This window comes from Tamandua tetradactyla, chromosome 14 (assembly GCF_023851605.1).
Source record: "Tamandua tetradactyla isolate mTamTet1 chromosome 14, mTamTet1.pri, whole genome shotgun sequence".
In the NCBI taxonomy this organism is placed as follows: Eukaryota; Metazoa; Chordata; class Mammalia; order Pilosa; family Myrmecophagidae; genus Tamandua; species Tamandua tetradactyla.
The window spans coordinates 58,785,620-59,063,317 of record NC_135340.1 but is presented as its reverse complement, the minus strand read 5'-3'; the positions used below and the strand labels follow the sequence as shown (position 1 = coordinate 59,063,317).

General features: G+C 37.6%; 4 protein-coding genes, 1 long non-coding RNA gene and 1 other non-coding gene across 17 annotated transcripts; 3 read left to right on the top strand and 3 right to left on the bottom strand.

Moving 5' to 3' along the window:
* The first annotated feature begins 31,448 nt into the window (after positions 1-31,448).
* PATL2 (PAT1 homolog 2) lies at positions 31,449-40,449 on the top strand. Its single transcript, XM_077127746.1, has 15 exons — positions 31,449-31,538; positions 32,164-32,348; positions 32,972-33,052; positions 33,802-33,944; positions 34,452-34,535; positions 34,767-34,908; positions 36,206-36,326; positions 36,423-36,520; positions 36,711-36,764; positions 36,865-36,998; positions 37,130-37,289; positions 37,788-37,928; positions 38,992-39,089; positions 39,663-39,812; positions 40,239-40,449. The coding sequence occupies exons 1-15, from the start codon at positions 31,496-31,498 to the stop codon at positions 40,246-40,248; spliced, it is 1,644 nt and encodes a 547-aa protein (XP_076983861.1). The 5' UTR covers positions 31,449-31,495; the 3' UTR covers positions 40,249-40,449.
* A 1,365-nt stretch (positions 40,450-41,814) lies between these two features.
* On the top strand, positions 41,815-146,837 carry SPG11 (SPG11 vesicle trafficking associated, spatacsin). Of its 3 annotated transcripts, none has more exons than XM_077127718.1 (40): positions 41,815-41,863; positions 45,324-45,508; positions 46,350-46,574; positions 47,977-48,178; positions 52,560-52,697; positions 52,891-53,336; positions 54,807-54,952; positions 64,430-64,562; positions 65,559-65,714; positions 66,106-66,281; positions 67,940-68,116; positions 68,972-69,043; positions 69,348-69,475; positions 69,811-69,983; positions 70,753-70,966; positions 74,549-74,752; positions 77,477-77,583; positions 78,871-79,016; positions 80,219-80,380; positions 82,495-82,561; positions 86,969-87,134; positions 88,402-88,607; positions 89,542-89,650; positions 108,121-108,280; positions 108,647-108,919; positions 112,803-113,003; positions 113,854-113,961; positions 116,991-117,153; positions 120,504-120,718; positions 121,537-122,290; positions 134,706-134,845; positions 135,717-135,915; positions 136,315-136,455; positions 139,175-139,308; positions 139,968-140,075; positions 141,498-141,666; positions 142,115-142,203; positions 142,401-142,556; positions 143,308-143,459; positions 143,947-146,837. In XM_077127718.1, the coding sequence occupies exons 1-40, from the start codon at positions 41,838-41,840 to the stop codon at positions 144,125-144,127; spliced, it is 7,107 nt and encodes a 2,368-aa protein (XP_076983833.1). In that variant the 5' UTR covers positions 41,815-41,837; the 3' UTR covers positions 144,128-146,837. The 3 variants fall into 3 exon arrangements, 2 of the variants coding, with proteins under 2 accessions (XP_076983833.1, XP_076983832.1); XM_077127717.1 differs by lacking the exon at positions 41,815-41,863 and adding an exon at positions 42,648-42,971; XR_013162370.1 differs by lacking the exons at positions 41,815-41,863; positions 134,706-134,845; positions 139,175-139,308; ... (4 more) ...; positions 143,308-143,459; positions 143,947-146,837 and adding an exon at positions 42,647-42,971 and having other exon boundaries at positions 136,315-136,427.
* Positions 79,185-79,255, bottom strand: TRNAG-GCC (transfer RNA glycine (anticodon GCC)). The gene has a single exon. It is a non-coding gene; the product is annotated as a tRNA-Gly (tRNA).
* On the bottom strand, positions 144,440-163,894 carry EIF3J (eukaryotic translation initiation factor 3 subunit J). 2 transcript variants are annotated; one of them, XM_077127744.1, is made up of 8 exons: positions 163,693-163,894; positions 163,500-163,606; positions 155,300-155,354; positions 154,717-154,808; positions 150,397-150,511; positions 148,212-148,373; positions 146,693-146,766; positions 144,440-146,284 (listed from the first exon to the last, which is right to left on the bottom strand). In XM_077127744.1, the coding sequence occupies exons 1-8, from the start codon at positions 163,733-163,735 to the stop codon at positions 146,153-146,155; spliced, it is 780 nt and encodes a 259-aa protein (XP_076983859.1). In that variant the 5' UTR covers positions 163,736-163,894; the 3' UTR covers positions 144,440-146,152. The 2 variants fall into 2 exon arrangements, with proteins under 2 accessions (XP_076983859.1, XP_076983858.1); XM_077127743.1 differs by lacking the exons at positions 163,500-163,606; positions 163,693-163,894 and adding an exon at positions 163,146-163,447.
* Positions 163,868-220,176, top strand: LOC143656045 (uncharacterized). Of its 5 annotated transcripts, none has more exons than XR_013162373.1 (6): positions 163,868-164,074; positions 174,365-180,505; positions 188,081-188,139; positions 194,350-194,393; positions 213,066-213,257; positions 218,339-220,176. It is a non-coding gene; the product is annotated as an uncharacterized LOC143656045 (long non-coding RNA). The 5 variants fall into 5 exon arrangements; XR_013162376.1 differs by lacking the exons at positions 213,066-213,257; positions 218,339-220,176 and adding exons at positions 201,129-201,158; positions 205,638-206,695; XR_013162375.1 differs by lacking the exons at positions 213,066-213,257; positions 218,339-220,176 and adding exons at positions 201,129-201,158; positions 204,361-204,899.
* CTDSPL2 (CTD small phosphatase like 2) lies at positions 175,678-269,264 on the bottom strand. Of its 5 annotated transcripts, none has more exons than XM_077127740.1 (14): positions 268,907-269,206; positions 268,426-268,525; positions 242,210-242,419; positions 206,842-206,980; positions 205,200-205,349; positions 200,227-200,442; positions 196,025-196,103; positions 195,584-195,695; positions 193,159-193,245; positions 183,268-183,330; positions 183,085-183,164; positions 179,900-180,026; positions 178,434-178,529; positions 175,678-177,738 (listed from the first exon to the last, which is right to left on the bottom strand). In XM_077127740.1, exons 3-14 carry the CDS (start codon positions 242,393-242,395, stop codon positions 177,673-177,675), a joined length of 1,401 nt encoding a protein of 466 aa, XP_076983855.1. In that variant the 5' UTR covers positions 242,396-242,419; positions 268,426-268,525; positions 268,907-269,206; the 3' UTR covers positions 175,678-177,672. The 5 variants fall into 5 exon arrangements, with proteins under 5 accessions (XP_076983855.1, XP_076983856.1, XP_076983857.1 ...); XM_077127741.1 differs by having other exon boundaries at positions 269,024-269,206; XM_077127742.1 differs by lacking the exon at positions 268,426-268,525 and having other exon boundaries at positions 269,161-269,264.
* Positions 269,265-277,698: the final 8,434 nt, after the last annotated feature.

Sequence of the window (277,698 nt, the reverse complement as noted above, 5' to 3'; positions counted from 1 at the left end):
CATTCCTCATCTCAGCACTTGCAGCACAGCCCAGGCCTTTGGAGATGCAGAAAGAAGTCACCCCGGGGGAAGTTGTTGGAACCCAGGGGCCTGGAAAGAAGACCAGCAGAGACCGTCCTGTGCCTTCCACGTAAGAAAGAACCTCAGTGGAAAGTTATCTGCCTTTCCTCTGAAGAACCAACAAAATAAATCCCCTTTTATTAAAAACCAATCTGTCTCTGGTGTGTTGCATTCCGGCAGCTAGCAAACTAGAACAGAAGTGTAACAAATAAGGTATCAGTGGCTGAGAGAGTTCAAATAGATTTGAGGTCACTCTGGAGGTCACTGTTATGCAAGCTTCAGTTAGACATTGCTACCTACCATAACTTGCCAAAACCCAATCAGAACCATTCCAGCCAATCCTAAAAAACACCTAGGGCAATATATAACATTCCACAAATCTACAAAGGTTCCATGCACTATGGCAAGTTTCCAGAAACCTACAACTTCCAGATGGGTCCCTGGACCAGATAAGTCCTGAAACCCAGAGGGCCCAGTCTCTCCAGAACATCAGCTAGTTCCATCTCCCTACCCCATGTTATTAATAGCCCCTTCCAAGATGAAAAAGTTAGAATGGACATAGCCAAAATACCTCTAAAGAGTGGGAGAAAGATCAAAGGTGATGGTGGAGTGTTACAGAGAAGGTTGGGTTTAAATAACGAGTATGATTATTGAATCATTATATTGATATTTCTTTTTAGTCTCCAGTGTCTTGGAACAGCTAGAAGTAAAAACTTAAAACTGTGGAACTGTAACCCACACAAACTCTGAAATCTGTTCTACAACTAACTGTTGTGCTGTGCTTTGAAATTTATTGCTTTTTTGTATATATTCATTTTTCACACACAAAAAAGAAAAAAAGTCAATTGTGATAATTAAAAAATATTTATCCCTCCTAGTCTCCAATGTTCTGGAGTAGTTAGAAGGAAAAATCTGAGAGCCCATGACAAACTCTGGGTAACTATTTGTTGAAGAGAGCTTTGGAAACTATTGCTTTTTTCCTTCTTTGCTTTGTATGTATGTTATATTATACAATTTTTTAAAAAGTTAAAAAAAAAAAAAGAACATGGACTTTTCTGGGGTACAAAACAGATCCAAACCAGCATATAAGGTAGAACTTGTTGAAGTTCTGTGTGGATTTCAATTCACATTGAAGCACCTTGATGGCCGTCAGATTGTGGTGAAGTATCCCCGTGGCAAAGTAATTGAACCAGAATGTGTTCATGTAGTTTGAAGTGAAGGAATGCCTTCGAGCAAGTTTGATGTGCAGTTTCCTGAAAATAGCAGGATCAACCCAGACAAGCTTTCTGAACTAGACGATCTTCTGCCAATTAGACTGGAAGTTCCTAATGTCACTGGAGACACAGGGGAGGTAGAGCTTCAGGAATTTGATAACACTTGGAGATTGGGAGGTAGGTCAGAGGCGCCAAGCCTACAGTGATAGCTCTGATGAAAGCACCAGCCACCATGGGCCTGAAGGGCAGTGTGCTCGTCAATCATAGCTGCAGTAAGTGTACAGGTGGATTTTCTTTCCACGTTTCTCTGGTTTGTTTTCAGTGACCCAGCTGGAGTATTTGATCAATCCAGAGGAACTGATGGACATCTGTTGGAATATGTGTAATTTATAAAATTAGTATGGTATCTACAGACTGTATAATTTAAACAACCACAAAGTTTAGATATTAATTTTGACTGTTCTGTAGCAGAATAAAGCAGATGAAAGGAAACAAACCCCCCTCTCACACATGGGTTATAAGCTTCAGTCCTGATATCTGTGCTTGATTTTTATCAGTTTATGTAGATTTTATGTTTCATGTTTTAAATTCAAATCCCTCATTGTAAAATTTGTGTATAATTTGTCCTGCAGCTTTGTGGCTGGTTGCACCTGCCTAATTTGGTACAAATAGAATAAATAATTTCATGTACCTATCATTTAGATGCATGGAAAATGGTCTTTGCACACAATGGATTTGAAGCTGATTAGGAACAATGGAAAAATAACATTAGCTGTGGATGTAAAGCTTTTGGGTTTTCTTCTTTTCTTCTTTTTTTTTTTTTACCATCTTGTGAAAGGTTTCTGAAACTTGATAATAAAAAGCAGTTGGTATGAATTCTTTGTGTCACATTTTTAAAAGAAAGAACAGATCTTGAACTGTTCTTTAAATTGGAGAACATTTCCTCAATTCTGGTTCTTGAACAGCCAGCCCTTAAAAACCCATTGGCCTGAAACTTATGCCTCAGGCATGTGCCCTTCTTATAGTTTTAAAAGAGAAAGGAAAGTTTGATATATTGGTAGAAACAGGCATTTTATTGACTTCAGTTGATGCTTTGTAGAGCACCCATCAGCCAAGGACATCTAAGTTACTTAAAGCCTAAATTATAATCTGGATAGGGCCAGGCTGACCCTATATACTTTTATCCCCCTTTAAAAAATAAGGTAACAGGTGGTGCGAAGGTGGCTCAGTGGCAGAATTCTCACTTGCCTTGCAGGAAACCCGGGTTCAATTCCTGGTGCCTGCCCATGCAAAAAAAAAAAAAAAAAAAGAAAAGAAAAGAAAAAAATAACAGCAAATCAAGAATAGCACCATGTTTGCATAGAATCTATTAAAATGGTTTCTGACCCTTAAGTTGAATATTTGTAATTGGGGGAAGCAGTGATGGGTCCTAATATTTTAAAAAAGTAAGACTCCTTAAGCTGGTATGAAAAAAATCAGGTAAAACTACTATGAAAGGAATGTTATTTTCCTCTTCCATCTTCTGATTCTTACCTTCTTTTCACTCCCAAGTAGATATTTTCTTACATACTTATTTGAGAGAAAAGAAGTCAGCTGCACATTTTACAGTTGTCAAAGGGAAAATGGAAAACTAAAATTTTAAATTGCATTGTCATCCCTGAGCCCTGTCATTTATTTCTAGGTCTGCTAGACACTGAATGAAAAAAAGTGTTCTCACACTAATCAAGGTCTGTGAGGTTTAAATTATTGCCCTATCCACTACCTCCATTGTACAAAAATTATTTCACAACCAGCCTGGTCAAGATTCAACAGCACAGGAATTTTGCATCCAGGGTCACTTTCCCATAACCACTGCGCGAGTGAGGAAGGGGTAGAGGGCTACTTCCGGTAAGATGGCGGAGCAGAAGGCCAGGTTGCCCATCTCCCTGCACCAACTACACACAAGACAGAAACCTGACTGGGACCGCAGACCCGGGGTGCGAGTGACCATGATGGTCTTCTGCCCTGTGTAGGGAGGCCCGGGGCGAAGTACCAAGAAATTGGAATGGAGAGAACAGGGTGAACACGCTCGGTTATGATTCCATCTGTCCCTGCCGCTGGCTTGGGATCGTTTTCCCTTCGGCTTCATAGTCAGGAGTGCCCCTGGCGAACTTGGAAGATAGCAGGTGAGTTTTTCCTGTGCTTGGACTCATCTTGGTCAAGGGAAAGTGCCTGCTCCCAGCCCTTGTGGTGGATGCTGTGGGCGCCTGTTTTTTTTGGGTTCTTTTTTTGTTTTGTTTTGGAGAGGACTGGGGGTTGGAGGGGCCTGCCCCGGGGAGGAGGGGCAGACGTGGAGTGTGCCGATCTGACGTCCAACTGGGGAAAGAGATTTGTTTGGGCCTTGGCGCCGCCCTCCTTCCTCCGCAGAGGCCTGAAGATCACAGGTGTGTGAAGCTGAAATGTCTGGTTCCGCAGCCCAGCTCAAGAGGGAGTCTGTGGGCTACAAGATCCCTCCGCCACACAGGAGGAGTCTCCACAGGGGTGTGTGTGTGGTTCATCCCCCAGACCCAGAGTTGGCAGATTTTGGCATGTGCTGGGGTCAGCAGCCCTGGCTGGAGTCCCAATTCCAAATCTTAGATGTGGGAGGGAAATAAATCTACACAATAACCTTATTAAGATGTTAAAATGCCCTGTCTACCCCAGGAGAACCTCTTTTGTTGCTCAGATGTGGCCTCTCTCTCCAGCCAACACAGCAAGCAGACTCACCACCCTCCCCCTGTCTATGTGGGACATGACTCCCAGGGGTGTGGATCTTCCTGGCAGCGTGGGACAGAAATCCTGGAATGAGCTGAGACTCAGCATCAAGGGATTGAGAAAAACTCTAGAATGAGCTGAGACCCAGCCTCAAGGGAGTGAGAAAACCTTCTCCACCAAAAGGGGGAAGAGTGAGACAAAGTGTCAAAGGCTGAGAGATTCCAAACAGAGTCGAGAGGCTATCCTGGAGGTTATTATTACGCATTAAGAAGATATCACCTTGTTATCCAAGATGTAATGGAGAGGCTGGAGGGAACTGCCTGAAAATGTAGAGCTGTGTTCCACTAGCCATGTTTCTTGATGATGATTGTATAATGATATAGCTTTCACAATGTGACTGTGTGATTGTGAAAACCTTGTGTCTGATGCTCCTTTTATCTACTTTGTCGACAGATGGGTAGAATATATGGAATAAAAATAAATAATAGGGGGAACAAATGTTAAAATAAATTTAGTTTGAAATGCTAGTGATCAATGAAAGGGAGGGGTAAGGGACATGGTATGTAAAATTTTTTTTTCTGTTGTCTTTTTATTTCTTTTTCTGAATTGATGCAGATGTTCTGGGAAATGATCATGATGATGAATATGCAACTATGTGATGATATTGTGAATTGCTGAGTTTTTTTGTTTGGGAATGTTTGTGTTTCTTTCTTGTAATTTTTTCTTTAATTAATAAAAAAATTTTTTAAAAAAGAAAAAAAGTGCCCTGTCTACAACAGAGGGTTATAAAACGTGTGAAGAAAAAGAAAAAAAAAAAAAACATGTGAAGGACTGAAAGACATGGATCAACCAAATGACCAAGTTAAGTCACCTGAAGAGACAGAATTTGGAACAGCTGCTTAAGCTTGTTTGGAAAGAAACAGGGGACATCCTAGGGATACTGGGGAAACATAAAGAAGAGGCAGATGTTGCTCAACCAAATGACCAAGTTAAATTTTCTGAGAGGTCTCAGAATTCAGAACAACTAATTAAGGTTGTTCATAACAATATGAAAGATATCAAGAGGTTACTGGAGTAACATAAAGAACAATTTGAAAGTATAGAAAAATTTATTGCAGAAATGAAAGATACTCTAGACCAAATTAAAAACATATTAGAGACTCACAATAGTAGTTTTCAAGAGACAGAAGAAAGAATAAGCAAATCTGAAGACTGGACAAATGAATTTGAATGCTCAAGAGAATAAATGGCAAGAAAGATGGAAAACTGCAACTTGATTTCAGGGAAATGATAGACAACGTGAAGCAAACAAATATAAGAATTGGTGTCCCAGAAGAAGAGAAGAGTAAAGGGATAGGAAGGCTAGTTGAAGATATAATGGGGAAAAACTTCCCAACCCTTTTAAAGACAAACATCCAAACCAAACAAGCCCAGCAAATCCCAAATAGAGGAAATCCAAATAGGCTTACTCCAAGACATATACTTATCAGAATGTCAAATCTTGAAGAGAAGCAAAATGTCATGAAAGTAGTGAGAGAAAAATTTATTAGATAGAAGGGAAGCTATATAAGACTGAGCTCAGACTACTCAATAGGCACCATGGATGTGAGAAGTCAGTAGTATGATATATTTAAGATTCTGAACGAGAAAGACAGCCAAGAATTCTTCATCTTGCCAAGTTGTCCTGCAGAGTTGAAGGAGAGATTAAAATCTTCCCAGGTAAAAAATGGCTGCAAGAATTTGCCAACTAGAAACCTGCCCTACAAGAAATATTAAAGGGAGCTCTGTTGACTAAGAAAGGACTAGAGAGGGAGGACTGGAGGAGGATACAAAGTTTGAGAGTATTAGGAGGGGGCAACTTGAAGGATAAGGGGTAAGAGACGGAAGGGAATGTAGAGATCTAATAAATAAAAACTATAGGATAGGATGCTAGACCCAAAAATTGCTTTACAGTGGTAAATTTGAATGTTGATGGATTAAGCTCACTAATTAAAAGACACAAATTGCAGAATGGATTGAATAATATGATCTATCTATATACTGCTCATAAGAGATTTATCATATATTCTCACAAGCAGTGGGGACAACCAAAGCAATAGGCTGAGCCCTCAATCTTGGGGTTTGTTCATATGAAATATCCCCACAAAGGATAGGCTAAGCCTACCTAAAATTAGGCCTAAAAGTCGCCCCCCCCCCCCCGAGAACCTCTTTTGCCCCTCAGATGCAGCCTCTCTCTCTCTTAGTCAACAGAACAAGCACACTCACTGCCCTCCCCCTCTCTACGTGGGACATGACTTCCAGGGGTGTAAATCTTCCTGGCAACGTGGGACAGAAATCCTAGAATGAGCTGGGACTCAGCATCAAGAGATTGAAAAAACCTTCTCGACCAAAAGGGGAAAGAGAGAAATGAGACAAAATAAAGTGTCAATGGCTGAGAGATTCCAAACAGAGTTGAGAGGTTATCCTGGAGGTTATTTTTACACGTTATATAGATATCACCTTTTTAGTTAAGGTATAACAGAGAGGCTGGAGGAAAGTGCGTGAAAATGTAGAGTTGTGTTCCAGTAGCCATGTTTCTTGAAGATGATTGTATATAGCTTTTGCAGTGTGACTGTGTAATTGTGAAAACCTTGTGTCTGATGCTCCTTTTATCTACCTTATGGACAGATGAGCAAAACATATGGCTTAAAAATAAATAAATAATAGGGAGAACAAATGTTAAAATAAATTTAGTAGATTGAAATGCTAGTGATCAGTGAAAGGGAGAGGTAAGGGGTATGGTATGTATGAATTTTTTTCTGTTTTCTTTTTATTTCTTTTTCTGAATTGATGAAAATGTACTAAGAAGTGATCATGATGATGAATATACAACTATGTGATGATATTGTGAGTTATTGATTATATATCAAGAATGGAATGATCATATGGTAAGAATGTTCCTGTTTGTATGTTGTATTTAAAATATAAATTAATCAATTAATTAAAAAAAGAGATTTATTATAGACCCAAGGATACTAGCAGACTGAAAGTTTAAGGATGGAAATAGATATTCTATGTAAGCTATAACCAAAAGGAAGCACAAGTAGCTATGGTAATAACAGATAAAATAGATTTTAAATATTATGATATCGTAAGAGATAAGACTTTCATATGTTAATTGTAAAATATTTATATCTTTATATTTTCCTGAAATAAAAAACTTAAAAACATTTGGTAACATAGGTTATTACTATAGCAAAGTTGATGTTACTAATAACTTCCTACTTGATATTCTGAGAATATACAGTTTTGGTAGCTAATCAAATGGTATATAAGTTAGGATATAATATATAGAATTCAAGAAACTCTGATATTTATATCTCTAGATATTTTCCTGGTTTGCCTTAATTTTAAATTGGTTTATGAAACATACTGCACAAACATAGGCTTTATAATGATTATATTTTATTTTATATACCATTTTTGGTGGTTAAGATTTTCGGATATTAATTGTAAAAACATTTGTATCTTTATATTTTCCTGAAATCCAAAACTTGAAATTTTTCTCTAACATAGATCATTGCTATAGCAAGGTTGATATTTATAATAGTTTTCTATTTGATATTTTGAAAACCTTCACACTTTTGAAAGCTGATCAAATGGTATTTAAGTTAATATTTAGAATTTGAGCAGCTCTGTACCTGTATTTATAGATATAGGATAAGATGCTAGAGCCAAGATTTGCTTTTACAGTAATAATTTTGAATGTTAATGGACTGAACTCATTAAAAGATGCAGATTGACAGAACAGATTAAATGCTATGATCTTTCTATTTGCTGCTCACAGGTATTAATCTTAGATTCAAGGATACAGATTGAAAGTGAAAGAATGGAAAAGATGTTCTATGTAAGAGGTAACTAGAGGAGCACGCAAGTAGCTCTAGTAATAATAGTAGATGAAATAGATTTTTAATGTCATGATATTATAAGAGATAAGATTTTCATGTTACTTTTAAAAACATTTGTATATTTATATTTTTTTGAAATAAAAACCTCAAAAACATTCGGTAACATAGGTTAACACTATAACAAAGTTGATGTTTTTAATAACTTTCTACTTGATATTTTATAGAATGTATATAGTTTTTTTAGTGTCTTCTTGTTTGTTAAAGAGAAGTTTTATTGCTCCTTCATTTCCCTCCCTGCCCAACTTTTTTTTTTCTTGTAAAAACTTAACAAACATAGAAACATTCTTGGCATACAAACATTCCATCCATGGTGTACGATCAGTGACTCACAATATTATCACATAGATGTATATTCATCACCATGATCTTTTTTTTAACATTTACATCACTTCAGCAAAATAAAGAAAAAAGAAAAAACACCTCATACATACCATAACCCTTACCTCTCCTTCTCTCATTAAAATTAAAGCCTTAATTTTAAATTGGCTTATGTGACTTATTTGTACAGACACAGGCTTTACAATGATTATATTTTATTTAAAATGCCAAAAAATAAAGTACAATAATGAAAATGAAAAGAGTAAGCTATGCAGTGGCAATATAAAGTTTATAGTTTTTCTCCGCCGGCCCGTCGCTCGGCGCCCGGGCCCCGCGGCGGCCGGGCCGCCCGGCCTCCTTCCCCCCTCTCTTTCTCCGCCCGCCCGCCGCGCGGCTGCTCTCCAACCACCACGGTGCCCTCTTCCCCCGCCTTCACCGTGCTCCTCCGCCACCAGCCTCGACAGCCTTGCCGCCCTCACCTTTCCTCCTCCAGAACAGCTACTGGGGGAGTGGAGATAATACAGAGCAGCTCCCGGAGCCACGACGGAGATCGGGGGGATGGCGGACCCCTACCTGGAGCGGCTGACTATCTGGGGGGGGCCAGCTCCGGTGGGATCGCCAGGGGGCGCGGGCTTTCCTGGGTGGGACGACGGGCGACCCGAGTCCCTCCCTTCCACCTTCCTGGGCCAGCTGGTGGGGTTGGACAGGCGGTCCCCTTGGGCCGCAGCGGCTGGTGCCCCCGCCACGCGAGGCCCCCCGGAACAACTGGGATAGTTGGGTCGGAAACCCCCAGACTGCGGAGGGCAGTGACCGGGGGATCCCTTCCAAACACGTGGCTCCCCCGTCGGCTGGGAGCGGTGTACTCTCCCGGGCTGCGGCGGCTGGCGCCCTCCCGCCACGCTTGGTGCCCCGCGCCGACTGGCTGGTTTGGCCGGACGCTCTCCTGTGCTGCGGCGGCTGGCGACCCTCCCCGCGTTTGGGGCCCCGGGCCGGCTGGCATTCTTCCGGGGCGCTTGGGTTGCCGGGCCTCCCCTGCGGCGAGAGTTTTCCAGGGTTGGGGGACCCGCGGCGACTTTCGCTGGTGGAGCCCACGGACGGGCGTGTGCCGCGGGCGCCACCTGCTGGGCGGGGTGGGGGGAGCGGAGCCCAGAGATTGCGCAGGGGGGTCTTTCGGGCTGTGGGGTCGAGCGCCCGGGGAGGTCTGGCTGGGTGCCCGGGCGCCGGCGGAGGGTGGCGGGTCACGCTCGGAGGGTTGGGCGTGTGGCCCAGTCAAGCGAGGAGACCAGTGGTTCGGGTGGGGTGCAGGGGCTGGAACAACTGGTGCTGAGTGTGCGAGCGGAGGTGGAGGGCCTCTTCGGGGACGGGGTCGATGGATTGGGGGAGGACGTGGGGAGGACATGGGCTGGGCATGAAGGGGAGGTAGAGGGACTGGGGGGACGGATCACAGAACTTGTGGAGGTGGGGGATGGGGTGGAGAGGATGGAGAGGGCGGTGGATGCCTGCAGTGACAGGTTTGGAGGGGCAGAGGATGGAGTTGGTGGTTTGGAGGATGGGGCATCTGGGTTCCAGGGGGAGGCAGAGACTGTCCGGGGGGGAGTGGAGGGGTTTGGACGGGGTGTCGGGGAGCTCGGGGACGGTGTGAGCCGTGCGGATGTGCGTGTGGTGGGTGTCCCAGGGGGAGGGGGGGGGAGGGGGGGGGAGGGGAACTGATGGAGGAAATTGTCACTGGGGGTTTCCCGGCTCTTGTGGGAGACCTGGGGTTGCGGGTCCGGGGGGTGCGGCGCGCCCCGGGGAGATTGGACGCGGGTGGGCGTTCCCCAGGACGCTTGCTGGTTGGAGTGTCGGGGGTCGGGGAGGGAGGGGGGATCTTGGGGGCAGCGGGGGAGGGGCAGTCCGTCGCGTGCGGGGGAGACCCGGTGGGACTGTGTGTGGATTTCTCGGCGGAGGCCGTGGAGGCTGGAGGACGGTGGGATGATGTATTTGGGTTGCTGGAAGAGGGGGGCTGCCGGCCGGGACTCCTGTGTCCAGCAGGATTGTCCTTCGGGGGTGGGGGAGGGATTGGAACGTTCTCAGACGGGGGGTCGCTGGGGGAGTTTGTGACCAGGAGACCAGCTCTGCGGGAGGTGCTGGGGGGAGCACTGGAGTCGGATACGGGGGGACGGGGGAGAGAGACATGGAGAGGGGTGTGGAGGGGGGGAGGGTCAGGTGTGATATGTATAGTGCAGGGGGCGGGATGGTGGAGGAGGATATTGTCCGGACGGTGGTGACTCTGGATGTCGGTGGACTGGGTTCCCCAGTTGGGGGACATGGACTGGCAGAGTGGATTGGGGGACAGGATCCTTCTGTGTGCTGTCTGCGGGGGGCACATCTTGGACCCAGGGATGAATGTGGGTTGGGGGTGGGAGGTTGGGAGAAGATGTTTCGTGCGGACGGCGGCCGGAGGAGAGCGGGAGTGGCTGTGCTGGTGTCCGGCGGGTTGGGCTTCGGGTGTGGGGCGGTTGAGGGAGACAAGGGAGGACACTGTATACTATTGGGGGGAGCGGTTGGGCGGGAGGACATGGCAATCATGGATGTTTGCGCGCCGAGCCAGAGTGCCCCGGGGTGCGTGGGGAGTGCACTGCGGGCGCTGGGGAGGGGGATGGACACATGTGCGGTGGTGGTTGGAGACTTCGGTTCACCACTCTCGTCGGTGGACGGAGCGTCTGCACAGAGGATCAGTGGAGGGGTGGAGAACCTGAGTGTTACTGTGGGTGGGCTTGACTTGACGGACGTTTGTGGGAGGTTGCATCCCACGGCAGCAGGATGCACCTTTTTCTCGGGTGCTCATGGATCATTCTCGGGGATGGACCGTGTGCTGGGTCGCGGGGCGGGTCTTAACACATTTGAAGGTGTTGGGATCGTGCGCAGCACTTTCTCGGATCGTGGAGGAGTGAGGTTGGGGATCGGTGGTGGGCGGAGGGCCAGAGGGTTCGTGGATGCATGGAGGCTCAGCGGCGCACTCTTGGACGGCGGGTGGGTCAAGGGGGAGGTTGCGGGAGAGATTGGTGAATGCCTGGAGGCGGGTGGGGGTGGGGATACAGCATGTCGGAACTTGTGGGACGCAGCGGGGGCGGTGCTGGGGGGGAGGTTTGTTGCCCTGGATGCCTTTGTGGGGGGGGGGGGGGCAGGGATGCAGGAGTTGACTGTCCACTTGGGGGAACTGGAGAGGGAGCGGCGGGCTGGTCCCGGGGCGGGCAGGGGGAGGGAGGTGGCAGGGGTTGGAGCAGAGGTGGATGGGGTTGGAAGCATGAAGGCAGTGGAGGGGGTCGATGGGACCAGAGGTTGGTTCTGTGGGGGGATCGGCGGGATTGGTGGGCCCTTGGCAGGATTGACGGGGGGGGGGGGGGGGGGGGGGGGGGGGGGGGGGGGGGGGGGGGGAGGATGCAAATAAATAAGATTAGAGATGAAAGAGGAGACATAACTACTGACCTCACAGAAATAAAGGAGGTAATAACAGGATACTATGAACAACTTTACGCTAATAAATACAACAATTTAGAAGAAATGGACAGGTTCCTGGAAAGACATGAACAACCCAACTTTGACTCAAGAAGAAATAGACGACCTCAACAAACCAATCACAAGTAAAGAGATTGAATTAGTTATTCAAAAGCTCCCTAAAAAGAAAAGTCCAGGACCAGACGGCTTCACATGTGAATTCTATCAAACATTCCAGAAAGAATTAGTACCTACTCTCCTCAAACTCTTCAACATAATCGAAGTGGAGGGAAAACTACCTAATTCATTCTATGAAGCCAACATCACCCTCATACCAAAACCAGGCATAAAAAAAAGAAAACTACAGACCAATCTCTCTAATGAATATAGATGCAAAAATCCTCAATAAAATTCTAGCAAATCGTATCCAACAACACATTAAAAGAATTATACATCATGACCAAGTAGGATTCATCCCAGGTATGCAAGGATGGCTCAACATAAGAAAATCAATTAATGTAATACACCATATCAACAAATCAAAGCAGAAAAATCACATGATCATCTCAATTGATGCAGAGAAGGCATTTGACAAGATTCAACATCCTTTCCTGCTGAAAACACTTCAAAAGATAGGAATACAAGGGAACTTCCTTAAAATGATAGAGGGAATATATGAAAAACCCACAGCTAATATCATCCTCAATGGGGAAAAATTGAAAACTTTCCCCCTAAGATCAGGAACAAGACAAGGATGTCCACTATCACCACTATTATTCAACATTGTGTTGGAAGTTCTAGCCAGAGCAATTAGGCAAGAAAAAGAAATACAAGGCATCAAAATAGGAAAGGAAGAAGTAAAACTATCACTGTTTGCAGACGATATGATACTATATGTAGAAAACCCAGAAAAATCCACAACAAAATTAATAGAGCTAATAAATGAGTACAGCAAAGTAGCAGGCTACAAGATCAACATTCAAAAATCTGTAGCTTTTCTATACACTAGTAATGAACAAGCTGAGGCGGAAATCAAGAAACGAATCCCATTTACAATCGCAACTAAAAGAATAAAATACCTAGGAATAAATTTAACCAAAGAGACAAAAAACCTATATAAAGAAAACTACAAAAAACTGTTAAAAGAAATCACAGAAGACCTAAATAGATGGAAGGGCATACCGTGTTCATGGATTGGAAGACTAAATATAGTTAAGATGTCAATCCTACCTAAATTGATTTACAGATTCAATGCAATACCAATCAAAATCCCAACAACTTATTTTTCAGAAATAGAAAAACCAATAAGCAAATTTATCTGGAAGGGCAGGGTGCCCCGAATTGCTAAAAACATCTTGAGGAAAAAAAACGAAGCTGGAGGTCTCGCGCTGCCTGACTTTAAGGCATACTATGAAGCCACAGTGGTCAAAACAGCATGGTATTGGCATAAAGATAGATATATCGACCAATGGAATCGAATAGAGTGCTCAGATATAGACCCTCTCATCTATGGACATTTGATCTTTGATAAGGCAGTCAAGCCAACTCACCTGGGACAGAGCAGTCTCTTCAATAAATGGTGCCTAGAGAACTGGATATCCATATGCAAAAGAATGAAAAAAGACCCATCTCTCACACCCTATACAAAAGTTAACTCAAAATGGATCAAAGATCTAAACATTAGGTCTAAGACCATAAAACAGATAGAGGAAAATGTTGGGAGATATCTTATGGATCTTACAACTGGAGGTGGTTTTATGGACCTTAAACCTAAAGCAAGAACACTGAAGAAGGAAATAAATAAATGGGAGCTCCTCAAAATTAAACACTTTTGTGCATCAGAGAACTTCATCAAGAAAGTAGAAAGACAGCCTACACAATGGGAGACAATATTTGGAAACGACATATCAGATAAAGGTCTAGTATCCAGAATTTATAAAGAGATTATTCAACTCAACAACAAAAAGACAGCCAACCCAATTACAAAATGGGAAAAAGACTTAAACAGACACCTACCAGAAGAAGAAATACGGATGGCCAAGAGGCACATGAAGAGATGCTCAATGTCCCTGGCCATTAGAGAAATGCAAATCAAAACCACAATGAGATATCATCTCACACCCACCAGAATGGCCATTATCAACAAAACAGAAAATGACAAGTGCTGGAGAGGATGCGGAGAAAGAGGCACACTTATCCACTGTTGGTGGGAATGTCAAAGGGTGCAACCACTGTGGAAGGCAGTTTGGCGGTTCCTCAAAAAGCTGAATATAGAATTGCCATACGACCCAGCAATACCATTGCTAGGTATCTACTGAAAGGACTTAAGGGCAAAGACACAAACGGACATTTGCACACCAATGTTTATAGCAGCGTTATTTACAATTGCAAAGAGATGGAAACAGCCAAAATCTCCATCAACAGAAGAGTGGCTAAACAAACTGTGGTATATACATTCGATGGAATATTATACAGCTTTAAGACAAGATAAACTTATGAACCATGTAATAACATGGATGGACCTAGAGAATATTATGCTGAGTGAATCCAGCCAAAAACTGAAGGACAAATACTGTATGGTCCCACTGATGTGAACGGACATTCGAGAATAAACTTGAAATATGTCATTGGTAACAGAGTTCAGCAGGAGTTAGAAACAGGGTAAGACAATGGGTAATTGAAGCTGAAGGGATACAGACTGTGCAACAGGACTAGATACAAAAAGTCAAAAATGGACAGCACAATAATACCTAATTGTAAAGTAATCATGTTAAAATACTGAATGAAGCTGCATCTGAGCTATAGGGTTTTTTTTGTTTTTGTTTGCTTGTTGGTTTGTTTGTTGTTGTTGTTTTTTACTATTACTACTACTTTTATTTCTTTTCTTTATATTAACATTTTATATCTTTTTCTGTTGTGTTGCTAGTTCCTCTAAACCGATGCAAATGTACTAAGAAACAATGATCATGCATCTATGTGATGATGTTAAGAATTACTGAGTGCATATGTAGAATGGTATGATTTCTAAATGTTGTGTTAATTTCTTTTTTTTTTTTTCCGTTAATAAAAAATAAAAAATAAAAAAATATATATATAAAGTTTATAGCTCTTCCAGTAAAGATTTCTATAAAGAAAGAAGCATATGAGAAGGTGAAGGGAAATAGATGAGCAGGAACCAGCACCGAGGTGTGTGTTATTATTTTTCAATAACCATTTAATGCCCATGAAAGTATTATATGCATATGTTAGAAAATTGGCCATACTGAAAACTATAAAGAAAAAAGAGGAAACCACTAGTAATTTCACAACCCAGAAATGATTCCTAAGTAGTATAATTTAAGGAAGTTGGGGTTCAAAAGTACTTTTTGGTTACGTCCACTTGGAGGCCAGAAACCCCCAGTCTTTTTGGTTAATTCTATTAAATTCAGTTACTGTTGATTGAATGTGGGTTTTGTGCTAAATGTAAGTAGTGTAAGGACTCCAAAGCGGGAAGAAGAACCTAGAGCCTGCCCACCAGGAGATTCCAATCTGGAGCTAAGATCAACCCAATAATTAATTTATTAGTATTCAGTTAAGGTATTCATGCTGATTGACTTGTCTTCCGAGAACTGTTATGTAATGGGCAACAAGTCCAAAAGGAATGGAACACAAGGTAGGGAAGATTTTATTTAAAAAAAAACTTACTAAGCCAGACACAGTATTTTAGGAAGAAAAAAAAAATACCACTCACAAGAACTATAGAAAATATAGATCCCTATGCCTCATTTTACAAATGAGAAAGCTACAGTTGAGAGAGTTGAAATTTCTGGCTAGTGGGATATCTGTCTGCCTTACATGGTTTGTGTGTAACCACCCCACTCTATTGAATTTCCAATTTGTTTTCTTGGACAGATCATACAAACTTGGTGTAAAAAGTATCAAGCAGCCCAGAAGTATAAAGTCTGAATTTCTTCCAAATCCTTTTCCCAAAAGTAACTTTGGTTTTAAAAGTATTATTCTTTTTTGTTGTTGTTGTTTTTTTCTTTTTGCATGAGCAGGTACTGGGAAACAATATTGTTATTATTATTATTACTATTTTTTTTTGCATGGACAGGCACCAGGAATCGAACCTGGGTCTCTGGCATGGCAGGCAAAAACTCTGCCTGCTGAGCCACCGTGGCCCACCTGATATTCCTTTTTAAATGACAAATCCTATACCTGAATATATGCCCATTGCTAACTAGAGGTAAACTGAGTAAAGTGCAAGTTGCCCTTATCTGTCTCATCCCGTCTCACTCTCCTCCCCTTGGAAACCATTGTTAAGGCTGGGCCCATATCCAACTATGGGTATACAGTGTGTATAGTTTAGAAGGGGAGGAATTTTAAATGTATAACTTCAAAGACTATTGTTTATAGTTTGTTTAGAACACAACATCCACTAAAAGCATGAAAGGGATCCGCGGTAGCATCAGTTGTCAGCATGGATTGAGAAAGGAGTTAGTTAAGTGCTGAAGCTGGGACCCCCTGACCAGTGTGAGGGGAGGCAGCAGAACGGCCCCAGGTGCCAAGGATTGGGCACATCCCTGGGGAAAACTCAATCCAGTTACTAAAGTACAGGCACTTATTTACTTATTTAATTACTTATTTAATGAGTATTTTCCCCTGATAGGTTCTTGGGTCTGTACCCCAGTTCCTAGTTAAAATGGAAGGCTTCCAACTTGGATTTTCTATCCTGCCTTGGATTCCACGTAGCACTATTGAAAATCAAAGCTCTCCTTCAAATGCTTACCACCACCACCACCGCCCTGACCATCCCCCCGCCCCCCTTGAAATTTCCCTAAGCCACAACTTCTCACTTTCCAGCTTTCTTGCTCTGGTCGGTTAGCGTATGTGGCCCTTTTGGGCCTGCCCCTGAAACTCGTGAGCATGCATCAAATCATACGCTTTCTGTCCTCTTGATATCCTGGATACTTCTAAACTGTTCTCCTAAAAGGACTGTGAAGAACGCGGGAAGAATACTTTAGGAAAGAATTATAAATTTAAGGCATAAAATAAACAGCATAAAAATCGAAGGGAGAAGTACACAAGAGCAGCCCCCACACACTGTAGTAGGTGCAGGCAGCATACAAAGAAAGGAGGTAACCGGTGAAAAGGAAGTTTGTGGGTTTGTAACCATTTTTCTTTATTTCATCATTTATTATCATTGCTATCATTTTTAAAAAGTTTTATTGTGATAACATAAAATTTGCCATTTTCATTTTTAAGTGAACATTTCAGTAGCATTAATTTTACAATGTTGTGCTATCACCACCTTTCATTTTTAAAACGCTTTCATCACACAAAAAAGAAACTCTTTACCCCTTAAGCAGTAATTCCCCACATCACTCCTCGTGCCTTGTAACCTTTAACCTACTTTCAGTCTCAATTGCATATTCTAAAGATTTCATTTAAGTTGTATCATTCAATATTTGTCCTTTTGTATCTGGCTGCTTTTACTTAACATAATGTTTTCAGAGTTTATCCATTTTGTAGCATGTATCGGAGTTTCATTTCTTTTTTCTTTTTTGCTGGAGAATATTCCATTGTACGCATATAACACATTTTGTTTATCCATTTGTTGCTTCCACTTTTGGTTACTGAATAATGCTATGAACATCAGCATACAAGAACTTGAGTCCCTACTTTAAATTGTTTGGAAATTTATCTCAGAGTGGAATTGCTGGGTCATATGGTCATTCTTTTTTTCTCTCTCAGACTTTTTATTTTGAAATAATTTCACCCTTAAAGGACAGTTGTAGAGCTATTTTTTTCTTCAATGATTTTTTTTTTATTGAGACATAATCATCCAAAGTATATAATCAGTGGTTCACAGTATCATCTTAAAGTTGTGCATTCATCATTACAGCCTATTTTTGAACGTTTTCATTTCTCCAAGCACAATAAAAACAAAAGTAAAAAAGAACACCCAAAACATCCCATCCTCCCCATTCCCCACTGTTATTATTATTATTATTATTATTATTATTATTATTATTTTCTTACCCATCTGTCCATACACTGGTTAAAGAGGGCATCAGACGCCTGATTTTCATGATCACATGTTCACACCTTAAACGCTCTGTAGTTAGTCATCTTCAAGAATCAAGGCTATTGGATTACAGTTTGACAGTTTCAGGTATTTCCCTCTGGCTATTCCAATACACCAGAAACTGAAAAGGGATATCGATATAATGCATAAGAATACACTCCAGAAACACCTCCTGACTCTATTTGAAATCTCTCAGCCACTGAAACTTTTTGTTTCATTTATCTTTCCCCTTTTGGTCAAGAAGGCTTTCTCATTCCCATGGTGCCAGGGCTAGCCTCATCCCTGAGAGTCATGTCCTGTGTAGGGGGGAGGGCAGAGACTTCACCTGCGGAGTTGGCCTAGAGGCCGCATCTGCACCACAGAAGAGGTTCTCTGGGGGTGACGCTTAGGCATAATCATAAGTAGGCTTAGATTCTCTTTTGCAAGAGTAAGTTTCATAAGGCTAAGCCCCAAGATCCAGGGTCTGTCCCATCAAATTGGCAGTCCCCACTGCTTGCAAGAATTATCAGGTCTTCTCCAGGTTGGGAAATTTAATGTTTCCAGCTTTTACCTCGTTCCTCAAGGGGACTTTGCAAATACTCCTTTTTTTTTTTTTTTTTTTTTTTTTTTGCTTGGGCAGGCACTGGGAATCCAACCGGGTCTCGGGCATGGCAGGGGAGAAGCTGCCTGCTGAGCCACCGTGGCCCACCCTGCCAATACTTTTTAATCTTCTGGGATATATTGGGGCATCACACCAACCTGTACAAACCAACAAGATCTCACTCTCTATTCACGGTTCCATATCATTATGGTGTTCAAGTAAACTGACCATAGGAGTTCAATCAGGTAATGCGCTACCGAAAATATGAATTTTGCACCTCAGAGCCTTCAAGATACTGATGTGCATTGTGGCTGTCCAATGGTGGAACAGACGTACAGGATTTCTCAAGTGTAATTGGGACTAAACTCTTCTCTCAGAGAAAATGCTCATGGAACTGCGAGTGTATCCTAGGCATCAATGAGAGTCAGTGAATAGTTCCCTAGGACATTATCGATGTTCAGATTTCAACTGCAACAGCTGTCCTGAAATCTACCTGGTGCTGTGTAGGCACAGAGCTAACATAAAAAAACGGCCCCTGAGTTCAAGGGATTGGTAATGGGTCTCCGCGGTCCAGCCGTGGCAGTGGATGAAGCTGAGCTCATCGTGGGGCAAAGCGCTCACCATCTCGTTGTCGGAACCCAAGGCGAACGAGCTCCGCTCTGGGTCTCGCGCCCCGCTGTAGCCCTTCTCGCCCTCGGCGGCCGCGGTCCCAGATGTCTGGCACGTCGCCCCAGGCCACGCGCGCCCCAGGCACCAGAGGCGGCAGCCGCGACGACACCCCCCAGGCTCCGCAGCCGGCAGCGCGGGATTGTCGGGGCCCTTCAGGCACTGGAAGCCGAAGCTGAACGGGAAGCGCTGGTAGAAGCCCATGGTGGGCCCGGGCCCAAAGACAAGCCACAGCACCCTATGGAGGCCGAGCCGGAGGAGCACCAGCCCCAGGACTAGCGCTCGGCATTGCGTGGTCGCGCGGGCACCCCGGCATTTTTTAAAGCCCGGGGGCCTCCCGGCCTACCACCGCATGCTGCTCTCTCGGTAAAGCTAATATTAACGGTAGGTCAGCTAGTTGCAAATGAATGTGCTATAAGACAATTTATCATGGCATTTTGCCAGAAATCTATTCTTCTAATTATTAGTGATAGCAAAACCTGAGGTGAGGCACCCCCCTCTATGCACCCAATGCGCCGGGTATGAGTGGATGAGGTGGGCTTCACCATGTATCCCCACAGCCAGGCCAGAGCAGGTAGGAGGTGGCTCAGTGAATATACACTCAAAGTTTAGTGAGTGGAAGGGGAGATTCCACAAACTTGGGATCATTCTATACATGTTTACTGAACCTGCTTATTTTCATTTAATAATAGATCATAGCTATCCTCCATGTCATTATACAGGGAACTGGCTCATTATTAGCATTTTAAAACTTTTTTCCAGCTCATACACTGTGGTAGGCAGCATAGTGTCTCCCCAGATAGGTTCATGTTCTAATCTTCAGAACCTGTAAACCTGTTACCTAACATGGCAAAGTGGACTTGGCAAATGTGATTTAAATTAAGGACCCTGTAATGGGAGGATTATCATGGATTGTCCAGGTGGGCCCACTCTAATCACATGGGTTCTTTTTTTTTTTTTTTTTCAAAAATTTGTATGTTGTTTTATTTGGTTTCTTAATTATCACATGGGTTCTTAAAAGTGGAGAACCTTTCCTACTGTAGTCAGGGGGCATGTTACTATGAAACAATGGTCAGAGAGTTGCAACACTGCTGACTTTGAGGAAAGACTCCATGAGCCAAGAATGTGGGTGGCCATGAGAAGCTGGAAAAGGCAAGGATATGGATTCTCTCTATAGTCTCCAGAAAGGAATACAGCTGATATCTTGCTGACAAGGTGCTGACATCTTGACTTTAACCCCAAGTGACTTGTCTTGGACTTCTGAACCGTAGAACTATAAAGATGATAGATTGTTGTTTTCAGCCACCAGGTTTGTGGTAATTTGCTACAGCAGTAATAGAAAACCAATTCAGCCTCCTTTTCCCAAATCATGTGCATCTGGGCCTTGGTTGCCAGAAGCCCGTTTGGCCTAGTTCAGTATTTGCCTTTTCAAAGTACAGTTTACCTTTTGGTAATCCAGATTCTGGCCACACAGAGCATTTTAGGTGCACTCATGTTTGAGGGAGTGCTATCATAAACTCAACAGCTGAAGAGGGCAGGAGTTTTGCTGAAGCCTGGCTTGGTCAGCAGCCCCCATCCTCACCCCTCCATGCTCCCCCTCCTCTCACTACCCCCGCTGAGGCCAGTCAGCCCCAGTAGTATGGATCCCACTCACCATGCGAGAATGGCAGCTTCTGCCCCACCGGCACTGCATTGGGATATTTCACAGATTCCACATTCCAGATAGGCCATCAGCCTCCTTGCTTTGAACTTTTGGTGAACTCACTCCTGCTCCACCTGCTATTGCCAGTGTTAAACAAGATTAACAAGAGGGGCCTTCTAGCCCCCAGGACAAAGGGTGCCCCAAAGCTTGGACTTTCATTTTCTTATCTTGACCTTAAAGGCCTTCCACCATCTGGCCTCAATTTATCCATCCAGTTTCTGTGCACACCACAGTCATTCAGTCATTCAGCAAACATCTATTGAATACCTGCTAGATGCGGGCTGGTACTGGAGAAAGTTTCGCCCTTGAAGAGCTCAGAGAAGGTGGTTTATGGACTGTGCCAGTTTGAAGCTGTCATATAACCCAGAAGTCATGCTCTTTAATCATCATTCAGCATTGCTCAGTGGGATTGTTTCCATGGAGATGTGACCCACCCAGTTGTGGGTGGTAACATTTGATTAGATGGTTTCCATGGAGATGTGTCTCCACCCATTAGAGGTGGAGTTGCTTTCTGGAGCCCTTTTAGAGGGAACCATTTTGGAAAAAGCTTTAGTGCCCACACAGCCAGATACCTTTGGAGATGCAGAAGGAAAACGTCCCCTGGGAAGCATTATGAAATGAGAAGAGAAAGCTAGCAGATGTTGCCATGTGCTTCCCAGCTGACAGAGATATTCTGGACCCAGTGGCCTTTCTTGAATCAAGATATCATTCCCTGGATGCTTAATTTGGACATTTTCATAGCCTTAGAACTGTAAACATGCAACTTAATAAATGCTCCTTTTTAAGAGCCAATCCATTTCTGGTATATTGCTTTCCGGCAGCTTACAACTAAAACATAGAAATGCAAATAGATGATGATACTATGAAGGCAACTAACTCTTCCTGGAAGGGTTAGGGAAGGTTTCAACAGGATACTATAAATAGGCTGGTTTTTAGCCACTGAGGAGGAGTTGACCTATTTGGTGGAAAGGGGACATAAGGCAGAGGAATCCATCCTAAAAAGGCTTGATGGGTTTAGTGAAAGATGAAAAGTTCAGTGTGGATGGTGCATGGGGTATTTGGATTGGAGGAGCCTGAAGAGGACCCGAGTGCCAAGGAAAGAACCGTGGACTTTATCCTTTAGATCACAATGCTGCTGCCAATGGAGGTGGGTGTTTTCCTTGCAGTTTTGCCTGAGTTTGGGACAATTCTTGTTTGGTTGAAAAATAAACTTTTCCAGATAGCTTCATTTTTTTTTCTAATTCTAAAATTCATGACTATTATGAGATGTTTAGGCAAGCTAAGTAAGAATAAAATATAAAAATTAAAATTATCTGCCATGCAAAGTTAACTGGTAGCTAGAAAATATGCTTGCCCTAGCTGAACCTAGCAATCTACTCTTTGTAGTTTAGTTCCCAGGTCATTAAGCAGACCTCAGTTCTGCTTACAGAAATAAGATAACAGACTAGCATCAAGAACACACTGTAGCCCAGTGAATTAGTGATTTCCTGCACAAAAGACGAAAGTTGAGGATCAGCTAAGAAAAAAGTCATAAAGATCCTGCGTTGTACAAGATTGCATATCAACATCTAAATCTAATCACTAAAACTGGAACAAGACATGTTTGAGACAATACAGGATTGAGAAATTGCTCATGCCCTTTTCACAAAGATCCAGTGTCATTGTTGGCCAGACAAGAATGAATCATGTGGACATTATTATTAGTTTTTTAACCCCTTCCTCTTTCCTTTACATATGAAAAGCGTAACTCACATCCATACTTTGAACTGGGTTTGGGAAGATTCTTCCAGTTCCTTGCAAAGTGCATTTGCAATAAATCACCTTCACATTGAGAGATATATTTCTCATTTGTAGGGCTGGGCCATGTGGGCCTTTCTATTGGAAAGATCCATGCTTGCAGTATCAATTTGGTGACTCCACCAGGACCCCTACGCTGCTCTGAGATGCAGCTCTGATCTGTGTCCCGTCAGTCACAGAGCTTTTCCAGATCCCTCAGCTCCATGCCTAGCAGCTTTCCAGAGATTTCTCTGGAGGACTGAGGCTGGAAGTCCTGGGTAAGACTTCTGCTGTGGGTGGACATTTGGTGCATTTGTGTCATGATGATTTCAAAATTAAGACTTTCCCTGTGCTAGGTAAGTGAATGGTATTTTCTCTTCTGATCTGTGTTTGCCTTCGCTTTATCAGTCTGTTCATGCTGTGTTTACTTTCACTTTGCCAATTTGCTCCGGGAGATGAGACTATTGAATTGGTCTGGTTTCATAAATGTGGACTCAGTGAGTTTGAGTCCCACCATTCATGAACCTAGAGTTGTAGCTCTCTGTTGGTTTTGTATTTTGTATTTTTGATTTGGGGAAGCCGTTTGTTATTGAGGAGCTTTTTGTTTGTGTGTTTTGGCTGCATGTTTTTCTCTTTGCTTTTAAGTTGGAGAACCTATTAAATTTTAAAAACTCCTGTCTTAATGTTTTGTCTTTGTGTTTTTTGTTAGTGTTGTGTAGCCATGAGAAGCTCTCAGGATGTGATGGCTATGTTTCCTTTGGATTTTATCTGGACGGTTAGTCTAAATTTGGAGGGGACCCTTTAAGAAAAAAAGAAATTGATTTTCTATCGTAATGCTGCCTGGCCACAGTATAAATTGGACATCAACAAACAGTAGCCCAGCAATGAGACTTAAAATTTCAGTATCATCTTGCAATTAAGTTTGTTTTGTAAAAGAAATCACAAATGAAATGAGGTGATTTATGTTCGAGCTTTTTTAGAATTCCAGTAATTATTGTTAAAAGATTGTATATTATTGTTTTAAAAAGGCATTTATTAAAGTGTTTTAAGTATTTAGCATTTTTTTAACAAGTTTAATTTTGATGGTAATTGTACGTGTAAGATGTTTTCTTGAAGACAGTTTCCAAAATTATTTTAGTAACTTAAGTATGTAGGATATAAAGGATATGTTTTTATTAAAAGCAAAAAGAAAGTAATTTTAAGTGACTGGTTGTTACAGAATGAGTAAAAAGAAAATGTAGGACTAAACATGAATAGATATAGTAACTTATAGAAGGTTCACAGAAAGGAAAGTTATGGTCAAAGTTAAGAAAGATTTGATAATTGCCAAGAGATGGAAATAGCCCAAATGTCCATCAACAGATGAGTGGCTAAACAAGCTGTGGTATATACATACAATGGAATACTACGCAGCTATAATACAGAATAAAGTCATGAGGCATGTAACAATGTGGATGGATCTTGAGAACATTATGCTGAGTGAGATTAGCCAGAAACAAGAGGACAAATACTGTATGGTCTCACTGATACGAACTAACATTAATGAATGAACTTGGAGAATTTCAGTTGAGAACAGAGGTCATCATGAGATAGAAATAGGGTAGATATTGGGTAATTGAAGCTGAAGGGATACAGACTGTGCAACAGGACTGATGGTAAAAATTCAGAAATGGATAGCACAATACTACCTGATTGTAGCACAATAATGTAAGTACACTGAATGAAGCTGAATATGAGAATGACAGAGGGAGGAGGGCTGGGGGCATATATGAAACCAGAAGGAAAGATAGATGATAAAAGACTGAGATGGTATCATCTAGGAATGCCTAGAGTGTACAATGATAGTGACTAAATGTATAAATTAAAACATATTTTTGCATGAGGAAGAACAAAGGAATGTCAATATTGCAGGGTATTAAAAATAGATGATCATTCATATTTTAAATCTTTAATTTATGTGTAAGACTAAAGCAAAAAAATGTTTATCTGGTAGAAAATTTATATTTTGACTAATGCATTTCCAAATATAACTTATACAGATAGGTTAATTGAACACCATAAGTACATGGTACCTTGAATAGGGCATGAGATTGTTTAGGTTTGTCCAGTATGATCCCCAGTAAATCCCAGAGTAGTGTGAACAGTGAATAAAGAAGTATTTGCGAGGTCCCCATGGGAGAATGGCGATAAAGGGGGAAAATTCAACTTCCGCATTTGGAGAATTCCTGATATTCTCACAAGCAGTGGGGACAATCAAATCAATAGGCCGAGCCCTCAGTCTTGGGGTTTGTTCATATGAAACTTATCCCCACAAAGGATATACTCAGCTTACTTAAAATTAGGCCTGAGAGTCACCCCCAGAGAACCTCTTTTGTTGCTCAGATGTGGCCTCTCTCTCTCAGCCAACCTGACACGCGAACTCACTGCCCTCCCCCTCTCTACATGGGACATGACTCCCAGGGGTGTAAACCTCCCTGGCAACATGGGACAGAAACCCTAGAATGAGCTGGGATTCAGCATCAAGGGATTGAGAAAACCTTCTCAACCAAAAGGAGGAAGAGAGAAATGAGACAAAATTAAGTGTCAGTGGCTAAGAGATTTCAAATTCAAGAGGTTATCTGGAGGTTATTCTTACATATGATACAGTGTTCTAGTTTGCTAGCTGCCAAAATGCAGCACACCAGAGACGGATTGGCTTTAAATAAAAGGGGATTTATTTCATTATTCTTCAGAGGAAAGGCAGCTAACTTTCAACTGAGGTTACTTCTTACGTGGGAAGGCACAGGGTGATCTCCGCTGGCCTTCTCTCCAGGCCTCTGGGTTCCAACAACTTCCTACCAAGTGATTTCTTTCTGTATTGCCGAAGGCCTTGGCTGAGCTACTTGGGCTGTGCTAAGTGGAGTGCTCTCATTTAAGCACCAACCAATTAAATCAAACATCATTCAATGCAGCAGGCACACCTCCTAGCCGAGTACAGATGTAATGAGCAACAGATGAGGTTCACGTACCATTGGCTCATGTCCACAGCAACATAACTAGGCACCTTCACCTGGCCAAGTTGACGCCTGGACCTGACTACCACATATAGATATCCCTTTTTTAGTTTATGGTGTATGAGAGAGGCTACAGGGAAGTACCTGAAACTGTAGAGTTGTGTTCCAGCAGTCATGTTTCTTGAAGATCAATGTATCATGATATAGCTTATGCAATGTGACTGTATAATTGTGAAAACCTGTGTCTGTGCTCCTTTTGTCTACGGTATGGACAGATGAGTAAAAATTATGGATGAAAGAGAAAGAAATAATAGGGGGAACAAATGTTAAAATAAATTGAGTAGATTGAAATACAAGTGATCAATGAAAGGGAGTGGTGAGGGGTATAGAAAAAAATAAGGGGAACAAAGGTTGAACTATATTGGATAGATGGAAATACTAGTGGTTAATGAGAAGGAGGGGTAAGAGGTATGGTATATATGGGTTTTTTCTTTTTATTTATTTTTCTGGAGTGATGCAAATATTCTAAAAAATGATCATGGTAATAAATATACTACTGGGTGATGATGTTGTGAGCCATCGATTGTATACCATGTATGGAATGTTTGTATGTTAAGAATGTTTATGTTTGTACGTTGTTTTTGTGTCAATTAAAAAAAATGAAAAAAAGAAGAGAGATTTGATGGCCCTAACCATAAAGTTTTTAAAAGCTTTAGTATTAAATAACATACTGATGCAAAACTAAAATGTGGTTTTCTCTGTTAAAGTGACAAAGTTTTCTTGGATTATTGGTCTGTTTTAGTAAGAGGTTATACAAAGTTTTTTTTCTCTGAAATAGAAAGTCTGTGTTTTATCAGAATAACTTCTGGGACTTTATATTGACTGCATCATATCCTTGTTTATTTAAGAAAATCAAGTCTTCTCACTTTTAAAAGAGCCAAGTCTTTTCCTTAGCTTTAGTTAAATAAGGAACCAAATATTGTTTTGACTCTGACAACTTTTAACATTTTGCTTTTTTAAGTTGAATCCCTGAAAGATCTCTGTGTATTCCAAACAACTGAAAAATATTTGCTCACCTTGTAAAATCTGAAGTGCTAAAAATAGTTGTATGTTTTCTATAAGTTGCATAAGAAATGCTTAAAGAATGTTATAAATATTAAAAAAAGATTTTCTAACCTTATGCTAGTGACTAATCTGCAAAATATTAAACAATACAGTGCTGCAATCATAGTTTTGTTTCCTAGAAAAAAAATGTGAAGAAAAAATTGAACCTCTGTTTTGACTGAGGTGCTTGCATGTTTAAACAAATCTCCTCGTACCTTGCCTGCTGTCTCCCCATTTGAATTATTGGCTAGCCTTGTTTCTGCAGTTCCCAAACTATAAAAGTACCAGCCGCATTACATGGACATGCTGCAGAAGTAATGGGAACATGCTATTATCAAAAACACCTTGCTACTATGGACACCTGTAGCTCTGCCTGCTGAAAAAGCTGTGGCTTAAACTCTTCAGTAGACTCTGCCTTCAGGGCTCTGTTGCCTAGTGCTGGAAGGTGCTATGGGACAGGCTGATGGAACCCTGAAGCCCACTGTCCTGTTTTCCAGAGGACCAACGATGCTGTGCTACAACAACTGTACAAAGAATGTACCTCCCAGGGCTGTGTTTGCCAGAGTGATGTGATTGGAACCAAAAGTCACAATTGGCACTAGGGTTGCTCCTATGAGGGGACAACAAATATCATAAGTCTAACTCCCACTGCAGCTCAAGGAAGAACCTGTGCATTAATTAGCATTAAACACTGTACCTACATACCAGATAAATATGATAATATCTCCTCTATACTAAAATTTTATGCATAGTAGTATTAAACATGTTAAAAATCTTAGCAAAAGACTCATTTCCTAGGTCGTTATTGAACTTGCTTATAAGATGAAAAATAACTCTCTTGAGCATTGCCTTTATTTTGCTTGCCATGTGCTTGTCTTGTTGTTGCCTATATGGTTTTTGTATTGATAGAATACCAGAGCTTACTCATTTTCCCCCATACTCCCCAAGCTGGTTATTATCATTGAAAAAGCACAGCTCCTTGTTCGACTTTGTATTTTAAAAAGATAGTTAGGTTAAACAGTTTTTCACATGTTTACTTATTATTATATTTCCTTTTCTGGGACCTATTTATGGTATCAGCCTGAGTCCTTAGCCAGTGGGAACAGACACTGTCTGATCAAACAGAAAACTAGTGAATGTAAAGAATATGGGTTAGGCACAATGCTATCAGTTGCTAGAACAATGCTATCAGTTGCTAGATGAGGGCAGACAGGGATTAATTTCATCATTCTTTCAACTTTTCTGTAGGATTGAAGTTCTGCAAAATAAAAAGTTAGGAAGAAGAGGTTTCTGAAAGGGCAGAGGCCAAAGTCGGTGCAGGAAGTGACTGCCAAGGCACCGTCGTGACCTTTTTGAAGACCACGCTCCTCTCTCCAGGGGAGCGTTGCAGCCGCCACCTGGGAATTCTCTGTCAACGTGGAGGAGCGGGATGCAAGAAGAGCAAAAGCCACTCCTATGCCACTTCCAGGCAGATGTTGCTGGGCAGAATGGGCGACAAGAGTCTGTCACCTCTCTGAGGGCTCCTCCCAGTCCCTGGGCCAGCAGCATGGCTGTTCGGCTCATCCTCTCACCCTGCTGGGCTGCAACTGCCCACCAGCCTGTGCCCCGGATGGCCCTGGTGGAGATCGACTACCAAGTTTAGATTGAGCAGGATAGGATATTGATTTCCATCTTGCCTTTCCAGAAGGTAAAAGCTCAGTTTTGGGGCAGAGAAAATCAAATGGAGTGTACACGGTGGAGATTGAAATTGGTGACTTACATGCTGTGCCTTGACCATACATTTAGCCCCGTTTCTGAGAAGGAGACTTTCTTTGGATTAACCCTGATGACATGTCATTGATGATTTAAATAAATGAACACTGAATCTAATTGCAACACCCATCTGTTTTTATATGTTTCTCTTTCCTAGAAATTTCTTTGTAATTTTGACAATTACAATAAATCACAAAAGTTTTAATATTTTAAGTTGTAGATCGTCTGAGGATTACCTGATTATGGATTGAGTATAGATTTGGAAGACAAATGCCCAACTTTTCTCTGTCTACATATGCACTTCTCCTGTAATGTCAATAGAGGCATAGTTTTGAGAAACAACATTTTTGAAATTTTTATAGCCAAATATATTTCAGTGTAAAATAGCAGTAAAAGTAAGTTTTCATACTTAGCCTACATTCCCAAAAGCTCACATTCTGAAAATTAATTAAAAATACAAACTCATATTTTTCTTGTTAAAACGAGGACAAATTTTTTATTTGAAGTGAACAATATGGTCAAATATTTCTTGGTTTCCAAATGGACACAGACTTCTGTCTAGCCTTTACCTAAGATACAGGATTTTTAAAAAGTAACTGTCAGAGAAAACAGCAATTTTATTTCTATTTACCTGTCAACAGTGTTATATTAATTTTGACCTAGTTACTGATTGGATGATATGTGAAGTCTTAATTTTAAGTAGATGAATTCATCAATCTTCCTTCATGGCGTATAGATTTGGGGTCATGGTAAGAAAGGCCTTCTATACTCCCAATTAAATTTGTATGTTCACACATGATTTCTTCTTGTGTTTTCATCTTTTTAATATTTAAATATTTGATCCATTAATACTCACTTTGGCATAAACATGTTTTCAATATAGATTTTATTTGTGTTTTTAGTGATATGTCTTCAATATCATGATTTTTGTTTTCTTAGGAAGATATTTCTTGGGAGCAACATAAAGAATGGGTTAGAGTAGGTGGCAGGCAAGAGTTCGTGAGAACCTGATCTGAAGAAGTCTCTGAGAGAAGGGACCATCATTTTTCATTTCTGTTTAGCTCAGTCAACATTTACTGAGAAACTTACTATGTTCCAGATACTGGGTTAAATGCTAGGGCACAAAGGTACAGATGGCACATCCCTGTTTTTGAGTGAAGATGATAAACACTTAAATTAAAAAAAAATAGGTTTTACTTTTTAAAGCAGATTTAGGTTTACAAAAAATTGCACAGAAAGCATAGAGTTCCCATATACCCTACCTCCCCCATCCCCACAGTTTCCTCCATTATTAACATGTTGCATTAGTGTGGTGCATTTGTTATAACTGATATAATGATATAGCTAACATATTTTCTTGATCTGATTCAATAATCCTGTTTACCTGTCTTACTTCTTACTTTATACTCAATGATAAATTCTAAGAGGCCATAGGTGGCACTTGTCTTTACCTCAAAACCTAACACAGGACCTGGCTAAGTTATGGCATAAAAATGAGAAAATCCAGGGAATCAGGAGGCATGTGAGACTCCAGACAAGGGCAGATGACTTTTAAGCCACAAGTTCCCAAATGAAACTCCCATTAGTCAGAGCAGGGCTGTGGTCTTGAATAAGCCCTGGTCTACCGGCTTTGGTACTAATTGGTACAGGAAGTCCCTTCAGAATGAAAATCTGCATGTAGTAAATGGCTCTCTCTCAGACCTGGTCTCTACAATAGCCTGATACATCATTCTAGAATACTGAAATTCACCGTTTGGCCCTTTTGTTAATAAGACCAAAGTAAGTTATCAGGGAGCCCTTGGGAGAAACAGCTGAATAACGTTACCTAAAAGGCCTGTACCCAATTCAGAGCTTTGAAAAGTTTTTAGTAACTTTCACACTACTTAAATTTTTTCTCCCACTCATACAATTCTGGGCTCTGGCAAAACTTTTGAAACAAGTATTTTCCTCTAGAGGCATCATAAACAATGGCCCTAAGTTGCATTTTGACGTGGAGAAATTAGCTTACTTTTGTTTTTATTCAGAAATTCTATGAAGTCATGTGGGTTTCAACTGAAACCTGGGCATAGAAGCCAGGACCACTTAGTCCATGAGCCTCAGGTGAGTCTGAGAGTTTGATTACCAGGAGTACTGATTTACTTTCTGATGTTTTGTTTTAACTCCTGAGCTTCTGGACCAGATTTCCATTAGAGCAGCCAAATCTGTCCATGTAATTGATGCAAAGGTGTTTTTACCTTGACGATCTGCTTTCTTAATTTACACGGTATAGTTCATCAGTTGGAGCTGAGTAGCGGACAGGTTCACAGAAGCCAGTCAGGGGCCAGCATCGTCAGGTGAACTACAGGGGTCCACAAGTACATTGCACAGAAGCTCCCAGAACTTGGTTGCTAGGCAACTTTCTCAAAATCCACATTTCCTTTCCAACAAGTTGGACTAAAGTCTAATGACTCAGTGGAACTTAAATTTCACCAAGTTCCTATGAATGGTGTGGAAAACAGGGATCTTCTTTGTAAACATCTTTCTCCAGATTGAGCATTGCCACTATAATTTGCAGGCCTTTTAAAAACCCATAATCTGTACTCACAACCTTGGATGGTTAAAGATGTAGCTTCTTTGTCTTTCAAGGATTTTCTTTATCATTTGATTATGTTCTCATACTTCTACCAAGACACAGTGGTTGAGGGGTGCTAGCCCTTTAATGGGAGAGTTGAGGAGGGGCTAGGACTATTAAAGTCAGGGGCAGCAAGTAGGCCTGGCTTAGGCTGCCATGGCTAAACTAAGCAGAAAATTCAGCAGCAGTCAGGCGGTGAGTATCAGCAACTAGGCGACCTGTGAAATTCCCTCACTGTGCACAGACAGTGGCTGATGGTACCTGTGTGGGATGTTTTCTCCTTCAGGTCCTAATCCTGACCCCCACCTTTGCCCCTGCCAGATCCTCCCCCTAGAGCTGGGCTGGTGTGCTTCGAGGGTAGGGGTTTCTGATAGTCTGGATTCCCAAGGTCTCACTTCAATGCTTCTCTGAGGGGGGCCTTGTCTCTAGGTATTTTCCCTGTCCCAGGTTTACCTTCTCAAGGGTGACAGTACTCTCTCATTGGAGCAAACAGCCATGGAGGAAGTCCACCGCCCTGCCGAGATGAAATTCCTTGAAGGTATCACAATGGGGGCCCTGGTGTCTTGGTTAAAAAGCATGAGGGTAAAGAGGCTTGCTGATAGGGCTCATTGGATGGACACGGGTTTGGGCATCCAGAAGAGCTGGGAGTGATTCCTAAATCCTCTATCACTTACTAGCTACTTCACTACATCACTCTGAGCAACTGGGATCACTTTTCTGGGCCTTGATTTCCTCATCTATATAGTGAAGTTATTGATGACAGCCTAGTAGGTTTGTTATGAGAGTTAAATGAATCTATACATGTAAAGTATCTGGCTCACAGGTTCAATTGCAAGGAGTCAGGGCAGCTGAAACTTGGTCAATTGAAGAGGACTGTTGAATGAGGGAGAGGAGGTGGAAAGCCTGTGATGGTATTTAATGAGGATATTGAAGAGGGGAAATGGAAAGTAAAGGTGTTTAGCACCTGCCAGGTTCTGTTTGCTTCAGAGGGGGAGGGTTTGGGGTATCCTGGGGAAGGGAGGCTAACTTGAGTCCAGAGAGTAGGGAGTGGTGTTTGAAGAGTTGCTGGAGAACACTTAGGAATAGAAGTGATGCTGAGAAGCAGCCTCTCTAGATGTGACTCCTCACACCTGAGCCCCATCTTGCTTCTCTAACCAACCAAGAGCCAGGCAAGTCCTGTGGCCCCCTGGCTCCTGAGAAGGAGTTGGTGTCTGCGTCCCATTTGGAGGGAGAGGAAGAGAATGAAGAGGAGGAGGAGGATGCAGAGGCAGATTCGGAGGAGGAGGAGGAAGAGAAAGAGAAAGATCTCAGGGATTCAGCTGTGCCAAATGCTGTCCCTAACACCCAGGTATCATGGTGGGAGGTTAGGGAGTTGTTCTGAACTGCCTGCAGCTCACTGAGTGCCACTAAACATCCCTCTCCTCTTCTCCACCTCTTTATAAAACAGGTTCTGGATTAACACTTTCTATTTCAGGCTTGAACCCAAGTATGATCTCTCTCCTTCCTTCCTTCTTTTCTCCTGTCTCCTATTTGATTTCTCATGCTGTCATCACCTTAAAACCAGGTTCTAGCAGGGCTGTGCATTGCCCATGTGAGGTGGCCCTGCTACTTGAGGCTGAAGGTGAGTCATCTTTGCCTGATGTCTGGGCCCCCTGTGTATCAGGAGTCTACTCCTGATATTTCATCCCTTGGATTACCACGACCAATGGTGAGACAAAATCTCCCATGCAGAAAGATAACTCACACCTTCCTTCAGCCTGCTTCTAAGATATCAGTTTAGCTTCCTCCTGGGAAGTAGAGGGGACTTGGCCCAGGGGACTTTACATATGAGGGAGACCCAGGCTATTACTTCCTTGGGTGTTGGAAATGGCTGTTCTTATTGCTTTCCTATTCCCCCAAGGACACAGGTATAGATAGAAGACACCATAGGGGAGCCCATTCCAGCCTGGGTTTTCCTCTCTCTTGTTCCAGAGAGAACTTCCAGGCTCCTCTGGAATCAAAACCTCTGGTGTGCTGGGGATGTCACCGGCCTCTCTGCATTTTCTGTGGCAGGTGAGTATGTTCTCTTGTCCATTCTATAAGAAGGTGACTGGGTGCTGAAAAAGATTGCATCCTTGAGTGAACTGAGTGGCCCTTATTTCTGTTGTGTTCAGTTTGCTCTAATGTTTGCTCTGGAAGGTGGGAGTAGCCCCAGCATGTAAGGGAGCTCGGTAAATGACAGAGGTGGTGGGCTCAACTGAGGGCATGGGGGGACTTCGTAAGTGGTACTGGGACAATTTGCTGTTCATATGAAAAAATACAAAGCTAGATCCCTCCTCCTGCCTTGCGAAATATTCCAGCAGATGAGTAGCACTGAGCTCAGGGTTAGGAGAGGACCTATCCTTCAATGAACTGCATAATGGGAGGAGGAGTTCAAAGACCAAGAAATCCTGCAGGGAGACCTAGAAGGGAAATACAGCTTTGAGGAGGGCTTTAGATAAGTACCCCTGTGTACTGAAGACACAAGAGCCTTAGAGAAGACTATTAGAGGAGAGGGAGGGGCATCAATAGTAGGAAAAGCACATACACCCACAGTTGGCAGGTACTGCAGTGCTGTTCCTTAGGAGGTAACAAACCATGTGGGAAACCAGGATAGGAACCAAGTCTGGTGCCCTCACAGCTGGCCTAAGGGACCCCCAGCATGGGAAAATGTTGGGTGAGGTTCTTGATGGGAAACACACGTGAGAACATAGAGGTGGGAAAGGAACAGAGTTCCGTTGGTGGAGATGACCCTTTCCCAGACCTTTTAATTCCTCTCTCAGACTCTTGACTACTTGTCACCAATCCCTTTCCGGTCTACATTTCCCAACGCCAGCTCTCCAGTGCGGCACTTTGGACCTCGACTGCCCTCACTAGACCCATCTCTTTTCTACAGCCCACCGACCTCATGGCTCCCTAAGTTCAGGTACTGGTTCAGGGTGTCAGAGACTCCAGAGTCTAGGACAGGCTGAGTTTGCTGGAGGCCTGAGGAAGTGGTAGCTGAGGTGGAGTGGGGGCCATTCTACCAGCTGCCACAGAAAAATACTTTTAAGATTTTAGTAAAAGAGGTCTGAGATGGTCCAATTCCTTCTTTCCTCATGGGTAAGGGAATGGAGGCCAGGGAGAGTAAAAAGAACTTTTCGAGGTCAGCCAGCATAGGAGAATCAAGACTAGGACTCAGAACTCCTGAAAACTAGGCAGAAGGCTTTCCACTGTGGCAAGAAGATTGCTTGCAGCCAAATAACAGGAAATTATATCTTGGTGGGGAATGTGAACCCTACTGAGCTAGGATTATCAAGTTTCATGAGGGCTGATTTTGGGGAGACAAATAAGCAGATAGGGTTCCCTTAAATATCCAGCTGAAGCTCCCAGAGGCTGAATTTTTTGAAGCAGCTGACAGTTTCCTTTCACCCAGCCCAAGTTTCTTTTTAAGTCTTCCCAGTCATCTGACCAAGCTCCACCCTCAGCACCAACGGATCTTGCAGCAGCGACAACAGCAGTGTGGTCGCACACCAAGGTAAAACCTAAATGAGCGGGGTTGAGGAGTGCCTGTCTGAGCTGAGCCATTCCCTTGTGAGCAGGCATCTACTCCCAAAGCCCCTGTACAGTTGAGAGTCTCATACTCTTGTCCACCTCTGCATTCTGCCCCATCCTTCCCAGAAGGCTCCACTCCCTGTTTTTCCCTCCTTGGGGAGTTAACTGTGGCCAGGGTGGGTAGGTCTAAAGGGATACTCCTCCTGGCTTGAAGTTCTCCAGCCAAGAAGCCTTGGTCTCAGCAGCCAGACCTCTATGCTAACCTCATGACTCGAAAAGAGAAGGACTGGGTGATAAAAGTACAGATGGTTCAGCTGCAGAGTGAGAACCCCCATCTGGATGATTATTACTACCAGGTGAGCCCCAGGGAGCTCTTCCCTGTCTCTGTGCTAAGGTCAAATGGGGCTGTATTCCATGGGCCCTCTCTGATCTCCACTTCTGAGAAAGACTCGAGGAGGCCATAACCATTCAGGTTAGGGAGACAGTCATATAGGTGGGGGCTGTATTTCTAACATTGATCCCACCCCAATCTCATTCCCTTTATTCTACACTTAAGCCGAATGAGTATTCTCTAAACATATCCTGAGGTTCCATCTCCTTCTTTCAGGAGAATTTAGTCTGGATATAGGGACTTGCCCTCCTTTATTCTCTTATGGGTCTTAGAAATGTTTCATAATGATTCATCTACTTATCTCTTTTTCTGATCTAAAACACAAGATCCTAAAAAGTGGGGCTCAGTTTGTTGAACAAATGCTGGCAAACACTCCAATTTTTCCCTGCTTCCTGCTTCTGCTTTATTTATGGGACAAAGGTCACTTTGTCCATGGATTTTTAGGTCGTCTAGGCTGTGTTTCACTTCTCTTCGACCACACAAGCCCTCTACCAAGGTCCCCAACCTTTATTTTCTTTCCATTTTTATTTGTTTTTTCCCTTTCTTTTCACCAAGCTTCAAATACCTTCTATCTGCCAGGATCACTGAAGGTTAAAAAGCTCATTTTGTCCTCTTAACACTCTGGGATTGCCCTTAAGTGAAGGAACCTTATTCAGGTTCTTGTTTGACTTGTAGTTAGTGGCTGCATTTTAACTGGGAGGAAGGGGTTCTGCTTTCTTGACGAAGATATTAGAGCTTCTGAGCAAAATGACTGGTGTAAATCTGACTTAGAGGACAATTGATAAATACATCGTTAATAATAGTTCTGAACTACAAGCTGCTTATGGCCTTCATACCATCAGCTAAGTCTGGTTTAGGAAAGCACAGGTAGAATTACAAATAAAGGGGATGGGGTGGGGCGGGGTTAAGTGGTGTGCTGTGTATGTGTGTACATGGAGATGAGGAATGATAGGAAAGTTGCAAACGTTAGAAAAGGTTTCCTTCTTGGTCCTCCACTTAGCTCCCTGTTGTGTCATCATAGCTGGTGATGCTGTTTAGCTCTTTAAAGTAGTTAGGGGTGGGAAATCCAATGACAGGTGGCCTGGGCTCCATGGTACTGAAACTGCTTTAGAATGACTGCTGGAAGGGCCTAAGGTGCTAGGATCATTTCTGCATTTGTACAAGAACAAATGCTGCAGGAAAGCGTTTGTTAAGAGGCTGCACTTGAGAACCTTAATCTGAAATTCAGAAGATATGTTTGCTTTCCTATTCTATGGACTTAGGAATATTATCAGAAACTAGAAAGGAAGCAGACAGATGAAGAGCTTCTTGGGCGAAGGAGCCGGGTTGAGTCTCTGAAGCTGGTAACCCCTTACATTCAGAAGACAGAGGCTTATGAGTCAGGTAGGACCAGGGCTGATCCACTGGGTTGAGCTGGTCATCTGGGTGGACAAAGTGTGGAAAGGGGAAGGAAATATACTAGCCTGACTTCTCATGCAGTGGTTCGAATTGAGGGTTCTCTGGGCCAGGTAGCAGTTTCAACATGTTTTAGTCCTCGCCGAGCTATCGATGCTGTACCCCATGGAATCCAAGAGCAGGTAGGAGCATTATCTTCCCAGAACCTTCTCCCTGTCACCTATTTGGGGGAACAGTCTGGAGCCTCACATGTTTGAGTTTGAAAGACAATTCTGGCTTTGTGTCTAGCCCTTCCAGCTCAATTGGTCCTCTCCCAAGACCTGGACAACCACTCTGAAAGAGAGAATGATTGCTGGGACTTTTTTCTTCTAGGACACAGGAACTGCACGTAGTCAGAGGCTTTGGGTGTTATACCTGATTGAGAAGGTCAGATATCAGTTCATTGGGGATGAACTTCTGGGTTAGCTTTGAGAATGATATTGTTCAAATTTATCTTTTTCCTCTTTTGTCATCCTCAAAATCCCAGATGTTTCTTCAGTTACTAGAGCTAGAGGAGGGACAGAAGGATGGGTTTCCACAGCCTTGCTCTTCTGAGCAACAGAGCAACCAGGTGGAAAAGCTCTTCCAGGCCTTGAAAACCCAAGAACAGGATAACCCAGAGTGAGTGTGGAAGGGCCACGCCTGGGCACAGGAAGGAAGGATAAGCAAAGATGTTGACTTGGCTTCTGCTCCTCTTCCGTGGCTCTCTCCTCTATGCAAGACTCTCAAAATGCTCTCCTGTCTCCCTTTAGGGAGGCAGCAGATGGTTTCCTGCAGGTCCTCTCTGTGAGGAAGGGAAAAGTGCTAGTGGCTCGGCTGCTCCCCTTCCTGCCCCAGGTTCAGGCTGTTAGCCTGCTTCTGGATATCACCCACCATCTGCCCTTCCTGGTCCGGAGGGACGTGGCTGATCAGGTATCCAGGCACTGAGGGGAGAAGAGGACGGTTTCATGGACAGATAAAAGATCTCTCCTCCCTTCCCTTCTGGCATTGAGAAGTGCCAGAGAAGGTTCTGGGTAGTGATGGGATGTCCCTGGCCCCACCATCATCAGGTAGAGGAGTTACACAGAACTGATTACTATAGAACACATGATTTTCTTGAGTCATGATGAACAAAAGAAAACGGTGTGCAGTTGCACAGGTGTGAGTGCTGCTGAGGTTTAAGAAGATAACGACTCCCTGATGAATACTGAGACTCACATCTACTTCTCTTAGGGAAGGCATTCTATAACAAGTAGGTGTTGGAGGACCCAGTGTTAGGGATGGACAGACACGAGTGGTGAGGAACCTAGTAACTTACCTGACCAGGAAGAAGGTAAAGGCAGGGCAACAAGGGAAGGGACTGGAGTCAAGGTAAGATGATATGAAGTTGTAGAGGAGCTCTTGAGAGGTATATATTGGATTTTCTTGCAGGCCTTACAAATGTTATTCAAACCTCTGGAAAAATGTATCTGTCACTTGACCTTCAGTGAACTCCTCCAAGGACTTCGGGGATTAATTCTGCCACCTCCTGGATCCTCAGAGCGGCCGGTCACGGTAGTTCTTCAGAGTCAGGTAATATACACGGGGAGGCTTTTCTTTCCATAGATGGCTTGCAGGTGGTATCACTGGTAAGCAGTGAGGAAGACTGTTTTGTCACCTCTCCACAAATTTCATCCTTTACAGTGTGTTCTAGTTTGCTAGCTGCTGGAATGCAATATACCAGAATCAGAATGGCTTTTAAAAAGGCGAATTTAATAAGTTGCTAGTTTACAGTTCTAAGGCCGAGAAGATATCCAATTAAAACAAGTCTGTAGAAATGTCCAATCAAAGGCATCCAGGGAAAGATTCCTTGGTTCAAGAAGGCCGATGATATTCAGGGTTTCTCTTTCATCTGGAAAGGCACATGGTGAACACAGTCACAGTTTCTCTCTCGGCTAGCAGGGCACATAGCAAGCAAGGCATCATCTGCCACTTTCTCTCCTGGCTTCCTGTTTCATGAAGACGTCTTCCTTCTTCGTCTCTAAAGGTCACTGGCTTGTGGGCTTTCTGCTCCTCATGGCTGTGTGGTTCTTCTCTGCTCTCTCTGAATCTCCTGTTCTCCAGAATGTTTCCTCTTTTACAGGACTCCAATAAACCAATCAAGACCCACCCAAATGGGTGGAGACCTGTCACCTAATCCAGTTTAACAACAACTCTTGACTAAGTCACAGCATCCAGGGAGATGATCTGATTACAGTTTCAAACATACAGGATTGATAGGGATTATTCTGCCTTTATGAAATGGGATTTTGATTAAAACATGGCTTTTCTAGGGGGCATACATTCTTTCAAACCAGCACACAGTGCTTCTCAGATTCTAGTGAGCACCAGGATCACTAGCTTATTAAACGCAGGTTCCTTGTTCCGACACCAGAGACTTTTTCATTCAGTAGGGCTGGGGTGCGGCCCACATGTCTGATTTTTCTAACAAACTCTCTGAGATAATGATGGTACTGGCATGTAGACCACACTTTAACTAGCATCACTCTAGGGAAGATGTTCTCCAAACTTTTAAAATTGTATATCCCTTTTAAGTGAGCAGAGGAAGGGAAGCACTAATGCCTAGGGTGAACCCTGGACTATATATCACTTTCAGTTTGGAGTATCTTTGCTCTATGCCCTGCTGAGTCATGGGGAACAGCTGATATCTCTGGATTATTCTCTAAAGGAACTCAACAGTGAGCACACAGCTTGGTAAGATGATAAAATCCTCATAAATGCTATTCCAGTATCTCTGGTATGTGTAGGCTGAGTGAGATGAGATTTTTTTCCCTGAGTAGTATATTCAAGTATGGAGGAGGGAGGTTGGGTAGAGAAAGAAGAAATAGCAGATTATAGCTGTCCCTTTATGTTTTGTTTTTTTAAAAATTTTTTTCTATAATGCCTTAGAGTGTTGGTTTTCTGTAGGAGGCAGTGTAATATAGTAATTAAGTGGACAAACTTTACAGTCAAACAGACCTAGATTTGAATTCTGACTGCCATTTATTAGCAGGATAACTTTTGAGCTGCTTTTTAACTTTCTTCTCATCTGTAAACTAGGGATGATAGTACCAACCCCTTAGAATAAAGTTTAAATAAGAAGGAAGACTTGTAAAGCATTTAAGCATTCCCTTGTGCACACTTGTTAATTGCTGCGGGGGCTGGGGATGGTGCAAGGATAATAAAGACACTTTGCTTTAAGTTTCAGCTTCCTGCATAAATACTAAAAACTACTTAGGGAAGGACAATCTGAATTACTCAGCTCTGTATTTCTTCTCTACCCTCCAGGACAGACATGGTGGTTCTCATTGCCTGGGAGATAGCCCAAATGCCTACACGTGCTCTGGCAGAACCCTTAGCCTTCCCCAGCAACCTTCTTCCTTTGTTCTGTCATCATGTGGACAAACAGTTGATACAGCAGCTAGAAGCCAGGATGGAGTATGTACTGCCCCATTGTTCATGTTCAGTCTAGTTTCTGTTACTTGCCCTCTTTCTTTTAAACTATGAGCTGGGGGGTAAACTGCTTTTAGAAGTAGTCCTTAACAACTAGAATTTACTGAGTAAGCAGTCTGGCCCAAGTTAGGGCCCTGTGGCTCGTTTCTTCAGACAAATCTTTAAATTTATTCTAAGACCCTTTGGTCATGTGTCATGCTAAGCTATTTGAGGGTAAGAATTAACTGGAGAAGGTGAATTGTTCGTTTACTCATTCAAGAAATACTTGAGGGCCAACTGTTCTATGATACAAACATGAACAACATGGAGATCATCTCTGTCCTTAATATTTGCTGAAAGAGCCAGATGTTAATCAAATAGCACAAATACTTTAAAAATGGAATTTTTAGTTAACACCTGTTCTTTTTGTAGGCTTGCCTGAACCTACTGATCTGGCTGTTCTGGAATACGCATATGAGAAACTTAATTATCAGATACTAGTTGTATAGGCTCTGTTTCAGGGATCCAGAAAAAAGTCTCAAGAAACTTCTTGATAACAGACTTGCTATATTGGAGGACCCTGCCCCAAACATTCATATCCTTCTTAAAAGTCTGGAATGTGCCTAAAAAGGCATGCCTAATAAGGTATAATTAAAAAGATTATAGAATTGTGTGTTAAAACTTGTTTGAAAGCTAAGAGGTATAATAAAGGCCAGCTGCTGACTGAATGCTCAAAGAAAGATTAACTATAAAGGGACACGGCCTTATGTCTACCATAGGATGACCCTGGAATATCACTTCAATGTTGCCAAGCCCTACTGAACAAAAAGAGTTGGGATTGTCTATCCCAAGGGAGATATTTATATCCGAGGAAACCAGATTTTGACAAACAAGTCATACATTCATCAACAAACACTGGAGTGTTTCTATGAACTAGACACTGTTTTAGGCACCAGGTAACGGTGGTAAGCAATACAAAGTCCCTGCTCTTTTGAGGTTGGATAGAGGTTGGTTGGATAGTGGCTGACATACAATATCAAATAGTGGTAAGTGTTACAGTGAACACAAAACTGGGTGATGAGAAAGTGACTGAGAGGAGGGGACTTTAGATTTTCAGAGTTCAGAATGGTCTTAATGGAGTTTACGATATTTCTCCTAGAGGCACTAGTAAGCTCATATTCCCCAAAGTGAGAATGAACTTGGTCTGTCCCAGGAAATAAACGCAGAGAAAGGGGAAAGGTGATGAAATTGAAGATAAACAGGCAAGGACTAGATTTGTAAGCCATGGTAAAGAAATCTGAATTTTTGTGAGTAGTCGAGCTTTAAACAGGAAAGTGACATGATGTGATTTAGTTTTTACACGATCACTCTGGTGGCTGTTAAGGGAACAAAAAGGGGAGCAGGGGAAAATGTTTGGAGGCTGTTCGATATCCCAGGCAAGAATTGAAGAGGAGGGGAGATGGAAAGTGGAGAAGACATTTGGAATGTGTCTTGAAAGTAAGTTGATAGTCATTGCTGATGAACTGAAATGAGGGTGGGAGAGTAGAGAGGAAATGCCTAAGAATCAAGGATGATTGGTTTGAGTAGAATGGTGGGTACCCCTTACTGAAGTGCGAAGGATTAGGAGAAAAATGGAGTTTGTAGGAGGTTAAAATCAATATTTGTTCTAGATACTTGAAAGTTGAGCTCTACTACATATCTAAGAAGACACATCAAAATATGTAGTTAAACATGAGTCTGGAGTTGAAGGAAAAGGGGAGGGACACAAGTGGGAGGCATTGTGTAGATGGTATTTAAATAGATGGTATTTAATTCTAGGAAAACAGATTATTTAGGAAGGAAAGCCAACACAGACTGAGGAAAAGTTATCAGTGAAATAGGTAGGAAACTAGGGAAGTGGTACTGAATTAAAAAGAAAGTACTTCGAGAAAAGAGTGGATGATTATACAGAATGAGGATACAGAGGTGACTGTTGGCTCTTTCAATAGATCACTGGAGCCCTCTCGTGGTGGTTTTGGTGGGTTGGTGGAAATGACAGCCTGCCTGGAGGGTTTAAGGTGAGACTAGAGTTGAGGAAGGAGGGAATACCAAGTCAAGTTGGAATTTAGTCAGAAAGACAGCAGAGAAACTTGGCAGTAGGTACCAACTGAAGTGGGTTAAGGGAAGACATCTTTAAAGTGGGCAGTTTAACAGCATGTTTGCATGCTCCTGTAAGAACCCCATAAACAGGGAGAAAATGGTGCAGGGGAAAAAATGACCTTACAGAGCCAAAGTCCTAATACATGAGAGTTAGAACTAAAGCGCAAAGAATGGGTATGAAAAAGCGCTGGTAAAAAAACTATTTGGAGACGTGTCCAAAATGACTCCACCCTTTTCTCCTCAGTCTCCTTTGACCTCTTCCCTCTCTGCCAACAACCCTAGATCACGCTTCCTTGAGAAAACCGAGGAAAGTAACAGGAACTCTATCTTTCCTAATCCTTACCTCCACAGTCCTTTTGCCTGCTACTCGGATATCATAAAGCCTGAAGGCCTGCCTTACGCAAGCCTTCGTGTATTTCAGGATAACTGAACAAAGAGTGGTTCCGAATCGAGGACAGCTGTGAGTTTGCTTAAGTCAAAACAAGAAATTACGGCGGCTGGATGGGTGTGGTAGCTGGGCCAATTTGCGATAACTAAGATAAGAACAGTTGAAGATCCAAGTTAGAGTAGTGACAGCAAAAGAAAAGACTACATCGTTTCTGAATTTCACTTCCCGACGGGGTGAACATCGCTTGGGTGGGGCCACCCACCCCGCCCCAACAGTCACGTGACAGGAGGCGGTGCCTGAGTGCAACTACACTGCGCATGCTCAGAAGCGAATCCCGAGCCTGTGGCCAGGTTCCGAGTGGCTGAGCCGCTGGTGAGCCGAAAGAAGCGCTCGGCCAAGATGGCTGCAGAGAAAGGGGCTGGCGGTAGCCGCGATGCTGAGGCTATGGAGCGGGTTCTGCCCGTATTGTTGGTGCCGGTCCCCGCCGAGGCTATGAAGCGACTGGGATCCCGGGCTCAGTTGCACAGAGACCAGGAGGTTTTGGGAAGCCTGACGGCTGCGGGCAGCCTTCAAATCCTTTCCTTGGCGCCGGGCGGCCGGGGCGGGGGCGGCTGCTGCCTCGAAGGCCCTTTTCAGCAGTAAGTGCTACGGGAGAGCCGGGCAGTGTGGGGGGAGCTCCCCGAATGATCAAACCGATGCCTTCCTCCTGGCACGGGTGGTGGGAGAGTAGTGAGTGACAGCTGCGGGAACGCCTCAGAGGCGAGCCGGGTTCCCTCTTCCGAACCTACTCTGAGTGTCCCAGGCCGAGCGCTCCCCTTGCATCCCTGCACGCCCAGCGTTCGCGTTCCGTTTGGGCGGAGGTGTCCGGCAGAATCACTAGCCTGAACCAACCCAGAACAGGCTTTGCTTCGGCGCTGATTCATTCATTCAACACAAGTTGAATATAGTACGTGCCGTGCACCATACCAATTTTCTTGATTCAGTTAAATCAAGTGAAGATGCCAGCTGTGGGTCATCTCTAATTTGAATCATCCTGTTATTTCTTGTCCTTGAAATAAATAGCTCTCTCATTCGCATGTAGACTTTTTTTTCTACAAGGACCTATTCCAAGTTGTCCATTCATTTACCTATTTACTCATTAATTCAACGTATACTGTTCCCGTTATTAGCTAGGAGAAGTACCTAAAAAGTTGAATAAGACGCAAATTCATATCCATAAATGACTCACATAAGTTGGGGAGATAGAACAAACATAACTACAACTTAATACCCCGCTTCTGTAACTCTAGGTCCAGGACTTAGGGTTTACATCACGAAGTTTAAGAGCGCCCTCTGAGTATTTGACTGGGCTCTTTTTAATTACAGAAAACAGTGTAGAAACTATCTCACCTTTAAAACTTTGAATAGCCAGAAGATACCTTATTTAACTTGAAATCTCCAGGTCCTTTAACAGTGCCTGACGTTTAGTAGAGGCTCGTTTGTTAAATCAGTGAATGCTTTGAACCTATTCTGGTTGTCTTCCTTATTCTTGATCTCTAATTGCTAAGAAGAGGAATCTCCCTATAGATGTAAAGAAAGGTAACAGTATGTAGAGAGAAAAGAAGCAGAAGAGTTCTTCAGGTGTTTGAGAACCTAATAGAGAAGATAAGACATACACATGATATGTGGGGGTGCATAACTTACTGCATGAAATTAGTAGAGATGAGAAAGTCCGGGGAGGGCTGCTTTTTATTTTCTTAATTGAATTGAATTTTAATCCAATTACCATACTTCATAGGTTAATAATAAGGGATAGTTTATAGTATTAGAGTATACTTCTGCTATTTGGAAACCTATCCAAAATGACTACTTATTTCAAAGTACGTACAGTTCTTTTTATGTTGTTGAAATCACTGTACGTTCTATATTATGTTCCTTTCATTGAAAGTTTTCAGTATGTCCATTTGGTAATAAAACATAGTCCAAGTACTTATGATTTTAATGGTGTCATGACATTCTCCCTTCTAAATGTCTTAGTTTTTCCATATTTGACATTTAGGTTGTTTTCCAGACTTATAAATGTAAACAGGAATAGAGTATATATGAAAAATCATCAGTCCAGGTATAAAGATAGGCATGTAAATAAATGCATCACTTTTTTCTCAAAAAAGGATGTAATAGCACCAAGTCCAGGTTTTTTGTTTGTTTTTGTTTTGTTTTTGATATAAAACTTACCACTTGGGCTGTTCCTTTCTGTAAAAAATGAAAAAGGAAGGTTTTAAGAAGATGAAATATTATCAGCATGGTGGCCTCATTATTTCGTTGTACTGTTTTCAGATCTGGAGCCCTTTTATTTTATTTTTAAAATATACTTTAATTTTTTAATTTAATTTGAAGCTGCAGTGTCACTAATGTATTGCATTCTTTATTAGCCAGTGTTAGTATCTTGACATTACAGTGTTTTAAACATTCCATACCCGCACCATCCAGTCCAGAGCTGTTGGTTGCATATGGGTTTTAAAATTAAATGAAGTTAAAGATTCAGTTCCTCAACTGTATTACCTGCATTTCAAGTGCTTAGTAGGTGTATGTGACTGTTGGTTACTTTATTGGACAGCTCAGTTAAAGAACTGTTCCATTATTGCAGAAAGTTCTTTTGGACAGAGCTGTTCTATAGAATACCATTTTGAGTGTTGAAGTACTCTTCACAGTATGTAAATGCGAATAATTTTTTTTTTAAATCTTCAAAAACATTTAAGTTACTAAATATCTGTTTTGTTAGTTGTGAGTACCACCTCATATAATCAGTATACATTATTCAGGAGGGAAGTCTTAAAGCAACTCTCTTAAATTGGAATGTAGATTGTGAAAAAAAAAATGGAATGTAGATTTAATGTTACCAGATGAACTAAAGAGTTCTTCTCTATTCATTCTGCCCTTGTACCCTGACCATTGTGTTTGAATATTATGGATATATAATATCAAATAATCTAAATTTATTTCTTCCTTAGCTTTCTATGGGAGAATTCTCATAACATCAGCACACCAACAGACAAGCCCAAACTGCTCACTCTTACTGAGAATTATGAGCTGTTCATCTATGAATTTAATTTGAAAGATGGAAGTTGTGATGCAGCCATTTTATATAACTGTCCTAGGGAGAGATTACAAAAGATCATTGAAGATCACAATATCAGTGAGTATCTACAGGTGATCTCTCAACATGTTTAAATTTGTGGCATTATTATGTAATTCCATATATTTCAGAAAAATGCTCATGAAGGTGAAATCGGGGAGGGAGGTTCCCCTGGATCTGCATTGTCTAATACAGTAGCCACTCACCAGATGGGACTATTAAGTGTTTAAAATGTTCATGTGAATTAAGACAGGTGTACTTTAAATATAAACTACGTAATTTTGGAGATTTAATATTGAAAAAGGAAATGCCTCATTTTTTTGGTAGTAATGACATTGAAATGATGATGTTTTGGATATAAGGAGGTAAATATATTATTGAAATTAATTTCACCTGTTTTTACTTTTTTCGATGTGGCTACTAGAAAATTTAAAATTACATTTCTGGCTCACATTCTATTTCTGTTAGACAGTGCTGATCCAGACTGCTTATAGAGCTGTTGACCATGCCCCAGCCCAGTGGCTGCAGAGAGCAGAATCACAGCATTCAGACCTCTATTTTTAAGGCCTAATCACAACCCTTGATTGCGAGTTTTCTTCTCTTGCTTAAATTAAGGGAAAAAAAATTCTCTGATTGCTTTTGTGGGGTTCCATAGATAAGTAAGCTTGTTTGAATCTTCTGGTGTGCTGTTGGATTCTGGCCATAAACAGAAGGAATGGGCATTGTAGATCATGTCACCTGCCTCCCAATCACCATTAAGTATGAGCAATAATTGCCTGGAGTGGAACTTAGTTATGTGATATTTCTTTTTTGTTGTGTCTGTGTTACATTTATAAAATAAAATTGACCAATTGTAAACTTGGGACCAGTGAGTTTGAAAAAATATCCTTTTGTTTCTTAGGTATCTCCTTATTGTCTTTAAGAATTCTGTCATTTCACGATAATACATCATTATTGTTCATCAACAAATGCATTATCTTACACATTGTATTTCCTGAAAGAGATGCTGAAATTAGAGTACTGAACTGTTTCAAACTACCCTTGCCTGCGCAGGGAGTGAACAAGATTCTTGACACACAGCTGTGCAGAGGAATTCTTTTTGTTTTGAGTAGTTTAGGCTGGATCTGTATCCTTAGCAGTAAAAATGTTGATTGATATGTTGGGGAGGAAAATACCTAGAAAGATGAGCCTTTTTATACTTCTAGTTTTGGGGGTGGTAGAGTGGGTTAGTTTGTTTTCAATAAAATAATTTCAGGGAAGAAAATCCTCATGAACTTAAAGTTACCAATATATCACTTTATATTCTGTTTGAATATTGTTCAGTGCATCCATATATGCTTTTCCTAGTTGTAATCATCATACCCATATTTGTGTTCTTTTAAAATTGTATATGTTCCACATTATCCATTTGTTCAAAATATACTTATTGAATGCCTACTATGTTCCATGAAGGATTTAGATGACTGCTTTTCTCACAGTGTGATAGTTATTTTCATGTATGAATATAATCCACTACTTATCTCTAATTATGATCTCATTGTATTAATGAATCATATGGTTTGCTCAGATATCTGTTGTTTTTGGAAAATGTGAGTTCTCTGTAGGTCACCAACAAAATTATTTTGAAGATTTGAAAAATGACCCTTTATGATTTGGGGACTTTCATTTCTGAATTGGAGGAATGGTTTTTCTATTTCAGCTTCATCATAGTTTGTATTAAAATTTCTTCTGAAAAAATGTCATAAAGTATTGGACTAAATTTTTGTGTCCAGTTTATAGAACTGCACTGTCCAGCAGGATAGCTGCTAGCCACATATGGCCATTGAGCAGTTGAAACATAGCTGATGTGATTGAGGTACTGAGTTCTTTATTTTATTTAATTATTTGAGATTTAAAAACTGATAGTTCAGTTAACTGGAAAACTTTTAAGTATGTTGCAAACAATTTTGATTGTTCTATCCTTTTTGACTGTAAATTTTATGAAGTCTAAATTCAGATCAAGTATTTTTGATGAAAATTAACCTCCAAATTGAGACTTGCTGTAGGTATAAAATACACACCAGATTTTGAAGAGTTACATGGAAAATAGTAAAATACCTCATTAATAATTTTTATATTGAATAATATTATATATGAATTGGGTTAAATAGAAGATTATTTATATCTTTTTTTTTTGTCACCCGTTTCTTTTTACTTTTTAAATAAGGCTACCAGAAAATTTACAATTACAAACTGTGGCTCACATTATATTTTTCTTGGTCAGTGCTGTTGGAGAACATTAGTGGAAAATATTAGCATCTCAGGACCTGGCACAGAGTGGAGTGTTCAACAAGTGGTGGTGATGGTTATTGTACTGCCATTTACGTAGTCACCTGCTTACTGTGACGGGTGCTGCCTCAGAGTCCAGCCTTCTTTCTGTAACATTACCTACAAGGTTGGAGTGATGGAGTCCATACCTCTGTCCTGTCTTTTGCGTTCAGTGTTTAGGCATATTTAAAACCGACATTTTCCTTAACTCTAACTCAAAGATATTTTTGACATTGTGAATGGCACACATGTTGCTCACGTGGATTTAGCTCTTCACCAAGAGGATGTGTGTAACGAGCAGCAACAGGAGCCAATCAAGATGTCTTCTCTCACTTCACTGAAAGTGTCTCAAGACCTGGACATTGTAGTGATTGTCAGCTCCTCCAACTCTGCAATGGCTCTTAACTTAAATTTGTATTTCAGGTATGTATTGTTGTGATTTCTAAATTTTTTTCTTTTTCTTTATTAACTTTTAAAAAATATAACAACAAACAAACACATTCTTACCATATAATCATTCCGTTCTACATATATAATCAGTAATTCACAACATCATCACATAATTGTATATTCATCATCATGATCATTTCTTAGAATATTTGCATCAATTCAGAAAAAGAAATAAAAAGAAAACAGAAAAAAATTCATACATATCATACCCCTTACTCCTCCCTTTCATTGATCACTAGCATTTCAATCTAAATTTATTTAACATTTGTTCCCCCTATTATTTATTTTTATTCTGTACGTTTTACTCATCTGTCAATAAGGTAGATAAAAGGAGCATCAGACACAAGGTTTTCACAGTCACACAGTCACATTGTGAAAGCTTTATCATTATACAACCATCTTCAAGAAACATGGTTCCTGGAACACAGCTCTACATTTTCAGGCAGTTCCCTCCAGCCTCTCCATTACACCTTAACTAAACAGGTGATAGCTATATAATGTGTAAGAATAACCTCCAGGATAACCTCTCGACTCTGTTTGGAATCTCTCAGCCACTGACACTTTATTTTGTCTCATTTCACTCTTCCCCCTTTTGGTCAAGAAGTTTTTCTCAATCCCTTGATGCTGAGTTCCAGCTCATTGTAAGATTTCTATCCCTTCTTGCTAGGAAGGTCCACACCCCTGGGAGTCATGTCCCACATAGACAGGGGGAGGGAGGTGAGATTGTTTGTTGTGTTGGCTGAGAGAGAGAGGCTATATCTGAGCAACAGAAGAGGTTCTCTTGGGGGTGACCCTTCGGCCTAATTTTAAGTTGGCTTAGCCTATCTTGATTTTTTTTAGCTAGCTGTTGATATGACTGAAACTTTCATGAAGGTCTGTCTAAGGCAGATGCAAAGTGCAGGCTCCTCCCTGCCTTTTCTAGGTCAGTGTCTTGTCCTGGGGTAGTGCTTGCTGTTTGCCTTGGTGTTCACTTGGAATTTTCCAGGAAATAGACCTTCTGCCTCTCTGGGTTGTTTAAAGCAGGCAGGCCTTTGCCCTGGGTCTTCTATTGCTATCCTTTCCTAAACTGCTTTTGTTGTTGTCTCAAGCTGCTTTTTCCTGGTGGACAGATTCTGGGATGGGGTGGGGGGATCACATTGGAGAGGAGTTTACCATGTCTGTCTCCCAGCCAGAACAAGGCCAGGAACTGATAAAGGGGGGTGCAGATCCATTTCAAATTGCTCTGGGGAGTGGAAAATGAACGGTTCTAGAATCTTCTTCCACAGCTCCCCAAAGCTGTGCTTTCTTGACCTGCCCAATAAATTACGTCCTTCAACTGTCACCTGCAGCTCTGAGGAAGCATAGTGTCTTTAAGTTTCTTCAGTCAACTTTGTCCAGGGCAGGTTGGAACAGTGGCCACCCACAAAGCTGGGCTTCCAGTGATCTGAGGTCGCTATGCAAAAGCTTTGATCAGTGATCAACTCTGTCCCACCTTTATCTTGGGAAGTGGGTTTTTGTTTCCCTTTCTGTCATCAGTGAGCAAGCTGGGGATCAGACCCCACATCAGCCTGCCACAAAAGTGGGAGATGGGCTCCAGTAACCACCCTGTGGAGAAGGCAATTATTGGTCTTTGCTGTAATTTACCAGCCTCTTTCTTCTGCCCTTCTCTGGGTGCTGTGCAATGTTCTCCTGGATTCCAGAGTTTCAAAATAGTTGTTTCAGACAGTTCCTGCCTGTTTAATAGTTCTGGTGGAAGGACTGAATCCTGGAGTTTCCTACTCTGCCACCTTCCCATACTCATTGTACTGTTTTAATTCTGGTATCTTTGTATTAAGGTGTAAATTCGGAGAGTATGACTTTTCCAAATTCATACTTATTTTTCAAGATGGTTTTGGCTATTTGGGACAGCTTACTCTTCCATATAAATTTGATTGGCTTTTTCATTTCTGCAAAGAAAGCTGTAGGCATTTTGAATTGAGATTGTGTTGAATCTGTAGATCCCTTTGGGTAAAACTGCATCTTAATATTTAGTCTTCCAATCCATGAAATGTCCTTCCATTTATTTAGGTCTTCTTTAATTTCTTTTAGTAATGTTTGTTGTTTTCCACATACAAGTTCTTTATACCTCGGTTAAATTAATACCAATGTTCTGATTCTTTTAGTTGCTATGGTAAGTAATTTATTTTCTTGATATTCTCTTCAGATTGGGCATTATTAGTATATAGATTGACTACTCATTTTTGCATGTTGATTTTACCCTGCCTCATTGCTGAATTTAGCTCTGGGAGCTTTGTTGTGGTCCTTTCAGGATTTTCTTCATTTCAATCGTGTCATATCTGAATAGGGATAGTTTTTCTTCTTCCTTTCCAGTTTGGATGCCTTTTATTTATTTTTCCTGCCCAATTGCTTTAGCTAGAACTCCTAGTATGATATTGAATAACAGTGGTGACAGTGGACATCCTGTCTTCTTGATCACAGAAGGAAAGCTTTCAGTCTTTGCCATTGAATATGATGTTAGTGGTGGGCTTTTCTATGTAAATATATATATATATATATATATATATGTCTTTTATCATGTTGAGGAAGTTTCCTTCTGTTCCTAGTTTTCTGATAGTTTTATCAAGAAGGGGTGCAGGATTTTGTCATATGCCTTTTCTACATCAATTGAGATGGTCATGTATGTTTTTTCCTTTCATTCTATTAATGTGATATATGTTTTTTTTGTGTTGAACACTTATACTTGGGATAAATCCCACTTGATCATGGTATATAATTCTTTTAATGTGCAGTTGGATTTGGTTTGCTAGTATTTTGTTGAGGATTTTTGCATCTGTAATCAGAAAGGAAATTGGCTTATAATTTTCTTTACTTTTGGTATCTTTATTTGGCTTTGGTGGTAGTTTTTATGCTCAAAATTTGCTAAAGTGGTTGAAATGCAGATGCCATAAAATGATTTGGCTTGTACGATGGGGATTCATTAATTTACTAGCTTAACATTCTGAGGCTATAAAAATGTCCAAAGCAAGGCAACAACAGGTGATCCAGCGATCCTGGACTCCTTTGTCACATGGCAAGGCTTGTTGTGACATCTGCTGGCCCTTCTCTCCTGGGTTTTTTGGCTTTCAGCTTCTGGCTGCTCTGTCCGTGGATTTCTTTCTGAGCTTCTGTGTATCCTTCCCTTTTAGCTTCTGTTCTTTTTTTCAATTTCATCCTTTTATAAAGGACTCCAGTAAGAGGAATAAGAACTACCTGGGGCATACCTCAACTGAAATAACTTATTCAAAAGCCCTATTGTGGGTCACACTAGGTCTACACCCACAGGAATGGACTAGCTTTATAAGATCATGATTTTCTAGGATACACAAGCTTCAGACCATATCAACTAGCATGATGCTGGCCTCCTATAAAGAGCTAGAAAGTTGATCTTTATTTATATATATTTATCCTGTTTGGGTTTTTTTTGGGATTCTTGAATGTGTATATTCATGCCTTTTGTTAAATTTGGGAAGTTTTCAGCCTTTGTTTCTTTGGGTAGTCTTTCTATTCCTTTCTCTCTTTTTTCTCCTTTTGGGATTCCCATCCTGCTTATATTGGTACACTTCATGATGTCCCACAGGTCTTATGCTCTCTTCACTTTATTTCATTCTGACTGAATGATTTCACTTGTCTTACCTACAAATTCTCTTATTCTTTCTTTTGCCAGTTCAATCTGCTATTGAATGCCTCTAGCGAATTTTTAATTTCTATTTTGTGGTCTTCAACTCTTTGGTCGCTTTTTATGATTACCACCTTCTAATTGATATTCTCTTTTGTTCATCTATCATCTTCTTGATTTCCTGTAGTCCTTTGTGTTTTCCTTTAGGCCTTTGAACGCAGTATAATTTTTCAAAAGTCTTTGATATATTCCAAATCTCGTCCTCCTCATTGATGGTTTCTAGTGCTTTATGTTATCCCTTTGTCTGGACCATAATTTCCCATTTTGTTGTATGTTTTGTAATCTTTTGTTATATGTTGGATATTTTGGTAATTTAATGTATTTCTGGAATGTAGTCCCTGAGGTTTGTTTCTTAAGCATGTGTCCACTAGTATTATGGCAGAGGTTTCCTTGAACGCCAGGAAGTAGCAAAAAAAAAACAGCAAAGAAGGAGAAAAAAAAAGAAAATGCCTTTCTCAGTCTTTGCAGATTTGCCTCAGTGCCTAACAATTTGTTTAAAGAATAGCCCGAAGAGAAAGCATAGGGCCCTTCCTAGTCTTTTCTGAGCATGTGTCTTTTCCTGAGGATATGTGTATGGTCCTAGGAATTCTCCTGTTAGTAACCAGGAGCAATAGTTTGATTATCATTTATGACCATGACTGTCATTATTTTTAAATGTAGGCAACATCCAGGACATCTACTCTGTGAAAGAATGCTAGAAGATCTTCCCATTCAAGGACCTAAGGGGATAGATGAAGATGACCCAGTTAACTCTGACTACAACATGAAACTGACCAAGTTTCCTTTCCAGGTTGATAGGTACAAAAATCTCCTTTTTGGATTTAGTTTATTATTTCTATTTTTTATGATGCTGACATAGTACTTTTTCATTAAAGGTCTTTACTGAGGTAAATGCTTAAAACAAAAAAAGAGAAGTGTCTTTACTTTGGTTTAGTATTTTACTTAAGTTTCGTTCTCTGTAATAGGCATGAAATTTACCCTGTCTTCCCAGGTCTTGGAAAGCCCAGTTAATATCATTGAATGAAACAATAAGGAGCTCTCAACTGCAGGTTTCCCGTTGTGCTCCCTGGTTCCAGGATATTTTGCATTTGGAGTCCTCTGAAACTGGTAACCTCAGTACCAGTGTGCCAAGCTGGGCCTTCACCCCACAGGGCATGTGTGACCAGTATAATTTTCTACTGAAAGATCGTGCCAAGACCAGTGATCCAGAAAGGCCATGGAAGATAATGCATATCAGTGAACAGGAGAAACTTGTAGAGTTTGAATGTGTGTCTGTGACAGAATTCACTGTACTGTTTACTTGGGCAGCAAAAAGAAAAGGCCACTGTATTGCCGTCTGCAATTTGGAGACTCAAGGCATACAGTATTTTTCCCTTGGTAAAAAGTGTATTCCTGTAGAGAGTGGTGGAGACCAGCAGCCATTCCTTGTTCTGACAGGTGAGAATACCTTGTATGAGATTGAAATCCATTGTTGAAAGTGTCCTTTGTTGATGTATTTTATTTCTGCTGCCCTCCTGGTGTTAGTGCCTCCTCTTATGTCTAGGTGGTAGTCTTTCATTTAGGAAATTTGGTGTTACTCTTGGTAACTTCATCTCTTATGTTTTGATTTTTAAATAAGGTGATTTCTGTCCAGTTAAATGCTAAGATAGTAAGTCAGAGAAAATGTAATGATAAAGTTTGCTTCCAACACTGAGTGTTTTCACTTTACTTCAGAGTGTGCAAGAGGTTGCAAACTGGCTGTTCATGGGCCATATATGAACTGTGGATTTTATTTTGTTTGACTTATGCTATTTAGACCCACTCAAAGCTTTTTAAAAAAATATTTGATTTATTATAAATATGTAAAATTAGAGGACTTCACAGAAAAAATCTGGACTTCTAGCTGTGATTGAAAAACTAAAAGATCTGACAACACTGAACATGCATTCGTTAGTCAATTATGGGTTGGAGCTGAGTTTCAGTTGAGCTCTTCAGATGGGCCATTTTCTTTCCAGTTATGTTTTTCTTACACTTCTCTCCTCACTCGCTTCGTCCCTGTAGGTATTTGGACTTTATATATCAGATATACGTTCATTCAGCATTTATGCTATATCTTCCTACAAAGGTTTTGAACACTGTAATTGAACTAACCGCATGTTTCTTCTTCAGTATGCATGTTTTGTAATCATGTATTTCTGTGTTTCAGGAGCATGCTTTTAATTGCTGCATTTTAGTAAACCAGTAATCTAACATCTTTGTAAATATTTAAAGATTCTAGGTATTGCTTGTGCAAGATAATACTAAGTAGAAATGTGGACTTTAGTGCTGTTTTGTAGGATGCATTACTCTTTTGAGAATTTACCTTGCGGTCTGTGTTTTAAAAATAAAACTTTAAAAATGTTGAAGTGGGGGGTGGTTCAGGGGTAGTTCAGTGGTAGACTTCTTGCCCGCGATGCAGGAGGCCCAGGTTCAATTCCCAGAGCCTATACATATCAAAAAAAAAAAAAAAAAGTTGAAGGGGGAGAAAGGAATAAAGGTGTATCATTCTGTTGTCAACAATATTTTTAAAACCCCCATTCCACCAAATTAAGAAAAAGCTACTCTATTTAGATCCTGGGAAGCCTTGTGTAACCAACCTAAATGTCTGTAAGCAGAGATATAGAAAAGACTCCCTTCTCCCTGGCTCCCCAGCCTCCAAATCAGTTATTTGACCATTAAGTTAAAAATGTTGTATCATTTCCACAAATAAACTGCCCTATTATTCAAATAGAAAAATAAGATATTGAAAAATCAGGATGAATTAAGTTCATAATAGTGTATCAAGCCCAGTAAATATATTTTTAATTATCTTACACAAGTATTGCATACTTAGAAACCTCATCTATGTGCTAATAATTCATTAAAGCTAACCTTTTATTTTTCCTGTAGAAACTGGACTTTCTCTGATTTTATTTGGTTTAACTCAAGAGGAGTTTTTGAATAGACTAATGATCCATGGAAGTGCCAGCACTGTGGACTTTCTTTGTCATCTCAATGCTTGGGGGAGGTGCTCAATCCCCATGCATGCTCTAGAGGTAACAGAATTCAATGATTGTAGGACTTTGCTTGATTATTTTCTGTCACATATTCTTACTTGACTGAGGATTTGAGAAAATTGATTTAACCTAGTAGCAAAAGAACTATAATCTTGACCCATTTATTTGCTCTGCCTGTTTCATTACCTAGGTAATTTTGCTTAGCTGTTTAACCCTTTTGCTTTAAAAAAATATGAGCTAATAATGAAACTTAGTAAAGAAAGAGAAAAGTTACAGAAATGGAGTGGGCTGATGGGACTAAAGGAAGTGGAAGCAAGCTATTGAAATCTTGAACTGGGAAGATCTCTTATTCCTACTTTATCCTCCTTACTCTTCTAATCCAACTTTGGAAGGGTCATAAAATAACCTGAATTCAGGTAGCATTTTACAGTTCACAAATGCTCTTTCATGTATTTTACCTAATTTTGTCCTGAAACAACCCCATGATATGAGATGGGCCGTTTTTATTCGCCTCATTTTTAGAGATGAAAAACTTAGGTTTAGAGTTATTGAATGATTGTCCTACAGCCAAACCAACTAAAAACAGGAGCTAGAATCAAAGTCAGAGCACTTTGTACTAAACCACACAGCCCCTGAAAGGGCAAAATCTCGATGTTATGTTATATGCCAGGTTTTTTTCCTAAATAACTTTATTGAGTTAAATAAATATATGTTCATGTTATATGCCAGGTTTTTTTCCTAAATAACTTTATTGAGCTAAAATTCACATACTGTAAAATTTACCATTTTAAGGTTGACAATTCAGTGGTTTTTAGTATGTTCAGGATTGTGTAACAACTACCACTATTTTAATTACAGAACATTTTTGTCACCTCTGAAAGAAATCCTATATCCATTAGCAGTCACTCCCCAATCTTCACTAAGCTCCCTGCTCCCCACTCTTCACTAAGTCCCTGGCAACCACTCTTCTTTCTGTCTCTATGGATCTCCCTATTTTGGACATTTCATATCATATAATATATAGCTTTTTCTGCCCGGCTTTTTTCTCTTAACATAATATATTCATCCATATTACAGCATGTACCAGTATTATTTCCTTTTTATGGCTGAATGATAATTCATTGCATGGATATAACACATTTTACTTATCTGTTCATCAGTTAATGGACATTTGGGTTGATTCCACTTTGGGGCTATTGTGATTAATGTTGCTATGAACATTTATGTACAAAGCTTTTGTTTTGATGTAAGTTTTCATTTTTCTTGGGTATATACGAATGGAATTAATTTTGTATGTTTACCTTTTTTTAATTTTTATTTTTTATTGATATATATTCTCATATCATGTAATCATCCAAAGTGTACAATCAGTGGTTCATAGTATCATCATATAGCTGTGCATTTATCACAATTGACTTTGTGTGTGTGTGTGTGTGAAAAATAACATATATACAAAAAAGCAATAAATTTCAAAGCACATTGCAACAATTAGTTGTAGAACAGATTTCAGAGTTTGTTATGGGTTACAATGCCACAATTTTTGGTTTTTACTTCTAGCTGCTCCAAGATCCTGGAGACGAAAAGAAATATCAGTATAAAGAATTCAGCAGTCATATTCATTTGTTAAACCCTACCTTCTCTGTGTAACTTCACCATCATCTTTGATCTTTCTATCCCACTCTTTAGGAGTATTTGGTCTATGCCATGTTGGAAGAGGCTTACATTAATATGGGATGGGGGATGGAATTAGTTGATGCTCTGGAGAGACTGGCCCCTCTGCATTTCAGGACTTATCTGGTCCAGGGACCCATCTGGATGTTGTAGGTTTCTGAAATGTCATCCCAGTGCATGAAACCTTTGTAGAATTTTATATAATGCCCTAGGTGTTCTTTAGGATTGGTAGGAATGGTTTTGGTTGGCAAGTTATGGTAGGTAGCAGTGTCTAACTGAAGCTTACGTAAGAGTGACTCCAGAGTAGCCATTCGACTCTATTATTACACTTCTTTTTTCCCTTTTTTCAGGATGCAATTGTTGATCCCAAGGTGCCAGCGATCAACTCTTTGTATGAGATTCATACTTTTGCTCATCCCTGGGAGTCATCTCCCATGCCACCAGGGAGACTTTTACCCCTGGTTGTCATATCCCACCTAGAGGGAAGGGCAGTGATTTTACTTTCAGAGTTGGGCTTAGAGAGAGAGAGGCCACATCTGAGCAACAAAAGAGGTCCTCCAGAAGTAATGTTTAGGCATACCTATAGGTAGGCTAAGCTTCCGTGCTACATACATAAGCTTCACAAGAGCAAGCCTCGAGATCAAGGGCTTGGCCTATTGATTTGGTTGTCCCTAATGTTTGACACAGTATCAGAGGTTTCCCTGGTGTTAAGGTTTAATAGTTCCATATTTTTTCTCCCATCCCTTAAGGGACTTTACCAGTGCACTTTTTTTTTTTTTCGGGTACATGGTCTGGGAATTGAACCTGGGTTTCCCACATGAAGGGTGAGCATTCTACCACTGAACCGCTTTACCAATACTTTTTGATTAATATATGAATTAATCTGCTTAATATATTCTGGGATGTATCTAGGCATTACATTAAGCTGTACAGGATTAAAGGCTCTCATTCTTATTCTTGGCTCCCTGTGTTTGGATTGTTAAATTGATCTATCCGGACAGGATGAGTTAGATTATGTGTTACTGAAAATTTAGGTTCTGGACAAAATAAACCTTTCTTCCTTTGGTCTCAAAGAGTAGATGAGGTTCTAGAATATTGACAATGTCTTCCTTACCCCTGTATTCTGAATTATCTTAAACCTGACCTGATCAGCTTCTCCTCTTTTTTAATATAGGCATTTAGGGCAGTAAATTTCCCCCTCAGTACAGCCTTTGCTGCATTCCATAAGTTCTGATGTATTATGTTCTCATTTTCATTCATTTCCAGATAGCTACTGACTTATCTAGCAATTTCTTCTTTGATCTACTGGTTGTTTAAGAGTGTGTTATTAAATCTCCATTTATTTGTGACAGTTCTTTTCTTTGGTAGTTATTGATTTCCAGCTTCATTCTGTGGTGATCAGAGAAAGTGCTTTGAATAATTTCATTGTTTTAAAATTTATAAAGACCTGTTTTGTGCCCCAGCATATGATCTATCCGTGAATATGTTTAACTTTTTAAGGAACTGCCACATTGTTTTCCAAAATGTCTGCACCATTTTGCATTCCCACCAGCAGTGTATGAGGTTTCCAGTTTCTCCACATCCTCACCAATTCCTGTTATTGTCTGTCTTTTTTATTATAGCTATCCTAGTGGATGTGAAGTAGCACCTCAGTGTGGTTTTGACATGCATTTCCCTAATGACTTACATTTCCATAATTAGACTGAACATATTTTCATGTGCATAACTATTATCCATTTTTGTCTCTTTTTCTGGAAAAATGTCTATTCAGGTCCTTTGGCCATTTTAAAAATTGGTTATTTGTCCTTTCGTTGTTGAGTTGTAGTTCTTTACATATTCTGAATATTAGACTCTCATCAAATATATGATTTGCAAATTTCTCCTTCTTGTTCATTTGCTAATGTCCTGTGCACAGAAGTTTTAAATTTTAATGAAGTCTAATTTATATATTTTTCTTTTGTCGCTTGTTCTTTGGGATCATATCTGAGAAACCATTACCTATTCTGAGGTTATGAAGATTTACTCCTGTATTTTCTTCTAAGAGTTGTACAGTTTTAGCTCTTACATTTAGGTCTTTGGTGCATTTTGAGTTAGTTTTTTGTGTGAAGTCTGAGGTAGAGGCCAAGCATCCGTCATACTTTTGCATGTGGATATCCAGTTGTCTCAGCACCATTTGTTGTAATGGGGCTGTCTTGCCAGCCTTGTCAGAAATCAGTTGTCCATAAATACAGGATTTTATTTCTGGATTCTCAATTCTGTTCAATTGCTCTATATGCCAATACCATACTGTCTTGATTGCTATAGCTTAGTAGTGTGTGTCAACTTTTTGTAAATTGTTGTACATATATCCCTCAGTGTCTTAGGGGAGTCATATAACTTTTTCTCTTTATAATATGATTGTTTTTAACAGTTTGATTTTAGCTTGGTTAACATGACTTAAGGCTATTCTTTAGATGCTTTTAACATTTTCCATTTCAGTTGTTACACTTTGAAAAATTTAGGGAAAACTTAACTTTTTTATATGATAAAATCCATTGTAGGGGTGCACAGGTGTTTCAGTGGTAGAATGCTCACCTTCCATACAAGAGACCCAGGTTCAATTCCCGGACCACGTAGCCCCAAAAAAACAAAATGAAAAAATCTATTGTAGAAAATTTGGGTACTAAAGGAAAAAAAAGAAATTTAAATCACCGATAAAGCTACCACCCCAAAATAACCATCCTTACTATTTGGAGATATTTCCTTATGGTTTGTTTTCCTATGTATTAATATTAATAATAAATAAGCAAAGTGTTACCTCATGAATTTTATCAATTCTGTAGATAAATACCATCATTATCCACACCTTATAGATGGGGGAACTGAGGCAGAGTGAGATTATGAAACCTAATCCAGATATATGTAAGCAGTAGGGGTTAGAGCCAGGATTTGAAATCAAACAATGTGTTTCCCAAGTCTATGCCCTTATACAATGTATACAATGCATACATATGCGTGAGCTAAATTATCGGTATTGCGTGATATATACAGCATCATTTTGCCTTAGTCTCCTTATCCCCACTTACAAATGAGTAATATGTATGATTTACACACTATGATAAATAAATACTTCTCTACCCACTCGCCAGGCAAGAAATAGAATATCACCAATATCTTTGAAGCCTTTTATGTGCCTTTTCCTGACTCTACTATCTTTTCTTGCCCAGCGCCAGAGTTAACCACCATTCTGAAGCTTTTTATCCATTTCCTTGCTGCTTTTTATCCATTTCCTTGCTGTTATACTACATATAAAGACAACCCTAAATGATGCTGTTTAGTTTTGCCTATCATTAAATTTTGTATAAAATGGAATCATATTTTATGTATTCTTTTGAGACTTGCTTCTTTTTCACTCAGCCAACATGATTTTTTGTGATTCATCCATGTTAATATGTTTAACTGTAGTTCATTCAGATTCACTGCTGTGTAAAATTTTATTGATAGATATATCTTTGTTTATCCATCATTTAGGTTGTTTCTAGATTTTTACTGTAATAATGTTGCTGTGAGCAGTTTCTTAAATATCTGCTGTAGCACATATGCAGGAGTACTGTTGGTGGGAGTAGAATTGCTGGATCAATAGGGAATGTGCATTTTTAACTCTACTAAATAACGTATAATTTTCCAAAGTTATTTTAACACTTTATGCTCTTACGAGCAATATATGTGAGTTTTCATCATCGCGTGTCCTTGCCAACATTTGGGATAGCCAGATTAATTTTTTTTTTTTTATCAGTCTGACGATGAGTTTTAATTTGCATTTTCCTGAGTAAAGTTGAGCATATTTTAATATATTTACTGGATATTTGAAATTCCTTTGTGAAGCGATTGTTCAAGTCATTTATCTGTTTTTCTCTTGGGATATTGTCTTTTTCTTATTGGTTTGTAGCATTTGCTATATTCTAAATAGCAGTCCTTTGTTATATGCATGGTAAATATATTCTGGTTTGTGGGTTGTTTTTAACTGTCTTCATGTGGTCTTTAATTTTGATGTAGTTCTTAATGTAGTCTTATTAATCAATCTTTTCCTCCATGATTTTTGCTCTTTGTGACTTGAGGTCATAAAATTTTGACTTCCCCACACTTAAGTCCTTTATCCTTTTGGAAATGTGTTTATATATGTTGTGAGGTAGTGACCTATTGTAATATTTTCCCATTTTGATAACCATCTGTCTCAGTATCACTGATCTGAAATGTATTAGGTTCCTATATATGCATGAGTTTGTTTCTGAGCTCTGTATTCTGATCCATTGGTCTTTGCCTCTCCCTGGACTGCTGATTCCTTTGTGTCTTAATTATATAGAATTAAAATAAAGGCAAATTCCCTCCACCTTGTTCTTCTTCAGGAGTATCTTTATTATTCTCTTTAATTCTCTGCCATACGTTAGGATCAGCTTGTCAAATTCTATGAAGAACTATTAGGATTTTGATTGGAATTACATTAAATCTATATGCCAAGTTGGGGAGAACTGACTTCTTTAAGATATTAAATCTTCCTATCCAAAACAAAGTTTATTCCCCCATTTTTTGGGTCTTCGTTAATGTCTTTCAGTTGTTTTTAAAATTTTGCCATAAAGACTTGACATCTTTTGTTAGCTTTAATCTTGGTATATATTTATATAAACACACACACATGTGTATGTTTATGTGAGTCTATATATATTTAAATATACTATATACATGTCTCTATTGCTATTGTAGGTGGTTTGGTTTTTTTTGTTTGGGTGCATGGGCCATGAATCGGGTCTTCTGCATGGCAGGCGAGCATTCTATATAAATAGTTTGTTTTTAAATTACATTTTCTGTTTCTTACCAGTGTAAAAAAAATAACTTTTATATGTTAATTTTTATATCCAGCAGATTTCTAAATTAATCTTATTAATCATAATTTATCTTTCAGATTTTATCAAAATTTCTGTGTAATCTACATAGCACATTGCAATAATACAATTTTGTTTCTTCTCTTCAAATTCTTATTCTTTTTGCTTCTTTTTCCTATCTTACTGTGCAGGCTGGGACCTCTAATATGTTATCAGGCAGAAATGGTAGTAGGTATCCTTATCTTATTTCTGATTTAAAAAAAAATTCCTTCAGTGTCTCATTTTTAACTGTGATTGCTGTGTGTGTGTGTTAAAATACTCTTTTTTTTAAGGTTGTTAGTTCCCCTTCTTTTCCCAGCTGTGCATTTTGATCATGAATGGGTATTGAATTTTATCGAATGCTTTTTCTGAATCTATTAAGATAATCATATGAATCATCTCCTATAATCTACTACTGTAATGACTCACGTTAATAGATTTAATTATTTTTATTGTGAAATATAACATGTATGAAAAATTTTGTAGAACATTTGAACAGTTTAACAAATAATTACAAAGCAAAAAAGAAAATACAACATTCCTAACTCCAGAAGAGCCTGTGTGCTGTCTACTAGTTTGGAAATCAGACATTCAGTTTCTGTTCTTTTAGAGGTTATCCTAGAAATTACAACATGCATATTTAATTTATAAAATATAAAGTTAATACTTTTATCCTTCTAGATAATACAAGTCCTTTTGATAGTTTAATTTCATTTAACCCATTTCAGTTTATATTATTGTTGTCTTTACATTTTTTAAAACCACATTAGACATTATCATTATTGTATATTTAGGTTAATTTCCTTTTATACAGACATTATACATTTTCCTTACTGTTCATTCCTTTTTGCATTTTAGGCCCTCCTTCTACCTGAAGAGGGAAGGAATTTCCTTTAGTGAGAGTCTGACTATCTGATGTCTTTTTTGCTCTCATTTGAAGGATACTTCTGTTGGGTATAGAATTTTAGGTAGACAATTGTTTTCTTTCAGCATGTTAACTTTCTCCTCTCTTTTGGATCCTGTTGTCATTGAGAAGTTAGCTGTTGTTCCTTTGAGAGTGATTTTTTTTTTATTCTTGGGCTACTCTAATAATCTTTTCTTTGTCTTTGGTGTTCTGCATTCACTATGATTTTATATCTCACTAATGCATCATGCATGGCCCTCAGTTGGAAAAAGATTGATTCATCAGATACTAATTCTTTAAAATTTAAGACTCAGTCTATAGACTAGTAAGAACTCAGTTTTCATAAATGTTCCAGGTGCTTAAAAATTGAATGCATGTTTTCCATTTGTCACATTAGTACTTTGATCAAAAGTATCCTTTCCTCAGTATTGCTTAACCTCTATGTTTCTTTGCTGTATTGTGGATAATTTCTTCTTTTCTCTTTCCCTGCCCACTATTTCTCTCTTTAGCCATGGCTAATCAGCTTTTAAGCACATCAGTTGAGCTTTTAATTTCAATTTTTATATTTTTTTAATTTTGTAATTACTACTTGGTCATTGTTTTAACAAGAAATTTTTCAGATCTTCAGAAAAATGCAAGTGTAGCATAATGAACATCCATTTACCCTTGCCTAGGTTGACCAGCTGTTAGCATTTTGCCCCAGTTCTTTTGTCCGTGTACTTTTATATTCTGAACCATTTCAAAGTTGCAAACATCAAAACCCTTCACTCCTAAGTACTTTAGTATGGATCTCTTATGAAAAGAGTATTTTCTTATTTAAACATACATAGTTCAGTTTTTTCTCTGCCTCCCCAGAACCAAGGCATAAGCATGTTCTGTAATGGTCTCCATCTAGGGGCAGTAACTTTTCATAGGGTGTCACCTTTGTGTGGGCCCTAGGTTTGTCCTGTCTTTTCTTCCTCCATGTATAACTTCTACCAACATCTCTCACCCACAACCTGCCTGGCCTTCTCGCACCCCAAATTCTAGACCAGGAATATCTTCGTCACTTGGAGACCTATTAGAAGCTGTTAGAAATGCAAATTCTCAGACCCACACCAGACCTACTAACTCAGAAACTTTGGAGGCAGACCTTGCAATCCATAGTTTATCAAGCTCTCAGGTAATTGTTATGCATACTGCTTTAGGTTAGGGGTAGCAAATTTTTCTGTAAAAGGCCAGATATTAAATATTTTAGGTTTGTGTGCCTTGTGATCTCTGTTGCAACCATTCGAGTCAGCCATAGTAGCCACTGACAGTATGTAAACAAACAGGTGTGACTGTGTTCCCATGAAACTTTGTTTTCAGAAACCAGCCAAAAGCAGAATTTGGTAAGTAGGGTTATTTTTCAACTCTGTACTTTATGCAGTCAGAGATTTGCACATGCCTTTAGACAGCTGTTGGTCTTGGAGCTCAGTTACTTTGTTGGATTTGTCTTTCTCCTTGTTTTTGTCCCCTGCAGATTTCCTTCACTTTCTTGCCACCTTAACTGAGCATTTAAAGACAGGTATTTTTTGAAATCCATGATTTTTAGATGTTCTATATAGAAATGCTTCTCAGGATGTCTAGTGAGGACTGAGTCTACTTATTCTGCTTTTTTCTCTTAACATATTGTGCTGCTTTAACATTTTAATGCAGATAGTTGATAATTTAGCTATAAGGATGATTCCCAAGTACCTAGCTTTGAATGGTTTAGATTACAGAATAGTATGGCTGGAAAGATTTATCTAGTCTAACCCCCTGCTTCTATTAAAGCAGAAATGGATATTCAGAAAAGTTAGAGTGATTTGCCCCAGATTACATAGTTAGTCACTGTCAGAATCTTCACTAGAACCCAACTTTTTATAAAAAATAAATATCTCCTGTTTCCTTCAATCTCAGCACATTAAGTTCTAAAGTTAAAATATATATATATATATATATATATATATAAAACTCCTGATTTTTTTTTCCCTATCTTTTTCTACTATAATTTTTATTTTCTTCTGATTCCCCCCCTTTCAGGCTGGGATAGAAAATCGTCAGCTAGACACAGTAGATTTCTTTTTGAAGAGCAAGGAAAATCTTTTCAATCCATCCTCAAGTTCTTCTGTACCTGTTCAGTTCGATCATTTCCCAACCCATTTATATTTAAGAAGTAAGTAGAATAAAAATTTCTACATTTGTATTTATTATTTTGTCTTTTTAATCTTTCAAATTGCTGTTGTATTTTCTGATGATTTATTTATTTGCCAAAACTCAATCATAGGATTTTATATACTTTGTGGGAAAATCTGAGAAAGTTGTTAGCATTTATAAATGGTCTCATCCTAAGTGGGGTATTTATTGCTCATATCCTGTACTGTATTTCACAATTTGGTATGGAGTGGAGGGGGTTCTGTTAGCATTTATATGGTCTTTATTCACTTTGCCTGGTGTTTGGTGGTGAGTGATTTCTTCTCTCTCCACTCTAAGCTGAGCTGCTCTGCTCTAAAGGATGGGAATAGGGCTGGGAATCAGAATCATGGATGTAGTTTTATCTGCTCAGGAAAACTGGTGTTTCCCATCATTCTCACTCACCCTGATACAATCCTAGAGGTAGCCCAGTATTGAGATAAACAGGAATCACTTCATTAGTGCCTTCAGCTAGCTACTGGAGAAGGCTTAAGGAACCCATACTCATTGATTTCACCTGCTTGTTAAAGAGCATGGCTTTGGAATCAGACAGGTAAGTTCAAACTTTGGTTCTGCCACTTACTTTCCAAATTAGCTTAGGCCAAGTTATTTCTCCTCTCTGAATCTCAGTTTCCTCATCTGTGAAAAGGGCAATATCATACCTACCTCTTGGGTTTTGGGAAGGAATAAAAATAAGATAGCATTTATAAAATACTAAGTACAATACATAAGCTATAGTAAGTGATCAGCATAATGGTAGTTATTAGTAATAATAATAAATAATACTGGTAGTAAATTTGAAGTAACTATGAAGTTTGCAGGTGTAAGACCATAAAAATTCTGTGAGTTTTTTGAAAATATAAAGACATTGATCCCTATTTTGTGTTTAAAAATATTGTACCATGATGTTTTGGGTTATGTTAACTTTGTTGGGAGTAGCCTGGTATTCTCCTTGTTGATATTTTTCATTCTTTCTCAGATGTAGAAGAGCTAACACCAGCATTGGATTTACTTTGTTTGGCAATTAGAGAAAGTGACTCTGAAACGCAAAGCAAACATTTTTCGGAACAGTTGCTTAATCTTACACTGTCCTTCCTTAACAAACAAATAAAGGAGCTTTTTATTCACACTGAAGGTAAGACTAGCAGCAAAGAAGGCGGCAGTTATACCATTCCTGTGTTAAGACAGAGAAGTATGTGCTCCTGTTGCATAAGAGAACGTAAGCTAGGAGTGCCATTTGTTTAAGTTAGGCAAAGGTCAGCATGTTACTGAGTGAGTAAAACTGGTTCTGATACCAAGAAAGTTGGCAGAAAGACTCTGTAGTAATTGTTATGGTGAGTGAAAAATAAAACACAGAGCTACTTGTAAATAGGAAAAACCTCAAGCATTTATCCTTTAAAATTTGAAAATACCGAGTTTGAATTTTGGTATTTTCTAGAATTCTTTATAATGGCTCATGGTATATTCTCTCCCCCTTTCTATTTCTTTCTATAAATATATGAAATTGGCTTATTGGTGTTTTCCAGAGTTAGATGAACATCTGCAGAAAGGAGTGGACATTTTGACCAGCTACATTAATGAACTTCGAAATTTCATGATGAAATTTCCTTGGAAGCTAACAGATGCTGTAGATGAATTGGATGTAGATGAACTTGCTCCCCAAATAGAAGAGAATGATACGTGGGAGAAACTCAGCTTTGAGGTAACTGTGATCACTTTTTTTAATTTGCCAGATTCAGAGGATTTGAGAAAATAGAATAAACAATTGTAGAAGCTGTACACTTATAATTCTGAATCTTTGCTAAGGGTTTACTAGTTGTTACTGGTTTTGGCATGACTGGCACGACTTCACATTTATGTCTGCAAGCTCTGTTTATTTAATTCAAAACACAGATAAGATCCCTCTTAAAGCCAGATCTTCCCACTTGAATCTGGTGACAAACACCTAACCCCAAACCCATGTGAAGTGATACTCCTTCCTTGACGAGAGCCTGGTACTTTGGACTCATGCATTTGCCTATCCGCTGAATAAATCGAATTGCGGCTGTGATTAGATTTTAGGAATCTTTTTGATCTTATGACATTATTGTTTAGAAGTATGTTTGATCTGAGTCCTATCTCAGATGCTAGTTAAGACATCTTGCCAGTTAAATCAGCTTTATTTTCTATGCTCATCTGCTTGCCTTTCTTTTTAGAGTATAAGCACATCCAAAATGTGCTGTCTTCCATATGACTAGGGACTGGAAGGATCCCTCTTCTTGCATGAACCCTGTTGGCTTTGGGAAAACAAAAGCCAAAATAGCTTAACCCAGATGAGCAGATCAATAGGGAATGAAAATGATAAGTTTGAGATGCTGTCAGATCAGCAAGACTGCTGTTCTTGAGATGTAGGGATGTGGAAGTCCCTGGTATGATTGTACTTTCGGTATCTCTTATTCAGTCTCTAACCAGAAATTACTTGTTTCCTTCTGTTTCCTGTCTCCTTTACAGGTTTCTTTTCCTATTCTCCCCCCTTTAATGTTTTCCAAGGCTCCATTCATGGTCCTCTTCTCTTTTTACTCAAGATCAGTGATTTTTAACTTTTTGGGGATTATTCTCCACTTTGATGTGGATTCTGTCTCCAGAAAAATGTGTGTGAATGTGTGCACATGCAAATATACACACTTTTGCACATGGCTTAATGGGGTTTATAGACCCCTCTAAAGCCCCAAGTAGCTGCCTTCTATCCTCTGTTAGATTTAGGTGTTTAGATCTTTATTTCTTCTCACTTGGATTATAGCAGTAACCTAATGCCTCACCTTCTTGAGCCTGAATCCCTTTCAGTCCACTCTCCAAATTGCTGCTTGAATATTCTTTACTGAAATTGTGTCCTGGTCATGTCACCTCTTGCTTTTAGAGTCCTTCTGGGACTCTATATAGAAGTTTCTGGATAAAATCCTCTTCACAAATGCATCCTATGTGATGAGCTTTCTCGGTTCTTCTACTACTTTCCAACTTTTTGTCCAGTTAAATTAAGTAAACCTGGAGTTCCCTGAATGCTTGATGGTGTTTCTTGCCTTTGAGCCTCTGAGTTTAATAGTCCCTTTTTAGGCAACACCTGTCTCCCGCCCCCCCATATATCTGTAACACTTGCTTGTTTTTTAAATTTTTAGCTCATCAGTCACCTCTCATAGGAAACTAGCAGAATCTGTGTTGTCATCACCTTCATGTTCTCTGTGCCCAGCCCAAAATCTAGTAGTAGATTTTCAATAAAATCTCTTAGTAGGTACTCAATGAAAGAGTAAGCCCCATGGTAATAATCATAATAAAGAAATAAAAAAGAACTTAAAATGAGACAAATGTTTTTCTTCCTTTTCCTAGGAAGTTATTGCCAATGCCATTTTAAGCAACAAAATACCAGAGGCGCAAACCTTCTTCAGGACTAATGGTCATTCTGCTCAAAGACTTGAGGAGCTAATTAGAATAGGCCTAGATCTGGTCTTTGACAGGTTAAAACATAACAATATAAAGGAAGCCTCTGAACTTTTGAAGAATATGGTGAGTGACGTAATCTGTCCAATCTTGAAGTCTCTAATATAAGAAAAACTCTCTATGTATTTCATATAACTTCTAGTTAATGAAAGAATTAATTTAGATTCATAGTTGTGTCACAAACCAAGAAATTCGTGTAGCCTTTACTATTGAATAATAATGGCATTAATATTGAGAAATATTCTTTGGTACTGAGGACTCTCTTAAAGAGATTTTTAAATGACTTTTCCATTGTCTGCTTTATGCCGAAGTGTGGTTAGGAGCAAACGTTTTTCTTAGCAGGCTTTGCAGGTTGTTAAAGGTTGTACAAGACCTCATTGTTGATGGGGGCACATTTTATATTGTTCATGTGACCCCTTACTTCTCCCTTTGAACTTCCTAGTGAATTGCACCTTTGCTGAGCCTTTGTGCTCCATGATTTAAGAAGGAACAGTCCTAGAAGTAGGGCTCCAGGACTAAGCTGAGATTTGGCCTTAATCTTCATGATTGGGGTCTTGCCCATGGTAACTTTCTGTAAGTGCAGACAAATAAGACTATGTAAAGGGTTGTTATTGTGTTGGACTCTGATTCTAAGTGGATTACCGTAGCAGGTTCCTGTAATCTTGGTCCTTTGGTAGCCTGGCATTATCTTAGAGTCCTATGTGCTACATATGCCCTTTGATAAGATGCTTAAGGACTTTAGGGATAGGCAGTAAATATGTAAGATAAATGTAGGATAATGAATGCTTGCAAGAGCAGAAAAGCTATGGGATTCTGACAATACATATCTATAAGAGAGTACTTCTTTATCCAATATTTATCTATGTTAAAAAGAAAAAGGCCCATTGCAAAATGTACTTTTCCTCCCTTTATTTATTTTAGGGCTTTGATGTAAAAGACCAATTGCTGAAGATATGCTTCTATACAACTGATAAAAATATACGAGACTTTTTGGTAGGTAAAGGTGAGACTGTTCTTGTTTTCTGGAGAATCTTGGTGAAATTTAAAAGTGAATAAATTTAATATTCAACTAGTATCACATAAGTAAAAGTGTGATGATCCCATCAGTTTTTAAAAAATGATTATTTTACACTTTTGGTGAAGTGAAATTTGTGTGTGTGTATGTGTATATATATATGTATATATATATAAGAAATTCAAAATAAAATTCTTTCATGGCATTTAATGTCATGACATTCATTCTTGCAAATGTCCTTGATTTTTGTGAGGTCACTACTTTAATTATTTTTTGTTCAAGATTGAAATTTTAAAAGGAAAAAAATATTTTTCTGAAAAAGAAGAAAAAACTGTAGACTTTGTGCATCGAGCTGAGAAGTTTTATTCAGGACATTCCCAAGAAAACCTGCAGATACAGTCTTTTCCCAGGTAGTCTTATTGTCTCCTATTGATAACATGGGAAGAATGTTGTAGACAGTGTTTAGTTTGTAATTGTTGTTGAGCATGGGTACCTTATGTGATACTGAGCTTACATTCCCCATGCAGATAAAACTTACATTAAAATATGCCATCCTAGAAGGGACTCAGGAATTTCCTGTCATTTTAATATTTTCATAATCATATATATAATTTTAAGATATTAAATGCAAAATTAAGACTATTGAATTATGTGCTTCCCAAAGAGTAGGAATTCTGAAGTAGATATAAAGGAAGGATGCTTTTTTTTCTCCAAAATTAAAAAGAAATTGTATCCCTGTTTTTAGGTATTGGATGAAGAAACAAGATTTTTCCAAGTACAAATCTGTTTTGGACTCAGTCCTAAAGTATCATAAAGAGGAATTTAATAAACAGGACCATAGAATTGTGTTAAATTGGGCTCAGTGGTGGGATCAACAAACACAAGAATCCATCCTTCTCCCCAGGATAAATACAGAAGGCAAGTGTGAGAGAACCTAAAATTTGAACATATTGAATGAGAATTAAATGAGATATTGGTATTTGAATATTTTGGTGTTTCTATTGTAGAACCTTTTGGGGGAGAAATATGTAGCTGCCTTCAAATATAAGTCATTGCATTAAGACCTCTTTCCTAACTTAATTTTTCTGTGAGGGGTTTATAATGTAATAGTGAGAGAGAAAAGAAATATGGCTTAGTTGGCTGAGCAGGAATGAAGATTTCAAGGTTGAGAGTTTTCATTGTAGCTTCAAAATGATATTCTTTGTTTTTTCCAAATAGTCTTTGAGCTTCTGCAGATCTCTATCACCTCAGGGCTCTGGGGAAGAACTAATGGTAGATCACCCATGTTTATAGATTCATGTTTACTGTTAAAGCCAAAGTTTTTATTTTTATTAAGGGAAAGAGAAGGGAAGAAGAGGGCTGAAAAGATGAATGAAATGCATAGCTAAAATTCCTGTTTCATTTTATTTTGTTTTTTTCTTTCTTTTTTATATTTCCAAGTTTCATTTTAACCACTGTAGTAATAAGAAGCAACATTCAGTTCTTCTTCTGGTTATAGTATTGATTATAAAATGAACAAAGGCAATAGAGGGAAATAGTAAAAGAAGCAGATGACTTGAATAATTCATATATTATATAAGTATCTGTGTCTTGGTTGTTATATTTACTCATGTTAGCTCATTATTGAGTTACATGTCCGTAGTCAAGATTCATTGCCCCTTTAAAATGTGTTCTGCTTTTCTTGTAGAATACAAATTTTATTCTCCTGAAACCCTCTGGAGATACCTTACAGTTCACCATGATTGGTCAAGCATTATCTCATGGATTGGAGAATTTCAGACCCAGGATAGCTATGCTTCACTTCAGCAGAACAAGTGGCCCCCTCTGACTGTTGATATTATTGATCAGAATACTTCCTGCAGCAACTACATGAGGAATGAAATTTTAGATAAGCTGGCCAGGTATTGTAACTGTTAATGTAATCCCCAGTGGGCAGAATATCAGGCAGACCAATAAAAATAACACTGTAATTTTTCCTTTGACATGCCGTAAATCAAGTGCAGCATTGTTTTATATCATTTTAAAATTTAAAGGGCGCTCTCATATCCTGAAGTTTTAAAGGTCATATGCATTAAAGATCATGTGGTAGTAAATAGCTCTCAAATTCTAAATGTAGGTTCTTCCCAGAACATTTTATGTGTTTTGGTGTAGAAATGGTAAGCTGTCATTGGGGCTACAAAAAATAAGTGGCAAGAGCTGAGATGAAGATACTTTAGTATCCTGTAATCATTTCCTACTCTCCTTAGCACCTATATGCTTATGACTTTGAACTAAAAAGAACTGCTGTATTAAGAATTAGTGAAGGAAAGTAGCTCTTGAAGTATTAAGTAAAGATTTTAAACTTTTAGTTCATTTCTAAAAGTAATTGCACTAGAGTGAATCATGAACTTGCCATTTGTTTGGGTCAAAAATGGTTGGTTAGATTCGAGAATAAACTTGGAATATGTCATTGGTAACAGAGTCCAGCAGGAGTTAGAAACAGGGTAAGATAATGGGTAATTGGAGCTGAAGGGATACAGACTGTGCAACAGGACTAGATACAAAAACTCAAAAATGGACAGCACAATAATACCTAATTGTAAAGTAATCATGTTAAAATACTGAATGAAGCTGCATCTGAGCTATAGGTTTTTTTTTTTTGTCTGTTTGTTTGTTTGTCTTTTTTTTTCTTTTTTTCTTTTTTTTACTATTATTATTTTTATTTTTTTCTCTATATTAACATTCTATATCTTTTTCTGTTGTTTTGCTAGTTCTTTTCCTAAATCGATGCAAATGTACTAAAAATGATGATCATGCATCTATGTGATGATGTTAAGAATTACTGATTGCATATGTAGAGTGGAATGATTTCTAAATGTTGTGTTAATTTCTTTTTTTTTCTTTAATTAATAAAAAAAATGGTTGGTTAGTAGCAATTTCATATACCTCAACCTAATAATGTATCTTCCTAATTCATATATTTCAATATACCAGTGCTATTTACTTATACTAAAATAGTATAAGAAAAGTTAATAACATGCATGTTAATTTTTAAATTTCTTAAAATTATTCCACCCAACTTTTAAAGATGTAGAGTATGAGCTCCAGAGAAATTATGAGCTTTGCCCTAGCTAGTTACGGACTTGAATCCTTCACCCCTGACTTTCTATCCATTGTTCTTTCCATTGTACTAAATGCTCTTCTTCTTTCCTAAAAGTAAAATTTCGTAGAACTTGTATGCTTACAAAATATTTTGCTTGGTATTTGATTATTTAAAGAGCTAATATATGTATAGTATAACATGAATTATGAAATTAATGAAATCTGCAATAACAGCAGATTAAAGGGAAAAAATCATACCACTCTAGGTAATGCAGAAAAAGGTTTTGATGAAATTCAGCATCTATTCATAATAAAAACTCCTAGCAAAGAATAGACACAAACTCCTTTATCCTTTTTTTTTTTTTTTCATGGGCAGGCACCTGGAATCAAACCCAGGTCTCGGGCATGGCAGGCGAGAACTCTGCCACTGAGGCACCACTGTCTGCCCTGCAAACTCCTTTAAAGAGGTGTTTTAAAAATCTTTCTGTTCAACATAATACTTAATGGTGAAATATTACAGGTGTTGTGTCTGAGATTTGGAACAAGACAAGCCGCTTTCAGTTGTTTTTTTTTTTTTTCCTCCGCATGGGCAGGCACTGGGAATCGAATCCAGGTCTCTGGTATGGCAGGCGAGAACTCTGCCTGCTGAGCCAGCGTGGCCTGCCCTTTCAGTTGTTTTATGATCTGTAGATATAAAACTATCTCGATAAAAATTCCAGCAAGTTTTTTTGTGGGTTTGATAAGCTAATTCTAAACATTTATATGAAAATGCAAAGGAGGAAATATAATGCTGAAAAAGAAGAACTTGCCCTACCAAGTATAAAAACTTGTTCTAAACCCATAGCAGTTAGAACAGTAGGGGGTTATTGATACGAGGATAAACACATAGGGCAGTAGAACAGAAGAGTGAGCACAGAAACAGACCCATACATGTAGACTCTTTTTAAAAATGTTTGACAAAGTGGCACTGCAGAAGAGGGAGAAAAAACAATCTTTCAGTAAATAGGTCTGGGATAATTGGGGAAAAAATGAAATTAGACCATCATATATTGTGTATAAAATCAATTCCAGGTAAATTTTAAAACTTAAATATGAAATGTAAAGATGTTATAGGAGAATATCTTCATGACCTTAGGAATAGAATATGCTTCCCTAAAACAAGGCAGGCCTGAAGGGGCAAAGGAAGGGAACCGTTACTGGGACCAGGAGAGTGGCCTCTAGCAGAAGATGTCAGCAACCTGCAGTGACCTAGCACAGGAGAGGCAGGAGGATAAACACCCCATCTTCCCTTTTCTCTGACTTTTATTTCCTGATGGGGCCTCTCCTGGGCCACTCAAAACAGAATCCTTGGGACACTAAAGTTTTATGGTTCAACCCATCCAAGTGACCTTTCAAAAGACACAGAGCAGGGTGGAGAGGAGTGGAGTTTGGATCCAGAGGGGAAAGATAACCAACACACATACATATTTCACAAAAGAGGAAATACAAACAGCCAGACATATGAAAAGATGCTCTGCCTCGTTAGCAATCATGGAAATGCAAATTTATTTTACCAAAAATAGCATTAAAATGAACAAACCATAGCTGCAGGTATCAACATGGATAATTCGCACAGTGTTGAAAAGGAGTAACAACGAGAATTATATATCTAGAGTATTCTATTTTGATATTAAGTTCAAAATAGGCAAAACCTAAACCATGTGTTGTTTGAAGTTACATACATGGGTGGTAAAACTGTGAATAAAAATAAGGGAATGATTATCACAGAAGTCGGGAGAGTGTTCATCTCTGGGACCAGTGAAGGCCATGCGGTGGAGGAGGGACACACAAAGGGCTCCTACCATACAGTATTCTATTTCTTAATCTGAATGGTCGTTCCATGGTGTTTCTTTAAATTCTACACATAAATTTTCTATACTCTTTTGTATAGTGTATAAGATAGATTTAAAGTAAAAAGAAAACAATTTGTGAAAAGTAATATTTAAATGCAAATTTCTATTCTTATTTAAATTATTATGCTCTAGTTTCCTAATGATTTTGTTTGGATATTTTGGTGATTTTCTCAGTGTTCAGAGGCTTTAGCTTCAAGACCTATCTACCATTCCATGTTGTGTTCTACAGTTGAGTCAAAAACAAAGAAGTATAGATTGCTTAGATTAGGTTTTTGAAATATTTAAGTTAGCTTTAGACTCATTACTATCTATATATACTCTTAGGGTTAAAAAACCTTTACTGTTAACTAACAAAATATATGATTGAGAATGTATTTATAGAGTGAAAACTAGCAGCATTAATTTGTAAATACTTATTTTAAGTAGTTGAGACTTGAACAATGGAAGTGATTTGGTCTGCTTTGCACCTAGCAACTTTTTAACCTGTCATCCCTTAAACTTGCCCAATAGAAATGGAATTTTTCTTGCATCTGAGCTAGAAGACTTTGAACTCTTACTCTTCAGACTGAGCCGTATTGGGGGAGTGATGCAGGATACCCTATCTGTTCAAAACTACAGGACCAAGGAAGGTTGGGATTTCCACTCTCACTTCATTCTCTATTGTTTAGAACACAGTCTGCAACATCTTCTTTATGTCTACCTGGACTTTTACAAGTGAGTATGAGAATTGACTTGTCCTTGAGCAAGACTTGACATCTGTTCTTTCCATACTACTTCTGAATGTGACTTTTAGAAAGTATTGAGTGTTTACAAGAGGAATACTGATCTCTGGAAGTGGTTCTCCCCACCCCCTCTCCAAAAGTGAGTACATCTTTTAATTTAGAACTGCATTCAGCTAAATGTTTGTCACATGTTTTTTGGTTGTTTATTCTGTAACATACTGTTAACTTTTTAACTAACAAGAGTATAGAGTAAAAGAGAGGAAGATTCTAAAGGCTTATTTGGAGTATTTTCAAAGAACTAATTCTGAGCCTAATCTTGAGTCCTAGACTCTCTGTAGTTGTGGAAATGTTTTTTTTGCACATTGACTGTTTATTTTTTGTTTATTATTATTTTTTTATTGAGGAATATTCATGCCCATACATTCTGTGCATGGTGTACAATTGATGGCTGACAGTATGACCACATAGTTATGTGTTCATTACTGTGATCAGTTTTTAGAACATTTGCATCACTCTAGAAAAAGAAATAAAAAGAAAAAAGAAAAAACTCATGCATACCATACACCTTAGTCCTCCCTTTCATTGACCACTAGTGTTTCCATCTACCCAGTTTATTTTACCCTTTGTCCCCCCTATTATTTATTCATTTATTTATTATCTGTATTTTTTACTCATCTGTTCATACCCTGGATATAAAGAGCATCATACACAAGGTTTCCACAATCACACAGTCACATTGTAAACATTTTATCTTTGTACAGTCATCTTCAAGAATCTAGGCTACTAGAACACAGCAGTTTCAGGTACTTCCCTCTAGCCACTCCAATACACCATAAATTAAAAAGGGATATCTACCTAATGCATAAGAATAACCTCCAGAATAACCTGTTGACTTTGTTTGAAATCTCTCAGCCCCTGACACTTTATTTTGTCTCATTTCTCTCCTTCCCCTTTTGGTCAAAGCTTTCTCAATCTTTTGATGCTGGGTCCTGGCTTATCCTGGGCTTTTTGTCCCACCTTGACAGGGAGATTTACACCCCTGGGAGTTATGTCCTATGTAGGAGGGAGGGCAGTGAGCTCACCTGCTGAGTTGGCTTAGAGAGAGAGGTGTGGAAAGGTTTTTAAAAACCTCTTATTAAGTATGAGACCAAAGACAGAGAGGTTTATTGTGTTTAAAACCTAAGTTTTCTGTAACACACAATCTAAATCAATCTGTCGGATTGTTCAAACAACACAAACACATGGAGCCCAGAACGGTAATGAGGCCTTATAATTCTTTATAGCTTAATATAATACCTGGAGACATTCTAGGCTATGGTAGGCTGATAATTAAAAAGTATTAGTAGAGTCCCTTAAGGACTGGAGAAAAATTATGAAAATAATAAATTTTCCCATCTGGGAAACCCCTGGTACTTGCTCAAACATTAGGGACTCCCTAATAGGCCAAACCCTTGATTTTGAGGTTTGCTGTTTTGTAGCGGAGAAGCTAAGACTACCTATAATTATGCTTAAGTGCTGTTTCCAGGAAACCTCTTTGGTTGCTCACATGTGGCCTCTCTTGCTCTCTAAACCCAACTCTATGATGAGAATTAGTACCCTTCCCCTATGTGGGACATGACATTTAGGGTTGAAAGTCTCTCTGACAATGGAGCATAGCTCCCAGGGTTGAGACTGACCTCGGCACAGTGGGTGGGATGGACGATGTCTTCCAGACTAAAAGGGGGAAGAGGGACGTAACAAAATTAAGTTATCAGTGGCTAAGAGAATTCAGATGGAGTGGAGAGGCTATTCTAGAGGCTCCTCCTAGGCAAGCTTCAGCTTAATACTTCTAATTGCCATGGTTGACCATACCCCAACCATCATAATTCCTATTAATCCTAAAGAACGCCTAAAGCTGTAACTGAGACTCTACAAAAGTTTCATGTTCTGAGTTTACTTTCCTGAAACCTATAAGCTCCAGAGGGTTTCGAGGCTAGATAAGGCCTGAAACCCAGAGGGGCCAGCCTCTCCAAGAATATCAACTAATTCCATCCCCCTATCCTTTGTTGACCCCTCATTTCAACATGAAAATGTTAGAATGGGCATAGCCAGAAGACCCCTATAGATTGGGAGTAGGACCAAAGGAGAAGAGGAGTTATAATAGAGAAGATAGGATTTAACAAATGAGAATGACTTCTGAATCACTATATGGTATTTCTTTTAGCTTCCAGTGTTTTGGAGCAGCTAGAAGGAAAAACCTGAAAATGTGGGATGGTAACCTGTAGCAAACTTTGAAATCTGTTCTGTAACTACTTGTTAAGATGTACTTTGAAAATTATTGCTTTTATGTGTATATATGTTGTATTTCACAATAAAAAATGTTTTAAAAAAACTTAAGTTTGAAAATGCTAAAAAGTTTTGTTGTAAAAACAAAATATCTTAAAATATAAGGTACATGTTACTCTTACACAGAGTTGGTAAAATTTCATCATGGTTTTAGAAGGGTATGCATCTTGATCATAAACATATTTTAAATAATATCTGTCTTTGAAATTTTTTGTTTATAGATCGTAAGGAATACATAAAACAAAACACAAGAATGGGAATATTTTGTGTTATGTTTACTTTTCAATTCCAGCATCCCTTTTCTAATGCTAAATTATCAACTGAGCAAATGTGGTCTGTCTTATTCTGTATTTTATTCAGAGAGTTTATTTTTGTTTTATTTTATATATAGACTTAGTCCTCCAAATTGTCCTTTTCTGGAAAAAAAGGAATTACATGAAGCTCATCCCTGGTTTGAATTTTTAGTTCAATGTCGACAAGTTTCCAGTAATTTAACAGGTATGGGTATACTGTATTAAACACAAAAGCTTTCCTTGGTTAAATAACTTATCAATCGAGTGGCATTTAACTTGTGAACTCTTCAAATCATTTGACTTTAGTCAAATATCGGCTCATAATATAGGCTCATGCTTTATTTAAGAAGCAGGTTAGTTGTGTGCAGAGGACCGAAAGTGTTAGCCTATTCCCAGCCAAGGGAAACCAGGCTTGGAGCAGAGAGCTTGTGGGATTATATCCCATTTCCTGACATCAGTCCTGTGCTCTTTTCTCTCTTTGTATTTCTTTTATCCCACTAGTTTTTCACAGGCTTTCCACTCATTTCCTCTGCACTTTCTTTTTTACCTAGTCCATATCGGATTTCATTCTTGCAACAAATATTAAGTTCCTGCCTTGTGCCAGGATACTTGGAGAAACATCCATATTTTTGTATACTGCTTTTTCACTTAATATTGTAACATAAGAATTGTCCTGAGTCCTTAGAGGCAGTGACTATTTAAAATGTCTACATGATATTTCATTGAGTAGATAGATATACTCTTATTTACCTTACTGTTCATTCATTTTTTGGCATTGAGGCTGTTTTCAATTTTTTTTCTATTATAAGTAATAGTCTTGAATATAAAATTTTTTTCTTGCATCAGATTATTTCCTTGGTGTATGTAGGTTCCTGGATATGAAATTACTGGGTCAAAGGTAATCCTTTGAAGGTTCTTACTATAAGGCCAGATTGACTTCCAAGGGGATTGCATCATTTTATACGTGAGTTTTGGCTTCCTCACACCCTGGCCAGTTCCAATGTGTGAGGATTATTCTTTTAAATCTTTGCTGATTAATAGGTAATATGTTAATAGGCATTAACATAACAGGCATCTGAGTATTTTAAATTGCATCTCTTTATTGCTAGTAAATTAAATGTTTTTATTTATCAGATGTTTGCATTTCATCTTTTGCAGATTGGTTACTTATTTTTGTCCATTTATTGGTAGAAGTTCAGTGTTATTGGCATTAATTTGTATGAGCTCTTTGTTGAAGGCATTGATCCTTAGGTTGTCGGTTTTTTTCCCTTAGTTCATTGTTACCTTTCAATTTTCATTGCGTCAGTTTTCATTTTCAGGTAGACAGATCTTTCCTTCTTTCCTTTTGTGATGTTTTCCCACTGCTTTTAAACTTAGAAAATCTTTCTTACATGGATAAAGTTTAAAATTAATTCTTTCTCTCAGAATTATATAATTCTTAATTTAGTATTTGTTCCTCTTAAGGAAAAAAATATACTCTTTTATTTTCCAGATCCCAAATTGATCTTCCAGGCCAGCCTTGCAAATGCTCAGATATTGATTCCCAGCAATCAAGCCAGTATAAGCAGTATGCTATTGGAAGGACATACCCTCCTGGCCCTTGCTACCACAATGTATGCTCCTGGGGGTGTCAGTCAGGTATAGACATCATGTTTACCTGTTAACCTTTTTTTTTTGTATGCTGTGTGGTGGGGTCACATTTCATTATTTTTCCATGTGAGTATCCCGTTATTGCAGTACCATTTGTTGAAGTTTTGTTTGCTTGTTTCTGTGTTTTGCTTGTTTGTTTATTTTTGGGGGGGGAAGTGCATGGACCAGGAATCGAACCTGGGTCTCCTGCATGGCAGGCAAGAATTCTACCACTGAACTACCCTTGCACTCCCCTGTTATGGTTTTATAAGGCTGATTTTAAATGTATTTCATATCCTCTAAGTTGTAAGGGAACTAATGGTTTATGGAATCTCTTATTTCTTTTTTAGATTGTTTTCTAATAATCCGGAGTTTTTCTGGAAGATAGAATCAGGTTCTAATTGCTTCTGAAATCTTGGGAATTATTCTCTATTCTTTGCCGTCTTAGAGGAGTAGACTGGAACTCATAATCTTTAGCTGCCCATTTAAACTCTTCTGAAAGACCTAATGGAAATTCAGCCACTTTTACTGTTTGAGAGTATAGTGTGCCTAGTTAGAGGAAACTTACAAATGCCATTAAAATCTAATATTAGAAATTTTCTGTTGATGCTAGCTTAATTTTTGTTTGTTTGCTTGTTTTGTTTTGTTTTGTTTTATTTGCATAGGCAAATGCTGGGAATCAAACCAGATCTCCAGCTTGGCAGGCGAGAACTTTGCCTGCTAAGCCACCGTGGCCCGCCCACTGGTTTAATTTTAAACCACATCTTTTAGGTTATTACAATATATATTAACTTATATGGTTAAGTTATTCTAGTTTTTAATCACCTATCAGAAAGTAGAGTCATAACTTAGAGCTGAGAGGGAAGGACCTAGGAGGCCATCTAAGTTAAATAGCTTTCAAACATATTATAGTAGCAGTCTCTTTTTTCAAATGACTTCTCTGAAAGAAAACCATTGATCTAGCTTAGTTTCCTAATTTTGTAGATGAGGAAATTAATGCCTGATGTTATATATCTAGCCCATGTTTGCACAGCTGGTTTGTCTTAGAACTAATGCTAGAACTCTTGCTTCTGGCTCCTTGTCCAATATTGTTTTAACTACCACATACTATCTCCAGGCTAATCTGTGTCACAGGATTCCTGTGAAAAAAGTACTAAATTTTGAGAAGAGAAAAGAATTACTCTAAATTCTGTTATTTGTCTTTTACTTAGGTTGTTCAGAATAAAGAAAATGAGAACTGTTTGAAGAAAGTGGATCCCCAGCTACTGAAGATGGCATTAACTCCTTACCCCAAGTTAAAAACTGCTCTTTTCCCGCAGTACATTGCCCCTAGTGTCCTGCCACATGATATTACACTCTACCACCTTCTTCAGGTAAGTATTCAGTATCAGTGAGGATTCAGCCTGGAAAACAGAAAACACTCTGGGTCTTTCAAATGTAGGAAATTTAATATAGGGAATTGCTTACACAAGGTGATAGAAGAATGGAGAAAGCAACCCAATGATTAGCAAAGAAGGAAGTTATCAGTACCCCTAAAACTAGAAGAACAGTGCAAGGAAGCATTATTATCAGAATCCAGAGGCTGGAGCCATTTTCTGGGAGCTAAACTCGCATTGGTGCTGCCCAGTAGTAGCTGGGAGCGTAGAGGTTGGGGCTGGAACTTTGGGGGAGATGCCCTCAGAAACAAAGAAAGAAGGGGAAAAATATCTGGGCTTCCTTCCTCCCACCTTTAGTCTCCCATTAGTGTCTCTTATGACTATATGTAACTTATAGACAAAGGGCAAGGAAGCTTGGAAATGCAGTTCTCTGCAATACAGAGCAAAGCAGGAGAAGGGGAGGAAATGGGTCTGAGAGCAAAGAGATAGTTGATCAGTTTGTCTGCTGTTTCCAAAGCCTGCTCCATTCTACCACTTTTAATTCCTTTCTGTCTCTTCTCAGGAATCAGGGCTGATTGTTTAAATCAATACTTCTTAACCTTTTTCAGAACTAAGATCCCTTTAGGAATGTGACAGAAACTATCACTCCTCTGCAAATATACGTACAATTTTGTATACATATTTCAAAGGAATCCACAGACTTCCTGTAGCTATCAGAGATAGCTCAGTTAAGCATTGCCTTCTTTAGCTTATTTCTTAGAACTAAGACAGTTTCCTTTTTCCTCTAGGTGCTATATTCCACAGTGTCTTCAGTTTAACATAAGCTCTTAGGTATGTACTGGTGCTATTCAAAAGTGAGGTCTGTAGAAAGGTACCAGTCTGTAATCTGCTTGTTCCTGGTACGTGATGAAATTAGGAGCTCATGCCATAATGTGATTAAGTACACTGTTTACTTCAGTGAACTTTTTTCTTTTTGTAGCAATACTTTCTTGAAGAAGGAAGCTGTATGTTGGATTTTATTCTGGCCCAAGTTTCTTCTTTCATGGCAAACCAGCACTTTGAGTAGCACTAGTATAAACTATAAAATAGATTATGTAAAAATATGGCCTTATTACTTAAAGTGATTTGACTCAAAAAATAAGTGGTTTCAAGTTATTGTTCTCGTTCTATTTTTGAGTTGACTGGTGCAATTTTTTGCGTGTTATTTAATTTTTTTCAATTTAAGAAAACAATATACTTAGAAACACCAAAAATTGATATCTTAGATAGTTTAACCATAAGCATATTTAAATAAAGTATCCATATAATCATTGTAAAGCCTTGTCTGCATAGTAAATTTCATTAACCAATTTAAAGTTAAGGCAACAAGGAAAAAAATCTACATATTCAGATTGTAGGTGATACAATTTTTTTAGTCCTATGCTTTTAGGAAAATTATTCTTTCCTTAATAGACCATACATTCTCCCTTTTAAATCAAAGCTGCTTTTTTCTTAGCCATCTAAATCTTGAGTTAATAGTCCTATTTTTCTGTATTCTTCCTCCCATCTGCTTCTAGTCTTTGCTAACCTTAGGCCTGGACAAATTTCAAACAGCTGCTACTATGTGTTCTCAAACTTTTTATGACTGACTTGCCTGTGGTCTGCTATTTTTTTCTTTGTTGATGTTCCTTATCATATTTCTTTAACTCTTGATCTAATTGTCTCATGCTTTATTTTCCTTCCCAGCCCTTGGCTCATCTTGTCATGTTTACATGATCATATTTTCTAGCTTCTTAGTCTCTTGCCTTTCAATTCCACAGTTGTCTCTAAAGCACATTTTCCATTATCATCGAAATTCCTTCTGCCAAAGAGAGTGTACTTTGCAGTAGTGATTTGAAGTAAGGAGTGACTTTAAAAGGAACAAAGCCAAATGAAAATAGAAGGGTATTTCTTTCATGCATTATTTTTCATTGTTAGCTGTGTTGAAAGAATTTATGTCCAGAAAGGTAAAGTTTTAAATTACCTTGGAGGAGGAAAGCAGCTTTCTTTCTGAAGTCTTTTCATATAATTTTATTTACTTATTTTAGAATCAGTTAACTTTTAACTCTGTTTTGACTTCTCCCCTTTTTCAGGCATTATTGCCCTTTGATCCCAGCAGATTGTTTGGCTGGCAATCTGCCAACACACTAGCTATAGGAGGTAAGTCATTATGGATATTTCTTGCTTTCGAACCATTCTAGCAGTATTGACAGAATGTAAAGCCAACTAGTGTTTTAACTGCTTTCTCTTTAAAAAAAATAAAGGTGCATTCTTTGGAAAAAATTTACCATGAGACAATTGAAAATGTATTGAGAATTAAGAGTCTTTGTATTAGGCCCCTAGAACTGTACTTGCTGGGAATGTAATATGTACCTATATGCTTATATTTCTGTCTTCCCCCAATCTCTCTTCCTTTGCAGTATAGTGTAATAAAGGTTAAGAGCACAGATACTGGCATTTGACAAATTCTGGCTCTACCATGTAGTAGCTGTATGATTGTAGGCATGTGATTTAACCTCTTTTCAATTCTTTTTAAAATAAGTTAAAAAAAAAAAAGTACGCCCCTCACACATTACTCTGAGGGTGAAAGAAGACAAAGAATTGAAAAAGCTCTCACAGTTCTTGGCACTAGAGGCACACACTTTGTCTTCCTCCATAGACCATAAGAATTTCTCTGATTTTTTGCCCTTCTTAAACTCTTTTTCTGTTTCTCTTTTGCTTTTGCATTTAGAGTTAACCTTTAATTTCATGTCACCAATGGTGTCTCACCACATATGAGCTTCAGATTAGTGCTTTGTGCATAGCATGTGCCCCACAAATATTTATTGACATACATAAATGTAGATTTTCTAATGAACAGTTTTCTAAGTTCAAGTTCCAATATATTGAATTTACCTAGTGCCCAGGGCCCAATGTAGTGCCAGGCTTATAATACGTATTCAGTAAGTATTTGTTGAGAGGCTACTGAATGAAGTAGTACTTTCTGCATTTTCAAGGTAAAATGCCCTTCCTAATCTCAGTAAAGTTACTAGAGAGTAGATAGAATTCCCTGTCCTGTTCTGCTGATTACAAATCCATCACTCAACCAGTATTTGACCCCCTCTTGGAGACTGAGCACACTAGGTTCAGTACAGGAATACAGAAGTTGAAGGAATGTACTTCTTGCCTGCTTTTTTTTTTTTTTTTTTTTTTGCATGGGCAGGCAGCAGAAATCGAACCTGGGTCTCCGGCATGGCAGGCAAGAACTCTGCCTGCTGAGCCGCCATGGCCTGCCCCTTCTGCCTGGTTTTTGAAGTTTAAAGCATATTTGAAGAAATGAAGCACAAAATAAATGAAATGATTATCATGAAAACATAATGCAGATTCATAAAATTGGAGACTTGCATTTCATTAGAATGTTCACCACTTTTTCATATGGTTTTAGCACTGAAAGGGAATGTAAGAATGCTGCATGCTGACTTTGCTTCTGTGGCAGGCCATTGTAAAATTTCTCTCAAAGTGGAACTTTCTCTTATGCACTTTCTCTTTACGAGGTTTCAGCCTGCTAAAAAAATCAGGGCCTTATTTGAATAAAATTCCCAAATATTCCTGGTTCAGCACCTGGCAGTGCTGTATATATAACATGTATTCAGCAAATATTTAATGAATATGAATGAATGTTTTTTACTGAATTATAAGTTACAAAGTCGCTCTCATTTCACAAATAAGGCATGGGACAATTTTTAATATCCAAGGGATGTGCTTTTAATTAATAGCTTGGTAAAATGATAGATACCTTCACTGTCTTCGAGTCTTTTTATGGAAGCCAAATCACAAGGTGAAGAAGAGTCTTTGGAATCCCACGGGAAGATAAAACTTTATTTCAGAAACAAACTTTGAACTATGAAAACAAGAGATATGCACTATTTTTTGGAACTGTTCCTTAATAGTTCAAAAATAATATTTTTTTCATAGAGTAGTAAGTGGTTAAGAGGCTGTGGTAGTTAGATTCACTTGTCAGCTTGGCCAGGTGAAGGCAGCTAGTTCTGTTGCTGTGGACATGAGCCAATGGTACATGAACCTCATCTGTTGCTCATTACATCTGCAGTCTGCTAGGAGGCGTGCCTGCTGCAACGAATGATATTTGATTTAATTGGCTGGGTGTTTAAATGAGGGAGCGCAATGCACAGCCCAAACAGTTCAGCATACCTCATCTCAGCACTCAGCTCAGCCCCGGGCTTTGGAGATACAGAAAGGAATCACCCTGAGGAAAGTTGTTGGAACCCAGAGGCCTGGAGAGAAGGCCAGCAGAGATCATCCTGTGCCTTCCCACGTAAGAAAGAACCTCAGTTGAAAGTTACCTGCCTTTCCTCTGAAGAACTAATGAAATACATCCCCTTTTATTAAAAGCCAATCCTTCTCTGGTGTATTGCATTCCGGCAGCTAGCAAACTACAACATATTTGGTACCAGAGAGTGGGGTGCTGCTGCAGTTTGCAGATACCAGATATGTTGGAATGGATTTTTGAATGGCTACGGGGAGGATTTTGGAGGAACTGTGAAGAAAATGATGGAGAAGTCCTGGAGTGCTTGAAGAGACTGTTGGTGAAAATGGAACTGCTGCCAATCTGGACAAAGGGGGACACTAAAAAGGACAAATTGGAGTTTGCAGAGTGAGAACCATGGAAGTTCGGGTCTGAAGCCAAGAAACCTCTGCCAGAAGAGTGAACCCACTCAAATACATAGAGAGGGTGTGTTTGCCCTGAGGGTAGAGGGTGTGTCTCCCATCTCGTTGCAGTGGAAAAGTTGTGCCACCTCAGGCCTTTGAGAAGGTACAGCATGCTCCTTGGGGACTGGGGAGAGCCTGGCTGCCACCACATGGAAGGGTTGAGCCTGTGCCCCAGAAATGGCAGAGAGCCCAGGTGTGGCCCTGATGCCTGGAGAGAGTGAAGCCGAGAAAAAATGGTCTCCTCAATGTCCCCCGAGGTTGATTTGGAAAGAGGCGGGCCACTGCATAGGCCTTTAGAAAGGGTGGGACTACCACTTTCTACAGCTAAAGGATAAATAACTTTCAGATTTTGAAATCCAATGGTGTTTGCCCTGCAGGTTTTCCTCCCAGGTTTCTCCCTATGGATCCTGTGACTGTCCCTCCTTTGTGTATTGACACCAGACAACTTGTTTTGAGATTCACAGGTCCACAGCCAGAAGAGAACTTTTTGCACCTTAATATTGTTTAAGGTGATGTGTGTAGTTGCCAAGTTGACAGGGGTGGGGGGTGGGGGGGTGGACATGTGGTAGTTAGATCCAGTTGTCACCTTGGCCAGGTGAGGGCACCTAGTTCTGTTGCTGTGGACATGAGCCAATGGTACGTGAACCTCATCTGTTGCTGATTACATCTGCAGTCTGCTAGGAGGCGTGCCTGCTGCAATGAATGGTGTTTGATTTAATTGGCTGGTGCTTAAATGAGAGAGTGCAACGGATCACAGCCCAAGCAGCTCAGCATGCCTCATCTCAGCACTCGCAGCTCAGCCCAGGCCTTTGGAGATACAGAAAGAAATCACCCCAGGGAAAGTTGTTGGAACCCAAAGGCCTGGAGAGAAGGCCTGCAGAGATCACCCTGTGCCTTCCCACGTAAGGAAGAACCTCAGTTGAAAGTTACCTGCCTTTCCTCTGAAGAACTAGTGAAATAAATCCCCTTTTATTAAAAGCCAATCCTTCTCTGGTGTGTTGCATTCTGGCAGCTAGCAAACTACAACAGAGGCCATTAAAGACTAGGACTTGAAAAAAAAAGATTAGGACTTGAAAAAAAAAGATTAGGACTTGACAGGAATGGTTATTTGATATTAATTACTTGCATCCAGATATCTTCTGAATTCAAGTTTTTGCAAAAAGAGAAAATATATATTCAGCTCTTCTCTTGGGTACAGAAGACTTCAAACTGAGCTACTCCATTGGTTTTGGAAAGATAGTACTATCATGTAGATAATAAAGTGCCCCTATGAATACAAATCAGAAAGTACAGCTTAATGATAATAAAAGGATTAAGGCAGGGAATTGATATGGAGAAAAGAATGTTCTTTTCAAATTAGTTGTTGGAGGAAGGTGCAGTATTTGGCCTTGGTGATTAGAGGACCCAAATATGTTAAGAAGGGATTTCATTATGTAATGAACTGCATGAATAAATTGAAAAGCTTTTTTTGCACATCATAAGGCATTTAGCAAAGATTTTGTAGATGAAGGGTTATTAGTTATTTCCATGTGAGCATAGAAGATCATCAAATATAGAGTTAAAGCATCTGAAATTACAAGTAAGTTCAGCAGGGACAGGAAAGCATAATTTTCAAGAGATTTTATACAGCTTCTCAGGTATACATTTTTTAATAAAAGGGAGGCTATTTCTACACATTGAAGTAAAATAAAACTGCTACAATTTTGGTGGGTTCAATGTGATAATAAAGTAGTATAAAACTATTATAGTTGTCAGTTTTTGTTTGTTTAAACCATTGGAAAGTTAAACTTTCCATGTGAAAATATGAAATTAATCATGGTAAAGTATGAAAAATAAATATTGCTTTGCTTTTTCCCCCAGATGCATCAAGTGATCTCCCACATTTCTCTAGTGCTGACCTGGTTAATAAATATGCTGTAGTGGAACGTCTGAATTTTGCTTATTATTTGCATCATGGACGACCATCATTTGCATTTGGAACTTTTCTGGTCCAGGAATTAACCAAGAGCAAGACACCCAAGCAGCTGTGAGTATTTTAAATATAATTTGTGCTTTTAAAACAGGCATGTCCTTAATTGGTACAGAGTTTCTGTTTGGGGTGATGGGAAAGCTTTGGTTATGGATGTGGTGATGATGGCATAACATTGTGAATATAATTAACACTATTGAATTATATATTTGAATGTGGTTAAAGAGGGAAATTTTAAGTTGAATATATATTACTGAAATAAAAATTGTTTTAAAAATCATAGGACTATACAACACTGCGAACCCTAATATAAACTATGGGCTATAGTTAGTATAATTATAATAGTATTGGTTCATCACTTGTAACAAAGGTGCCACACTAGTGCAAAGTGTCAATAATAGGGAAAACTGTGTTGTGGGAAGAGAGAAGAATGTTTATGGGAAACCTATTTTCTGTGTCTTTTTTTTCTATAAACCTACAACTTCTCTAATAATAAATAAATAAAGGTATATCTGTAAATTTTACATCTATATTCAAGAAGTGCTTAAAAACATAACACATTTTAACAGTGCTTATATTTAGATGGTTGATTTTGTTTGTTTCTTGTTTTCATTTTGCTTTTCTGTGTACATTAAGTTTTTGACATTTAGCATGTGTTACAATAGGAAAACTAATAAATATGTTTTATAAAATAATACAGGAGCTTGCCAAATATTAGTAGAATTTACTCTGAAGAGAGAATTCTATAATAAGATGTGAATTCTAAATTTAAGATTTTTGTCTTTTATAATTCACTTTCATAAATCACAGAATTTGGGAGGAGAATATGATATAATCAGCAGTTAAACATAGAGTTACTTTATTGGTTTGTGTTATAATTACAGTAATGCATTCTCATGGTAAAATAAGCAAGTACTTTAGAATGGTGAAAAATGATAGCTACAAGTCATTCAGAGTCCCATCCCACATAGTTGGCATGGTTAATATTTTAATGCACTTTAAGATCACAAGTTGGCAGTCTTTTGGAAGTTCTAGTCCATGTTCTCTGAATGAAGTTGAGGCAAGAATAATTTGGATTATAAATAGGTGTAGTAGGAAAAGATAATTCTAAGGGAATGGGAGGCTATGGCAGCTAGAAGACAACTAAAAACTACCAGGAACCTAAATGGATGTGTGCAAGCAATGCCAGTAGGGAAAGGGAGGTAACAAAAGATTACATGTATCTGTTTGATACTTCATGTATCACTGATATAATTCTATCTGCTTTTCCTGATGAGAAACAGTTTTCACGTGCTGATGTGGTTTTGATTCCTTTCTTTTCCAGGATCCAGCAAGTGGGCAATGAGGCCTATGTTTTAGGGCTCTCTTCCTTCCACATACCTTCAATAGGAGCTGCTTGTGTTTGTTTCTTAGAATTGCTTGGTCTCAGCAGCCTCAAGCTCAGAGTTGATATGAAAGTGGCCAATGTAATTTTGAACTACAAGTGTAGGAATGAAGATGCTCAGTACAACATCATCAGAGAGTCTCTAGGTACAGTACCTTTTTTTTTATGTGGTTTGTTTTGTGTAGAGGAGGAGAAGTGAATAGGTCTAAGGCATTTAATTGTGAGTCTAGTTGGGGAGGGAAAACTGTCTCCCTGTTTCATCCTTTTCCTGCAGAGTATTTGTTCTTTATTCTTTTTTTTTTTCAAACATTCGTAACTTCTGATCATTCCGTTCCACATATATAATCAGTAATTCACAATATCATCACATAGTTGCATATTCATCATCATGATGATATCTTGGAACATTTGCACCTATTCAGAAAAAGAAATAAAAGAAAACAGAAAAAAATTCATGCATACCATAATCCCCACCCCTCCCCCTCACCCATCACCAGCATTTCAACCTAAATTTATTTTGACATTTGTTCCCCCTATTATTCATCTTTATTCCATATGTTTTACTCATCTGTTGATAAGGTAGATAAAAGGAGCATCAGGCATAAGGTTTTCACAATCACACAGTCACATCGTGAAAGCTATATCATTATATAATTACCTTCAGGAAACATGGCTACTGGAACACAGCTCCACATTTTCAGGCAGTTCCCTCCAGCCTCTCCACTACCTCTCGACTGACAAGGTGATATCTTTTTTTTTTTTTTTTTTTTTTTACATGGGCAGGCACCAGGAATCAAAACCCGGGTCCTTGGGCATGGCAGGCAAGCATTCTTGCCTGCTGAGCCACCGTGGCCTGCCCAAGGTGATATCTATTTAATGCGTAAGAATAACTTCCAGGATAACCTCTCAACTCTGTTTGAAATCTCTCAGCCATTGACGCTTTGTCTCATTTCACTCATCCCCCTTTTGATCGAGAAGGTTTTCTCAATCCCCTGATGCTGAGTCTCAGCTAATTCTAGGGGTCTCAGCTCATTCTGTTCTTTATTCTTGACTGTATTTTGTTGTTTATATTTCTTATAGCTGAAAAACTATCTAAACTGGCTGATGGTGAAAAAGCAACCATAGAAGAATTGCTTGTTCTCTTAGAAGAAGGTATATGGAACAGCATTCAGCAGCAGGAAATAAAGAGGTTTGTGAGTTGTGATCCCAGACTCTTTTCCAACAAGCTTTTTTATATTAACCTATTTTGTCTTGTCTTCCAACACCTCAGATATTTTCACCAGTTCCTCTCATATCTTATCTTCTTATTCATCTGGCATATAGTAGATAGTAAATGGAAAATGATTTTAATTGCATCTTGGCATCACTAAAAGGAGGATGAAAGTAGCGATTCCCTCCTTAGAGATGCAGTTACCAAAAGATGGAGAGGAGCTTTGTCTATTCCATTGCCTTACAAGAAAGAGAAGTCTCTTATGTATTACATGTTGAAATCCTTTCAGAAGATAGAAGGGTGGGTCTCACAAAGCTGACTCTAAATGATGTCCTTGGTTATTTCTTCCTAATGTCTATCAGCTGATAAAGGTAGCTGGGATGACTGTCCGCAAAGGTACCACACCTGCTTCCACACTCATGCCCATGTTTACCCTGTGCTGTGTTTACCCTGGGGCTGATGCAGCCATGCCAGACCCTGAGAATCTACCATTCTTCTGTGCCTCCTGTCACTGACCCTGTTCCCCACAGTGTCCTGTTTTCAACTGCAGCATGTCCCTTTCCTAAGTAAGGAGGCCCTTGCATGCATAGTGCAAGAGAATTAAGCACTCACAAAATTCTTCTGAGGAGGATACTAGTGTCATTGTAGATGCAGAAGTGAGGTGTTAATAGCAGACAGTGGATGCCTTAGGGCATTCTCTCGTGGAGCAGGTTGAGAAGGACTGGTATAGAGTCTGCACATTAGTTTGATGACCTTTCTTCCATATATGCTTGGCTGGAGTCATTCATGCCAGTTTAAAAACCCTACTTAAGGAAGTGAAGTAGGTTATATAACAGGTACCCATTTTAATGTAAAGTGAGAACACATAAGAATAATTATATATATTGTTTTAGTTTGCTAATTCTGCTGGAATGCAATACACCAGAAAATGGGTTGTCTTTTATCAAGGGGATTTATTAAGTTACAAATTTATAGTTCTAAGACCATAAAAATGTTCATACTAAGGCATCTGGAGAAAGATACCTTACTGAAGAAAGGCCAATGGCATCCAGATCATCTCTTTCAGCTGGGAAGGCACGTGGCCAGTGTCTGCTGGTCCTTTGGTTTATGGTTTCACACAGCTTCCTTTGGGGCGTTTTTCTTCTGCATTTCCAGATGTCTCTCCCTGTGTGGGCGCTGAACTTTTCCCAAAATGGTTCCCTTTTAAAGGACTCCAGTAAGCAGATTAAGACCTACCTTGAATGGGTGGAGACATATCTCCATGGAGACCGCCTAAGCAAAAATTCCCACCCACTCTTGAGTTGGTCGCATCTCCATGGAAACAGCTGCATCAAAAAGATCCCAACCAGCAATAAGTCTGCCCCTACAAGATTGGATTAGGATAAGAACATGGCTTTTCTGGGGTACACAACCAGCACATACATGTACCCACATAAATAACACACATACATATATCTAAAAAGTGTTTTGTAAAGATATAGGTATTGGCATTATGGGTAATTTTTCCCTCTCTGCTTGATAACTTTCTGTATTTTCTGAGTTGCTTTATAAATATGTATTACTTCTATAATTAGAAAAAAATACACTTATTTTCAGTTTAGGAAAAGAAAATACCCACCGAGGATCATCCATTCAGAATGACCATCTCTGTGAGGCAGGAAGCACCAGCACTGGCAATTGTCATCGACACTCTCTTTCTTACTCCTTTTGGGTAAAACATGCTTAGCGCTCTTTTACCTCCTGTTTCATGGTTAGATAGTTTGACATTTGATTTTGATTTCTGACCCACAGTATTTTTTTTAAACTGTTTTTATTGTATAGTATAACATATATACAAAGCAAAGAAATAATAAAGCAATAGTTTTCAAAGCACTCTTCAAAACGTGGTTATAGGATAGATCCCAGAGTTCATCATGGGCTACCATATGATCCTTACATATTTTTCCTTCTAGTTGCTCCAGAATATAGGAGGCTAGTGGGCTTAAATATTTTTTTTATCATTACAATTGTCTTTCTTTTCCTTACTTTTTTGTGAATAATAACATATATACAAAAAAGCTATAAATTTCCAAGCACAGCACCACAGTTAGTTGTAAAACATATTTCAGATTTTGACATGGGTTATAGTTTCACAGTTTTAGGATTTTACTTCTAGCTGCTCTGAAATACTGTAGAGTGAAAGAGATATCAATGTAATGATTCAGCATTCATATTAATTTAAGTCCTGTCTTCCATGTGTAATTCCACCATCACATTTGATCTTTCTGTACCTCTCATTGGGTTGTTTGGGCTATGGCAATTCTAAATTTTTGATATTGGAAGGGTCTGTCACTAATATGGGGTAGGGAGATGGAACTGTCTGATGTTCTGGAGAGGCTGGGCTAAGTTTCAGGACTTAGCAGGACCAGGCACCCATCTGGAGGTTGCAGGTTTCTGGCAAGTTACTCTAGTGCCTGGAACCCTTGTGGAATCATATATTGCCCTAGGTGTTCTGTGGGATTGGCTGGAATGGTCTGACCCATAGTATTTTTAAAGCAGTGTTATATATAGATACTTGTTTGATATCTTGTGGCTGGGATGAATTGTCAGTATGCTAAGAAAGCTATTGTGTACTATGGTTGAAAGACTCCAGTTTTTGTGTGTTTGTGTGATTTATGTTTAAAATAGGCTGTATTTTTTTTAGAGCAGTTATAGGTTTGTAGAAAAATTGCACAGAGAATACGGAGTTCCTAGTTCCCCGCCCCCAATTTTTTCTATAAACTAATTTGCATTAGTGAGATATATCTGTTACGTTGATGACTCAATATTATTATAATTATTTTAACTTTTTATTTTGAAATAATTTCAAACTATAGGACAGCTGCAAAATTAATACAAAACCAATACAGAGACCTCTATCCAGATACCCAGATTTACAAACTTTTAACATTCTGCCACATTTGTTGTATCTTCTTGCCTATCAGCCTGCCTGCCTTGCCTCTTTCCTTCCTTCCACCTGTCCATCCATTTTCCAAATATTTGAGAATAGGCTGAGTACATCATGCACCTTGAACAGTTAATACTTCCATGTATATTTCCTAAGAAAAAGATATTTACTTATTTAACCTTATTAAGTGCAGTAATCAAGTTCAAGAATTTTTTTTCTTTAGCAGACAAGTTGTGGGTTTACACAACAATCATGCTTAAAGTACAGGATTTCTGTATACCACTCTACTAATACCTGCATTGGTGTGGAACATTTGTTACAGTTGATGAAAGCACATTTTTATAATTGTACTAGTAACGGTAGTCCATGGTTTAACTTAGGGTTCACTTTGTGTAGTGCACGTCCATGGATTTTTTTTTTTTAATTTTGTTACAGTATTTACAATCTAAATATTTCCCCTTTTAACCACATTCAGATATATATTTCAGTGCTGTTAATTATGTTCATAATGTTATGCTATCATCACCACAATCCATTACCAAAACATTTCCATTGTTCCAAATAGGAACCCTGTACATTATAAGCCTTAACTTCGCGTACCCTTTCCCCACCCTGTCCCCTAATAACCTATATTCTAGATGCTGACTCTATGAATTTGCTTACTCTAATTGTTTCACTTCAGTGAGGTCATACAATATTTGTCCTTAAATGTCTGCCTTATTTTACTCAGCATGTCTTCAGGATTCATCCATGTTGTCTCATGTATCAGGACTTCCTTTCTTTGTATGGCCAAATAATATTCCATTACATGTATGTACTGTATTTTATTTATCCATTCATTGGTTGATGGCATTTATATTGCTTCCATCTTTTGGAAATTGTGAATAATGCTGCTGTGAACAGCACATTACTGTTACCTAGCACATCACATATCTGTTCGAGTCCCTGCTTTCAATTCTTTTGGGTATACACCTAGTATATAGGTAGGCTGGGTGGAATTGCTAGGTCTCTCCGAGGACCGCTAAACCATCTTCCACACCAGCTGCACCGTTTTACATTGCTACCAGCAATGAATGAGTGTCCCTCTTTCTCTACATGCTGTCCAATACTTGTAATTTTCCGATTTTAATAGAAGTCATTCTAATTGGTATAAAAAATACCTCATTGTGGTTTTTATTTGCAAAACCTTGTTGGCTAATGGTGTTCAGCATCTTTTTATGTGCTCTTTGGCCATTTTAGTATCTCCTTTGAGAGATACCTCTTCAAGGCTTTTGCTCATTTTTAAAAATTGGGTCGTTTGTCCTTTGTTAAGTTTGAAGGATTTCTTTTGTATTTTGAATAGTAACCCTTTATAGGATATGTGGTTTCCAAATATTTTTTTCCCATTGTGTATGTTGTTGTTTTACAATAAAGTCCATTGAGTCACAAAAATTTTAAAATTTTTGTTCCACTTATTTTTTCTTTTGTTGCTTGTACTTTGGGTGTAAAGTCTAAGAGACCATTGCCTGCCACAAGATCCTGAAGGTACTTCCGTGTTTTCTTCTAGGGAGTTGATAGTTCTGGTCCTTATATTTAGGTTTTTGCTCCATTTTGGGTTATTTTTTGTATATGGTGTGAAGTAGAGGTCCTCTTCCTTTCTTTTTTTTTGTAAGTAGAGGTACAGTTTTTCCTGCACCATTTGTTGAAGAGATTATTTTTCCCCAGTTGAGTGGTCTTTGAACTCCTTGTCAAAATTCAGTTGGCTATAAATGTGAGGGTTGATTCCTGACTCTCAGTTCAATTCCATTGGTCTGTATGTCTGTGTTTGTGCCAGTATCATGCTGTTTTATTACTGTGGCTTTCTAATAAGTTTTCAAATTGGAGAATGTGAGTCCTCCAACTTCATTCTTCTTTTTCAAGATGGCTTTAGCTGTTTGGGGCCCCTTAACTTTCATGTAAATTTGATAATTGGCTTTTCCATTTCTATAAAAAAGGTTTTTGGAATTTTGATTGGAATTAATAGAATCTGTAAATCACTTTGGGCAGGATTGACATCTTAACAACATTTAGTCTTCCAATCCGTGAACATGGAATGTTTTTCCATTTATTTAGGTCTTCTTTGATTTCTTTTAGCAATATTTTGTAGTTTTCTGAGTATAAGTCCTACATAGTTCATTCTTTTAGTTCCTATTGTAAATGAAATTTTTTTCTTGATTTCCTCTTCGTTTACTGATTGTGTATAGAAACACTACTGACTTTGGGGTGTTGATGTTGTACCCCATCACTTTGTTGAATTCATTTATTAGTTCTAGGAGTTTTGTTGTGGATTCTTTCAGGATTTTCTGATATACAGGATCATGTCATCTACAAGTAGGAAATGTTTTACTACTTCCTTTCCAATTTGAATGCCTCTTATTTCTTTTTTGCCTCGTTGCCCTGGCAAGAACTTTCAGTACAGTGTTGAATACTAGTGGTGACAGTGGTCATCCTTGTTTTGTTCAATATTAGAAGGAATACTTTCAGTCTTTCATCAAGTAGGATGTTAGTCCTGAGTTTTTTGTAGGTGTCCTTTAATGTGTTGAGGAAGTTTCTTCTATTCCTAGTGTTCTAAGTGTTTTTATCAAGAAGGGTGCTAAATTTTGTCAAATGCTTTTTCCGCATCAATTGATATGATTTTTTTTCTTCATACTGTTAATGTGGTGTATTATATTAATTGATTTTCTTATTTTGAATCAACCTTGCATACCATGGATAAATCCCACTTGATTATGGTGTATAATTCTTTTAATATACTGTTGGATTCAGTTGGCTGGTATTTTTTTAGGCTATTTGTCTCTATATTCATACGAGATACTGATCTGAAATTTTCTTTTGTTCTTTTTTTTCCTAACTTTTATGAGAGTGATGTTGGCCTCGTAGAAGGAATTAGGGTGTGTTCCTTCCTCTTCAAGTTTTTAGAAGCATTTGAGTAGAAGTACAATTGTCTTCTTGGAATGTTTGGTAAAATTCACCTGTGAATCCATCTGGTCCCTGGCTTTTCTTTGTTGGGAGGATTTTGATTATGTATTCAATCTCTACTTGTTATTGGTTTGCTGAGATTTTCTATATCTTCTTGAGTCAGTGTAGGTAGTTTATGTGTTCCTAAAAATTTGTCCATTACATCTCGGTAATCTAATTTATTGGTGTACTGTTGTTCATAGTATCCTTTTTTTTTTTTAACTTTTTAAACTTTTTTCTTCTTTATTAGAGAAGTAGGTTTATAGAACAATCATACGTAAAATACAGGATTCCCATATACTGCTATTACTAATAATTTGCATTAGTTTGGAATATGTTACAATTTATGATAGCACATTTTTAAAATTGAAATATTAAAATACATGGTTTAATATATATATATTTTACTTGTGATTATGATGGGATTAATATTTAACATACTGAATATATAACAATTATATTTGATTTGATACCAACTTCAATAGCATATACATATACTTTTCCTATACCACTCTGCTCCCCACCCCTTTTATGTACTTGTTACCATTTATCTTTGTACATTTTATGTCCAAAACCATAAGTTTATCATTGCTTTTTCTGCATTTGCATTTTTGCAACTGTAGGAAGTAAGAAATGGAGTTGCATACTGTTCTATTTCCTAAAGCTGCCAGAATACAACACACCAGAGATGGATTGGCTTTTAATAAAGGGGGATTTATTTAGTTAAAAACTAATAGTTCTTCAGAGGAAAGGCAGCTAACTTTCATCTGAGGTTCTCTCTTACACAGGAAGGCACAGGGCGATCTCTGCTGGCCTTGTCTCCTGGCTTCTGGGTTCCCACAGCTTTCCCCAGGGTGATTCCTTTCTACATCTCCAAAGGTCTGGGCTGAGCTGCTAGTGCTGAGATGAAGTATACTGAGCTGCTTGGGCTGTGCTGTGCTGAGCTCGCTCATTTAAGCATCCAGCCAATCAAACTAAACATCACTCATTGCAGGAGGCACTCCCCCTAGCTGACTGCAGATGCAGTCCGTGACAGGTGAGCTTCACATGCCAATGGCTCATGTCCACAGCAGCAGAATTAGGCACGTTCACCTGGCCAAGTTGACACCTGAACCTAACTACCAGAAATAATACAATGCAATAATATTGGCATTTATAATTACTCAAATGGTTACTCGTACCACAGGTCTTTATTTTTTTATGCCACTTTAAACCACTGTCCAGTGTCCTTTTCTTTCAGGCTGAAGAACTCCCTGTAGCATTGCCATCTAGTGGTGATAAACTCCCTCAATTTTAGTTTATCTAGGAATGTCTTACTCTCCCTCTCACTTTTGAAAGTCTCACCTAATAGGGTATTCTTGGTTGGCTATTGTTTTCTTTCAGCACTTGAAGTTTTTCGGTCCACTACCTTTCTGCCTCCATGGTTTCTGATGAGGAATTGGCAGTCAATCAAATTGGAGCTCTCTTGGACGTAACACATTGCTTTTCCTGTTGCAGCTTTCAGAGCTTTCTCCTTGTCCTTTGCAAACAGTAGTGTGATCAATGTATGACACGGTGTATTTTTCTTTGTGTTTATCCTAGTGTTCTCTAGGCTTCTTGGATGTGCATATTTGGGAAGTTCTCTGTCACTATTTTTTTGAGTATTCCTTTGCCCCTTTCTCTTTGCTCCTTCTGGGACTTCTATAATGCGTATGTACTGGTTTGCTTGATGGTGTCTTCGGCTATTTTCACTTTTTATAATTCCTTTTCTTTCTGTTCCTCAGTCTGATTCATTTCAAGTGTCTCTTCTTTAAGTTCACTGATTCTTTCTTTTTTCACCTCCAGTCTGATCTTGAAACCCTCCTGGGCATTTTTTTTTTTTTTTTACATGGGTAGACACTGGGAAATCAACCTGGGTCTCTGGCATGGCAGGCGAGAATTCTGCCACTTAGCCACCATCACACTGCCCATCTCCTGGGCATTTTTTATTTCAGTTATTGTGTTTTGAACTCCAGTAATTGTTTGGTCCCTTTTTAAAATTCAGTCTCTTTGCTAAGATTCTCATATTGCTCATTCATTATTTTCCTAAAATCCTTTAGTTCTTTCTCTATATTTTCCTTCATCTCCTTGAGCATTTTTAAGATCATTTTTTTAAAGTCTTGGTTTGGTATGTCCACATTCTGGTCTTCTTCACTGGTGTTATTTGGATATTTATCCTCTTCCTTTGAATGGGCCATCATTCCCTCTGTCATTGCTTTTCTTGTACTCTTTTGTTGCATACTGTACATTTTAATATTTTAAAATGTTAACTGTGGGATTTATTCCCTGAGATGTCTGTTTCTTGATTTTGTTACCAGTTGGTGATAAGCAAAAGATTTTCTGGAGCTTCAGCCTTCCCATCAGGCAGGTCTACCCAAGGCAAACACAGTGTACAGGCTTTTCCCTATATTTCTGGGCCTGTGTATTGTCTTAGGCATTTGCTTGTCATTTTATAGTTCCCCTGTTTACAGTTTAGTTGTCTCCTCTGGTTCCCAAGAGACAGACCTCCCTTTCCCCGGTGTTCGAAGCTGACAAGCCTTTACCCCAGATTTTGTCCACCTCTAGTGTTTCTTATACTCCTTTCATTGTCTCAAGCTGCTTTTGCCTGGAGGAAAAATTCTGGGAGAAGGGGCACACTGGAGAGGAGTTTCCCAAGTCAGTCCTTTACCCAGAACAGGCCTGGGACCCATGAAAGGACACAAACTGGCTCCAAAGTGCCTGAGGAGGGAATAAGAAGGGTGCCAAGAGTTTCTTTCATGGCTCCCCAAAGCTGAGCTTTCTTAGCCTGTCTAACAAATGCAGCCCCTTAACTAACTGCTCCCCACAGCCCTGAGGAAGTAAAGCACCTTTTTGTTGTTGTTGTTGTTGTTGTTTGTTTTCATTGTAAATATTTGGTAATGGGGGGAAATGCAAAAAGCCTGAATACCCAACATTAGGAAAGTGATCAAATAAATCATGGTCCAAAGTACTGAATACTATCTGGCCAATAAAAATGATTTTTAAAAAATTAAAAAAAAAAATCATTCTGCTCTTTTTTCTAACATGGGTGAGGTTAGGACATAAAATTGTAAATGTAAAAATCCATTGCGAGAGGGAAAAACACACTGGTAGGAAATAAGTCAAAATGTTAACAGTGTTCATCCCTGGGAGTATAGCACCTTAATGTCTGCTCTGCTGTGGCCTTTGTCTGGGGCGGGTTGAAACAATGACCACTTTTAGAGCCAGGCCCCCAGCCATCTAAGGTCACTAACCAAAAGCTGTGATCATTGATTGGCTGTGCCCAACCTTGGTCTTGGGGAAGAGGATGTTTACATCCCTTTCTGTCACCAGCAAGTGAGCCAGAGGCTGGACCCCACGGCAGCCTGCCACAAGAGTGGGGTATAGGCACTAGTGGGCACTGGAGTTGCTGCACATGGAAAGCAATTTACTATTCTTTATTGTTTTTTACTGTATTTTATCTGCCTCTTTGCTAGATGCTGTGCAGTGTTCTTCTGGCCTCTGGAATTTCAAAATAGTTATTTCACATAGTTTCTATCTATTTAATAGTTGTTTTGGTGGAAGGACTGAGTCCTGGAGCTCCATACTCCACCTTATTGCATCAATTACCCCTTATTGCACCTTCCCACCTTATTGCAGCAATTACAAAAATTTGTTTTGTCTAAATGACCAATTAAAATCGTGGCAACAAGTCTTAAGCTTTTGCAAAGGACAAGTCTGTTTGCATTACCAGAGAAAGACTTCCATGGAATATTTTAAAGTTAAAAAATATTATAGAAGAGTAAGGATATCATCATCTTATTTATATAAAAATATGTGCTGAAACATGTTTATAAATGTATAGAAAAACTTCTGAAAAGTATACAATAAAAAATAACAATGGTTATCTCTGTGGAGTAGAATTATGGAGAATTTAACTTTCTATTTCATGTCTGAAATCTTTAGTATTTAAAAATCACATATATTTATAATCAGAAAAATAATAATCTGTTGCAGAAAGCAAGAAAGAGGGAGCCTGTGTTTCTTCCCTCCGTAGTGAAGGTAAAGTCCATGCTCCATCTCACTGGTTCATCAAAAAGCACCCTGGGAAAAGCCACAGGGATTGGGGCAGAAACTACATTAGCACGTAAATATCTTGCCTTGTGAAGCTCTACATGCCAGACACTTGAGTCACTTCAGAGATTGGCCTCTTATTGCTACTTGTTTTAGTTTACTATGTGGTTGAAAGCAGATGCCATAAAACGGGTTGGCTTTTAACAATGGGAATTTTTTAGCTTACAGGCTTACAGTTTTGAAGCTGTCATATGTCCAAACCAAGGCATCATCTAGATAGTGCTTGCTTCCTGAAGGCTGGCTGCCACCAATCCTAGCACCTCTGTCACATGGCAAGCATGTGGCAGCAGGCTAGTCTCTCTCTTCTCTTCCGGGTTACATTGCTTTCAACTTTTTGCTTCCATGGGTTTTTTCCCCCACAGTATCCTCTTGACAGTCCTTTTTATCTTGGCGGGATCAGTAGTAATGTCCTTTTCATTTCTGATTTTTGTGTGTATCTTCTTTCTTTTTTCTTTGTCAGTCTAGCTAAAGATTTGCCAATTTTGTTACTCTTTTGAAAGAACCAACATTTGGTTTTGTTGATTTTCTCTGTTGTGTGTTTTTTGCCTGTTTGATTTATATTCATGCAAATCTTTATTTCCTTCCATCTGCATGCTTTGAGTTTAGTTTGCTCCTCTTTTCTAGTTCTTTTGGTTTTGAGGTTAGATCTCTGATTTGAAGTCTTTATTTTATTTTATTTTTTATTTTTTGCATGGGCAGGCACCAGAGATCAAACCAGGGTCTCCAGCATGGCAGGTAAGAAGAATTCTGCCACTGAGCCACCATCACACCACCCTATTCTTTTATTTTTTAATTTTTATTTATTTATTTTTTTGCATGGGCAGGCACCGAGAATCAAACCCAGGTCTCTGGTCTATTCTTTTTTTAATGTAAGCATTTGGAGCTATAAATTTCCCTCTCTGCAGTGCTTTTTGCTGCATCCCATATATCTTGGTATGTTGTGTTTTCATTTTCATTTACTTCAAGATATTTCCTAGTTCCCCTTGTGATTTTCTATTTTACACTGTGGTTGTTTAAGAGTTTGTTGTTTAATTTCCTCATATTTGTGAATTTTCCATTTCTCCCTCTGTTATTGATTTCTAGCTTCAGTCCATTGTGGTCAGAGAAGATAAATCATATGATTTCAATATTTTTGATTTTATTGAGACTTATTTTGTGACCAAAGTTAGGGTCTATCCTGGGGAATGATCCATTTGCACTCAAAAAGAACGTGCATTGTTATTGTTGGGTGAAGTGTTCTTTATGTGTCTATTAGGTCTAGTTGGTTTACAGTATCGTTCAAATCTTCTATTTTCTTATTGATCTTTTGACTAGATGTTCTATCCATTATTGAAAGGGGTGTATTGAAGACCCTTACTGTATTAGCTAGTGTTTTCTAGAGAAACAGATCAGTAGGAAATATCCATAGATATAAAATTTATAAAGTGTCTCACATAACTGTGGAAACGTAGAGTCCAAAATCTATACGGCAGGCTGTGAAGCTGACAACTCTGATGAAGGGTCTGGACGAACTTCACAGGAGAGGCTTGCCAGCTGAAGCAGGAAGAGAAACTGTCTCTTCTGAATCCTTCCAGGGATTAGGGCGAGCAGTGGTGCAGTGGCAGAGTTCTTGTCTACCGTGAGGGAGACCTGGGTTCAATTCCTGGTGCCTGCCCATGATAAAAAAAAAAAGGAAAAAGAAACCTCCCAGTGATTAGATTAAATGTCACTCATTGCTGAAGACACTCCTCTTTGCTGATTGCAAATGCAGGCAGTTGTGGATGCAGCTAATGTGATCATGATTTAATTCTGTGAAATGTCTTCATAGCAACAGACAGGCCAGCACTTGCCCAACCAAACAAACGGGCCCCACCACCTGGCCAAGTTGACAGATGAAATCAATCTGTCAACTTGGCCATGACACCTATTATAAATGTATAACTTAATTTCTTCCTTCAAATTTGTCAATATTTGCTTTATATTATGGGTTCTGCTGTTAGGTGCATATGTAATTGTTACATCTTCGTGTTGAATTGATGTTTCTATCAGTATATAATGACCTCTTTGTCCCTTGTAACTGCTTTTGACTTAAAGTGTATTTTATCTGATATTGGTATAGCTACTCCATCTCTCTTTTGATTACTATTTGATAGTATATTTCTTTCCTATGCTTTCACTTTGAACCTACTTGAGTCTTTGAATTTTAGGTGAGTCTGTTACAGACAGTATATAGTTGGATTATGCTCAATCCATTACACCAATCTCTGTCTTTTGACATGTAAGTTTAATCCATTTACATTTAAAGTCAGTACTGATAATATAGGACTTTCTTCTGCCATTTTGCAATTAAGCCTTTATAAGTCTTATACGTTTTTTGTCCCTCAATTTTTCTGTTAATGCTTATTTTTATATTTATTTTATTTTTGTGTTACACCATATTGAGTGCCTTCTCTTATATCTGGATACATTTTTAATATATTTTCCTTATGGTTACCATGGGGTTAATATTTGATATCCTAGATATGTAATAACCATATGTGGTTTGATACTAACTTGACTTCAGTAGCATACACATACACATTTCATATGCCCCTCAGTCCTCCCACCTTTTTTTTTGTACTTCTTATCACTTATATCTTTGTACATTATATGTCCAAAACCATAAATTTATCATTACTTTGTATGCATTTACATTTGTAGGAAGTAAGCAGAGTTACATGCCAAACAATACAATATAATGGTGGTATTTATAATTATCCAAATCTTTACCTTTACTGGAAGTTTTTATTTTTTTATGCCTCTTTGAACCACCATCTAGTGTCCTTTCCTTTCATTCTCAAGAACTTCATTTAGCATTGCTTGCAGGGTTTGTCTAGTGTTGATGAATTTCCTCAGCTTTTCTTTATCTTGGAATGTGTTAATCTCTCTGTCCTGTTTTGAATGAAAGTCTTGCTGAATGTAACAATTTTTGGCTGCCAGTTATTTTCTTTCAGCACTTTAAGTATTTCAACCCATTGGGTTTGGGCCTCCATGGTTCCTGATTAGAAATCAGCATTCATTCTAACTGGGCTCCCTTACACACTGCTCTTCTCTTGTGGCATTCAGAACTCTCTCCTTGTCTTTTGCAGCCGATAGTGTGATCAGTATATGACAGGGTGCATTTTTCTTCATGTTTATCCTGTTTAGTGTTCGCTGGGCTTCTTAGATGTGCAGATTCATATCTTTTGCTAAATTTGGGAAGTTTTCTGTTATTATTTCTTTTACTATTTCTTCTGCTGCTTTCTCTCTTTCTTTTCCTTCTGGGATTCCCATAATACATATATTGGTATGCTTGATGGTGGCCCAAAGGTGTCCTAAGCTGTTTTCAGTTTTTTTAAATGCTTTTTTCTTTCAACTCAGCATGATTCATTTCAATTGTTTTGTCTTCAAGTTCACTGATTCTTTTTTCTGTCAGTTATGGTCAGCTCTTGATACCCCTTGGGAATTCTTCATGTCAGTTATTGTGTTCTTCTACTCTAGTAGTTCTGTGTTTTTTTCTATCCCTTTTTTATATTTTCTATCTCTTTACTAAGATTCTCATATTGCTCACTCATTGTTTTCCTAATATCCTTTAATTCTTTGTATTATCCTTCATCTCCTTGAGCGTTTAAGATATATTTTTTTCAAGACTTTGTTTGGTATATTTATATTCTGGTCTTCTTCACTGATTTTTTTTATTTTTATCCTTTTCCTTTGGATGGGTCATTGTTTCCTGTTTCTTTGTCTTGCTTGTACACTGTACATTTTAATATTTAAAAATATTAACTCTGTCACTATTCTGTGAGGTGTCTGTTTCTTAATTTTGTACCCAGCTGGTGATAAGACAGATTTTTTGAACATCAGTTCTCCTATGAGGAATGTCTGCCCAAGGTGACTGCAGTGTGCAGCGTCTTCTCTGTCTTTTCTGTGCCTGTGTCTTGTCTTGGTCTTGTGTTTATTAGTTGGCATTCCTCTGTTTACAGGAGTTTAATGCTCCTTCTCTTTCCTAGGAGACAGACCTTCTTCTCCCATGCCTTTAAAGCAGGCAAGCCTTTGCTCCAGACTGCCTGCCTCTATGGTTTCTTATACTGCTTTCATTGTCTCAACCTGCTTTCACCTGGAGGGCAAATTCTGGGATTGGGGGCACATCTGAGAGAAGTTTCCCAAGTCAGATTTAATCAACCAGTATAGGGCCAAGGATTGACAAAGGGTGCGCAGACCAGCTTCAGTCTGCCCTGGGGAGGGGGTCAGAAATGTGCCAGGAGGTTCTTCCAAAGCTGAGCTCTCTAGACCTGCCCAACAAATGCAGCCTCTCAACTAAGTGTCCTCCGTAGCTCTGAGGAAGCATAGCGTTTTTTGTTTTAATTTTTAATATTTATTTATTCTGTTTTATTTACATGCCATACAATCCATCATAAGTGTACAATCAGTGACTCCTGGTATAATGACATAGTATGCATTCACCACTACAGTCAATATGAGAACATTCCATTTCTACTGAAAAGAAAAATCCCAAAGCCCTCCCTTATGTTTCCCTACTGTTGACATTTAGCTTTGGTACAGTACTTTTTGATACAATTAATGAAGAATATTACTGTTATTGTTAACTATAGACCTTAGTTGCATTAATATATTTCTTTCCCATATACCACCCTATTATTAACACTGTAATAGTGACATACATTTGTTGTAGTTCCTCTAAAAACCTTCTCATATTTGTACAATTAACTGCCATCATTGTCTATTCTAGGTTTTGCTAAATTATGTAGTCCCAGTTTTTATCCTCTGCCTTTTGGTGACATACACAGCCCTAGTCTTCCTCTTTCAACCACATTCTCACTCATCTTTGTTAATTGTGCTTACAGTATTGTGCTATCCATTTCTGAACATTCAATCAACCTTATTAAACATTCTGTACTCTTTAAGCATGAGTTGCCCAAACTTTTCCCTCTTTCTATCTCTTGATAACCTGTGTTCTCAAATTTAAATCCTTAGAGCTTGTGCATTATAGTTGGTTCATATTAGTGAGACAGCATAGCATTTTTAAGTTTCTGCCACCCACCACCTTTGTCCTGGACAGGTTAGATTAGTCCAGAATCTTGTATTGCATTTAATTGTCATTGTCCCCTTGGTCTCTCTTTCTTTTTAATGGTCAAAACATATAAAGCATGAAATTTATAGCTTTTTTGTATATATGTTGTTGTTCACAAAAAAAGATGGAAAAAGTCGATGGTGATGATAAAGTATTTTAAGCCCTCTAGCCTCCTATATTCTGGAGCAGCTAGAAGAAAAAATATGAGAGGATCGTATGATAGCCCATGATGAACTCTGGGATATATCCTGTAACCACTTTTTGAAGAGTGCTTTGAAAACTATTGCTTCTTTATTTCTTTGCTTTGTGTATATGTTATACTATACAATAAAAAAAGTTTAAAAAAAGAAAAAAATACAATAAAAAAAGTTTAAAAAAGAAAAAAAATATTTAGTAAACCATGTTGTAAACAGATGTGCTGTCATCCAGGCTTTGTTCTTCCATTTATAGAACCCAGATCAAATAGATTTAGCATAATTCTTTAGGGCCCTAAGATTTTGAGAATGGTAAGTAACTGGCTTCAACTTACAATCACCAGCTGCATTAGTCCCTAACAAGAGTCAGCCTGTCCTTTGAGGCTTTGAAACCAGGCATTGGCTTCTCTTCTCTAGCTATGAAAGTCCTAGATGGCATCTTCATCCAATAGTAGGCTGTTTAATCTACATTGAAAATCTGTTCTTTAGTGTAACCACCCTGATCAAGTATCTGGATCTTCTGAATAACTTGCTGTAGCTTCTACATCAGCACTTGCTGTGTCACCTTGCATATTTATGCTATGGAGATGGCTCTTTGCTAGCTTCCAGCTTTTCTTCTGCAGCTTCCTCACCTCACCTCTCTCATCCTTTGTAGAATTGAAGAGAGAGGGCCTTGCTCTGAATTCAGCATTAGCTTAAGAGAATGTTGTGGTGGGACATGACTTCCAGAGGAGGAGCTTGACCTTGTACTGTGGGATTGACAACGCCTTCCTGATAAAAAGGGGGGGAAAAAGTGTAACAAAATATGGTTTGTGTGGCTAATAGAGTTCAGATAGAGTCTAGAGCCTATTCTGGAGGCTACTCTTATGCAAGCTTCAGCTAGATATTGCTAATTGCTACAGTTTGCCAAACCCCAACCAATGTCATTCCTTTTAACCCTAAAGAACACAAAAAGCTCTATTTGAGATCCTACAAAGGTTGCACTCACTAAGTTTACTTTTCAGAAACCTAAAACCTTCAGAGGATTCCTAGGCCAGATAGGTCCTGCGAATCAGAGGTGCTAGTCTCTACAAGAACATCAACTAGTTCCATCCCCCATCCCTTATTAACACCCCTTTTCAACATGAAAAATGTTAGAATGGGCATAACCCAAAAGTCCCTAAAGATTGGGAGAAGGATCAATGTAGAAGGTAGAGTTGTAACACAGAAATTTGGATTTAAATGAGTATGACTACTGAATTATTATATTGATATTTCAAAGGAAAATCCTGAAATTGTAATACTGTAACTCATTCCAAACTTTGAAATCTGTTCTATAACGAATTGTTAAAATGTGCTTTGAAATGTGTTGTTTATGTATATGTTGTATTTCATAATAAAGGCTGTTAAAGGAAAAAAACACATATAAAGATTAAATTTCCCATCTCATTCACTCTCAAGCCATAAACTCAGTGGGATTAATCACATCTACAATGTTGTGCTACCCTCAGTAGTATCCATAACCAAAACTTTTCCATCACCCCAAATGGAAAATAGAAACTCATTACCCATTAAGCATTAAGTCCCTATTCCCCGTTTGCACCCCTGATAACCTGAACTCTATTTTCTATCTCTATGAATTTGCATATTGTAGTTATTTTGTATAGGTGGAATCATACAATATCTGTCTTTTTGCGTTTGGCTTATTTCACTGAACATGATGTCTTCACGGTTCATCCAGGTTGTCACATTTATCAGAACTTCTTTCCTTTTTACAGTTAAATAATATTTCATCGTATGTATCTATCACATCTTGTTTATCCATTTATCTGTTGGTGGACACGAGTTGCTTCCACCTTTTGCAATTGTGAATAATGCTACAGTGAATGTTGTTGTACATATATGTGTTTGGGTCCTTGCTTTCAATTCTTTGGGGTGTATATGTAGAAGTAGGCTTGCCAAGTCATATGGTAATACTGCATTTAACTTTCCGAGGAACTGCCAAATGTTTCCCACAACAATTGTGCCATTTTTATGTTCCCACCAACAACGTATGAAGGCTCCCATTTCTCAGCATCCTCACCAACACTTGTTATTTTTTATTTTTGAAGTAATAGCCATGCTAATGAGTGTGAAGTAGTGTCTCATTGTGCTTTTCAGTTGCATTTCCCTAATGGCTGATGATGTTGAGTATCTTTTCATTTTCTTACTGGCCATTTGTATATCTTCTTTGGAGAAGTGTCTATTCAAATCCTATGCCCATTTTTTAGTTGGGTTGTCTTTTTGTTGCTGAATTGTAGAAGTTCTCTATATATTTGAGGGTCCATCCACTTCTAGGTATATACCCAAAGAAAGTTAAAACTGAGTATCGGAGTGGCACCTGTGCATCAATGGTTATAGCAGTTAATTCACAATAGCCAAAAGGTGGAGACAACCCAAGAGTACATACATGAATGGATAAACAAAATGTAGTACGTACATATACAGTAATATTGTTTAGCCATAAGAAAGAATTAAGTTATGAGACATGTTGCGACATGGAAGAAACTGATAACATTATGCTCAGTAAAATAAGCCATATACAGAAAAAATTATATGATATTAGTTATAAGAGATGTCTAGAAATAGCATATCCACAGAGATAGAAAGCAAATTAGAGGTTGTAGCAGGAGGGGGGAAGGGGGAGTGTTTGAAAAAAAAAAAAATCTTAGAGAAAGAAAGTTTGGGGATGATGGGGTATAGATTTCACTTGAAAATGATGGGTTGATCAAAAGGGATGCTGTTCTCTCTATTCCTACCTGGAGCCAGAGCCCAGCTTCCAATAAGGGCTTCCACGAGTCATAAATCAAATGTAGTTACAGATGACATTCAATTTAGCAACCTCTTCTCAGAGAATTTCCCCTGGCCTCAGATGGATTCTGTCACATTTATAAGAAGACATTTGGAATAAAAGAGTCTAGTTTTTTGTTGTTGTTGGGGGTGGGGTACACAATGTTTTTTTTAAAGTAGCTTAGTTAATGGGTGGTATTTGTTGAAAGGTTTTTTAGAGGCTATCGTGGTTAAATTTAAATAATTTTTGCTAGTTTTCCGTTTCAATCTAGAAGTGTATTTTATTAAGTTTTTCTCTCTACTACCCCACTGTCAATTCTAATTACAGGCTATCAAGTGATTCAAGCAACCAGTGGGCATTAGTGGTACAGTTTTGCAGACTCCACAATGTGAAACTGAGCACGTCTTACCTCAGAGAATGTGCCAAAGCAAATGACTGGCTGCAGTTCATTATTCATAGCCAACTCCATAACTACCATTTGGAGGAGGTAAACCCACCAATTATTGGCAGTTTTTCAAGAAGAGTAAATTAGAACATTTCTCTGAAAATAGTTTTCTTTCTGTTGAGTTGACATAGGCTTTGGTTTTGTTTGCTGCTATTATTTTTACTAAGATTTCAGTGGGTTGGTTTCTGACAAGAGACTAATCATTAGTACTAAAGAGCTGAAGAATTTTTGTGGTTCCAGATTCATATGAACAGTCACTCAAAAACAGCAAACAACTCTGTAAAACCATACTGTCTGATACAGTTCAGGATGACAAAGAAAATTTTGTCTGTGCATTTCTCTGACATTTTCAGTTCTGACTAGAATTGAAAGTTGGGGTCTGTATTAATCTGCTAATATGTTTTCTAGGTAAAATCCATTCTCCAGTATTTCAACCCGGTCCTTCAAGACCACTTAAAGCTGGCTTTCGAGAACTTGTCCTCCATGTCCAACTCCAGAATGGACAGTGATCAGGCCTGCAACAAGTCCCCCCAGAAGCTCCAGAGAAACAAAGAACAGACAACTGATTTCTTTGAAATTCTGCTCCAGTGCTCTGAGGAGCCAAACTCCTGGTGCTGGCTCCTGGCTGAAGCATTGAAACAACAGGCTCCTATCCTCAGTGTCCTGGCCTCATGTTTCCAGGTGAGAATCATGAGAACAACACAGAGAGCAACAGAAAAAATGGTGTGAGAAGGGGAAGACTGATAATCTGAGTGAAAATGGGGTGCTAATGACAAGTCAGGCTCTATCTGTTGTGTCTCCCTGTACCAGCAGCAGGACTCACCTTGCAAGAAGAAATAAGGGAAGACCCAGTTGGGATTGCCCCAGACTGCCCTACATCAGGGCCATTGGAGAGTCTGAAGAAAGAGGCCTTAAACTCCATCCAAAAGCATTTACTGGGGGGATTTGTTTACAAAAATCTGCAGCTACCTCATGACAGACAGCACAACTGGCAAGAAGTTTGCTTTAGTATGTTGTACCCATGAAAACCACTCCACAGATTGTATGTGGTTGGGGAACAGAAAGTGGCTAAAAGCTAGGGGCTTGAATGCAGGTTTTGGAAATACATCTTCATATTTGGTCTTTTCTTAAAGCAAGATGCCCTTGAGTTGGGCAGTGTTCATGGTTATAGCAGCCAAAGCTTTGTGCGCTTCCAGGCAGTTATAGGGGGGTGATGCCTGAGAAGGGGGGCAAGGGGGAAGTCAACCCTTAGTTGGGTGGGAGATGCTGTATGTGTCGTGCACTAACATCTGTTTCCAAGGTCATTTCAACAACTTTGTGCCTTTCCAGCTTAGTCTCTAGTCCATTCAGTATACTCACTTGTGCCTTGGCCATTCATTGAACTCAGGTGGCCAATGCCTTTGCTCTTTTTTTGTTTTGTTTTGTGTTTAAATTTTTTATTAAATAGAAAAAAATTACAAGAAACACAAACATTCCCAACACATACACTCAGCAATTCACAATATCATCACATAGTTGCATATTCATCATCTTGATCATTTCCCAGAGCAATAGCATCAATTCAGAAAAAGAAATAAAAGGACAACAGAAAAATAAAACAAACAGAAAAAAAAATTTTACATACCATACCCCTTACCCCTCCCTTTCACTGATCACTAGCATTTCAAGCTAAATTTATTTTAACATTTGTTCCCCCTATTATTTATTTTTATTCCATACGTTCTACTCATCTGTTGATAAGGTAGATAAAAGGAACATTAGACACAAGGTTGAAACACTGGTGTGTAAATGTCCATTTGTGTCCTTGGCCTCGTGTCCTTTGAGTAGAGACAGCATATAGATGGGTCCTGTTTTTTAATCCATTCTGCCAGACTATGTCTTTTGATTGGAGAGTTTAATCCATTAACATTCAGTGTTATTACTGCATGGGTAGTACTTTCTTCTACTATTTTGCCTTCTGGATTTTATATGTCATATCTAATTTTCCTTCTTTTACCTTTACTCATAGTCTTCCTTTCTACACTCTTCTCCACACCTCTCTCTTCTGTCTTCGTATCTGTCTCTAGTGTTCCCTTTAGTATTTCTTGCAGAGCTGGTCTCTTGGTCACAAATTCTCTCAGTGATTTTTTGTCTGAAAATGTTTTAATTTCTCCCTCATTTTTGAAGGACGATTTTGCTGGATATAGAATTCTTGGTTGGCAGTTTTTCTCTTTTAATAATTTTAATATATCATCCCACTGTCTTCTCACCTCCATGGTTTCTGCTGAGAGATCTGCGCATAGTCTTATTGGGCTTCCCTTGTATGTGATGGATTGCTTTTCTCTTGCTGCTTTCAAGATTCTCTCTTTCTCTTTGACCTCTGACATTCTGATTAGTAAATGTCTTGGAGTACATCTATTTAGATCTATTCTCTTTGGGGTACGCTGCACTTCTTGGATCTGTAATTTTAAGTCTTTCGTAAGAGTTGGGAAATTTTCAGTGATAATTTCCTCCATTAGTTTTTCTCCTCCTTTTCCCTTCTCTTCTCCATCTGGGATACCCACAACACATATATTCATGTGCTTCATATTGTCTTTCAATTCCCTGAGTCCCTGCTCATATTTTTCCATTTTTTCCCCTATATTTTCTTTTTCTTGTCGGATTTCAGATGTTCCGTCCTCCAGTTCACTAATCCTATGTTCTGTCTCTCGAAATCTACCATTGTAGGTTTCCGTTGTTTTTTCATCTCTTCTACCTTGCCTTTCATTCCCATAAGTTCTGTGATTTGTTTTTTCAGACTTTCCATTTCTTCTTTTTGTTCATTCCTTGCCTTCTTTATGTCCTCCCTCAGTTCATTGATTTGGTTTTTGATGAGGTTTTCCATGTCTGTTTGTATATTCTGAATTAATTGTTTCAGCTCCTGTATGTCATTTGAATTGTTGGTTTGTTTTTTGACTGGGCCATATCTTCAATTTTCCTAGTGTGATTTGTTATTTTTTGCTGGTGTCTGGGCATTTAATTAGTTTATTCTGGATATTGCTTTCACTTCTTTTACCTAGGGTTTTCTTGCTGGATGAATTTGTTGTCTCTCTGTTCTTTGACATTCAGTTCAGCTTTATCTGGACCTCTAGCTTAAGTTTTGTTTAACAGAGGAGAATTTTTCAGTTCTTGTTTTCTTGTTTCTTGCCCTGCTTGTGTGGTGCATTTTTCCCCCCATACTTACGTGGGTCTACTTAGATATTATAGACCCCAGCCAGATTTTCCAAGACCAAACTGTCCTCCTATCAGGAGGAAAGAGTCATCTGCGTCGGTTTTCCCTGAGGGTGAGACCCAGTAGGTTGAAAGACTTTCCTGTGAAGTCTCTGGACTCTGTTTTTCTTATACTGCCCAGTATGTGGTGCCTGTGTGCCTGCAGGTCCCACCAGCATAAGGTGATGCAGTACCTTTAACTTTGGCAAACTCTCCCTGCTGGGGACATGGTGGAGATAGATGAGAGGTTATAGGCTGGTTTTAATGGTTTCAAATTACCAAGCCCTGGTGTCTGAATTCCTTGAGGGAGGGATTCCAGCTGAGTTAGGCTTCACCCCTCCCTTGGGGAAGGCACAGGCTCCAGACAAGCCCCCAATAGAGCTCACTTCTGCCTGTGCCTGGGGCAGTTGCAGCCTGAGAAGTCATCCTGCCGCTATATCCAAAGGCAGTCAAGCCTTTGTAGAAACATAACCACAAACCTCTGTTTCCTTCTCCCCCCCCCCCCTTTTTCCATCAGTCCTGCCCCCTTGGCACTGGGGCAAAAATGAGCAATCTCTGCTTTGACCAGATTCACCTAAGCTGGGGGCCTATTTTTAGTTGTCAGAATTTGTTAATTCCACAGTTGGCGTTTGATTGTGCTCAGTCCCTGCTGCTGGTAAAGTCCTTTCCTTTCCCCTCTGGGAAGCAGCCTGTCAGGGAGGGGTGCCGGCTGCTGCAGCTTTGGGAACTTACGGTTCTGGGGGGGCTTGCAGCCAGTCTAGCTGGTCCAGACTGGGGTGCGCTGTGTGTCTGGTCACTGATGTGGCCCCAGGAGCTGTTCTGTTCTATTTCTGGTTATTTAGTAGTTGTTCTGGAGGACGAATTAAAACACGTAGGTTGTTAAGCCGCCATCTTGACCCGGAAGTCCCAATGCCTTTGCTCTTAATCGACAGTCATAGAGAGGATGCATTGGTGGACTGACCAGCACTGCTTCTGCAGCACCTTCTTTAGCAGGGAGGATGGATGTTCTGGGCTGTACCTTAATCAGTACGTTGGTGGCAGACAGTTCTATTCTCTTATCCTTAGTCCTTTTCTGAGTTCTCTATACATCCCTCAGTCTTCTTGGCCTTCATACCTGCCACACTCTCCAGGACAGTTTATAATAGTCCCTTCATTGTTTATTAGAATTTGTTTCATCTTTGAAGACTTTTCAAGACTTTTAACCAGTTTAATGAAGTGACTAGTTCTAAACAGGAAATATCCATCTGTAGTTGTGGCATTGCTGGAAACTTTCTCTTGATTAAGTAATCCAAATCAAAATGTTACTTTCTTCTGAAAATTTCTTATCCCATGGCAGGATGCCAAAGCTATTCCTTGTTTCTGTGTTTGGGTCATTGCTTCTGTGGAGGACGATGTTGCAGCTGAAGCAATGGGACACATTCCAGGCTTGATAGAGGACCACACCTGGCACCTGGAGGATCTTTCAGTCATCTGGAGAACATTGTTAACAAGGCAGAAGAGCAAAACTCTCTTCAGAGGGTTCCAGCTTTTCTTTAAGGTAGTGGTAGTCACTTTTTTTGCTTTCTAGAGTTTAAAAAGGTTACTTCTGAATATCCCCACTTGGCTTTTTCTAATTTCCATTCCTGGATTTTTTTTTAAATCAACAGTACTTGATGATAATGGAAATAGAACTACCATTTACTTAGCAAAGCATGCATATATTTTATATACATTCCTTTAGTCAATTTTAACAGTAGTCCTATTCAAAGATAATGCTATATGAGGATGTTACGAAGTGGTACTAGCCTCATTTTACAGATGAAGAAGTCAAGACTCAGAGCTTAACATTCCCAAGGTGTTGAAGTACCTTAGTAAGTGGTGTATTAATAATTCAAATCCGTACTTTGTAATTCCAAAACTCCTGTTTTTAACCGTTGCACTATATAGCTTCCTCTGACCAAACAACTCCCACGGAAGTGATGGAAATGTATGGATTGATGCCGCAACAGTAGGGGGTGGATCTGAGAGTGTATTTTAGAGGTGTCTTAGCACCACCTAGTGGAACAGTTCCTGGCCACATGTGGTGAGCAACTAAAATATATACATGAAATGCATGGTTGAGTAGGTACACTCAGTTTGAGTATTTTTTACCAAAAGGAAAAGGAAATAAAAATTTAACTTTTTCCCATTTTATCATTTATAATTTTGTTCTATGAAGTTGTTATTAATAGCATTTATTTTTTTGCTTAACCTTCAGTCTTCGTGGCTTTCACACCTGCCACACTTTCCAGGACAATTTATAATAGTTCTTTCATTGTTTATTAGATAATTATATTATCATTTTTTATGGAGAAAATGTTATTGTTTAAGATCAGGATTTTGTAATTTCATTCAACCCTTCCTCAAAGGATTCCCCGTTATTGTTGATGATGGAAATGTATGAACTGTGTATGTTCTTCAAGAATTATCAGGAAGCCAAAATCAAACTTCTGGAGTTCCAGAAGAGTCTTGAAACTGTAAGTTGGAATTATAATGTTCTTTCCCTCCTATCTGAATGTGGCAGCATAGTGGTTATGTGCCATAATTCAAACTGAATAATTTGTATTGTTTCAGAGCCAGGGAGGCCAGGACAGGAGTTGTAGTGCCTCTCTCATAGACAGTAGCCAGGGGTGACAGAGGTTTCATGAATGTGCTGTGGTCAGTATCCTGATGCTGCAGCCAGCTCAAAGTCAGAGGGATTAATGGTATCTGTGGGTGCTGGAGGTGAGTGGAGGTACATGGACCGTGTTCTGCTAGTCCAGGAGAGCTCTAGCAGTTTTGAGTGTGAAGGGTGTTTCATACTGCTTTAGTCATTGACAGAAAACAGGGTTTTTTTTTTTTTCATCAGCACTTCTAGTGTTTTCTGTCCAAATGATGCTGAGCCTTGTGGTCAGTTTCAGACTTTACCTAATCACTTGCATATTTAAGACTTGCTTGTCATGTGAAGCTTATTAGCCCTATGAAAAAGTAGTTATAATAAAGGAAAGGGAATATCCCTTCACCCTGCTTGGGGTTTTCAGCACTTTTTCCTTCTCTGTTCCTAGAGGGCTCCATGATAAATGAGATAAAGTTATATACCAATTCTACCCAACAAATATATCACAGCAGAACAAACCTCAGTACAGGCTTTTGCTCTCAATCACATTGTTCTTAACTGTACTGAAAATTTAAGTTATATTATGTGAAACTACTGAATTGGTAATTCAGATATGCCTGAGGTTCCTAAATCACAGAAAATAGGCATGTTACTTTCCTCTTTAGGGCTGGGGCCCTCCCACGTGTCCTCTTCGTGCCTGACTGCCCCTACTCCCCCATCTTGCAGAGGGGTAACACAGGGTTCCCCCCTCGCCAACAGCTTCTTGACTTCCATGTGGTCTTTTCCTTTGACTAGGTCCATCATTTGCCTGCAGTTGCCTTCTTCTTAGAGTAACAGAGGTAGATAAACAGTAGTGAAATAGGGCCTAAGAATGAATGCCCTAATCCAGGCTAATTTTAATAAAGACACTCAAGAGGATAGAGAATAAAGAATAGAAGTATTATGTAACTTTTGGGTCTTAAGAATTGGAGTTTGGTCAGGATGGTTATAGAAAACATCCAGTAACAGTGTCTAAGCAAGAAGAAGTAGCTAATAATGAGCTGCTTTCCAGTGTTATATCTTTCTCAGAGTATCCCTTAAATACTTTTAAGTGAGGGAGAGGCTCCAAAGGCAAAATGATAGTCATTTAAGGTAATTGTTGAAACTTAAGAGAGGAGGATGATAAATGGACAGGGAGGGCCACATAGGACATAACAAAAAGAGTAAAGAAGGAAATTGTGGGTAGGTGTGGGAAGATAGCAGTAATGTGACAAAGGATTCCATAAACCATTCCTTAATTTCTTGGCAGTCTTGGACATTCTAAGAGAGAGTGTTACACCTCTAAAATCTAGAGCACAACCATGAAAGGCTGTTTTTATATTAGATTTACCTCAAGAGTGACTTTGATGGTTTGATCAGAAATATCAAGGAATAAGGAGTCAAAATTAGGTCTTACCCGAGTGCTAGGTACAGAGCTAATGAATTATATGTGTTTGATGCCTGTCAAGTATACAGTATATATAATTTAAAAATATATGTAATTCCACTTTAATTTTTTTAAATATGATTATATTTTATATGTAAAATATACATATTATACATATATGTATATTTTATATATGTATGTATCTCAGTTACACAAAAGGTGTAACTCAAAAATATACTCAATTACAGAAAAATATTTATCACAATTATACAAAAAAGAAAAAATGAAAGAAGAATGAACGGTGTTTATTTTTTAATTGATGGAATTTATGGGTGTGATTTATTTTACTCTTTATATATTCTGCTTTCCAAATTCTCTATAATAAACATATTAATTTTTAAAAAATATTTTAACTTTTTTTATTGTTTAGTATAACATATATGCCTGACTGTTCCTGACTATTTACTAGCTGCTCTGGAGGATGATCTAAATCCCATACCTTGCTTAGCCGCCATCTTGGCTCTCCCTCCATTCACTAGCCAGTATATGTAATTTTTGAAACCAGACAGATTAGTTTCAGTTCTCCTGTAAGATGCAATTTATTGTGTGTGATTATGTTGGGTGAAATCTAGAATGAACAGAGCTCCAGTGACTAAGAGCTAACTATTTAGTCTTTCAAAAATAATATGAAACAAGGGTCCAGGTGAAAATCAGGGCAAACAAAGAGGATCATGTAGGAAGGCATTCTTCTCAGTTACTAAAATCTGCCTTTTCCTGGGGTGTCTTAGATATCTTTGCCATACCTACTTCCTACTTATAAAAATGAAGCCCAGGGGTGCACGGGTAGTTCAGTGGTTTAGAATACCTGCTTTTCATGTGGGAGACCCAGGTTCGATTCTTGGACCATGCACCCACCCCCCCACCCCCCAAAAATAGAAAAGAAAAAAATGGTGCCTTTGTAGTCATCAGTGATCTTATTATTTTCAGCATTTAATTGAAATGACAGAAATCCAATCTTCTTAATTAAGATCCTTCTCTAGTGAGAATATAAACTATTGTCAAAGTAGTAGAACTTACTCTGTGTGGTTCCAGTGTTAGTATTAGATCATTCCTTCTAAGAGGTCTTTATATGTGAATTTAAAGTCTTCTGGACCCAAGGGCAGGCCTAGATCCCTCTCTGAAAGCAGATGCTAAGTGAAACACATCTGGTTAATTTAATGGTAACTCATAGCACTATTAATTTTCAGTCTTTAAAACTCTTTCTATTTTTGACTTTCACACATGAAGCTCTGTTTCAGGGTTTCCCACAAAGAGACTAAGTACTAAGTTGCTGAGGAGGGCTTGTTTTTGCCACTTCTCTGAATCTTGCTGCTGATCCCTGCCATTTGGAAAGGAGAGAAATAGGGACCTGAATAAGCATCCCCCTTTGTGATAGATGACTTTTGGTGGTATCTTGGTTTGGAGGTTTGGATTTGCTATTCCTGACCCTCTCTTTTCTTAAACAGCTAGAAACGGCAGCCATGGGCATCCACCCTACCATCCCTGCTCTGTGGCTGAAGGATCAGGTGTGCTTTCTTCTGAAGTTTATGCTGCAGCAGTGTAGAACCCAGTATGAGGTGGGGAAACTTTTGCAGCTGTTTGTTGGAATAGAACATCTCTTCTCTGATGGTAAGATAGTCATTATAGTTAAGTTGCTGTTAAGAAGTTACCTTTATTAATCTTGAGAATGTTTTGGAAGACAATGAAAAAATTAAAATGCATAAGATATATAACATATTTACAGTCCATAACAGGGTATGAAGAAGAGGTTACAGTTAACTTCAAATCATGGTTAAAGTATTCAAAAATAGTACAACAAGATATAACTTAAATAATACAGCTATTATTTTCTCATTCTAAGTGGTTGTCAAATAGCCAAATTTTTTCTTGGCTAGCCTCTACCTTGCCCTGTCACTGTCCTCTCTGGTAAGTAACTTCAACATGTCATCATTGCTCAGGGTTACAAACCCTGTTTCAAGAATAGATAATTTATTTTGAAAGCTTCAGAGGCTATTTTGCTTGTTCTTTGTAGATTCCTTCAATACAGTGGCATTCTCTAAGATTGGTGCTAAACCAAATTAATATTGTTTTACCCCCTTTTCCATTTGTTTGATCATTTCCAGTTTTAGTTGAATGATATATTATCCTCAGTTCTGACATTATCACTGTGAGGGTAATTTTACCACTTTTAAACTCACAGATGTTCAACTGGAGAGCTAAGTTTTGGGCAGACCCCTGGCAGAATTCTGAGCTCAGTGGCAATGTTGTAGGACTGATAACTAAAAGGAAAGAGTGGTGTTTCCAAAATGCAGAAAATACCACATGGTACTTGCCACTTTCTATAGAATGCCAAATGATAGATTCTTTTAATGTATAGATGAAACATTGATCTGTAGTAATTTAAATTTTTTTCTGAAATGTTTTCTCTTCTTTTTTTTTATTAATTAAAAAAAATTAACTAACAAAACATTTAGAAATCATTCCATTCTACATATACAATCAGTAATTCTTAATATCATCACATAATTGCATATTCATCATTTCTTAGTACATTTGCATCGATTTAGAAAAAGAAATAAAAAGACAACAGAAAAAGAAATAAAGCGATAATAGAGAGAAAAAAAAAACTATACGTACCATACCCCTTACCCCTCGCCTTCACCTACCACTATTTCAAACTGAATTTATTTTAACATCTGTTCCCCCTGTTATTTATTTTTATTCCATATGTTCTACTCTTCTGTTGATATAGTAGCTAAAAGGAGCATCAGACATAAGGTTTTTTTTTTTTTTTTTTAGAGGGAGGAAGGGAAGGAAAGACAGAGAGAGAAGGAAGGAAGGAAGGAAGAAAGGGAAACATCTTTAAACATTTTCTTGTTTTATTGTATTTTGTTTGTTTGTTTGTTTTTTACATGGGCTGGGGCCGGGAATCGAACCGAGGTCCTCCGGCATGGCAGGCAAGCACTTTGCCCGCTGAGCCACCGCGGCCCGCCCAGACATAAGGTTTTCACATTCACAGAGTCTCATTGTGAAAGCTATATCATTGTTTAATCATCATCAGGAAACATGGCTACTGGAACACAGCACTACATTTTCAGGCAGTTCCCTCCAGCCTCTCCACTACATCTTGAACAACAAGGTGATATCTACTTAATGCGTAAGAATAACCTCAAGGATAACCTCTCGACTCTGGAATCTCTCAGCCATTGACACTTTGCCTCATTTTACTCTTCCCCCTTTTGGTCAAGAAGTTTCTCTCAGTCTCTTGATGTTAATTCTCAGCTCATTCTAGGGTTTTTCTCAGTCCTTTGATGCTGAGTCTCAGCTCATTTCAGGATCTTTGTCCCACGTTGCCAGGAAGGTCCACACCCCCGGGAGTCATCTCTTCTTCTTTTTGTCAGAATTAGTCTATCCCTGAATGATTATCTAAGTTGATTACGTTGTGAACCATTACTATAGTGCTTTTATTCACATAAATTATTTCTATTTTTATAGAATATTTTTATTGTGTGTATGTGTGTGTAATATTTATGTGCTAAGAAAACAGAAATATGTTTTAAGAAAAAAATCCCATGTTTTATATGATTCCAGCATGTTCTTACTGGTGATTATTCTGCAGGGCATCTCATTGACCCCAGGAATTAACTAATTCAGACCACAGCCCAGGAAGTGGCATTGGGAGATAAGCCCCTGTGGAATATTTTTCATTCCTCTCCTTTACAGCTCTACTACAGAGTATTTGGGATTGTGAGCAAATCCAGCCACATAGGTTGTTGGCAGAGAATTCTTAATGTAACTGAGGGTAAGAATTTCTCAGGGACGTCAGGAAGCACTCAGTCTTCCTGGGTTAAGTAGACACTTGTCAGGAGAATCAAGTGATGCTTCATTCTGAATATGCTGTGCCAATCTGAAGCCTTGGCCATTGGTCAGCTGCAGCCTCAGCTGTCCTACAAGTCCACGTGATGTGTGTGGCCAAAAACTTCCTAAGTTTTTCTGGGTTGCTTATGCATAGTAGGCTACCAGCTTCTGCTCTGTAATAAAGTCAGTTTATGTGCTAATATAATATCTATGTTTTTACTACAGGGTAGACAAATTCAACCAGATTTCACTATTAAGAATTTTGCAGGGCCATGTTTGGCATCTTTGGTGTATAAGAGCTGCGTTATTTGCTTTCTTTGTTGGTTAGCCAGAGTAGAAAAATAGGTTTTTGTTTTTCCTTTAACCACATTGCTATGCTAAACATACATATCCACTCCCCAGCCCCACGCAGATATTTAATTACTCTTGAAAGATTTTCTTTCTTTTTTTTTTTAATTTTTTTATTGTAAAACTTTAACAAACATAAACATTCTTGACATACAAACATTCCATACATGGTGTACAATCAGTGGCTCACAATATCATCACATATGATCACTATGATCATTTTTCTGAACATTTGCATCACTCCAGCAAAAGAAATAAAAAACCTCATACATACCATACCCCTTACCCCTCCCTCTCATTGACCACTAGTATTTCAATCTACTTAATTTATTTTAACCTTTGTTCCTCCATTATGTGTTTATTTTTTATCCATATTTTTTACTCATCTGTCCATTCCCTAGAAAAAAGGAGCATCAGACACAAGGTTTTCACAATCACACAGTTACACTGTAAAAGTTATATCCTTATACAATCATCCTCAAAAAAACATGGCTACTAGAACACAGCTCTACAGTTTCAGGTACTTCCCTCTAGCCACTCCAAGGCACCATAAACTAAAAAGGGGATATCTGTATAATGCATAAGAATAACATCCAGGATAATCTCTACACTCTGAAATCTCTTGGCCACTGACACTTTATTTTGTCTCAATCCTCTCTTTCCTCTTTTGGTCGAGAAAGTTTTCTCAATCCCTTGATACCGGGTCCCAGGTCATCCCAGGATTTGAAACATTTTCTTGATTTAATGTTTATATCTTCTTCTCTTTGGCATAGGTCCAGATATGAAGAAACTATGTATGTTGAGTCAAATTTTGAAGGATACATCCATAGCCATTAACCGTGTAATTATTACCAGCTACAGCTCTGATAATTTTCAGCATGAATGTAGATCCATTTTGGAAAGGCTACAAGCAGATGGACAGCTTGCTTTGGCCAGGAGGATAGCAGAATTAGCTGAGTTACCAGTGGACAACTTGGTTATTGAAGAGGTATCATTATTCTTTTAAGTTATGTAAAATCTTAGCTTTTTTTTTTTTAACCTTTAAATCAACTTTTTTGAGGTCCAATTTCCATAAAGTGAATCACCCATTTTAAGTGTACAGTTTGAGTTTTAACAAATGCCTACATCTGTATAACCACCCTCACATTCAGGATATATAACATTTCCATCATTCAAAAAAAGTTCCTTTGTGCCCTTTCCCACTCAATCCTACCCCAATCTCCGGTCCCAGGTAACCACTGCTCTACTAAAATCTTAGCTTTTAAAACCAGTGTTAAATGGAGAGTCAAACGAGATGTATAATTTTTAGGAGTTGAGGCTTTTTTTGCTTTTGACATGCACTTTACTTTCAGAAATGAATGGGCCTTGGATGCCCATTATTGAAGATTGTTTTAAATGTAAGATTAGGCTGCAGGATATGCTGTTTTCCTTTAGATAGAATTAAATATGACTTGTACTCCATTCAGTTAGATAAATAGAAAATTGTTTTTCATACCTTAACTTTCCAGATAAAATATTTAGAGCACAGAGGATTTAAGTTAAGGGTGTAGAATGCTTGCCTAATAAATACTCAGGGTACCGGAATGATTGAGAGATTACTCATTTCAAGGATTGATTTCCAATAAGTTAGATACCTGTTTGACCAGGTTCTAGGGGAATGAATGGTCAAGGTGACTATTCTAGCCAGATTCCGTGTTCTCTCACCTGATTAGGTTTTGATGAGTATGGTATACTTAAGGAACATTAACTTTTATGATACTTCTTTACCCTGGGAAGGCTAAACTTTGCTTTGTTTAAATTTCACAGATAACTCAAGAAATGCAGATTCTAAAACACATTGAGCAGTGGTCCCTGAAACAAGCAAGAATTGACTTCTGGAAAAAATGTCATGAGAATTTTAAGAAAAATTCTATTTCAAGCAAAGCAGCCTCTTCCTTTTTCTCAGCCCAGGCTTTTGTGGCGTGTGCGCACCCAGTTGAGGAACGGAGGAGCAGCCTTGAGGAGCGCCATCTACTGCTAACCTTGGCAGGGCATTGGCTTGCCCAGGATGACCTGGTGCCCTTGGACAAGCTGGAGGAGCTGGAGAAACAGATCTGGAGCTGCCGTGTTACCTATCACACCCTTGGAGGAAACCAGGAGGAAATAGATTCCAAATTTTCTCAACAAATCTTAACTGGTGGTGAACTTTCCTTTGATAGCTTAGCCAGTGAATTTTCCTTCTCCAAGTTGGCTGCTCTGAACACATCAAAATACTTAAAACTTAATGGCTTCCCAACCAAAGAGACATGTAAGAATAGACTGGATGGGAAGGAAGAGGAGTCACTAAACTTTTTGATTGGGCGCCTATTGGATGACGGCTGTGTGCATGAAGCAAGCAGAGTATGCCGGTATTTTCATTTCTATAATCGAGATGTTTCCTTGGTGTTGCACTGCAGAGCGCTGGCTTCAGGGGATGCTAGAGTGGATGACCTGCACCCAGAGATCCGTGCTCTCCTACACAATGCTGAGCTGCTCCAGGAAGAAGAGGAGCCTGGTGTTCCTCTGAAGAAAGTCCAAAGCAGTAAGTAAAAGGGATCAAACTCTTCTGACTCTCCTAATTGGCACTACTGGCACTCTTTCCAGAAATGAAGGGTCCCTTCTGACATAATTGTTACCCTAAGTTAAGGGCACAGATACTCTTTCCCAGGGAAACCATAAATGAGGTAATTAAGTAACCAGTGAAGTAGAAACACCAATGTGTTCTGACTAGGTATGGGTCAGAGTTAGAGGGAATCCATCTTGAATTGTAGCTACTTCACTGAAATTTACTCTGTAGAAATAATCATGTTTCCAATTGTAAGTTGTTAATATAGAGAAATATGATTAATTTTTATGTTAACAGTGTATCCTTGCTAAACCTGCTTATTCTAGGAATTTTCTTATAGATTCTTTGGGACTTTCTATATAGACAATCCTATCATTTACAAATAGAGACAGTTTTATTTCTTCTTTTCTAGTCTGTGTGCTTTTATTTTCAGTACTTTAATGCACTGGTTAGGACTTCCAGCACAATGCTTGATAGGAATGGTGAGAGTGGACATTCTTGCCTTGTTCCTGATCTTAGGAGGAAAGCAATCATTTCCCCCCATTAAATATATTAGCTTTAGTTTTTGTAGATGCACTTTATCGTGTGGAGGAACTTCCCTTTCATTCTCTAGTTTGCTAAGAGTTTTTATCATGAATGAATGTTGAATATTGTCACATTTTTCTGTATCAGTTGATCTGATCATGTGATTTTCATTCTTTAGACTATTAATATGGTGGACTATATAATTTTTGATATTGAGCTGTCCTTGCATTCCCAGGGTAGAGCTTATGTGGTCAAGGTATATTATTCTTTTTATATAATGCTGGATTCCAGATGCAAATATTCTGTGGAGAATTTTTACATTTTTATTAATGAGCACATTGATCTGTAATTTTTATTTTTTTATTTTTGGTATTATCTTTGTCTGGTTTTGGTATCAGGGTAATGCTATTTTATAAGGTGAGTTGAGAAGTATTTGCTTCCTTCTATTTTCTGGAAAAGATTGGAATTGGTGTTAGCTGTTCTTTAAATTTTTTTTTCAACTTTTTTTATTATATAGTATAACATATACAAAGCAAAGAAATAAAAAAGCAATAGTTTTCAAAGCACTCTTCAAAAAGTGATTACAGGATAGATCCTGGAATTTATCATGGGCTACCATATGATCCTCTCATATTTTTCCTTCTAGCTGCTCAAGAATATAGGAGGCTAGAGGGCTTAAATACTTTTTGATTATCACAATCAACTTTTTTCCCGAATTATAGCATATATAAAAAAAAAAAACTATAAATTTCAAAGCACAGCACCACAATTAGTTGTAGAACATATTTCATTGTAACATGGGTTACAATTTCACAATTTTAGGTTTTTACTTCTAGCTGCTCCAAAATACTGGAGACCAAAAGAGATATCAATGTAATGATTCAGCATTCATATTCATTTGTTAAGTCCTATCTTCTATGTATAATTCCACCATCACTTTTGCTCTTTCCCTACCTCTCTTTGGAGTTGTTTGGGCTATGGGAATTCTAAATTTTTGCTGTTGGAACGGTTTGTCACTATGGGAGATGGAACTATCTGATGTTCTGGAGAGGCTGGGCTAGGTTTCAGGATTTACCTGGACCAGGGACCCATCTGGAGGTTGTAGGTTTCTAGAAAGCTACACTAGTGCCTGGAAACCTTGTGGAATCTTATATATTGCCCTAGGTCTCTTTAGGATTGGCTGGAATGGTCCTGGTTGAGGGTTGGCAGGTTATGATAGGTAGCAAGGTGTACCTGAAGCTTGCATAAAAGGAACCTCCAGAGTAGCCACTCGACTCTATTTGAACTCTCTCTGCCACTGATACTTTATTAATTTCACTTCTTTCCCCCCTTTTGGTCAGGTTGTAATTGTTGAACCCCCGGTGTCAGGTCTAGATTCATCCCTGGGAGTCATCTCCCACGTCACCAGGGAGACTTTCACCCCTGAATGTTATGTCCCATATAGCAGGTAGGGCAATGATTTCACTTGCAGAGTTGGGCTTAGAAAGACTGAGGCCACATCTGAGCAACAACAAAGGTCCTCCAGAAGTAACTCTTAGGCATGCCTATTGGTAATCTGAGCTTCTCTGCTACCTACATAAGCTTCACAAGAGTAAGCCTCATGATTGAGGGCATGGCCTATTGATTTGGGTATCTCTAAAGTTTGCCATAGTATAAGGGGATTCCCTGATGGTAAGGTTTAATATTTCCATATTCTTTCTCCCCTCCCTCAGGGGACTTTGCCTATACTTTTTATTGTTTTAAGGAAGTTCCCTTGTATTCCTATCCTTTGAAGTGTTTTCAACAGGAAAGGATGTTGAATCTTGTCAAATACCTTCTCTGCATCCATTGAGATGATCATGTGATTTTTCTGCTTTGATTTGTTGATATGGTGTATTACATTAATTGATTTTCTTATGTTGAACCATCCTTGCATACCTGGGATGAATCCTACTTGGTCATGATATATAATTCTTTTAATGTGTTGCTGGATTCGTTTTGCTAGAATTTTGTTGAGGATTTTTGCATCTATATTCATTAGAGAGATTGGTCTGTAGTTTTCTTTTTTTGTAATATCTTTGCCTGGTTTTGGTATGAGGGTGATGTTGGCTTCATAGAATGAATTAGGTAGCTTTCCCTCCACTTCAAGTTTTTTGAAGAGTTTGAACAGGGTTGGTACTAATTCTTTTGGAATGTTTGGTAGAATTCACATGTGAAGCCGTCTGGTCCTGGACTTTTCTTTTTGGGAAGCTTTTGAATGACTGATTCAATTTCTTTACTTGTGATTGGTTTGTTGAGGTCATCTATTTCTTCTTGAGTCAAAGTTGGTTGTTCATGCCTCTCTAGGAACTTGTCCATTTCATCTACATTGTTGTATTTATTAGCATAAAGTTGTTCATAGTATCCTGTTATTACCTCCTTTATTTCTGTGAGGTCAGTGGTTATGTCTCCTCTTCCATTTCTGATCTTACTTATTTGCGTCCTCTCTCTTCTTCTTTTTGTCAGTCTTGCTAAGGGCCCATCAATCTTATTGATTTTCTCATAGAACCAACTTCTGGTCTTATTGATTTTCTCTATTGTTTTCATGTTCTCAATTTCATTAATTTCTGCTCTAATCTTTGTTATTTCTTTCCTTTTGGTTGCTTTGGGGTTAGTTTGCTGTTCTTTCTCCAGTTCTTCCAAGTGGACAGTTAATTCCCGAATTTTTGACCTTTCTTCTTTTTTGATATAGGCATTTAGGGCAATAAATTTCCCTCTTAGCACTGCCTTTGCTGCCTCCCACAGGTTTTGATATGTTGTGTTTTCATTTTCGTTCGCCTCAAGATATTTACTAATTTCTCTTGTAATTTCTTCCTTGACCCACTGGTTGTTTAAGAGTGTGTTGTTGAGCCTCCACGTATTTGTGAATTTTCTGGCACTCTGCCTATTATTGATTTCCAACTTCATTCCTTTATGATTTGAGAAAGTGTTGTGTATGATTTCAATCTTTTTAAATTTGTTGAGACTTGCTTTGTGACCCAGCATATGGTCTATCTTTGAGAATGATCCATGAGCACTTGAGAAAAAGGTGTATCCTGCTGTTGTGGGGTGTAATGTCCTATAAATGTCTGTTAAGTCTAGCTCATTTATGGAAATATTCAAATTCTCTGTTTCTTTATTGATCTTCTGTCTAGATGTTCTGTCCATTGATGAGAGTGGGGAATTGAAGTCTCCAACTATTATGGTAGATGTGTCCATTTCCCTTTTCAGTATTTTCAGTATTTGCCTCACGTATTTGGGGCATTCTGGTTCGGTGCATAAATATTTATGATTGTTATGTCTTCTTGTTGAATTGTTCCTTTTATTAGTATATAGTGTCCTTCTTTGTCTCTTTTAACTGTTTTACATTTGAAGTCTAATTTGTTGGATATTAGTATAGCTACTCCTGCTCTTTTCTGGTTGTTATTTGCATGAAATATCTTTTCCCAACCTTTCACTTTCAACCTATGTTTATCTTTGGGTCTAAGATGTGTTTCCTGTAGACAGCATATAGAAGGATCCTGTTTTTTAATCCATTCTGCCAGTCTATGTCTTTTGATTGGGGAATTCAGTCCATTAACATTTAGTGTTATTACTGTTTGGGTAATACTTTCCTCTACCATTTTGCCTTTTGTATTTTATATATCATATCTAATTTTCCTTCTTTCTACACTCTTCTCCACACCTCTCTCTTCTGTCTTTTCGTATCTGTCTCTAGTGCTCCCTTTAGTATTTCTTGCAGAGCTGGTCTCTTGGTCACAAATTCTCTCAGTGACTTTTTGTCTGAGAATGTTTTAATTTCTCCCTCATTTTTGAAGGACAATTTTGCTGGATATAGGAGTCTTGGTTGGCAGTTTTTCTCTTTTAGTAATTTAAATATATCATCCCACTGTCTTCTTACCTCCATGGTTTCTGCTGAGAAATCTACACATAGTCTTATTGGGTTTCCCTTGTATGTGATGGATTGTTTTTCTCTTGCTGCTTTCAAGATCCTCTCTTTCTCTTTGACCTCTGACATTCTAACTAGTAAGTGTCTTGGAGAACGCCTATTTGGATCTATTCTCTTTGGGGTGTGCTGCACTTCTTGGATCTGTAATTTTAGGTCTTTCATAAGAGTTGGGAAATTTTCAGTGATAATTTCTTCCATTAGTTTTTCTCCTCCTTTTCCCTTCTCTTCTCCTTCTGGGACACCCACAACACGTATATTGGTGCGCTTCATATTATCATTCAATTCCCTGAACCCCAAATTTTTCCATTCTTTTCCCTATAGTTTCTGTTTCTTTTTGGATTTCAGATGTTCCATCCTCCAGTTCACTAATTCTAACCTCTGTCTCTTGAAATCTACCATTGTAGGTTTCCATTGTTTTTTTCATCTCTTCTGCTGTGTTTTTCATTCCCATAAGTTCTGTGATTTGTTTTTTCAGACTTTCCATTTCTTCTTTTTGTTCATCCCTTGCCTTCTTCATGTCCTCCCTCAATTTATTGATTTGGTTTTTGAAGAGGTTTCCATTTCTGTTTGTATATTCAGAATTAACTAATTCTGAATATACAAACAAACAAACTATTGGTTTGTTCCTTTGACTGGGCCATATCTTCAATTTTCCTGGTGTGATTTGTTATTTTTTGCTGGCGTCTGGGCATTTAATCAAATTTCCCTGAGTGTGGGACCCAGCAGGTTGAAAGACTTTCCTGTGAAGTCTCTGGGCTCTGTCTTTCTTATCCTGCCCAGTATGTGGTGCTTGTCTGTCTGCGGGTCCCACCAGCAAAAGATGCTGTGGCTCCTTTAACTCTGGAAGACTCTCGCTGCTGGGTATGTGGTGGAGACAGAGGAAAGGTTGTAGGTTGGTTTTAATGACTTCAAATTGTGAAGTCCTGGGATCTGAATTCCTTGAGAGAGGAATTCCACCTGAGTTGCGTTTCACCCCTCCCGCGGGGAAGATTCAGGTGGTAGAGAGCCCTGAAAGCAGCCCGCCTCTGTGTTCGGGGCAGTCACAACCTGTGTAATCCCAGCGCTGAGCCCAGAGGCAACCAAGCCTCTGCAAAACAGCCGCAGAAGGCTCTGTTTCGCCCCCTTTCCTCTTTTTCAGTTAGCCCAATAGGCGACTTCCGCCTTGATCAGTTTTGCCTGAGCTTAGGGTCTATTTTTAGTAGTCAGAAGTTGTTCATTAATGCCACTATTGGTGTTAGGTTGGACTCAGTCTCTACTACTGTTGGAGACTCTTTCCTTTCCCTCCGGGAAGCGCGTGTGTGGGAGGGGCTCCGGTCACTGGCCACCGCGGCCTGGGGAACCGCAGATCTGAGGCTCCCAGCCGGCCCGGGAAGCTGTGCGTGTGGGAGGGGCTCCAGCCACCGGCCGCCGCAGCCTGGGGAACCGCCAATCCGAGGCTCCCAGATGGCCCAGGAAGCCACACGTGGGGGAGGGGCGCCGGCCGCTGTGGCCTGGGGAACCACCGATCCGAGGCTCCCAGCCGGCCCGGGAAGCTGCGTGTGTGGGAGGGGCTCCGGTCGCCGGCCGCCAGAGCTCGGGGAACTGCCTGTCCGAGGCTCCCAGCCAGCCCGGGAAGCTGCGTGTGTGGGAGGGGCTCCAGTCTCTGGCTGCCGCGGCTTGGAGAACCACTGATCCAAGTCTCTCAGCCAGACTGGGAAGGAGGGAGGGAGGGGGGCCGGCCGCCAGCCGCCGCGGCCCGGAGAAGCGTGCACCACTCGGGGACCTCACCGCAGCAAAGTCTTGTAGCCGGTCCAGCCGTTCCAGACTGGGGTACACTGTGTGTCTGGTCTCTGTCGTGGCTCCGGGAGCTGTTCTGTACTGTTTCTAGTTATTTAGTAGTTGTTCTGGAGGAGGAACTAAGACGCACGCACCTTACTAAGCCGCCATCTTCTCCGGAAGTCCCCAAGAGTGTGTTTTGAGTCTCCATATATTTGTGAATTTTCTGACCCTCTGCCTATTATTGATTTCCAACTTCATTCCTTTATGATCTGAGAAAGTGTTTTGTATGATTTCAATCTTTTTAAATTTATTGAGACTTCCTTTGTGACCCAGCATATGGTCTGTCCTTGAGAATGATCCATGAGCACTTGAGAAAAAGGTATATTCTGCTGCTGTGGGGTATAATGTTCTATAAATGTCTGTTAAGTCTAGCTCATTTATTGTATTATTCAAATTCTCTGTTTTTGATTGATTCTCTGTCTAGATGTTCTGTCCATTGATGACAATGGGGAATTGAAGTCTCCAGCTATTATGGTAGATGTATCTATTTCTCTTTTCAGTGTTTTCAGTGTTTGCATAATGTATTTTTGAGCATTCTGGCTTGGTGCATAAATATTTATGATTGTTATGTCTTCTTTTTTTGTTCCTTTTATTAATACATAGTGTCCTTCTTTGTCTCTTTTAAATGTTTTACATTTGAAGTCTAATTTGTTGGATAGTAGTATAGCTGCTCCTGCTCTTTTCTGATTCTTATTTGCATGAAATATCTTTTCCCAACCTTTCACTTTCAACCTGTGGTCTAAGATGCATTTCTTGTAGGTAGCACATAGATGGGTCCTGTTTTTTTAATGCATTCTGCCAGTCTATATCTTTTGATTGGGGAGTTTAATCCATTAACATTTAGTGTTATTACGTACGGGCAGTACTTTCTTCTACCATTTTGCCTTTTGGGTTTTATATGTCATAACTAATTTTCTTTCTTTTACCTTTACCGAAAGTCTTCATTTCTACACTCTTCTCCACACCTCTCTCCCCTGCCTTTTTCTGTCTGTCTCTAGTGCTCCCTGTAGTATTTATTGCTGAGCCAGACTCTTGGTCACAAATTCTCTCAGTGAATTTTTGTCTGCAAATGTTTTCATTTCCCCCTCATTTTTGAAGGACGGTTTTGCTGGATATAGAATCCTTGGTTGGCAGTTTTTCTCTTTTAGTATCTTAAATATATCATCTCACTGTCTTCTTGTCTCCATGGTTTCTGCTGAGAAATCTATGCAAGTCTTATTGGGCTTCCCTTTTATGTGATGGATTGCTTTTCTCTTGTTGCTTTCAAGATTCTCTCTTTCTTTGACATCTGACATTCTGATTAGTGTCTTGGAGTACATCTGTTTGAATCTGTTCTGTTTGGGGTATGCTGTACTTCTTGGATCTGTAAATTTAAGTCTTTCATAAGAGTTGGGAAATTTTCAGTGATAATTTCCTTCATTAGTTTTTCTCCTCCTGTATTAGTTAGGGTTCTCTAGAGAAACAGAATCAACAGGAAATATTCGTAAATATAAAATTTATAAAAGTGTCTCATGTAACTGTGGGAACATTTTGGACCTACACGTCCAAAATCTGTAGGGCTGGCTGTGAAGGTGATGATTCCGATGGAGGGTCTGTACAAATACCACAGGAGAGGCTTGCCTGCCAAAGCAGGAAGGGAAACTGTCTATTCTGAATCCTCCTTAGAAGACTTCCAGTGATTAGATTAAGCATCACTCATTAAAGAATACAGTCCCTTTGGCTGAGTAGAAACTGAATCAGCTGTGGATATAGCAGACGTGATTATGACTTAATTCTATGAAATGTCCTCAAAGCAAAAGACAGGCCAGCACTTGCCCAACCAGAAAAACAGGTACCACCACGTGGCCAAGCTGACATGAACCTGACCATGACACCTCCTTTTCCCTTCCTTTCTCCTTATGGGACACCCACAACACGTATATTCGTGCACTTCATGTTGTCATTCAGTTCCCTAACTCCCTGCTCATATTTTTCCATTCTTTTTCCTATATTTTCTTTTGCTTGTCAGATTTCAGATGTCCCATCCTCCAGTTCACTAATCCAATCTTCTGCCTCTTGAAATCTGACATTGTAGGTTTCCATTGTTTTTTTCATCTCTTCTACTGTGCCTTTCATTCCCATAAGTTCTGTGATTTTTTTTTCAGACTTTCAATTTCTTCTTTTTGTTTATTCCTTGTCTTCTTTATATCCTCCCTCAATTCATTGATTTGATTTTTGATGTGGTTTTCCATGTCTGTTTGAGCATTCTGAATTAATTGTTTCAACTCCTATATCTCATTTGAATTGTTTGTTCCTTTAACTGGGCCATATCTTCTATTTTCCTAGTATGATTTGTTATGTTTTTGCTTGTTTTTAGGCATTCAGTTTCCTTAATTAATTTATTCTGAAGATTGTTTTCACTTTTTTTGCCTAGGATTTTCTTGCTGGATGACTTTGTCTGTTCTTTGACCTTCAGTTCAGTTTATTTTAGACTTCGGGATTAGGTTTTATTTAACAGAGCAGAATTTTTCAGATCTTATTTTCTTGTTTCTTGCCCTGCCTGTATGTGCCTTTTTCCCCACCTTAGGAAGGTCTACTTAGGTATTATAGCCCCTAGCCAGATTTTCCCAGACCAAACTGGCCTCCTCTCAAGAGGAAAGAGTCACCTGCGTCACTTTTCCCTGAGGGTGCGGCCCAGCAGGTTAACAGACTTTCCTATGAAGCCTCTGGACTCTGTGTTTTTCCTATCCTGCCCAGTATGTGGCTCTTGTCTGCCTGTGGGTCCCTCCAGCATAAGATGATGTGGTACCTTTAACTTCAGTAGACTGTCCCTGCTGGGGGCATGGTGGAGACAGAGGAGAGGTTGTAGGCTGGCCTTAATTGCTTCTGTTTTCCAGACCCTGGGGTCTGAATTCCTTGAGGGAATGATTCCTTCTGAGCTGGGCCCCACCCCTCTCCTGGAGAAGGTACAGGCTCCAGGCAAACACTCAAACAAGCTTATTTCTGCCTTTGCCTGGGGCACTTGGAGCCTGAGAAGCTCTGCAGCTATATCCAAAGGCTAGTAAAGCTGTAGAAACACAGCTACAAAAAAGAAAATTCCTTTTTTTTTAACAAACAGGGACCCCTGTTTCTCGGATTTGCCAATCAAGAGCTTTGTGTATCTCCAGGTCCTGTGTGCCCCCTCCTTTCCTTCTGGGCCCAGACCCTTTCAAGTTTTATGTCCTATCTGATCCAAAAAACTTTTTTTTTTTTTCCTTTTTCTTTTTCCATCAGCCCTGCCCCCTCTGTCAGGGCAAAAACCAGCAACCTGAGCTTTTACTTGAGGTTCAGCTGAGCTGGGGGCCTTTTTTCAGTAGTCAGAATTTATTAATTAGTTCCACAAGTGGAGCTTGGTTGCACTCAGCCCCTGCTGCTGGTAAAATCTCTTTCCTTTCCCTCTGGGAAGCAGCCTGTGGAGGAGGGGCACTGGCCACCACGGCTTGGTGAACTCACGGTTCTGGGTTAGCTCACAGCCAGTCCAGCTGGTCCAGATTGGGGTACCATGTGTGTCCAGTCACTGATGTGGCCCCAGCAGTTGTTCTGTACTGTTCCTAGCTATTCAGTAGCTGCTCTGGAGGATGAACTAAATCCCACATCTCACTATGCCACCATCTTGGACCCAGTCCCATGTTAGAACTTTTTGTTGTTCAAGTTCCTGAGACACTGTTGAATTTTTTTTCCAATGTTTTTTCTCCATTCAGATTGGATAATTTCTGTTGTTCTATCTTCAGTTTCACTGACTCTTTCCTCTCTCATTTTCATTCTGCTATTTTTTTATTTTTGTACTTTAAAAATGATCTTTTCAATTCTAAAATTTCCATTTTGTTTTTTATGTCTTCTCTTTCTTTGCTGAGAGTTTGTTTTTCTTTTGTTTCCAAAGTGTTCACAGTTGCTTGTTGGAGCATTTCTCTTTGCTGCCTTCAAGTCTTTGTCAGATGAATTTGAATATCTGTGTCATTTTAAGTGCCGTGCTTGTATCTGTTGATTGTCTTTTCCTATGTGAATTGAGATTTTCTGCATTTTCATAAGCTAAGTAATTTAGGGTTGCATCCTGGATTTTTTGGATACTATGATGAGACTTTTGGACTCTCTGAAGAATCTTGTGTTTTTTTGCAAGGGTAGGCACCGGGAATCGTACCTGGGTCTCTAACATGGCAGGTGAGAATGCCTGCTGAGCCACCATGGCCAGCCCAGAATCTTGTTATTTTTTAGCCAGCAGTTGACCTGTTTGTGTTCAGACTGCAAGTCTAACCTACTTTCTATGGGCAATGGTTTTAAGGTCAGTTCAGTTTTCAAAGCCTTTGCAGTGCTATTTAGATCTGTCTTGTATGTGTGCCCTCCAGTCAATCTGTGAGCTGGATAGTCATCTGTTTATTCAGTTCCCATAGTCTTTAACATGCTGCTTAGGATCAGCTCCATACAATGCAACTTGGTAGTGGGCCTGAAATTCATACATAACTTTATTGGTTGCTTACCTGAGCTCCTCTCCCAGGTAGTTTCCTGTTTCTTGAGTCCTCCCTTTTCAGGCCTCTAGCCAAAATTTGGGAGTTTAGTTACCCTACTCTGTCACACACTTCCCTAACTATGCTCACATCAGAGCCAAGTGACAGGAGGATAGAGCAAAATGAACCAGGGGTACATTCCACCCTCTTAGAGCTGAAGTCCTGTACTCAGAATTGAAGGGTCCTCTTTCCGAGTTTTAGCTTCTTTGTCACTACTACTTGGGAGCTGGACCAAAAGAGAAGAGGGTCTTTAGAGTTCCTGTTCCTGCTTCTTGAACCCATAGAAGGTTTCTCGTAGAGCTCATTCGCTCTTTCCCTCTCACTCATTTGCAGTCATGTCCCCTCTGTGCCCCAGTGCTCACTTCTGAGTTTCTGGCAGCACTGCATTCAGACAGAATAGAAAGTGTTTACTCCATCTGACCTGGAACCGGAACCAGCAGTGAAGGATTTTAAGCAGGGAAATAACATGGTCTGAGTTTTATTTTACTCTTTTGTCTTTAAAACATTTTTTTGGTATTATTTTGAATGCAAAAATGGAAAAAAAAATAGCACATAATATTTTTACACAGTCCAGGAGTGTGTAAAGTGAAAAATGAAGGAAATTTACCCATTCAACACTATCCCTATTAAATTCCCCAGAATTGTGTCTTTTATTTGCTTGGTGCATCATTTTCTACATGCGGGTGTGCACATGTGCACACATATACAGTATTTATGTATTTTTTTTATACAAATAAGATATTTTGCCCTACAGTGTGTTTTCCTGTCAGTATATATAAACTGACCTCATTCATTTAATGGCTGTAGAGTATTCTACTATGTGGATGTACCATGAATTATTTAACTTTGCTTTATTGATGCACATTTTTTCAATTTTGTTTTTGCTGTTACAACCAGTGTTATAGTGAATAGTCTTTTTGATTGTTTAAGAAACTTTCCTTCTATTCCAGGCTTACTAAGAGTTTGTTTTCTTTTTAAATCTGGAATAAATTTTAATCTCACTGTCTTTTTAAGGCATCTGTCCAGATGATCCAGGGGCTTTGTGATTTACATTTTTGAAAGATTCTGCTAGTATGTGAAAGATTGATATGGGGGAGACTAGAAAGTAGGAAACAGTATAACAGTCTCCCAGTTGCTGCATGATAAAAACTGGAACTGAGACAGTGATGGGAGAGATGTTTTGGAGAAAGTCAGTTAGACCTTATGACTTATATGACATGAGAGGAAATTGATAGGGGAGGTATGTGCAGGAGATCTTGGCAGGCATCTTTGGTGCTGATTTCTGGAACATTTGCTAGGTGGCTTTGAATCTTTAGTATTATATAAGTTTTTATAAGTGTCCGGGGTTGATTCCATGCGGGAGACCCACGTTTGATTCCCAGACCATGCACCCAAAAAAAAAAAGTTTCCTGGGTTGGGATTTCCTGGAAGAAGGAATGAAAGAAGTACAAGTGGGACCCTGTCAGAAGTGGTCCCAGACCCAAAGGGAGTGATGGGGGTCAGTGCAGGGAGCTGCAAACACATAGAACACATAGGGGGCCTGTCAACTTAGAGCCCCCCTCAGCCCTGTATTTGCTTCCAGCTTCAAGTCTGGATAGTCAGTCGTTTGTGATGGTGCCCCCCAATGATGAAATGGTGACTAATCTAGAAACTCTGACAAGCAAATGCCTCCATGGGAAGAACTACTGCCGGCAGGTCCTCTGTCTATATGAGCTTGCCAAGGTATGTGCCAGAGAGTTGGGGCCTCTATGGGAAGTACTTCCTCTTAGAGGGAGGAAAGTGGGGAATTAGAGCTGGGTTTCGGACATTGCCAAGTCAGCCCTTCATATGATAATCATGAGCTTAGAGCTCTTGTGAGGATGTTGGCACCCATAAGCCCATCTTTGGGGATTTAGTGAAGAGGATACCAGATAAGAGAAGTTTGAGTGCTGGCTGCAGACCAACCTACGAGATGTGAGGGCAAGACCTTTCACTTCTGTGTCCTGATTCTTTATGTATAAATGATGATTCGACCATAAGGGTTCCTTCCATCCTAAGATACCATGATTATTTAGAGCTTTCCATATGTAAGAACTGAAAATAATTTTTAAATAAAATGAAATGGAATGTGATGACTGTTAAGACAGGAGCAGGGCATCCAAGGATTGTTTGTGGCTTTGTGCTGGTTTTGACTCTAAGTGGAAGTGTCAGAGCTTGGGAGAAACAAAGCTGAGCATTGAAGCCTTCAGAGACTTCTTTGGAAATTGAGGGTTTTGCTCTGCCATGGGAACAACATTGAAGGGGCTTTTGTCTTTTATTCTGATAATCTTACATTTGATAAAGTTAGAAAAGCTCAGTGTTCAACAGGAGATAGTCACCTGACACTTTCTAAAGACAAGCCTTTCTTTTACTTGGATTTGGCTCTTTGATGTAGAGACAGAAAATAGAAAACAGTCCTTACTTCTTCTAAGACTCTTGCTTAGGGTGAGGATCTTTAATTTCAGAAAAGTACAGAGGCTGTCCACATCAGATTCAGCAGATTCGGTAAGGCTGATTTTTGTTAGCTTTTTCCTAGCTCCTAACAATGGCTTTGACTGGCTTGCTTTCCTCTCAGGAGCTGGGCTGTGCCTACTCAGAGGTTGCTACCCAGGAAGGGCAGACTGTTCTGCGGGCAATCTTGGCCTCTCAGCAACCCGACCAATGCAAACGAGCCCAGGCCTTCATCAGCACTCAGGGCCTCCTGCCAGACACTGTGGCTGAACTTGTGGCTGAAGAGGTGACACGAGAGCTCCTGACCCCATCCGAGGGAACAGGTGACTAACCCTTTTCAGTGTCTTAGACGACATTCTCTGGTTCCCAACATTAAGGATTTGGATGTCATGTTCCTATGCCACCTGCATGGCACCCTCTCAAGTTTCCAGGTTACACTTGTGGAAGAAGACATTGCTTTTATCTTGCTGTTGTTGCTTTTTATTGTTTTATGTTTTGCTCAGAGTAGTTGTGCCTTTCTCTGAGCCAAAGAATCCTGTTCCTGTAAGATGACTACTAGGTCAAGGTACTTGAGCCAAGGGGGAGCGCTAGTAGGGAGCTCCATCGATGTCAGCATGTGCTCCTTCAGGCCCGGGCAGAGCAGGATACCTGGCTTGGGGCTTTTATCTCACCACCAACTTTCACAGCAAAACCAATACCTTTTTCCACATCTTTCTATGCAGGTCTTTATAAACAGATGTTCAACCCAGCAGAGGAAAGCCAGACATTTCTTCAGCTGACCACTCTGTGTCAAGACCGCACATTGTTAGGCATGAAGTTATTGGATAAAATTTCCTCTGTTCCCCATGGGGAATTATCTTGCAGTAAGTTCTTGGCCTTCTTCTCACACATTTTTGGGCCCAAACAGATCTCTTAAGAGTTTCCCTGGTGTCAGTCTTTCCAAAACTCCATTTGGACAATTGCTCCTGCCCTATATATCCACACCTCCAGCATGGCTACAAATTCCTGGTAGGAAGTCCTAAGTTCATGGGAAAAAATTCACTCAAACAGGTAACCTTTTAACATCTGACATATTATCTTCTTTTACTCATACATTGCCCTGCGAAGTAGATATTTTGTCCCAACCTTGGAAGCAAGGAAACTGAAATTTAGATAATGCTTTAATTTATAGCTATTAAGTGGCAGGGCTGGAATTTGGACCCAGTCCATGGTTTTAAAACCTGCTCATTTTCCACAATGTCTGGTTCAGTGGAGGCATTCAGTACTATGTGTGTCTCCAATCTTTTATGCAAGTATATAGGTATGTATATACTTGCCATTTTAAAAAAAGTAATGCCATTTTTCAGAAATGGCATAAACTATACCCTTTTATAAACTTTATTAATATACTGTTGTTAACATTCATGACCTCAAATATTTTTCTGTAATGTCATTTTTAATGGATATACTGTATTCTCTTATATGTAATAAGAAAATGTATACTCAATATGAAACCTTTAGGTTTTCCAATTTTCTGCTATTCTAAACACTGTGACGAGCATCCTCATAGACAAATCTCTGTGCATACACATGCTTACTACCCTAGGATAAATTCCTGATTTAAAGATAGGTTTAAGGTTTTTGACATATATATTTCACTCCAGAAAAAAAAAAAGAATCTGTTCTTCACTCCCACTTAAGCAGTGTATGAGAGTATCATTTTCTGGAACCATTTCTACTTTGCAAGTTTGGTAAGCCTAAAAACAAAAAGGCATTTTACTGTTATAGAGTGAACAAACAAATGGAGATTTTAAAAGGTTTAACAATTTTGTTTGTCTAATATTTTTATTGAGAAATCTTCACATGCGTACAGTCCATACATGGTGTATAATCAGTGGTTCAGAGTATCATCACATAGTTAGGTATTTATCACCGCAATCATTTCAGAACATTTGCACCACTCCAGAAAAGTAAATAAATAGAAAAAAGAAAAACCTCATATATCCCATACCTCTCACTGACCACTAGTATTGCAATCTACACAATTTATTTCACTCCTTATCCTCTCTATTATTTATTTTTATGCTGATTTTTTTCTCATTTGTCCATACCCTGGATAAAAGGGGCATTATATACAAGGTTTTCAAAATTGCCATCACACTGTAAAAGGTTTATTGTTACACAGTCATATTTCAAGAGTCAAGGCTACTGGGAAACAGCTCAATAGTTTCAGTTACTTCCCTCCAGCCACTCCAATATACCACAAACTAAAAGGGGATATCCTATATAATACATGAGAATAATCCCCAGGATAACCTCTCGACTCTGTCTGAAATCTCTCAGCCACTGAAATTTTATTTTGTCTCATTTCTCTCTTCCCCCTTTTGGTTAGGGAGGCTATTTCAGTCCCTTGATGCAGGATCCTGGTGAATCCCAAGCATTCTGTTCCACATTTCCAGGGAGATTTACACCCCTGCAAGTCACATCCCATATGGGGGTAGGGTACTGAGTTCACCTGCCAAGTTGGCTTAGAGAGAGAGGTCACATCTGAGCAAGAAAAGAGGTTCTCTGGGGGTGACTCTTAGACATAATTTTTTTTTCATTCATCATCATGATCATCTCTTAGAACATTTGCATCAATTCAGAAAAATAAAAAGAAAACGGAAAATCATACATACCATACCTCTTACCCCTCCCTTTCATTGATCACTAGTATTTCAATGTACTAAATTTATATTAACATTTGTTCCCCCTATTATTTTTATTTATTATTTATAAATGGAGATTTTAAAAGGTTTAACAATTTTTTAATAAGTTTTAAATATCGCTTTTCAGTCCAGTTCAATATTTCCTGAGTTCCAGCCATGGGTCAGGCACTCTTGGCCCTTGGCATATAGTAAGCAACTTAAACAACAGTCCCTGTAGCTCACAGACTGGGAGTGTAGTACACAATAACAGCCAGACTGATGGGGTCAAGAAAGGTTTTGGAGGAATGTCCAAACTAAGACTTGAGAATCTATCCAGTAGTCAGGGGTGCTCAATAGTCACAGTATGTGCATATGCAGAGGCCCAGAGGGCACAGCCAATATTGAGGCTGGGAACACTTTTCTGCCCTCAATTGCAAATATTTTGCTTAAAATGAGTGTGTAGTAGTTTTATATTTGTTTGTAGTCAAGTCTCTCGTTAATCTAGAAAGCCATTATAATTGCAGAACACCAAATGGCACTGATTAACCCCTATGATCCTCCACTGAGCATGCCCTTTGATTTGTGTTGGCAGGAACTCCAGCAGCTTGTCTGCAGAGAGAGGAAAGCTTCTCCATCTTTAGTAAGGGTTCTTTGTTCTCCTTGCTGAACTTGGAGAAATGACTACTATATGACTGTCCTCGAGGACAGAGTTAATCCTGTGCTATCACTGAGAGAAGAGTTTAGACATCTTTGGAGCTGTCCCAGAGCTAGAGCTGGTGAGGTCAGGGACCTCAAAAGACTGATGTGAGTGCCATCTCCAGATAGGCCCCTTTAACCTCCTGCTATGCACAGAGTCAGATGGTGGGTGGCCAGGGTTCACAATCCTGTCTTACCAGTGTCTCATCCACCTATCCAGCCACAGAGTTGCTAATCCTAGCTCATCATTGCTTCACTCTGACATGCCACATGGAGGGCATCATCCGAGTGTTGCAGGCCGCCCGACTGCTGACAGACAACCACTTGGCCCCCAGTGAGGAGTATGGGCTGGTGGTAAGTAGCCTCTTCAGCCCCCACCCCCCATCCTGAAGAAAACTTTGAAAGTGGCAGATAGGCTGGAGACCAGCTAAGAGTTGATTTGGTTTCAGGAGTTTCTGCCTATCTAGATACCACTGCCTATCTTCTTGGTAGTTACCTGGGCAGGTTATGATTTACCCTAAAGGAGTAGAAAGCATAAGGATCCATGCTGTGCTCCAGGGTTGTCACCCCCAGGGCAGTTAGTTATTCCTGACGGCTAAAACAGTTGCATCCCCCCACCCCCACTCCCACAACAGGTTTGAGTTGAAATGAACTGCCAATTTAAGGTTTGTGTTTCTCAATTTCTCTGAACTTGAAATTGACATGAGTGGCTGAGCAGGCAACTGGTTACTATAATGAGTGTGGGAAGAGTGCCTGCCCAAGGAGGATGGCACTTTGGCACTTGGTGATCATATTTAGAGAAAACAGCTGGAATAGCCAGTAGCGAGTGGCATTTTGGAATTCTCCAAAGGAGGGCCCCTGTTGGGTACATGGAACAGAGCTAAACATGGCAGCCAGGCCTTTAGCCCTCCTTCCCCTGAGGTTTCTATTCTTAAAGCAACTCAAACTAATGAGGCTAGTGGGCTAAGGGGATTCCAGGTGATGCTGATCCAAGTTACCCTCCCTCTCCTCAGGTGCGCCTCCTTACTGGCATTGGACGGTACAACGAAATGACATACATATTTGATTTGCTGCATAAAAAACACTATTTTGAAGTGCTAATGAGGAAGAAGTTGGATCCGGTAGGCATTAAGCATTACTCGGTGATATGTACTACTGGCATTGAAGAGTCTCAGCTTTTCTCAGGAATAATCCCAATCAGGCTGGACCCCTGGGATATGGAGGGAGGGGATTAGGGACTTCCCCAGGACGTACATGCTGCTGACCCAGGGGCTTAAGGTTATAGATTACAGAAAATAGATTATGCTGACAGATGCTAAATAATGATGAAAATGGTTGTCCTCCTGCACCACAGCCTGTTGCCTGCCTCTGTCTGAATGCCAGCTTGGGCAGAGGCAAGGGCAAAAACCTTTTCTGAGAGACATGATGAATGTGGATGGCCCAGTTCTGATGCAGTTCAAGAGCTTTCTCAAGCCTAACCACACCCTGAGTTTTCATGGGACTACAAAAAAAGTATAGGGAGCCGAATTAGGAAGTGAATGCAAAGGCCTGTGCCAGAAAAGCTGTGGCGCTACTTATGATAACTAGGAAGGAGTCTTGGAAGTGAAGGCCTGAGTTGCCAGACCTCTGGGCTTTGGAGCCCTGTCTAGCATGCTATGTGATGCCAGGCGTTCACTCACAGAACCTGTGTCAGTCATTGGCTGATTCACTGCTTGTGCTTGTTCCACTCTGAAGAGTTAAAAACTGAGGTACACTCTTGGCTTCTGGCAACTTGTGCCCAGCCAAACAGGACTAACAGAGCCTAAAACAGTCTCTCTTCATTGCTAAGCCAGCTTCAGGAGAGACCAGTACAGTTGTCAGAAGAACAAGTGCTCAAGATTCCGAGAATTTAAATGGTTGTTTTGGAAGCAGTTTTGTTTCTCCATTTAAATACTTTATTTTTTTCCAATTACAAAAGCGAAACATTTAATATAAGTAAGATACTTGGAAAACAATACAGGGAAAAAGCCTTTCGTGTCTATCCACCACTGCTAATGATGTGATATAGGCCCTTTCTTTGCACACATACCCACAAACATTTCATATTTTTAACAAAACATCATGCTGTGCAGATATGAAATAGCCTGCTTTTTTCACTTAATAAGTATATCATGAATATTTCCTAACGCAATAGATATAGATCTTCTAAATGTTTTAATGGCTACATGGTATTTTGGACTTTTGGATTGTCTAAAATGCACTCTTCTCTGCTATTTCTTTAAGGATAGACTCCTAGAAGTAGTTGTTAGATGTATTCACACGTGAACACTTTTAAGGCTTCTGCCTTCTGAACATTTTAACATTAACACTCCACCAGCGAGAACAGACTCTGCTTCCTTATACTCAGCACATCCATACCCATACTTGTATTCTTGTTCATTTTTGCTCATATTTCCCTTTTTGTTGGGAGTTTAAGAACTTTAAGAACCAAGGGACTTGGCCAATCCTGTCTTGCCTTGTAATTCCTGGTTGAGACTCTGGTATTCCCTTTTTTTCCTGGGCAGACTGGCACCCTGAAGACAGCCCTACTTGACTACATCAAACGCTGCCGCCCTGGGGACAGTGAGAAGCACAACATGATTGCCCTCTGCTTCAGCATGTGCCGGGAGATCGGCGAGAACCATGAGGCAGCTGCCTGCATCCAACTGAAATTGATTGAGTCCCAGCCCTGGGGTGAGCAGAGGTCATAGCAGCACCTTCAGGGCAGTGATGCTGGCCAGGGACAGTTCTTAGGACTAAGAAGGGCAAAAGCCCATGAGATTAGCTGTTAGAAGCTGAAGAGCATGTTAGTCACTCATCAGGGCAGAAAGGAGATGGAAGGGGAACTTGCAAGGCATTTGAACCTCTTGGAACTTGTTATATAAGTTGTACATCCAGAATATCATCATCCATCAGGAACCAGTGTTAATCTTGATGCATATTGTGAGCCCACTGAATCTTACTCCAGAGTAAAGCCATAGCAGGAGTCCTGGAATGTATGCACAGAGTGGGGCCTACCTGCCTCCCTGTGAATGTGAGCTGAGATATTTCTCTTGCAGCCCACCATCACTGTAAGTGGGTTGAGGAATAGCCTGCCTTGAGAGTCAGTCAGACTCAGCAAGTTTCTTTTACTTCCCTGCAGAGGAAAGCCTCAGGGATGGACACCAACTGAAGCAGCTGCTGCTAAAAGCCCTGACTCTGATGCTGGATGCAGCAGAAAGTTATGCCAAGGTAACGTGGAGATTCTTGTCTTACCCCAGAATGGCCTTGGGGCTTGTTGTTTGCAGTAGCAATTATTTTGCCCCTGAGCTCTTCCAGTGTTGGGAGATGGGGAGTCACGGTACAACCAGGGGTTGAAGGAGTGAGTACAGTTGCTGGAGAATTAACATGAGAGATGGTGACAGATCGTCTACATGTTCCTCCCTCAGGACTCTTGTGTGCGACAGGCCCTGCGCTGTCGTCGGCTCACCAAGTTGATAACACTGCAGATTCACTTTCTGAACATTGGCCAGAACACAATGCTCATCAACCTGGGTCACCACAGGCTGATGGACTGTATCATAGCCCTGCCTCGGTTCTACCAGGTGAGCAAGAGAAGAATCTAGCCAGCACTGCTAGCATCCTCTTCCCTGCTGTTCCACTCAAGGAATCCAGAGGTTGAGTGACACCCAAGGTCTCAGGACTAGTACCAGAACTAGGACAGCCCAGTTCTCCTGACTTAGCTGATACACAAAATTCTTCTTCTCACGGTAGTACTTTTCATTAACATATTGTTTGGGCAGAGATGTTGGAGAATGGTGAGACAATAGAATCCCTCTTTCCCATACTGTTAGGTAAGCAGAAGCAAACAACTTTTGTCCCCTCTGGTCCCTGAGACAGTTGAGGTTCAGAGTAGCATCTTTGCCACTGGTCCTGTGAGCATCTCTCAGCCCCAGCATCCATAAAATGGTGCCCAGGGTTAGCACAGGGAGTCAAGGCTGCCTGGGAAGCTGGTTCTAGCCCTTTGACAAGGAAGGACGGTTATCAGGGAATTAACCCTTTCCAGTGTTCCTTATACAACTGAGTTAGTGGGAAGAATATAGTTATTCTTTCTTAACAGTTTTATTAATTCAGTACTGAGGAAGATTAAAAACACTCAAGGTATCTAGGAGCTATAGGAGGGGAATTGCCAAATGAACACCACATTTTTCCCCAACCCGGATCCACAGAGCCTTTTAACAAAACTGGTGGGCCCACATGCACTGGACATGAGTGTGTAATATTGTTTTCTAGAATAATTCACCTTCAGTTTTACCTCATATTGATGGTGTCCTTCTTCCCTCCTGTTCTTTTAAGGCTTCTATTGTGGCTGAGGCTTATGACTTTGTTCCAGACTGGGCTGAAATTCTATACCAACAAGTGATTCTTAAAGGAGACTTTAATTATTTGGAAGAATTTAAGCAGCAAAGGTTACTGAGATCCAATATATTTGAAGAGATTTCAAAAAAGTAAGTGTCAAAATTTACTGTGAGCATTTCTCCTTCCCTCTGCCTTGGGGAAAGGCATGAATAAATTAATTTCATGGCTAAATATAACATACCTTTAGCTATCCCTCTGCTTGAGATGGCAAATAGATGTTGGGAATCCCCACGAGGAAAACAGTCTTTTAACAGATCTATGCATATGTATAAATGAAAACAGTTTGCTTATGACACTTGGAACTTAAAATGAGAGGTAGTTACCCAACTTCTCTGAGGTGCCAAAATTCCCCCTTTAAATGCCAGAGGTGGTGCCCTTTGGAGTAATGAACTTACTCTAATGGAGGTGAACACTGAGATACTCATTTGTAATGAAACTCAGTGTTTATCAAGTACTTCCTAGTACTTGTCTGAGATAATTTCCCATACTCCAGCACCTTCTCTGTAAGATGTGAGGAGGGTCAGAGCTAACAATCCTCGAGATGTAGTATCTGGTACTCTTTGTTTTGTTGTCTAGATATAAACAACACCAGCCTACTGACATGGTTGTGAAAAACCTGAAGAAGTTACTCACTTATTGTGAAGATGTCTACCTGTATTATAAGCTGGCATATGAACACAAGTTTTCTGATGTTGTAAATGTGCTTCAGAAGGACCCTCAGACAGGATGCTGTCTGAAGGACATGTTAGCAGGTTAGATGGATTCATGGTAGGGAATGGGGTTGCTGCAAAGACTTCCCTATGAAGTCTTTTTTCTTGTATCAAAATGAGGTACTGGCAACAAATGTCTATAATCAGAGTAGATCCAACTGGGGATTTCTGTGGTCAGAGTTGTAAAACCCCTGTATACCATACTGGTGGGCCTTTTCACAATTCCTATTTAAGTGATTATCCATCTATACCATGTTACGGTGGATATCAGTATTAAGATCAAAAGCTTTGTCTTTCTCAGATGGCATCTACTTCACAAGATGATACATTTTGATTAAAGAATACCTGTGCCTGCAGACTCCAGTTTCAAAGGAATTTAATATTATTTACATAGTTAAGGAACAGGTGATACATTTCCATTTGTTAGAAACTGATCTCTCTATAATAAAATAGATTTTAAATTCAGTGTATGTCATTATTACTCCTAAGGAAATTCAAGCCCTTGTCTGCCTTAAAACAATCTTTAGTTGCTATAATTATTGCTGTGTGGTGAGTGCTATTAATTACTCAAAAATCATTTAGATGGTTGTGTCTTAGTCTACACTTAGTCTACAGAGCTTTGATTGAAGCTCCTATTTCCTTTATAAGAGAAAGTAAAAACATTTTTTGTTCTTATCCTTTCAATTCTGTAAAGGTTTAAGAAAAAACTCCATGGTTAAATAGCTTGACAAGATAGATGATAAAGAGTCCTCTAAGACAACAAAAGGCCAACCTAACCACCACTGTACATTGGCTGATTGTATATTTAATCTCCTTAATAACCCATCCCCCAGTCTGTGCTTACAGCCATAACCTGAGTGAGGTAGAGGCTCAAGTTTCTCCAAATAAATAGTTCTAAGGTAACTAGGTCTTAGCATCTAAAAAATTTTTTCCAAATAAATAAGAGGAAGGCAACCCTACACTGCTGTTGCTCTAGGGCAACACTTCTAAGAACCTATAGGAAAAAACCATTTTTGTTTTAAATCTGTGACTACTGGCCAAATTTAAGTTTTAGTAAGGATACAGCACAGAACTCTAGTCCCAAGAGCTGTTCTGTACTCTCCAAAAATATCTCTTGGGAGGTAACACAAAAAATTAAGTCCTTACAATAGTGATTTTATTAAATTAGTTGCTTTATAAAACACTGCAGATGTCATAATTGTTAACATAACAATTTACCAAACTGTAGTTAACTGGTGCAGTTTGCTGAGCATGTTTTATAAAGGAAAAGAAATGCCAAAACCCTGTTAAAGTTGTTCCACTGCAGCCTAGGAGAACAAAGGAGAGTTGTTTCTCAGATACTTAAATCAGGCAACTGAAACAGGTAGAGTTTCCCTCCCCCATCTGAAGCCCTCCATCAGTAGAAAGATTCTGATAAATATAAACTAGACAGAGATTCCACAACTTGTAATGCAGTAATGGAGAGGTTTACCTTCTTCAGCTTCAGTCTGGAGGTTTTTGGTCATTTAATTTTTAAATATCAAACTGGTAGTGGCTTTTCAGGATCTTCACTCTGAGATAAGCAGTCTTCTTCACAATGTAATTTTAATATCCTCACGCCAACTTTAAGACAAAGCAATTTTAATACTAGGTGCACACCACATGCCCTTGCTGCAAACTGCTTTTCTCGACAAGTTATGAAGTAGTTCAAGGAGGTATGGTTAAGGCTGTATTACTGAATGGTGCTGGTAAATACTACACAAATTTTTTTGTCATGTTGCAACCTTTGTTTCCAATTTAGTGACTGCTGCTATGGAGTCAGATAGCAACAATGACAACATTATTAAGAAAAAAAATTTTTTTTTTTTTACTATGATTTAGTAGCAACTGAGGTTCCCGCTTTTAACCCCTTGGCAAGATCCAAGTTTCCTCATATGCACATTAGCACCTAAGTATCAAGGGGTTAAATAACCAGCACAAAGATACTGCACTTCTGATTGTAGCATTTGGCAGAACTGAAAGGAAAGGAAGTTGTGCTACATGTTGAAGGGATTGTGGGCAACAGAAAGAAGACACCAGGAGAAGATAAAATGTCACATGAAGTCTTCATAGTCTTGTACATATCCTCCATCATAACCACCATAGTCTGCCAGATCATCTTTCATGGTGGCCTTTAAGCCCCCTCCAGGAACCACACCTTTCTTCTTCTTTTTGGCTTTGCTTTGCTAAAGATGAAAGAGAGTTAATTCTTGAGATTTCATCTACTATGGTCATCTAACTTGGTATAGATAGCAACTCTTAGAGACACCAAAACCTCTGGTCCCAGAAAAACTCTTGATTCTCCAAGGGAGATCCTCAACCTAACCTAAAGCAGTTTCTATTAAATTCAGAAAACAGCAGCATGCACATGTCTATACACAAAAAGACAGTAATGGCACATTTTATATTCCAATGTAAATGGTACTGGTAAACTGCCTGACTTTAAAGTTTGTTAGGTTAGGCTTTTACCACAATTATTAAGAGTGGTATTTAATTATTATAATTGTCTCTAAATGCTTCCACCATGTGAAAATTTCCCCCACCTACAGGGAAACCCTTCTAATGTATTATACATTTCCCTGTTTAGCTCTTACCTTTTCTTGCTTCTGTTTTTCACTGCAAAGCACAGTCAATGAATTGGTAATCTTTTTCAAATCATCAATTTCCACTAAAAAAAACCCAAAAAAACACCATACCACTCAACTTTAAATTTGAAGCATTTGGGGGAATAGGTAAAAACAAAATATACATTTTTCTAAAAGTGTTATGAGAAATCTAATTTTTTCATATTTAACTTCAGAAACTTTGGAATGGCTATGGATTTCTCTTCTTTTTTTCAACATAAGGTAGTAAAGGAATCATTCCAGTCTATGGCTAGCCCAACAAAACAAATTAAAACTTGGACTTCAGGAACAATGGCAACTCAGCAACGACATTTTAGCTTTATAATGACTAGTAATCACCAAGACGCTATCAGTAAGGAAAAAGAAAATGAGGTGTCTTTACATCTTACAGTACTCCCTTCCATTCTTCCTTACCCAGTCTGAACAAACAGTGGGAGGATAACCACGTCCTTCCCACAGCATATCTTCAATGCTCTGTGGGGAATGGCTGAATGAATATGGAATTCTTAAACCTGTAGATGATATGCACCCCTCCCAACTTTGGTGCCTCCATATATTCGCCCAGGAACTAGAATGAAACAGTGGCTAGCTCAGAAACTCAGTGTTCTATATACCATGACAAAGTCCTGTTTAGTAGACCACACATGCTCCCAAATATATTAAAAACAAAAACCAAAAAAGGTACAGCTGGAAACAGATACCGGTTTTTAGCTACCAGAAAGTGTTCAGTTCCCTCATATGCACATTAGCACCTAAGTATCAAGGGGTTAAATAATCAGCACAAAGGAAAAATAATACAGAACAAAACATCAACCATGATATCACTGATCAAATTCAGGATCCCCAACTTAGTGACAATCTCTAAGAAAACCCAATTTTAAATTCATTGTATAGGATTTCTTTTTCTGACTTAAAAACAGCTAATACTAGCAAAGCCAGTCCCTTCCACATCAGTGCTACACCGCCCGTGGTTGTCACTCCCATATACCCTGCTCTGAAATGAATGACTCCTTTCAGGGTGTGGCGCCACAGTCATGGATCCCGAGGCCTTGCATGGGCGCCAGCTCTACTGAGCAACTTGTGCCTGGTCACAGGGTTCCTTGTTTGTAAAATGAGCAGTCACTAAAGTCTCACCCAGTTTTAAAATCCTATATACCCGGAGATCATTTCCCCCAAGACACTTCCTAGTCCCTTTCAAAAGGTAACTGGATAAAAAGAACAAGTCAGTGTTTTATTAGCTCCTGTACTGGCTGGCAAGCCCAGATGTCTCTTTGGGAAGCCATTGTAAAACGTAATTAACAAGGCAGCCACAAAAAAAACTCTCAGCCTCACTGAATATTGCAGAACAACATTCCCAAGGTAATTGCTAAATAGCAAATTCTAAATTTATATTATAGCATTCCCCTCCAAAAATCAACTTCCAACCTTTCAAGTATAGTGTGTCCTTACTAAAACCTATCTACAGGAGTTAGAGATTAGAATTACTTACATGAAATACAGACATCTCGAACTAAGGCTTCCAAAAAACTGGCATAATACAGTGATTTTTCATATTGTGTAATTTTATCTTTTAGTAACTTTCCAAACTCTGTGAAATCATCTCTTGAAGATGGGTTCATAGCATCTATTCCATAAAGTGTATTATTAACACCTAAAAGAGAAAGAAACACTGAAAATGTCTGGAAGTTAAGATTTAAAAGGTTATAAATCAATTAGCGATCTAAATGAAAAGCAGGGGTTCTTCCCCTGGGGTCCTTGGACAGAGTTCAGGGGTTTTGTGAATTTGGATAAGAAAAATATTTCTTTATTTTCATGAACCTCTAATTCAGCTTTTCCTTCCATTTTGTTTACAGACAACAAATCAGTGATATTAGCAAAACCTGAATATCACAGATACTTTCACTTCACATAATTGTTCCTGGTATTTTGAAATATTGGTCATAGGCATCGTTATTTTCAAATTGTAGTATTTATTAGATGTGCCACTAGAACTTAATTAACACATTAACAAAGAACCACACAATTACTCTTATCATAAATTTGTAATTTTAATACCTTGATACCTATTTCAATATAACAGGTTTCCTTTGTAAATAGAAGCCTAAATATTTTGTTTAATGCCTTTAAAAATATTAAGAAGGAGCCCACAGGCTTCACCAGACAACCAAAGGAGTAGGCAGCACAAAAGAGACGTTCTCAATGGTTCCTCCACGAATAAGGCAAAAAGCATAGGAAACAAAGATGGATTATTTGAAAGTACCAAGCTAACTAACTCCAATGGCTAAGTAAAATAAAAAAAAATAAAAAAAAAAAAACACCAAACAAAAGCTAAGGAGTCAACCATGTATTAAATCCCGACAGGAAAATTAATCTAAATTAAAAGGGTTCTAGATTGAAATACAAGTAAGCTTCTGTATCCTTCTCAATAATCCAGTAAACTAGTTGTTAACAGTATCACTGGTTCAGTACTTTAGTATGAGAAACACAATATTAAAGTCCTACTAACCAAACAATGACCGTATGAATGTTCGTTTTTTTGCCTTTTCATTTGTGACACAGTGCCCCATGTTAGGCTTACTGCATTAACCGTTCTTTTTAATAAGTACACAGGCAGCTTTTATCATTCAGTGGACATGACAATGGCCAGTGCCTTCTGTGATTAGATGAGTGCAGTTAAGGCATGCCAAGCACACACTGGTGCATAGGATTATCACAGCAACTCTTACTAGAAAACCACTAAGACATAATTCAGGGGAAAGCAGAATGGTCACTACAGTCAGCTTGCTTCTTCATCCTTTATAGAGAAGTGGGAGAGGGGATCAATTGTGCCAATTTTAAAGTAAACTGTTTCAGTATGATCTTCTACTCCTACAAGGACTAGAAGGTAATGACATTTTTCCTAACAACAAACTTCATTAAATGAGTGAGAACTTTGTTTCTCTTTATCTTTCTGTGCCTTGTAACCCACTTACGGAAGAGTCTGAGTATTCATAGGACTCTGAACATGTCCTTTATCGCATTCACTAACCATACATGCATTTTAAACTTCTTACAATGATAATGTATAATTTTAAAAATAATACAATATGACAATAAATAATGGAAAAACATTTTTCTGTATCCTGGAGAAACAAGTTTTTAAATAATCTGCATAGTATTTTATCATGAATATGCCATGGCGTATTTAACCATTCTGTTCAACATTTAGGCTGTCAGTTAATTAATTTGAAATTATAAATAATTCTCTGGTGGATACCCTTGTGCATAAATATTTGTGTGAACCCTGAACCACACCCAAAGCTGAATGTTCCACTTAGACCAGCACCCTATTTTTTGAGTCTTATCCAGACTTAAGACAACAGGAACCTACAGGCAGTTCAATATTTAATTTTCAAAGCTTTAGTCTTAACATTTCATCCAAATCTCATCCAGCTGACAAAAATATTCAAGGCAGTAATACACTTTATTTGGCTCCAATGACTTATCTCAAAAAAATGTGAACATTTTTCTCACTCTGCCTCTCAAGTAATGAAATCTCAAATATATACAAAAATTAAAAACTGCTTTCTAATATCTAAATTAGCCAGTATCACGTTTCGTCAAAAAAGGACATGCTTTCTGAACCATTCATAACCAATAAGACATCTGCACTGCAGTCACACCCTCAAACTTACCAAAAGTTTCTTTTGCTAATTCGAGGTCTGATTCTTCCTGCAACTTCTTTAGCCGCAGTTTATCTGCTAATTGTTCTTCTGGTGTTAGCACTTTAGGTTCTTCAGGTTCTTCTAACTAAAATGAGATAAAAATGAAATAAGTTTTAAAAGGTTTGGAATCTATGGACCCAGTACATTTATTTCTATTTTTTTTATAAGCACATATAATACAGGCATTTTTCTAAAAACTTTAGATATACTGATTCTGAACTCATGAGGTGGACACTACTAGTCTCCCAATTTTACAGATAAAAAACTGAGACATGGGAGAGGTCCAAGATAACAAAGGTAAGACAGCTGGTAATATGGCAGAGCTGGGGTTTGAACCGAGGAAGAATGAGTTTATTTCTATAGCCTTTTTCTTTTTATTAAGGAATTGAGATTGTTAGCAAGATGAACATGGTAATCTTACATACTGTTGTTAAAACTGTAGACTAGAAATACCATTTTTAGACAGAAACTTGGTAATTATCAAGTCTTAAAATGTTTTTACATCCCTTAATCCAATAATTCCACTTCTAGGTATCTAAAGAAACCATCTTAAAAATGCACACAAATATTTATGCACAAGGTGTCCACCAAAGAATTGTTTATGATTTCAAATTAACTTACTCAAAACCTAAATATTGAACAGAATGTTTAAATAAATCATGATAGAATACTACGCAGGTATTTAAAAACATATTTTTTTCCAAGATACAAAAAAACATTTTCCATTATTTATTTTGTCACATCTGTACTATTTTTAAAACAAAGGTAGTTATGACAAGTTAGAAAATCTGAGAACAATTTCTGGAAAGAAAAAGGGAAATTTCTCAACTTTTAACTCACGTAGTAGTCCTAATCATCAATATGCACTTTTTGAATCAAAATCGAAAATAACTTCATTCAAGCCTTGGCCTAAGATAAACCAAGCATACTGAAATTATGGTTTCTTGATGTTGGAAGCTAACATCAAGATACAACAAAATATTCCAACATGAAAAAGGAGAAAGGGCAGAGCCCAAATACCCTTAAAAATTGGGAAAGGGATCAAAGGAGGAGGAGTTATAGTAGAGAAGATAGGATTTAATAAATGAATATGACTGCTAAATCATTATATTGATATTTCTTTTAGTCTCCAGTATCTTGGAGCAGCTAGAAGGAAAAACCTGCAACTGTGGAACCATAACCCATACCAAACTCTGAAATCTCTTCTATAACTACTTGTTACAATGTACTTTGAAACTTAAAAAATGTTTTTTAAAAAAAGATACAAAAAATAAATATATTCTAATCTCAATAACCAAGAAAGATCCAATCAATACAACTCCTGAGTTAGATTCTATTGTTTGTTCTGCTCACAGAAACATATGTGTAGGTATTTTTAGATATACAAATACAAATTATTAAAAAACATCATTAAAATGTTCCTGACTGGGGAAAACAGGCAGTACTACATTGTTAGAAAAAAATGAGTACAACCCCAAATGGAGGGCAATTGGGGAACATTTTATCAAGACTACAAATGTGATTTATCTTTTAACCAAGCAATTCCATATTTGGGAATTTATCCTACAAAAAATTATACCTATTAGAAATGACACACATATAAAATAATTCACTGAGGCACTGTTTATCAAGAAAATGATTAGGAAAAAAATCTAACTGTCCTACAACAGGGTACTGGGGACATTAATTATGGTACATATAGGCAATGGAATATTACATAGTTACCAAAAAAAAATAATAATAATGAAAGATAACCCAGAAATTCACGAAAATGATTTCTTATAGGGGGTGATAGGGAACAGGATGTCTGAGACTTTTTTTTCTGAATATATCATTTTTGTACGGTTTTCTAAACATTTTTCATGTTCAAAAAATAAAATAAAAAAAGAAAAAAAAATCCCTAGAACTGAAAACAAATGGAAAGATGTGTATCAAATTAGACATAAGAAAAGGAAAAATAACTAAGTGACTTTAGAACACAGGACTTAATTATACATCCTTAACAGAATATATTCTAAGCCCCCCCAAACTTCAAAGAAATGCTAAACGTGCTTCAATAGCTAGTTTTGCATTCTCAATAATAACAGTGTTAGTGTAGAAAAAAGTAAATAAGCAATTACACTAACATTATTCAAAACCAAGATCTTCAGTTTAAGAGATAGGAAATATATATATAAAAATCAAAGAACTTATACATCCCATATTGTTAATTATAAAATGGAAACATCAATGTGAACTAATGATTCTGCATATACACATAATTTATTTCCTAGCTTTGTCCACAAAAAAAAAAAAAATGGGTCTAGAAGGCCAGGCCACCCTAATAATACTGAGAACTTCTAGTACCTAGATTTGATCTCTAAATACTAAAATACTATTTCCCACTAAAAGGAACTTGGAGAAATAGGTGATTCCATGTTTGGGGCAGAGTTTACCACGTAAATCTGGCACTTTTTCAAAGACTTAATGGGGTTCTGTCAAACACAGGAAACAGTTTTAAAAGAACTCCTACAGGCCAAAGGTGTGACAATTCAAGCATTAGACAAATAATCACTGCTTCTGAGTAAAACACAGTTAATTTTATAAAAACACACAAGGCCAAAATTTAACTAAAAAAAAAAAGAGAAATAAAAATAAAAGAACTTTAAAAATCTCTCGTTTTCCATGATTTGAAGTTATTACACTTACTCAATCTGAAAGTTGATAATCAAAAGCAAAGAATTACACTTTTATCCTCTTTTTCTAGTAGAAATCATACTCAAGGTAGCCAAAATGCCAGTCAATAAATGGAAGAGGAATCACAGGATGAGAAAAATCACCATCTTGCAATCCCTAATGAAATAATTAGGCAACAATCATTAGTCATACTAAAACCAGTGGGTGAAAAATCGTTGTGAAACTGGATTACTTAAAGAGAAAAAAATGTAATTTTTTAATAGAAGGATCAGGCTGTTACCACCTTAACCCAGTAGTCAATTTTTGCATCACTAATAATAGGACTGATGTTATATGATTCCCGATGTGATATGGGAATATCACATGAAGCACACAGAATTACCTCTAACTATTCTAGTCAAAATGTTTACTGTGAATCTAATCAAACTTTTAGACTTAACTGCCAAGTTACAGGAAATTATAACCATAAAGAATTAATCAAACAAATCCAGAAGGTGAGATGTTCTACAAAGATAAATGGCCTGGTATCTTTAACAAGTCAATGTCACTGAAAAAGAGAGAGCTAAGAATAGACACTATAAGGGAATTAGGATATGTTAACAATTTCTGTAGCATGAGACATTTTAGGACACCTAGAAAAAATGCATATAAACCAAATACTAGATGATGTTAAAAAAATTACTGTTCATTATAGTAGGTATGATAATGCTATTTAATCATGTAAGAAATATCCTTACTTTTTAAAATAGGCATACTGAAGTATTCAGAGGTAGAATGGTCATTATGCTTGCTATTTACCCGATAATATATTTTAGGAAAATATATATATATATATATAGCAAAATGTTAACTGTTAAATTTAGGTAATGTGTATGTGATTATTCATTATTTTGTTTTTCTCTACGTTTGAAAATTTTCTTAATGAAAGTCAAGAATAAAAAGCTCTCTATGTCCTAATCTGGAAAGATCTCCTGGATAATAGTAAAATAAAAAGGCAAAGTGGAAACAATAAACAAGAAGGGGATAAGTAAGAGCATATGGTTGTATTTGGCATAAAGACACCATGGAGACACAGAAATCAATATTCACTTGTGGGCTGTTGGGAATGAAACAGGGTAAATGGGTGAAGGGTTAGGAATGCTGCTGAATATTGTTTTGATTTTTAAACCACGTAAATGTGTTTTTTCTTTAAAAGCAACTAAATAATACAGTTCTCCTGATCCTGTTCCAAGTAATCAAAGAACAAAAACAATAAATAGTTGAGAAATGAACACTTTTGGTATTTCACTCAATATGTACACTGCAGATAAAGACTAATCACAACTAGAAAAGAAATGCAGGCACTGGCAAAAATCTCTGACTGTGATTGCTGCACAATCATGACTTCCCGAATATGTGTGAAAACTTAAAATACATTCTAATACATAAAGCTTCTAGATTCTATTTTTTGCAAAAACCACATATTCATTTTGTTTTGAGATTTGTCTATTTGATAAAATCCATTTATAGTCTTCACAGAGCCTTTCAAATTGATTGATAATATTTGCTGCCTGTCAGACACTGTACCACTATTAATGTAAGGATTTTGCATTTTAGAAAATGAACAGCACTTACCCTCTTTTTTATTTCTTCTTGTCTTTTCTTCTGTTGCCGTTCTTTCTCTTTGATCTTCTCTACTATTTTTTTCTTCTCTGAAACTTTTACTTCTGAAAGTAAAGAAATGTTTTAATCAGTTATCTTGAATATGAGACAGACATGATACTTGCTACTTTTAGAGACCCAACCTTGCCCAGTTCCAATTTCATATGGTGATTTCCTGGCAAATAAAACTGGGAAAGTCTAGAACTCTTTCACTCCTCTAATCTGAGCTCTAAGACTCAAATATCTCTCCCTTCATATTCCCACTGTCCTTTAGGCAGGACTTAGATCATTTGACTGTGATACCACACACTGCTGTAACACGCTCTGTCCTCTGTACAAAACCCAGCACTCAAACAGAATAGCAGGTATGAAATACACTTATGTTTGGGGAGGAGAGAGAACAGAGGCAGGAGGAAGAGAATAAAGGGAAACAGAAGGATACTTAGTTTCTAAATACCAAAATTTTCAATTTTGTGAGCGTTTTGTCATTTGTCTCAGTATAAGCAGCAGATGCTCACCAAGATAACACCAAAACAGAAGAGCCCCAGCGGCTCACCTGGTTTTACTTCTGCTTCATCTTTTTTTTCGTCATCATCGTCATCCCAGTTATCCTAAAGAAAAGGACCTCCATTAATAATTCTTGCCTGTTTGCCTTTCCATGAAATTTAACATCAATTTGCCTGATTCCATGAAAACAAACTTACTGATATTTTTATTGAGATTGCAATAAAATTTACAAATTAAAGCAGGAAGAACTGTCACCTTGAGCCATTCAAGCCAAGAACAAGGGCTGTCTTTTCATTTGTTTGGGTCTAATTTTGTATCTTTGAGAAGTGTTTTAAAATTTCGCTTTTAGAGATTTTGTACATTTCTCATTAGGTTAATTCCTAAGTATTTAATCTCCTGTATTTATATTGTAGACAGGTTTTTTCCTATTGTTATGTCCTCTAACTGGTTATATTATTTGTATATGTGAAAGCCACAGGTTTTTGTTCATTTCATATCCTGCTACCACACTGAATTCATCATTTGAGTTAATATTATCACTGATTCTCTAGGGTTTTTTTCAGGCATACTATACCAACATCTGCAAACAAGAGATAGCTTTATTTCTTATTTACCAATTCTTAATTGATTTCTCTTATTTAATTGCAGCAAAAATAATGGGTAGCAGCAGAGATAATGGGCATCCTTGCCTTGTGCCTCACCTAGTGGAAATGCCTCTAATGTTTCCACCATCAAATGCCATGCCTCCCACCAAATTTAGGCAGTTAAATTTTGTCAATCTTTTCTTTCGTTACCTTTGGATTTGAGTCAGAAAGTCTTTTCTTACAAAGGAATTCACCCACATTTTCTTCTAGAACTTACATGGTTTGTTTGTTCATTCAGATCTCTAATCCATCTGGAATTTTTTCTTATGTATGGTGTGAAGTACGGATCTAATTTTATCTTTTTCCAAATGGCTACTCAACTGTCACAGCAGCAATTACTAAGTCTTTCTTTGCCCTATGATTTACCATATATCAAATATCCCTATGTATTTGGTCTATTTCTGGGTTTTCTATTCTATCCCCTGGTCTGATTATTTATACCCCAGTACCATACTGTTTTAATTAGAGTATGTTTTAATGTCTGCTAAGGCTAGCTCTGCTCCCACCCACCCCCACGGCTTTTCAGAGTTTTCAGTGTTTTCCTGGCCATTATTGTATATTTGTTTTCCCATATGAACTTTTATATTATCTTGTCTAACTCCATTAAAAAAGCTTCTCTATTGATAATTAAAGCACAAGACAATCAAACCAAAATAATAGCCTCTGTTAAAGTGATGCCCAGTTGTTTTACATCATAAGTCGAGGACTTTTTATTAATTTCCCAAATCTAAAAGCTAGCCAATAGTTTATCTATTTCAAGCAATATTCTCTATATTGCAACCCTGAATAATGAGTTAAATCTATATAATATGTGAAGCCCAGTGTCAGAGGAGCCAACAGCTGATCAACACCTTCATGGAACCCACTTCCTAACTTGAGCAAAGCAATGTTCTTACATCTAAACTCTCTTTTCTATGCCTAACTCAGTCACTGAGCACCTCTCCTGAGCTAAAAATAAACCAATTATCAATCTTAATTTTTTTAAGGCTCCACAGAATTTAGAGGTTCAACTGTTAGGGACAGAGACAGCGCTGTATTTGAACAGGGCTTTAACCTCTAGGTTTGCCTGGCCATTCTCTCAGCAACAGCCAGCCACACTATGACATGCTGTTTGAGACAGAGCCACAGGATGGGAGATGCAAAGCTGGAGGCCCTGACGCAACTGGAAGAGGAAGATGCTGAGTATTGTGCCACAACTATGACACCAAGCTTCTGGCTTTCTAACAAGACAGATCATAAAATCTGAATCAGTCTAGGTATATAAAGTAAGACTTGATTCTTAATAAAAACCTGTAAGTCTGCCAAAGAAATTAAAAATCCAACATCCTGATTAAGGATATGTTGCAAGACTGCCATAGAAACAAGCAAAGTGAGGATCTATGAATAAAAGTAAAGACTGTATTTTATAATTACCTTACCTTGGCAATTTAACCCACAGTTCAGTTTTAACAGATTTAAGGCAAATCGGCTAGTAATTATTTGGACATCTAATACTAGAGTTAGAAATTAGACATCAAATGCTTTTATTACCTCAATGGTTTGCTCAAGTACTTAAGGAATGATACCACAGTACAAAAGGAAGCAGAGAGCTAAAAATAAAAGTTAACTACTAGGCATTTTTTGTTGTTATTTAATCTTCACAGAACATAGAAGGCTGGGTCAGTGAATGAGATGCTGTTTAGGCAGTGCTTCAGATAGGAGGATTATCTGCTTATTTCCAGGGGGTACATATTTCAACCCTTTGCTGCTATTAATATATGGCATTTACAAAGTAAAGTTTGCTTTGCTTGAAACACAGTGCAAAGGGCTTTACGTGTAGTTACACAATCTTCACCATGATCCTATAGGTAAAGTTGTTATCCCTATTTTACAGATAAGGAAACTGAGGCCCAGAGATAACTATCCCAGAATCTGAGTGAAAAACTATAAAGGAACCTGTTCTGAATGGCCAGGAGTCCTGAGATACAAAGTAACAATCTAAGAACTAATTCTCTTCCTACTCAAGATCCCTGCCAAAAGTTGTTCTTATAGTTATTTCTGGAATGAGCGCCTCTGGGATCACAGGGAGATCCACAGAGAAGGGGTATGGAGGATACCAAGAAGATATGCTCAGCTCCAGTTACATCAGTTACCTACTTTCAAATCTCAAACCACCTGTGGTGGTTTTCTACTAATTTAAAGAAACTGGCTGAGCACCCTCTGATGTAAGAGGCCGAGAAGAGAGGGGTATGACTGAAAATGCACAGCTACATCTCAATACACCCCAACAATGAGAAACAGACACAAATGAAGAGCAATTTTGTTCAAAGATGCTCTTCAGAGTCCCTTCCCAGCAAAACCTCATCCTACCCACATTACTGATCCCTCAGTTACTCATTCAGATGGATTCTATGTCCCACCTCTTATCCCTGTCCCTGACTTCCTCATCAAAGAATAAATCTTATTTCAGACAGTCTAAAGTTAAACTGTCCCACCTATGCAGACATAATGAAACCACCTATAAATCTTCCATCCCATCAAAGAATGGGTTTTAATAGCAAGAGCAGTGATTCCTATCAGCAAGTCCTGGGAACACCTATGACGTCTGCTCTTTATAGTTTACAGAAGCAGCATGAAAGGCAAGTCTTGCCAGTCACCTTCACTCCTGAGTGCTCACAAGTCTGCCCTGAAGTTACTACCATACTGGTACCATGTCCATAAAGAAAGCATAGTAATGTCAGCAAAAAGACTGGCCACACCTCCAAATAAACATAATTACAAAATCAGCCAGGGCTTTCCCCACATACTTACAGAGTTTTTGTTGCCTTAGTTTTAAAATTAGTAGGTGCCCAAAGAGTAAATTAAAGGTAGAATTCTGCCACATTGTTTCAGAAAAATATGCCCTATTTTCTGTAAAAACTTGGACTTTTAAAATGCTGGTGATAAATTCAGATAAAATGCAGAAAAAGTTCCCAGAGAAATATCTAAAATTAAGACATAATTACAGAGTGGAGGTGTGGGCAGTGGTTGCTCAGTGGCAGAGTTCTCGCCTGCCATGCTGGAGACCCGGGTTCGGTTCCGGTGCCTGCCCATGTTAAAAAAAAAAGGGGGGGGGGGGGGTAAGTCTATAATTCACTTCAAAGAGCCCTAAATAGTTACTTGGTTCAAGAGACTACCTATCATTGTCCAATTAAATCTCTCACCCAATTATTTTTGGTAGCCAATAAACCTTCCAACCATAATATCTAATTTATCTAGAAAAGAATCACCCAGAATACTCCCCTAAAATAGCTAGCTTTGCTGGAATAGAGGCTGTTCTTAAACTACTTGCTTATCTAAATCTTGCCCTGGAGATATATACCCACCATCATTTGAGCAATTTCTCTGAACGAAATGGCTCCTTTTCAAATATAAGACCTGCCTTCAATAGAACATGACTAAACATTAAAATGAAGTTTTAAAACACCACAGCCAGTATACAACTACAAAATGTTACATGCAATGAGAGAACACATCTAGGACTGAAAATGCTTTCCAACTGAAGCAAGGTATATTTATAGATCATCAAATAGATGTAGCATCACAGAGCTGTAAAGTTCTTCTGCTCCATAGCAACAGTCCATTAACATATACTCCTTCCCCTTCCTTTTCTTTAAGTAGCCTTTTACCGGTATCTTATGAGGACTGCTCTGAGAGGTCTTAGAACTCTGCAAAGCTATACTTCCCAGAAGTATGTTGTTTTTAAAAGAAGCCCAGATGCTTTTCCATCTTGGAACTATGCCGGTCTCTAGAAGCAAAGATACCTGTCTTATGGGGCTCAGCACTTTAGTTCCATAATCTCAATACCTGTCTGCCTCCTTTTTGGAGCTGTTATGAAGGAATCCTACTTAAAAGTCCTAGCTGATGGTGAATTGGTGAGGGGGAGAGGAGGGGGGTATGGTGTGTATGAATTTTTTTCTGTTTTCTTTTTATTTCTTTTTCTGAATAGATGCAAATGTTCCAAGAAATGATCATGATGATGAATATGCAACTATGTGATGATATTGTGAATCACTGATTATATATGTAGAATGGAATGACCAGAAGTTACGAATGTTTGTGTTTTTTTGGTGTTTTTTTTTTGTATTTTAAGAAAAAAAAATTTAAAAAAAGGAATACCATAAACAGTAATTAACAGGTTTTAAATTGCTTATTTTGTACAAAAAAAAAAAGTCCTAGCTGAGCAAAATCAAGATCAAGATGCAGAACACTAAACAAGTAGCTTATTTATTTTCAATGATCCTGTATAACAAATATGATAAATATTTTTCAATAACAGACATGCTTTCTACTTCAAAACTTGCTAGTTCATAAAAACTGTCAGGGTACTAGAATGATGAGACTGGGATTTTCTTCAAAATAATCTGGTCAGGGAGGACTCAGTGGGGATATAGAAGAAATAAGACTGCCAATGGGTTTATTAAACTTCTCTCACTACTTCTATGTGTGAAATTTTCCCTAGTAAGTTCCACATGCACAGCATACTTCAAGATGCCCATTTCCTGGTAAAATGCCCACATCCTGAGTATTTCCCAAGAAACTCACATTTCTCCAAAATATAGTCCCTTTCTTCAGAAGTGCTGTTTTCAATGCCTGAAAAATGCCCTTACTCTGGTAGATTTAAAGTATTAACTGGGATAGGATCGTAACAAAACAGTGAAAGAGTAGAATGAAGATAGGCCGTTTTCTACTAAGTCAATTCTCTAGGATTTCTTTTTAAGAAATTTTATTATAAGGTTATAGAAACAAATACCTAAGATGGACGGACACAGTCAGAAGTTTCCTCTGAGTAAGTCTATCTTTTAACCTGTTCTACTGAAATGCTGGAAGATAGTAAAGAGGAGTATAAGCTGTGTTGTCCCTGCTTCTGTGGGTAAGTGCTCACTGCTGTCTCAGTCAGTGCTGCGTATACATCACATTCTAGTACTGGGGAAGGAGCCCAGTAACATATGCCAAGCAGACAATTCTTCCCACTGACTCCACATACTAGGATAGTAAGAAAAGCAGAATAAAGACAGTAAGACAGGAAGCTATGCTCCCTAGTTCTTACCTTTCTAACTGGGGAGAATCATAACCTCTTCCTCCATGAATATAAACAGTTCTATAGTTTCATCTAAATCTACTTCTGCCACTGCCAGACAGCTCTCGGATAGTCAAAGGCAGCAAAATGCTGTAATGTCTACTGAAAATAGTAAGCAACGTAAATTACCTTAACATCTCAGTTCTCCTACTTTTTAAAATTTGTTTTAAGCCTATATTCTTAAAGATTAAGCATTAAATGCTGACATAAACTGAAGAACTTATAATAATGTCTTGGTATTGAATTTTTTTTAATTTATGTATTAGTCTCAAGGAAACTAAGCCCTGTTTGTGCCTCCTTACAAAAAGAGTATACCTTAAAACATTAGAATTCAGAAATCTGGTGTTACTCATCACCACCAAACATGACAACATTCTAGACTGGCAAACTCTGAGCAAGCAAAAAGTTGCTTGCTAATTATGGTCATTTCATTCAAAACACAAAAGTCATAGTAAATAGGCACTGCGGAAAACACTATTTCTCAGTTTAGGAAATCATAAGCAATGTGGCAAAAAATAAGCACAGACACTAGATCTCAAGAGCCTAGCCATATTTTCCGTTAGCCTGAAAAATGAAAACTCCTATGAAGTGAGAATATTTATTCTGCTTAATTCTTAACATATTACCTCATTTGATCTGCAGAATTACTCTATGAGGTAGTTCCTATAATGGCCATTTATACTTGGGAAATTCACTGACTGGAAAACTAAAAAAGAATGTTTAAAAAACATGCTTATGATCCCAAATCTAAAAAATGTCAAAACAATAATATAAATATAAACCCAGATCTGTCTGGTTCCAAAGCCCAGGAATCAAACTACTCCATGGAAATCAAATCTTGAGAATCTTGGAGCAGCTCAAAAGAAAGAAATCAACATTTCAACATGGGAATATAATGGACAAGTTCAGCTTTCTTCTCCAAGATCGACTTCAAAGTTTGGGAAAAGAAATTATTTGTATATAAAGAAAAGTTCTGCACTGAAGGAGTGACTGCACAAGATAACCTTTATGGTCTCTAACCACTTGTGAATCTCAAAAATTAGTTCCAAGTAATTAGAATTATATTTATCAAGATCCACACCACTTAGCTCCCATAATCCAAGGCAGGTTTCTTCATTTTATCAGTCCAGACTGCTTTATCCAAACTTCATTTTCTGTGACTTTTCATCTCTCTAATATTTTCTTCTCATTTGCTAACATCCCCAGTTTTCATAATAGGTATCTTAACTGCCACACTGAGTATGCACAGAAAAAGTGAAAGCACAAATTTTGAACTTAAAGTCTCAAAACTGAAGATCTGCTGCAGGGAGGTAACTAATATCTTGTAACGAGTCTGGTAACACACTCCATCTCCATGTCTATATAACATGTAAATGAACCATCTAAACTTCTTCAGTCAATAACAGTAATACTCAATTATTAACTCCAATACTTACAAAGTTCATCTATCGCTGAACCTTAGGTTAAGAAATTGGCCATCCACCACATCAGACTCAGGAGAAAAGGGAAAATCCAAACAGTGCTATTAAATTCATAATGATTATCTGGTTTAAAATTTTCAATCCAAGCACAAGAATCGTACTGTTCTCATTATGTGCTAAGAAGGAAGTTAGGAGAGTAACATTCTCTAAATTAAAACTATTAAAATCAATTAATAATGGCTTGAGAGTCCTAATATTCTGGACATGAGACTTTTGTAGCTATTAAATAAACATTGGACTCTCATCTACTCTAATCACCAAACCTTCACTATTTCATCCTAGGGTCACCTATGTCTAGAGGAATAACTCAGTATGTCAATTCTCCTTTATTCGGGTTAGTTGGGTGGACTTTAGGTGTCTGACCACTAGGCTACGACCTGTTTCAGGCTCAGTTCATCCTTTTCACCACAATGCAGGGGAAGGGAAAGCTAAAACTTATTTCGCCTTATATTTGTCTCGTGACAAAAAGATTGAAACTAAACGACAATATTTCATCTAACAACTAGAACACACGCTACCATTAATGGGACTTCCAGAACATTAATCAGTAACTGGCCCTAGAGACTTAACCTCGAAAAAGAAGGAGAGTCGAAGACTTTCCATATGGGATAAACCATGGGGCTCAATTCCCAACTTCCGAGCGTCATCCCCTAGTGGCAGCGGACTGCGAACCTTGCACGTGGGCCAGGCCGGCCGGGCGCTGCTGTCACCTCCCGTCGCCAGTCGGTGGGTGGGATCCAGGCCCGAGAGCGGACCCTCAAAGAAGGGCTGGAGCTGGAGCCGCTGCCGCCCTCGGTTAGGGAGTCCGGAAGGCCATGACGCCGGCCACTGATCCATTTGACCGGTCAACGGAGAGGGAAAGGACATCACAGAGCCCTACGCTCTGCTTGGATCCACGGCCCCGCAGGCCTGGGCATCGATCCCGGGCCCGGAGTCCGCCTACCCCTCTGTCAGCGAGCATCCCGCCCGCGACAACGCGAGCGCCAGCCCGCTTCGGCGCTACCCGGCTCCCGGGTCCGCACCCACCTTGACGTCCTCGTCTTCGTCCTCGCCTTCCCAGCGGTCCCCGCCGGCGGTGCCGCCGCCGCCCCCCACCTTCCGCACCGGGTCTTCCACCGAGAACGTGTCCGCGTCTACGGAAGAGAGCGAGCCGCGTTAGTGCCTGCCTCGGCGTGGGGCCAGCGCAGACCCGGGCCCAGCCCCCGGAACTTCTCCTTACCCCAGGAATCGGAGTCTCCCGCCGCCGCCGCAGCTGCCGCCATCTCAAGCAGGGTGTGAGCGTGTGTGATGGGAAGAGCGATCGCGGAGTTAGCGGGGCGGAGGTGAGTCACTGGATTTGCTCTCGTTGGCGGACGCGGGGCAGGCTGGGACCGTGGCTGACTGTGCGCCGGAACCGAAGCCCCGCCTCTCCTGGCGCCGGCTACTCGCGCGCGGGCTGGGAAGGGGCGTGGAACGCGGCGGGCGGGGCGGAACTGGGAGTGGCGGGGGCGGGGTCAAGCGGGCCTTTTTTCCCAGCTCAGGACGGTCCTGGAGGCTGGTGGGACCGAAGAGAGGAAGCAGTCAGGAGAGCGCCAGTCCAGCCCGACCCCGAGGGAGGAAACGTAAGTGCGGCGAAGTTCGTAGGGCGGCCCCTTGCCTGGAACTTGGTTCTCGCAGGTCCTCGCCGCCCTCCCCTTACGTCCCCAGCCCCGCCCCGCTCACGGGCGTTCTGCTGGCGCGCCTTCCCTTTGATCCCGTGGCCCCCAGCCTCTTCACGCCGCGCTCAGAAGAGGGCCAGCCAATGGGGGCGGCGGACCGGCCTCTCGACTCCAGAGGGTGCCGTCCCGTGCCGGAGGGGACTCGGCTGGAAGCCGGCATTCCTGGGGAAAAGAACGAGTGGAGGGGATAGCCTCTTGCCTCCTAGCCAGGGTGTTTGGAGCCAGCCTGTGACTCGCTTGCCTCGTGTTAGTCATGAAGGGATCGAAGAGAGCCCCCATCTACGAGGATTTTCCCTTCCTGTGAGCTCTGTGAGGCCAATACATTGATTCGTTCGTTCTTTTCTCAGAACATTTTCGGAGCTCCTCGTTCTGTGCTAGGCATAAACTCTAGCCTTGTCCCCAAGGAGGGCACAGTCAAGTAGCAAAGGTAGACATGTGAACAGATTTTGACACTGGGATTACTGCAATAAAAAGAAGCATTGTGAGGTTAAATGTAAAAAAGTAACATTAAAGGCAGCGGGGGGCTGGAGGGTGCAGGAAAGTCTTTCCGAGATAGGCGCCGCAGAAGCTGGAGTTTGAAAAACCAAGTGGAATGTGCTCAGGTGTATTTCCGGTAGAAAGAACCGGGCGTGTGGTCCAAGATCACATTTGAGTGTGCATTTGAGTGTGGCTTAGTGGCACAGTTGGTGATAAGGCTGACCAGGTGAACCAGTCATAATGGACTTAAGGTGGACTAAGCAACTGCACTCTGCTTTTTAGGCCACGGAGCTCCACTGCAGAATTTTAAGAGGCGAGCCGTTTCAGATACTTTTGTTTTGTTTTGTTAAATATGTAATACACATACTTGATAAAGTATCCAAGTATGAAAGGATACACATTGAACAGCTATTCTCTTCATCCCACTGGCAACCATTATTTCTCATCTCTCGTGTACCCTTTCAGAGAGAGTCTATAAACTTTACAAAGATGCTCTTTCAAGAGACAGTCTGCAGCCCTGTTACTCAAAGTGTGTGGTAGCCCTGTTACTCAAAGTGTGTGGTCTAATCAGCATTAGGGCAGTACCTGCAGAGTTTGTTAGAAATGCAGACTCGGGACCCACCCCAGACCTATTGAATCAGAATCTGCCTTTTTATTAAGATACCCAGATCATTTGTCTGCACATTAAAGTGTGAAAGGCAGTGATTTACAGGCAACCACTTACGAAGGAGAGAATACAGAAGGCAGGGAAACTCTGAACTGTATGCTCCCTGAGGGCACACTCTATTAATAGTTTACAGTTATCTCCAACATTTGGCACAGTGCCTAATACATAGTAAATATTTTAAGAATGTAATTAAAGGAGCACGTAAGCCTGAATGATGATGGAGGGGGAGGAACTGATCTGAGAAAAATTTAGGGGTTAGAATCAACAGGATTTATGGAGAAGGAGGGGAAGGGAGAAATAGATGATGGTGTCTGTTCTAGTTTGCTAGCTTCCGGAATGCAATATACCAGAAACAGATTGGCTTTTAAAAAGGGGAATTCAATCAGATGCTAGTTTACAGTTCCAAGGCCGAGAAAATGTCCCAATTAAAACAAGTCTATAGAAATGTCCAATTTAAGGCATCCAGGGAAAGATACCTTGGTTCAAGAAGGCCAGTGAAGTTCAGGGTTTCTCTCTCATCTGGAAAGGCACATGGTGAACACGGTCAGGGTTCGTCTCTCATCTGGAAGGGCACATGGTGAACACGGCATCATCTGCTAGCTTCTTCTCCTGGCTTCCTGTTTCACGAAGCTCCCCGGGAGACATTTTCCTTCATCTCCAAAGGTCGCTGGCTGGTGGACTACTACTTCTCGTGGCTATGTCATTCTGCACTGCTCTCTGAATCTTTTTCATTCTCCAAAATGTTTCCTCTTTTATAGGACTCCAGAAACTTATCAAGACCCACCCAAATGGGTGGAGACATGTCGTCACCTAATCCAGTTTAACAACCACCCTTGGTTAAATCACATCTCCAGGGAGATGATCTGATTACAGTTTCAAACATGCGGTGTTGAATAGGGATTATTCTACCTTTATGAAATGGAATTTTAATTAAAACATGGCTTTTCTAAGGCATACATCCTTTCAAAACAGCAGTGTCTTTGGAGATTAACGGAGTGGTAGTGACACCCATCTGGTTACTCAAGTCAAAAGCCCAAGACCATGCATGATTGCTTTGTAACTCACAACTTCTCTAATTAAAAAAATTATAATAACAATAAACACACACACACACAAACCACAAAGAAAAACTTAGGACCTATCCTTGATTTCTTTCCCTCTCTCTCTCACCCCATAAATCCAGTCCATCACTGAACTCTGTGCCAATATTAATGTTTAATTCATTTGTTTCCTTCCATCTCTTGCCACCACCCTAATCCAAGCTATCTCTGTATTGTTCTACAATAACTGCCCACTTGGTCTTCCTTCTTCCACTCATCCCTCTCCATAATTCATTTGCTACCCACTAGTCAGTTTACTTATAGACTGTAAATCAGATTGTGATAAGCCCTTTCCCATCCCCACCTCCAAGTGAAATCCTTTAGTGGCTTCTCATTGCTTTTAGAATAAATCCAACTCCTACCATGGCCTATAGGCATCGCAAAGTCTGACCCCTATGCCTCCTGTCAACCGCTCTCAGGTATTCTTCCTCTCATTAACTTAATTGCCGCTGGCTCTTTTTGCTGCTACTTGGACACACTAAGTCTTTTCCTATTTGGAGGCTTTGTACTTGCTGTTCTTTCTGTCTGCAGTGCTCTTCCCCATTTCTTTGCATGGTTGGCTTCTCCTTCTCCTTCAAGTCAAAGCCTAAATGTTTCCTTTGCGGAAAACCATTTTCCCTGCTCTTCTTTGCAAGGGGACTTTACCCAGTTATTATATCTCATTGCTCTGTTTATTTTTGTCATAGCACCTATCACAATTTATAATGGTCTTATTTATTTGATGTCTGTTTGGAGCACAAGGATCCTGTCTGTGTTCTTTAATACTATATTCCTGGGACATAATAAGAGCCTGGGATATAATAAACGCTCAATGTTTTATAAGTGTCTCTAATCATAAATCAGGAATTCAGGAATGAATTAAGTTTTGACCACCCAGATCTTGACATTCTTGGGAGATATCTAAATGGAAAGGTCTATTTTTGACATTTACCTTGGAGGTAGATGGTCTGGGTTACAGGTATAGAATTAGGACTCATCTGCTTGTGGTGGTAGATGAAATCATGTGAAAGTAGAGGTCATGTGGGGAGAAAAAATAAAAATAAACCTGGAAGAATATCAACATTTAAGCAGCAACCAGAGGAAAAAAGTGAGAGGATACATCTTCTTTTGTATCCTTCCAGTTCCACCATGTTTTTGGTAAAAAAGTGAAATACTGTGGAAGGTGGTATATTGGAAAATTCTTATTTGGTGATCAGGAAAGCTGGGTTCTTGTTAGTTAAATGATCAGATTATTTTAAACTGAACATGACACTTCTGGGGTAATGGGAGCTCACAGTGATTTCTTCTTTCCTAGAAACTGCCACAGCACACAAGGGTAGATGGGCCCACCAAACCATGTCTGCTCCCATATCATAGCTGATTTTAGAGAGGGAATCAGAAGTATATTAACTGTGAAACTTTAATGAAGCTTTAGTTTCAGGGCTCCTCGTCACATGGGCCCTGTTTCAGTTCAAGCAAATACCGTGCAGTGGGTCAGCTTAAACAGTGGGAACTTACTAGCTCACAGTTTGAGGCTAAGAGAAAATCCAAATCATGGCGTCCTCAAGGCCATGCTTTCTTCCTGAAGACTGGTGTTCTGGGACTGACTCCAGGATCCTGGGTCCTTGGCTCCTCTGTCAGATGGGAGTACACATGGAGGCCTCTCCATTCTGTTCCGGGTTCTGTTGAATTTCAGCTTCTTGCTTCTCATGGCTTTCTCTCCTTGTGTCTGCCTTTCATTCTGCTTATAAAGGACTCCAGTAATAGGATTAAGGCCCACCTCATTGAGCTGGGCCATCTTAACTGAATAACTTCATCAAAAGTTCCTATTTACATTGGGTTCACACCCACAGGAATGCATTAAGCTTAAGAATGTGTTTTCCTTAAGAATGGGGTATGTACAGCTCCATACCACCATAGGCCTCTTCCATTCTTCAAGAAAGCTTTCCGAGATAAATATGCTTCAAGTCAGACAAAACTTAGATCTGCCCCTAGCTGGGATATAAGTCCCCAGTGGAACCAACAGTTCTGTGATAGCTAGTCTCTGATGACTCAAGGATTCAAACCCTTATTGTAGTCCCCTCCTCCTTGAGTCTGGGCTAGCTCTATGATTTGTTTTTGACCAGTAGAATAGAGCAGAAGTGACACCTAAGGCCATAACAAGATCATAAGCCTTGCATTTTCCATCTGGGTCTTTTGGACTGTTCACTCTGGGGGAAGCCAGTTGCCATTGACCACCATGCTGTGAGGAGAAAGCCAAAACCATATGAGAGGCTATGTACAGAGAAATACATAGCCAGCTCTGGACTATTCCACCTACCCCAACTGATATGCCAGACATGTGAGTAAAGAAGCCAATCTTGTGGGCAAGGGGTGCAAGGGTTGTTCAGTGGTAGAATTCTTGCCTGCCAGGCAGAGACACGGGTTCAATTCCCCACCCATGTGCTTCCTAAAAACAAACAAAAAACCAACCAAACACAAAATTCAATAAATGGTGCTACAATAATGGGATACTCACATGGAAAAAGAATGAAACCTGACCCCTGCCATACAACATACAAAAAAGAAAAAAACAGCCATCTTGCACATCCAGCCTCAGTTGACCTTCAGATGACCCAACCCCCAACCACCATTTGAATGGTGCCACTAGAAGACCCCTAATAAGAATTTCCCAGTCAACCCACAGATCTGTGACCTGTAAATTATTGTTCTAAACCTCTTAAGTTTTGGGGTGAGTTGTTATGCAGAAATAGGTAATTGAGATTCTCTCAGGATTTTAGAATTTGGAACTTGAAATTCCTAGGACTTGGAATTTGCTGGTGGCTGATAGCATTCTGATAGCCAGTTCTTCCTTGAACCATGAGTTACCCCAGTATCTTCCCAATAAATTTTGTTCTTTGCCTCAGCTAAATATCTTAACAAATACATCCTAATATAGTCTTATTTAATTGCAGACAAATCTAAAGAGGCTAATGATCTGTCCACCTAAGTCTGTATTTAGCACACAGTAGGCAGTAACTATTTGTTGATTACATGAATAAATTTTGATGCTGACGTGGGTCCTTTCCCAAGAAAAACTTGCCCATCAGGCCGTTTCTTCTCATGAAATGTAGTCTCAAAAGAAAATACATCTGAGTCACAAAGAAAGAAGCCTTTTACTATAAGATATACTAGTAAGCCCATAGCATTGTAGTTCTAACCTAAAGTAGAAAATAAGTGGCTAAGAAAATGCCAAATCCAACCAACTACACCACGATGGAGTCTCAGGAAAGCAAGACTGTTATTACTGAAGTGGTGATATAGTGATTTATATTAATTTGGCTGAGATGTTTTAAGACTGTATCTTAAAAAAAAAAAAGTGGTTAACAGATAGGTGAAATAAGGGAAGGTGAGGCCCACAATTTTGACAGTCTCCAGAGAAAAGGGTGAGCTGACCTGCTAATTTTAGCAGAAATATCTGTCTGGTAGAGATGAGGGCATCCACTTCTCATCAGCCATTAAAGTTCTCTTACAGTAAACTCCTTCTGGTTCCATACTTACCAAGCAGAGCCCTAATGTAAATAAACCAGTTTTCTGATTTTATAAAAAGAAGCCCAAATTTCAAAACATGGGCTTATTCATTTTTGAGTGTGTACCATGAGTCAAGTACTATTCTAGCTTTGGGGATATTAACTTCAATTTCAACATGCATTTGAACATGGGGTGTGGATTTAGAGGGTGCTATGGAGAAAAACAATGTGTATGCACAATTGATGAATTTTTGAAGTAGAAACTGAGAATTGAAGTAGAAACTGAGAATTTATTCACAGTATTGTACATGCTACTTTTTGAAATGAGAAAACAAGTATCCAAAAGTATGTGCTAGGCACTTTATTCATTTGGTCCTTAAAGTGAGCCTATGATTCACAGGTTACCCTCTAGAAGATCTATAAACACATTTCATGGTATTATTTCCATTTTGCAGGTGAGCACAGAGGTGGTCAATGTTTGTTGCACATTAAGACCTCTGCCCTCAAGAAGAGCTCCATTATTAAAGAAAGCTATAGGAGAGTAAATAATATCATAAATGAAGCAGAGCTGCTCATGGCTTCTTTTTAAAAAAAGTGGAAGTGCCTTAAGCACCAAACTCAAAATCTCATTAAAGATGAAATAAGGTAAGGTTGAAGAGTAGGTTTTAATTGCAGATAGGGCCATGTTAAAACTAATATATATAAAACACCTGAATTATGGAATCATTTAATTAGAACAAAAATTGGCCTACAGGATATGATACAGAAACTAATTGGCCTTTCTTATTTTAAAACAAAAACACAAACAAAGCCCATCTCTGTTTAACCCAAAAATCTTACAAAACATAAAAAGATAGGCCGTCTCAACTCCCATACATTTTTGCAGACTTTTATAGAATGCCATAAAATCCTAGAATACCCAATTCCTGTCTGGCCACTGGAAAGACCATGTCTTTCATTTAGAGTGTACCCCCAAATCCATGCTGATCTCTCAAAGCTCTCAATAAACCAGATGGATCTCTTTCCCCAGAATTTTTCGATCTCCTAGGCTCTTGACCTCTAATTGTCCATTGTGATCCTAGCACTCAGTGCATTAACTGTGTTGTCTTGGAGAAAGGAATGATTTATGTGGAGAGTTACATCAATTTATAAACTCTTATAACTGGCCTCCTACCTACTCCATTTCCTATACAGCAACCTGAGGTTTTTATAAGGCTTATCTGATTATTTACTACCCTGCTTAATCTGTCCCAACCCCAGTACCACCAAGATTTTAAATACGTTTCCAGGCAACCTAAACCCAACTCCCAGATTAGACTATTTTTATCATTTTCAGACTTCATGACCTCTTTGTCAGCAATAATTAATGTCAGTCAACACTGCTAGATTTTAAGTTTGAGGGCAGTTTGATTTTTTCTGCCATTCATAGCTTGGTATAATGTCTAAAACATACTAAGGCAGTGTTTTAAAATGATTTTTACTGTCGGTAGGAAGGCTTACCTATACCTACCTGTTTTCAATGACATATATCCCATATGGCAGTAAAGTTATTTATAGCTACTGCAACTGTAGTTCATGTTAAACACCCGCTCCTAAGAGACTTTTATTACTATTTTTAAGCCTTTCTGCATTATTTGGCAAACCCTTTATACAAACCTACTGCCTTGACATCTTACTTGACTTCTCAAGCCATTCAACAATTCAGTTTCATTGTTACATATTTCTTCCTTAACCCCCCAAATATTTCACATGTTCTCTACAGTCAAGGGTAACTTTGCCATATCGTCTCCTACCTTCACATTTTAATGCACAATACTGTGTAGTTTTTCCCATCTCTCTCATGCACCCTCCTCCAGAGAACTAGTTGCTTTAATAACTCCATTCTGGTTATCTGTTTACAATTTATAACATCTTTTGTCATGTTTCATTTGATTTTTGTAATTCTGAAAGCTAGATCTTAGTGTACTTGTTTTACACATAAACAAATTGAGGCCCATAGAGATCTACCTTGTCTAGTAAGTGGCAGAGTTGGGACTAGAATTCAAGTCTTGATTCTGACCTCATGGTCCTTTCATTAACTGTGCTACAAACCAACTATTCTCCTGAAGTACAGTCATTTATTTCTAAAGGCCTACTGTGACTTGCAAGCTTGTGTCTCACATTCCTTGGGAGCTTAGTTAAAATATGGTCACTAAAAATCTCATCATAGAATGGAGTGGAACCACCAGAGCACTATTTTGCAGATATCGCAGTTCAAATTACTTAACCAATTATAGCAAGTATAAATTGCTCATTTTAGCTCACCCTAGTCTGGTTTGTTCTTGCTTTCTTTACTTGACTGCTTTTCAGAACCAATCCTTTATTCAGGTTGATCTCAGGTTTCATTTCATTCTGTTCAGTTACAGAAATCAAGAATGCTTTCTATTCTAAAATAATTAGAAATAAAAACATTTAAGTAATGTTAATTAAGAGACCTAGATTTTAGTCTCAGCTCTAATTCTGTGATCTTGGGAAGACACTTTTCCAGACCCATTTTCCTACCTGTAAAATAAGAGGGACAGTTAGAAGCTGAAAAAAGCTGAAATTCCTTCTAGTGTAAAAGTTGGATTGTTATCTGAAGCGTAGTTTATACCAAAAATTTCTGCACCAAGTTTCTATAATGCTTACATTTCGTAAGAACATTTTATTGGCTAAATTGATTTTATAAACTTAAGAAAACTTTGTATTTGTATAGTTATACAAGAATGCCATGTTATAATTACTTGGGTACAATTCAATAATTTAAATAGCTGTGTAGTTTTGGGTCACAGTGAACCTCAGTTTCCTTAAATGTATCTACACTTCATCCTTATAGGTTTACCCTGAAGAAGACATCAAACAGTAATGTAAAAAAGAAAATTGTACACATGTAAACAAAAAGCACTGTAGAAATGTTGTTAGAGGTTGCATTGTTTCCAATGGCTGATAAAATACCACCAAAGAAAGTTGCTTCCATAAAAGTTTTATTTATCCTCACAACAACCCTGTGAGGTAGGGTGATCAGGGCATTTGAAGATGAGAAAACTAAATCTACATTACTTGTTCACGGCTATACTGCATAGTAAATAAGTAGAAATTAAATTGAGATTTTTAAATGTCCATGACTTTATATTGATTTATGTGGAAACAGGCAGAGAGAATATTAATTACCCCCTACCTTAATGCCAAAAGGACACTGCCTTGAAAAAATCCCATTTCAAAAGATGAAAGTAGTATTTAATTGCTTATTTCTACAAAGATTTATAAAATAAAAAAATAGTGAAATATTTTACAGTTACTATATATAATGGTCTCATTCAGGGACATGTCCTTCAACTGTGTATATGATCAGCTATTCCAAGTGCTAGAAATGCAAACTCTTAAAAAGTAGGAGAGACAAAAATGCTAATGAGCAGTAGCCTCAATCTTCTTTATTATTCCTCCATGTATCTTGAATAGGTTCTGTGAAATCTGGTCCCAGTTTAAAAAAAAAAAAAAGAAAAAATCTATACTACAAAGAGACGTCCGGTAAACTTTTATTTTGTTGCCTACTCTCAAATCACGGTCACATTATTTAAAACAGTGATTTCCTAGACCTGGCTGTCAGAAATCACCTTGAGACTTTAAAACAAAACAAAACAAACAAAAAAAAAAACAGGACTCCAGGCTCCACTCTATACCCAATGAAACATTTTTTTTTAGGGAGTAGGATTCAGTAATCTGTATTTTAAAAGCTCCTCACAGTAATTCTAATGAACAGTCCAATTTAGGAGCCACTGATGTAAAATACCAATAATAAAATCATACACCTAAACTAACTAGTGTAAAGTTGTTGCTCTCTTATCCCCTTCTTAAAAACATCTCAAAACACATATCCCCAGAACTCTTGCCTCTGGGCAAGTAAATTCAATTCAAGATACAGAGAAACATTCTATGAAGATGTATCCTAGTTAGTGAGATTTGGATTCCAATAATTCAAGTAGCATTTAAATATGAGATACTGAGTTTTGTGGTTCTTAGTTTGAAATCTCAAAATACATTTTCCTGGCAGGCTTTCAGCTCAGGGGAAGACATGAAAACTAATTACATAATCAAGTACATCAGCAGTGAAAAAATACTATACTCAAATATAGCTCATGAGAGGAATAAAGTGAATGAATGACAACCTAAGGCCTCTTGGCCCATACATTTTTGTTCCCAGTCCACTCTTCCCCTATAAGGGGAAATAAAATAAACATTCTTTTCTAGTTGCTTGGCATAGTTATTCGGTGGGTAACTATTAACTAAGTTAATTTAGATACACAAGATTAAAAGAGATAACAAATAAATACCTAGGAAGACAAATAGTAGTAAGGTCAGAAAACCTTAACTAGCTTAATGATGTAGTATATAACACCATATATTAGTACAATTAAATGAAGTTTCAGTGTCCTTTACATTTCAGCTTTATGTGATTGACATAAGAGGTGGAAGAGATCTGGTCCTTATGAAGAATTCTGTGCTCGCTGGAAAGATTTGTAGGAATAATGAAATGCTTTCTTCATTGATGAGATGAAGTCTCTGTTTTTCAGGCAAGTTGACTGAACAAAATAATGAAAAATGAACTTCTGTAAAAGGTTGAATGAAAGTAATATCTAGCTGAAAAAGTCATTGGCTAAAGATAACTTTAAAAAAATTTTCTATGTTTAACCCTTAAAAAAATAAAAAAAAACAATGTACACATTCATTTCACTGACATTTACAAGAAAATAGTTTGTTTATAGAAGTTACAATGCTTTCAACAAATCCCAAACAAATTTTGGGAAACAGATAAAGCCATCAGGTAAATAAATATACATACTAGCTAATATGAAACAATTTATAGTTACGAATCATCAACTCTCTTTTAGGACCCAAGGAGAAATATGGTGATAAAAATGTGATTAGGGCTACATTTCTTACATGGCATTAAAAAAACACAACTGATTAAAGCATCCTCTCTAACAGTTAATGATACAAATATTTAAAAGAATGTCTTAAAAGTCAGATATCACTAGAAATATCACAATTTTTTATGTACTCAGAATTGTAATGTATATATGGGTCACTTTTGCTGCATTTCGACAGGCTGTCATCCATCTCTCCTGTGTATACTACAGTCAGTTTTAAAGAGTTCATGTTTCCTGTGTGAGCTGAAGGGCTGGGCACATCTCATTTCATAAAATATACACCTCCATTTAACTAAATGGAAGTGTTTAAGATAGCATGTACCAACAGATAAAGAAGGAATAATAGGAAAATAAAACATTAAGATAGATGGAAACTGGGTATTTCTCTTTTCAAATTATTTTTAAAAATTTGTATTTTTGTAACAAAAAATTTAGAATGACTCATATCAAGTATTAAAGGAAAAAAAGTCCTCAAGAAATTTTCCTGGGCCATATAAAATTTCCCTTAGTTTTTTTCTTTACAGAAACTTATGCTTGATTCATTTATTGGTTGACTTAAAAGTACTCTCCTAGCATGGGACTGAAACAACTTTACCATTAATAAAAGATGACTAACTTAAAAGTAGGTGTCTATTACTAAAGTACCTATAGGCACCATAGTATAAATGCTTATATTTCTCTTAATTAAAAAAAAAAAAGACTTTCAGCAATTACAGTGCACACTGAAAGTTCAGATCTTGTATAGGTTTTGGATTTTGCTGTTTGCGCATAAAAAGAAAGAGAACAGGGAGAAATTAACTAGGTTCACAATTTTGAGCAAGAGCATATGTAAAGGTAATGATAATGTACATTTTATTTCAAGAAAGACAGAAGACAAACAGCATAAAGATGCCCAGATGCCCTAAAGATAAATACATTTCAAAGATTCTCATTAAAATGAATCTGTAGTATTTTTCCTGCAAGCAAAATACCTTTCTTTAAATAAAAAATCTCTGAATTTCAAATGCTTTTTCTTTTTTTTTTGCAGAAAATCTGCCATGATTATTTTTTTAATGAATAATGATTTTCCACAAAACAGGCTTGCTCTACATGCTAATTTTTTAAACAGTTCAGTGACACAAATGCTAACTACATACACAACAGATAATATAGTAAGAAAACACTCAACCTGATGAAAAGTTAAAATCTTCATTAATACACTGAAAATTGACATAACTCATGCCTTTAAAATAAAAAATACAAAAATTAAATGTTTCCTAAAAAGATTTCCTTATTTTAAGGACTCATTTGAAAATGAAGCTGCATGTAATTTGTACAATAAAGTTGTACAAGTAAACAGGTAATATACATAAAAAATTAACTGACATACTCCTCAATTATCAGTTGTCCACCTTTAATTTCCAATACTGTACTTTCTTAACAAGCATACAAAATATCAAACTTCTCTTTAGAAAAAGTGCCGTTCTTTGACATCCTTTACACAAAAACAGTCTGAGCCTGTGGCATGTTAATGCAGTTGAGAGGCAAAGCATACTAACTTTTACAAATTCTACCTTCCATAAAAAGCCTCCGGAAAAGGAGATTACACACCACTATAAAAATATCCACCTCTTACGGTAAGCTGCATTAGAGAAAACCAAGGCTTGAAGACTATTTTCATATAGCATAGAAAACCACTATGAGAGCATATTAACTGCATTGGTGGCTTGGAGTGTACTGTGCCACAGGATTATGCATAGCTACTGTTAGGTACCAAGACTGTTACACAGAGTTTTAAATTGATTGTAACTAAGAGCATAACAGAGGTACTACCAGCCCATGCAAAATAACTAAAAATACTGAGTCACTGTGCTAAATACTTCATTCCTGGAGAAAACCAAAGGCAGCAGTAACCAAATCAAGCCCATCAGGTGACCAAACTCATTCTCCTCAAAGATTGGTGAGCACAGTGAAGTCTGAGGTATACCTTTATCCATTAAATCTGTGTGCCACTGCAAGATATTACCATTTGGAATACATGCCATCACAATGGTTTAAACATCTTTTGAATATTAGTCATTCATATGTTATTTACCCAGTCTCTTGATTTTTGAAAATATTTCACCTACAGGAGAATATTACAGAAACAAAATATAAATGCATGTCTTTCTAAATGAAACTTACATGGACTAAAAGTAGAGAATATTTTTAAACAAATATACAATATGCAGGCAGACAAAGCAGGAAAACGGCCATTCAAATGTATAATAAAAAACTAAAAATGTACTATTTCCAGAAAACTATGAAGCGCCTCAACTAAAAGGAATGCATAATGAAATTCTAATCTAATACAGGTCAAAAATGTAAAAAGGTTATAAACCTTAACAGGAAAAATAAAACAACTTGTACTGGCCATTCCTGTTGAAATGAGAATCTTAAAGTAACAGAAAAGTGGCTACAAACCCACTTAGAGCACCAAACAGAGAGAAAATTAAAGTCCATTTTCATCTCTGTTATTATCATAAAATCCTGTATGAAATACAGGTCAAACTGCTGGTGGCAGAAACAGAATTCTTTATAAACTGATGTCCTGTACATAAAAAAATTTCACTGGAGTTGCACTAGTTCTAAAGACTCTTCTGTTTTAGCCTACCTACTGTATGTATTCAATCTGAGATAGATAATGTCTCTTTCTGTAACCCTTGATTATTATTGGGCACCAAAGATAAGAAAAGCAAGACGGGGTACAAAAATGCAAAATTTCAACAGTAATGGCAATGTTTTTGTCTTAGTCCAAAGGGTCCTGCATTCTTTCCCCCTTCAGTGATTTGATAAGTCTTTGTATTTAATCTGGGGGCAGCAAATCATGCAAGCGAAATCTGTCTCTGATGTGAGGTCGGACATCTTCATTCTGTGTGGAAAACAGAGAATGTTTTTAAAAGCCACATGATTTTAAAGATATAATCCTTGTAAGATAACAATCAATCTTACTTTGCAGAGAAAATATACCATTATTTTTATTTTACAACTTGTTTTGTTTGCTAAACATAAAGGCCACTACATAGACTATGCAGTTAGTCTAGAATTAAATTTAGGGTTTTAAAAACTTTCATTAAAGTTTTAATTTGGTAAGAACAGATCAGCCTTAAGAGGCCACATACAAAAGGTAAAAAAAAGGTTAAGCCACTGGAATTCTACTTTATATATTAGTCTGAAAATTGACTGATTAATGAATATGGAGGAAAAAACCTAGAACAAAGTATCAGTAGCATAAGCAATTATTCTAGACATGGGGCAGTAAAAGCAAAGTGAAAACAATTTTATGCAATTTCTAAAACAAATGGTTAGTGACTTACAGGAGAAAGCCCACTAAAATGCTAAAGTAGAAACAGTCAAGCTATGAATTTTTAAATATCAATAAGCAAAGTTTTAGTGTAATTTATAAGGTAAAAAATGCTTGTAATCTTTTCAACTTTTGCCCTAATCTCCCACGACAGGTGACTTAAAAAGTCAGTATACATAAAACAATTCAAAAGGAGATTTCTTTCAAGATAGTAGAACTAACAAAAAAACAAGAGAAAAAGATAAATGATAGTATATACTTACCAGTTCTACAAGCTTCTCCAAAAATGGAATTAATTTCAGGAGTTCATTGTCATTTTTATCCATAAACCAGCTTTCTATAGGGATTCCATTAGAAAGCTAAAATGATAAATAAGTAATTAAAACATCTTTATTTACAGTTTAGAAAAACCTAAAAAAGAAACAACATTTAAGTAAACACTGATGTTTAAGTTCCTTGGGAAAGGAACACAACTAGAGTTCCTGTCTGCCATATTTGACAACCCAATAGTGTAAAAGACAGATGTTAAAAGAATAAACTGATGACTACTTTTTTTCAGTGCAATTTCTTCTCTGTATATAAAACTAAACAAGAAAGTTCCATTAAAAACAGTTTTGCAAGAACTATTAACATAAATAAAACATTCTTTTATTCATTCAAGAAACAGTTATTATTAGTACAACTCTAGGCACCATGAATGAAGGGGTACTGCCAAACTAACAGGACAAATCAGACTGTCGGAAAGCCTATACTTTATACAAGAACCACGTCCCATTCACTTCTTTTTAAATTCCCAACAACTAGCATGGTAACTTCAAACAGTAAGAAATTAACAAAGTGACTCAATAGTATTTCAGTGTAGAGAAATCTAAATAAAATAATGTATACTGTATTTCTTTTATAGCAAACAATCTCTAAGATAAAATATCTTTGTAACATTTAGGTCAAATCTTGTGTTTGAGATGGAAGAAATCTACAGAACTAACTGAAATGATTTTATGTAGGAACCGAGAAGAAATCCTAAAAACAGTTCAAAATGCAAGCAAATAAAAGTAATAACCTAAACTGAACACATTTCAATACCATATGCATTTTATTTAAAAAAATTTTTATTACAGACATTTTGAAACAGATGTTAAGGGCCAGTCTGTGTATCTTAACCCACTCACCACCACCCCCCATTCTGCACTGATTTATTTTGAAGGAAATCCCAAACATATCATGGTGAACATATTTATAATATATCTTGCAAAGTTGAATCATATCTAGTTGTAGATATATTTCAAAGAAACATTGACAAAGGGTACAAATATATAGACAAAATGGTCTGTTTAAGAAAATATTTCAAAATGTAAAACCAAACAGACCCAAACAGCATGGTTAAGCTATTTATAATTCTCAAACATGTTTATAATTAAATTACTGATCAACTAACAGATTAGAATGCTACTGAATGAAGTATACCATTATCATTCCTTTTTATTCAGATTTAAGGAATTCCTTAGATTTTTCTTCATTTATGTTGCACTTTACATAAAAGTCAACTTCCTACAAGGAATATACCAGTTTGGCATTTCTAATGAATACTTTAATAGTTCTTTAATTCTAAAGACAACACTGAACAGAGAAATTCTACCAATGAAAATTATGTTCTCCCATCATACTCAGTTTGGTAGCATTTATCCTCATTGTATTTTCTTCTGAGTTTATTTAGCAACCCTCTTCCTACCTGATATGCAAAGGCTTGTGGTGAGTTATCAATTATTATAGTTTTTGAAAGATCTCTTCCAAGGATATTTAAGTCTTTTATATAGTTTCCTTGTACACAAACACAATGTTCACGGAAAAGCCGGTGCCTAAACATAAAAATAAAAACAAATTAACTAAAAAAAAAAAAAAAAAAAAAAGAGAGAGAGAGAAAAGAAAAAAAAAAGAAAAAAAATCTCTGAAAACTACAGTACATACTGAAACATACACACATACACACACACCACAGGCTTTATAGGTTAAGACTTACTTTCTCTCACTAAGGAAATTCAAAGACAAATATGGACCTAAGCTTTGGGCTACACTTTTACTAAAAATTCTCACCAATTTTTTAAACCTTACAACCAAATGTTACCATACCTTTAAGAACTTCAGTTTATACCAAAATGTTATATTAAATTATAAAGAGGAATTAAAAACTCTGTAAATTATTTGTGTAATTTATTTACCCAGGAAAGCTCAGCTCAGATGCAGCATCTAGTTGTCAGCGAGGTCCTGCTTTTTAACCAATTTTCCAGATGGATGACTGAGGCACAAGGAGGTCAAGTGACTTGCCCAAGGTCACACAGTAAGTCAGTGGTTAGCCCCGAATTGGAACCCAGGATCCTCCCGGTTCCTAGTCCTTTGCTCTAACCGTAGACTATACAGCCTCCCTATCCCTGTACATGCCAGAATAGAAAATATAAAAAGGATTGTTTCTGTGTTGGTATTTAAATAATTTTTTTTTTTAATTTCCCTTATGGTTTTTGAGAAAAAGTGCTGAGGCCAAAATAGTCCATCATCTCAACTTTTCCCTAGTATCCTTATTTATTTTAATTTTGTGTGTGTATGTGTGTGTGTGTGTATACAGATTTGAAAAAAGCAGGAACTGAGTGAAATGATGAATTCAGAGTCAAGTACTATTAAATGTAAACCGATATTTCATCAATGTCATATAGAAAAATGCTATTTTAAAAAGCTATTAAAAGCTTTACAATAGATATGTTTATTATTATAGATTATATAATTTCCTTTTATTTAATGACTTATACAGTTAGACATATTGATATTTTTTACCTTGAAATACTCCATTCTATATATTATAACAACTGGTAGTTTAGCTTCATTGTATCTTAACCCCATTAAGCATTTTTTCAGGCACTAGGATCTACCTGTATTTTTTCTTATATAAAGAGCATTCTTTATCCTCAAAATTTGCCATAGCTCTACAAAAAAACCCCTAATCTTAAAAAAATAAAAATAGTGACAGGTGTTATGGCAAAGAAGAAGAATTTTATCAAGAAATAAAAAGTAGCATAAGCAGATATCCTTCTCCTTATTTTAACTATAAGGAATGCTTTTACGTAGTCTTCTGCTTCTAGGAGGTTTAAAGACGATCTCATTTTGAAAAAAATAAGACAAGACTAAATAATTGAAGTTCTGTTGGGGCCTAAATAACCTCCCATACTTTTTTTTATATAAACATTTAGAGATGAGAAAATTGGGGAGACAAGTACAGCATCTACACATAAGTCACAGTTGATACCTCTTCCCCAATAATAGCAAACTCATTGAAATAGGAGCCAAGTTAATGTATGTGGATACTATGATTATTTTCATTAAATTATATGAAAAACCCTCTAGTTATTCAGAAATTTGAGAATCAATAGCATGCTTTTACAATTTTAGTAATAAAGTACTTGTCAGTCACTTAGTAGCAGATTTCTATGTCAAAAAATTTGTATTTGGACTCAGTGGATTCAGAGATCACAGGAATTTGGGGGAGAGTCTGCCTTGTCTCCAACATGGATAATTCCCTAGAGCATTCTAACAAATTTAATCCACTGTTCAATAAGTTTTTCAAATTACAGCAAGATAAAACAAATTTAAATCCCAAATGTATAGACTTCATAAGAATTGTTTAAAAGAGGAGCACTAAATTTATGAGAGACATTAAAATATGATAAAAATATGACAAATATGACTTTGTCTCCTGGTAAAACCAAAGTTCTAAGAGGGAAGAACTTTGTATTGCTCACGACTGTTTCCTGGAATATTGGAGGTTCTGAATAGAAATCTTCAGAAAGGAGAAAGAATGAAATCATCAAAGCAAAGTCATTTGCATAAGTTTATTAAAGTTAGGTGAAAACGGTGTAAATTGCAATACATAATTATAAATAGAAAAAAATTTCTCATGTGTCTGCAGCTTATATAGATGATACAATGGAAACTAAGTACAAGGACAAATTTTGATCATTTAGATAAAAATTTAAAAAGATACCGCAATTCTATTTAGAAGGGAAAACCTTCTTAAAGTGGACATTAGGAAAAGCTTTTCAGTGTAGCAATCATTCAATAATAAAGGTACTTTTAACAGTAAAAAGTTTAGGATATCCCACTAAGATGGGAGAAAATATTCAAGAAAATTAATAACTATTAAAGCTTTTATGTGCCTCTTGGGGCATCTCTCTCAGCTCTGATCAAAACCTTAAAGATCATTCTTACATCTTTAAGGATTCAGCAAGGTTGCTACAGCAATGTTAACTTCTCATTTCAATTAACAGAAATTAATGGAACGAACATAGAAACTTTTAGAACCATAAAAGGCACTCCCACCTAACCAGGAACACACTGCATCAGCTGGCTCAGGGCATACTCAGGATAACCTGAGTGACTAAACCAATTTTAATTTCTAATTACTATTCAGGTAACATTTACTTTCCATAAAGGACAAATTTGCTCTTGAAAAAAGCAAGAGTTCAAAATGATCCTTTCTGTTAAAATTAACTTTATTTCTCAACAGCCATTAAAAAAGTGATGTGACATGCATTGTCTCAGAGACATAATGGGGTGAAAACATCATGCACACAAATGAAAAATTCCACATACCCCAGTCTCCCCCAACCCCAAAAGAAATGAAGGATACCAATGTCACAGTGAATAAATATATTTGATTTTTGAATTCTTTAAAAAACATCTGTCTGGAGTTATGTTATTAAGAATCTCTTAAAGAGTTTGGGGGCTTAAAAAATGCATTTATTTTCACCATTTAGTACAACAAATCTGTGTATGAAGCCAGTCTAAAATGGCCATTAAAATTAAATAGAATCGTAATCATTTCACAGATCACTGTGACAGACATTTCTACTATTTCTTAATTAAATTTACCTGACCAGTTGCTTTTTAGGGTCTAGTATGTTCAGTAACTTGTCTGCATACACTTTCTTAGAAGCAGTAAAAAGAATGATCTGCAAATTCAGGGGAAAAGAAGTAATCATTATACATGATCTAAATATGGGCACTCTATTGAATAAAATAAAAATGTATTTGTAATTAGCTTAAGCTTTTTACCTCATACATCTGAGACATTCGTTCCAGGAATTCTCTGAAGAATGGTCTTAATCTCACATAAACCTGAAGAAATACAAAGATAGGTTTCAACAAATAAATATAAAAATAGAAATCAGTCATAAGATATGGTGGGCTCTAACTTGGATATATAATTAAGAAGTTCATATTTTAATGTAATAGAAAAGTTTACTAAATGATCTCTCAAATGAAACATTTTATATATATCACTTAGAACAATCTTTTAGTAAAGTAATAATCACTGGGATCATTTACTTTTAATAGTTAAAAAGCAATGTACAATACAACTGTACTTCATTGGAATGTAATTTTAATATACATTTATCTAAAAATGGAAGGTTTCCCTCTGAGATTTTGATCCACCAATCAGCTCCATCTTCCAGCCAGGTAGCATCCATCCAATTATTAGGCAGGCTGTGTGTCCATCTCTAGCTGACCTGTCTCAATGACCTTCCTCAATAATTACTCAGAATTTCTTCTTAACAATCACCAGCTAAAAATACTTTTACTTTAAATTACCATTAAACTAAATTATGTTCAAGGAGGAAATGTCTGATTTGGTGGGTTTAAATAACTGGACATTTTCAGAAATCAATCTCTCTCTTATTACATCTGCTAATTCAGATGCAGCATCTAAATTAGCATTATTCAGCCACTTGAGACTACAAGTACATCAAACACACCAATTCTCAAAGCCTACTTAATATCAGAAAAGACTATAGTACCAAAAGAGCTGCCTTACATACTTTATTTTCGGATTTTTGTGGCTGTCTTCTTGGCCACAATTATTGTAGCTCTTGTAATATACTCCAATATTAAAATGGCACAGAAATATAAGCCATGAGCAACCACTAAACTGATTTAAAGAGATTCAGACTCCTCTGAAATGAATTCACTTTGTGACATAATTTTATAAAAAAAAATGTTTAATTCCACTCAAAGTGATTATTAACTTCAAATACCATAAACAACAAATGTTTATGAAGCCAAACAGTATATGGGGGACTGGACTATTTACTTGATACACATTTAAAAAAGAAACAAGCCTAGTGGCAACAAATTCTTATCTCGGCTTTCTGGAGTTTAATTCTGGCATCTATAATACATCCACACAAAAATGCCCTCATGTCAAAAATCCAGTTCGGGGACTGTTTTAAGGGAAAACAGGAAAAGAATGCAAAGAATACTTGGAGGCAGGGGCTATGTTTTACCAATCTTTGTAATTTCCAAACCCAAAACGCATAAGGCAATGCCAAATATATAGTAGGTATCTGATAAAAAGCTATTGAGTATAGGAAAAAGAATTGCCTGAAGTTAGACATAGTCTAAAAAATTCATTTTGTTCTTCTCCCTCCCTACAAAAAATCTAGTGGAGGATAAAAAAGTATCCTGAATACAAACACCAAACTCCCATTTTACAAATGGAGGCAACCTACATGAATACAAAGTACAACTATTGAATTTCCCTAAGAAATTCCAATTATTGTTATGTTAATATCACTGTCCCCAACTCCATAGTTTACTTGTTTTAATCCTATTAGTCAGGCAGTCTACCTTAATTTTTGATTAATCAAAAACAAAAGTAATCCACATACTCCTCCTCCCAGAAGAAAAAAAAAAAATCAAATGCTAAGTAGCTAGTTGCTATTTGGGATGAGCTATTAAAAAATTTCACTACAGTTTATTATGACTTTAACTTTTCTCTTTATTGGGCAATGACAAGAAGTATGGAAAAAAACAAAGAATTTAATTATAGCATTGCTGATTATAATGAAAAACTAGAATCAACCTAAATGGATTGTACCATAATAAATTATGGCATAGGAAATAATGTGGAAGAACAATGAAAAAGGAAAGGTATTCATTATACACTGAATGAATAAATCAGACCATAAGACTTCAACCCCATTTTTATGTTTAAAAAAAACTAGTTTGGCTAAGTGTATGCACAGAAAAACAGCTGGATATAGACATACTTAATAATCTTTTCTTGACACTGCTTTAGTTATTCTAAATAATCTTAACATTTTCATCCTGGAACATTTTATATAGTTTAAACTGGCTTTGGTTGAAAACCACAAACTTTATTTGCTTAGTAAGTCAAATAATGATAGAATTTAAATATATTACTATTTTACTGCCAAAATATTTTTTTAACAACTATGGGTCTTTTCAAAATACATTTGTGAAAGTTTAGAAAAATCTATCAATTCTGCCAATACTTTTTCTCAATTACCTCATCTCAAGAGGAATGATAAACTATCAGAACCTTTTGATTGCTGCTAAGAAGATAATCACTTATTTGCATTTAATAACCGAAAAAAAAAAGATAACCTTTGCTTTGCCTTTGTATGTTTTCAGTATCCCTGCAAACTAAAGTAAGCAGGGTCTCTGAATTGTGATTTGCTTCCTTTGAACACTAGCACATTTCCATTATAGAGGAATAGTTTTCAGGTTTTAAAAAATTATTTAAATTAAGCAGTATTTATCAAGCATCTTCATAATAAATGGAACACAGTTCAAAGGTAACATTTTCTAACTTCTTAAAGCAGTAACTTCCAGGTTGGGTCAAAACTATAACTTCATTATGCATTCTACTATTTCATTCACTGTGACATCTGGAGCCTTCATTTCTTTTGAAGTAGCACTGAAGGTAGAGAAACACTGCTGGAGTGTTTCCTTACCATAAAAAGAGAATAAAAAGTTCCCATGCTCAGAACAGATTTACCATTTGATTTAGGAAAGGAAACAGGAAGATGTTTCAGGATTGAAAAAGGCAGAGGCTGTGGTTAGTGAATAAAAATAGAATATAGATAAGCACAAAGTAAAAATGACCAGGGATAGGGTTTGGGTTGGTATATTTCGCAAAGACAAAATGTGAGAAAGAGAAGTAGAGATAGTAATATAAGACCAGCAGGGTCTAAGTCATTTTGATGTATATAAGGTTGCTGTGAACACAAATACATAAAAGTCAAGAAGCACTAAGTATTGTCCAGGGGGAATAAATTAAGAACACCTGGAAGTTAAGTATAATATGACATTTTAATTTTTGAGACTATAATTACTTATTGTGTTAGGTCACAGAGATACACAAATATATAAATGCATATATAGAAATGCCTCTAAATGCTTCAAAATCTATTCTATAGACACCACTGATTCCATTTTTCCTCTCCGAACTTTATTCTCACACAAAGCTTCCAACTTTACTCTCACACAGATTCCTATCCTGAGAGACCTAAACTATTTTCTATATCTTTTTAATCCATGCCTTTCTTAGTATTTCACCAACCTATCCTTCAAACTTGGCAACTGTATAGTTTCACAAATGTAAGATTAAACCAAAAGCTTTAAGTCAACTGGAATACATATGTGCCTCCACATTATTCTATCTTTGCTACAGATTAATCTTCCTTCAATAAAACAAATATTTTGAAAAAATAAGCCAAAAGTTTAAAAATTAATACCTACGATAATAAGAAACAATTACTCCATCAAAATACTATACCCATACACATACCTTAAATAAGGTTGACAACTACTTGAAGTTAGGGATTCATGAATATGTTCATTATGTAAAATCTTTAATAAAATCTACTGGAATAGTATTTGCTAGTGATAAAAGAACTAACCTTCTGTAATCTGTTGTGGGCTGAGATTTTACCAGATTTATATTTTATATAGAATATATAATAGAAACTTAACACTTACATTAACCACACTTGATACAAACAATTCCTGACAATCAGCCTGATATAATGAGAATTTTTCTATAATTGCATATAGTCCTAATATGCTATAAATGATTAACAGAACTAGACTTAATAAGAGTAGTCATTAAAATAGCAAAAAATTGATCATAAATGTTGTTAAAATCTTTCTGAATTCAAATTCATGTCTAATTATGCAATCTTAAAATTATACACTCAGTAATTTCTATTAGCTTACTGAACCTCAATCTACTATCCATAGATAACATTAACAGCATGACAAAACAAAACAAAAATCAGAACTAAACAAAAACTATCAAAGACAGTTTCAACTTATGGACAAATGGCTAAGAAAAACAAATTCTTACATGTGAATTTTTTAATGGGAAATATTTCTAAAATGATTTTTAAGTTCAGACAATATGGTCCTAACATATTCTAAGACAAGCATCCTTAACAATTTCCCACGATATTCTCTGAACTCATTGCTACATTGCTTTAGGCAAAAAAAGGTAATCTCAGTAAGGTTCAGCCACTTTTAAGAGTATGGTATATATGCTTTTTTTAAACAAAAAGATGAATGGTGAACGCTATTTCTTACTTAATTATCAGTAAGACACTAACAACACTGAGGAATGGAAGAATGAGACACTACAATTATCTGAAAAATCTTATCGTTAGTGGACACCACAGTTGTGCAAGTGGCTCTGCAAAGTAGTTAATCCTTCTGTGTACCCATTTCCTCATCTATGTGATGGGGAAAACAACAATACCTACCTCATAGGGTTGTTATGAGGATTAAATAAGTTAATACATGCAAAAGCACCTAAAACAGTGCCTAGTACACTCAAAGTGCCAATTATTATTATTATTATTATTATTATTCAGCACATTTAAAAGTAATCAGTCCTAAGGAAAATAACTGGAATGAGTATGATTCCATGGGTAGAACTGGGCAACCTCAACTCCAAAGAGAAAGCCTTAAGGCTACAATCTATACCTTTGGAAGAGGAAAAACAAATATCAAACTGTGTCAACTTATAAATAGCTTAATTATTTAACCTAGTTTACTTTTTTTTTTTTAGCTCAATAACAGTACAGAAGACAAAACCTGAACCTTCTCTTTGAGAAGAGGGTTGCTCAGGTAGGTCCTATGGAGGCCTAAACTTCATAATCCAGTGGGTGATTTTACAGCCATCCTTTGCTTCACATAGTTCCAATAAGAGGTAGATGGCAGGTGGGGGTGGTATTTGTAGGTGGATGAATCTGAGGATGAATAGGTGAATACTAAAACATCAGAACCAATAAAAATAAAAACAAAATAAAACAACAATTCCCAAACTAAAAACTTCTGTAAAACCTTACCCTGTATTAAAGAGAAATTAATTTGAAAAAAATCTTTAATTCTAAGTGGGATAAATTGCAGCTTAATGTATTCATAGATGAATTAAAAGTTAGCAATGATGCATAATTTTCATCAAGTAAAACCTGCCCATTGTAGCACAACAAAAATGTTGGCTTTAAAAACAATTAGAAACTTCAAAGTGAATGAAACCACATCAAAAATTTAATATATGCTTAGTTATCAATTGTAAGCTCTCCAAAATCTGCAGATTATTTTCAGCTACTAAACATGAACTTGCTATGTATATTTTTAAATGAATTACTCGCAATTTGAAAAGATACATTTTAGACAAAGATTTCCCCATGAAATACATTCTTATTTTTGAGAAGCAGTTAACTACAAGTTTCATCTTTAACTTAAAAATTAATGAGTAATTATGAGAAAATTGACTATACTTACTAATGATGACCATATTAATAAGGATGGGAAAGAAATATTGTTTCGACCAGCTAAAATATTACTTCTTTCCTTAATACTTAAGTGTCCAACCCCCAAATGTTTAAGGCACAAACACCATACTACTTTTGTACAGCAAAAAGTCAACAACAAAAAATGCCTCTTGGTTAATATCAATTTAAGTAAGAGCTTGAAAGAAGGAAAACCTTGATTAGGTATTTACTACAAAACTCTTTATCTACTTTTTTCTTCATGAAGCAGAAAAAATGCTGACCTTCCTAGAAAAGAACACAGAATAGAGAAGCCAATGACTATCTATTTCTCTTAGGTATAGAGTGTTTGAGATGCTTATGAAAATTATTCTAAGCTATTCAAGATACTCAAGAAGAAACAAACTATAATAAAATAATGAGCTTTTTGCTAACCATGGTTTCCCACCCACCTTACCCTCCCACCCCCAACTTTTCACACAAAAGCAACCTCTATTAATAAAACAAAGCATCCTTTAGCAGGCAGCTCCCTACAGGATCCTATCTCTCCTTGAGTGCTTACCACAATCTGATTTCTGGACAGCTGACCCAAAGTTTGTTGATTTTACTGATCTTCAGAAAGCCACTGACTGGCTAAAGTCTTAATGGTGAACAGAGTAAAAAATCAGATGCCCCTGCCATACTTTACAGAATGAGAAGTTGGACAACACAGTTACGTTTGGCTGCACTGTGGTGAAACACATGAGGCATCTTCTTTTTGTCTTCAATCAGCCACGTTTGGGCTGAGTAGCTCTATTACATCTTCAAAAAACTGAGCTCCAGTTCTTGATGGAGACAGAGGAAGGTCATTGAGGAGATGGTTCAGCGCAAGAGCTAAGTGAAAAATCTGTCTTTTGATTCAGTCCTGCTTGTGGATAGAAGTCATCTTCTGGATGGAAGAGGGAGTGAGATGACCTAGAGTCTTGAATTGGTGGATCTGCAGGAACAGAAACTAAATACAGTGGAGACCTCTTAACTGAGTAACACTACGAGATGGATTTCCTGACAATGTGTCAATATAAGCTAATTATAAAGATTAAACATGTGCTTTGGAAGCAACCATGCACCTGTTTTTCCATATATCAAATGCATTTGTACCACTCTAGAATAAATGCGTTTCTCAGTGACTAATTATAAAGCAATTTATGGGGAAAAAAAAGATACCAAATTAAGGCAAAAAAAGGACCCACTCAAACAAAAACCTATATGCTTTTCTTTTGCGAGTGTCATGCTTTCACTTAAAAATATTATATCTATTCCGTATAATGTATGTAATAATCTGTATTAAACTTTAATTTGAGATAGATCTTTTGAGGTCTTTTATCCCCCAGAAATGGGATTCAAATGCACTCAAACTTCATATAGGCTTAGATAATCTATCTGCTTGTAAATTCTAGGATTTAAATTAACAAGTTTGTTTCTACTTATCACTCAAAAGTAGAGTATTATTATATATCATGAAGTCAGTCAGGCAATCTTTAAATGTGAGTAATGGCTGTCACAAATTTCCCTCAAACTGTGAGAGAACTAAAAAAGCACACAATCTTTTGGGTCAATTTTCTCTACATATTAATAAGAATTTTGGCTAACAGTTGATTACTTCCTCTTAGAATCTGAATATGTAAGTTTACTGTATATACTCTCATAATTATTAGACCAGGGGTCAGCAAACTAGGTATGGCCTGTGGGGCAAATTCAGCCTGTTACTTATTTTTCTAAGTAAAGTTAAGCCATGGTTATTCATTTACATATAGTCTATGGTTATTTTCATGCTACAATGGCAGGATTAAATAGCTGTGACACCGACCACATGGCCCACAAAACCTACAATAATTACTGTCTGGCCCTTTACAGAAAAAGTTCACCAACCCCTGATATAGACAATTATTAAAACATATATGACAATTTTAACTTGTTTTGAAGTGAAAAAAAAGAAATAACATGTAGAACTAAAGTTCCATAAATGTCAACCACAACTAACTTACCATAAAAAGAAAAAACAAAGTAAAACAAGTTCCAAGAGTACACCTTATAAGGCTTTGAGTCAGATGAAGAATTTGATCCTATCTTAACATTACCATTTTATTTTTGACATATTCAAGAGTATATACAGTATTTTAGAGGTTTCTGTCTTTAAGTGGGCCACATTATATTGTAGTGGTTAAATATTTAAGTTACATCTTACCTAATAATGTGGTTTCTCCAAAATCTCTTAGATCATCTCAGACCCTTGTGTATATTTCTTCTTTGCCAGTAGATGGAGACAACACCACTGAAAGTTTAAAAGACATCATTCCCTGTTTAAAGGGAGCTTGCTGGTCTGAAAACTGGGGGGGACCCTAACCCAAAGATTTCTTCAAAGTTATTTTTTAAAAAGCAGACAGAATGGCTATGCCAACATCAGAAATCCAAGGAAATGTACCCAATATTGACTATGAACAGCCTCAAAAATTTACTACAGGGAAACTAAACTCTGCCTATAATGTAGTAACTAAATCATAATATTAAAATGCAATAATTTCTATAGCTTAAAAGATTCAAACTTTCTGTTTATTGCTCCTGATTCAGGCTAGATAATTTATTTTTCAGTTTCAGGAAGTATAACTCATAATATATAAGGGAAAAAGTCCTCTGAATTCCAGAGGCAGATGCAGTACAAATATGGTTTTTACACATATTAGTCATACGCACTGCTAGAAGCCTTCTGTTCAAAATAGCATAACTACCCAGATCCACATGAAATATTATGAATTTTATAAAGGAGAGAGTTAGAAAAGGAGGAAAGAATAAGGAAAAATTCAATTTTATGGTCATGCTAAAAAGAAATGTTCAGGAAGGGGAAGATTCATCTAGTTTCAAAGTGTCTTATTTCACTATTAATTACTTAACAGACCAAATACCATCTGGAAGAAATAAGTGTCAAATCTTGGAGCTTAAGAAGTCAACTCAAGAGCATTATTTACCTATATTTTTCAAACACTTTCCCCTCCAAAATCAAAGCCCTAAACCACTGTTTTTTGAGTGCAATTTTAAACAAAAATCAAGGTCACCAAATTAAAAAGAACTAAGATATTGCCATATTATTTATATTTGCCACAAAACTCCTTTCCTTGAAATGTACCAAACAAGAACAACCTATTTAGCAACTCTGTAATTCTCTAATGGAGAAAATATTTTATTATGAAAACGGTTTACCTTATACCAAATAATCTCCAGTTAAAAAGAAATACAAAAATATTTTGCTCTCACTCTGATTATCTATCAGGACTCAAAGTAGTTTACATTTAATAAAAAGGAAGTGAATATAGTATTCAGGTATTACCATACCTAAATACCTATCTAGATTAAACCAGAACTGACAATAATAGTTAAAGTAAGTCCTGTTGTGACTCATTACAAGATAAAGTACATAAGAACCACAAACGTCTATTCAGCGCTGAAATTTTGTAATTCCTGTCAGATACAACTATCATCTGCCAAGAAAACCATGACCATATTCCAACTGACTATTAACAGTACATAAACAACTGTAAAACCTTTTCATGATCCACATGTAAACTGGTGGCTTTAGTTAGTTAATCCTTGGGCCGGTGTCCTCTTGACAAACAACAAACTTTTTGACCCTTTCTTGTTTCCTCAACAACTGGTATATATGAAGGGAAAGCTAATTATATAACAACCACAAATGCAGAAAGGCACTTTGTAGTTTTCAAAGTGTGTTCACTTAATTCAAATCTTTTGATAGGAAAACTTTAAACAAAATAAAAACTATGGCCAAATAATGTAATACACAGACACTGTTAATGTTATTTATATTTTGCACTGTTATCTGTCTGTCAACCCAGATGAGAAAGAGATGCTTATACACAAATCCTTTACATAGAACAATTAATAGAAGAGTATCCTGGAATTCTATGATTAATATAAATCTAGCAAACTGAGACCATGTGACTACTAGAGGGAAAAAAAGTGACCAACAAGGAATGAGTTTCTTTATATTAATTGGATTTTTGAAAAAAGCCCCAGGTATTAACCTGGCAAGTTTCTCTCCAAAATCTATGTCAGTGTTCCTGCCTCCACCTGCTGGCAAACAGATTATGAAACTAGCAGAGATCACTGGAGTTTAAAATTAGCATTTTTTGTAACAAATTAATGTTTTTTTTTAATGTAATTATTTAGCATGATGCTACTCTGTTAGTTAATAAGGCATTAAAATATTGATAAAGTCTATTAGGTATATACAGAAAAACATGTTTAACTTCATGAAAAAAACTACAAAAGATTTCTTTTCTCAAACTGTGTCTAACAAGTTAAAAATCTTTTTTTTAATTACCTGATAAATGACATCTTGGAAAAGGACTGGAAAAGTAAGTGCTGCATCTTCTAGCTCATTGAGACTACAGTGCACTAGTGTCTCATCCTTAAAATAAAAGCACATATTGAATGAACCAAGATATTAAAATAAATTTCAAATGACAATTTTATGTATTCATGATCACCAAAAACATTTACTACACAACCCATTCATATGTGGAATTTTACATTTATAATCCACTATGGCACATGGTATATAGCATTTGGAGTAGAATTATCTAAGTCACTGGTTCTCAAGGGGATAGGCCAGAGCTTCAGCATCATCTGGGAACCAGTTAGAAAAGCAGATTCTCTAGTTTCACTCTTGATTCAGAAACTGCATGGAGGTGGGAGATGGGTGGAGTGGAGCTATCTATGTTTTAATAAGCCCTTCATATGATAGTGATGCATGCTCAAGTTTGAGAACAACTGCTCAAAATTGTAGTTGCCAACTTTCCATTAAGAAAACCACAAGGATACTACTATTTTTACAACATGTAAATGCAAGTTTAGAATCCAATTATTTATACATATATTCTATTCATATAGAGGATATTCATATCCTCAAACCTTTTACAAAGAATCTTATTTTAGGAAATAATGTTTTACTTTCTCATAAATACATTTCATAAAGATATAAACAATGCTTAATTACATTAATAATCAATGAAGATTTATCTTTGATTACTAAATCCTGTTTTCTTGTTAAGAAGATAAAAGTAAGGATCATTCAATCTAATATATGTGGTAAGTATTTAGATTTCTCAAATCCTGGATGATAAAAAGAGAGCTTTCATTTATAGTATGACAGCTAGTAACTTTATATTATTTTAAAAATAAAGTTGCTAATAACTAGCCGTCAAAATTTTACCCCTCCAAAATTTTCATGAGTTTAAGATCAATTAAAATTAAACACACAGATGTTCATACCTTGTGATTCCACATCTTATTAGTGTTTCTTTTAACCTAAAGTTAAACTCAAGGGAGGCAATGAGCAAAGTAAACTCTAGATATGCCTCATTTTTTCTTTTTTTTTTTGAATGCTGTCTGGCGGCGTCACATTTCATTATTTTTCCATGTGAGTATCCCGTTATTGCAGCACCATTTGTTGAATTTTGTTTGTTTTGCTTGTTTGTTCGTTTTCAAACTCAGCCTCATTTTCTTTTAACAGGAGACTACACATTTCATCGTATTCTCTTAGCATCTGAAGAAAAGGTATTTTTTTTTTGTACCTAATCCTACTACATTATCTATAGAATATCTAAATTCTGATCATTTTTCCTTACTTCCACAAATTTATTCATTTATGCTCAGCCAATTATCTTTCTCTATTTACCTTCACATTTGATTAAAAATAGTATTGCCAAATCTGCTGTTATGACCACATCAAATCCTAACATCAAAATCTAGTAAAATCTGTTTTCAGTTTCTCCATGAACTTGCACATCAATATGAACTACTACTTATAACAAAATTACAATTTTTTTCTTTCTTTCTACTTATCCTCTAATAAAATACCTTAAAGATACTTAGGACTTTTGGATCTGTTTGGTTCACATATCTGTTTGGCTAAGCAATGGCTAAGGTGCCGAATTCTCAAAACCTGAATGACTATAGATGCTAACTATACATTTATGAGAATGTTTTTTCTCAAACAGTTTTTTGTGAAAATGAAATTAAATCTCTACATAAGGTTACCAGTAACATGCTAAATAATGAAATATTTTCCAATATTATTTAATGGATGCATTTATTTTTGCTAATATTAAACTATAGGAATATATGTGAGGACCATATATTAAATTTCATTAACAAAAGATATGAGTTACTCGGTTTTTTAAGCTCCTCTGGTATCCTAAAAAAAGAAAGCTTTAAATCACAACAGGAGCATTTTAAAGGTTTTATTAGTCAGCATCAAGAGATCATGCTTTTGAGACTCTATTAATAAAGTTTATTGGCATTAGGCAATATGCAAAAAAATATATATATATAAGTATGGTCTTGCATAACATTAATTCATTCAGATCCTTATATGCAGTCCTTCAGGGAAGCATGATCCTGACAAAGAAGGGAAAATCTAATACCCAGGCATGATTCTATAATTATTTCCTGGGATATAAAAAAGCAAACAAACAAAAAGCAAACAAGCCATAGGTTCTCATAATTATGGGGGAAAGAACTAATCTAAATTGAAAAACTAAAGTCTAATGTATTCTCAAAGGGTACATGATACCAACCAAATGTGACCCTCACATTAGAGAAGGATTTAATAAAAAAAATTCAGAACACGTAAGACATTTATGATACATTTAAGGCTATTCACTCATTTTTATTCATTTAGGTATTCTGGACTACTATGTAGAAAAATAACTTATTTTCTTTTCCTCTACAAATAATATACTTACCAGATCTAAAACTAGGGAGAATTCTGGTGTGCTTCTTGTTTTCAGTGGAAGAGCAGGTTTCCTATTTAGTTGTTCTTCTGTTAGCGGTGGAACATGCTTGATGAAATAATAGCTATAAATCAAATTTTAACAAAATTTCAACATTTCTACTTTTTATGAATTTCTACTTCATTAAAATATATTACTAAACTCAGCTCACATTTAAATCTTAAAAATACACACTGAACCCAGTAAATCAAACTTATAAACCATGTAGTTAACAGGAAAAATATACAAATCAGTATTTCAGTAATTCAGTGAGTGTTAATACCTACAGGTCATATGCTCTTTGCAATATGCCATTCAGTCTTCCCACCACACGTGTATTTCACACAGTTGAAGGAATAAAGGGAGGGGAGGGGAGAAAGGAAGGAAGGAAGGAAAAGAGAAAAGACAACTCACGGGTCAAATACTTCCCAGTCTTCTTCATAGGTGGCCTCTGCATGGGCTGATGAATAACCACTGTCTGGAGTTACTGGTGCTAATTAATATTTAATACAGTGAAAAGCAAAATATTAGATTTATTCACTTAATGCTTCCATGAAATATTTTTACTATATAATGTATTCCTGAAGCCTTATGTATTTTAAGTTAACGACTGAAAGAACTTGTAAATAGTGTTTTAGAGCAAATTTATTAAAATAAAGATCTAACTTCAGATCCAAAAGAAACAGTTACCATAATAGACAAAATGCCAAACTAGATCCTGGGAAGAATTAAAATCTCTATCAGCTAAGAAAAAACTACTAGTTACTAGAAAAATATACTCCACAAAAATTCAGTTTCTAACTGGATGGTGTTTATGTGCAGTAACCATAAAATTCAAGCTGCTCTTGCAGTGGTAAAACCTCACTAAGTGCCCTGACATACAGTTAATAAATATAAGCTGACTAACAATGGACCTACAGGTAGTTTTTACCTAGGATCCATGAACAGTCTTTAAGAGGCCCATGAACGGCTTGAAGACTTACGAAAAAATGTTATATGTGCATTTTATCAGGAATCTCAAAGCTACAAAGACTGTGACCTTAATGATTTAAGAAATGCCCCTCTATACAGCAATAGTTGTTTCTGAAGACCTATCATTTCACTTTTGATTTACAACTTTAAAGTAATCAAGAAGCAAGTCCGTGGTATACAGCCCAATCTATGATTGAGCTAAGATTGTACTAATTGATAGAGCCTGAGAATTTTCTAAAATAATCACAACTTAAGCTGAAGTAGATGACAAAGATAATATGTAAGCTGAACAGGTAATGAAGGTAATGACTCAGAATTAAAAGTTTTAAGGTGGAACCCAATAACAATTGCTGTAAGTTTTCGATGTTGATAGGTAATAGTCCTTAGGATGAAAACTTAACTTTATGCTGCTATTGTATACTAATACCTTCTGCGGCAGAACCAATTTGTATTTAGCAATGATAGATACCATAAGTAAAGCAGAATTTATGCTTATCTGTGACTCAACTTTTATGCCCATAATGGTTCATTAGCTCAATGGGGATAATGGGAAAATGTATTTTCCAATCACTTTATTGTTAGGAATTCCTATTAACCTCAGAGAAAGGAAAGGGAGAAAGAAATTAACATTTACTGAGTGCCTACATGCTAAGTATTTTTCCTATTTCATCTCATTTAACCTTCATAACACTATATTAGTATTACCTTTTTAAAGCTAAGAAAACTGAGTCTCAGCTTCAATAAGTTGTCCAAAGTCACACAAGTAAACGGTAATAATGTTTCAGTCCCTGGCTTTTATGAAGTCAAGGTTAATGCTTTTTTTGTACTACCCCAATCAGTATGGGGCACAAATTTACTATATCTCCTCCAGTTTCCCATTTCCCATTTAAATCATAGGCTCATCTTATTATTTTCTTTATTCTCAAAGTCAAGGAAAAGTAAAATCTGTCACTCATTGTCATCCTTTTAAGATCAGCATAAAGGTTGACTCCATTCATCTTCCCACAGTCCTCCTCCCAATCAGAGTAATTGCAATGTACCACTACATTATTTTGTTCATTTATTTGTAATAGCACTTACCACACTGTACAGTAATTATTCTATATACTTGGCTCTTCAGTTAGATTATGAGCTCTTTCAAGGTCAAGAATCATGTCTTATTTATCTTTATCAATAGTGCCCAACCCAAATAATAGGTGCTCAGTAAATGTTAAAGAAACAGATGAATTAATGAGACAAGTATAGTTAATCTTATTTTTCCTCTTTGAAACCACAAATGTTAGAGAAATCCCTTTTCCATCTTCCTAATTATCAGAGAAAAAAGAAAAGAAAAAAAAGCTTGTATAGCACCACAAAAATATAAAACAAGCATCATCAAACAGTAAGCCAAGGGCCTGGACTTTATGCTGTACCAATCATTAGCCTTGTAACACTGGGCAAAACATTCAACATAAAATGGTAGGTCAACTGTACATTAAATTGCAAGTCTTATACACCCAAGAATATACTGTTTATCAAATGTACTACATTAATGCAAGGTGTTAATAACAAGGTGGGTTGGTATATGGGAACTCTGCATTTTATGCATGATTTTTCTGTAAACCTACAACTATCTAATTTAAAAAAAAGGAAAAAAAAAAGCATGAGTTATTTATAATCCTCGATGATTTTTCTGTTAGATTCAGCGTAACTGTTAAATCTTGGGGTTGTTAAGATACTCCACTTTTGTCAGAAGAATTTATTTTGTAGCTTTACTTTTCATATTACTATTACGGGGGTTATAATGTACAGACATTTCATAGTTGTATCCATTATTAATTTAAATGTCTTGTGCTGTTTCAATGATTTTTTAAAGTTTCCCTCTATATTTCAGAGAAGTACATTATTCTACTTCCTTATATGTAACTTATAATTTTTTTCATTTTTTAAAAATATTTTTATTGTAAACAACAAATAAACATACAAACATTCTTGACATACATTCTATACAAGGTGTACAATCAGTGGCTCACAATATCATCACATAGTTGTGTATTCATTACCATGAGCATTCTTTTCAACATTTGAATCACTCCAGCAGAAGAAATAAAAAAGAAAAAACTCATACATGCCATACTGCTTACCCCTCCCTCACTCATATTTTTTTCATCACATAGTTGTATATTCATCATCATGATAATTTTTAGAACATTTCCATCACTCCAGAAAAATAAAAAGAAAAAAACTCATACATACCATACCCCTTACCAACCTCCCTCTCATTGACCACTAGTATTTCCATCTACTCAATATATTTTGTTCCCCCTGTTTTTTTTCTATATCCCTTACCAGTCCCTTTCACTGATCACTAGTATTCCAATCTACTCAATTTATTTTAACATTTTTTCCTCCTATCATTTACTTATTTTTAATCCATATGTTTTACTCATCTGTCCATACCATAGATAGGAGGAGCATCAGACACAAGGGTTTCACAATCACACACACTTGCAAAAGCTATACCATTATACAATCATCTTCAAGAAACATGGACACTGGAACACAGCTTTACAGTTTCAAACACTTTCCTCTAGCCTCTCTAAAACACCTTAAACTAAAAAGGGGATACCTATAAAATGTGTTAAGAATAACCTCCAGGATAACCTCTTGACTCTGTTTTAAATCTCTCAGCCACTGACACTTTATTTTGTCTCATTTCTCTCTTCCCCCTTTCGGTTGAGAAGGTTTTCCCAGTCCCTTGATGCTGAATCCCACGTTGCCAGGGATGTTTACACCCCGGGAGTCATGTCCCACCTAGAGAGGGTAGGGCAGTGAGTTTGCTTGTCGTGTTAGCTGAGAGCGAGGCCACATCTGAACAACAAAGAGGTTCTCTGGGGGTGACTCTTAGGCCTAATTTTAAGTAGGCTTAGCCTATCCTGTGCAGGGATACGAAACTTATTTCTTAATACATATTTACTGGACTCTCTCAAATACCTGGTATTACAAGGAATAAAAAAGACATATCTAAGATAAAATCTGCCCCAGAGTGAGAATATGGCCATCTTCAGTTTTCTTTCTGATTCTAATAATGTTCTAAAATCCAAGGAAAATAGTTTCATCTTTTAGCCTTATATGTCTACCTATGACAACCCTTACAGGTAAGAACTGCCTGATATCCTGTGTTTCCAAATATCCCTGACAAATAGCCCAAGGACTAACATTAAACCTTTATAGGGATCCAGACTTAGGTGGCAAGTTTTGGGTATAGGGAGAGATCCGGGAACAGAAACCCCTTTCAGAGGGATGTCATCCACTGACGAAGCAAATTTGAAGGAATGAAAATGCCTCTACATAGGGACCTCAGACCTACCAAGTGCTAGGTTCAATTTATCTTCATAAATACATATTTTGATAGTTGTGTTAATTTTCTCCAAGCAGTAAGATGGTAGAAATAATTAAATAGTATAATAATTAATACTTAGTCAAAATGTACTTTCAAAAAATTTTCAATTTCAAAATGATTTTAGATTTTTGGAAGAGAGTTTTGTTTCCAAATTTATTATTTTTTTTTACTTCAAGTAAGACTAATGCATTTAAAATAAATATATGACTAATGTTTTTATAAACTATTCATGAAGATTTCAAAGAAAAGGAGTATTCTTCACCTGTAAGGGATGGGATATCACGATTAACTGTTTCTTCTGCTTCTTCTAAACCATTATTTATTGATGGCTTCACTTGAACTGCTTGATTTAAATAAGCTGCTCCATTAGTTGATGTAGTAGTACTGGTAGTGATCTCATCCACCTGTTCCATGTCAAGTTGTTTGACTATCTCTTCAGCTTCCACAGCCTGTCCTGGAGAATCTGATCCTGATGTTCCTAAAATCACGATTCAGTATACTCACAATCATCATTTAAAAAACTCATAAATATTTACATAAACCAAATACAAGAATTTACTTAAACTGATCACTGAACAGGAGTAAAGCTGAGGATACCGTTTTTTAGTTAAGTCTTTTCTAGACATTTCAAACGATTAGGAATAAAATCAATTATAGGCTGGAGTATTACATGTAAACAAAGTTTTTCTTAAGAGCGTAAATATTTTAGAAACACCCACTTACAGTCAAACATGAACTGCAACTTAGAACTTTTCATTAAGTCAAATATCTCTCTATGAAGTAATAATAGTCTGCATTTATTGAAACTTTTATGACTACCATTAAGAATACTGTGTGCTAGGCATTTTACATATATTCATTATTCCCAAACAGCCCCAGATCTTTCTAGTTCAAATACTAAGCATCCTAGCCATTGTGGGCAGCTATAATTTTTCAACCAGAGGTAGTTAATGTTCCCCTAACCATAAGAACCTTTTTAGTAAAAGATAGAACAATTTCTCAATAATAAAGATAGAAGTTTGTTTTCTTGTTATACTCAGCACGACTCTGCCGCTGCCCCTGCCCCTGTACCTAATTCTACTTCGACTTTGGAGTGATCCCAACTCTTTCTGTTGCTTTCTGGAATCCTCCAAATATAATCTTTTTTTTTTTTTGCATGGGCAGGCACTGAGAACCGGGTCTCCTGCATGGCAGGTGAGAACTCTGCTGCTGAGCCACTGTGGCCTGCCCTCCAGATGTAATTTTAAACAACGAAAACAAGAACAACAAAATCAATGCCCAATACTCTCAAATTCCTTTTCTCTTGTTGCTTTAAATTGGGGGGGGGGGGGGGGGGGGGCGGGCTCCAGGAATTGAACCAGGGTCTCCAGCTTGCCAGGCAAGAATTCTTGCGACTGAGCCACCACTGCACCACCCTGTTGCTTTACATTTAACCTCTTTTCTAAAAAATTATTTTTCTGATACTCTTCCCTCAAAGCTCTTTATTCTCCCCTACCTCATGTACTAACTGAATCAGAATTCATTTATCTCCATTGCAGCTACTAGATCATAGGTTTTACATAATTGTGCAAAACTGCGCTATTCCTTTGAAATTGATGTCACCTGGCTATATAATTCCTCACTATCCTCAATGCTATCATCTACCATTTATTGCCAGCACCCTCTCTCAATCACAGAGAAATTTAACACCTAGCTACCAGTTTATCACTCCTAGCCAGTTGTTATCTCAGATGTTAATGACATCCAGTGACATTCTCAAATTTCTCGTCTTCTTCAGCTCTAATTATCTTCATTCACACTGCTCTTTAGCATAATTAACATGGCTATAACCTGGATATTAACAACAAGAAACTGTATGCCTCTGAAACCTAAAATTCTAATATACTAATCCCTGATCAGAACCTCCTAACCTTTCAATTATTTATCTCATTCTCCCATAACATATGATATTCAAACTGGATAAAGGCCAGTCCCTTTTATTCCAAAAACATCCCTCAACAGCTTCTTCCTTACCCTCACCGTCTAATTAGAGACTTCATGGTGCACCACTTAAATCACTCCCAGGCCAGCATACTCAGTATCCTTACTCCCTTGTCTTTACACTGTTATCTGCCATAAAAATCCCTCTTGACTCAATCTAAACAATAGGATTTCAGACCCCAGTCCTACAAAACAATACAATCATAAAGACTAGTCCTACTCCCCAAATCTTCTTGCCCTAGCTAGTCACACAGCACTGCTGCTCAGCACTTTTTTGCATTTGTCAGTTCTTTTCTCTTATTCCTTACAGCAATCATTCTAAATTGTTTACCGTTCTCTAAGAACCTGCCACAATACCAGGACTCACTTAGCAAATGACACTGTCTACTTCAAAGAAAAAAAATTAAGATTATCAAACCAACTTCTTCCTCTCTAAACAGCTATTTCTGCATGCACTTCACAGCTTCTTCCCTCCAGCAACACAGAAAAATGTCTCTTCTCCCTAACTTAATTCTAACCCTTCAAAACTTGTTCTCTTGATCCCAAACCTCTCAGCAGTCTCAGAAACTTTTCCCATTATTCTCTTTCCTCTCTTAGACCCTTCTTTAAAGGCTTTAAAACATGCTTGTCTCACCCAAATGAAAACCATCCCTTGAGACTCAGTGAACGCTCTCGTTTCTTACATTCATATTCAAGCTCCTCAAAACAATAATTTACACTTGCTGCCTCCTCCTTTCTTACTTTCCATTTTATTCTTCTCATTCAAGGATGATAATTTTTTTTTTTTTTTACCTCACAAAATATGTTTATTTTGCTTCTGTTTTACAATCCCTGCCTTTTCAGTCTGCAAATCCTTTCCACAAAAGGCAAATTTAGATGATAAACTTTTTAACTCCAACCTCTAGAAGCTGTGCTGGCAGAAAAAACCAATCATGTTTTAACTGTCAAGTTCCTTGGTGTCTTTTCAAAGCCCATTTCTTTCTCTTCTATTTCACATTCGTCTGACCCTGGTTTCTTACGTTCTCTCTTCTGTTTCTATGGCACAAAATCTCTCTTCTGGTTTCCTCCATGTCTCCTTTGTTGGGACCTCTTTGTACAGCCCTTAAATTTCTTCCCTCAAAATTCTGGCCTTGGTTTGTTGAATTCATTTTCTTCATTAGTTTCAACTATAACCTATAAGCCACTGATACTATGGACTATTGCCTCAACACAGAATTCTTCTAAATTCTGCACAGAATAGCAAATTGCTACTGGACATTTTAAAATGTGGTTGTCTCATGGCATCTCAAAATCAGCATTGCCCAAATTAAACCTATTTATCTCCCAGAAATTTACTTACCTCTCAAATCTTCTACCTGTGTGTAGTTTTAATCTCTCTTCTTTTTCATTTCCAATCTGTACCCAAAATTTGCTCATTCTACATCCTGTGATCCTTCCTCCCTTCTCTTATACCACAATTAAGGTCTCATCAAGTTTCACCCAGATTTTTGCAAGTCTACTAATTTTTATTCCTGCCTCCAACCTCTATACTTCAGAATGGACCCTACACATTACTGCCAAAAGATATTCAATCATGTCCCACTGCCTAAGGATAAAAATGTTCAAACATCTTACCATGTTCACTCTATAATCTCACTTCTTCATAACTCTCCTACCTTATCCCTTGTGGTAGTTGCTTTAAATCCAATACTTTATGAATGACTGACTGCAATTTCTCAAATGTAAAATGTTGTTTCCAATTGTGGGCTGCTCCTTCTACCTGGAATGCCCTTCCCCAACTGTAAACACATACTCATCTTGCAAGATTCAGCTTTTCTGTAAAGTCTTTTGTGAGCTGCCACCCCCACCACTCAGAAGAAATGACCACTCCATTCTTTGAGTTCCCATTGTTCCACAGCTCTTTAGTTGCACTCTACAAATTCATTGTACTTATTTATATTTAAATATCTCCCTCTGGAGAATTTAAGCTCCTTGAGGGCAGCAACCATGTGTGAATAATTTTTGAATCTCCAGGACCAAGCACGATGACAGGAACCTTGGAGGTGTTGAATGAACTAAAATCTTTACAGCACCCTGTACCCATATATATACGTATATGTAGGTCTAATTATCCCATTTTATATATTAAGTGGTAAAAGAATTTAAAGTGGTACAAAGGTAACATGGTTCAAGAAGGGCAGAACAAGAATTTTGGAGTTTATCTAACTCCAAAACCCATTTTCTTTCCACTACACCACCATTTCCAAAGATGTTCTGTGGGAACTAGTTCTACAAGATGTTACTAGATGTTCTATGGGAAAGAGTTCTATGGTATGTCTAGGAAATAGTAAATTAAACAAAGTTAAAGGAGGTTTTGTTTTTACTATAGGCCTTCACAGTCTTTTAATGTTCTAATCTATATAATTTTCTTCCCCAGGATATCCTGATTGTACATTATACCATTCTGACTTAAAAATATTCTGTATTATCCAAAACTCACAATCAAGATTAGAATTAAAACCATCAAGAAACAAGCATTTAATGATTATGTTCTGTGTGTCCAGTACTATATCAAACACCACAGTAGAAGCAGAAATAAAAGCATCTTTTGCCCTCAAATTAAACGAGACTAAATTACCATACATAAAATTAGGAACAGACAGTCAGAAAAGGCAGGACACTGGGTAAGCCACTAGAAAAATATGAAGGGAAAAAAGCCAATCCATTTGTTTGTCTTAATTGAAGATCCCTGAGTAGGGGTGAAGAAATAAATGGTAAATTTAAACTTACAAAAAAAAAAAATCCTCCAGTTTCCGATCGCTTAAAAATATTTAAGAAATCCATTTTATTAATGTAGAATATTGAAAATGTTTCTGGATTCTCTCTAAGGATTACAGAAGTCATCCCAATACAGAAACAATTTTAAAAGAATAGATAAAACTTTCCTTCCAGCCTAAAATTTATCATGTAGCTTTTTTTTAGAACATATTTTTGGAAATTGCAATCCAGAATGCACTTACTTTCAGAAATATGTTCTAAAAAAATTATGTTTTCTACAGTAGAATTAAATATAAGCTATCCTTATTTCCATCACAAAAAAGAAATGTGTTTTAGGAGATGTATATTTTTATTGAGACTGAACACAGTAAAAAGGGTAAAAAAATAAACAGAAGACACTGGCAAACTAAGCCAGTATAATGAAAAAGATCTTTAAAACAACTAGGAAAACTATTATTTTTTTAAAAAACTAAATGATAATTAATGGTTTATACTTACCATTTTTATTTGCTGGTGAAAAAAAGTTGAACACAGGAGAAAATATTGTCCCCAACAATGTAGTCCTTGGAGGACTGCCAGAGGAAGGATTATCTTCTAATTTTCCATTTTGTTTTACGTGTTGATTTGTCATTTCAAAACTACCAGCTTCTAAGAAAGAAAGAGAACAGGAGGAAAAAAGTTGCAACCCAGAAAACACTTTCAGATATATGTTCTCAACCATGCATTTTAAAAATAACTTTTTTCTCTTCAAAATACTTCATGTAAACTGATTAAGGTTAATATTCAGGAGAGCTTATTAAAGAAATCCTGACGTAAATCACTTGTAAGGTAGATGATCTTTATAAAAAAGTTAAGTGTATTTATAATGTTTTATTAATACAGAAGTTTTATTGAGTTTTTTCAAAGTAGATTTACATTTACTTTGTAATTATATAGACTTGTAGAGAATCTCTGAAAGCCTTCAAATCAACAGAGTACAAGAGAAAATGAAGAAGATTCTTTGTAAGCAAAGCAAACAAGTTACCAAAATTTGAAGCACAAATGCAAGATTCTACGTTTGTTTATTTACATTATGAGATGATGCTTACTTCGTAAGACCGTCCCTTTTCATGTATTTCTAATGAATAACAGCTAAATAAACAAGAGACAACATAGCTCTATTAAAGCAGAACATCAGGTATAGTACCAGAAATTACTTTATGGTTATTAAGGCACCATTTCAAACTTGTTAGGAAGAATAACTGGTTGTTAAGTTTCTTGTAAGTAAATTTATTTTATAAAGGGAAATTAAAATTAAACAAATGTTTTGATTAATCATTCTTGACTCTTCACACGTTTATTTGGTGTTTACCATATTTCTTTCCTTTCCTGTTTTAGCTCTTTTAACTGGTTTCTTTCACTCTTACTCTCTTCTACCCTGTCTCAGTCTCCTTTTTCTCCCCAATGATCTTTTCTAACACTATAGGGTATTTTGGACAGTGAAAAGGCTATTGTATTTAAAAGCATCAGTTAAAAGGCAGCACTCCAAGCTCTTGTTCTTTACAGCTTTCTCTGCTTGTTCTTCTTGTTTATGTTTTTCTTTTTGATATCAAGGAGCTCCTCAGCTATAATAAGGTACTGCCCTTGAAGGGGGCTTATAACAACAATACAATTGACATTTGGGACCAGATAATTCTTTATTGTGGGGTGGTGTCTTGGGTATTTGTAGGATGTTTAACAGCATCATTGGCCTCTACCTGCTAGATGGCAGTAGCAACCACCACCAATCAGGCTGAGAACTTTTTTGGTCACCAGATATTGACAAATATCCTCTGGGAACAAAAATCACCTCCAGGTTAGAGTCACTGACCTGACTGACACAAGTCTCCTATGACTCTTAAATTCTATAATCCAAAATAAATTCTTTGTACACCTTTCAATTAAATTAGATTTTATACAGTTATCGTTGCTTAAGAAATTAGTTTATTAGAGGTCAAAAATGTTGCTACATATATACATTTTCATGATAATAGCATAAAGCTCGTTGTATTGGGCTTACTTATCATTTTAAAGAATCAGTGGATTTTTAAAAAAAACAGAAAACATGTTAGGGGAGATCTCTGCTCACACTAAATAAAACAGTATCTAAATAGTAACAAACCTCCATTTACTTGACTTTTCCGTCTTACTCGAGATATCTGTTTGTTATGCTTTTCTCCTGTTCTTGGTGTTGATGTGATCAAATTATTATCTATATCACGTTCAATTCTACTCCGCTTCGAAGGATTTTCTCTCTCTTCCTTAATATAAGAGGGAAAAAAAATCACTGAGCATGGTCATTCTGCCTTAGAATTTACACTTTTAAAATGATAAAATATGGTGGAATATATTCTCTCCTGATTTTAACATCTAGGAGAAACAAAATGTCATTAATCCCCAATTAAAAATATATTTTTATTGAGAAATACCTATACACATATAATCCAACCACATTATACAATCAATGGCTCACATTATCATCACATTGTTGTAAATTCTTCACCATGATCATTTCTAGAATATCTGTACCACTCAAGAAAAAAAAAATTTTAAAACAAAAAGAACCCACACATCCCATACCCCTTACCACTCCCTCTCACCGACCCATCGTATTTCAATCTACCCAATTTTTACCCTTTATCTCCCCCCGACTATTACTATTTATTTTTTATCCTTTTTTTTTTCACTCATCTGTCCATACCCTAGATAAAAGAAACATCAGACACAAGGTTTTCACAATCACAAAGTCACATTGTAAAAGCTATATAGCTATACAGTCTTCTTCAAGAATCAAGGCTACTGGAACACAGTTCAGCAGTTTTAAGTACTTCCCTCTAGCCACTCCAATAGACCATAAACTAAAAAGTGCTATCTAGATAACACGTTAAGAATAACTTCCAGGATAACTTTTCAACTCTGTTTGAAATCTCTCAACCACTGAGACTTTATTTTGTCTTATTTCTCTCTTTACCCTTTTGGTCAAGAAGGCTTTCTCATTCGTATGATGCTGGGACCTGGTTCATTCAGTCAGGTCCCATGTAGGGCAGAGGGCAGTAAGTTCACCTGCCGAGTTGGCTTAGAGAGGCCACATCTGAGAAACAAAAAAGGTTCTCTGGGGGTGACTCGTAGGCATAATTATCAGTAGGCTTAGCTTCTCCTTTGCAAGACTAAGCTTCATAGGGGTGAGCCCCAAGACTGGGGCACAGTGTATTGAACTGGATGTCCCCACTGCTTGTGAAAATATAAGGAATTTCCCAGAAGGGGAAGATGAATATTTCCTCCTTTCTCCCAAATTCCCCAAGGGGACTTCGCAAATACTTTTTATTCTTTGCCCAAATTACTCTGGGATATACTGCAGCATCACACTAACCTGTATACACCAACAAGATCTCATGCTGTATTCAAGATTCCATATAATTATAGTGTTCAAGTAAACTGACCATATAAGTTAGATTAGCTAATGCACTACCCAAAATAAAAATTTTGCAGCAAATAAACATCTCTCCCTTTGGTCTCCCACAGAGGTTGAAGTTTGAAAATGTGAGCCATATCATCCTTTATCCAGTATTCTGATTTATCTTAGTGCTATCCAGATCAGCTTCATTCATATCTCGAAATGAAGTCTGATCATTTTTTCAGCTTTTTAAACAGTTATTGAAAGAAATGGGGTAATGCTGACTTTCATAGCTTCACTACTGTAACTCTAAGTCTCGGGTGTCACATAAGTACCTGCAGTTTCTGGGAACGTCCAGGTTATATACAAACAGCTCAGTATCTCTGAATTTAGAAATATCTGTTACAACTCCTAAATATGTGTGACTGTTTTTAGAGCTTAGAAACTAGGAACCTTTACAATAGTAAATATAAAATAGTAAAAATAGCCCCAACCTGATAATCAATGATCTCGACTTCCATTTTCTGAGTTCATATATTATAGTTAATCCATATGTGTGAGGGATGATAATATTTGTCTTTTTGTTTCTGACATTTTATTCAACATACTATCCTCAAGGTTCATTCACCTAGTTGCATGCCCCACAACTTCATTTCTTCTTGCAGCCACTCACTAATCCATTGTATGTGAACCCCACAGGTCCTCTTTCCATCCCTCAGTCTTTGAACCCATAGGGCCATTTCCATCTACTGTGAATTGCAAACAACTGCCACCATAAACACAAGTATGCAAATGCCTATTCATGTTCCCGCTCTCAGTTCCTCCAGGTATATACCTAGCAAAGAAAGGTTTGCAAGATCATATGGCAACCCCACCCTTAATCTCCTCTGGAACCACCACACTGCCCTCTGGAGAGTCTGTACCTCTCAGTTTCTCTACCAACAATGAACAGGTACATCTCTTTCTTCACATTTTCCCTAGCACTGGTTTCTCTCTGTTAATTTTTTGTAAATATTTTTATTGACAAATCCTAACATACAAACATTCTTAACATACAAACATTCCATACATGGTGTACAATCAGTGGCTCACAATATCATCACATATTTGTGTCACCATGATCATTTTTTAGAACATTTGCATCACTCCAGAAAAAGGAAAAAAAAAGGAAAAACTCACACATACCATACTCCTATGCCTCCCTCTCACTGACCACTAGTATTTCAATCTACCCAATGTATTTTAACCTTTGTCCCCACTACTATTTATTTTTTATCCACCCATCCATACCCTAGATAAAATATATTTTACTCACTTGTCCATACCCTAGATAATAGGAGCATCAGACACAAGGTTTTCACAATCACACAGTTACACTGTAAAAGCTATATCATTATACAATCATTTTCAAGAAACAAGGCTACTGGAACACAGCAATACAGTTTCAGGTACTTCCTCTGGTCACTCCAATACATCGTAAAATAAAAAGGGATATCTTTATAATGTTAAAGAATAACCTCCAGGGTAACTTCTCAACTCTGAAATCTCTTAGCCACTGACACTTTATTTTTTCTCACTTCTCTCTTCCCCCTTTTGGTCAAGGTTTTCTTAATCTCTTGATGTCAGGTCCCGGCTCATCCCAGGATTTCTGTCCCACATTGCCAGGGAGATTTACACCCCTGGGAGTCATGGCCCATGCAGAGGGGGAGGGCAGTGAGTTCACTTGCAGCATAGGCTTAGAGAGAGAGAGAGAGAGAGAGAGAGGCCACAACCAAGCAACAAACAGGTTCTCTGGGAGTAATTTTTAGGCCTAATTTTAAGTAGGCTTAGCCTATCCTTTGCAGGAATAAGTTTTATAGGGGTGAACCCCAAGATCGAGGGCGCAGCCTATTGATTTGGTTATCTCCACTGCTTGCGAAAATATCAGAAATTCTTCAAATAGGGAAGTTGAGTATTTCCTCTTTCCTCCCCTGTCTCCCAAGGGATCTTTGTAAATACTTCTTTATTCACTACCCAAATTACTCTGGGATATATTGGGGCATCATACTAATCTGGACAGAACAACAAAGTCTCATGGCCTATTCAAGATTCCATGGACTTGTGGTGTTCAACTAAACCAACCATACAAGTGAAATTAGGAAATGCACCACCCAAAATATAAATTTTGCACCAAATAAACATCTCTCCCTTTGGTCTCACACAGAAGATGAAGTTTTAAAATATGGATGACATCATCCTTTACACTGTATTCTGATTTACCTTAGTCCTATCCAGATCAGCTTCATTCACATCTCTACTCGAAGTCAGATCTCTTTTTCAACTTTTTAAACAGTTCCTGTATGGGACAGTGCTGACTCGCATAGTATCAGAGCTAATTCTGAGTCCCAGTTGTCACATAAATACCCGAAGTTTCTGGGAATGATCAGGTTATAAACAAACAGCTCAGTATCTCAGAATTTAGAAATAACAGTTACAACTCATGAATATATGTGACTGCTTTAAGAGCATACAATTTAGGCCCCTTTATAAAAGTCCCCAATCTGATAACCCATGCTCTTGACTTCAGCTCAGAGTTTTTAGATTATATAAATACATATGAGTGAGGCATGATAACACTTGTCTTTTTGTTTCTGATATTTCATTCAACATACAGTCCCAAGGCTCATTTACCTAGGTGCATGCCTCACAACTTTGTTCCTTCTCGCGCTGCTCAGTAGTCCATTTATGTATACATCATCGTTCCTCAACCTTGGTACCCTTAGGCCTCCTCCACTCATTGTGGATTGGTAACAGTGCTTCCAGAAACGCCAGTGTGTAAATGTCACATTCATGTCTCCACACTCAGTTCCTCCATATATATATATAGTGAACAATGGGGTTTCAGGATCATATGGCAAACCCACCCCGCCTGTGGAACCACCACGCTGCTCTCTGGAGGGGCTACAGGTCTCAGCTTTCCTACCAACAATGAATAGGTACATTTCTCTCCACATTTTCTCTAGCACTGGTTTTTCTGTGTTCATTTTTAAACAATTTTATTTGCACACCATACAATCCTAACCAAGTAAATAAACATGCCTTCACCACCATGATCTATATGAAGACATTTTCTTTTCTTCCAACTGAGTCTATACCCCTCCCCCTTGTTGACATTTAGTTTTGGCATAATGCCTTTGTTACATTCAGTGGAAGCATATTACAATGTTACTGTTGACTACAGACCCTAGCTTGCACTAACTGAACCTTTATCTGTATATCATCCATTTTCAAGCCCTTGCAATGTTGACATTCATTTGTTTTCCCTTATAAATGCCCAAATTTTGACATTCTTGTGAGAGTATATCCTACAGCAAATTGCAATACATGAATATAATTACAGCATCCCCAAATTAATATCCTTTCTGCAGGGTCAATTACATTTTACATGCCATCAAAATACGGAATACACTGTACTACGAATTTTCAGCTATTTCCTCTTATTCTTAGAATTGTCTTAAAGAACTGAGATTATTTTCAGCCCCACCGAAACTTGCTGCATATCACTATTACCAAAACTGACACAAAAGAATAGGTTTAGGGCCTGCCACTACGACACCACACTGACACCCCACTGTCAAACTCGATACTTTAAATGCCCAAATTAACACCAAGGAATCTACTCCTTGATAAAGTTCTCTAGTCACAGCCTTATATGGGGCAATTCCACATGAGCAGGTTATATAACTCCTGCAGGATTACTAAAATAGTGTAGCATACGTTTTTTCATTTATACAATGATTTTTCTTGCTTATGTAATTTTTCTTGAGTCTCTAACATAAGTGATTATGGACATTATTGTATATTGACCTATAATTCCTTGCTGTTACAATGACATTACTTGAAATCTTTTGGTGAGGATTACATTAGATTTAAAAATCTATATACAGTTTATATATAAAACCAGCATTGCTATTTGACAGGAATCACTTCTCTAGTTTGTAGCCTATGTTTATAAACCCACAGCAACTAATATACTACTATTTATTTTATGAAGGTTGAAGAATGTTGTGTTATTTCTGAAATGAAGTTTGGTACTGTAAATGGTTAAAATGACAATTTCCTATATTGAAAAAAGATGTTACTACAAATACCATTCCATATAGAACTTTATTTCTATAGTAGTTTCCCTAATTTTATCAATCATACCAAAATAATATGGCATTAACTACTCAGACTATACTGAGGAAAGCTGAGAGCAGTGAGACAAACAGACATTTATACAGCAATGTTCATAGTGGCATTATTCACAGTTGCCAAAAGATGGCAACTATCCAAGTACCCATCAACAGAAGAGTGGATAAACACAATGTGGTATATGCATACAATGGAATATCATATAGCTGTAAGACAAAATGAGGTTCTGAAGCATATGATAGATACCATGATGGACACTCAGTTAAATAAGCCAGACACAAAAGGATAGCTATTGTATGATCTCGCTATTACCTTGCTAAAGGTAAATTAAGAAGCTTATAATGTAGAATATAGGAGGCCTAGAGATAGAATCTAGAGAGGGGTGATTAGTTAGCTAATGAGGTTGAACTTAAATGTAAGGGACTGGACAGAAATGAAAGCAGTTCATTAGTGGGTCTATAAGTAATACTGCCATATTGAAGGTGAACATGATTGAAAGGGTTGTATAGAGCCATGTGTCCCACCAATTAACACTAGAAATATAAATAAGTGCTTGCATGAACTACTTCAAAGGTATGAATCTTATAGAAAGAGTTGATAAGAGAGGAGTATGGGGTAAACTACTATTGCATGCTATGGCCTATATTTAACAGGAACACTAACAGTGCCACAGCATTATCAGGGGTAAATAATTGGGGGGTGGAGGGACAAGAGTTAATGGAGGTTTGAATTTTGTATTTGGTGAGGTGTGTTTATTGGTTATTTTTTTCTCTTTGGAGCAACGAACTTGTCTAAAAGAGGATAATGTGAGACATGGATTGTTGACTTTGGACACCATAAATGATGCCCAATGGATGGAGGCGGCTGAAGGATATATTGACTGAGAAATGGAATGGCAAACTGTGGTGTATGCATATGATGGAATATTGTGCAGCTACAGAAAGGAACGAAGTCATGAGGCATGCAAAGAGGTGAATAAACCTTGAGTACATTATGTGATACAAAATAAGCAAGAAACAAAAGCACAAATATTGTACAGCTTCCTTTAAAAAATACTTATAAGAAAATTGGGGCTATTATACCATTCACATTTAGTCCAGTGCTATAAATGTTATTTCTAGATTTTGGGATGCTGTGCTATGTATGTATAACCTGGTATTTCTCTGGAACGTTGGGTACATGTATGACAGCTAAGATTCAGATTTGGAGTTCTGCAGCTCTGAAAGTCAGCACTGCAACATACAACAACTGTTAAAAGAAATCAAAAGAGATCAGGCTTCAATTACAGAAGAATAAAGCTGATGTGGTTGGGACTAAGGTAAATTCAAATACAAGGTAAAGGATGATATTATCTATATTTTAGAAATTCACCTACCATTTGAAACCAAAGGAAGAGATGTTTATTTATCCAAAACCTAAATTTTTTGTAGCACATAATCTACCTCAACCTGTCTGGATAGCCATTTAAACAACCCAAACACATGGAGCCAAAAATGGGAACAACGGCTTGTAATTCTGTATAGTTTAATGTAATACCTGGATACATTCCAGAGTAGGTTGCACAGATAATAAGTATTGAAAAAGTCCCTTTAGGGACTAGAGAAAATATATGAAACTATTGAACCTTCCAACCGGGGAAACCCCTGATACTCTCTCAAACTTTAGGTACTCACAAGTCAATAGACCAAATCCTTGATCTTGAGGCTTGCTTTTAGGAAACTTATTTCTGCAGTGGAGAACCTAAGCCTACTTATAGTAATGCCTAAGAGTTGCTTCCAGAACACCTCTTTTATTGCTCACATGTGGCCTCTCTCTAAGTCCAATTGTGCAAGGAAAATCATTACTTTCCTGCTATATAGGACATGACATCCTGGGGTGAAAATCTCCCTGTCAACATGGGACATGAGTTCCAGGGATAAGCCTGGTCCTGGCACCATGGGATCAACAAAACCTTACTGACCAAAAGAGAGGGAAGAAGTGCAAGAAAATAAAGTATCAGTGGCCAAGAGAGGTAAAATAGAGTAGAACAGCTATTCTGGAGGCCATCTTACCCAACCTTTAGCTAGATATTGCTAATTGGCATGATTTGCCAACCCCCAACCAACATCACTCTTGTTGACTCTTCAGAACACCTAAGGCTCTATCTGAGAATCTACAAAAGTTTCAAGTACTAACATTACTTTCCAGAACCCTACAATCTCCAGATGGTTCCTAGGCTAGATAGGTTCTGAAACCCAGAGAGGCCAGGCTCCCCAAGAACATCAACTACTTCCATTCCCCTATTGCATATTATCGACACCCCTTTCTAACATGAAAAAATTAGAATGGCCATAGCCCAAATACCCCTAAAGATTGGAAGGATCAAAAAAGAAGAAGGAATTAAAACTGAGAAGACAGGATTTTAAAAATGAGTGTAATTGCTGAATCACTATACTGGTATTTCTTTTAGTCTCCAGGAGCAGCTATAAAGAAAAATCTGAAATTGTGTAACTGTATATATACCAAACTTTGAAATCTGTTCTATAACTGCTTGTTACAATGTCCCTTGAAATTTACTGCTTTTATATATACATGTTATATTTCACAATAAAAAATGTTTAAAACAAACAATATGACATTAAACCATAATATAACATCTCAGTGATCTAATTTAGCAAAATTATTCAGACTTTTGCAGTTTATGTCTCCCCTGCATTTAAAAACAATGAAGAAGATGCCTTGAATCTCAATTATGGGATCTCCAAAGCCAGAAAATATAGGGGTTCAAGAACAGACCTAATGTAACAAAGCCTCAACTACATCCTTAGCTTCAGACTCTCTTGTAAGAAGTCTCTTAGTATACCTACTGTAATACATATATTCCTGAAAATCTTGCATTCTGCAACACTAAAAACAACAAAGCTTATGGGAAATATAGAGGATGGGTTGGGGCAGATCACTCAGTATTCCTGTGATTTTGTAATCATAGCATGTACTGGTTTGAAGCTGTTATGTACCCTCAGAAAAGCCATGTTCTTTTAATCAATTCTTGTGGATGCAGACCCACTATAGGTAGGACCTTTGATTAGGTTGTATCCATGGAGATGTGACTACCTAATTCAAGGTAGGTCTTAATCCTTTTACTGGAGTCTTCTATGAAGAAAGACAGAATGAACACAGAGAGACAGATACGGCGAGCAGAGAGATGAAACCAAGTGAAGGATGCACACAGACAGAGAGAGAGAGAGAAAAAAAAAAAACACCCCCAGAAAAGAAAGACCTAGAGAAACTGAGAGAGCCATTTTGAAATCAGGAGCAGGAGTGTAGGACTAGCTGATGTCACCAAGTGCATTTCCCATGTGACAGAGTAACCCCAGATTCCAGAAGCCTTTTCTCAGAGAAGGTGAAATCTTTCACTTGATGCCTTAATTTGGACATTTTCATGGTCTTAGAACTATAAATCTGTAACCTAATAAATCCCAATTCAAATAGCCAACCTTCGTAGTAAGATTCAGGTGTCAACTTAGCCAGTGTACTGCCCCATTGTTCAGTTTCTGGGGACTTAAATCATCACTATGTGAAATTCATCTATGGCTGATTACATTTACTGTTGGCTAAGGGAAGTGCCTTCCACAACGAATGAGGTTTAATTTAATTAGCTGAAGGCTTAAAAGAGAGAGGTCAGAAGAGGGCTCAGCAACTCAGTGTACCTCATCTCAGTACTCTTAGCTCAGGCCAGACATTTGGAGATGCAAAAAACAACCACCCCAGGGAAAGCAGTTGGAACCCAGAAGCCAGGAGAGAAGGCGAGCATACTTTGCCATGTGCCAGAATGTGACAGAAAAACTCAGATGAAAGCTAGCTGCCTTCTTTTAAGGGGATTAAATAAATCCCCTTATTAAAAAACCAGTCCATCTCCAGTGTGTTGCATTCTGGCACCCTTAGGAAACTGAAACACCTATTGCACTAATATGACTCGAACTGCCAGAGATAATTTGGACACCCCAGTTAAGCAGCAAAGAAGAGAAGACAGCTCCTTCAAGGCATATTAAAATATATTAAAAACAATGAAGTAGAAATGTAGGCTTATGGGAGCTAAGAAGTGGAGTCCTAAGCCAGTAAGGGTTACTGTTAAGATGGGCACAGAAGAAAGGTAAATTAATACATGCTAAAGTCCCTGCTAGGCATGGGAGCCCCCAGTGTGAGTAATCATTAAAAAAAAAAAGGAAGTTTTGTCTGTGCAACAACTGAAATTAGAGCTTTTTACTTTCCTGGTAAAAGTATAAAATTCAGCTCCCATTTTCCAGGATTCCCTTGCTAGTTTAGGAAAAAAAATGATGTGTCTATTAACACACCAGCCATCATTATACTGATACCATTCTCCCATTTATAATTGTGTATATGCTAAGTGATACTGTAGAGGCATCACCATACTGTAGTAGAAGAGACAGTACTGTGGTCAATTAAGAATCCAGTGAAATATTTCAGCTTACATCTCCAAAAATGAAGAGGAAGACATTAAGATCAAGATTAAAATTATACAGTCACTGGGGTGCATGGGTGGATCACTGGTAGGATGCTTGCCTTTCATGCAGGAGACCTGGATTTGATTCCTGGACCATGCACCAAAAATATATATATATACATTCATTGACAATAAAATCCTATTTCTTACAATGATGCATACAAATGTTTGATGATGCTCCAATTCTAAAAACCTGATCTTAAAACATTCAGCTAATAACTGGGGACATTTATGGAACTGGTATGATTTTCAGAAGAAGAACTAAAAGAAATAAGATTTCTACATTAATGTTCAGTTTGTTTTATTAAATTTTATAATCCTATAAAGTCTTCTCTGAAATTTGTATTTGTCTAAGATGACTCTAAGATATGCTTTTAAGGACAAAATTCTAAAAAGTTGGTGGAGGTGGCATAATTGAATCTCTCTGAACCCCAAAGTAAATACAGACAGAGCACGAAAGAGCCAACAAAACCTAAAAGATAACTTTCATATTTTCTTAAACAATATAATCCAGTTTCTCTGGAGTAGATTTTTCCCTTTCGTAAGTGAAAGAGATCTGATATGTTAATTTCATCATTTTCAGCCATGCAATTATGCCTTGAAAATGCCTTTTTAAATCTAACGATCCACTTGTAATTACTTAAAATTTTATTTTAAAACATTAGTAAATTCTAAGATGCATGGGTGGTTCAGGGGTAGAATGCTTGCCTTCCATGCGGGAGACCTGAGTTCGAGTCCCAGACTATGTACTCCCCCAAATTAAAAATAAATAAATTCTAAAATAACTTTTTAGTTAAAAAAATCAGATTATTTGTTGAAAAATCTGATATTTTATTGCAAAATAAGAGTACTTATTGTGCTTCCACATATATGCAAGAAAAACTTAGAGAATTTCAAAACAATTATCTATTGAATCATAAGGATATTATATAGATTACAATATGTACAACTGTTGAAGTGGCTAGTATGAACACAGAAGTTTGAGCACAACCTGAGTGAATCTCTGCAAATCTATTATTTTAGGAAACTTTAGAAAATACCAAAATGCACAAGCACACATCCATTAGCTCTCAGAGTGATGACATCATCATACATAATATGGTTTATAGAAACCACACTCATGAGAATGAAAATGGAAAGTGTTTTCTGCCTTTTCTGTTAGGTAAGTAGTTTATATTATGCAACCCCCCTGAGAAGGTGTGGAGGTCCCATAAGGATTCCTCAGACCACAGGTTGAGAACTGCTACTCTAGAAATTACAGTACGCATTTTTATTATAATCTAACTTTAAACATAGGAAACCTTAAAACTATATTAATTCCATTTACTTCCACCTTTTGTTTACTAATTGTATAATACTTTACTTCTATATATTCTATAAACCCACAAGTTTATTTTTGCTTCAAACAGTCGATACTGTTTGTGCTGGTTTGAAAGGATGTATGTCCCCTAGAAAAGCCATGTTTTAATCTAAATCCCATTACATAAAGGTAGAATAATCCCTATTCAATACTGTATGTTTGAAACTGTAATCCGATCATTTCCCTAGAGACGTGATTTAATCATGAATGGCTGTTAAACTGGATTAGGTGATGACATGTCTCCAGGCATTTGGGTGGGTCCTGATACATTTGTGGAGTCCTATAAAAAAGGAAACATTTTGGAGAATGAAAGAGATTCAGAGACAGCAGAGAATGCTGCAGCACCACGAAGCAGAGAATCCACAAGCCAGCAGCCTTTGGAGATGAAGAAGGAAAACACCTCCCAGAGAACATCACGAAACCAGAAGCCAGGAGAGAAAGCTAGCAGATGATGCCGTGTTCGCCATGTGCCCTTCCAGCTGAGAGAGAGAAGCCCTGACTGTGTTCGCCAAGTGCCTTCTCACTTGAGAGAGAAACCCTGAACTTCATCAGCCTTCCTCAACCAAGGTATCTTTACCTGGATGCCTTAGATTGGACATTTCTATACACTTGCTTTAACTGGGACATTTTCTCAGCCTCAGAACTGTAAACTAGCAACTTATTAAATTCCCCTTTATAAAAGCTATTCTGTTTCTGGTATATTGCATCCCGGCAGCTAGCAAACTAGAATGCTGTATAAAATACTATATTATATGTGTGTGTGTGTATTTGTTACTTGATATTTATTCATGTTTCTATCTTAGTGGTGTTAATTCCCACTACACACTGAGGATTCCACCTGATATTATTTCTCATATGCCTAAAGAACTTCTTAGTATTTTTGTGCAAATCTGCTGGAAGTGAATTCTGTCAACTTCTCTGTCTCAGCATGTCTTTACAATGAATGGTTTTACAGAAACTTTTTACCTGTGCACTCATCAATTTTCTTACAGTTGTATATCTATATTTTCTGAGCATGGAGTGCTTATAAAGATGTCTAATTGTGCCTGATATAACAGAAATATTCAAATAGTATTTGTGTTGTCACTTCAAGCAATCAGAATTTAAAGAAAAAATTTTTAATATTTTAAATGTACAAAAAATGAGCTTGTTAAAAGCCAAAAAGTATTACAGCTTTTCAAACTGAACAACAAAAGCCACTGTGTCTTATAGAGTAAATTACTGCATTGCATTGGCTGAAAAAGTGACATAATCTCTGACATAAATCCTTCAACAGAGGAATGACCAACAAATTATATATGCAGTTAACATAATTACTAATAACTATTAACTGTAACTATTAATCTAATTTGGGTATATACTAGATATTTTCTCAAAAATTAACACAGCATGCCTATCACTTCAAGGAAAACTGACAATTACTGCTGCTAATGGTAAAATTCATGTCTTCAAGCAAAAATTAGAATTTTAGAAAATTTGAATCTGCCACTGTGAGCTTGACAGCTTATCAATACTTGAGGAATTCATTCATGAGCCTGGTGATGATGTTAACAAATCTGATGTATTTTTAAGTTATAAAATGAAATGTGACAACAAGTGGAAGTTCTGTATAACTAAGCAAATCAATGTTTTCCAAATAACTAATCTATGATGTTACAAAATCATGCATAGGTAAAAGATCCATTCCAAGTGAAAAACAAATAGATTTTAATGTAACAGAGCAAGAAAAGATCACTGATATGGTTTCATATTCATACCACTTGTCCAGTTGATGTAGTATCAAAGCAGAATATCCATAATTCATCTGAAAATGGTAATAAAAAACTCCTCCCTTTAACAAATGCATGGGTGAGAATGTTTTTTCCTTATATACTTCAATGATAACAACAAACTATTTTCTGTTAAGTCACCATTAAAGAGATTTGCAAAATGTAAATGCCAAGCTTGCCACTAATTTTCTTTCTGTTTCAAGAAGACAGTTATATTTGCATTAATATGTAATGGGCTTATGATAATATTTATAAATAAAAAGGTATTTTCAAAACTCATCAGTTTAATTTCTAACCATAATAATTATTGGCAGATATAATCCACATAAATACAAATATTCTTTGCAGTCTTTAATGATTTTTAAGACTATAATTGGGTCTTGAGACCAAAACTTTTATGAGTTGCTTACACAAATTAAAATTCATCCTAAATGACATGAACAAGACAATAGAGTAAAATACTCCAAGATTGTGCCCCACCCCTGCACAGAGCTTTTAAACAATTAGCAAAAATGGGCAGATCTGTCTCCCATATATATGAAAACAGTTAGAATGGTAGTAATTGGGTAAGCGCTCAATCAAAAGACAGGTAACTTAAATACACTAAGAGAAACTTATGTTATTGTTGGTTCTTCCAACACCTCTCCCTTGGATCATGAGGCCCATGGTTTCAGTGAAGACTGTAGTCCTGGTTCTGGAGGGAGGAGAGTAACCCCTACCAATATACTCAGATACAAGTATGTCACTATTAATATATCTGATGGCAACATGAAAGACTGAACTAGTATACTATGCTAATAAACGAGACAATGAAGATGACTTCCTAAAAATGCATAAACAACCAATACTGGCTCAAGAAGAAATAGATGACCTCAACAAACCAATCTCAAGTAAAGAGATTCAATCAGTCAACAAGAAGCTCCCCCACAAGAAAAGTCTAGGACCAGACGGCTTCACATGTGAATTCTAGAAATGCATTAGCCATTAGGGACATACAAATCAAAAACACAGTGACATACCCACTAGAACGGCTATTAGTAATAAAGTGTTGGCAGGGTGTGGAGGAATAGGAACCCCCATGCATTTTTGATATAGGAATGTAAAATGGTACAGCTACTATGGAAAACAGTTTGGTGGTCCTCTGAAAGTTAAGTATAGAATTACCATACAGCCTGGCAATCCAACTTCTAGCTATATGCTGAAAGCAGGGACTCAAATATACATTTGCATAGCAATGTTCATAGCACCATATTATTTACAATAGTAAAAAGATGGAAGCAACCCAAATGTCCATCAATTGATGAATAGATAAATAAAATGTGATATATACATACAATGGAATATTATTCCTGTAAACAGGAATAAAGTTCTGATATATGCGACAACTGGATAAACCTTGTAGACATCATGTTGAGTCAATTAAGGCAGACACCAAAGTATAAATATCTTATGTTCTCACTGTTATGAAATAATAAGAATAAGCAAATTCATAGAGTCAGAAATTAAAATACAGGTTACAAGGGGTCAGTGTGGAGGTAGGGAAAGCGGAGTTAATAATTTAATTGAGACAGATTCTGTTTGGGGTGATGGAAAAGTTGTGGTAATGGACAGTGATGATGATAACACAACACTGTGGATTTAATTAAGAGCAATGAATTGTAATAATTGAACATGGTGAAATGGGAAATTTTATGTTGTTTATATATTAGTATAAGAAAAATAAATTTAAAAATTTTTTAAATTAATTAAATGGATCAAAAAGCTAAATTTAAGAGCTACAACTATAAAACAGGAGTAAATTTTCATGACCTTGAAATTGGCAATGGAAATTTTGGACATGACACCAAAAGTACAAGCAATAAAAGAAAAAATAAATAGGACTTCTTCACTATTTAAGTTTTTGGGCATAAAAGGACACTATCTAAAACGTGAAACAAGAACCCACAGACTGGGAGAAAATATCTGCAAGTGACGTATCTGATAAAGGACTTGTGTCTTAAGTATATAAAGACTGCTTACAGCTTAACAAAAAAGATTAAAAAGAAATAAAACAATTTAAGAAGTGGGCAAAGGGCAGTGTGATGATGGCTTGGTGGCAGAATTCTTGCCTGCCATGCCAGAGATCCGGGTTTGATTCCTGGTGCCTGCCCATGTTAACAAAAAGAAAAAAAAAAGTGGGGACAAAAGTTTTGAATAGGTATTTTACCAAAGAAGATGTACAATGGCCAGTAAGCACATGAAAAAAACCTCACTCATTAGACAGTACCAAAATGCAGATCAAAATTACAATAAGATATTAATTCACTGTGATGGTTATATTTTGGTGTCAACTTGTCCAGGTGATGATGCCCAGTTGTCTGGTCATGCAAGCACTGTCTGACCGTTGCTGCAAGGATATTTCATGGCTGGTTGATAAACTAGAAGTCTGGCTTATAAAATCATCAGTCAGGTCTCCTGCAATTGAGATAATCCAATTGTTGAAGACTTTTAAGGAAGAAGAAAGTTTTCATTGTTTCTTCAGCCAGCAAGCCTCTCCTGTGAAGTTTACTGAGACCCTTCATGGAGCTGCCAGCTTCACAGCCTGCCCTACATATTCTGGACTCTTTCATTCCCACGGTTGTGTGACGTACCTTTATAAATCTCAAACTTACAGATATTTCCTGTTGGATCTGTTTCTCTAGAGAACCCTATCCAATACATTCACAAACATTAGAATAGCTGTAATCCAAAAAACAGGTAAACGTGTTGGTGAAGAGGTAGAGAACCTGAAACTCTCATAAACTGCTGGACAGAATATAAATCATGCAGTCACTTGGAAAATAGTCTGGCAGTTCCTCAAAAAGTTAAACATAAAGTTATCATATAACTTAGTCACTCCACTTCTAGGTATATACCCAAGAGAACTGACAATGCCAAAACATGCAAATATTCACAGCAGCATTGTTCAGAAGAGTCAAAATGTTGGAACAACCCAAATGTCTACCAACTATGAATGGATAAACAAACAAATAAAACACACACACACACACACACACACACACACAATGGAATATTACTCTGTAATAAAACAGGAATGAAGTATTGTTATAGGCTACAACATGGATGAGCCTTAAAAATATTATGCTAAGTCAAAGAAGCCAGGCACAAATGACTACATATGGTATGATTCCATTTATATGAAATGCTCAGAATAGGCAAATCTATAGAGGCAAAGTTGGTTAGTGGTTGCTTAGGGCTGGGGAGATGGATATGAGTGGACTGATAAGTAATGGATACAGGGATTCTTTTTGGCTGCAGAAATTCACAGGAGAGAAGCAATGTAACACATACAAAGGAACCTCAGTAAGATAAAATCCTGATTTCTCAGCAAAAAAGATAAAAGCAATGGGATACAGACTGAAAGTGTTGAAAGCAAAACACTGCTAACCAAAAATTCTATATCTGGCCAAACTGTGTTTCAAAAAGGAGGGAGAGATTAAGATGTTCCCAAATAAACAAAAGCTGAGGGAATTTATCACACCACTAGACTGGTTCTAAAAGAAATGCTAAAGAGTGTTCTGCAAGTTCTGTCTAACAACAGACAACAGATTAAAACTGCGTATAGAAAAAAAATTTCTGATGAGGGTAACAACACGGGTAAATATAAATGCCAGTGCTATTCTATTTTTAGTTTTTAACTCCACATTTGAATTCCTACAGGATCTAAAAGCAAATCCATACAATGGATGGCTAAATCAGTAGTCTGAGACTCTATGTAACTTGTTACAAGAACTCTATAAAGGTGGGGGGACAGAGGGTATGGGAACATAGTTTGTGTATACTATTGAAGTTAAGTTGGTACCAAAGCAAACAAGATTTAGGATACTATTATTATCATTATTAGTGGGATTTAAATATAAGCCCCATGGTAAATAATAGAAAATACTGGAGAATATGTAAGCTCATAGAGATAGAAATTAGAGCATAGGCTACCAGTGGGAGAGATTGCGGAAATAAGGAATTAACGCAAAAAAGAGTATAGGGCTTCTTTTTGGAATGATGGAGATGTTTTAGAAATGGGAGGTGGCGAAGGTACTGCAACATTGTGAGTGATTAACTGATCTGAATGGTTTACTTAGGAGTGGTTGTGATGGGAAGGCTTACGTTGTATACATATTTCCATAATTTTAAAAAGAGAGCAACTAAAGAGACAATGACAACTAAAGGCAATACACGATCCTGACTTGGACCCAACAAGGGAGATGAAAAGGCTCAAAAGGATACTACTGGTACATATGAAAAAAACAGAGTATGGACTACAAGCTTTATACAAATGTTAAATTTCTTAAACTGGGTAACTATGCTTTTTTGTCTTAGGAAATGAACATGTTATATTAAGCGTTCAAGGAGCATGTCTACAACCTACAGTAAAGGAACTGATTAATAGACAAAAAGATAAATGGATGGATAGACAGATGGACAGTTAGAATCATTTTATCTCTGGCATTTGACTGTTTGATTATAATGGGCAGCAGTGTGTGACTATATGGCTTTATCCTGTTCAGAGGTTGTTGTCTGTCATGTCTTTTGTTAAATATGGGAAATTTTTACCCACTATTTCTTTCAATATTCTCTCTGCCCTTTCTCTCTTCCTTCTCCTTCTGGGACTCCCATACGTGTATACTGGTATGGCTGATGGTGCCCCACAGGTTCCTCAGGCTCTGTTCACTTTTCTTCTGTACCTCAGAGTGGATGATTTCAAGTTCACTGATTTTTTTCTTCTGACAGCTCCATTTTGCTGTTGAATACATTTAGGGAATTTTTTAAATTTCTATTATTATGGTCTTCAGTTCTGTGTGGTTCCTTTTCATAATTTCCATCTCTCTAATGATATCCTCTTTGTGTTCATCTGTCCTTTCACTTATTTCCTTCACTTCTTTATTTTTCTTTTAGTTCTTTGAGCGTATTTAGTACCATTTTAAAAAATCTTTGTCTAGCAGCTCAGGTCTTGTCTCCTCATGACAATTTCTCAAGCTTTATATCTTGTTTTGGGCTCTCGCTTCCTATTTCTTTATATGTTTTCTAATCTTTTGTTGAAAACTGGACATTTTGTAATTTTACACATATCACTGGAATTTAAACTCTGAGGAATTGCTTCCTTAAGCTTTTATATCCAGCTAGTGTTATGAAAGTACTTTCCTTAAATGCCAGAATAGTTAGAATGATAAGGCAAAGGCAGAAAATACTAAAAGTGATGGATCCGGGTATGGGAGGGGTTGGGATATGTTAAGACTTCTTTTAATGGGTTTGTATTATTTTTGTAACTGTCCTCTAAATTTGAAAATATTTCAAAATTATAAATTAAAATAATTTTGTACTATATGAAGAAAGCAAGATAACATTATATATATATATTTTATTTTTATTTTTTTATTTATTTATTTTTTTATTAATTAATGGAAAAAAGAAATTAACCCAACATTTAGAAATCATACCATTCTACATATGCAATCAGTAATTCTTAACATCATCACATAGATGCATGATCATCGTTTCTTAGTACATTTGCATCGGTTTAGAAGAACTAGCAACACAACCGAAAAAGATATAGAAAGTTAATATAGAGAAAAAAATAAAAGTAATAGTAGTAAAAACAAAACAAAACAAAACAAAACAAAAACCTATAGCTCAGATGCAGCTTCATTCAGTGTTTTAACATGATTACTTTACAATTAGGTATTATTGTGCTGTCCATTTTTGAGTTTTTGTATCTAGTCCTGTTGCACAGTCTGTATCCCTTCAGCTCCAATTACCCATTATCTTACCCTGTTTCTAACTCCTGCTGGACTCTGTTACCAATGACATTAACATTATATTTTGTTTGTATATTTTGGTTCAGTTGATTGTATGGTTAGACCCAAGGATACAAACAGGCTGAAAGTGAAAGGTGCAAAAAGTTATTCCATGCAAACAGTATCTAAAAAAAAGTTGGAGTAGCTATACTAATATCAGATAAAATAAGCTTTAAAAGCAAAGAAGGACTTTATATATTAATAAAAGGGTCAATCCACCAAGAAGAAATAACAATCATAAACACATATGCACCTAACCAGGGTGCTTCAAAATACATTAGGCAAACACTAGCAAAAATAAAGAAGAAATAGATGTCTCAACAATAACAGTTGGAGACATCAATACATCACGCACATCAACAGATACAGCATGGAGACAGATCAATAAGGAAATAGAGAACTTGAATCATTTGATAAAGGAACTAGACCTAACAGAAAACTGCAACCCACAATAGCAAGATATACATTGTTCTCTAGTACTTATGGATCATTCTCAAGGACAGACCACATCTTGGGTCACAAAACAGTCTTAATAAGTTTCAAAAGACTGAAAATACACAAAGCACTTTCTCTGATAACATAATGAAGCTGGAAGTCAACAACAAGTGGACAACTGGAAAATGCACACGTTTATGGACGTTAAGCAACACCCAATAAAGCAGTGGATCAAAGAAGAAATTGTAAAAGAAATCAGTAAATAGCTAGCAACGAATGAAAGTGAGAACACAACAGATCAAAACTTATGGGATGCAGCGAAGGCAGTGCTGAGAGGGAAATCTATAACCCTAAATGCCTACATTTAAAAGGAAGAGCTAGAACCAAAGACCTAACTACACACCTGGAGGAATGACAAAAAGAACACCAAACTAATCCCAAGACAAGCAGAAAAAAATAAATAAAGATTAGGTAGAAATAAATGAAATTGAGAACAACAACAAAAAACAATAGAATCAACGAAACAAAAAAAAGTTAGTTCTTTGAGAACATCATAAGCCCTAAGCTAAGCTGATTAAAAAAAAGATCAAATAAATAAAATCAAATAACATTCAAATAACAAACAAGAGGAAGGACATTACTACTGACCTCACAAAAATAAATAAGATCATAAGAGGATATTATGAACTGTATGACAACAAATGAGACAAATTAGATGAAATAGACAATTTTCTAGAAACAAATGAACAATCTACACTGACTTCAAAAGAAACAGAAAATCTCAATAAACCAATCACAAAGATTGAAAGAGTCATCAAAAACCTACCAACAAAGAAAAGGCCAAGACCAGATGGCTTCACAGGTGAATTTTACCATCATTCCAAGAAGAATACCACTTCTTGAACTCTTCGAAAAAAACTGAAGAGGAGGGAACAATGCATAACTAATTCTAAGAAGCCAACATCATCCTAATACCAAAACGGATACGAAATCCTCACCAAAATACACAAATCAAAGTGAACTGCACATTTAAAAAATTATACAACATGATCAAGTGGATTTTATCCCATGTGTCGTTCAATACAAGAAAATCAATTAATATCATACACCACATTAACAAATCAGAGAAGAACCATATGGAATCAATGGATTATCTCCACTGATGTAAAAAAAAGGCAACTGACAAAATCTAATCTCACTTGTTGATAAAAACATTTTGAAAAACAGGAATAGAAGGAAACTTTTCAAATGATAAAGGGCATATATGAAAATTTCACAGCTAACATCATACTTAAAGGTGAAAGATTTAAAGCTTTCTCTCTAAGGTCTAGTATAAGACAAGGATGCTCAATGTTGCCACTGTTATTCAACATTGTGCTAGAAGTTCTAGCTAGAGCAATGAGGCAAGATAAACAAAAGGCATCCAAATAAGAAAGTAAAACTTTCACTATTTGTAGATGGTATGATCCTGTACCTAGAAAGTATTGAGAAATCTACAATAAAGCTACCAGACCTAATAAACAATTTCAACAAAGTGGCAGGATACAAGATTAAAACACAAAAATCATTAGTTTTTCTATATACTATTAATGAACAATCTGAGGAAACAAATTCCCTTCACAATAGCAACTAAAAAAATCTAAGATCTAGGAGTAAACTTAACCAAGGATGCAAAGGACTAGTATTCAGAAAATTATAAAGCATTGCTAAAAGAAGTCAAAGAAGACCTAAATAAATGGAAGCACATTTTGTGTTCATGGAATGGAAGGATAATTGTTGTTAGGTGTCAATTCAAGCCACGAGTAACAGATTCAATACAATACCCATCAATAGCTCAATAGCTTACTTTGCAGAATTGGAAAAGCCAATTACCAAATTTATTTGGAAAGGTAAGGGGCTCTCACTTCCTGGCTTTAAGACATATTACAGGGGACAACCAAATCAAAAGACTGAGCCTTTGATTTTGGGGTCTATCCTTTTGAAATTTATCCCTACAAAGGACAGGCTAAGCCTACATAAAATTAGGCCTAAGAGTCACGCCTACAGAACCTTTTGTTGCTCAGATGTGGCCTCTCTAAGCCAATGCAGCAAGAGAATTCACTGCACCCCCCTCCCCCCCACTATGTGGACATGACTCCCAGGGGTGTAAATCTCCGTGGCAACATGGGACAGAAATCCTGGGATGAGCTGGGACCCAGCATTAGAGGATTGAAAAAACCTTCTCAACCAAAAGGGGGAAGAGAGAAATGAGAAAAAATAAAATGTCAGTGGCCAAGAGATTTCAAACAGAGTTGAGAGGTTATCCTGGAGGTTATTCTTGCACATTATATAGATGTCCCTTTTTAGTATATGGTATATTGGAGCAGCTAGAGGAAGTACTTGAAACTACAGAGCTGTATTTCAGTAGCCTTGTTTCTTTAAGATGATTGTATCATTATACAGCTTTTACAATATGACTGTGTGATTGTAAAAACTTTTTCTTTTAATTTCATAGGGCTGTGTTGGTTTGAAACTGATACGTATCCCAGAAAAGCTATGTTCTTTTAAACTTAATCCAATCTTGTGGGGGCAGACCTAATGTAGGGTGGGATCTTCTGATTTGGTTGTTTCCATGGAGAAGTGACCTACCCAATTATGGGTGTGGCCTTTGACTTGATGGAGCCGTGAAGGCACCCATTCGAGGTGAATTTTGATTAGTTCATTGGAGTTCTATAAGGACTCCACACAGAGCAGAAAGATGAAACCATTCATGGATGGTTGGAGATACAGAAGGAAAACCTCCAGCAGAAGCTAGAAGGACCCACAGGAGCTGACAGAGCCATTGTGAAACCAACCCAGGAAGGCCAGCAGACTTCATCATGTGCCTTTCCATGTGACAGAGAAACTTGAATGCTGCCTTTCCTCTGAGAATCTATCCTTTTTTTGGTGCTTTAATTTGAACATTTTCATTGCCTTAGAACTGTAACTTGTAACTTAATAAATCCCCTTGATAAATGCAAAACAAAGCATATTACAAAGCTACAATGGTAAAAACAGTATGGTACCGACATAAAGCTAGACATACTGACCAATGGAATTCAGGGTTCAGAAATACATCCCATTTATGGTCAACTGATTTTTTTAACAAGACTGCGAAGACCACCTGTTCTAGTTTGATAGCTGCCGGAATGCAACACACCAAAGTCGGACTGGCTTTTAATAAAAGGGGATTTATTTTGTTGGTTCTTCAGAGGAAAGGCAGCTAACTTTCCACCGAGGTTCTTTCGTACATGGGAAGGCACAGGATGGTCTCTACTGGCCTTCTCTTCAGGCCCCTGGGTTCCAACAACTTTCCCCGGGGTGACTTCTTTCTGCATCTCCAAAGGCCTGGGCTGAGCTGCAGGTGCCGAGATGAGGAATGCCGAGCTGCTTAGGCTGTGCTACATTGTGCTCTCTCATTTAAGCACCAGCCAATTAAGTCAAAAGTCATTCATCGCAGCAGGCCCACCTCCTAGACACTGCAGATGTAATTAGCAACAGATGAGGTTCACGTACCATGGACTCAAGTCCACAGCAACAGAACTAGGTGCCTTCACCTGGCCAAGTTGACAACTGAATCTAACTGCCACACCACCTAACTAGGACACAGATGTCTCTTTAAGAAATGGTGATGGCCTTAGATGCAACTCACAGCCAAGAATGGAGAAACAGTGATTCCAAGCTGACACTTGGCTGCAGCAGCCTAAGCTGCAGCAGCGTACCAAGCAGCCGTGGCACCAATTTGTAAGCCCCAAGGACACCTGGATAGGGATCTGACCTAAGTACTTAGAGATTATGGAATTAGATATAGGAGATGCCACCCAAGTTTATATAGCATTCTTGGTTTATCTGGACCTCATGGAGAATAAAAGGTGGCACAAAGTAAACTCTATGGGATTACCAGAACTCCAGCTCATCTGCCTTGTCAGTACTGAGATAGAAGGAAAAGGGCTTCAGACTGGTACCTACACACATCACATCAGTGTATCCCTCAGCCATAATACGGTAAGGAAAATCTTGAAGGAATCCTAAAAATTGCAAGGTGACCCAGATTCGCTAATGTCTTTTACTATGGCCTTAGCGGAGTCTGATTCTACAACAGTATATTATAAACTTATTGATGGATTTGTACTGCCAGGCCCTCAGAATATTCCCCTTAGAAGATGACAGGTATACTTCCCAATGTTTATTTTATTCATCAGCCTGCTTCATCTTTCATCTCAGAGATAATTGGGGTTGACTTTGCTTGTCCATCTATAGGTTTTCTAGTTAAAGAAAAAAACTTGCCCAGACAGAAAAATGTTTTTTGTTCAAAAATATAATTATTTTTATGTATCCCTAGGTCCCATGTGCCCCCTCCTTTTCTTGGGGGCTGAGACCTTTTTAAGTAATTTGTGCTGTCCAATACTAAAAAATAATTACTCGAGAATTTTCATATCTGGAGACAGTATAATTACAGTTATATACAGGTTTATGCCAAGGATATGCTCACAGGATGGAATGCATGTTTCTCCCGTCATCCCATATTCATAGTTGTCTCTTAGTTCATTACTGATTCAACTGGCTAATTATTAAGACTGTTACCTCTTGCTCTTACTCAACTCTCCATATGCCTTTTGGCCAATATAGCTAGCCTGGAATGGTATTTCATATATACCTTGATACCTCAAGAGTTTACTTCTATCTGCTTTTTCATACCCCATTTTTAATAGAACTAATGGAAACTACATGTCTAGGTTAAAAGAGAATGGAGAAGTACTACATACAAGAGTACTAGGCCTTCCTTTTCATTCTTTTATTATATCATACCTAGATTACAAGAGTGATAGTATGGGACAATATCAGCCTTAAAAATGCCTTTATTAACTAAATCCAGTTGTTCAATTTTTGTTCATCTCTCCCAATTAAGTTGTCCAAACTGGAAAATTATATGCACAAAAGTGTTTCAAGTTGCATTACTAGTAACAGTTTAAATTATAAACTATTTAAAAGTTTAGGTCAGGGGACCCTTCTCCTGGGGCTGACGTAAAAAGAAAAAAAAAAGTTTTTTTTTCTATATCGGACAGCACAAATTACTTAAAAAGGTCTGGGCCCCGAAGGAAAGGAGGGGGCACTTGGGACCTAGAGATACAAAAAGCAACGTACCAACTTAAACTCTTGATTGGAAAACCAAAGGAACGGGAATCCTGCACTGAAAAGGATTGTTTTTTTTTTTCTTTTTCATGCCTGTGTTTCTATGGCTTGAATGCTCTTTGCATACAACTGCAAGGTTTCTCAGGCTCTAACTGCCCAAGGCAAGAGTGGAATTAAGCTTATCTGAGAGACAAAGAGGCTGGTCAGGTGAAAGGAATTAATCCCCTGCAGGCTGTGCCTTCCCCCAAGAGAGGAGTTGGGCCCAGCTCAGGTGGAATCCCTTCATAAAGGAATTTAGACCCCAGGGTCTAGAAAACTGAAGCAATTCTCTGACTCAACCACCCACCAGCAGAGAGTGTGTTGAAGTTAAAAGTTCCACATCACTTTATGCTCGTGTGACCAGCAGGCAAACAAGAGCCACATACTAGGCAGAATAGGAAAAACAGTGTCTAGAGGATTCATAGGAAAGTCTGTCAACCTGCTGGGTCTCATCCTCAGGGAAAACTGAGGCAGATGATTCTTTCCTCCTGAGAGGAAGCCAGTATGGTCTGGGAAAACCTGACTGGGGTCTTTAATATCTAAGGAGATCCTCCTAAGGGGTGGGGGTGGGGGGGGAGAGGCACCATACAGGCAGGGCAAGAAACAAAACACAAACTGAAAATCTCTGACCACTGAACAAAACCTAAGCTAGAAGTCTAGAATAAGCTGAACTGAATGTCAAAAAATAGTCACCCAGCAAGAAAATCCTAGGTAAAAAAGTGAAAACATCTCCAGAATGAACTAATTAAGGAAACTAAATATCTAGACGCCAGTAAAAAATAACGAATCATACTAGGAAAATTGAAGATATGGCCCAGTCAAAGGAACAAACCAGCAGTTCAAATGAGATACGGAGTTGAAACAATTAATTCAGGGTGTCTAAACAGTCATAGAAAATCGCATCAAAAATCAAATCAATGAATTGAGGGAGGATATACAGAAGGCAAGGGATGAACAAAAAGATGAAATCGAAAGTTTGAAAAAACAAATCATGGAATTTATGGTAATGAAAGGCACAGTAGAAGAGATAAAAAAACAATAGAAACCTACAAGGTTAGATTCTAAGAGGCAGAAGATAGGGTTAGTAAACTGGAAGACTGGACATCTGAAATATGACAAGCAAAAGAAAATATAGGGAAAAGAATGGAAAAACACGAGCAGAGACTGAGGGTACTGAATGACAATATGATGTACGAATATACATGTTGTGGGTGTTCCAGAAGGAGAAGAGACTGGAAAAAGAGGAGAAAAACTAATAGAGGAAATTATCACTGAAAATTTCTCAACTCTTACGAAACACTTAAAATTACAGATCCAAGAGTGCAGAGTACCCCAAACAGAATAGATCCAATCAGACATACTTCAAGACACTTACAAACCAGTACATGAGATGTCAAAGAGAAAGAATTTTGAAAGCAGCAAGAGAAAAGCAATCCATAACATACAAGGGAAACCCAATAAGACTATGCGTAGATTTCTAGCAGAAACCATGGAGGCGAGAAGACAGTGGTATGATATATTTGAGATACTAAAACAGAGAAACTGCCAACCAAGAATTCTATATCCAGCAAAACTGTCCTTCAAAAATGAGGGGGAAATTAAAACATTTTCAGACAAAAAAAATCACTGAGAGAATTTGTGACCAAGAGACAGACTCTGCAAGAAATATTAAAAGGGGCACTAGAGACAGATAGGAAAAGAGAGCAGAGAGGTGTAGAGAAAAATTAGATATGACATAAAAAATCCAAAAGGCAAAATGCTAGAAGAAAGTACTGCCCGTACAGTAATAACACTAAATGTTAATGGATTAAACTCCCTGATCAAGACACAGATTGGCAGAATGGATTAAAAAACAGAATCCATCTATATGCTGTCTACAGAAAACATATTTTAGACCCAAGAAAAAGCAAAGGTTGAAAGAGAAAGGTTGGGAAAAGATATTTCTTGCAAACAACAATCAGAAAAGAGCAGGAGTAGCTACACTAAATATATAACAAATTAGACTTCAAATATAAAACAATTAAAAGAGACAAAGAAGGACACTATGTATTAATAAAAGGAACAATTGAACAAGAAGACATAACAATCATAAATGTGTATGCACTGAGCCAAAGTGCTCAAAAACACATAAGGCAAACAGTGAAAAGAGAAACAGATACATCTACCATAATGGTCGGAGACTTCAATTCCCCACTCTCATCAATGGACAGAACAACTAGACAGAGGACCAATAAAGAAACATATAATTTGAATAATACAATAAACGAACTAGACTTAACATACATTATAGAACATTACACCCCACAACAGCAGGATACACTTTTTCCTCATGTGCTCATAGATCATTCTCAAGGGTAGACCATATGCTAGGCCACAAAGCAAGACTCAATAAATTTAAAAAGATTGAAATTATACAAAACACTTTCTCAGATCATAAAGGAATTGAAGTTGGAAGTCAATAATAGGCAGAGGACCAGAAAATTCACAAATATATGGAGGCTCAACAACACACTCTTAAACAGCCAGTGGGTCAAGGAAGAAATTACAAGAGAAATCAGTAAATATCTCGAAGCAAATGAAAATGAAAACACAACATATCAAAATTTATGGGATGCAGAAAAGGCAATGCTAAGAGGGAAATTTACTGCCCTAAATGCCTATATCAAAAAAGAAGAGCAAAAATTGAGAAATTAACTGCTCACTTGGAAGAACTAGAAAAGGAATAGCAATCTAACCCCAAAGCAAGGAAAAGGAAAGAAATAACAAAGATTAGAGCAGAAATAAATGAAACTGACAACATGAAAACAATCGAGAAAATCAACAAAACCAGAAGCTGGTATTATGAGAAAATCACTAAGATTGATGGACCCTTAACAAGGCTGAAAAAAAGAAGACAGAGGATGCAAAAAAATAAAAAATGGAAGATGACACATAATCACTGACACCACAGAAATAAAGCAGATAATGAGAGGATACTATGAACAATTTTATGCTAATAAACTAGACAACGTAGATGAAATGGACAACTTCCTAGAAAAGCATGAACAACCAACATGAACTTGAGAAGAAACAGACAATCTCAAAAACGAATCACGAGTAAATAAATTGAATTAGTCCTTAAGAGGCTCCAAAAAAAGAAAAGTCCAGGACCAGATAGCTTCACATCAGAATTCTACCAAACCTTGAAGAAAGAATTAGTACAAATTCTACTCAAACTCTTAAAAAACTGAAGAGGGAAGGCTACCTAACTCATTCTAGGAAGCCAACATCACCCTCATACCAAAGCCAGACACAGATACTACAAGAAAAGAAAATTACAGACTAATCTGTCTAATGAATAGAGATGCAAAAATCCTCAACAAAATTCTTGCAAATCAAATCCAGCTGCACATTAAAAGAATTATACACCACAACCAAGTAGGATTCATCCCAGGTGTGTGCAAGGATATGGTATATTACATTCATTGATTTTCTTATCAACAAATCAAAGCAGAAAAACTACACGACCATCTTGATTAATGCAGAAAAGGCATCTGACAAAATTCAACATCGTTTCTTGTTGAAAACACTTCAAAGGATAGGAATAAAAGGGAAACCTCCTCAACATGATAAAGGGAATATATGAAAAACCCACAGCTAACATCATCCTCAATGAGGAAAAACTGAAAACATCCCCCTAAGGTCAGGAACAAGACAAAGATGTAGACTCTCACCACTGTTATTCAACAATGCGTTGGAAGTTCTAGCCAGAGCAATTAGACAAGAAAAAGAAAGACAAGGCATCAAAACTGGAAAGGAAGAAGTAAAACTCTCACTGTTTGCTGATGATACGATACTGTATGTCGAAATCCCTGAAAAATCCACAGCAAAACTACTAGAGCTAATAAATGAGTACAGCAAAGTGGCAGGTTACAAGATCAACACTCAAAATTCTGTAGTCTTTCTATGCACTAGTTATGAACAATCCAAGTGGGAAATCAAGAAAAAAAATTCCATTTACAATTGCAACCAAAAGAATAAAATATTTAGGAACAAATTTAACTAAGGATACAAAAGACGTATAAAAAGAAAACTACAAGAAACTGCTAAAAGAAATCACAGAAAATCTAAATAAACGAAAGGGCATATTGTGTTCATGGATTGGAAGACTAAATATGGTTAAGATGTCAATTCTACTTAAATTGATTTATAGATTCAATGCAATACCAATTGAAATCCCAAAAACTTACTTTTCAGAAATAGAAAACCAATAACCAAATTTATTTGGACAGGTAGGGTGCCCTGAATAGCTAAAAATATCTGAGAAAAAAAATGGAAGTTGGAGGTCTCACTCTACCTGATTATAAGGCGTATTACGAAGCTGCAGTGTGGCACTGGCATAAAGATAAATATACTGACCAGCGGAATCGAACAGAGTGTTCAGACATAGACCCTCTCATCTATGAACAACTGATCTTTGATAAGGCAGTCAAGCCAACAAACCTGGGACAGAACACCCTCTTCAATAAATGGTGCCTAGAGAACTGGATATCCACATGCAAAGGAATGAAAGAGGATCCATATCTCACACCCTATACAAAAATTAACTCAAAATGGATCAAAGACCTAAACATTAGATCTAAGACCATAAAACTTTTAGAAGAAAATGTAGGGAAATATGTTACAGATCTGATAATAGGAGGCGGTTTCCTAGATTTTACACCAACAACACATGCATTGAAGAAAGAAATAGATAAATGGGATCTCCTCAAAATTAAACACTTTTGTGCATCAAAGAACTTTGTCAAAAAAGTAAAAAGACAGCCTACACAATGGGAGACAATATTTGGAAATGATATATCAGATAAGGGTCTAGTATCCAGAATATATAAAGAGATCATTCAACTCAAGAACAAAAAGAAAAACAACCCAATTACAAAATGGGCAAAAGATATGAACAGACACTTCTCAGGAGAGGAAATACAAATGGTCAAAAGGTACATGAAGACGCTCAACTTCCCTGGCTATTAGGGAAACGCAAGTCAAAACCTCAATGAGATATCATCTGACACCCACCAGAATGGCCATTATCAATAAAACAGAAAATGACAAGTGCTGGAGAGGATGTGGAGAAAGAGGGAGTTATCTACTCTTGGTGGGAATGTAAAATGGTACATCCACTGTGGAAGGCAGTTTGGCAGTTCCTCAGGTAGCTAAATATAGAACTGCCATATGATCCAGCAATACCATTGCTAGGTATCTATTCAGAGGACACGAGGGTAAGAACACAAATGGACATTTGCACACCAATATTTACAGCAGCATCATTTACAACTGCCAAGACATGGAAATAGCCCAAATGTCCATGAACAGACAAGTGGCTAAACAAGCTGTGGTATATACATACGATGGAATATTATGCAGCTTTAAGACAGAATAAAGTCATGAAGTATGTAACAATATGGATGACCTTAAGGACATTATGCTGAGTGAGATTAGCCAGAAACAAAAGGACAAATACTGTATGGTCTCACTGATATGAACTAACATTAATGAATGAACTTGGAGAATTTCAGTAGAGAACAGAGGCTATCAAGAGATAGAAACAACGTAGATTTTGGGTAATTGGAGCTGAAGGCATACAGATTGTGCAGAAGGACTGATTGTAAAAATTTAGAAAAGGATAGCACAATACTACGTAACTGTAACACAATAATGTTAGTACAGTGAATGAAGCTGAATGTGAGAATGATGGTGGAAGAAGGCCTGGGGGCACAAATGAAACCAGAAGGAAAGATAGGCAATAAAGACTGAGATGCTATAATCTAGGAATGCCTAGAGTGTACAATGATAGTGACAACTAAATGCATACATTAAAAAATGTTTTTGCTTAAAGAAGAAGAAAGGAATGTCAGTATTGCAGGGTACTGAAAACAGATGGTAATTCATATTTTAAAGCTTTAACTTATGTGTGAGAGAGTAAAGCAAACAATGCTTATTTTGTATAAAATTTATATTTTAACTAGTGCATTTCCTAGTATAACTTATATGGACAGGTTAATTGAACACCCTAAGTACATGGAACCTTTAACAGGGCATGAGATTTGGGAGATTTGCCCAGAGTGATGCCCTGATAAATCCCAGAGTGATTTGAATATTGAATTAAAAAATATTTGCAAAGTCCCCTTGGAAGAATGGTGAGAAAGGGGGAAAATCCAAGTTTCCTGATTGGAGAATCTGTGATATTCTTGCAAGCAGTGGGGACAACCAAATCAGCAGGCTGAGCCCTCAGTCTTGGGGTTTGTTCATATGAAACTTATCCCCACAAAGCCATCCTCAGAGAACTCTTTTGCTGCTCAGATGTGGCCTATCTCTCTCTCTCAGCCAACATGGCAAGCAAACTCACCGCCCTCCCCCTCTCTAAGAGTCACCCCCAGAGAACCTCTTTTGTTGCTCAGATGTGGCCTACCTCTCTCTCAGCCAACCTGGCAGGCAAACTCACCACCCTCCCCCTCTCTATGTGGGACATGACTCCCACAGCTGTAAACCTCCCTGGCAATGTCGGACAGAAATCCTACGATGAGCTGGGACTCAGCATCAAGGGACTGAGAAAACCTTCTTGACCAAAAGTGGGAAGAGAGAAATGAGACAAAATAAAGCATCAGTGGCTGAGAGATTTCAGAGTCGAGAGGTTATCCTGGAGGTTATTCTTAAGCATTTTACAGGTATCCCCTTTTTAGTGTAAGTTGTATTAGAGAGTCTAGAAGGAAGTGCCTGAAATTGTAGAGCTATGTTCCAGTAGCCATGTTTCTTGAAGATGAATGTATAATGATACAGCTTTTGCAATGTGACTATGTGATTGTGAAAACTTTGCATCTGATGCTTCTTTTATCTTCAATATTGACAGATAAATAAAAAAAAATGGGTTAAAAATAAATTAATGGGGGAAGAAATGTTAAAATAAATTGAGTAGATTGAAATACTAGTGAACAATGAAAGGGACTGGTAAGGGGTATAGAAAAAAAATTGAGGGGGAGAAAGTTTAAAATCTATTGAGTACGTGTAAATACTTAGTGGTCAATGAGGAGAGGTAAGGGGTAAGGTATGTATGAGTTTTTCTTTTTTCTTTTTATTTCTTTTTCTGGAGTGATGCCAATGTTCTAAAAACAATCATGGTGATGAATATACTAATATGTAATGATATTGTGAGCCATTGATTGTACACCATATAGGGAATGTTTGTATGTTAAGAATGTTCATGTTTGTATATTGCTTTGATTTTATAATACAAAATAAATTTAAAAAAAAATAAAAATAGCTTTCAAACTAGACATTTACTATCCTTACATAAGACAGGTGATGCTATGAAGAGAATTTCTAGCTACATGGAGAAACAATGGTATAGGAGAAATAGCACAAATTTCAGAGTCAATTACACTTGGGTTTAAATCCTAGAATTGTAATTTACTGGAGAGGCCCATAGTGCATAATGGTTAAAATTGTAGGCTATGAAACCACGCTGTCTGGGTTTAAATTCCAGTGTTGCCATTTACAACTAAGTGAACTTGCACCAGATATTTAACTTCCCTATCCCTCAGTTTCCTCATCTGGTAATGCAGCAACAATAGCACCTACCTCATACAGTTTGTGAGGCTTAAGTGAGTTATACCTAATGACCTGAGAACATTGCTTGGCACACAGTAAGTGCTCAATAACTTTAAGTAGTTATTGGATTTTGTTGGTATTGTTGTTATAACTAACCTTTCTATTTACTTCTGACACAGGGTCAGTAGGCTTGGTTTCAGTAAGGCATTCAAATAATAATTATTTTAATGTTACAGAATATGATAGAGAAATCTGGGCTTAATAACAGCCCTATTAAGTGAATTTTTAACTGTAGGAAAAAACTTCACCCCAAAATATTTATGGATAAAACAGTTTACAAAAAGGATTTTTTAGTTGATTTATCCTGTTTAACATGTTTGAGTAAATAGGCATTAATGAAAAAATTCTTGATTTTGGGTTAAAAAAAAAAAAGCTTGACAAAAGTTTCTATGGAAAAATCCTAAATGTTTTAGTTAATATGAGCAAAAATTTGTTGATCAATCACGACTGATCTAACTATTACTGGGAAAAGAAAAACCATAAAATAATCTAATATCATCTAAACCCAAATTAACATAAGAATTCCAAATGAAGCGAGGAAACTTTTAACAAATCAGATGACAAAAGGAAAACATATTTTCCCTTCTGGCTGTTATCTTTCATGAACAACAGAAAAAAGTGACCAGGATGGTAATGTATTTATGTCATACAACGAAAAACTAGAAATATCTGACCTAAAAAATGAATGCAGGTTTGTTATTTACATGTATAAGGAAACAAAGTATCTCTTCTCAAATGAAAGAAAGCAAAGAATGATCATATGAGGAAGTTAAGGATAGATAAATTTTTCCTCACCACAGGGAAGAACTTTACTACAATTAGAGCTTTTCAGTAGAATGATTGACAAATAGAAAAGCCTCACAAAAGGAATTCATGTTTCTGGAAAGAATCTGTTCATTATATATTAGTAAAATAACTCTAGGTTTATATAAATTAAGTCAAAGAAACATTTTTAAAAATTCTAGTTATTTAAAAATTAACAAAAGAAATTTTACTTATAAACAAAATGAAACCATCAAAACCAAAACCAAATACTACAGAGACAAGTAATAGTTCTAAATCTTGGCCAGTGGTTACTGTGGTTAGACTTAGTTAATTCTATAACAACAAAATCTACCACTATGAGTAAGTCAGCAGAAATTATAAGCTCACACTATAACGAAATATTTATCATATATATATATATAGTTGTCCCAAGAAAGAATGTAAGAGTGGTAAACAGTCATAACGAATTCTACAGGCAATGAATAACACTATACACTTACAGAATAAAAGTTTCTCAAACTGTTTTCTGCAATCTAATCTGAAAACAATTCCAACACTGACAAAGAAGTAGTATTAGTTCCATTTTATTGCATTAATGAGGCTCAGAAGGGTTAAATGATTTTCGTCAGGTCAAGCTGGGCCAGAGTTAAGAATCTAGGAGATCTAACTGCTCCTGGTAAGTTTCTGTTCATTTTATTTTCTTTTTAATGAAGCTATACATTTTCACTACACAAACGTTAGAACTCATAAAATCAATCATCTCCTTAATTTGCCAGTGAATATTAAAGAGAAACAAATTTTTCTTTGAACTCAAGTGAAAATGGAAGTATAAGAAACAACTCAAAGTAAAAGAATCAGGAAAAATTTCTTCTGCTTTTTGTAATATTATCCTGTAAACATAGAAGGCTAAGTGGCTCAGATAATTGAAATAAGAAGTTTTTCTTGATCTGCCATTAAATATTCCACTGGCAATATTTTTTAAGTTTTTTTCTATTGCAAAATATACATATAGGGCTGTGCGATGATGGCTCAGTGGCAGAATTCTCGCCTGCCATGCCGGAGACCCGGGTTCGTTTTCCAGTGCCTGCCCATGACAAAAATAAAATAAAATAAAAATACTTTTCCTTCTAGTTGCTCTAAAACACTGGAGGCTACAAGGAATATTAATATAATGATTCAGAAACCTTTATATAGTCTCATCTTTAGCCCCTGGCACTCCCAAGAGTCATCAGGAATAATGTTGGGTGGGGTTTATCAAACCATGTCAATCAGCACTATCTAACTGAAGCCTGCGTAAGAGTAGCCTCCAGAACTCCCTCTTGACTCTCTCTGATGTCTCTTACCCACTGATGCCTTATCTTACTGCACCTCTTTCCTTCTTTTTGGTCCAGAAGGCATTGCCCATCACATGGTGCCAGGGTCAGACTCATCCTGGGGAGTCATGCCCCATGTTGCCAAGGAGATTTTCACCCCTGGATGTCATGTCCCACTAGGGGGCAAGGGTAATGATTTTCCTTGCAGAGTTGGGCTCATACAGAGAGATAAGCCAAATCTGAGCAACAAAGGAGGTTTCCTGGATGCAACTCTTAGGCCTCATTATAGGTAGTCTCAGCTTCTCCACTACAAAAATAAGTTTCATAAGGGCAAGGCTCAAAATCAAGAGCTTGGCCTATTTTCTTGAGAGTCTTCAATGGCTGAGAGGGTACCAGGAGTTTGCCAGATGGAAAAGTTTTATAGTACTATAGTATATACTCTATATATACTCTATATATCCCGACTTTAGACCCTCAAAAGACTCTACCAATACTTTTTAATGATCAGCCCACCATAGTCTGAAATGTATCTAAATATTACATTAAGCTATGCAGAATACAAAGCCTTGTTCCCGTTCTGGACTCCAGGAGTTTTGGTTGTTCAAATGAGCTATCCAGACGGGTTGATTTAGATTGCATATTATAGAAAATTTAGGTTCTAGACACACTAAAGCTCTCTGCCTTTGGTCTCGTATAGTAGCTGAAGATCTAGAGTGCATACACTATGTCATTTACCCTGCATTCTAATTTACCTTAGACCCAGCCAGACTGGCTTCATTTTAAACTCTAATTGAAGCCTGATCTCTTTCTCTTTTTCTAGCATAGGCAGGGACCGGAAATCAAACCTGGGTCTCCAGCATGGCAGGCGAGAACTTTGCCTGCTGAGCCACTGTGGCCCACCCCCTGATCTCTTTTGCAGTTACTTTAACTGTTATTGCATATAGCTATGCTAACTTTCAGGGCTCTGTTTGTAATACTTTCAAAAGGAAGCTAATACCAAGTGTAGACATCCTCTTAGGGTAGGCTCTAACAGTATCAATTTCTCATCTTTACATGCCTAAAAACAACCTAGACTTCACTTTTGACGATAAAATACAAGGTAATGCCATTACCTTGGGTGTGCTTCCTTTAATGAATTTTTTAATTGAAGACAACAAGCCAGTTTCATTCTTTGGTGGTTTTTCTCCTCCTGAAGGCAGGCTATCATCCACCTCTGAATATTTCCTCTTTGCTCTGGCAGTACGTTGTGTTTGGATTTGATTCGATTGCTGAGAAGCTTTCCGTGTTCTCAGCCTCATCTTTTATGGGTGCCACATGTAAAACTACAAGAGAAAAATTAAAAGTGCTATTAAAAGTAAACCAAGCATAAGTACATTGCAGAGGAGGTAAAAATATTTACAATTTGAAAAAATATATGCCCAATATATATAATAAAAATTTCTCGATAAAAAATTCAGTATCTAGGAGAAATAGGAAACTAACATTTTAAGTGGAAGGTATTATGTTTTGCACCTTATATATATTACCCCAAGTAACCTTCCCAACAACCTATGAAATATTACATCTTAGGATCTAAACTACAGGCTCTTTCCATAATACTGTGCTGCCTGTACCCATGTGGCTGCTATCATTCATTATTAAGAAATATTTATTTAGTACTTACCACATTATAGTCACTGGGCTAGGTAAGCATGTGAGGTTACAATAGTAAAAAATGTGAAAGATTTTGCCTTTCTGGAGCACATAACATAGTTGGAAAAACCCTAATTCAATGAATGAATTAATTCCATGTGTGGAAATTCAAATATAACTGAGTCATTATTAGTGTAACATGAGTGGCTGGATCATTTTGTGAGCTTCAAATATTCTAATACATAACAATCCTTCAAAAATGGAATTCACATCAGAAAGAATATTAGAAGCTATCTACTTGAACCCTCTTATTTTATTATATTAATAGTTGGCTATATTGTCCAAAGACTGAGGATTAGGTAAGGACATACCCTAAATCAGAATCTATGAAATAGAATATGAAGATTACTAAACTAAGAATTAAAAGCTGTACATTTTAATACTACCTCAGTCATAGATAAATTATTATTTCTTCATTATGTTTTTTCACCTGTAAAAAGAAAACATTTACATCACCTTCTTGAGGTTCAAAAAAAAATTAGAAAAGGCTATAAAGTGTAAAGAATGATAAAGTTATTCACAATAGTGAATACATTTACAGACAGTACTAACTCCAATTAAGCACTTTAAACTCTGATAGCTTTGCAGAAATTACTGGAAAAGGTAAGGATCTTCACTGACCAAGGATGTCTCAGAAGTTGTATTTTTACTAACACAACATTCAGAGAGAAAACTGATAGAGACCTATATCTATACAGCGGATACTTCAATAAAAGTCCCCAATTGAAAGGATTCATCAAGAGTCCCCAAATACCCTTTCAAATTACTATTTGGTACTCAGCTTCAAGTTGTCATGCCAGGCAAAGCCAAATTGCAACTCCTACAGTTAGCTTGGAAAGCTCCTCAGTTAATTAAGTTCATCAAATTCTAATTCTGCCTTAGACACAACATCACAACAGAGAAGCCAAGTTCTCTGCCATTTTATAACAAGAATCACCTTTCTCCAGTTTCCAATAACACACTTATCATATCCTTCTATGGCTTCATCAGAAGTGCCTTTAGCATCCAGATTTCTACCAACAGTCTCTTCAAAGCACTCTAGGCTTTTTCCATCAAGCCCCTCACAACTTTTCCAATCTCCATCCATTATACCAATTCTAAAGCTGTTTCCACATTTTAGGTATTTGTATTAGCAGTACCCCACTCTCTGGTACCAAAACCATTTTAGAATTCTGCTAAAACAAATACCAAGCAATAGGTTGCCTTAAACAACAGGGATTTAATGGTTCACAGTTTTGAAGCTAGGAGAAATCCAAAATCAAGACATAATCAAGACATATGCTTTCCCCCATAGGACTGTGGAGTTCTGAGACTGGCTATCAGCAATCCTTGGTCCTTGGCTTTTTGGGTCACATGGCCAATGTACATGACAGTCTCTTCTGGCTACTCTCTTCTTTTCCAGGTTGTGCTGAGTTATAGCTTCTGGCTGCTTCTTTGTGGCATACTCTTTCTATGGCCTTCCTAAAGTCTTCATAATAGGATTAAGTACATGTGTCTGGGTACAACATCTGTCTAATCACAGGTGACCACTAAGCTATGCAGACATAGAGGTGACCTCTAGTAAGTCTGGTGTAAGTAAAAACATTAATCTTAAACAAACAAAATAATCTACTAAGCAGAGACACATCAGTGGCTACATACCATAGATATACAAATTTCACAGATTTTACCTAGGGAAGTTACTAAACAAGCAAATAACCTTTGGATGTGGGGTGGGGAGTCTGAATTCAGAGTGCCTACAACATAAAAAAAGGCCAGTTTTCAAGGAAAAATTATGAAACATTCAAAGAAACAGGAAATTATGACCCAAATTGAGAGGGAAAATGCAGTGAATACAATGCAGTGAGAGACATATGTAACTATTTAGTCTACATAAGCCAAAATTCACCCCATTAAGAATTTGAAAAATTCTATAATTCAGATAGACATCTTGACCTTTTTATCTAATAAAATGCACCTTAATCCACATTAACAGAATAAAGGGGAAATAAATCACATTATCTTAATTAAGGCAGAAAATGTCCTTTGACAAAAGCCAACATCCTTTCATGATAAAAACAGAGAAAAACAGAAAGAGAAAATAACTTCGTCCACACCAAATGGGCATATATGAAAAAAGCTAACATTATACTTAATATGGTAAGACTGAAAGCCATTCCCTTGAAGTCAGGAACAAGACAAGCATGCCCACTTTGATTATTGCTATATTTTAGTACTTGCCAGAGCAAGTAGGCAAGAAAAAGATGTAAAAGGCATTCAAGTTGGAAAAAAAGCAAATAACATGATCCTTTACTAGAAAACTAGAACTGAAAAACAAATTCAGCAAAGTTCCAGACTACAAGATTAACACTCAAAAATCAGACGTGTTTCTATACACCCACAAAGAATATTCTGAAATAGAAATTTTTAAAATAACCCCATTCACAACAGCTCACAAAAGAATAAAATACCTAGGAATAAATTTAACTAACAGGTGAAGGACTTGTATACTGAAGGCCACAAAATATTGCTGAAAGAAATAAAAGACAAATAAATGTCAAGACATCCCATGTTCATGGACAGGAAGACAATATTAAGATGTCAATACTACCCTAAGCTATCTACAGATTCAACACAATACCTACCAAAATACCAGCAGCCTTTCATGTATAAATGGAAAAGATGACCCTCAAATTCACATGGAATTACAAGGGACCCCAAATAACCAAATCAATATTGCTACAGAAGAGCAAAGTTGGAAATCTCACCCTTGCTGATTTCAAAATTTACAACAAAGCCACAGTAATCAAGACAGCATGAAGGCTATAGTTTAGATTTCAGACTCCCTGCCTGCCTTCAATCATCAGTCTCCACTTCCTGGTTTGTGTACCTTCCTCCTAACAGTCTGGTGCCAAAACCTGGGACTAGGATTGCACTAGACTGATAACCGGTGAGAAGCCTCCACTTTGCCATTGCCAACCAGAGTGCACAACACTGGACACTGATTCATAATCAGACCTCCTAGGATGACTGTAGGTCGCCAGGTCTGGTGGCCCCCACCATTTCTATCAACAAGACCAAACCCAGAGTAATAATTACCACTACAGGATAAAAATCATTCCATTTCCTCCAAACGTGACCTGAAACCTCAACCTAAATACTTGTGCAAGCCACTTGGAGACTTGCAGCCAAAAATCACAAAGCACTAAGATGACAAAACCCAACTAGATGGGAAACACTCTTATCCGATATCTTTGCCTTGCCACCTTCCTCTTATCTTTTCTTTTCCTCCTTTGTTTTCCTTGTCATTTTAGAAAGTGTACTACTTTTGAAGGTACTTCACCTGTAATTTCACTTATATTTGGTGGCATCAATCTTCAGAGTAAGAACAAATCTCATCCAAGTATGATTATTTACAAAATCTTCACCTTTTGCTCTATTGTGTGAGCACTCTCAGATCTTTTTTATTCTTTTATAACCTCACTCTATACAACATGAAAATTATCACAGCTACCTTACTCCTCCCCTCCACAATATTTATATCCATGACTATACACACCACCGATCCCCTACTCTCACTAGCTAAACACACACCACACAATTCCTAAACTGGAACTCATGCTGGCTCTGTCCTGACCTCACAAAACCACTCATCGTCATTCCAGCCTCAGAAAAAAACATGGGGAGACAATGACATGTACATCCAAGCTCTCCTGGAAACCATTCCCCCAGCAGTGCCCCCATAAGCAATATTCTTAATTCATGTACAACCAAATTCTCCCGAAAACCATTCCCTTAGATCCCCTGCCCAAGCACACACTGACAATCTTTTGGTCCAAAATCAACAAGACAATCCACCAAATCTCTTTCAAATCCCTACTCTCCTCTGCTGGACGCTCCCACCTCAATAGCAATATCTAAAATTTCTGATATATGTCAAAGCCAACACACTCCAGGAGACATCTTTCATAGGGTCCATTCCATCACTACAATGCACACTCCACTTCACACTTTTACAACAAAACCCACAAGCAACAGGTGGGCTAGGGGGTTATAGTTGTGTACTATTAGGAAACCTTACCCCACGAGCACTCCCTAGTGGCACCAAAAGTTCCCACTAGTACTGGTATGAAAATAGTACATCCAATCCACTACTGAACACATCTATGGCATTCCACCTTTCATATCCTGCTGTTATGCACTCATGACAACATTCCAGGAAACATCCTTCTAGAAGTGGACCCTCCAATTCTTTATTCTCTCCTCAAAATACTTCCAGCATCTTACTTCTCTGTGGCCAAAACTTTTATCACACCCTCCTGCCTTTCTGGCAGTGAAGATGTCCCCTGGGCCATGCTGTACCTTGGGTCGGGATGACCAACCACTCTGCTGCCCTCACAGCCACTCTGAGACCAAGAAGGTACTTAATCCCTCCCATCTTCACTGTATTTAGTGCCCTAGGTATAGGAGGAGCAATAACAGGATACTCTGCATTAGGGTTACAACAGACACAATATGCCACTCTGAAAAAGCTTCTCCAAACTCTCAAACAAATTAACAGCAGGTCTGGAACCTCTTACTGTCCAACACTAGTCACTATCAGAGGTAGTCCTACAGAACAGGAGAGCACTAGATGCCCTCACTGCAGCCCAAGAAGGTACATGCACATACACAGGGGAAACTTGTTGCTTTTACATAAATCAATCAGGCAAAACTCAAGAAGTCATAAAAGATATGAAAGACACAGGCATCAATTTAGAAAACAACAGCCTCAGCAGTGGATGGTCTTCATCTTCATGGCTACTCTCACTCTTCGGTCCCTTCATCCTCATTATCCTCATCATCATAAGCTTCTTGGTCCCTCTCTCCTTAAACTTCTTACACCTTTATTCACAGGACAGTACAGACTCTAACCCAAGAACATGTCAAAGGTGTAAGGCAGGAATTAAATACCAGCCCCTGAGAAAGGAGATGGAGATTCCAGACATCCGGTTGGGTGAAAAGATTTAACTCTGACTCATAACAGCAACATGTTGACATCCTGACTCCCTCCCCTTTCCCCATCAGTCTGGCACCCACTTGTCCACAAGTTATAAAAACAAAAAGTCAGGATGTCAGGGAACTCCTTGGTTAGTAAAGGTTCTCTTTGCCTGGGTGAATTCAGAGGGGGCCCTTATCTAACTGCACTATTCATTGACTATATAGAGTAACACCCTAGACAAAACCAGTTCCTACCTCTGTAAATGCCAAGCTTAGTTTAACCCACCAATGAAGAGCCTCCAACTTCTGGCCTGAACCTCGCCTTTTAAAAAGGCCAACGAGAACCTGTCAATTCCCCATGCCTGCCAAAACTCCCAGTCCCTCTGCTGTAAAAGATCTTCCCTTGTCCTTCCTAGATGGGCTGGAGTTTAGACTTCAGACCCCCTTTGGGGAGCCTCTCAATAAATGTTCTGCCAAAAAAAAACCAACAAAAAAACCCCAGCATGGTACTGGCATAAACACAGACATATCGACCAATGAAATAGAATTGGAAGTTCAGAAATAAACCTACACGTCTATGGTCAGCTATTTTTGAGAAGGGTGACAAGAAAAGAGTGTCTCATCAACAAATGGTGTTGGGAAAATTGGATATTCACTTGCAAAAGAATGAAATGGGGCCCCTACCATACACCATACACTAAAGTTAACTCTAAATGGATCAAGAACCTAAACATAAGGGCTAAAGCCATAAAACTCCTAGAAAAAAACTGGGGGAAGCTTCATCTTGGATTTGGTAATGATTTCTTAGGTATGACACCAAAGCCAACAAAAGAAAGATAAAACGGACTTTGTCAAAAATTCAAAACTTTTATACATCAAAGGATACTATCAAGGAGGTGAAAAGACAACTTACAGAATGGGAGAAAATAGTTGCGAAGCATATATCTGATAAAGTTTTAATATCCAGGATATATAAATAGAAATCCCATAACAACAAAAAGACAACCCAAATTAAAACAGGAAAAGGACGTGAATAGACATTTCTCTTAAAAAATATATACAAATGGCCAATAAACACGTAAAAAGATGCTCAACATCACTGGTCATCAGGGAAATGCTAATCAAAACCATAATAACACTTCAAACACAAAGATGCATATTATTTGAAAACAGAAAATAATAAACATTAGTGAGGGTATGGAGAAATTGATAGCATTGTAAAAGGGTACAGCCACTGCAGAAATAAGGTCAGCAGTTCCTCAGAAAGTTGAAAATAGTACCAAAATAAAATAGTAGCCTTACTCACAATTGCCGAAAGATAGCTGTAACCCAAGTGTTTATCAACAGATGAATGGATAATGTGGTATATATACTCAATGGCATATTATTCATCTGTAAAAAGGAATGAAGCTCTGATGCATGCTACAACATACATGAAACTTGAAGACATGTTGAGTGAAATAAACCAGACACAAAAAGACAAGTACTTATAATGTTGCTTATATGAAATACTTAGAAAAAGCTCAAACTTGATACAGCAAATGGTGGTTTATGGGTTACCAGAGGCTAGGCGAGAAAAAGGATTTACAGCTTAATGGGTGTGTAGCTTTTATTTGAGGTGATGAAAAACAGGGGTAATGAATATCAGTGATGGCTGCACAAAACTGTTGATCTAATATTACTGAATTGTATACTTGAATGTGATTAAAATTGGGGAACTTTTAGTTGTATATTTGTTATCATAATAAAAAGTTTAAGAGGAACAAAAAACATTTATTGTTAAGAGAACTTTAAAAGCACAGAAAAATTGGGCAGGCCACAGTGGCTCAGTAGGGAGAGTTATCACCTGCCATGCCGGAGACCCAGGTTCGATTCCTGGTGTCTGCCCAAGCAAAAAATAATAAACAAATACATAAGCACAGAAAAATTTTTAAAAAGTAGTAATTTCTCAACCCAGAGATGACTGAAACATGGATATAAATTTTTCTGCTTAACGTCTATATTTTAATCAACAGAATTATAGCGCATACAAAATAGTGCTACCCGCTTTTTCTCCTTTATATTATAGACACCTTGCCAAAGTTCTTTTAAAAATCTAAGAACATAATTTTTTTTTATTAATCAAAAAAAGAAAAGAAATTAACACAACATTTAGAAATCATTCCATTCTACACATGCACTCAGTAATTCTTAGTATCATCACATAGATGTATGATCATCATTTCTTAGTACATTTGCATCGATTTAGGAAAAGAACTAGCAAAACAGCAGAAAAAGATATAGAATGTTAATACAGAGAAGAGAATTAAAATAATAATATAATACAAATATATATATATATAAAAAGGAAAAAAAACAAAAACAAAAGATACAAACAAACAAGCAAACAAACAAAAAACTATATTTCAGGTGCAGCTTCATTCAGTGTTCCAACATAGTTACATTACACCTAGGTATTATTGTGCTGTCCATTTTTGAGTTTTTTTATCTAGTCCTGTTGCACAGTCTATATCCCTTCAGCTCCAGTTACCCATTATCTTACCCTGTTTCTAACTCCTGCTGGTCTCTGTTACCAATGATATATTCCAAGCTGATTCTTGAATGTCGGTTCACATCAGTGGGACCATACAGTATTTGTCCTTTAGTTTTGGGCTAGACTCACTCAGCATAAAGTTCTCTAGGTCCATCCATGTTATTACATGCTTCATAAGTTTAGTCTGTCTTAAAGCTGCATAATATTCCATCGTAGGTATACGCCACAGTTTGTTTAGCCACTCGTCTGTTGATGGACATTTTGGCTGTTTCCATCTCTTTGCAATTGTGGATAATGCTACTATAAACACTGGTGTGCAAATGTCCGTCTGCGTCTTTGCCCTTAAGTCCTTTGAGTAGATACCTAGCAGTGGTATTGCTGGGTCGTAATCCATTCTGCCAGTCTATGTCTTTTGATTGGGAAATTCAGTCCATTAACTTTTAGTGTTATTACTGTTTGGATAATATTTTCCTCTACCATTTTGACTTTTGTATTATGTATATCATATCTGATTTTCCTTCTTTCTACACTCTTCTCCATACCTCTGTCTTCTGTCTTTTCGTTTCTGACTCTAGTGCTCCCTTTAGTATTTCTTGCAGAGCTGGTCTCTTGGTCACAAATTCTCTCAGTGACTTTTTGTCTGAGAATGTTTTAATTTCTCCTTCATTTTTGAAGGACAATTTTGCTGGATATAGAAGTCTTGGTTGGCAGTTTTTCTCTTTTAGTAATTTAAATATATCATCCCACTGTCTTCTAGCTTCCATGGTTTCTGCTGAGAAATCTACACATAGTCTTATTGGGTTTCCCTTGTATGTGACAGATTGTTTTTCTCTTGCTGCTTTCAAGATCCTCTCTTTCTCTTTGACCTCTGACATTCTAACTAGTAAGTGTCTTGGAGAACGCCTATTTGGGTCTATTCTCTTTGGGGTGCGCTGCACTTCTTGGATCTGTAAATTTAGGTCTTTCATAAGAGTTGGGAAATTTTCAGTGATAATTTCTTCCATTAGTTTTTCTCCTCCTTTTCCCTTCTCTTCTCCTTCTGGGACACCCACAACACGTATATTTGTGTGCTTCATATTGTCATTCAGTTCCCTGATCCCCTGCTCAAGTTTTTCCATTCTTTTCCCTATAGTTTCTGTTTCTTTTTGGAATTCAGATGTTCCATCCTCCAGTTCACTAATTGTAGCGTCTGTCTCTTTAGATCTACCATTGTAGGTATCCATTGTTTTTTCCATTTTTTCTTCTTTGTCCTTCACTCCCATAAGTTCTGTGATTTGTTTTTTCAGATTTTCTATTTCTTCTTTTTGTTCAGCCCATGTCTTCTTCATGTCCTCCCTCAATTTATTGATTTGGTTTTTGAAGAGTTTTTCCATTTCTGTTCGTATATTCAGCATTAGTTGTCTCAGCTCCTGTATCTCATTTGAGCTATTGGTTTGTTCCTTTGACTGGGCCATATCTTCAATTTTCTGAGCGTCATTCATTATTTTCTGCTGGTGTCTGGGCATTTGATCAGATTTCTCTGGGTGTGGGACCCGGCTGGTTGAAAGGTTTTTCTGTGAAATCTCTGGGCTCTGTTTTTCTTTTCCTGCCCAGTAGGTGGCGCTCGTGGCGCTCGTCTGTCTGCGGGACCCACCAGTAAAAGGTGCTGTGGCTCCTTTAACTTGCCAATCCGAATCTCGCAGTCGGCCCGGGAAACCGCGCGTGGAGGCGGGGGTTGCCGGCCGCTGTGGCTTGGGGGAGTGCCGATCCAAATTGCCCAGCTGGCCCCAGACGCCAAGCGTGGCGGGAGGGCCCCGCTATCCAACGTTTCCAGTCAGACCGGGGAGCCACATGCGTGGAGGGGACCCCAGTTGCCAGCCGCCCCGGCCGGGAAAACGCGCGCCCCTCAGGTTTCTCACCACAGCGGATTCTCCCTGCCCGTTCAGCCATTCCAGAATGGGGTACGCTGTCTTTTTGGTCTCTGTCGTGGCTCCGGGAGCTGTTTCGTATTGTTTCTGTTTCTTTAGTTGCTGTTCTGGAGGAGGAACTAAGACCCGCGCGTCTTACTAAGCCACCATCTTCTCCGGAAGTCCTTCCTTCCGCCAAATTTTCCTTTACCTATCCGGGAGACAGAGGAACGCTTGATTTCCCGGGCGGGAGATGCCTTTGTTTCTGCCGCCGCGCTGAGACCCTCTCCGCAGAGGGACTACTTTCTTCCAAGAACATAATTTTTAATGATCATATAATATTCCCATTATGCAAATCAATATTCCATACTTTATCTGATCACTGGCATGTTGAACAATTAAATTGTTTGTAATTATTAACATCACCTCAAATTCAATGACTTGGTTCATAAATTTGAGCATACATTTTTGATAGTTTCTTAGAAGTGACTTTTCTTAGGTCCAAGCACTGTTAACATTTTTTTTCTGGAAAGGTGGTTTCAAACAACAGTGTAAAGAATGCTTACATGACTTAATCTTCCACATTAAATTTTAATTTTTTTAGTGCTGGTTAATTGAAACTAAAAATTATTTTTTTAATTTTAATTTGTGTTTTATGGTAATCAGTAAGACTAAACATTTTAATTCTATTTATACGCTATTTCCAGTTCCCATTTGGTTACCTGCCTTTTCTAAGATTCTAAAACACTAAAGTTGAAAAGTCCTTAGTTCAACCTCCCCAATCAAAGTAGAAATTTCTAAAGTAGCATTCCTAGCAAAAGGTAACCCACAATCTGCTTGAGTATTGGAGAGACATGAGGCTCACAGACATAGGGCAAACTTTAGAAAAGGCTAAGTGAGATTTAGCCAAAATTTTTTCTTAAACTGAACTGAATAAAATCTGCAAATGTCTAGTGTCAATTCCTCTACAAAGACTCTCTAGAATTTTTAAACACATATTTTTCAAGAACTTCAGCAACTTGATGAAGCATAATTTTCCTTGTTTTAAACTTGAAGTTTTAAAAAGAAGTTCATTTTATTACTTACAAACAAATATTTACCATAACCTTCAGTTTGTTCATTGTGGCTTAGTTTAGAAGAGTTTAGATGTCTGTATTATTTTTGCCTCAACTCCCCAAAATAATGGACAATATTTAATACTTTTTAAATAATCTGAATAATCTGTATTTTCAAACAGCCTAGTCTACTGTCCTAGTGCTATTAGGAACTCAAGAAATATTTGCTAAATTTAACCTCTTGGCATTTCCTAAAAATTACTGAAACCTTAAAATAAAGGCTTAAATATCTGTACTCACCTGAATACTAAAACATTGTTCAACCAAGTACATGACCAAAGTACTGTATAAGAAACACTGAGTTGGTTTTCTATTATAGTTCCCTATCTCTGGATGTTAGAAAACCAACTACCAATTTATTCTTTTCAAAGGAGCCCCAAGAGAAAGTGCCTCTTTAGTTGTTTTTTTTTTTTGTATTTCCTCCCCGTCAGACTTTATTTTTGTGCATAAATACATATTGTTTCTTCAAAATTAGTATTATACCATAGTTATATGTTTACTTTTTCTAACCTATCAATATATAATTATTACTTTTCTTTACCTTAAAAATCTTTAAAAAATGAAAAAGTCAAGCATTTTAATGGCTCCCTATATGCCACCAGAAAGATACATCATGCTTAACCACATCTCTGTTAGCATTATATCACATCGCACATAATCCAATCTCTTTATGGGAAAGCTGGATATTCTTCAGCCCACAGATCATACCACATATAAAAGAAAGGAGAGAAATAGACTAGATACACTGCTTATGTATGGCAACGTCACCAACAGCCTAACTCTAGCGTGTTAGGAAAAAGGTGATATTGGATCTCTGGACTAGGAATCATAAACTCAAATGCTTATAAGGCCCTGAAGGTCACATAAATACATAGCCTCATCTGGGCATGGTGGCAACAATAGGGAGTGGTAAGGACTGTGTAAACTCAAATGCTTTTTTTTTCCCAGTCATTTTTTTTTTTATTATTGTATAATGTAATATATATACAAGGCAAAGAAATAAAAAAGTTTTCAAAGTACTCTTGAACAAGTGATTACAGGACAGATCCCAGAGTTTGTCATGGGCTACCATACGATCCTCTTATATTTTTCCTTCTAGTTGCTTCAGAATATAGGAGGCTAAAGGGCTTAAATACTTTTTTATCATCACAATCGACTTTTTTTCCTTCTTTTTTTTGTGAAAAATAACATATATACAAATAAGTTATAAATTTCAAAGCCCAGCACCACAATTAGTTATAGAACATATTTCATACTTTGACATGCACAACTTTAGGTTTTTACTTCTAGCTGCTCTAAAATACTGGAGACTAAAAGAGATAGCAATTTAATGATTCAGCATTCATATTCATTTGTTAAGTCCTATCTTCTATGTTATAATTGCACCATCATCTTTGATCTTTCCATATGTCTCTTTAGGGGTATTTGGGCTATGGCAATTCTAAATTTTTGATACTGGAAGGGTCTGTCACCAATATGGGGTAGGGAGTGGAACTAACTGACGTTTGTGGAGGAGCTGGGCTAGGTTTCAGGACTTACCTGGACCAGGGACCCATCTGGAGGTTGCAGGTTTCTAGAAAGCTACACTAATGCCTGGAACCCTTGTGGAATCTTATATATTGCCCCAGGTGTCCTTTAGGATTAGCTGGAATGATCCAGGTTGGGGGTCGGCAGGTTATGATAGGTAGCAAGGTCTACCTGAAGCTTGTGTAAGAGCAACCTCCAGAGTAGCCTCTCAACTCTATTTGAATTCTCTCTGCCACTGATATTAATTACACTTCTTTTTCCTCTTAAAGTATACTCTTTTGAAAACAGTAAAAGTCAAAGTAATATATAACTAATAGTTAACAATTACTAAGTGCTAAGTGTAAAGCACTGTTCTAAGTGTTCTTTAATATATTATTTTACTTAATCTTTTCAACAACAATTTTCGCAGTCCCCATGCCATGAATGAAGAAGCAGAGGTGGCAAAAATGGCAGGAGTATTATATAACATCTTCCTGATAATTTCAATTAAAAAAACTGTAATGTGAAAATAGTATATCACCAACAAAATTTTTTAACTAATTAAAACGTGGCCAAAAATTCCATTTTCCCATTAACCTCTAAAATTTCTTTTTTATTTCTGCTTTTTAACCTATACAGTCATGGAGAATGGGTGATTTATAGGGTCCAACCTGAAAATAGGTGTGTTTACAAGTGGCTTTTGGGAGCTCAAAATTAAGCTTTCTTACAGAAGCAGTGCTATAAATGAAGGGTTAGAGTTCCCGGACAGCTCCAATGTGCACATTTACCATATAACATAACTGAAGAGCAATACCATATGTGCTGGCTTGAAAGGATTATGTACTATAGAAAAACCATGTTTTAATCCTGATCCAACCTTGTGGGTGCAACTGTTTCTTTTAAACCCTATCCACAACTGTATGTTGGAAATTTGATTAGATTATTCCCACAGAGATGTGACTTGCCCAACTGTGGCCATTAACTATTGAATAGAGGGAGATGTGACTCTACCCATTCCAGGTGGGTCTTGATTAGTTTACTGGCATCCTTTTACAAGAGGAAATATTTGGAGAGAGAGACAGAGGGACAAGAATTGTGAGAATCCATGCAGCCAGAGGCCTTTGGAGATAGAGAAGGAAAATGCCCTTAGGAGAGCTTCATGAAACAAGAAAGATGGAGAGAGAGCTAGCAGATGTCACCATGCTCGTCATGTGCCTTTCCAGTTGAGACAGAAACCCTGAACTTCATCGGCTTTCTGGAACCAAGGTATCTTTCCCTGGATGCTTTAGATTGATATTTCTATAGCCTTGCTTTAATATTGGGCATTTTCATGGGCTTAGAACTGTAAACTACCAACTTAATAAACCCCCCCTTATAAAAGCCATTCTGTTTCTAGTATATCACATTCCAGCAGCTAGCAAACTAGAACACCATATTATTAACAGTCTAAAATCCAACTCATTATACAAATAAGGTAAAAAACTACATTCCATGTCTCAACACCAAGTCGAGAATATATATATATATACCTGTATGAAAACTATATATCTCTATCTAATCCCTTTTTTCACTAGTGGCAGTATGAGGTAAGGGTTACCGATTAGTAAGAGACAGGATCTGGAGTGGGAAAACAAAACAACTTCTATTTTTATCTATTTTTTTCCTTTATAACAAACTGTGAACAAGGGATGGAATAGAACAGGGGCAGAAGAAAAGGTTAGGAGAAGTTACTCTACTACTCCTTCCTTTTAATATTTATTACTTATAAGAAATGACAAAATAAACTCTAGACTAAATGGTGGATTGTTAGGTACATAAGGTACTGCAATATTTCATCTAAATTCCAAATCGAAACATTCACAGTATACCCATTTTTTTTTCTGGCATTTCATAACAGGAAAGGTAATGTAGGGATAAGTGGAATTGGGAGAAAGAGAGTGGAACTAGGAAGTGAAACAAAAATCAGAGTAACAGCAGACCACAAGACAGTTGAGGGAAACCACAGGTTTAGGAAAGAAGGAAAAGAAACCTCGAGGCCAGGTGGAGAATTACTGTCTTTCCCCACTTTCAATCTAGCCAATCTGAACCCTATCTTTCAATTTAAACCAAGAAAGGGTAAGATTACCGCAAGCAATCTAAGGCTAAGGAAGTCAGAAAGTTCCAAGTTACAGCCCTGGAAAGAAAGAGAAACGCTCCCATGACCAACTGGAATTTTGCTTAGAGATATATTCTTCTACGTTAATTGAGTTCTGTCTAGGCTGTAGAAAGTCTAAAACACACATACACACATACACACAACTGAATGAACTACAAAATTAAACTTTTCTGGAGCCCATCAAGGAAAGCCAAAGTCTCAGGGCACAAGTAACCCCAAATCCCTCCCCCCAAAAAAGACATCTAGGAGAGAGAAGATGCAAGTAGGTAAAAATTTAATCTAACAACCGTCAGTAAACTGTAAAAGCAAAGTTTGGGCTAGCAAGAGTGTAGAACCCCTAAGAGCTATACAAACAAGGAGAATTCTCCCTTGACAGCACAGGAGATGAGCCAGGCCCTGGCACCACGGGTTCAACAATGTCATCCTGACCAAAAAGAGGGAAGAAATATAACAAATAAGGTATCAGTGGCTGAGAGAGTTCAAATAGAGTTAACCGGCTACGCTGGAGGTCACTCTTGTGCAAGCTTCAGTTAGGCACTGCTACCAATCATAGCTTGTCAAACCCCAACCAAAACCATTCCTGCCAATCCTAAAGAACACTTAGGGCATTATATAAGATTCTACAAAGGTTTCATGCACTAGGGTAACTTTCCAGAAACCTACAACCTCCAGATGGATCCCTGGACTGAAAAGTCCAGAAACGCAGAGGGGCCAGCCTCTCTAGAATACCAACTAGTTCCATCCCCCTTATCCCACATTATTGACAGGCCCTTCCAACATGAAAAAGTTAGAATGGCCATACCCAAACACCCTTAAAGAGTAGGAGAAAGATCAAAGTTGATGGTGGAGTTACACAGAGAAGGCAGGGTTTAACAAATGAGTATGAGTGCTGAATCCTTATACTGATATTTCTTTTAGTCTACACTACCTTAACAGCTAGAAGTAAAAACCTAAAATGGTGGGATCGTAACCCCTACCAAACTCTGAAATCTGTTCTACAAATAAGTGTTGTGATGTACTTTGAAATTTATTGCTTCTTTGTATATATGTTATTTTTCACAAAAAAGAAAAAAAAAGAGGAGGAGTATAACAGAGAAGATAGGATTTAACAAATGAGAATGACTGCTGAATCATTACACTGATATTTCTTTTGGTCTCCAGTGTCTTGGAGCAGGTAGAAGAAAAAATGAAAAATCGTGGAACTGTAACCCAATCTGTTCCACAATTATTTGTTAAAATGTACCTGGAAATTAATTGCTTTTTTGTATATATGTTATATTTCACAATTACAAAAAGAAAAAAGAAAAGAAACAAGGAGCATTCACATGGAGAATGCAAACCCATTCAGACAATCTTTTCCACAGACCTCCACTGGTGTTCACAATAAAGGTTGGGAACATGACACTAGAGAGAACCTTCCTTTGTGGTGCAGGGCTGGAGGAGAGGAGTTACCTCTCTCTATGTCAAAAATACAAAGTCCAACTAGATCCTTCTTTCCAATGGAACAAAAACTTCAAGCTGCTGAGGGAAAGGTAGCAAGCCCAATCACCACCAGGTCATAGTTCACCTGACAACATTCCAAATGGGGGGAAGGGTGAAAGGGAAAAAAACCCTCTACCACTAGAAGAGGGGCAAGAACAGTCCTGGGCCCAAGATTTTATATCACAGCAAATAGAATCTACTCTGAGGCAAGGACAAGAAACTCTTTTTCAGCACAATACCTGCAAAAAAACAAGGCATAGTTTGGCTACCACAGGGAGGAGGAGATCACTGAGAGCCCGACCCCTGACATCCAGGAGCACAGAACCAGAAGACTGGAACAAAACAGAGAGGCTCCTGACTCGACCACCAGGTTATCAAGCACGAAGTACAAAACAGCAGCAGTCTACAAGGAAACTGGCAGGAGCATTTAGAGAAATTGCCCATTGAGGTGCAAGCACAGAGAAAGCCTAAATTGAGGGTGGATCAGAAAAATTCACAATTATTAAGTGCTAAGTATAAAGCACTGTCCCAAGTGCTCTTTAAAAGTTACTTTTAAAACATACACATACAGCTTCACCTTGGTAATTCAATTATTTATGTTAGAGTTGAACTCCCTTAGGTTCTTTTGGGCTCCTTTACTAGAAAAGTTTTCATTACTATCCTAAGAGAATAAACAAGACTGGGAAATCAGCAGCCTTAGGAAATAAATGAATTATTAATGAATGAAAATGATATAATTTAAACAGATTACATCACAAAACAAACATAATAATGGGTGTGACAACATTTTAAGCCTCAGAACTCATGACATTGGAAAATAAAAGTATATAATGTAAAATATACCCACTTTTCCAATGTCTAAATGAGACCATGTTTTAGGAATATAAAAAGCTGAATGCCCAGCAATCTAAAACTAAGTAAAGCAGTTTACTTATTGAAGCCCTGTTACTTAAGGTAGGATCAGGAGGAAAAATGAGTGTCTTCTAAATGCTCATTATAAACTACAGCATCAATTCTGCTAATTTCTCTGTCCGCCACCTCTGAATTTCAGACTCTCATCTGACAGTGTCTCAGTACGTTCACTTGACAACTCAAATTCAACTTAACCAAAATGGAATTCATTTTCCCATCCCACCACCATAATCAAACCTGCTCTTCCTGCTACATTTTCCCTACTTTAATGTTACCACTATCTACCTAGTCAAACAAGGCAGAAACTTAGAAGCCATACCAAACATTTTAGTCATTCTTCCTCTCCTTCATTCACTACTGTACCAAACCCTAAAGATTTTACCTCCAAAAATCTCTCAAGTTCTTGTCTCCTTTAAATCCTTCCTCTGCACTGCACAAATTTGACCGCTCCCCTCACGAGGTTTCCCATCCATCACCTTCAAAATAAAGACTGAATTCCCTAACATTATGTACAAAACCTTACAAAACCAACCTCTTCAGCCTTGTTTCTCACTGCTATTTGCTGCCTCACCTTTTTGCACTCCAGCAAGAATGTTTCCTGCCCATGCTACATTATATCCAGCTTGTTTTCTTTACTTCATTTTTTACTTCAAGGAATTCTTACCCTCATCCTTTAAACTCAACCCAAGTATCAAGTACTCCACTAAGTAACTACTTCCACCTCCCAAGCCTTTGTAAACCTTATGATTATCTCTTAATAAATCATATTGAAATAGAATATCATTATTTGTACTACTTAGCCTTAAAGGGAGAGATCTGATCTGTAACTCCAATATTTTGGCCCATGGGTAACTCAATATCTGTTGAATTGGACCACAATTTCTCTCATTTCCCTCAAAAAGACCAGGGTCGGGGGGAGAGGATTATAGTCCCTGAAACATAAACAATCCTTCCTGCAATAACCCCTGCCCATGAAAAGGGGTCTGTACATATATGCTAAAGTTTCTTTCAGAAAATACTTACAATAAAACTGAAGCCTAGACTGTAAGCCCTTACAGCAGCCACACTTAGTGTGAAGTTGTAAATGTATCTCTGGATGCTGAGACACTAAGCTATCTGTATATCAGCAGATATTTCCCTGGGACTTGGGGTAACTTTGTGACACCTGGGACCCACAGATGGAGTGCTGCAGCCCTGAAACTTAGCATAGCTATATATAATAACAGTTAAAGCAACCAAAGGGGAGATCAGGCCTCAAATAGAGTTAAAAATGATGCCAATGTGGCTGGATCTAAGTAAATCAAAATACAGGGTAAAAGATGATAGTGTCCAAACTCTAGACCTTCACCTACTATATGGGACCAAAAGTAGAGAGGTTTATTATGTCTAGAACCTAGACTTTCTGTAACACACAATCTAAATGAACCTGTCTGGAGAGCTCATTTGAACAAACCAGACTCCTGGAGTCTAGAGCAGGAACGAGGCCTTGTAGTTCTGTGTAGCTTGGTGTAATGCTGGGCTACATCTAAGACTGCAGTAGGTTAATAACTGGGAGGTGTTGGTGGAGTCCCTTGAGGGACCAAAGGTGGGGGGGGGGGAATATATATATATGTATATATATATATACATATATATGGAACTTTCCCATCTGGAAAACTTCAGGGACTTTTCAGCCATTGGGGACTCAGATGAAAAATGGGCAAGGCCTTTGATTTTGAGGCTTGCCCTTATGAGGCTTGTTTCCATGGGGAAGAAGCTAAGACTACCCATGGTAAGGCCTAGGAGTCGGTTCCAGGAAACCTCTTTGTTGCTTAGATGTGGCCGTTCTCTCTCTCAAATTTGAAAGGAAAGTCATTGCCCTTCCTGTAGCATGGGACATGACATACAGGGGTGAGGGTCTCCCTTATGGTATGAGGCATGGCTCCCAGGGATGAGTCTGGTTCTGGTACTATGAGATCAGCAACAACTTCTGAACCGGGGTGGGGGATGGGCCCCGGCGGGGTAGAGGTGTTGTAAAATAAGGCATCAGCAGCCAAGAGAGATGAAATGGAGCTGAGAGGCTATTCTGAAGGCTGCCCTTATGCAAGCTTCAGTTAGACAGTGCTGATTGCCATGGTTTGATAAATTCCAAACATCACTCTTGCTGACTCTTGAGAACACCTAGGGCTTGAACTGAGACTCTATAGGGGTTTCATGCACTAAATTTGCTTTCCTGGAATCTATAATTCCTGGAAGGTTCCTGGGTCAGACGGGTCCAGAAGCCCAGATGGACCAAACTCTCCAAGATTATCAACCAATTACATACTCCTATCCTTTAGTGTGGATACCCCTTCTCAACATGAAAAAGCCAAATCCGGCATTGTCTGAAGATCCCCATAGATTGGGAGAAGGATCAAAAGAGGAGGAGGAGGAGGTATAACAGAGAGAATAGGATTTGGTAGACGAGCACGACTGCTGAATCACTATATTAATATTCCTTCTAACTTACAGTGTTTGGGAGCAGGTGGAGGGAAAAATCTGAGATGGTGGAATGGTAGCCCATAACAAAGTCTGTGATCTGTTCTATAACTACTTGTTGACGTGTACTTTGAAAATTATTGCTATTTTTTCTTTCTTTGCTTTATATATATGTTATATTTTACAATAAAGAAAACATTTTAAAAAGGGGAGGCCTATAAACAAAGCAAAAAAAAAAAAAGTCCCTAAAAAAAGTTCCTTTCTCATAGGATATCCTTCCTCTACACAGTTTCTGATCCAAAGCAAAAGTTGAGGCAAACAATTATGGTTTACAAATTTGTCTTGTGTTAAAAAGACAACTATACAAGCATAAACTCGACTGATAATTTGCTATTGAGGTCCTGAGTACAAAAATTTCAATTAAAACAACATGAAGAGAAAGTAAATAGCACACACGAATATGAAGAACTCTTAATAAATTACCTAGGACCAACCTAATGTGCTCTCTTTCAAATATGTTTACTGAAAAAGGGGATAAATGGTACCCTGATGCATTATACACGAAGAGGGAAGCAAGAGCAGACAATAAAAATTTTTTAAAAATTATTTTTAAAAGATCACAAATCAAACTGTAAAGGCAACAAAGTTTTTCCTACAAATTTAAGTATATATAAATTATAAATTGGCTATATAAAGAATAATTCATTCATGCTAGGTTCTGGAGCATGACCCAGAGGGAGTTAAAAGAGGAATGACCTCTGGACTAGTAATCAAAAACTCAAGTTCAGTCCTGAATCTATCATTAATTAGCTGTGTAACACTGTTTAAGTCATGTAATCATTCTAGCAATTCATTACCTCAACAGTAAAAAGAATTTACTGGACATCAGATCTGTGTATTTCGCAACATGTAAATTTTACTAAAAATAAAAAAGAGCTGTCAAAATAGGAGACAAAGTCATTAATTAATTTGTACTATTTTCATCCTAATACAGACAAACCTTGCAGCATCCTAAGGAAGACAAACATTTACCACATGTTAAAAGTCTTCAGAATGGTTCTTCACCAATAAAACAAAGACATTATTGGACCAGAAGACCCCTTTGGTCTCTCCTTATTCTAAAATTCTATGGATCTCTCAATTTATACTCTACCTTACAAATGGGATCACTGCTAAACTTATATTAAACTCATATTCCTGAAAGAAAAAACTGAAAGTCACTGCTTTAGTAGACACCAAATGGCATTTTCAAAAGTGGCAGCATCTGTTTTCACTAAATCTATATTCCTAATCTGTCTAATCTGGAATCAGCAGTTTCAGGTATAGTGCCTGTTCAATTTTACACCCCACTGTTTCCCCAAGCCTTCATTAAATGACTTCAAAGAGAGAAGAGATTTCTTTGTCCCCTCCCACTTATCACCTAATAAAAATCAAAAGTCAGGCGGGCCATGGTGGCTCAGCAGGCAAGAATGCTTGCCTGCCATGCCAGAGGACCCGGGTTCGATTCCCGGTGCCTGCCCATGTTAAAAAAATCAAAAGTCAACTAAAGTAAAAGGAATCAGTAGAGGAGTATTATATAAAGCATCAACTCTGAAATCTAGAGATTATCTTTATTCACTTTCCAACAAAGTGTAACAAAGTTAGGTGGTCTTTTTGAGGCATCATTCCTTTTGATGTAGATTTTCCATCTTTTTAAATCACGTAATACAGGATTCTTTAGAAACTACCAAATATAATAAATTTGCAACAAAAAATATTTATCAAAATTATATAGATCATATAAAGTTGCTAAATTAGGCTGATAAAATTACAGTTTTTTCCTTCTTAAAAACTTTTTTTCAAACAAAAAAAAGAACACTTTCTCTAAAAACAATGATCAATTTATTTCCTCTGGAGAAACAAAATGAGAGTAGATTACTGATGACTAAAAAGCTTTCTGAAAATATGAACTGATTTTAAAAAGACAGCATTATTCAATTTGTTAATCAGTGAAAATGTCTAGTAAGGAAGGTATACATGTTTAAAAATGCAACCATTAGCAGCCCAACTTAAAACCTTATATATTCTTAGCAGAAAAACCATTAGGGCAAATTCAGGATTTATATTTCTTTAAGTTGTAAAAGGACAATAATTTAGAGATTATTTTAATTCTTACCTACCTCACTAAATACAAGCATCTTGTAAAAAGAGTATTGTCTTACATGTGAGAAAATTCTTATCAATACAACTTTATAACACTACACGTTAAAATTTAGAAAGAATAGTTTATGAATTGAATGAACTACCATAATTCACTTCTTTTTCTCAAGAAGCTCATGGCAAACTTAACACTCCCAGGCTATCATTTCTCTCATTATACTACCCTTTCTATGGAATCTGCAAACACACTTTTTATTTTTAAATTTACTGGGGTCACCTATGACCTAATTTTAAAGATTAAAAAAGTGAACTTAATTTTGCCAGAATTTTCTTAAGAGTGCATTTTATTTAAGCAGTTCTCACCATAACTGAGGAAGGGCAGAGATGTAACTACTTTTTTGTATGTCTTTGGTTAAAATTTTCTATTTGAAGGACAATTAATTTTATATTAAACCTACCCACAGGTTTCTGAAACTTTCAGAACACATTATCGTAACAGCAAGAAAATAACCAATGAAATGTTGGCAAAGAAGAAAAACAGTTATTAACTAAAATCTTTAAAACCATGAAGAAAAACATCACAGCCTTTGCCCAAAATAAATTCGTATTTAGTATCTGAAATAATTTCTCACTATTCCCATAGTTTCTATGTTTATAAAGGTAGTCTATACAGGAAAAACTAATGATCATGACAAAAATAGACAACATGGGAAATAGAAGAAAGACAAGAATGTTGAATTTTTATTTAAATTACTAAAGATTAGGTATAATCAAAATTCTCTAATAGAGGTGTGATTTGCTACAATTTAAAAAAAGGTAAATTTTCAATGTGGGGGGAACAACATAATGAATGTCCGAAATGTGACTATGAATATTTTCCAAATACTTTTATCCATACACCAGAAGATTAAAGGATTATATAATTATTTTAATTTAACAATATATACCAAAGCTGATACTTGAAAGGTCAGTAAGAGGTTAATCATTTCAATTCAAGAGGATAATCACACATATTTGGAAAATACTAGGAAGAAAGTAATTATTACTAAAACAATCATAGTTTTTCCTCAATTAAGATGTTTATGTATTCTGGATATTTATCTTTAACAATAATACACTCTTTTTTTTTTAGTGTCAACTTGGCTAAGTTATGGTGTCCAGTTGTTTGGTCAACCAAACATTGGCCTGTTATTGTGAAGATATTTAGTGGATTTAAGTCATTTGTAAATTGAATGCATTTATGGCTTATTACATCTACAATCAAATAAGGAGACTGCCTTCAGCAATGACAGAAATCTTATCCAATAAGTTGAAGGCCTTAAAGGGAGAACTGATGATACCAAGTTAGAAGGAAGAATTTCCATCTCTACTTCAACCATTCTTCTGTGGAATTATTCATCAAAATTTTCATCACAGTTCCCAATTTGCACCTGCCCTATGGAATTCAGACTTGCCAATCCCCACAGTAACATGGGCCGATTCTTATAACAGATCTCATAATATTTCCATAAATACATATCTACACATATACATATACATCCTGTAGGTTCTGTTTCCTGGGAGAACCTTGACTAACAAAGGTGTTAGGAGGGTCTTAATCTTATTATTATTTACTTTTACAACTTCCCTGCTTTTTTAAATTTCCAAACAATTTCTCAATATGTAAGTACTTCGTCCAAAGGAAGAAATCACTCTTCCTCAACTATACAAGCTGCTATTACTAGTGCCTTCCACTAGTACATTGGTTTGTTTCTTTAAACCAAAGCCGTAAACACAGTTCCTAGTCCTAAAAATTATCAGTTATTATGAAAGCCTGATTGCTAGAGCTTGAAGACAAAGCACTGCTGATGATTCATGTTTAACCTTGATGTACTCCCTTTTTTTCAATCTGTCTAAATACAGGAATCCATGAATACCCTAACATATAGGGCCCCTAACAAAGTCAATTGTCCTACTGTAATCTTAGTTAAAGTTAAAAGCCTCTATATAAATATTTTACCACACTTTTTAATGGGATTTTATGTTTACCTTCACTCTTTCTTAAAAATACCATACCAAACAGAGGCAGAGAAGAGGTAAAATAAACAAAAAGAGCAGGCTGAAACTATAACCCATAATTGTCCTTAACGCCCTACAATTCTTCTTGGGACCACACTAAGGACCTTATCTCTTAATGCTACCAGATTCACCAGATTTCTATAGGAACCCACAAGGGCCAATGCTCTTATATTCCACACCATTTCTGATCACATTCAATGCATAAAAACTTACCTCTCCTATGATTCACTGCCTTTCGAACCCCCCCCTGACTTGTGGTATAAGCAAGATTAGTTGATCAACTAGACTTTGCTAATGCTGTCAACAAAGACAATAATCTAAAGTTTCTCTTTCAGAGAATATGTGAATTTTAAACAGGACATTTTAGAAACAATTCCATAATGCACAAGAAAGATACAAATAAAGTTAGATTTTGGCAATTCTCAAAGTATACCACACAGCTAACTGTCTAATCTATTTGTAATGCAGGTATGAACTACAACTTCATACAGTTTAAATTAGAATTTGATACAGTCATACAATCAATAGTGAATAAATGTCTGGTTTACAGATCTGTCTGACAACAAATGTGAACTAAGTAGAAAGTAAAGCTACAAATATATGGTTCTAACACAGATTCCACACCATTAAATCTCCCCATCATCAAACAGAGTAAATGACCTTCTGTAGCCAATCCAGTCAAAACAGTCTGGTATCTTCTTAATCTGCACAGTAAAAATTACCCAGAATGTACCACATATGAGGTCCATATTTGACATTTGTGACTTAAAGTGTCTTTCCTACTTTATGCTTTCACAATAACTTAGTAAAACGCAAATATAATTAGATATTGCTTATTTCTAATTCTGGCAAACCACTTTATTCTTTATCTCATTAACCTAAATCACAATCTCCTATGATTGAAATTATTTAGCACCATTTTACTCAATTTGCAACTAATTCCCTATTGACAAACTTGAGTTCAGTATATCCTTTTCGAACAATAGGCCTAAGTTTCTTCAGCCAGCTTTGGATTCTGTTAATCTTGTGAAGAAACTTCACCAGAAAACAGAAACATGGGATCAGTTAGTTGGGTGAATGCGAGAAAGACAAAACTTTCCCAATTCTTAATTTCCTAACAGTTTTTTTAAAAGAACAACATTTCTGGCTCAAATGGACTGCCCAAGAGACATTATGTAGAATGGAATACCGTAAAAATACCAATTCTATTTGGTATTTCTATTCAATCCTACTTAGAATTTTTACATCACTACAAGTTCCCAAAAGTTAAAAACTACACCATTTTCAGCTTTTATATTCTTTAAACCCATACTGAAATGAAAAGTGTTAAAAAGGACCCAGGTACTGAATGAACAGAGTGCTATACACTGAGGTCATTCTACAATGCTCACTCCTCTACCTGTAAACCAAATTTCATTAAAAACATTAATGTTTAGTAAAATACCAGAAAGGTCACTAAAATAAAAATAATGCCTAGGAACCAACAATTTATTTTAAAAACCTGTAAGTCACATATTTCGCCCCATTTTTAAAATAAGTTGACTCAGCAAGTTTCCAACATGCCCTCCCCCTTTTCTACTGGTCAAAAAAAGTTCAACTCAATTCTAAAAGAGGGCTTCACATAAAAGCTACATTTTGCCTTGACTTTCTTTACGACCTTGGGCAAAATATCAAACAAGGGCTATAATGATATTTATGTGTTCCTATTTATTACTGAAATTTAATCCTAATATCACCACGAATTTCTCTGAGTTGGAGAGTTGAGAGCTTTGAGTTTTATCAATTGGATGTAGCCTAAGAACCACATTTTTTTAAACTTAATCTGATTAATTAAAAAAACTACAAAGATCCCCAAATTCAAATAGATTGAAAACAAATTCTGAAAAATATTAACAGCTTCCTTATTACTTCTTTATGGACAACTGGTCTGCAATGTAAGAAAAAGGATAAATAAAACTAGCTTTACTTGCCATTTCCTTACTTTAATAAAGATAACATTTGGACCAAAAACTAAATTTTAAAATTTTGCCAAAAACGGGAAGATGAAATGTAATCAATGTATACAATCTGAAAATTACACAGAAATCTATTATTCCAAGTCATTAATTTGTATAACCATGTTGGGGGTAACTTTGGTGTCCCATTATCAGCATTAGAAAAGTAAATTCCTGCCTTGGAGGAATACCTACAAAGTACATTTCATTTTAAAACCTTAGGACCTTTTACAAGCAGTACGTCTTTAAGCATCCCTAAGGTACTCTAAAGTGCTTAACATCATTCACACATCCAGCTACCACTAGGGTGAGAAATAAATAAACACAATTTACTTATGTCATTATTTACCACAGACTCTAGTCAAGAATGTAAAAGTGAACACCCATATGCACCTTAATACCCAAAGAAAGTGGAGAATACTAGGATCGTTAAGACTCACCCTTAATAGAACAGTACGGAAACCAGAGCCCTTCCACATGAGCTGTTCTTTACTATTAAACTTGATTTGAAGAAGTAACAATGTCAACTCAACATTTTAACTGTCCGAAAATAAACAGAATTTAGTGAAATCTCTTCTTCAATACCCTTAAAAGGTATTTATAAAAAGAGAGAACAACGCCCCCCCCCAAACGCACCCTACTAAAAAGAATTACCCAAAACATCAGGTGAGCCAAGAAAGTTAGAAAGCTGGTCTTCTAACCCAGTTACCCTGAGGAACCACAAGATTTGAACTAAGAACGTGCGATCGACGTTGGGGGTGGGTAGCAAAGTGAAATCTAACCCCAGAAATCACAACACAGGCCGCGGCCTGAGAACTGAAGCTGGCGGGAAGTGAGCAACCTTCCCGATCCCAGGGGGAAGTCCAGAGAAGTGCAGCTCAACATAGTGGACTTAACGAGGCGCCAATAGTGCATGCCTACCAGAGCGCCAGAGCCGCTGCAGAACCCGGTTGAGAGGGGAGGAGATCCCGGCAGAGGGCCCTGGAAGAGGAGAACTGAGTTTGCGAGCTGCGGCAGCACCTGGACGAGGGGGATTACCTAACTGTGACGACAGAAAAGTGCCCACAAGATCCGACGATAGTCCCGTCTGCGCAATACGTGGTGTCTTTCCCGCTTAGCCCGCAGCAGCAACAGAACTAGCTCCTTCAGCCAGTCGCCATTTCCCGCCTACCGACCTGCTGCACCGCACGGACAGGGACCCGGATGGAAAGCGGCCTCTCCGCGCAGGCGCCTCGACTTCCTCCTCCCCCTCCCGCCACAATTCTGTGAGGTGGGAGGGAAGAACTGTGGCTGGTCCCTTCGGCAAAACAAAACAAAACAAAACAAAAGACAGCTTTTGCTCCCTTGAAGAGCATTTGAGTTCCTGCTGCCAGAAGATGATCGCGAGTCTAAATTTCTGGCAAAAATTTTTGCAGAGCCTTAGGACCGGAGAGAGTAAGAAGGACAAAACCTATTAGGATACAGCAGGGCCCGGGGGATGTTTGTACTTTAGGGGCCACCGTAGCTGGGTGTGTAGTGTTCGCAGGGGGAGTAGGGAGTAAAGCGTTGGGAGTGGAGAGGCGGGGAGCCGAAAGACGGTTTTTCCTCCCGCAACTAACGGATCAGCTTAGGCAGAGCTGGGAGGGGGAATGCACCCTCGCCCCGGAGGCGGGGCTTACGAACGCGTCGCGCGCCCTGGCGGCAAGGGTTTAGTGTCTGGGACCACGCCACATGGGTGGAGCCCAGAGTAAGACCGGGCGGGACGGACGGCTTGGCGCGGTGGCTGAGGTAGAGATTGGGAACCGTAACCTGAGGTTGAAAGAAGACGTTCCACTTTCCTGGGATCCCCCTGACCCCTGAGAGTCGTCTTACTCACTAAGAGGGTATAGCATTTGCTAGTGGATTTGTTATACAAATCCATGCCCCTCGACTCCTTGCGATGTCGGCGGAGGTGCTGCAGCCTGAAAACTCGAATCGGCATAAGGTTCCCACCTGCTGGCCTGGGTCAAAGAACAGTTAGCTTTGCGGGCTGAAAATCTGACGCGTCCAGTGCCAGAGGAATGTCAGAAAACCGAGCTTAGTAGTTGGAAGAGCTTTACCTTTTGACTAAAATTCCAAGCCATACTGAACTATTCGTTCAGGAAATATTTATTCAAAAAGTACAGTGTGTTAAGTAAGGACCATGCTAGATGCGAGGGAAAGTCAGGCAAGGTCCCTGCCTTCCCAGAGTTCTCGGGTATTGCAGAAGACAGACAAACAATTTTCAGGGTGGTGAAGTGCCTATGAGGAGTTGAGGTGCGGGGTGAGCAGGTCAGAGAAGGCTTTTATAAGTTGAGTTCTAAGATAGACTTAAAGAAAGATGTGTTATGAGGGAAGAGTGTCTCGAGGAAACAAGATGGAAAAGTCCAAAGAGGTTATTGCATTGAGCGGTTTCTGGGGAAGCAGTTCTGTGTTCCGGGAAGAGAGGATTTGGAAGGGAAGATGAGGCTGAATGATAAGCACAGATAATAACATAACCCTTATAAATCTGGTCTATTTCAAGGTATAGAGCAGGTGGGTTCTCTTCTGAAAGCATTTATTTATTCTACAGAAACGGTCAGAGCTCAGAGTTCATTTGCGTCCAAATCCTCCCAGTACAAGAATGCTCCAAATAATACATTTATTGAGAGCCTGTTGTATACAGCTTGTGGTAATAGTCCAAAAAATAATAGATTCCCAAAAATCAAATTGGAAATTAATAATTATATATTATCCAGTGTGTATCATAGAAAGAAGTACAATATAAATTAAACAATTACCCTCATTGATCACTATATTTATTTTTAAATTAAGTAAAAAGTGGAGATACTTGTCGAGAAAAAAAACCTCCAAAAACTAGTTATTTAAAACCTTCATCCTCCTAATACTTAAGTAAAATACGCCACTTACAAAGCACTTTTATATGTATTAGACATTTTGATTCTCTCAACAACCCTGTGAGGTAGGTAGAATAGGTGATATTAGTCTCTCCCCTTTCAGTTGAAGACGCTAAAATTTATATATTTAATTTTAAAAAGAAAGGAAAAATAGCTCCCTTATTCAAATTTACCACAAAATGGATTCAGGCTCCCATTTCTGCTCATTCCATCACCTGCGACTGCCCTCCTATGGCAATGTTATTATTCTGAGGTGTTGGTTTATGAAGGTTGCTGGTGGCATGTCTAAATGCTTTTGGAATTTAACATTTTAACACTATTTTTTCACAGAGGGTAACTGTTATATTCTGTTTTTCACCTTGGCTATAATTTACATCCAGTGGTATCTTTCTACCTGTTAGCTTCTTTTCTGCAATAATTAAGTTGGTTTTTGTGAAGCTCAAGTGGGATTATTTTTGGAAAGCACTTAGGTGCTCATTAAATGGTAGTTAGTGTTATTAATCTTCAGTAGCAGCCCTGCCCAAAATCTTAGAATAAAGATTTAAAAGTGTGAGTTTTTTTTAATGTATGAAGTGAATTTCCATGCAAAGCTGTGGCCACAAGAAAAAAAATGCAAACACCTAGTAGCATGCATTTTTGCATACTCTAAACTCTTGGAAACTGTTATATGAAAACACTAAAGGAATACGATGTTCATATTTTTAAAATATGAATAAAAATAAATAATAGAGGAACAAAGTTTAAAATAAATTGAAAAATAAAATAATTGATGGAAATACTAGTGGTCAATGAGAGGGAAGGGTAAGGGGTATGGTATGTATGAGTTTTTTCTTTTTTCTTTTATTCCTTTTTCTGGAGTGATGCAAATGTTCTAAAAAATGATCATGGCTATGAATGCACAACTATCTGATGATATTGTGAGCCACTGATTGTACACCATGTATGAAATATTTGTATGTTAATGTTTGTGCTTGTATGTTGTCGTTTTAAATTTTTATTGTATAACATATATTGTATGTTGTTTTAGCAATAAAAATATTTTTTAAAGTAATATTTGACCCATGTACTCAAAAAAAAAAAAACACCAATAAATGGTGCTTCGATAACAGGATATTCACATGGAAAAAAGAATGAAATATGACCCCCCACCACACAGTATATAAAACAATAATATGGTTTCGATTCCTGGCCCATGCCCACACACACAAACAAAAAACTATTATTTGAATAACTGCTTAATGCCTATGTGGTTTCCATTTGATACGATAAAAAAGTTGTGAAACTAGAAAGTAGTGATGGTTGCATAACATTGTAAGTGTACTTAAAGCCACTGAGTTGTACATTTTTAAATGGCTGCAATGGCAAATTTTGTATTATGTGTATTTTACCACAATAAAAAATTAATAGTTCATGTATTGAAAAAATTTTAAACATATATGGAATGTGAGTATATGAATCAAATTTTCAACAATAAATATAATGAAATCTAAATGCCAGTCATGTATTTCCAGTGAAGATCTAGTGTCCAAATGGAGATGTGCTGTAAATGTAAAATAAATATTAGATTTCAAAGACTATTTCATATTGATTACATGTTGAAATGGTAATATTTTGGATAAATTTGTGAAATAAAATATTAAAATTTCATTATCTTTGTTAATGTGGCTACTAGAAAATTAAAAATTAACTATTTAAATGCTTTCATATTTCTCTTGGATAGTGCTGCACGAGATAGTCATGTACCTTGCTCTCACACATAAGTCTTTTCTCATGTGTCACCTCTACAGAAAGGCCTTTCTTGATAATCATAAAATAGTACCCTACCAACACTATTCCTCTATTCTGCTTTATTTTTCTCATGGCATTTATTACTACCTGGCATATAATAATTATAGAAAGTTTATTCTCTCCCTCTCTCACCTATAACTTCCATGAGGGCAGGGATTTTATTTTGTCACTGCTGTGTCCCCAGTACCCTGAACAGTTCTTTCTATATTTAATGTATTGAGTGCATTGTTGAAAGAATGCATATTGTTCTCCCATGATGGAATCTTTTAGGCTTATGTGTTAGGAGGTGGGGCAGTATCTTGAGGGCTTGATAAATATTTGACTGAGTTCCAAATTCACATTTCTGGCTTTCCAAACATTTCAGACCTCTATTTCCAAATACTTGTATAATTAAACTTCATTTCTATGTCTTCAAGTTCATCCTTCTGCCATCTCCAGTCTGCTATTGAACTCATTCATTGAATTTTTCATTTCAGTTGTTGGACTTTACAGTTCTAGCATTTTCATCAGGTTAAGATTCCTATTTGTTCATTAAGAACATATGTTCCTTTAATTATTTGAACATATTTATAATAGCTGCACTGAAGTTTTAAACTAACAAAGTTCATCTCAACTCTTTTTTAAATAAACTATGGATCAAGACTTTGAGAAGAAATATGAAGGAAGCTGGTCTGGATAAGACTAAATAAATAAGAATACAGGGTAAAGGATATTATCCATATTTTAAAATTTCAACTTCTATGTGAGAACAAAGGGAGACATTTTATTTGGTGCAAAATTTATATTTTGGGTAGGGCATTATCTAATTTAACTTGTATGGTCAATTAAGTTGAACACCATTAAGTACATAGAATCTTGAATGGGTGTAAGATTTTGTTGGTTTGTCCAGGTTAGTGTGATGCCCCAATATATCCCAGAGTAATTTGGGCAGTAAATAAAAGTATTTACTAAATCCCCTTGGGGGACTGGAGAGAAAAGAGGAAATATTCAGCTTCCCCATTTGGAGAATTTCTGATAGTTTCATAAGCAGTGGGGACAACCAAATCAATAGGCTGAGCCCTCAATCTTGGGCTTTGCCCCTTTGAAACTTGTTCCTACAAAGGATAGGCTAAACCTACTTAAATTTCAGCCTAAGAGTCACCCCCAGAGAACCTCTTTTGTTGCTTAGATGTGACTCTCTCTTTAAGCCAACTCGGCAGGTGAACTCACTGACCTCCCCACTATGTGGGACATGACTCTCAGGGGTGTAAATCTCCCTGGCAACATGGAACAGAACTCCCAGGATGAGCCAGGACCCAACATCAAGGGACTGAAAAAAACTTCTTGGCCAAAAGGGGGAAGAGAGAAATGAGACAAAATAAAGTTTCAGTAGCTGAGAGGGTTCAGATAGAGTCAATCTTGGAGGTTATTCTTATGCATTATACAGATATCGTTTTTTAGTTTATAGTGTATTGAAGTGGCTGGAGGGAAGTATCTGAAACTGTTGAGCTGTGTTCCAGTAGCCTTGATTCTTGAAGACGACTGTATAAAGATAAAACTTTTACAATGTGACTGTGTGAGTGAGAAAACCTTGTGTCCTGTTATCCACGGTGTGAACAGATGAGTAAAAAATATATGGATAAAAAATAAATAATAGGGGGGATAAGGGGTAAAATAAATTGGGTAATGGAAATACTAGTGGTTAATGAGAGGGAGGGGTATGAGTTTTTTCTTTTTCATTTCTTTTTCTGAGCGATGCAAATGTTCTAAAAAATGATTATGGTGATGAATATACAACTATATGATGATATTGTGAGCCACACTGATTGTACACCATGTATGTGTGCAAAGATTTGTCAATAAAAATATTAAACAAAATAACTTTGGATCATATTTTCTTATCTTTTACATCATCATTTCTTATTGAATACTTGACATTGCAGATACTATAAATTGTAGAAACTCTGGATTCTGTTTCTTCCTCTGACAAGTTGATGATTTTTGTTTTAGCACACACTTCAGTTACTGAGTGGTCACCTTAAACTTGTATAGGCTTTTTTTAAAAAAACATTTTTTATTGTAAAATATAATATATATGCAATAAAAGCAATAAATTTCAAAGCATACCACAACAATTAGTTGAAGAACTGATTTCAGAGTTTGGTATGGGTATAATTCCACAATTTTGGGCTTTTCCTTCAAGCTGCTCCAAGACACTGGAGACTAAAAATATCGATGTAGATATAGATTCAGCATCATATTCATTTGTTAAATCCTATCTTCTCTGTTATATGTTCTCCACCTCTCCTTTGATCTTTCTCCTACTCTTTAGGGTATTTAGGCTATACCCCTTCTAACTTTTTCATGCTGGAAAGGGCTGTCGATAATATGGGGTAAGGAGATGGAACTAGTTGATGTTCTGGAGAGTCTGGTCCCCCTGGGTTTCAGGACTTATCTGGCCTAGGAACCCCTCTGGAGTTTGTAGGTTTCTGCAAAGTAATCATGGTGCATGGAACCTTTGTAGAATCTCAGATCTAAGCCCTAGGTGTCGTTTAGTGTTGGTAGGAATGATTTTGGTTGGGGTTTGGCAAATCATGATAAGTAGCAATATCTAGCTGAAGCTTGCATAAGAATATCCTCCAGAGTAGCCTCTCAAGTCTATCTGAACTCTCTCAGCCACCGATACCTAATTTGTTACAATTCTTTTCCCCCTTCTGGTCAAGAAGGCATTGTCAATCACACAGTGCCAGGGCCAGGCTCATCCCTGGGATTCATATCCCAGGTTGCCAAGAAGACTTTCACCTCTGAATGTCATGACCCATGTAGAGGGGGAGGGTGATGATTTTATTTGCAGACTATAGGCTTGGTTTTATGCTTTATTAGTTTATATCTATAAACCCAAAGAGTTTCCCAAGCCCTACTAACTCAACCTCTATACTCTGTCATCTCTGCCAATCTCATCAGTTTTTGAGTTTAGACCTTGTTAGGGAGGGTCTAGAGTCAGTTTTACTCCTGAAGATGTCACCTGTCGAGTAATTCAGCTGGATGCCACAGTTGTTAAATCTCTACCTTTAAAGACAGACGATAAAGACTGAGATGGTATAATTCAAGAATGCTGAGAATGTACAATGATAGTGACTAAATGTACAAATTAAAAAATGATTCTGCATGAGGAAGAACAAAGGAATGTCAATACTACAGGGTGTTGAAAATAGATGGTAATTCATATTTTAAAACTAACTTATGTGTGAGACTAAAGTAAAAAATGTTTATTTGGTACAAGATTTATATTTTGACTAGTGCATCTCCTAATATAACTTATACAGACAGTTTAATTGAACACCATAAGTACATGGAACCTTGAACAGGGTGTGAGATTTTGTAGGTTTGTCCAGAGTGGTGCCCTGATAAATCCCAGAGTGATTTGAACAGTCAATAAAAAAGTATCTGCAAAGTCCCCTTGGGAATGGTGAGAAAGAGGGAAAATTCAACTTCCCCATTTGGAGAAGGCCTGATATTCTCGCAAGCAGTGAGGAAAACCAAAGCAACAGGCCAAACCATCAATTTTGGGATTTGTTCATATGAAATTCATCCCCACAAAAGATAGGCTAAGCCTACTTAAAATTAGGCCTAAGAGTCACCCCCAGAGAACCCCTTTTGTTGCTTAGATGTGGCCTATCTATCAGTCAACACAGCAAGCAAACTCATTGCCCTCCCCCTCTCTACGTGCGACAGGACTCCCAGGGGTGTAAACCTTCCTGGCAACGTGGGACAAAAATCCTAAAATGAGCTGGGGATCAGCATCAACGGATTGAGAAAACCTTCTCGACTGAAAGGGGGAAAAGAGAAATGAGAAATAATAAAGAATGAGTGGCTGAAAGATTTCAAATAGAGTCAAGAAGTTATCTTGGAGGTTATTCTTATGCATTATATAGATAACCCCTTTTTAGTTTAAGGTGTACAGAGAGGCTAGAGGCAAGTGCCTGAAACTGTAGAGCTGTGTTCCAGTAGCCATGTTTCTTTAAGATGATTGTATAATGATATAGCTTTTGCAAAGTGACTGTGCGAACGTGAAAACCTTGTTCTGATGCTCCTTTTATCTATGGTATGGACAGATGAGTAAAAAATATGGATTAAAAATAAAATAATAGGGGGAACAAATATTAAAATAAATTGGGTAGAGGGAAATACTAGTGGTCAATGAGAAGGAGGCATAAGGGGTACGGTATGTATGAGTTTTTTCTTTATTCTTTTTATTTCTCTTTCTGGAGTGATGTAAATGTTCTGAGAAAAGATCATGGTGATGAATATACAACTATGGGATGATATTGTGAGCCACTGATTACATACCAAGTATGGAATGTTCCTACATTAAGAATGTTTATGTTGTACATTGATTGGTTTTATTAATAAAAATTAAAATAAAAAAAAGATCTCTATCTTTGCAGGCCCAGAAATCTGAATGTCCTTCATACTGCTTTTATGCCAACACTTATGATCTCTCTGGTATCTCTATTCCATTCACAAACCTGTCACAACTGCTATCTGGTAAGGATCAGGTGAACCTGCTCTGAACATATACGGCCCAGCCCTCAGACATGGACTTGTGGAGACCCCATATGGATTTCTGAGGCCAATCTCTGAACATCTCCCTCTTATCTGATGCCTCACCCAATACATATCTACTGCTTCCACTGTTCCCCTCTGATCTGTCTTCTCAGCTCAGCAAAACCACTGTGCTCTGCTCAGAATCCAGCTCATTATACCACGGGGTTCACTGTATAATTTTTCCCTTTCTCTCTGGGATCAGAGTCGTGGTGAATTGAATTGTGTACCTCAGTTAGGACATATTCTTGGTTCTGGTCTGTATTCTGTTGGGTATGGACCCATTGTAAATAAGACCTCTTCAATATACGACTTCAATTAAGATGTGGCTCAACTTAATCAGGTTGGGCTTTAATCTGGATTACTGGAGTCTTTTAAAAACAGAGTGAAACTCAGATGCAAAAAGGAAACCACAGGGTGGTGTGACAGCTCAGCAGGTAGAATTCT

Bases quoted from the DNA above. Each gene is read 5' to 3' on its own strand.
- PATL2 (XM_077127746.1), top strand. From the start codon at position 31,496: ATGGAGGAAGTCCACCGCCCTGCCGAGATGAAATTCCTTGAAG. The intron at 36,327-36,422 runs GTAGGACCAGGG...CTTCTCATGCAG, and splicing joins GACAGAGGCTTATGAGTCAG to TGGTTCGAATTGAGGGTTCT. The intron at 36,999-37,129 runs GTGAGTGTGGAA...GTCTCCCTTTAG, and splicing joins CAAGAACAGGATAACCCAGA to GGAGGCAGCAGATGGTTTCC.
- SPG11 (XM_077127717.1), top strand. From the start codon at position 42,733: ATGGCTGCAGAGAAAGGGGCTGGCGGTAGCCGCGATGCTGAGGCTATG. The intron at 54,953-64,429 runs GTAACAGAATTC...CCCCCCTTTCAG, and splicing joins TCCCCATGCATGCTCTAGAG to GCTGGGATAGAAAATCGTCA. The intron at 140,076-141,497 runs GTAGGCATTAAG...TTTCCTGGGCAG, and splicing joins TGAGGAAGAAGTTGGATCCG to ACTGGCACCCTGAAGACAGC.
- EIF3J (XM_077127743.1), bottom strand. From the start codon at position 163,340: ATGTCCTTTCCCTCTCCGTTGACCGGTCAAATGGATCAGTGGCCGGCG. The intron at 155,355-163,145 runs GTTCGCAGTCCG...CCTTTTCTTTAG, and splicing joins CGGCCTGGCCCACGTGCAAG to GATAACTGGGATGACGATGA. The intron at 148,374-150,396 runs GTAAGTTTGAGG...TTTCTCTTTTAG, and splicing joins ATTAGCAAAAGAAACTTTTG to GTGTTAATAATACACTTTAT.
- CTDSPL2 (XM_077127742.1), bottom strand. From the start codon at position 242,395: ATGAGGCTGAGAACACGGAAAGCTTCTCAGCAATCGAATCAAATCCAA. The intron at 178,530-179,899 runs GTAGGAAGAGGG...TTATCATTTTAG, and splicing joins CACAAGCCTTTGCATATCAG to CTTTCTAATGGAATCCCTAT. The intron at 177,739-178,433 runs GTAAGTATATAC...TTTTCCACACAG, and splicing joins TGGAGAAGCTTGTAGAACTG to AATGAAGATGTCCGACCTCA.